At 38.4% G+C, this 206,829-nt stretch overlaps 1 protein-coding gene across 3 annotated transcripts; it reads left to right on the top strand.

The window, feature by feature from the left end:
* Positions 1 to 1,710: 1,710 nt before the first annotated feature.
* On the top strand, positions 1,711 to 199,230 carry prkcab (protein kinase C, alpha, b). 3 transcript variants are annotated; one of them, XR_014030079.1, is made up of 18 exons: positions 1,711 to 1,984; positions 2,850 to 2,881; positions 73,356 to 73,438; positions 132,087 to 132,198; positions 135,167 to 135,295; positions 143,945 to 144,101; positions 144,295 to 144,429; positions 146,592 to 146,685; positions 158,040 to 158,180; positions 164,740 to 164,913; positions 168,378 to 168,469; positions 171,336 to 171,398; positions 180,770 to 180,908; positions 186,556 to 186,636; positions 191,703 to 191,810; positions 192,794 to 192,934; positions 196,960 to 197,601; positions 197,669 to 199,172. XR_014030079.1 is itself a non-coding variant. In XM_081363976.1 (18 exons), exons 1-18 carry the CDS (start codon positions 1,821 to 1,823, stop codon positions 197,125 to 197,127), a joined length of 2,043 nt encoding a protein of 680 aa, XP_081220102.1. In that variant the 5' UTR covers positions 1,729 to 1,820; the 3' UTR covers positions 197,128 to 199,172. The 3 variants fall into 3 exon arrangements, 2 of the variants coding, with proteins under 2 accessions (XP_081220103.1, XP_081220102.1); XM_081363976.1 differs by adding an exon at positions 150,816 to 150,845 and having other exon boundaries at positions 1,729 to 1,984; positions 196,960 to 199,172; XM_081363977.1 differs by having other exon boundaries at positions 196,960 to 199,230.
* The last annotated feature ends 7,599 nt before the right edge of the window (positions 199,231 to 206,829 follow it).

Here is a 206,829-nt window from a genome sequence, read left to right as displayed (position 1 = left end):
AGTATTTTTCCGTTTTTTAACAGAAATTTTAGAAATTTAGAAATCTATATCTATCTATCTATCTATCTATCTATCTATCTATCTATCTATCTATCTATCTATCTATCTATCTATCTATCTATCTATCTATCTATCTATCTATCTATCTATCTATCAACGCAGTAAAAAACATAGCTGTTGTTTTTTCTCCAGAAATGTTGGGTCATTTTTAAAATCGTTGGGTAATTTACAGTAATAACCGGCTGTTGGGTTAAATACGCTTGTTGTATGGTCACTTGTCAATTATGTATATTTACATTCAATTCTAGACTCCCCAATATTTAGTTTGTAATTCAAAAAAATATATTAGTTGCAACATATTGATGGTTTTATACAAATAAACAGTATGTATTTGAAAACAAAGTGTATTTTATGTATTACAGTTTTTCTCAATCGCTTTGGCACGTTTTTCTAAACAGTGTTAGCATTCTCTAAACTGTAAGCTCAAGAGTCTCACAACTCTAAAACACAAAACATTTCATTCATGCTCCAAAACTAGTTATCGTGTCAGTAAACTGGCCAATGCCACCTACATAATAAGTGTTTTTTTTCATCGTGAGCCACACTGGTCTAAACGTGTAGATGCTTTTTACCATGGAAATACTTGTTATATTAAAATGGTATGTTATTTATTTATTATTGTTGACTAAATCCTTTTTATACTGTACAAGAATGTCAGGTTTGTGTAAATACAGATTCAGAGAGTAGGTAATATTGACTGGGAAAAGTCAACACTGTAGCACACAACAAAAAAATTAACATTCCTATTTTTTACAGTACATTTATTTTTGCAGCAATGTGTTTCATGTAAACTGAAAACTCTCAGTTGCTTGTTCATTTTTACACCTGTTTGCTCTAACACATAGCCTACAGATCATATCTTCTTAGTTACATATCTTCCTATTGCTCTTCCATGACAATAATTTATTTCTAGAAAACAATTTACTGTAAACATACACATGTATTTATACAATCCTGCTGTGGTTCAGTTCCTCCATGTTCAAAAATGCTGGTTATTATTATATAGTTTACAAACTTGATTGGTTGGTTGATTTGTAAGATGATTCCTATTTCTTTACAACGGCAGTTTAGCAAACATCACAAACATTTCATGTTCATACAGTATCATGTCAGACAGATTTTGAAATCTGATGTGAACAAGAAGCAAATTTTTCAGAAACATTAACTTATTGTTTTGAGAGAGAAAAAAAGTCTCGTTCGAGAATTGAGTCAACGTGATTAATTTGCAAATTTGTACCATTCAGTTCTAATGACCAATAAAATGTATGACCAAACATGGCTATATTTATTCCATTCTCAAATACAATCACACACCGGGTTGCTGAAAAAAAAAAAAAAAGTTGCTGCCACAACTTTGCTGGTGTTAACAGCAAAGGTTAACCTTTGCCACGCACTGGCAAAGGTTAACAGGTTAAATTTTTTATGTACAATCAACTTGGATGTTTAAGTCATTTCAACTTATGTGTTGCTTAACTTATTTTCAAGCATTGTAAAAACATATGTTGTCATAACTTATTGATCATATATATTTTTTTTCAGTGTAGTGTGCTGTTCCTGTTTTCCTCCGCGTGATGACGCTGCACACCCTCGCGTCGCGTCAGGAATAGACGGAGCGTTGACGTCAGCGTCAGTGAGAGAGCGAGAGAGAGAGAGAGAGAGAGAGAGAGAGAGAGAGAGGGGCGCGCGCGGGTAACAGGAGAGACGCGTACAGTAGAGGACACACACACACGCACGCACACACACACACCTGAGGAATAGCGATGGCTGATCATCTGATACAGATCAATGACTCCACTATCGTCAATCGATTCGCGCGCAAAGGAGCCTTGCGACAGAAGAACGTGCACGAAGTTAAAAACCACAAATTCACCGCGCGCTTCTTCAAGCAACCCACATTCTGCAGCCACTGCACCGACTTCATCTGGTAACACACTCTCTCCACACACACACGAGAGCTTTACACTGCAAACTTTCACTAATGCACTTTTAAATGAGTTGACAGCTGTCTAGAATTTATCACTTTTTTATTTCGGCATGCATTTCATTTTAACCTTAAAAACTATGTTTCCTTTCATAGAAAATTGAGGTGCATAAATAAAAAAAATGTGCATGACAGTGTGTTTGCATGTCTTGTTTGGGCTTGAAAAAAAATGGTTGTGTGATATTTACTTTGCGTTATTTAGCGTTTAAATTCATTTGTTTGTAAGTTATATTTACTTGTTGGTTTGTTTGCATGAGAAAAAACTGCTTAAAATGATATTAATGTTTAAAGTAAAAGGAGATATTTTGTAGTTCCTCTGCATGAAGCCATTTTATATTGTTTTTGTTTTGTACAATTCCATAATTTATAGTTTTAGGTATTCCAGCAGGCTTTGTGTGTGTTATTATTATGATCATGCATTCGCAATAATAGTAATAATTAAAATAAATGTAACGTTTCAATTCGACTAAAGACAGATAATGGTTGCAGATGATGATAATGAGCCATTAATGCATGACATCATCATCATCATCATCATCATCATCATCATCAAACTGGATTTGCCGAACAGATGTTTCAGGCATTTAATATCTAAATCCTGCTTTAATGCTATTCAACCTTTCAGCATCATTAAGGTTAAAGTGTGTATCTTGCACATTTCACCTCAGAAATCCCACTTGTGATAAAGAGGATAATAAAACAAATTTAATGTTGTTTTAAAACTGAAAGTTATCAAGTTATAGTATTTTGCAGCTTTGTGACTAACACTTTTTTTTCTGTCTTTCTCTTATCGAATGCAACTCTACAGGGGATTTGGAAAACAAGGCTTCCAGTGCCAAGGTACCGTGTGTGTGTGTGTGTGTGTGTGTGTGTGTGTGTGTGTGACCAACTGTCCCAGAAGTATGGCAATACCAGTCATTTTTTACCTTGTTGGGATGTGTTTTTTCTTTGGTCACATGTTTGTGTTTTTTCTTTGGTCACAATGATGTTTTCTGGTTAGGGGAAATAAATCCTGAATATAAAAACATAGTACGGTATAAAAATCATTATATTTATGAAATGTCCTCATAATGATAGGACTACCTGTGAGTGTGTGTGTGTGTGTGTGTTTGTGTGTGAGAGGATGTGGTTCAGTGTCACTGAATCTGTTCTCCGCTGATTGTGTTCCTCAAGTATTGAGCTTTACCAGGGTTTATTAGGTTGTTCAGTTTATGTCATCGGTGTGTGATTAGAGGAACACATGGTTTGGATAATGTGGAAAGTGCAGGTCTTGCCAGAGCTCTGGTGCTTCTGTAATGTTCTTGGACAAATCTGGTTAAATCTGTTGGCTTTTGATAACTGGCAGACCCCAAATCAGAAAGGGGTTTGATGAACACTATGCAGCTGTGTAAATGTTTCTGGCCAATCCTGTGCTTCCAACTTTGTGTTTGCATGTTGTTTCTCTGTTTTCTGTTGTGCCTTCACAAAGCCCAGACCTGAGTGCCAAACCTCAAAGTGTCCCCTTTCAAAAGAGACCAAAACCACGCATATACTCCAAATGGTTCAAGAACAGCATGCAAATTATTTTGAGTAGGCCTTTTTTGAGGCGTTTTAGGGCAAATTTTACAGGAACGCTAAAGGGTTAACCTAAAAAAATATACCCACTGACTCCCATTATAAAGATTGGAAGAGCCAGGACATTTTTTAATATATCTCTGATTGTGTTCGTCTGAAAGAAGAAAGTCTTATACACCTAGGATGACTTGAGGGTGAATAAATCATTGGCTAATTTTAATTTTTGGCTGAACTATCCCTTTAAGTAGCTTTTATAAACGTGTCTAAGAAGACATTACTGATGTGCATCTTGAGACTAAACAATGGCACTGACTTATTTTATCATGTGCCTTTAGTTTAAACAGCTCAAACATGTGTTTTAGTCTGGGACTACTTTAAGCCTTGTGTGTAAAACCGGGGAAAAGTAGGCTATATTTGTGTAATTTAACATATTTAATTATTGCCGTGTATAATATTACGAGTTCGCATTTCACTCTTGATTAATTTTGAGGAATACTGACGCACATTGCTCACATGCTCACATTTAGTCTAGTGCTACAGTAACCATCATGTTCACACACACACACACACACACACACACACACACACACACACACACACACACACACACACACACACACACACACACACACACACACACACACACACACACACACACACACACACCGCCTCTGCACTTACTCATGATTTATATCAGTTAAAAGTCCATGTCATTTGGGACATAATTATATATATATATATATATATATATATATATATATATATATATATATATATATATATATATATATATATATATATATATATTAGGGCTGGGAAACGATTAATCGCATCCAAAATAAAAGTTTTGTTAACATAATGTGTGTACTTTGTATAATAATTTATTTTTAACATTTAATTATTGCAGTGTATAATATTACGAGTTTGCGTTCACACACACACACACACACACACACACACACACACACACACACACACACACACACACACACACACACACACACACACACACACACACACCGCCTCTGCACTTACTCATGATTTATATCAGTTAAAAGTCCATGAATGAGAAAACAAAGTAACTTGCAATTTGACCAGTTACTTGAAAAAAGTATGTAATACTTTACCCCCAAAACTGTGCATGAGTACACATATAACTGCAAAGTGTCATTTGGGACATAATTATATATATATATATATATATATATATATATATATATATATATATATATATTAGGGCTGGGAAACGATTAATCGCATCCAAAATAAAAGTTTTGTTAACATAATGTGTGTACTTTGTATAATAATTTATTTTTAACATTTAATTATTGCAGTGTATAATATTACGAGTTTGCGTTCACACACACACACACACACACACACACACACACACACACACACACACACACACACACACACGCCTCTGCACTTACTCATGATTTATATCAGTTAAAAGTCCATGAATGAGAAAACAAAGTAACTTGCAATTTGACCAGTTACTTGAAAAAAGTATGTAATACTTTACCCCCAAAACTGTGCATGAGTACACATATAACTGCAAAGTGTCATTTGGGACATAATTATATATATATATATATATATATATATATATATATATATATATATATATATATATATATATATATATATATTAGGGCTGGGAAACGATTAATCGCATCCAAAATAAAAGTTTTGTTAACATAATGTGTGTACTTTGTATAATAATTTATTTTTAACATTTAATTATTGCAGTGTATAATATTACGAGTTTGCGTTCACACACACACACACACACACACACACACACACACACACACACACACACACACACACACACACACACACACACACACACACACACACACCGCCTCTGCACTTACATGATTTATATAAGTTAAAAGTCCATGAACGAGAAAACAAAGTTACTTGCAATGTTCATTTAAAAAAGTAACTTTTTAAAATTTTTACTTTACTAGTTACTTAAAAAAAGTAATCAGATTACATAACTCGCATTACTTGTAATGCTTTACTCCCAACACTGTGCTTGAGTACACATACAACTGCAAAGTGTCATTTGGGACATAATTATAGGGATTAATCGTTTCCCAGCCCTAATTAATGTAAATATTATATATATATATATATATATATATATATATATATATATATATATATAGAGAGAGAGAGAGAGAGAGAGAGAGAGAGAGAGAGAGAGATTTTTAAGGAATTCCCGTCCTTTCCAGCACACATAACCAAGAAAGAAAAAAAAGCTATTGCGTATACAATCCAGTACAAAAAAATATTCTTTTAGACTATTTTTGAACTATATTAGCAATTAAATGTGTTTTTACATACAGGAAGACAAGTGCAGAAAGTGTGTAGCTTATATAATAAACTGCTTGAAAAATGGATAGGCAAAGCCATTTTTAATGTAGATGCCAGGTAAAAGATGCCAGGTAAGCAGTCTTAATTCTCTGGACTGTCAGACCGTGTCCTAACCAGGCGTGACGACTCCGGGACTTTCTCTCCGCACACTGAAAGTGAAGTGCTGTGTAATGTGACAGCCTGTCAAAACATATTTGATGTTTAATATACAGTTGATGTGCAGTGAAATGGACATTTGGACCAATGAGAGGGGCTTATCAGTGCCAACAAAACGGCTTAGAGTGAAGCTAGTATCGCTCGCTAATGCTACACTGACAATTCTGCTGTCCACAAACACTATTTATAAATATTACAGGGGTTAGAGTCTGTCAGAGCCGTGGTGCAGCAATAACATTTGATTTGATGATCACGAAACAATTCTCATTATTATCAATGTTGAAAACAGTTATTTACATTTTTATTTCAGGATTCTTTGATGAATATAAAGTTTAAAAGAACAGCATTTATCTGAAATCTAAAGCTTTTGTCACATTAAACACTACCGTTCAAAAGTTTGGGGTCAGAAAGATGTTTTATTTTATTTTTTGGGGGAAAGAAATTAAATAAATTAATACTTTTATTCATCAAGGATGAATTTAGTTGATCAAAAGTTACAGTAGAGACATTTATAATGTTACAAAAGATTCTGTTTCAGATAAATGCTGTTCTTTTGAACTTTCTATTCATCAAAAAAAAAAACATTCTACACAACTGTTTTCAACACTGATAATAATCATAAATGTTTCTTGATCATCAAATCCTCATATTAGAGGGATTTCTGAAGGATCATGTGACACTGAAGACTGGAGTAATGATGCTGAACATTCTGCTTTGATCACAGGAATAAATTACACTTTAAAATATATTCACATAGAAAACAGCTGTTTTAAATTGTGATAATATTTAACGATATTACTGTTTTTTGTATTTTTAATGAAATAAATGCAGCCTTGGTGAGCAGAAGACACTTTTAAAAACATTAAAAATCTTCCCGATCCAAAACTTTTGATATATGTGTATATGTATATATGGGGATGGGGATACTGAACCATTATGTCTGTATGACATAATTATCCATCCATGTTTGTATGTTAATTGACAGCATCGGTACTTACAGTCAAAGTGTATGTTTTCATCATGGCTCTTGGGAATCATTGAGCAGAAACACACACACACACAGGATGAGTTGGCAGACTCAGATGCTCACAGATGGCAAAGGTATATCATGTATCATATTTGTGTATCTTCCTGTCAGCTGGACATTAGCCATGGAAGATGGTCAAGTCTTCGAGGATGTGTGTGTATATATTTCTGCTGTGTTGGACCACAGACGTGCTCTACACGAGAATGCAAGTGTGAATGGCGGTTCAACGGATCGCAAGCATGCTGAGCATACACTTTTAGTCATTTTATTCATTTTATCAGGATTTTTCTTTCTTTTTCAGATTTTTGCATTCGAAAATGAGGGAATTTTCTGCAGCTTAAAAAACCCCAAAAAAACCCCCATTTGTTTGGCATTGGAATTATGGATTTTGATTCTGTAATATTGCGGTCCCCCTCAGATTAATGTTTTTTTTTTTTTTTTTTTTTTGTGGGGAAAATAACAAGCAGCCAAAATAATGCAGTGATTTGTTGAATTTTCATTTATTCTTATGCTGGAGGGACTGTAAATTCTTGCTTATAATGTGTTATGTGTGTATGCTTGGTCAAAGAGATGTGTTTTTAGTCTAGCTTTGAACTGACAGAGTGTGTCTGCTTCCCGGACAATGTTAGGAAGACTGTTTCAGAGTTTAGGTGCTAAATAGGAGAAGGATCTACCGCCTGCAGTCGATTTTGATATTCTAGGTATTATCAACTGGCCGGAGTTTTTAGTAATCTCTAGTTGACTCTTCATCGCGGTCGGTCAGCATGTGTTGCTCCAGACGGCTCTAACCTCCACCTCTCGTTCTGCATCCACTTCTTCATTGGAGAAGTGAGGACAGCATGAGACAGGCTGGCTGTCGCAGATCTCACACACAGATGGCTTCGCTGACGGTGTGTGTGTGCAGTGGAGTGGGAAGCGAACACGAGGGCCGGGCCAGAGAGTGCATGTTCTTGGAAGCGTTGGGGACATGTGTGTAATGGTGTGTAACAATGAAAAGGCTTCTGATATCTGACCAAGAGCTTTGAGGCTCGTGATGAGAGACTCCAGACCTGTGGTCACCTGTGTTTTCCTGAGCGGATTACTCATGAAACTGATGATGAGATGATGAGGTATCCTGAACTGAACCAGGGGCCGGATTCACGAACATCTTCTCGAGGAAAAAAGGTTATGATTCTTACAGTCAAACCAAAAGTTATTCAGACACCAGATATCATTTTTGATAGTTCATTTATGTAAGTGAGGAGAGCAAAATAAAGTAAACTGTGACATATTATATCAGAAACTCTTCATACAGTGACTACCAGTGACATTTATACACATTTGGGACCAGAAATGATACAGACACTTTGACCTGATCATGCAGGTCTGGGCCAGCTAAGACCACCAAAGTAGTTTAGTCTGGATTAAGCAGTTTGTTTCAGCAGGGATGACAAACAGACACCCTCACTCCACCTACAGTGAGCTCTACCTAGTGTGCAGTGTGCCGGATCCTGTTACAGATCATTAGGAATATGATGAGAATCCCTTGTTTCGCCTCAGTACTCCCTGGATATAAAAAATGCCAATGATAATTTTTTATGGGCTCTTCTATGTAGAGATTATTTGATTTCGTCCAATTTTCTCTCTCACTCTCTTCCACTTTCCTCTTTTACTAGCTGATGTGGAGTCAATTTTAGCTATCTTTAGCATCGTTATTTTAACAGTAATATGTCTGTCTGAAGAAAATGTGGATGCTGCTCTCAACCCGAATTAGATGACTTTACTAGAAAATTGTGTGAAGAAAACCCATTGCCTTACAGGTTGAAGTTGAATTAACAACAGTAAACAAATCAATTTTACATCAGTAGCCTGTCATCAAAATCATTAAATAAAAAGTCAATTATGTATTATCTAGTCTAAGTTAATGTCACAGTTCCCCCTGTTTTGTGACTCCTATTTTAGATATTCTGTTGTCTTGCTGGTTCTGGTTTTCACTTCCTGTGTTTAATTCTTGTTTTGCTTAATTTCCATAGTTACCCCTGCTGGTTTCCATAACGATTGATTACTCTCACCTGTTCCTTGTTATCCTGTGTATAAATACCCCTGTGTTTCAGTTGTCTTTGTTCGGTCGTTGTCTTCACATGTGTTTGAAAATGCAGTTGCGTTTCTGTTCCCTGTTTAGATTATTGTCATCATCTTTCCTGTTTGGATTATTGTCATCATCTTTCCTGTTTGGATTATCTTAGTTTGTTTAATAAACTGTTGCAACTAGATTTTCGCCTCTTCTCTTAACTATTTTAAATTAACCATAAAACAAATACATGATAAATAACAAATATAGCATTATTGCTGTCTTAAATCATTTGTTAAAAGTAATGCATTTTCTTCTCTGAATTACACTATTTTGATTTTGAGATTTCTGTATTTAATATATTCTGTTTAAACAAAATTGGAAGTTATGGAAGAAATGAAACAATACATTTCAAAAATGCTTTTTATAGTTTGACAAAACATTACAATATAGCTCTTCAAATGTGTTAGTTACATTATCTCGCTTCAAAACACTAACCAACATCTAATGACCTAATGAAGTTTGTTAAAGGTCCACTATGTAACTTTTGGCCCTCTAGCTGTTAAAAAACAGAACTGCATGTATTTTGCGGAAGAACATTGTTTTGGTTGTGCTTATATATGAATATGAGCATTTACAATTGATGATGCTTTAAATAAACTCTGTTAGAGAGCTACATATGGCAATTTATCTGTTCAATAAAATACCTTCACCTCAAGCAACTTTCCTTTTTCCCTGCCATCACCAAACCCTCTTATTTTTCATCCGTTCCCTCCAAACCCCTTTTGGTTTTATTTGTAGTAAATACCATGGTTAATTTTCCTAAAGGACAACAAGTGCATAATTCAAATCAAGTCACCTTAATTTATATAGGGTTTTTACGAATATAGATTGTTTCAAAGCAGCTTTACAGTGATAATAGGAAATTACAGTAACAGAGATTGTTGTGGCTTTACAGCAGCTCTAGAATAAAGTTATTGTCCAGCTAAAGTTAGTTTTGATCGATTCACTTCCGTTGTAAAGATCATTAGTTATTAACTTAGGGCTTTTAATGTGTTCTGGCCGTTCATTTGCACGACAACAGTGTTTGGTAATTCATTTAAATTCTAGTAAAGACACATAATATAAACTTTTCACCATCTAATTAATTCCATATGGTCCAAATCAACCCCTGCTTACTTTTCTTATTGAATACACCGTTTCAATCAGAGATACAAAGGAAAGAAGAGGCCGTTTTGGAGCACACAACTTGTCTTCCTTCATTCTCTGTCCAAATTTGGCTCTGTTTTGTCTGGGTTTCTCTTCTTCAAGGGTCAGCGCTAACAGGTCTGTCATGTGAATAGCGTGAGTCTGCCCTCTTCAGCGCTGGCACAGAATATATCAGCTGGCTAATGCAGACGTTGTCCTCCAGTCTTTGAAGTCAGGTGCCACTTTATCTGGAGAGTCTTGCCATGTCTAGAACTGAAGCGAGAGTCGCTGTGGGTGAAGGATGAGCTCGAGCGAGACGCTGGCTCGGGGAACGTAAACAGTAAAGCGAGAGCAATGGAAACAGAAGTGGATGTTTTCATCACAGAGTGAGCAGTAGCAGAGCGCCAGCAGTCCTTTAGTGTGCTGACAGGGTAACGGTTGCTGTTTCCAAGGTCTGGAAGGTTTCCCTCGCTATCTCTCGTGTTTTAGTTGGCCTTTCGAAGAACTGTTGAAAGAAGGATTAGACCTCAGATAAGAGCACATGTGCCCAAATGTCAGACACATCATGCCCTCGTTTATGTGCCTGAGAGTGACTCACTCCAACTGTTATTTGCTTGTCGTTTTAGTGCTTGTTGAGTTCACCATTATCAGCTTTAGTAGTATTGAACCTAGTTAGGGTTCGTGAAGGCAAATTTACCACTTATCTCGGCCTGCATGTTTGTACTGGAGATAGAAAAAGAAAAAATAAGTGGCCCCTAAGTTAATAACTAATGATCTTTGCAACAGAAGTGAATCAATAAAAACTATGTTTAAATATAGTAATCTAGTTAGACTATATTGGTAAAAGCGCTATATAAATGAAGCTGACTTGACTTGACCAAACTCTTGTCTAGAGATGAGAATATCACAGACCTGGCCGTGGACACTAGCAACAACATATCAACATGATAGAAATATCTAAATATCTAAATAGAAATTTAAAAATATTTATTTTTAAAATAAGTCATACTTTCAATTAGCATTAAATTGACCAAAACTAACAGTAAAGACATTTAAGAATCCTGCATTTTTTTATTATTAAGGTTTCTACAATAATATGAAGCAGTTTCACCATTGATAATATTCAGAAATGTTTCTTAAGCAACAATGCAGCATATTAAATAAATATTTCTGAAGGATCAGTGTTGGGGAAAGTTACTTTTTACTCTCAAATTATAGACCAATTTCCCTCCTTCCACTATTTTCAAAAATACTAGAAAAACTATTTGAAATAAGACTAAACAGTGTCATTAAAAAATATAAACTATTAAACGATCATCAATATGGCTTCCAAGCAAATCGATCCACAGAAATGGCTGTAATAGAGCTGGTTGAAAAACTGACCTCTGCAATAGAAAATAAAAATTACTCAGTTGGATTTTTTATAGACTTGAAAAAAGCATTCGATACATTAGTAGATTTCAGTTTGTGCAATTCACCAATGGCAGATCTAAACTACAGAGGGCTACTTGTGGGGTTCCACAAGGATCAGTCCTTGGACCAAAGCTATTTTTATTATATATCAATGACATTTGTAACGTGTCTACTCAATTAAATTGTGTTTTATTTGCAGATGATACAACTTTATTTTGTTCCAATCAAAATTTGGGACAGCTTCTGGACACAGGTGGAAGCAGAAATGAAAACATAAAAAAAATGGTTTGATGTTAATAAACTGTCATTAAATATAAATAAAACTAAATTTATTTTATTTAGTAATAAACAAATAAATACAAACGTCCAGATTAGAATTGATAAGTTTGAACTAGAAATGGTAAATGAAATTAAATTCTTAGGTGTCATCATTGACCACAAGATCAGTTGGAAATCCCACATAACCTATATAAAGTCAAACCTTTCTAAAACTCTGGCTATCCTGTCTAAAACAAAACATATTATTGATTCAAGGGCCCTAAGTGTACTGTACCAGTCTCTAATAGTGCCATACATGACTTATTGCATAGAGATCTGGGGAAATACATACAAAACAATAATAAAACCAATTGTTATTCTGCAAAACCGTGCAATACGAATTATAAATAAAACAGATTATTATCACCCAACAAACAAGTTATTTATAAATTCCATACCATACCATAACATTTATTACTTTAATGACTACCAAAATTTGATGACTTAGTGGAATTTAAAATAGCCAAAATAATGTTTAAAATAATAAATAATACATTTCCAGACTGTGTCTACTTTGCTTGTAAATTGTTTTTCTTTCTTTTTTATTTTTATTTTGAAGTTGACCGAAATAAACTTTAACATTAACTAACTAACTTCTAAAAGTAATCTATGACAATATTGCTGAAAGTAAGTAATTGCTTTAAAGTAATTAGTAATTATTGCATTATGTTACTTTTACGTTACTTTTTCTCACCTGGGCTGGGCTTGCTTGTTTGTTTTTAATAACGTAAAGGTCGTTATTTTTACATTACATTACATTACATTTTTGGCAAATGTAAAGGCACTTTCACACCTAAAGTGAACTGAATAATCCTCAAGCTGAAGGAACTGCAGATTCACTCCTGTACAGTAGAGGGCACCACTCAAACAAACCTTTCAGCTATGTTGTGATTCTAAACCACAGAAGAACAGGACGTAGGACAAGAAAGTTCAAAACTTAATTCCACAATAAATAAATAAAAACAGCTTATTCATGAAGTTGGATTATCAGGTCAACAGCAAAGAAGACATTGGCTAATAAAGTGAGATTAAATACGTAAAATATATTTGTGTAATTTAACATTGAAATTGAAATTGAAATTGGAATAATATTTCACAATATTTCTGTCTTTACTGTATTTTGTACTGACCCAACCTTTATTATCTACATATAACTTTATTTTATTTTAAAAAAGGCAAGAAAATTTGTTTTCCATGAAATAAGGCCTTTTAATCCAATGAATGAATGAATAAGCCGCGCATTTTGGTGCAAAGTGTTTCATCGTAGCATCATTCAAAAAGCAGTTTAAACTATACTGCAAATGAAATAGCTTGCATCTGTTTATTTAATTTGAAGTGACAGAAATGCGTTTTAGTGCAGCTGAAGTGTTTATGTGTCTGCCATCTCTTCTCAGCACTATGCTAATGAGTTATATCTAAACATCTATCTTCAGAGGCCTTTGCCAAATGAAGAGCCCTTGCAACACTTTCTGTTTGCTTTGATGTCTCTGAGAGCCGTACCCTCCATTACCACATCCCTCTGTCAGACATCCCGAATGCTGAGGCTTGTGAGAAGGATTTTGAAGACATGGCTGACACCTTACAGCCGATGTTAGCCTCGTTACGAGAGCGGGCCTAAATTTGTTCTGTTGTTTCATGCTCACATATGATGACTTGAAGTTGTCATGAGGTTTTCTTTGTAGTGACAGTGACATATAGTTTCCAAATGCGTTTAAGATCCATGATCCAGAGAAATTTTACTGCTCAAAAATTGTCTTTCATAGCTTTAGAAAGCTAACTGAGGCAATCTTAGGGTTACATATGTTACCCCAGATCCCTGAGAAGGGAACGAGATTGAGCGTCAGATGTTGATGTTATGAGGACACCTCCGGGGAAACTGGTGTCTGAAGCATGTGCGAAATCACGTCAGTTCTTTTGGTCGAAGGTTTCCGGTTCAATACAGGCAGGAAAATGTAGGTAGGGGGGAGTGAACGAATGGTGCTCTCTTCCACCAAATACTGAGTATGGGTTACCATACTTGGCCTATACATCACGTCACTTAAAAGAGCGCATATATTGAATTTCCAAATGCATTTAAGATCCATCATCCAGGGAAATTTTACTGCTCAAAAATGGTCTTTCTTAGCTTTAGAAAGCTAACTGAGGACATCTTCAGGTTACATATGTTACCCCAGATCCCTGAGAAGGGAACGAGATGCTGCGTCAGATGTTGATGTTATGGGGACACCTCCGGGGAACCTGGTGTCTGAAGCATGTGCGAAATCACGTCAGTTCTATTGGTCGAAGGTTTCTGGTTCAATACCGGCAGGAAAATGTAGGTAGGGGGGAGTGAACGAATGGTGCTCTCTTCCACCAAATACTGAGTATGGGTTACCATACTTGGCCTATACATCACGTCACTTAAAAGAGCGCATACATTGAATTTCCAAATGCATTTAAGATCCATGATCCAGGGAAATTTTACTGCTCAAAAATGGTCTTTCTTAGCTTTAGAAAGCTAACTGAGGACATCTTCAGGTTACATATGTTACCCCAGATCCCTGAGAAGGGAACGAGATTGAGCGTCAGATGTTGATGTTATGGGGACACCTCCGGGGAACCTGGTGTCTGAAGCAAAATCACGTCAGTTCTATTGGTCGAATATGTGTAAACTTGGATGGGTAGAGGACAAATGGGTTACCATACTTGGCCTTCACATCACATCACTTAAAAGAGCTCCTGCATTGCACGTCATCAACTTTGGACTGTCTGAAGGAAGATGCATGATGTACTCAAAGTTGTAAGCTGTTAGTATTTCTCAATCGATTTGACACGTTTCTCCAAACTCAGGTCACTGTTCTCAAAACAGTTAACACAGTGAACATGTTGTAAAATTTGCTTCATTTCATGCAAATTTCAAAACACTGTGCACAAAATTCTCAAATGTTTTCAAATTAGTTCATACAGCCAACCAAAACTTTATTATTTCAGGAAAAACCAATTGCAGCTCTTTTTATTGGTTTTACAAAAATCACAATCATTTGTGCACCATTTTTCCAAACACAACAAACTAAACTCTGTTATTTTTTAAATTCCCAGTTGCACTTGGAAAGTCTTAAATTATCTCCAAATAAACATCTGCTGAGTTAGTAATGCACACAACACAGGAAATGCACATTTACGAATTGTTTACACAGCTCAATTACAAAAACGATAAAAGGGGAAAAGAAAAAAAAAAGGAAAAGGAAGAAATGTAAGAGTGAGAGGTATTTGGAGAGGAAGGGTATTATTAAGAGGGAGAGGAACAATGGAAGAGGTAGAAAGAGATGTGGGTAAAGGAATAGATGGAGGAGAATAGAGGAGATGGAATAAGAAGAGTTGAGGATGTAGGGTGAAAATTATTCGTTATACAACTAAACTCATCATTTAAGAACTTTGAAGAACATGATTAAAGAACATGTATTTTAATTCATGTATTTGTGTATCTACAGCTGAATTTGATTATCATATCAACAAAGAACACACTTGTAGTTTTGATGTTAATATTTATTTGTGATAAATGCATTACTAGAATAAAATGTAGGGCTTCATTATGCGGTAAAATGTAACAGTTTGGCCAACATAAGAGTGCGTTTAGTTTTCTGTGCTAATTGTTTTGAGAGCAACTACATTCATTTGGAGAAATTTGTCAAATCGATTGAGAAAAACTGTAATGCATAAAGACAAAAGAGTGTTGGGACAACAATAGACCATTTCATTTGAAGTCAACATTATGGTGATCAGTGTTTGCTTTAGTTGGGCCACTAACTCTTGACTTTTTAATGTTTTTTTTTTTGTTTAATGTTTTGTTTATTTACTGATGACAGATCTCGTCTGATGATTTATCATTGATTAAATGATCAATGATAAGTGTTAAGTCATTAAATACATTTATATATTGCACTACCAACCATGTGATGCAGAAGAAAGATATCTGGCACTGTTATGCGGAATATTCTTTTTTTTCTTATTTTTTTTTTTAATACATGGTGCAAAAAAGTTTTGAACTCCTGCATCATTTAGACACACACGCACCAACAATCAGCATATGAATCTCAACAACATTGACATGCTTAATTCACTCATTCCCTAGGTGCATTTCCTTCGACCTTCAACCTATTAGTCCGAATCTCTAACCATTAGGCCACGACTGCACCCCAAAAGTCCCAAACAATATGCACCATGAAGCTTGTTACCATTGTTGAGATTCATAAGCTGATTCTTGATGTCTGTATGTGTCTAAATGCTGCAGTAGATCATAATGTTGTGTGCACACACGCACGCACGCACGCACGCACGCACGCACGCACGCACGCACGCACGCACGCACGCACGCACGCACGCACGCACGCACGCACGCACGCACGCACGCACGCACGCACGCACGCACGCACGCACGCACGCACGCACGCACGCACGCACGCACGCACGCACGCACGCACGCACGCACGCACGCACGCACGCACGCACGCACGCACGCACGCACGCACGCACGCACGCACGCACGCACGCACGCACGCACGCACGCACGCACGCACGCACGCACGCACGCACACACACACACACACACACACACACACACACACACACACACACACACACACACACACACACACACACACACAAACACAAACAATTGTGGCCACAACATTGATGGCTCTCTTGCCAAAGTATTGGTAGAGAATTATGTAATGATCCTTGTAATCTGTAAATTAGGCTACATGATCATGTCATCATCACTAAACAACCAACAAATTATCCCCAACATTTTCCTTGACTTTCTTTCCAATAATAAATGTGCCTTACAAACACACTGTTACAGGAGCCAGAGAAAAACTAACATCAAGAGTCAAGAGCCCAACTAAAGCAAACACTAATCACCATAATGATGACTTCAAACGAAACAGAGTATCATTGTCCCAGCACTCTTTTGTGTGTCTTTTTTAGTAATATATATATTACATGCAAACTGTGAAAGTCACCAATCATATGCACTGAAGAGTTGGATCATCACACAACTAGGATGCATCCTGTGACACATTTACATTTACATTTAATCATTTAACAGATGCTTTTATCCAAAGTGACTTATAAATGAGGAGAACAGTAGAAGCAATCATACAAAGTATCAAAGTATCAGTTGTCAAAGTACATAGCATCGCTAGTATGTAGAGTTGCTAGGTAAATATGCTTAAATGCCCAAATGACCTGATAAGGGAACTCCTAGCTTTGACTAGTCTAGGGGAAACTATAGACAGATAAAGGCTCAGCTAAATCCACAGTACTATGTCCAGCATAATAAGCCGAACCAGGCAACAGATGAGCTATGGTACTGAAACTGGCCTACTACTGTAACACCCCAGCCTGAGCCAAACGCTTTACAATCCTGTCCACTCGTGTCATGCTCATATTGGTAGCCTATTAAATATGATTATTCTCCATGGGATCTGACATGCTTAGACCTCTTAACCAGATGACAACTACTCACTGTATGTTAGTAACCCATTTAATTTGACAGTTCCCCTTGTGAAATAAATGAATAATGTCTGACTGAAAAGTGATGCAATGCAGTTTGCACAACTGCATTTTATAAAATTGCATCAGTAACAAATAACATTTGTCACACTGCATCCACAACATCATCGGCCCTTTCATACACTTTCATACGCCAGGCGCGACGCAAGTGTTTTTGGCTAGTTTCAGCCCGACGCAGTTTTCATTTTCACTTCCTGCACCACGTTGTTTGAATAGCAAATGCATTTACGCCTATTTGTGTGCTCATGGGCTGCTGGTCTGAAAACCAGGTGTGTGTTCAGGCGCATTGTTGGAGCATTGCTATTTTGAGGAACTGAAATAGACTGAGCCATTGACCAACTGAAACCTGGTCTAAAGTCAATGGCACATTTTTGTTATTTAAAGAGCTCTTCACTTCAGGTCTTTTCCTCAGGTGAAGAGAGAACTGAGTATTTCAGTTGTCTAGGAGAACAGTTGAGATATTAATGTAGATAGTATTGTGGATAGGTGGGTCCACAACACACTACACTTTATCCCGTAGATGGTCTCGCTTTAACTTTACACACACACACACACACACACACACACACACACACACACACACACACACACACAGCTTTAAGCTCACGCATGAGTAGATCCGTTTCCTCGCTAGAGAAGCGTTCAGTCTTTACGCTTGTAAATTCCTCCATGAAAACAGCGAATCCGCGATGGCGTGAGTGCAACTGGCTTTTAAAGGGAATGGGAGCTGAGACTCTGATTGGTTTATTGCATGTTATGCCTGAAACACACCCATTACTCATTAAGAGAATAAGGACAAAACACACCCATTACTCATTAAGAGAAGAGGGACGACCCTTTTAGACCATACACCGAGAGCACAGACCATTTTTCCCATCGTTAAACTAGCAAAAGTAGATTCGGACATGCCATGAGTGCACTTGCACTTTAGACCATGCGCTTAGATCATTAAAATAGGCCCTAGGGGTGCAAGACAACTGCCATATCAACCAGTGCACCATAAAAAAAAAATCAACTAAAAATAATACAAGTTTGTGTAAATAGTTTAAATCAGCTATCATTCACACTGCTCTCTAGATATGGGTGTCAGCATTGGACATTACAATTTGTTACCAAGATTTGTTGAACCTGTATGGGATTTGCAATTTACAAACTCCATACTGGTTCAACCACTCAAATATTGGCAAATCTCATTGTTGAGATCTCTTCACTTCAGGACTTTTCCTCAGGTGAAGAGAGAACTGAGTGTTACACAAAAGGCCTATTTCTCTCAAATATTGTTCACAAATCTGTCTAAATCTGTGTTAGTGAGCACTTCTCCTTTGCCGAGATAATCCATCCACCTCACAGGTGTGGCATATCAAGATGCTGATTAGACAGTATGATTATTGCACAGGTGTGCCTTAGGCTGGCCACTACAAAAGGCCACTCTAAAATGTGTTTTTTACCAATACAGTAAAACTGCACATTTTAGAGTGGCCTTTTATTGTGGCCAGCCTAAGGCACACCTGTGCAATAATCATACTGTCTAATCAGCATCTTGATATGCCACACCTGTGAGGTGGATGGATTATCTCGACAAAGGAGAAGTGCTCACTAAAGGCCCGTTCACATCAAGGACGATAACTATAAAGATAACGATAAAGATATAATTCTAAAAATCGTTCTCCATATTAAAGAATAACAGAGTTCACACCACAACTATAACGATAAAGATATGAGGAACGATATCGTTGGGATCACTTTCAGAACGATTTTTTTCCAGCTGTCAAACGATAAAACACTGACAGCCAATCAGAATCCATTCTACTGTAGCAGGTCATCCATTTTCGCTACTTTGAAACTGCAGCGCTGGCGCGCGCGTGCTTAGAATAAAAAGACCGTTATCGGTCGTTGGTGTGGACGCATATATAGTTATCTTTATCGTTATCTTTATAGTTATCGTGCTTGGTGTGAACGGGCCTTGAGCCAGAAATAGGCCTTTTGTGTACATAGAAAAAGTCTTAGAACTTTGAGTTCAGCTCATGAAAAATGGGGGAAAAACAAAAGTGTTGCGTTTATACTTTTGTTCAGTGTATTTAAAATAATGTTGGCCACTTTTTACTGATAACATCAGACATTTGGCATTATCAGGACCCACAAATATTCCACCATTGCATTATTATACATTATATTCAACATTATATATAGTAGTTTGATGTAGTACTGACACTAAAACTCTGAAAACTTTTTCCTCACACAGAAATTGTATTTTGGGTGAACTATCTACGATACATATATTGTTGCATTTTTGTATTGCGTTATATTGAAACATGATATATTGTTACACCCCTAGTCACTTGAGATGTTTCTTTCATATAAGCACAGCTGATTATCCGTATATATTAATACATTAAATTGGCGTCTTGATGAATGGTGGTGGAGTTTGTCTGTTGGCGTGTTGAGCTCTCAGTTGTAGTGTAGGAGGGGAGCACTTCACCTCATCTTAGAGTACATCTGAGCTCATTAACCAATCAGCCAGCAGAAGTGAGTGGGCAGCAAACACGAGCTGTGAGGAGAACATGAAACAATAAACACGTTACACAACCGCCTGCTCTCCTTCTCCCAAGTCCAACTCTCAAGATCGTGTACTCTGTTTTTACTTATAGCTTATAGTAGGCTTTTCTGTGCTCATGTACTGTAGAGTACCCTGGTGAAAGAAAAAACAATGCCAAGTATACTTGTGTGCTATTTTGGAACAACTAATTTTGTACCAAGTTTATTTTAGTTGTAATTAAATTGTAGTAAAGCATAACTTTAAGTGTATTTTGTGTTCTAAATTGGAACAACTTCAAGTATACTTAGAATACTTTAAGTATATGCCTGTGTAGGGACTAATGACATGCTTGATCAGTGATATTAAAGTGTACTTTATTTGTGTAACAAGTACATTACAAATTCATTAAGAGTGTCTTCGAAACATACAAGCAATATACCATAAGTGTATTATATTTAAGTAAAAAGTATATGCTCAGTAATACCTTTGACTTATTCCCGATGCTACTAATTGCACACTTTTTCTTCAATAACAAAAGCACATTAATAAACATATAGCTATACTTTGTACAATATACTATTGCATACTATAATGTATTTTGAAAGTATACTTTCAATGCATTGTTACCATACAATGATAATTTTCAGCACACAATTAAAAATATACCTAAACTATATTTAAGTAAAGTGCAAATAAATAAACTTTTGAAAAAATAAACAGAATTTTATATTTTTAGAAAATGTACTAAAGTACAATTATTGTGTACCCTCAATTGTTGTGTGAAAATAGGTAAAAGCATAATGCTAGTATACTTTTAATATATTTAAAGATGATAAAAAATGTTGTTAGAATATTTGCAATGTACTAATGAAAAAGGGAATATATTTAAAATGCAATAAAGTATACTTTTTTCACTAGGGTAATGTTAGTTTAGCTCAATGCCTCCTGCTTCACATCGCTTACTGTAAATGACACAATCCGTACTGTATGTTAAACGGCGCCGCTGATGTGGAAATGAGGCTGCAATTAATGTCATTTTAGACAATTCAAAATGGGTTTGCTGAGAGAACAGTGCCAAAGAGTGTCTTTTTTCTATCATGCTGTTGTTCATATAATGTTGTTTTATAGTTTTTTTTTTTACGTGCCATTATATTCTATAAATATAAAAATCATGGTAAATTAATTATTATTTCATTCAGATCATATTCATAATCATTGTACCATGGAATTACTAGAGATTTGTTTACATGATATAATGGTACTATTGTTGTTGATTTTTCATTGTACTATTATGTAAGTTAGGGAAGAAGACTATGAAAAAAGAAAAAAAAACACTCACTTAAAAGTTTATTGAACGATGTTACGGCAATAAGTCTTTGTCAAGGTCTTTCAAAAAATTAACAATTACTCACACGTGAAAATAGTGACATCGCAATCAGTGTTCAGGAGTGTTAGGTTTACACGATGACAATGTACTAAAAACAAACAAAAAAAATTTTCCTTTGTGTTTTTCGCATATAGTTGACAGCGTTGTCAAAACGATCTCCGTTCACACGGGTTCATGAAAACGACTAAAAACCCTGTATTATTCATGCCAGGCCAGTAGATAGCGATGTCATTTTGTAAAGAAACACTACGCATCTATAGACTGAACATGTAATACATGTGCATGGCGTCACCATTTTCACAAATTCACGTTTCTGTAGTTTACACAGATTAAAACAGTATAGTTTTCAAAAACCTGTTTTCAAAAGTTTGCGTCTTCAGGCCCCCAAAACGCAGTTGTCGTGTAAATGAACGGCCAAAACATATAAAAAGGTTTCCGTTTTTAGTTGAAAATGGTGTCGTGTAAACAGACCTTTAATTAACAAGCTTATCTTAAGCAATAAAAAATCTATTTCTTGAACTTAAATGCAAAAAAGCACTTCACAACACATTTTTAAAGAGTTGTACCTTAACAAAGGCGTGTTGCTGAAATGTTAGACCAATAAGCTTTTAAGTGAGTTTTCAGTTTTTTACAGACTAATTCCATGTCAACATGAATTTTGATCATATTTCGAGATTGACGTTGTTAACCTAGAGTCATTTTGAACCCTGTGGTCTTCATTTGTAAACCCTGGTTTATGTTCTTCTTTGCAATCAAAATAAATATTTATTGTGAACAATGAACTTTCTTTGGATACATGGCGTTTCTGATCCTGTGTTGTTTAGTCTTCAGGCCCATCCGCCTACGACAATAACAACACGATAATTGAGACTAAAACGTTTAAATCATTTTAATTTTATGAGAATAGAAAGTCTACACTACAACCAACAACACAGAAGAACGATATCATTGAAATCATTCTCAATTTGTTTTTCGACAGACGAAAGATAGAAAACATCAACAGCCAATCAAAACCCAAAGCTCATGCATTTAAAGCAACAGACGACATAAGTGCAATGTTATTGTCTGTTTGTGCGGATGCTAATTATTGTTATAGTTTTTTTGTATTGTTAAAGCCTTTATTCTCTGTTTTATTTTGCTCTTTGAAGCTTTTGAGATTCAGCCAGACCTCAAAGTCACTTGTCCATCACAGGCAGGCCCAAAGAGACGCAATTGTGGGTTGGATGTTTTTAACATCCTCTTGTTTTGTTTTGTTTAAAGTTGTAGAATTTGGATGTTAGTCTTATTCTACAGGGAACTAAATCTAAGTGTTTTGGACATTGGATATTTTGGCCCATCTATCTTCTATCGTTGCTATTCTTTCCTTGTATTTAAAGTGCTGGTCTGCATGTCCTCATGTTCAGTTTCTTTGTGTTTTATTTCACATTTGATTTTGGGTGATCTAATCTAATCAAGTGCACAGCACAAAATAAAGGTGTAAAGTGTTTTGTGATTAAATGTGATGAATATCAAACCACATTTGAAGGTGGTAAAAAACAGTGAAGTACCGCCTACTCGCCTAAAACACAATTATTGCACCAAAACAAGGGTTTTAGACCAACAAAACAACCGTTGAGTGGAAAAATTTGGAACAATCACACTAAATCTTTGTATTTGAGGTTATGGCAATGCTTCATAAGGTCTATTAGTTAAAGTTAATGCATTGACTAACATCAACTTGTTACAGTATTTAATAAATATATAACTGTTCACAAAATTTCACCACTTGCTCCTTGGATCCTATTTCAAGGTTTGCGTTCTCGAGCACCAAACACTGTTGTCAATGCAACAATCAATCAAAAACTAACATTAGCTGGACAATAACTTTATTCTAGTGTTGCTGTAAAGCCAAACCAATCTCTATTACTGTAATTTCCTATTATCACTGTAAAGCTGCTTTAAAAAAAACTATATTGGTAAAAGCGCTGTACAAATGAAGTTGACTTGACTTGACTTCTCACCTTAATCAACATTGGGGATTGAGGCCACAAAGCTTGACGGCTATCACACAGGACTTCATTCAGTCTAATCCACCCGTTCTTTTAGATTTGCATCATTCATCTATAAAGACACTGCTAATTCAAGCCAAGTCCTTCAGTATATCCTCTGAGTGACACCACTGACATTAATGACAGTGAGAGTAATGGCTCGCTCTGTTCACTGTAATTACGTGTAATGCGACTCATGCCTCTTCCAGAGCATCAGCAGCTCGTCACATGATTGAAGCGCTGTGTTGCCGTGGTAACGGCTCATCTGGGCGCGTGATGGGGTCCGAAACGCTGGTGATGATGTCACACCGCACCCCCGCACAGGCTGGCCTGAGTCAACACATATGACAGCACAGTTTATTACTGGGTTTGCAAGACTCTATTGATTGTTTCTTAAAGTCCCACTGAAGAGCCTTGGAACGCACAGCTTTGTTTGATGCGTTAACATAATTGAAAGGAGGGACATATTGAATGGCCCCTCCCCCTTTTCAAACAGCCAATAGCGTTTAGTTCCCTCACAGACTGCGAGTCGTACTTGACGGCACCATGGAAGCGAATCCGAAAAACATGAGAAGTTTTCCAGGCCAGTTCACATAAAATTTGTGCTTGCACCCCAGAAAGCAACAGTGTCGGCCCAGATCCGGCCCACATCTGCACTGTAAAATCTGATTAGTTAGACTTACTTAAAAAAAAGCATGCAAACCGATATTTATTTTATTTCCAATTGTTCCTGGAGCATTAGTGCATTAGTGTCCTCCAAATATATTCATTGATCATGTCCAGCCATTTGCAGTACGCACACAACTTTTCCCCTTTAGAGGTTGATTAGAAGAGTTTGACATGGATTGTTTTCAGTATAACTACCAATGAAACATGGGAAAATCAGCAGTGTCACGATTGTGCTCCAACTACAAATCCAACTCCAACTCCAACTCCTCCAAATCCAACTTCAAATCCAACTCCAACTCCAAATCCAAATCCAACTCCAACTACAAATCCAACTCCAACTGCAAATCCAACTCCAAATTCAACTCCAACTCCAAATTCAACTCCAACTCCAACTCCCAATCCAACTAGAAATCCAACTCCAACTGCAAATCCAACTCCAAATTCAACTCCAACTCCAAATCCAACTCCAACTGCAAATCCGCCTCCAAATCCAACTCCAAATCCAAATTCAACTCCCAACTCCAACTGCAAATCCAACTCCAACTGCAAATCCGCCTCCAAATCCAACTCCAAATCCAAATTCAACTCCCAACTCCAACTCCAAATCCAACTCCAAATTCAACTCCCAACTCCAAATCCAACTCCAAATCCAACTCCAAATCCAACTCCAAATCCAACTCCAAATTCAACTCCCAACTCCAAATCCAACTCCAACTCCAAATTCAACTCCAACTCCAACTGCAAATCCGCCTCCAAATCCAACTCCAACTCCAACTCCAGCTCCAAATTCAACTCCCAACTCCAACTCCAAATCCAACTCCAAATCCAACTCCAAATTCAACTCCCAACTCCAAATCCAACTCCAACTCCAAATTCAACTCCCAACTCCAAATCCAACTCCAAATTCAACTCCCAACTCCAACTCCTAAATCCAACTCCAAATCCAAATCCAACTCCTAAATCCAACTTGAACTGCAACAGAGAAAACTCAAAAAAATGATATGTTGGCTTTAATGAACTTTTTTATGTCAACAGGTTCCACATAACTTGGTTACGTCAAACAAACATAATTTGTTCATGTAACTTCAACATCATGGAATGAAGTCATTTTAAGCGACCCATTTAAGTAGTCTCAAAGTGAAATTTTAAAGGCTCTCTGACATGATTCAGGTATTCATATTTATATATTCATTCATCAATTAAGATTTCATTTATTTTAGTGACACACTATTGATAGACTATAGCTAGCTATTTGCTAACAGTTGCACATATTAACATCTTAAATGCTAAGATTTACATGCTCCTTCAGCCAAAGCAGTTGAAAAAAACTGAATCAGTCCACAGGCTAACAAACTGTTCCACTCTTCTCCACAATGGTAGCCTACTGTAATTTAAATGGTTAAAATAATTTGAATGTAATTGAACATTAAACACAATTAAACAATATCAAGTCTTCCCCTTTTCTCATTTTCTAAAAAAACCCACATATAATATAATAACACTTAATTTTAACATTTATTCTCTCTTAATTAAACCATATGCCAAGCATGCTGGGAACTAACAAGCACCGCCCAGTTTCAGTTAATGCAACACAAATCATCCAAGTAATCCAACACAAACGGATTAAGTTTACATATATTTAAGCAGATTGAACACAATCAAATTAAGTTAGGACAAAATGTATAGCAATTGTGTTGCTTAAGCTCATTTTAATTAAGCAATTTGAACAAGCAGCAAAAATAAAATAAAAATTCAGTGATGGAAGCAACACAATATACCATAGATGAGACCCAACAAACACAAGGAGCACACATTAACTTATATTCAACTGAAAACAATAATGACTAACTACACGCACCTTAACTGAATGACAAAATCAAACCTGTAACCATGACAACAAACTAGTGGCGGGAATAGTGCAAACAGAAAAATCAAAGTCCAAACTGAGTGAAACTGTGACAAGCAGAGGCTTGCACTAGTGCTCATCCGAATTTGAGTTTGTCAGGTCTTGTCACTGTCATTTTCTCAACCAACACTTTTGGGTTTCTGACCGCTTGAGCAAAGGCTTAGCTAATGAGCAGCATCAGAGAGCCGGGGGTAATTAGCGGCTGTTTGGTGGATTCATTTAGGAAGAATCACACTCAAACACACCACGTCAACAGTCATCTATTAGCTCAGAGCTGGTAATGATGCTGAAGTCATGATGTGACCTTTGCTAAAGGCACCACTGTCTGCTAATGGAGAGCATAGAACAACATGAACCACAACTCTGAATCACATTATTATTATTATTATTATTATTAGTTATTTATTTTACAATCCCTTCTTTCTCAATACATTCCCTCATAGAACAATCTTTGGGTGAGTTGAGTGTTATATATTGCGATTTTTTTTCAGTTGTAACTTGGGATGCACGAAATATCGGCCACCATATCGGTATTGGCTGATATACGTTCATTTTTTATATTATCGTTATCGGTCCAATAAGAATTTTTTTTCCCGATATATGAAAGCCATTAAATAATGGATTATTTCCTTCAGCTGAAACACTTCAGTTCAACATGATGGTTTTGAGTTGCTTAATATATGATTGGAATCACTTTGAAAAAGGAAAATATGGTTCAGTGCAACATGTGCAGTTACATAAAATTATAATGAAAGCATTATAATTGTGTGTTTGGGACACGGCTTTTAATGGTGAGTGTTTTGTTCTCGTAATTAGGTTAAAATTATATAAAAATTTGGATTTAGATTTATCGGCCAATATATCGGTTATCGGCTTTCAAATATAAAGAATTATCGGTTATCGCTATCGACCAAAATGTTCATATCAGTGCATCCCTAGTTGTAATGAACATTTAATGTTTTGGTTTGTGTCCATCAAGATCCACATTCAAATAATCAATAAATGAAATACAGGTATTTAATTTACTGGATTATCCAACAATATGCATTGGTTATTGAATATATAAACCATTTCTCTGTTGAGTTTTCAGCAAAAATCAGTACATTGTGATCCGCAGAACAGGTGAAAGTGTGCTGGTGTAAGATGGTTCTGCATCTGTATGCTCATACTCTCATACTGACCCAGTAGTTTGACAGGGTGATTTATGAGGCTCTAAAGTAAGAATCGCAGGCATCAGCTCTTCTTATTCCACACACACACACACACACACACACACACACACACACACACACACACACACACACACACACACACACACACACACTGGCCTTTTATGCATCAGAAAAAGTACTTTATTGTTGGAACTTCTTGTGGAACCATTAGGCCTACATTTCTCTCAGTGTGTTTCTCTCTGGCACATAATTAATTACAGCTTAACCAATTAGCATTTGAATAATGTTGGCTTGGACAATCTGCATATTGTCGTCACTGTGCATAATTTTTAATTTTTATGTATATTTACAGTTATATTCAGTTACAGCACGCAGAGCATTGGTGCGCTCTTTATAGTTTTAAGGAAGAGATTCTAATATCATAAAACATGTTGTTATGATTCTTTAATTACTTCTTTGTATCATAATTTATAAATATATAACTAGATTTAAATTTACATTTGTTCCATGTGCTATTTCCTTGCTCAAATAGCAAAATGTTTTTGGTTATTGTAAATTTTAATATAGTATATATATATATATATATATATATATATATATATATATATATATATATATATATATATATATATATATTGCATTTGTTTGTTTGTTGTATGCGCTTGTACTCCACTGATGTAAAATAAATTGCTCCCAATGTTGACATAAATGGTAAAAGTAAAGTCAAATAAACCAATTAGTAGGTTTAAATCAGAAACATTCAATTTGTTATGTTAATTTGTTCAGTTAAAGTAAACTTGTTGTGTTAGCAAGTCCAATGAATATCCATATATTTCAACAAAATATCCTATAACAGTCTTTATTATGGGCCATGTTTTAATATAAAAATGAACAATGAGACATAAACATTTCAAGTTACCAAATTACCCTTATATATGAAATTAATTTCACAGTTGAGTGAACAAGCACCCGGACTTGCATGAATGCATGTGTGAATCCATCACCAATGAACGCATGCTTCACCAGAGAGTGTGTGTGAGAATAGGTTGTATTGTGTTATGATGCCGTAATCGGACACACCCTCCATCACTGAATCATTTCTGCTGTCATAATTCTCTTTACCCGTCTGTGCAGGAGTGTCTCAGTCATTATCCGACATGCATACACCTAAACACACACATCACCACCTCTGCTGTCACTCGCCCAGTGTGTTTTCTCTCTCTCTGCTCCCTGGCAGTGTGAACATACTAATTGAAGGCACCTCTGCCCTCCAGCCTCCCTGCAGTGTCATGTGACAACAGCGATATCATCAATCTGCTATGCATACATATATCAGCTTCCATTTCCATCCACTTCCATTCTCCACCAGTGATCAGTCTGTCTCAGTCACAGTTTCTGTTATAACTACCCTGTTAAACCTTGCCGTAAAAAATGGCCAAATTCTCATCACACCAAGTATCATTTTCAGATATCATTTCAGATCATTATCAGATTCTAAAACAGGAATATACCATTGAAAACAATGCATTTTGGGTAATATTTGTCGTTTTCAAGAAAAAAGCCTACAGGAATGTACTGTAGATTACAGTACAATTAACGGTAAATTACTGACAATTTTGCGGGACAATGTTTTATAGTGCCGTTTAGAGCCAAAATGGCTCAGTTACAGTAAAATACTGACAATTTAGTCACTGTTAAAGATTCATTACAGTAACCAACAGTGTTGCCAGTAGGGGTGGGCGATATGGCAAAAATATCATATCACGATTTTTTTCAGGAAAATCACGATTAACGATTTTATCACGATTCTTTTTATGTTGGTTGTACTATTTTGTGATTGAGCATTACAGCCAATCTAATGTCCATATTCTAAAAACAAAGCCTTAGGTAACAAAATAAAAAAATAAAAAAATGGCGGACAGGGGCAAAGATAAAAATATTTGTCATTATTTTCTTTGTTATTAAATATTAAGATTAAATATACACATTACACATACACAACTTAATATACAAATTAAATAGGCTAAACAGTGCTTTATGTTTTCAGCTACAGGTGTAGGCTATTTAACAGCATTGCAGAAAGTAAATGAACAAATATGAAAATAAAACAAAACAGACTTCATTGTATAAATTATACATTGATACTTATTAAAGCTACTATTAAAATTATCAGTCAAGAGCAGTGAGTGATTTTCTCTTTGCATTTTGTTGTTTTATTGACATTAAAGGGATAGTTCTCCTAAAAATTCAAATTATCATAATTTACTCTCTCAAGTTGTTTTAAACTCGAATTAGTTTCTTTCTTCTGTTGAAAATAAAAGTTATTTTTGAAGAATGTGGGTAACCAAACAGTTGATGAACCCCAGTGACTACCATAGTGTATTTTTTTCCATGGAAGTCAATGAGGACCAGCTACTGTTTGGATAGCCACATTCTTCAAACTATTGATATTAGAAAAATATTAGAAAATATTAGAAGGAAATGAATACAGGTTTGGAACAACATTAGAGTGCGTAAATGATGAGATATTTTTTATTTATGGGTGAACTATCCCTTTAAAGACAAGCGGCAGCGTGTCTGTTTACTATTACTACTGTCTCTTTAAGAGTTGCGCGCGACGCGTCTAATATACACGCATTTGACAAGCAGATTTTCTCTCAGTTTTCTCAAGTTTGCTTTCACTTTAGACATAACCGACTTTGTTTATGTAAACCTTGTGTGTATTTAACAGTATAAGCACAATACTCGAAGGATAACTTAGTCCAGTATCCAGGCGCTGGTAGAAAGGCTTTTAGTGCATTTGAGCTTCACATGTACGCGCTGAGGAACGCATACGTTAGAACAGCGCATCAGCACGCGAATTAAATGTTTAACCGACAAGGCATTAAAGCACATGCAAATTATGAACTTTTGTGAACTGCAGTCTCCCGTTCCGCAGCGTCAACATTTTATGTGAATATACGTCGCGTTGTTCAGTATGTTGGGACAGAGGCGCCAGAACAGATATAGGCTAAAATGCACGATTCTACGATATTTCTTCAAAAGCAGATCGTGGAGACATTTTAATCGTCCACGATCAAAAATCGTCATATCGCACACCCCTAGTTGCCAGTATTTTACTGTAAAAAAGCCTGGTAAGGAGTAACGGTGTAGCCGTAACTTCTGTTGGCTCATCACAATACCAAAATTGTATTAGTTAATACCAATACCAGAGAAATTTCATGGTACTTCATACAAACCAACTTTGGAACCAAATTGTGGTTAAACTAAACCTAAACTGAACACTTCTGTATTTAAAGGAATAGTTAAATATTAACACACATTTTAATGAATTCAAACCGTGAGAATGTAGCCTTCAAGTTCTGTAGACTTAGTTAACACAAACATTGCTTCAGGTTTAACAAGCAAAAGTCAACAGAACAAAGAAACATTACAAGCAACACAACAGGAGACAAATGAAGATTTGTTGTGACAGACTTTACTACCGTATAATGCCGCATTTCCAAATGAAATGGCTATTGAACAAGAAAAAACTAATTTTTATTCACTGGTTGTTGATTGTATTGTAAAATAAGAGCATTGCATAGTGGAATGAGGGCAGATCTGAATGCAATTGGCTTAACTGAAGTGAGGCCTTGCGTACATCACAGCAAATCCAATTCAAACATTCAGAAGCTCTGCCAGGACATTATCCGAACATTTCCCTAAAACACAACACAGGTCAATGCGTAGTTCAAAATATGTGTAAAACAAAATTTTTAATTTCTTCATATTTAAAGGCCCTATTTTTACAGACTTTCCTTTGATTGCGTAACTACCTGCTCTGTGTATTTCTTTTACCGATGGCGGAAAATGTGCATGTAGTTGTAAACTTGCCATTTCTTGACTAGTTTAGACACACTGTAAAGGTTGTGTTGTTGTGAGCTGCTCAGAGGAATATTTGATGGGGTTTTGACATGTTAACCGAGCGGCTCCGAGCCCTAAAGCTGTCTTAATGGAGTGTGAACTCGTCAGTGGATCGAAATCCCGGCATATCTTTATCCAGCTGCAAATCTGTCAGATTAGAGCACCAGTCTTGTGCTTAATGACTGATGTGAAATCTGAACACTTGAACACAATCTTTCTCACTGATAGATATGATAGAAGGCTCATATCATCACTGAAGTACAATCCTGTTTGGACTAGAGATGTTGATGCGTATGCAGAATGTATGAAGGAAAACAAGTCGATAGGTTTTGGTGAAAGTGCTGCAGTGTTTAGACAAACCCCTGGAGCAAACGTCCAGCAAACATTGTCATGCAGCATATCTTTTGAGGTCAGACGCTTATACAATACAATACAAATTTAATTTCTATGGCACATTTAAAACAACTGCCGTTGACCAAAGTGCTTACCAGCATAGATAATACAAAAGCAATTACATACAGTCACACACATAAAATTAAAACCGGTTAACTCAATCAGTTCTAAAAGCTGTAGTAAAAAGATACGACTTCAAACTAGGGGTGTGAGATATATATCGTCTGCGATAATATCGTAATTGTTGTTTTAACAATGTGCGATTTGACCTTATGGAGTAGTCTATAGCCTATCCCTCACACACACCCAGAGAGCGCATGCATATCTATAACATATGTGATAATATGCTATATATATGCTATATATATGCGTGTGATAATAAACATAAGAAGCATAATATCTTAGGTTTTAGCTGTAGTGTTTTTGCACATCTCAGAGCTGACACTGTGATTCTGTTATATTCTTACACACTGAGAACAATCCCTGGTCCACTGATCTTTTCTTTCTGGAAATGAGATCTGAAGATGCTTGTTGTTACATAAGGTGTGGCTTTGCTGCTGTTTATGTGGCTTCACATGTGTCCACCCACTCTTCCCACAATCCTTCTTTAATTAAATTCCCTCTCCCACAGCTCAGATGAACACAGTGTTCTGAGAGAGTGCTGTCCATATGCCTCTTCCTCATCAGAGGGAAATGGGCACATTGTGTGCTTCCAGACCAAAGTCTGGTCCAGTCTTTATGTTTTGGCTTTCTTTCTTCACGGTCTTCATTAGCTATGCTTAGACACAGCCTAATATTCAGACAATCTGATTGAACTTCATGCAGGGATGGGAATCGTGAGGAATTTAATTTAGCTTGTTAGTCAGGAATTCATGTACAGTTGCATACAACAGTTTTCCCTACTAATTCACACCCCTGACAAAAACAGAGTGTCGGCCCAGATCCGGGCCACATCTGGTACGTTTGGAATGTGGGCCGGATCTGGGCCGAAACTATGTTGCTGTCTGGGTCACTGTTTACAAAAGTAGTAAAAGATTGTAACCAAGAGGCAAAATTTCATTCCGAACACAACCATGTTAATGTTCTGCCTGTTATTTTTAGTTCATGCCAGTTCATGAGCTTGAAGGAGTGTGTGTTGGTTTTCCGTTAGAAGGCTATCCATCATCTGGTGAAGGTGTGTCCCAACGCTCCTCCTAGTTCACACAGGCTGTTCGCTGCTTGGTTAATAAGACAGCACAACAAATGCGCCTTGTCTCTGCCTCCACAAATACCAATTAGAGCTGTGGGTGCTGGCGTGAGACCCTGCAACGTGTGGGCGGCACCATATGGACTCATGATATATGATATTACAGGAGTCTCCTGTAACACTAACAAATGTGTCATGGGGTTTCTCTCTGGTCTGCGGCCAGTTATTATATTAAGCCCATAATTATAATGTTCGGTGTGAGGAGCAAATGTGAAACCAGCCAGTGAAATCATAGGACCCAATTATTAGAACACAATAACATGGGAAATAATGTGTTGGCAACATTGTACCTAGCAGCAGGTTTAGCGCTGATGGAGATAGATGTGGTTTCATCACCGAGGTTCAGGTTTGTGAATATGCTGGGCAGATGCTGGAGGGAAATACTGGGGAGGAGGTATACCAGATCCAAATCCTACCAGATCCAATTCCTACCAGATCCAAATCCAAACCAGATTCTAAATCCTACCAGATCCAAATCCTACCAGATCCAAATCCTACCAGATCCAAATCCAAACCAGATTCTAAATCCTACCAGATCCAAATCCTACCAGATCCAAATCCTACTAGATCCAAATCCTACCAGATTCTAAATCCTACCAGATTCTATATCCTACCAGATTCAAAATCCTACCAGATTCCAAATCCTACCAGATTATAAATTCTACCAGATTCCAAGTCCTACCAGATTTCAATTTCTACCAGATTATAATATCTACCAGATTCCAAATCCTACCAGATTATAAATCCTATCAGATTCCAAATCCTGCCCGATTATAAATCCTACCAAATTCCAAATTCTACCTGATTCTAAATCATACCTGATTCTAAATCATACCAGATTTCAAGTCATACCAGATTCCAAATATTACCAGATTCTAAATCATACCTGATTCTAAATCATACCAGATTCCAAGTCATACCAGATTCCAAATTTTACCAGATTCCAAATTTTACCAGATTATAATGCCTACCAGATCCCAAATCCTACCAGATTCCAAATCTTACCAGATTATAAATTCTACCAGATTCCAAATCCTACAAGATTCCAAATCCTACCAGATTATAAATTCTACCAGATTCCAAATTCTACCAGATTCCAAATCCTACAAGATTATAAATTCTACCAGATTCCAAATCTTACCAGATTATAAATTCTACCAGATTCCAAATTCTACCAGATTCCAAATCTTACCAGATTCCAAATTCTACCAGATTCCAAATCCTACCAGATTATCAATTCTTCCAGATTCCAAATCTTACCAGATTATAAATTCTACCAGATTCTAAGTCCTACCAGATTATCAATTCTACCAGATTCCAAATTCTACCAGATTCCAAATCCTACCAGATTATCAATTCTACCAGATTCCAAATTTTACCAGATTCCAAATCCTACCAGATTATCAATTCTACCAGATTCCAAATTTTACCAGATTATAAATTCTACCAGATTCCAAATTCTACCAGATTCCAAATTTGACCAGATTCCAAAATGTACCAGATTCCAAATCCTACCAGAATCTAATCCTACCAGATTCTAAATCCTGGTTGTATGAATTCAGTAAGCAATAGTGACTATGCAAATCATGGTGTTACTTTTTTACTTCTGATGTAATTGCATTAAACACTCTTTTAAATGACTTATTCTTCTATACTAAATTTTGTCGTATCATACGATTCAATAGGTGCCATCATCGTACAGTCTACACACATGTTATAAGTGTATTAGATCCATGTTGCACAGTGTGATTTGTAATGATCTTATAGGATTGCGGAAATCACAGTCTGTAGCAGGCATATGTGTGCAGTTCTTGGACAGAATAAGTGGACCAAGTAGACCAGACATTATAGCAGTAGTCAAAAGTCAGACACCAAATCCCCATTATAATTTCATAAAATAAACTGTTTTTGAGTGAAAGGGAGAATGAACAGGGTAGCAAAGGAAAGGTTGTGGGTGGAGGCAGAAAATATCAAATAGGAAAGTTTGAGATTACAATTTGCAAGAGAGGAATACTGGGTGAAAAAAGGACAAACAATACAACAGCAACAACAAAAAAACACAGTTAATCATCTCAAATATGCTATTGGCTGAGAAGTGTAGTGTGCTGAAATGAAAATAAAAAGGAAGAACGTGGAGGTAAATCTGGCACACAAAATGAAATGTGCAGCTCTGCCTCAAGACACAGATCGTGTGGACCGAGGCTTTATTGTGTCATTTTGAGAAGCACTGGGTGTGCCAGACGAAACATGTCTTATTAGCAGCATTGCTATGGGCGTTGGGTTCAGAGACACCAATTATCAAAGGCAGAGGTGGGTCCTGCCCTGAGACACACACACACACACACACATACACACAACGTAAAGTGTACGTATACATGGATAGAAAGAGCCGATATATATATAACTAAATTAATAACTTTTTTACAACAGAAATGAACAATCACTGAACTTACTTAAGCTGGACTGTGACGCTATTTTCTTCTGGAAACAAACTCTGTTGCATAATTTTCCTGTTTATCTCTGTAAAGCTGCTTTGAAACACCCTGTATTGTAAAAAGCGTTATAGAAATAAAGGTGACTTGACTTGAAAAAGGATTGAACACAGTTAACTCCGTCCTCATGAGTCTGCACCTTTTTATGCTTGTGTGGTCTTGTCTCTATAGTTCACTGGGAGATGTTGAGTGTGTGTGCGTGTGTATGTGTGTTTTGCCTCCAGGGACCGCAGATGAGCCTCTTATCTGTCTAACCGTCGTGTCCCGCGCTGACCCCTCACTGAGAGCCATCACAGACAGGACAGTTTTACAGCAGATACAACACTTATAGACACCAGCTAATCATTAGCAATCTATTGGTGAAGGCATTACCTGGATTTTACAGCAGCCCTTAATCTGCGTTCACAATGACAGCGATTAAATCTGAGCTGGAAGCCGTGGTGTACATCTGTATCCGCTATTGAATCGCTTTAGCACTCTTAACTCTTTTCCCACCAGCGTTTTTGAGAAAAGTTGCCAGCCACAGCCAGCATTTTTGATCATTTTCTCAAAAGTTTCATGGCCCCCCAGAGTATTTTGTTGTATGAATATCTGAACAGACCTCAAAAATATTTAATTCTAGCTTAACATTTAATTCTAGTAGTTATCTTTGTGTAGGAGAGGCGAGAGTGATTGAATGTGTGATGCGGTGTTTCTGTGTTGGACGTCAGGTGTAGGACGGCGTCTCTAATAGCGTGTGTTTGAGGTTAATGTGTCTGGATAACTCAAGCTCTATTATGCTGTAGAGTTGCTCTCACAGCGCTCACAGAAAGTGCTGGTTGACCTGTGTGTGTGTCACATCTCTGATTCACTTAACAAAATAAACTCAACTATAATGGCCAGTTTGAAAAAAAGAAAACACTGCTCATGGCTTATCATTGTCTAGCAGAGTTCAATCACAAGGGAGGCATCACGACACATGAGTGTGTGTTGAGGTTAAATGTCTTCAAAAATGCGCAGTATGAATCACTTAAATCTGTTTTTATGACTCTGACATGGATGATTGACAGACCTTACAAACAGCAGTCATTGCTTGATTTAGTCACTCAGCCATTAGTTATACCAATAAAAGAAATATACAATGTTTGTATTGCATTATATTTGGGGTCATGGGAATTCTGGAACTTGTCCCAGTGTCTTGGATTGTAGACAGGGAAACACCCTAGACACACACGTAGATATAAACACACTCAGTGCAGGAAGATCTTGTAAACAGCGCAGAGAAAGGTCTTGGGACTCGAACCAGGAACCTTCTTGCTGTGAGGCCTTAAGTAAGTGACAAACCTGGAAACTTCTGATGAAATTTTGCTTGTCTAATGAGACCAAAATTGGGTTCTTTGGCCTGATAGCCTGATTCTGTAGCTATCGAAATATTACCATTAGTTAGCAATCAACTAAGATTTCCCATCTACAGGCTAAGGACTCTTAGAGTCTCCGTCTAGTCAGTATTGTTATCCCTTAAAACTCATCTTTGATCACCAAAATTACATATTTAAACGTTTAAAATGCCTTAAAATATCTTGAATGTAACTCAACACCCTTGCCTCATTTAGTATACGTGGTATTATGAATATGCAAATGAGCCCCGCCTCCACTCACTCACTCAGCTCAGAGATCCACTGGTTGACGATCACACGTTGATCTGATTGGTTACAAGGTGACGTCAGAAACACCAGCGATTTCAAAGCGTGTTTTTGAGACTGTCTTTGGTTCACTGCAGTTTTAAGGAGAAAACACTCAGCAATGCTGTCGACTTATGAATTTACACATGGTTTGTCTTAAAGCAGATTAAAAACACCACATAGACACATAAACAACATTAAAAGCTGGATTTTCACCACAGAGGGACTTCAACAGAATTTGTTTGTTGAAATGCAGTTTCCAGCTAAACTGAACACTAGAGGCAGTAAAACACCAAATACTTTTATTGCTGTTTGCAAAAATGATGAATACAGGGGGGCAATTATCGATTAATAAAGATTTATGTTTGCATGTTTTTTTTTTGTTGACCTCAAAACATAGCGCATGATTTGTAAACTTTAACATCTTGACATTTGCACCACATAACCAGCTTTATATAATGTTTTTTCTGACTTAGTAAACTCAGTAGCTCCCCTGGTACAACATTACACTTGCGATGTGGAGAGAGTGAGGACGAGTCCTGTGAAACACTTGTAAAAGCAAGCTAAATTGGCATGGATTTTTATCTCACGCTTGCTTTTTGTCAACGGTGTTGGTTAGGTTTAGGGTTGGGTTTAGTGAAGGTTAACTGCCGTGAAACAGAGAACAACTAACATAGTAAAATGTTTCCAGATTTATGTACATCTGTTCCAGATAAAATTGTACAGGCTTTTGATAGTACAATGATATTATGGACAAGCTCATATGCTCTCTGAAACAGGTTACTACTCATTTTAAAGGGGTGGTATAATGCCCTTTTTACACGATTTAAAATAAGTCTCTAATGTCTCCAGAGTGTGTGTGTGAAGTTTTAACTAAAAAAAAAAAATACCCCACATATATTTTTATATAGCATGTTAAAGTTGTCACTTTTTGAGGGTAAGCAAAAACGCACCGTGTTTGTGTGTGTCCCTTTAAATGCAAATGAGCTGATGCTCCCGGCACAGGGGGCGGAGCTTCAAGAGCTTGTGTCATTTTACCTCACACAGACACACTGAAAATTTCAATTTTGTTTAGCCTTTTATGTTCAAACCAGAGTCAGACAATGATGGAGAGACTCAAGAAGAAGTGACGACATGTAGATCAACAGGACATTTCTGAATGGTTAGTTGATGAATTTATGAAGCTTATGTGTAGTTATCTTCTAGTCATTGATTAGCATGTTCTGTCATGATAGTCTATAAATCGTGTTCAGGGGGCGGGGTTTATGTACATTTTAGGGTTGGTGATGTCACTAACCTGGGAGGAATGTCATGTAGTCCCTACCAGCCGTTTGTTGTAGTCCTTAAAAAGTGATTTCAGCAAATATCTCCCTTTGCTTTGAACTTTGAGCGTTGTAACTTTGCAGATGTTGTTTATGCTCAGACAGCAACATTACACAATAACTAAAGTTAGAAAAGTGAAATCATAATCAACCACCCCTTTAAAAGTAAATGTTGTCCTGCTGTATGTATTTGACGTCCTTTAGTTGGCGAAATCTGTTGGTTTGAGCAGATTCAGGAGAAGACGTGGTCCGCTGTGGTTCAGGTGGTTTGTCTGTAAGTGGGTCAGCTGTAAAGTCCTCTAGTGTGGTCACATCAGGTTGAAGAAGTCAGAGACAGCACTGTTCATCTTTGGTCAGTCAGGACTGAGTGATTGAAGTGAATCTCCGTGTTTGAGATGAATATTTAGAAAGGCTGTATTACATGTGCCACTTTGTGTTCAGCATTTACAAGCTTTCTGAGATATCTGAGTAGCTTTTTGCTTCTTTCCTGCACTTGCCTGTAGATTTGTCTTGCTTACAAAGGAATAACATCCACTTTGTGGTGTTCAGGTAAACAATAGCCGCGTTTCTATCACCCTTCAAATTGCGCAAATTGAAATTGAGAATTGAAAATACGGCCAAATTGAAACACTTCAATTTCGCAAAACCTCCCATACGTCGCAAAAAAAGTGTTTCGTTTGCATTGTTTTTCTGGCAATCCGAAAAAGGATTATTTCACAAAACTTCAATGGAAACCGTTTTTTCTCATTTACAGTCACCTGACTTCATTTTTCAAGATGACGCGGTGTGTTTGGACAGAAGACGAGATTGAGTTCTTCGTTAAACTCATAAAAGAATCACAGGAATACTGGATTCTAAACGACAAAGAAATGCCACAATTTATCAAGATCTTGAAGCAGAAATGAGGGAGAAACACCCAGAAACTCCTCATATGAGCCGCTCACAAGTTTAAGAGTCTTTCCTGGTCATTAATGCTTGAATAACTTGCCTACGTCTCCTTCTGTTAAAAATAATGGATATAATGAATATATACAGTATATATATATATATATATATATATATATATATATATATACTGTATATATTATACATTAAAGTACTGAGTAATATCAATGAACTACATGTACTTAGGGGTGGAATTATAAAATGTTTTATACTAATGAAACTAAATAAAATTAAGTTCAACTAAATGTGTTAAGTAGAAGTAACATAATTAAATAGGGGTGGAATTACAATTTTTTATACTAACGTAACTAAATAAAATTGATTAAGTTCAACTTAATTGATTTTACCTACATTTAAACAAATGCATTGAGTGCAACCACTTACGATATTTTTTTTATTAAATTCAACGAATCATTTTTTTCAGTGTATAGGGTTAGGGTAGGATTAGGGTTTGGTTGAGGGTTAGTTGCATGTAATTATGCATAATTTACTGTTATTACTATGTTAAGTACATGTAACATATGAAACAAGGGCACTGTAAAATAAAGTGCTTTTTTGTTATCCGATTGGGCTCGATACGAATGACCGAATGCACAGCAGGCCATCCCTTCTGTATTGGTCCAATTGGTACTTATACTCTTAAATATGCACACACCAACATCAAGTAGCATTCAACATTACTCTAAGATCATTGGTCAAATGCTACTCCAACATGAGACACTAGCCGCAGCACACAATATCAAGTTTGGTGACACTTAACAATGCAAGTCAAGTGATATAATGTAGAACAAAACACAAGCCCACATCGAGTGCACTGAGCAAGCAGGGGATTTAAGCGCACTCTCCTCTTGTGTAGGGATATTTTAGCCAATTAGTCCATTAGTTAATTCTGTAAATTAGGTAGTCTGTAAATTATTAATCATTAATGCACATTGCATTCGGATTAAAAAAGAAAACAGGGATGTCAGTGCATTTCTTCCAGAGAGGTCTCGCTCTGGTTCTGTTTGGACAGCCTGATCCCATCAGTGGCTGGGTTATGTTTTTGCAGTTTTTGCTACACTTGACGTCATGGAGCATTTGCAAGATTGCAAAATTCAGAGCTTTTTGCATTTCTGTATAAGCTCTCCAGCTTCTGTCTTCCTAACAGCTTCCTGTCAGAATACCACAAGACGAGCCTTCAGGACAGACCGTAGCTGTTGTTGTATGGCAGTGAGGCCTCACATAGTCACGGATATTTACAGTACAGTGATGAAACTGAGCACAGATGGGGTTTAAATGAACAGGTGCACCTTGTTAATGATTTAGTGTGATCTCAAAATGCCAGTCCTTGCACAGTTTTGTGGCCATTGTAGAAACATATTTGATCACAGAATACAATCAGGGTCAAGTATTCCAGAGAGCTATAAGCTGTAAAAAGTACTATATCACTATATCAAGGGAAGGACGTTTGTGAATTTGTGATTCTTCTTCTGACAAGAGGAGATGAAAGGAAGAATAGTTTTTTTTATCTCTCTGACAGTGGACCGGGGCTCAAATCCGCTGTTCTCTTCCTAAGTCTTCCTACAGTAAATGTGGGATCTTGCTGAAGGATGTAAGAGTGAACTGAACGTTTTACAGATACTTTAAGCTTTCCTAACCCCTCACACACTTTTTACCTTCAACCATCTACTAATTCTGTCTCCTATTTTTTTTTTAAATTGAGATTTATAGATCATCTGAAAGCTGAATAAATAATTTGTTATGATATGACAATATTTGGTCGAGATACAACTATTATGAAAATCTGGAATCTGAGGGTGTAAAAAAATCGAAACATTGAGAAAATCTCCTTTAAAGTTGTTCATTTATGTTGGCGATTGTGCTGCATTCACTCACAGAAATACATGTTTTATATATTTAAGGTAGGAAATTTACAAAATATCTTCATGGAACATGATCTTCACTTAATAGCCTCATGATTTTTGGCATAAAAGAAAAATCGATAATTTTGACCCATACAATGTTTTGTTGGCTATTGCCACAAATATACCCGTGTGACTCGTGAATGGTTTTGTGATCCAGGGTCACATATGTGATTTTTATTAGTGATGATTGCTAATGGATGCATCACTATTACGATTGTTGATAGTTAGGATTACAGATTTGAACAAATCCCGAGCACTTAAGTATCAAACTTATACCAATAGCTTGTCCTGCACCATCTGTGCTAGTAAGTTATCAGACTTTTTTATATCAGAATCGGCCGATATGTGTTCATTTTTGATGTTATCGTTATCGGTCCGATAAGAACATTTGTCCGATATTGTTAAAGCTGATAAGTAATGTACTGTTTCCTTCAGCTGAGACACTTCAGATGTTCAACATGATGGATTTGAATCTCTTAAAATATGATGGGAATCAAAAAAGGAAAATACGGTTCAGTGCAACAGTCTGTCATATCGGCTACATAAAATTATCATGAGAACATTATTATAATTGTGTGTTTGGGACATGGATTTTAATGGTGAGACTTTTGTTTTTGTAATCAGGCTCTCAAAAATTATATAAAAATTTGGATTTAGATTTATCGGCCAATATATCGGTTATCGGCTTTCAAATATAAAGAATTATCGGTTATCGGTATCGGCCAAAATGTTCAAATCGGTGCATCTCTAATTTTTTATATATATATATTTTTATATATATATATATATATATATATATATATATATATATATATATATATATATATATATATATATATATATATATATATATATATATATATATATATATATGAATAAAATAAAATATCATAGCAGATTTGGGGGTGGGCTATTTTAACTGGTGGACCTGTGCACAACCACTAAAAACACCCTAGAAACCACCCAAACCACTCTAAAAACCACCCAGAGCACCTTAACAACTACACACCACCCAGAACACCTTAACAACTACACACCACCCAGAACACCTTAACAACTACACACCACCTGAACACTTTAACAACTACACACCACCCAGAACACCTTAACAACTACACACCACCCAGAACACCTTAACAACTACACACCACCAGAACACCTTAACAACTACACACCACCCAGAACACCTTAACAACTACACACCACCCAGAACACCTTAACAACTACACACCACCAGAACACCTTAACAACTACACACCACCCAGAACACCTTAACAACTACACACCACCCAGAACACCTTAACAACTACACACCACCCAGAGCACCTTAACAACTAAACAACACCCAGAACACCTTAACAACTACACACCACCCAGAACACCTTAACAACTACACACCACCCAGAACACCTTAACAACTACAAACCACCAGAACACCTTAACAACTACACACCACCAGAACACCTTAACAACTACACACCACCCAGAACACCTTAACAACTACACACCACCAGAACACCTTTACAACTACAAACCACCCAGAACACCTTAACAACTACAAACCACCAGAACACCTTAACAACTACACACCACCCAGAACACCTTAACAACTACAAACCACCCAGAACACCTTAACAACTACACACCACCCAGAACACCTTAACAACTACAAACCACCCAGAACACCTTAACAACTACACACCACCCAGAACACCTTAACAACTACACACCACCCAGAACACCTTAACAACTACAAACCACCCAGAACACCTTAACAACTACACCCCACCCAGAGCACCTTTACAACTACACCCCACCCAGAACACCTTAACAACTACAAACCACCCAGAACACCTTAACAACTACACACCACCCAGAACACCTTAACAACTACACACCACCCAGAACAACTTAACAACTACAAACCATCCAGAACACCTTAACAACTACACACCACCCAGAACACCTTAACAACTACACACCACCCAGAACACCTTAACAACTACAAACCACCAAGAACACCTTAACAACTACAAACCACCCAGAACACCTTAACAACTACAAACCACCCAGAACACCTTAACAACTACACACCACCCAGAACACATTAACAACTACACACCACCCAGAGCACCTTAACAACTACACACCACCCAGAACACCTTAACAACTACACACCACCCAGAACACCTTAACAACTACACACCACCCAGAACACCTTAACAACTACACACCACCCAGAACACCTTAACAACTACACACCACCCAGAACACCTTAACAACTACACACCACCCAGAACACCTTAACAACTACAAACCATCCAGAACACCTTAACAACTACACACCACCCAGAACACCTTAACAACTACAAACCACCCAGAACACCTTAACAACTACACACCACCCAGAGCACCTTAACAACTACACACCACCCAGAGCACCTTAACAACTACAAACCACCAGAACACCTTAACAACTACACACCACCAGAACACCTTAACAACTACACACCACCCAGAGCACCTTAACAACTACACACCACCCAGAACACCTTAACAACTACAAACCATCCAGAACACCTTAACAACTACACACCACCCAGAGCACCTTAACAACTACAAACCACCCAGAACACCTTAACAACTACACCCCACCCAGAACACCTTAACAACTACAAACCACCCAGAACACCTTAACAACTACACACCACCCAGAACACCTTAACAACTACACACCACCAGAACACCTTAACAACTACAAACCACCAGAACACCTTAACAACTACACACCACCCAGAACACCTTAACAACTACACACCACCCAGAACACCTTAACAACTACAAACCACCCAGAACACCTTAACAACTACACACCACCCAGAACACCTTAACAACTACACACCACCCAGAACACCTTAACAACTACACACCACCCAGAGCACCTTAACAACTACAAACCACCAGAACACCTTAACAACTACACACCACCAGAACACCTTAACAACTACACACCACCCAGAGCACCTTAACAACTACACACCACCCAGAACACCTTAACAACTACAAACCATCCAGAACACCTTAACAACTACACACCACCCAGAGCACCTTAACAACTACAAACCACCCAGAACACCTTAACAACTACACCCCACCCAGAACACCTTAACAACTACAAACCACCCAGAACACCTTAACAACTACACACCACCCAGAACACCTTAACAACTACACACCACCAGAACACCTTAACAACTACAAACCACCAGAACACCTTAACAACTACAAACCACCAGAACACCTTAACAACTACAAACCACCAGAACACCTTAACAACTACAAACCACCCAGAACACCTTAACAACTACACACCACCCAGAGCACCCACACACCACCCAGAGCACCTTAACAACTACAAACCACCAGAACACCTTAACAACTACATACCACCAGAGCACCTTAACAACTACACACCACCCAGAACACCTTAACAACTACAAACCACCCAGAACACCTTAACAACTACACACCACCCAGAGCACCTTAACAACTACAAACCACCAGAACACCTTAACAATTACACACCACCCAGAACACCTTAACAACTACACACCACCAGAACTCCTTAACAACTACAAACCACCAGAACACCTTAACAACTACAAACCACCCAGAACACCTTAACAACTACACACCACCAGAACACCTTAACAACTACACACCACCCAGAGCACCTTAACAACTACACACCACCAGAACACCTTAACAACTACAAACCACCCAGAACACCTTAACAACTACAAACCACCAGAACACCTTAACAACTACAAACCACCCAGAACACCTTAACAACTACACACCACCCAGAACACCTTAACAACTACAAACCACCCAGAACACCTTAACAACTACACACCACCCAGAACACCTTAACAACTACAAACCACCAGAACACCTTAACAACTACAAACCACCCAGAACACCTTAACAACTACACACCACCCAGAACACCTTAACAACTACAAACCACCCAGAACACCTTAACAACTACAAACCACCAGAACACCTTAACAACTACAAACCACCCAGAACACCTTAACAACTACACACCACCCAGAACACCTTAACAACTACAAACCACCCAGAACACCTTAACAACTACACACCACCCAGAACACCTTAACAACTACAAACCACCAGAACACCTTAACAACTACAAACCACCCAGAACACCTTAACAACTACAAACCACCCAGAACACCTTAACAACTACACACCACCCAGAACACCTTAACAACTACAAACCACCCAGAACACCTTAACAACTACACACCACCCAGAACACCTTAACAACTACAAACCACCAGAACACCTTAACAACTACAAACCACCCAGAACACCTTAACAACTACACACCACCCAGAACACCTTAACAACTACAAACCACCAGAACACCTTAACAACTACAAACCACCCAGAACACCTTAACAACTACAAACCACCAGAACACCTTAACAACTACAAACCACCCAGAACACCTTAACAACTACACACCACCCAGAACACCTTAACAACTACAAACCACCCAGAACACCTTAACAACTACAATCCATCCAGAACACCTTAACAACTACACACCACCAGAACACCTTAACAACTACAAACCACCAGAACACCTTAACAACTAAACACCACCAGAGCACCTTAACAACTACACACCACCAGAACACCTTAACAACTAAACACCACCAGAGCACCTTAACAACTACACACCACCCAGAACACCTTAACAACTACACACCATCCAGAACACCTTAACAACTACACACCACCCAGAACACCTTAACAACTACAAACCACCCAGAACACCTTAACAACTACACACCACCCAGAACACCTTAACAACTACACACCACCCAGAACACCTTAACAACTACAAACCATCCAGAACACCCTAACAACTACACATCACCCAGAGCACCTTAACAACTAAACACCACCCAGAACACCTTAACAACTACACATCACCCAGAACACCTTAACAACTACACACCACCCAGAGCACCCACACACCACCCAGAACACCTTAACAACTACACATCACCCAGAACACCTTAACAACTACACACCACCCAGAGCACCTTAACAACTACACCCCACCCAGAACACCTTAACAACTACACACCACCCAGAGCACCTTAACAACTAAACACCACCCAGAACACCTTAACAACTACAAACCACCAGAACACCTTAACAACTACACATCACCCAGAACACCTTAACAACTACACACCACCCAGAGCACCTTAACAACTACACCCCACCCAGAACACCTTAACAACTACACACCACCCAGAACACCTTAACAACTACATAGAAACACACTGGCAACCGCCCAGTAAACCTTAGCAAGGAGCAACCACAGAAAACCCAAACAAATAGCAACACAGCAGTAGGCCTATGATTTATGAAACTATCATCTCCTGTGGTGGAGTGTGTGCGTATAGCTGTAATCCGACAGTGTGTGTGTGTGTGTGTGTGTGTGTGTGTGTGCTCTTTAATAAAGCTTCAGTGTGTATTAAGCATGCCCTCAGCATAAGACTGATCCTCTGTCCCAGCGGCCATCATCTGGATGTGTTACGAGTGATTTGTGCACTAAGCTCAGAGATTGGGCCGCGTGGCTCAGAGACATTATGACGGAGTCCGCTGTGCCACCTGGTGGGTATTCACTGGGGCAGAGCGATGGAGGAATAGAAAGGCGTGGGCATCTTATGTAATAGGAAGAATACACTCCCTATGATAAATCCCTTCTGGTTACGCTTGTCACCTTTTATACAATTTTGCTGGCAATTAATTTTCATAAAATAATCAAGATTTCTTTCACTTCATTGATTTCAATTGTTGTGTTTATGTCAGGTACAGATGTTTCATAGGGTAGAATGAGATTATTAATCATATGATTAATAAATAACAAACATATAGCCAGAGTTATGTGGAAACCTGAACACACCAGTCAAGTTCTTCCACTTCAGACTCATATCACTCATAGATTATATTTGTATAATGCATCATATCTTCTCCTGGAGACTTTTGCATATGCGTGAAGCATAGTGAAAATGGAGTGTGTTCTGTGTATGAACTTCTTCAGTGAATCCTCAGCGCACTTTCTGAGATGGACAAGAGTGCTGCATAAAAATGAGCAATTTGTGGAAATTTCATATTAGATTAAAATGAAGGATGCGCTGTTATGCTGGCATTAATATTGGGTCTGATATTGATATTCTCAATAAAATGCTCCCATGCCAAAAAATGATTCCACACAGCATGTGTACAAGTGTTTGTGTCCACACAAGCCAACACTGAACAAACAACAGAACAAACAGAGAGCAGAATGGAGATATCGGAGATTAAGGATGGAGATATCGGAGATTAAGTGTGTCTGCAAATGTATTGAATTAATCGAATATTAAACATAAATTCAATATTCACGTATGTATAACTGTTGTGTGAGAGCTTTTAAAACCAAACCAAACCGTTTGGTGTTTTCTCAAGAAAACAAAAAAACACGGCACTTCCCTATTAAACACCATTGTATATTAATGGAAATGTAAAGTAAATGGTAATTGCAGTTCTCTCAAATTAATCTCGTGATCCAGTTATGAAAGGTTATGTAGTATTATGTTGTAGGCTATAGCTCTGCTACCGTCCCGTCAGTGTGGGTGTGTGTGTGTGTGTGTAAGGAGACCCTCCAGCCCTGACTGAGGACAGAAAATAGGTCAGGGAAAGGTTTACTCACAGTGCATATAACAATGTTTAATGTGTGTTGCCCACGAGAGAGGGAAAGAGCACTCGCAGCTGGAAACACAGCCCACCCACTCCATCCTAATGTGACACGACAGAATGAGTCAATTAGAGAGGGAATGACCATGCAAATGAGTAATGAAATGAAAAGAGAACACTAGAGGATTTATTCACTCTAATCTTTTTAAACATTCTGTTGTCACGATTAATGTGTTCATCTGGGATGTGCTCTCACCCACATGCTTTTCACTTTAAGTTTACCCCACATAAAGAGTTTCTCGTTGTGTTGTCAGATATGCAGTGTTTACTGTGCATTGCCTAATTAGATGTGGGATTTTCTTGGCCCAAAAATACTTTTCTGATGTTTGAAAACTTTTGAAGAAATCTGTTTCCCACCTCATGCCTTTACATTGTAAGTATCACGAGGCTGAATAAATGAAGATTGCTGTGGTCAGAAAGATGTTGAAAATGGTATCCTGCAAAAATGAATTCAAACCAGTAAGGGAACTGTGACAGTGTACAGTAAGTCAAGGACAAATGCAAATCCTGCATTTTCACAGACAAACATATAAACACAACATTTTTGTAGAATATAACCCATTGAAATAGATTTGGTGATGAATTGGAACAAATTTAGAAGAAAGAAAAACAAATGTGCTGACACAGCAGATTTGAATTGCTTGAAATATGATTGAAATCACTTTGAAAAAGGAAAATACAGTAAAGTGTGTCATATCGGCTACATAAAATTATCATGAGAGCATTATAATTGTGTGTTTGGGACATGGATTTTAATGGTGAGACTTTTGTTTTTGTAATCAGGCTCTCAAAAATTATATAAAAATTTTTATTTAGATTTATCGGCCAATATATCGGTTATCGGCTTTCAAATATAAAGAATTATCGGTTATCGGTATCGGCCAAAATGTTCATATCGGTGAATCCCCACCTTGCCTGATTCATTTGAATACTTTCCTCCGGTAAATGTTGCGTCTGAAAGGGAAACTCCTACAAATGCATATGAAACAAGATCAGATGCTAAAATAACCCCGTCCACAACTTCTACAGCGCTCATTTTTCACTCCGTGTCTTTAGTAAATCCCGACAGTGGTTTTTTAACACCAAAAGAGGGTTTGCGCTTAGTAAATCTGGCCTAGTGTGTCAAAGAAAGTTTTGCAACTGCAACTAAATAAAGTTAATTTCTTGACATCAGGTCCCTCAGGAACACTGAATGCATCCGTTACGGCCCAGAAACAGCACATTACCCTCGGGAGTGTGTCTTCCTCTCTTCCTCTCTTCTTCTCTTCTGTGGTGTCAGCACATCTGTGTTTAGCCCTTCACACACTCGCTGGGTTTCATTCACAGCTCTTCCTGAGCTCGTGACACTCACCTGTCTTATCCAGGCATGTTTGTTCATGATGCAGGAGGACACAATATAACTTTAGTACTACAGTCAAAAATGACTGAAATGTATTATTTTATTTCAATTAAATGAATGTACTCTATTTTAGTTCGATAATGTTTTTTATTTAATATTTTGTTAGGGGATTTTATGGTACTAAATTATATTTACGCTGTATTTATAATCCATTTATTCACTTTTTGAGCATAGACCTGAAGATTACATTTCCAGCTTAAGCTGTGGTAAATCTTGAATGCTTTAGAGCGACAGACTGAAGTTTGATCTCTTTTCAAAGACGACACTTGGCAGATTATTGCTGAAGTGAACAAAAGTGAGCTTAAAAAAAGTTACAGAATTTTACGTTTATTGTTACATTTATTTAAAATTTGTACATGACATATATATATTTTCAAAAACATTTTACTCTAAAACTGAGAGAAAATCAAAGCCATAAATCTAAACAAGTTTTTCTCAAAATTTGAGCTTGATATCTCAAAAAATTAGCTTATATATAAATATTTTATAGTCATTGCCTTCAATTTTTTTAAAAAAATTGTGGATTTTTTTTACTTTTTTCTTCTGTCATCCTCAACATGATTTTGGAAAGGACTTTTTTTTTCTTCTTGTTTTTCTATCATTATTAACGCTGTCTGATAGATAACACCCACACTGTCACTATTTACTGTAAACTTCAAAATCCACTCCAAACTATGATCCAGAAACACACATCTCAGTGATATTGATATGCTGGAAGGAGATACACAGTGATATGAATGATCTGCTCGGTTGCCTTGGTGACAGCAGGGGACCACTGGGTTTGCCTTGAGAATCACACACACACACACACACACACACACACACACACATGTATGCACACAGAAAGAGAAAGGCCAGCAATTAGTGTGAGTAAATGAACAGAGGCAGGGGAAAGTGTCTTTGCTGACATCATCACACGCATCACTTCCTGCTGACATCACTTCGGTGGGCTTCGTTGGGTTGTTCCTGCTGGGGTTATTCACACCTTCACTCACTTGTTGTGTTTCCAGTTTGCTTTTCTTGCTGCGAGACAGAGTTTCTGAAATGATCGGTGTATTAACCTAGTGAGCAACCTACCTAGACAGCATTTTAGTCAGCATCAGCTTCACTGTAATCAATGGGGAACAACAGATTTAATGTTGCAAAATGAATCAATTAGGAAACAAATTCATGTGTCATTAAGATACAGTATATCTTAGTGTTTAAAACATTAGAAGAAAAAGAAGGACACTTTTACCAAGAATACTGTAAATAATATACTTTGAAAGAAGATAAGTTAGTGCAAACTGAATGTTACGGAAGAGGATTAGGGCCAAGCAATAATAAAAAAATAAAACCATCTCGAGATTAAAGTCATTATAATGTGAGATTAAACTCGTTAAATGTAGAGAAAAAAAAGTCGAAATACAATCTTGAGAATAAAGTCGTTGTGTTTTGAGAAAAAACGTTAAATTTCGAGAAAAAACTCGTTAAATTTCGAGAAAAAGTCGAAATACAATCTTGAGAATAAACTCATTACATTTCGAGAATAAAGTCGTTGTGTTTAGAGAAAAAACTCGTTAAATTTCGAGAAAAAAAATCTAAATACAATCTTGAGAATTAAGTCGTTGTGTTTTGAGAAAAAAATCGTTAAATTTCGAGAAAAAACTCGTTAAATTTCGAGAAAAAGTCGAAATACAATCTTGAGAATAAACTCATTAAATATTGAGAATAAAGTCGTTGTGTTTCGAGAAAAAACTCGAAATGAGTTTATTCTCACAATTATTTAGACTTTTTTCTTGAAATTTAACGAGATTAATTTCGCATTATAATGACTTTAATTTCGAGATGGTTTTATTTTTTTATTATTGCTTGGCCCTAATCCTCTTCCGTAGAATGTAGTGTTTTCGGACACTTGGTTACTAATTATTTGCCATTAAACGGAAAATTATTATAGTTTAATTTATGATAAATGCAGTTACTGGAACTTGTACTTTTTTATATATATATATGTACTTTCATAATTACTTAAATGCTTTTTGAAATATGGTTAAAGTTACTGCTGACAAACATTTACAGTAAACTACAATATTTAATGCCATTTCTATTGAAATTGCATGTCATGGATTTAAATATATTTGTAATTAAACATTTGTAAGGATGAAGCTGCAATTTAGTACATTTAAAATATATTAACTTTGAATGTAATATTGAATAACGCAATACAGTTAACATTATTATCAAGAACTTTATGTGTGCTTTGGAGTTAGTAAACGCATAAAAATACACATAAAAATAAGTGTACGCATTTAAAGCGTGACAAAAGACTATTAAAACATCATTTAAATGTTCTTCAAATTTGACATTATTACAAAGTGCACCTTTTAAAATGGTACTTAAGTGTATTAAAGAAACATTCATTAAGGTTTACCCTCTTTAAGTGGCCATTAATTTAATTAATGTTATATTATCTGCAAGTAGACTTTTAAATAATGATTTACTCACTAAATCCAGCATAAACTCCGGCACAACCAGCATATTATTAAACGCTCACGACAGATGCGTTTTTCGCTTGATGTTTGCGTAAAGTCCAGGACTGCCCAATTTTGAGACGCTCTCAATAGCCGTAACTTGACGCCCTTGCCTCATTTAGTATTCGCGGTTCTATGAATATGCAAATGAGCCCCGCCTCCACTCACTCACTCAGCTCAGAGATCCACTGGTTGGCGATCACACGTTGATCTGATTGGTTACAAGGTAGTTTGTGACGTCAGAAACACCAGCGATTTCAAAGCGTGTTTTTGAGACTGTCTTTGGTTCACTGCAGTTTTAAGGAGAAAACACTCAGCAATGCTGTCGACTTATGAATTTACACATGGTTTGTCTTAAAGCACATTAAAAACACCACATAGACACATAAACAACATTAAAAGCTGGATTTTCACCACAGGGGGACTTTGAAATGCTTTCTTGTGTTACTGTAGAGGTAACAAACCGAAAGTGACATTATGTCTTTTTTAATGTTATGATTAAGATGTCGTAGTTATCAATGTTCACACTCTGTTGAAACTAACTTTAAGAAATTTGTTCAACAAAATTATTTCAAACGGTTGGTCTGCAATGATAGCTTAAACCAGTCTAACCAGCTGGTCTCCGGGTGCCGCTTTTAGAGCCATTTTGGACACATGGAGACCCGTTAGACTCTGGTCATCTGCGACCATTTTTGACCGAATTTTTTTCTTTATTTAGTTTTTTTTCCGAAATTTTTACTTAATTGGAATGGTACGAAACTTGGTAAAGGTTTTGGCACTTGCTATGTGAACACACACAAAAAGAAAAATCTTGGAAATGATTCGAACAGGTTAAATGGTCCTGTAAAAATAGTCACACTTGAGTGTGAATCTCATCTAGTGGAAACTTTTGGTACTGCAGCAAAACTAAATCTGACTGAAAGCTCATTTTTTGAGATATCAAGCTCAAATTTTGAACACAACTTGTTTAGATTTATGGCTTTCATTTTCTCACAGTTATAGAGCAAAAATTTTGAAAATATATATATTTCATATAAAAATTGCAAAGAGGATTTTTTTCCCCATTATTCATAACTATAAGCGTAAAATTCTGTAACTTTTTTTAAGTTCACCTTTTAAACCTTTTGTTCACTTCAGCAATAATCTGCCAAGTGTCGTCTTTGAAAAGAGATCAAACTTCAGTCTGTCGCTCTAAAGATATTCAAGATTTACCACAGCTTAAGCTGGATATTTAATCTTCAGGTCTATGCTCAAAAAGTGAATAAATGGATTATAAATACAGCGTAAATATAATTTGGTACCATAAAATCCCCTAAAATACAAAATATTAAATAAATACCCAAAATATAGTACATTAATTTCATTGACAAAAAATAATAATATACGGTCATTATTGACCGACGTGCGAAAAGCACCAGCAAACCGCTCTAGTTTGGTTGACTTTATTTTCCTTTGGCAGTTCATGTGCTGTAGAGCTTTTCACTTCATGAGGCCGTGTGTGTGTGTAAGTGTGTGTGTGTGTTCATGACCGTATCATCTGTATAACACTATCAGTTCTCTCTGATAGCTTTATACTTGGCCAGGCATATTGCAATTGTATTTTTTTGTTGTTCTTAAAGTCCCCCTGGAGTCAATCAATCATTGTATTCCTTAAAACTCATCTTTGATCTCGAAAACGACATATTTAAATGTTTTTTCCTTGGAAAAAAAATATTCATGCCTTAAAATATCTTGAATGTAACTCGACACCCTTGCCTCATTTAGTATGCGCGGTTGTATTAATATGCAAATGAGTATGAATATAACACTATCGAGTTCTCTCTGATAGCTTTCACTGCTCGTTTTATCTCAGGTGTGGCGTCTCCGTCTGTCGCGTGCGCTACAGGTGCGCTGGTTACCTGTCAGTCTGTTGCCATGGCGCGCTGGTTACCTGTCAGTCTGTTGCCATGGCGCTGTCGTTACGCAGGGATAGAGTGACTGTGGGATGTGTAAACAACAGAGCGGGTCAGTTTCTCACCGCCAGACTATAACAGGATCGTTCTTCAGCCCCATGAAACTTTGAGGAGAACTTGACACACAGAAAAGGAGTAGGACTCGTGTGCCTGTTGTTGTCGGACAGCCTGTGAGATGTGTACATGTGTGCTGTGTGAGAGAAAGCAGTAACCTTAGCCTGTGTGTGTGTGTGTGTTGTGTACTCAGTTGTGAGTAGTGCTCTTATGTGGCAGTCAAATATAGAGAACTAGATGTACCGCATGGCGGTACAAAATATGACCTGGCTTTGAGGCCTGCACTGGCTTTCCACAAAAAGAAATGACGTGGAGCAATTTGGCTGTATTGCATGTTTATGTATATACCTAAAAAAAAGTAGTAGTACTGTATGTGCATGTCTGTATGTGTGTGTGTGTGTGTGTGTGTGTGTGTGTGTGTGTGTGTGTGTGTGTGTATTTGTGTGTGTTTGTGTGTGTGACAGTTAGGGTTGCCAACTTCAGAAAAGGAAAATGCGGGATAATCGTGGTTATTTATAGGAAAATGAGGGACACTCAAAATATTTGTACTGTATCACACAGTGTACGTCATTTCAGTGTCTGCAGTTAAGTTTGTGTTTAAAAGGTTATCAGACATAAACACATTTGTATTGCTTAACCTATTTATGTATTTAATTCTAAAAATAATTTTAATGTCATACATGAAAAAAGTCACATTACAAACAAACCATAGTTCAAAATAACAGCATTTATCTAAAATAGAAAGCTTTTTTAACATTACACACTAGGCTTAAAGTTCAAAAGTTTGGGGTTAGTAAGATTATTTTTTTTGGAAAAAAAAAAATAAAGAAAGTAATTGCCTACTTTTATTCAGCAAGGATGCATTACATTAATCAAAAGTGACAGTCAAGATAATGTTACAAAAGCTTTTTATGTACTTTCTAAAAGCTTTAAAACATTAATAATAATCAGAAATGTTTTTTGAGCATATTATTCCCTCAGGTAGATTACATGTTTTCTTGCGTGGCTGGATGTTAGACTCATGAACAATAATCACGTTGTTTGCATTCGGCAAAATTGATTAGCCGAAATCAAAACGTGGACAGTGAAAGGAAATTACCGTTAGTGTGAGACGAGTCCGGCTTGAAGCGGAAGCGACCAGACGGCAGAGGATGTTCGCAAATCAAACAATGATTTGTCTCAAAACAGTGATTAAAAAAAGCAGTGATTGGATGATGACAGGTGTCGGTGATCATTCTCAAGTGTTGTGGTCAGCACTGCTGCTGTTGCTGTTGTATCAGTCAGTGGTTTATCAGCTTGTCAAAAAACGGGACACGGGAGGTCAAGCACGGGACAAATAAATTAGGCCCAAAATACGGGACGTCCCGCCTAATTCGGGACAGTTGGCAACCTTAGTGACAGTATCATCCTAAACCAGCAACCCTTCGCTCAACACCACCATCTACAGGCCGATGAGTGTACAGTCACTATATGTGCACATAAATGAATTTATTTTATACCCCCCCATGGATGAAATTCTACGAAACTTAGCATACCCCCAGAGGATGTCAAGTTAATCATACACATGAAATATGGTGCAGTTCTGAACATCTCAACTGAAGATAGGAGCGATTAAAGCAGAATAATATTGCATTTTCATTTTTTATGGGAGGGGCGCAAATCACAAATGAGTGATTATGGGCTAGGTTGATGTGGGCCCTTAAGAGCAACATACCATAAAAATGTCTTCATCCTCGGTGCCACGGTTCAGGTAGTTATTTAGGAAAAACAACATTTTTTGGGTTTGGGGGGGCCCAGCGCGGGGGGGGGGGGGGGGGGGGGGGGCAGCGCGCGGGGGGGGGGGGGATTGGGGGGAGTGGCCCCCGGGGACCAAACGAAATTTTTCCGTAAAAGTCTAGTGGGGCTACATGCCCACCAAATTTCATGTTCCCCGGTGTTTCGGTGTCCCTGGTATCGTTGACGAAAAATTCAGTAGATGATGAAAAATAAAAAATAAAAAACGTTGACAATCCCTATATGACCGCTTCGCTAGCTACGCTAGCGGCGGTCATAATAATGGCTGAACATTACTGCAAACATCTCTTCTTTTCTCTACTTGCTCTGTTCCTAGGCATCATAAGCATTACTACACTAAAGCTTATTCGAAAAAAGAAAGCAGCAAAAAGTCAAAAATCATATAGGTCAGACAACTGTTATGACGAAATATTAAAATAAATAAATTATTGAACGGAAAACAGCATTTATAGTCACTGCTTATGTATATTAAAATCTATTTTTCACCAAATCCAAGTTGTGGTGCGAGAGGACGGGAAGTGAAGTTTTTATTTTTAAATATATATTTAAGATGTGTACAGTCACATGTATTCAGGGTGTAAGGGAAGAACACTTTTCTTTGTTTGTTACACCACATTTTTTGTCATTATATTGAAAATTGTATAGAAGATTTCCAAAAACATCATGAATTCAAAGAGAATTTTCTAAGAACTTGGCATATGCATTTTTAAAGGAGGTCGTTTTTTTATATTTCCTGAAATTGTGCTTATAATGTTAGGTGCATTTTTTTTTTCTGAACAGGTGATTGATTATTATTAAAATTGTGCTCCTCTTTAGTATTTTTTTCCCTGTCTCAAAGTTGATCTTTCCCACCTTCATACTCAGGGATCTATGGAAGCTTGTTTCTGCCATGGAATAAAAAATAAATAAGGTAATTGTGACTCAGACTGCGTGATATAAAGTCATAATTGCAAGTTAAGTCAGAATTCCGTGATATAGTCAGAATTGCGAGATATAAAGTCAGAATTGTGTGATATAAAGTCAGAATTGCGTGATATAAAGTCAGAATTGCGAGATATAAATTCAGAATTGTCTGATATTAAGTCAGAATTGCGAGATATAAAGTCAGAATTGCGAGATATAAAGTCAGAATTGTCTGATATTAAGTCAGAATTGCGAGATATAAATTCAGAATTGTCTGATATTAAGTCAGGATTGCGAGATATAAAGTCAGAATTGCGAGATATAAATTCAGAATTGTCTGATATTAAGTCAGAATTGCGAGATATAAAGTCAGAATTGCGAGATATAAAGTCAGAATTGCGAGATATAAAGTCAGAATTGCGAGATATAAAGTCAGAATTGCGAGATATAAATTCAGAATTGTCTGATATTAAGTCAGGATTGCGAGATATAAAGTCAGAATTGCGAGATATAAATTCAGAATTGTCTGATATTAAGTCAGAATTGCGAGATATAAAGTCAGAATTGCGAGATATAAAGTCAGAATTGCGAGATATAAAGTCAGAATTGCGAGATATAAAGTCAGAATTGTGAGATATAAAGTCAGAATTGCGAGATATAAAGTCAGAATTGCGAGATATAAATTCAGAATTGTCTGATATTAAGTCAGAATTGCGAGATATAAAGTCAGAATTGCGAGATATAAAGTCAGAATTGCGAGATATAAAGTCAGAATTGTGAGATATAAATTCAGAATTGTCTGATATTAAGTCAGAATTGCGAGATATAAAGTCAGAATTGCGAGATATAAAGTCAGAATTGTGAGATATAAAGTCAGAATTGCGAGATATAAAGTCAGAATTGTGAGATATAAATTCAGAATTGTCTGATATTAAGTCAGAATTGCGAGATATAAAGTCAGAATTGCGAGATATAAAGTCAGAATTGCGAGATATAAAGTCAGAATTGTGAGATATAAAGTCAGAATTGCTTGATATAAAGTCAGAATTGTGAGTTATAAAGTCAGAATTGCATGATATAAAGTCAGAATTCCGTGATATAAAGTCAGAATTGCGAGATATAAAGTCAGAATTGCGAGATATAAAGTCAGAATTGTGAGATATAAAGTCAGAATTGTGAGATATAAAGTCAGAATTGTGAGTTATAAAGTCAGAATTGCGAGATATAAAGTCAGAATTGCGAGATATAAAGTCAGAATTCCGTGATATAAAGTCAGAATTGCGAGATATAAAGTCAGATTTGTGTGATATAAAGTCAGAATTGCGTGATATAAAGTCAGAATTGCGAGATATAAAGTCAGAATTGCGAGATATAAAGTCAGAATTCCGTGATATAAAGTCAGAATTGCGAGATATAAAGTCAGATTTGTGTGATATAAAGTCAGAATTGCGTGATATAAAGTCAGAATTGCGAGATATAAAGTCAGAATTGCGAGATATAAAGTCAGAATTGCGAGATATAAAGTCAGAATTGCGAGATATAAAGTCAGAATTGCTTGATATAAAGTCAGAATTGCTTGATATAAAGTCAGAATTGCTTGATATAAAGTCAGAATTGCGAGATATAAAGTCAGAATTGCGAGATATAGAGTCAGAATTGTGTGATATTAAGTCAGAATTGCGAGATATAAAGTCAGAATTGCGAGATATAAAGTCAAAATTGTGAGATATAAAGTCAGAATTGCGAGATATAGAGTCAGAATTGTGTGATATAAAGTCAGAATTGTGAGATATAAAGTCAGAATTGTCTGATATAAAGTCAGAATTGTGAGATATAAAGTCAGAATTGTCTGATATAAAGTCAGAATTGCGTGATATAAAGTCAGAATTGTGAGATATAAAGTCAGAATTGCGTGATATAAAGTCAGAATTGCGAGATATAGAGTCAGAATTGTGATATAAAGTCAGAATTGTGAGATATAAAGTCAGAATTGTCTGATATAAAGTCAGAATTGTGTGATATAAAGTCAGAATTGCGAGATATAAAGTCAGAATTGTCTGATATAAAGTCAGAATTGCGAGATATAAAGTCAGAATTGTCTGATATAAAGTCAGAATTGCGAGATATAAAGTCAGAATTGCGAGATATAAAGTCAGAATTGCGAGATATAAAGTCAGAATTGCGTGATATAAGGTCAGAATTGCTTGATATGAAGTCAGAATTGCTTGATATGAAGTCAGAATTGCGAGATATAAAGTCAGAATTTTTTTATATAAAGTCAGAATTGTGAGATATAAAGTCAGAATTGCTTGATATGAAGTCAGAATTGCGAGATATAAAGTCAGAATTGTCTGATATAAAGTCAGAATTGTGAGATATAAAGTCAGAATTGTTTGATATAAAGTCAGAATTGTGAGTTATAAAGTCAGAATTGTGAGATATAAAGTCAGAATTTCAAGATATAAAGTCAGAATTGTGAGATATAAAGTCAGAATTGTTTGATATAAAGTCAGAATTGTGTGATATAAAGTCAGAATTGCGAGATATAAAGTTAGAATTGTGTGATATAAAGTCAGAATTGCGTGATATAAAGTCAGAATTTTGAGATATAAAGTCAGAATTTTGAGATATAAAGTCAGAATTTTGAGATATAAAGTCAGAATTGTGAGATATAAAGTCAGAATTGTGAGATATAAAGTCAGAATTGTGAGATATAAAGTCAGAATTGCGTGATATAAAGTCAGAATTGCGAGATATAAAGTTAGAATTGTGTGATAAAGTCAGAATTGCGAGATATAAAGTCAGAATTGCAAGATATAAAGTCAGAATTGCGAGATATAAAGTCAGAATTTTCAGATATAAAGTCAGAATTGTGAGATATAAAGTCAGAATTTCGTGATATAAAGTCAAAATTGCTTGATATAAAGTCAGAATTGTGTGATATAAAGTCAGAATTGAATAATAATAAGTCAGAACTTGCAATTGTGAGTTATAAAGTCACAATTCTGAGAAAATAAAGTCAGTCTTTTTATCCCTCAGATTTGGACTTTATTACTCGCAAATGCGAGTTTATGTCTGCGCAATTTTGAGAAATAAAGTCAGAATTGTAAAATGTAAACTCTCAATAATCTTTTAAATTGTTTTATTCCATGGCGGAAACAAGCTTCCACAGGGATCTGTTCAGTGTTGTAATGTAACGGAGTACAAATACTTCGTTACTGTACTTAAGTAGAAATTTCACGTATCTGTACTTTACTTCGTTATTTACATTTATGTCAACTTTCACTTTTACTCCACTACATTTCCTAGATAAAATGTATACTTTTACTCCGCTATATTTCCACTAAGCATCTTCGTTACTCGTTACTACAAAATAAAATCAGAAGAAATGTGTGCGACTACAATAAGGGAGGTTTGGCGAATCACTGCTCCTAGACTGCAGTACGCACGGCGCGCGCTCTATTTCAGCGTAATGCTTGTTTGTTGCCATGCCAAAGGAGGGGGAAGCACAACTGAAACCGCCATGGAAGCACGAGAACCTGCCGGAGGACCTGGAGCACGTTTAACTTACAGAGCTGCCAACTCTCACGCATTCACCGTGAGACACACGCAATTGACTTTTTCCACACGCTCTCACGCCTCACATCAATTTTCTCACGCACAGAAAAATCGCGAAGCAAAGAGGACGACCGACAGACTAGACAGAGCAGGTTACATTATGATATAAAACATTTTTTTTTTAACTCAGATTATGTCAATTTTATTACGAAATTCAAAAAATAAATACTGTTTTGGCGCTTGTAAATGTTACGTGACAGTCTGATGACAGATCCCTAGCTCAAGTGAACCGATCATCTGTACTAGCTAATAGTAAAAAAAAACATGAATACTGTTGAAAGATACAGTAGGCCTATAACTTACCGAAATGTTCCTTATACATAATATCGATCAATAAGTGTTTTTCATCAGCGTGAAGAGGTCAATAACATAGCTGGAGGACAATTATGTCACATTTACCTCAGGAAAGCCATTTAATAATAGGCTATAGCACAGTTGGCAAGACAAATAAATAGCTATAGAGAGTATTTTGCTAAATATGTGTTCTATATTACATATTTATTATATTTTACTTATATCATTAAAGTTTTTATTATAATAAAAAAAACGCATTCTATTTAATTATTTTTAACCTTAAATAATAGCCTACTACAAGCTAGGGCTCTCTGTATGTTTACAGCATTATAGGGATTTTTTTTAATTTTTTATTTTTAGAAAAATTAACGCAGATCTTGAGTAGCCTACCTAATATTTATACAAATGAGTCAATATTAAATCAAATCACAATTGAATTGAATTGAAATAATAAAAAAGCGTAGCTTACCAGAAATTATAAACATTGTAACATGTCACTAAACCTAATAAAATTCAGTTTAATTACAAAAATGTTAGTGACAATCACAATACACTTATTGTGATGCAATTTTTTTTTTAACAGCTAAAGGTACATGCAGTGGGAGATAAACGATAACACAAGTAGCCTACAGTGCAGGCTACACAGTCCCTCCAGTTTTTCGCGTTCCGTGATCGCTGAATTCAACGCATAATCAAAAAAAAAAAAAACTTTTACTTTTACTTCAATTACTTAAGTACATTAAATATCAGAAAATTACTTTTGATACTTAAGTACAGTATATATCAGATACTTTAAGACTTTTACTTAAGTAATATTCTAAAAGGTAACTTTCACTTCTACCAAAGTCTTTTTCTAGTACAATACTTGTACTTTTACTCAAGTATTGCTTTCTAGTACTTTATACAACACTGGATCTGTTATCATTATAATATACAACTTTAGTCATTTGTGTGTATATAATTCAGTCATACGATAGGTTAGGGTTACTTGTTTATTGTATGGACTGTGTAATCCCATTAAAAGTAAGTAAACTGAGTGTTTTTACCTGAGTGAGACTAACCCTGGCTCATCCGCGCATTAAAGCCCCTGACAGACTGAGAGAGTGAGTGATAGTCATTGTTGTGGTGCTCTGTAAACTGCTTTGTGTAATGGCTCTGTTTAATCTGCTGGCTTTTACCTGGTTGAGTGGAGAAAACAAAGCTTGTGTTGATTAATGAGAAGACACCTGATGAAGCACCATCTGTCCAGCTAACTAAAGCATCTCTGTCTAGCGCTGAATCTATCATCCTTGCGGAAAAGACCATGCATTTCCATCCTGGTCCTGGCTGGCATGGTGCTTACGGTTAATGTTGTTCAGTACAAGCCCAGCACGGTTGTTCAGGTGTTCGACTTGCAAGCTACACGAATTAAGCAAACTGTGGTGGTTCCCAGAGTGGTGTGCTCATCATCAGTGTAATATTCCCGTTTGGTCTGCCCTCTTTAACTTTATTATCTACTTGAACTCGAAAATTATCCTCCACCTTAATGTTTATTAAAATGTATTATCCACATAAATCCTAAATCTTGCTTGGGGCTTTGCTGCAAAATTAAGTTAGTGTTGATATATCACTCAGTGGGATAAACAGTGTATTCAAGCATAATCACCAGTGTTGGGGAACACATTACAAATTACATAATCATCATTTTTCTAGTAACTAGGAAAGTAACTGTTACTTTTTCAATTAAGTAACGCAAGTTACTTGGTTTTCCAGTGTATAAACTGACACCTTTCCAGTCCCCATGTTGATATAAATCATGAGTTAGTGCAGAGGCGTTGTGTGTGTGTGTGTGTGTGTGAACATGATGGTTATTGAAGTTGGAGACTAAATATGTGCAGGTATGTACTCATCTCACTCAAAAACAGATTCAGTATTCCTCATAATGATTAAAACAGTGAATATTACGCAAACCTGCAATAGTTAAATATGTAAAATAACACAAATATATATTTAATCTCACTTTATTAACCAGTATCTTCACTGCTGACCTGATAATCCAATTCAACAATACGAATAAGCAAAACAATGACTTTAGATGAACATCACTTTCTCACAGGTTCGCGTTTAAAGTCTATGTAGAGAGAATTGTGTCGTCTTAGCGGCCCCTAATTTAATAACAAATGATTGTTGCGACGGAAGCGAATCAATCATAACTAACTTTAGCTGGAAAATAACTTTACTAAAGAACCGCTATAATGCCAAAACAATCTGTTACCATAAATTATACGTTTATCTCTGTAAAGCTGCTTTAAAACAATCTACATTGTTAAAAGCGCTATATAAATGAAGATGACTTGACTTGACTTGACTTGTTTCTTTGTGTTTGTGTTTCCTTAGGCTTATTCGTTTCACTTTTGATGTGAAAGTGCCTTTACATTTGCCAAAAATAAAACTTTTGGAGGGGTTTTTTGTTATTAAAAAACATTCAACCCAGCCCGGGTGAGAAAAAGTAACGCAAAAGTAACATAATGCATTACACAATTAGTCACTTTTTAGGGAGTAACGCAATATTCTAACACTATTTTTAAAAGTAACTTCCGCTACATTTTGAAATTGACTATGAGTACCTCCCTTCACAAAATATATGAGTATATACAAAATATATATAATATGAGTACCTCCCCTTATTAACCCTTTAGAACCGGCTGTGTCGTCGCCGACACACACCAGCAAGTTGTATTAATTTTACCGTAACTCTTCAACCGTTTGCACTATCAAAACCATTCAAATTGCCCCTGACAGTAGATAACATGCACTTTTCGGAAATATACGGCTTATTATGGTAATTTCATGCTTCCCATCTGCAAATGACAGCAGCTTTCTGGCAGAGCGGGAAGGAAGGATTTGAACAGAGGGATACAAAGCGCGGATTTGAACAGGTTAGAGTGTTTTGGATTGCATAAAATAATAAAAGAAATGAACAAATACATGGCGAAAGAAGTGTTAGACAGCAGAAGAGGGGAGTGGGATGATTTTTAATGAAACTTGGGAGGCGGATGGCCGTTACTCTTTCTCGTATCTTAGCATATGATGTGTGCCTATGTTATGCATGCATTTGTATGTGTGCGTGTCTCAAAAAAAATGTCCTGAATGAAAACTGTGCAACCCAATGTCACAAGAAAGACTTGTATGTATTATAGTTCTTTTTTCAACTTTAAAGTGTTAGTTTCTTTCGTTCGTGATTTTTCTGTTGTTTTTTTTCTAAATAAAAATCAGTAAACTTATTCTCGTTTTTTTTTTTTTTTGTCTATTTAAATTCTTTTTACAAACTCACCACACACAGTAATGGTCAATAACTGTAATTTGTTGAAAGCTAATCTTTTTTTGAAAAATATGACACCTTGCACATGAAGATAACACGAAGATTTACAGTCAAAAAAATCTAAATATGTGAAAAACACGTATTTTAGCTTCAGGTTCTAAAGGGTTAATGTGTGCTATCTAAAGGAAAGATTTGCATCATTTGACCGCCTCGTGTCTACACTGTTATTCAGGATCCTGACACAGAATACTGACTTCTACAAACTGCTTTTATCCGCTGAGTAAATGGAGAAACAGCGACATACCAACTTAAGTTTGTGCTTGCTAACATGACTGCTTGTATGCCAAAGCTCATAAATGAAGAGAAGACTCAACTGAATGCATAAGATGTATGGAAATCAGTTAATTGGATTTACACAAATACAACTGCACCTGCCCCTCTTAAGATTGATCAACAGATCAAATCAAGTCAATTGTATAGTGCTTTTCACAATACACAGTGTTGCACAGCAGCTTTTATCCCATGAACATTCCCCTGAAACCAATGTATTTGTAGCGTTGCGACGGCGTGAACTCTTGTGTGTAGGCGGCTTTACTCCTTTAAGATCAGAGTTTCACATAAAGTATCTGTTGTCTTCCCAACAGAAATTATTTCTTAGTGGAATTGACAACAGCCCATTTCACCTTTCTACATCAGTTGACCTATGTAATTACACTGTGGGCTGATGCACACCAAGCCTGTCCCTGGAAATGATTGGGCAGAATTGTTGTAGTTCTGTTCATTGCAAGCTGTTGTTTATGATTCTCATCCAAGGATTGCCCTTAGGTTCAATGTCTTGCACTTATCCAGGTGTACATGTTTCATCTAGTTCACCTCATCCCTTGAGCAATATTGATATCAAACCTGATATTGATTATCCATGTTGGCTCAGCCACCTTCGCTTGGTCTAATAGAGGCACTGGCGCACAGAGATCGCGTCTCACGTGTAGGTGGGATAATGTTACAGCAAAACCAGACATCTGAAACCTATGGGGCATTCCCCTGAAAGGAACAAATAGTCTGAAGGAGGCCTGTTCCAGAAGGCTATTGTTCTTGCAACTATTCAAAGTGCAAATCATTTGCCTATCACCGTTTACATCAACAAAAGTAGGGTTTCCAGACTTCTCCAGCATGTACTTTGGTGGTTTGCTGAAGGGTTAAGGTTTGGGCTGTAGTCAAAACCACCTTTGTCGAGTCCAAGACAAGTCCAAGACCAGGACTAGTCGAGTCCAAGTCAAGACCAAGTCCAAAGAGGTCCGAGTCCCAAGTCAAGACCAAGTCCAAAGATGTCCGAGTCCCAAGACAAGACCGAGTCCAGGATAGGAAAAAATAGTCTTATGCATGACATTGTCAAGACAATCATTTTGGGCTATTATTTGTTGATCTAAAAGCAAAAACAGTGTCAAATAGACGACTCTATTTTTAAAAATATAGCCTATAGAAATTAAATCATTATATAATAATGAAATAATGAATGATTTTAATTGTATTTAAAATAATTGACTAATTCAAAAAACAAAATATTATATAGGCCTAAAGGCGCACACACATTCGTTTCGACTGTCTGATCAGCCTCACATTCTGTTCCTGTCAGTCATACACACGATGTCAACCAATTAAACTGCATTAGGGAGGGCCGAGCCAACACACACACACACACACACTCTAGAGATGCAGATAAACCGCGGATCGGGTGGATGACGTGATGAAAAATAATATTTTAATTAAATTCGGGCAGGTGGCGGTTGAACCAATCAAAAGAAAAAAGTTTCATCAAGCGTCAACGTATGTGTGCTTACTGGGAACATAATAAAGACACCTGGACTCGGTCGAGACCAAAAGCTATATTTGGCAAGACCATTGGCCGAGACCCAGACAAGTCCGAGTCCGAGACAAGTCCGAGACCATAGAAAAACAGTCTCGAGTCCGGACTCGAGTACTACAGCCCTAGTTAAGGTCATTGCAAACGAGTCCGAAATTTTCACACGTTAAAAAATAAATACGACCTCACATTGGTTCAATCACGTTTACACACTGCCTTTAGAAACTTTCGTACATCATAAAAAAGTTCGGATCAGGTTCGATTTCCTGCATTTTGCGCATCCGTAGCAAGCATTTTGAGAGGTGTTTTGACAATTCAGAGCCACCGTACATTACAAGCGAACGCCAAAATCCAGAACCGTTCACGGAAATTGCTGGTCTTGTTTATAATATGTGGCTCCAGTATCGCTAGCAAAGCATCAAACTGAGACACAGATTCCTAAAGTAAACTCTGAATCTCTCGGGATAATCCTGCAGCGAACTCTCCTTCCACTCTACGCAATCTCGGGATTGGATGGACCCAATATTTCCTCTTTATTTTTCTCTTTTTAAAAAGAGAGAGGACAATAAAATCATCCTCACTGCTCGAAGACTCCATTTTGTATTGTTTTGTGATTTTTTTTCCGTAACAGATTAATTAATATGCATTGCACTCAGTGTGCAAAGACCTTTAGGCTTTCATTTAGTCCAAGGCTTTCACACAGGATTGTCAAGGCATATCATAGCTTAGACAAAGTGCCCTCTAACTCTGTCTGGGCTCATTTTGTGTGTCATGGCTTCACCTGGTGTCTTGTTTAAGGTTATTCCCTTTGAGCAAATCTGGCCAGGATCAAGTGTGAGAACCTGCGTCCATCGTTGCACATTCAGTGTTAGTGACACTCCAGCTGTAGCGAATCTGGCTGAAATTTTGCGTGATAACGCTTTGGTTGGTAGTGAATGAGACTCTTTGTGCTTCTGTTATAATTTATTCAGCAGGTTGGGGCAGACGACCAGAAGTGTCTGCCAGAGGAACGTTTAACAAGACTTGAAGAGCAATTACGAGAGGGTGCTATTCAATCTCATTGCTTTCCCTCAGAGATAGAGACGTTGCCAGAGAAAACAAAGCATTGATGGGTCGTGCCCTTGAAAGACTGAAGCTGCTGGTGCTGCTCCGAGAACAGATGTTACCACTAGATAACAACCAACAAATAACCATAAATACTAATATTCCCTTATAAGCCACAGTCACACACTCCCTCGCTCTCTGTGTGTGGTTGATCAGGCATTGGCTTTGAATTTTGCTCAAATATCGTCAGCTTCCACAGCTTCACTTCTTCACATATTGTACACCCACGTGCAGATATGAACTGTCCTTATGTGTTGTATAAGAGGAAGACGATTGTCATACAGCTGTGTGGCATCTCCATCCCTCAGTGACACAAACGTGCTGTGAAGATGATTGATTCACACCTGCGCATTCACATCTGCTGAGCTCCACTTATATGTACCTGTGACATCTGGAGTGCAGGACTGATGGATTCCCCATGTGGTCTTGACAGCAAACACACTAGTCTCCTGCTTTTATTTGCTTCATCGTCCCCAAGATGGTATTTGAATGTTACCATGCTGATGGTTTCCAGCAGGTTTTTAATTGTGTAACCTGTCGGAGACTAATATGTTTACCAAGCGGCAACCTCCCGGTCTCTGTCTTGAATCCAACAGGGAAGTGATTGATTCATCGACTGGCCACTAGAGACATTCTCCAAAAGAGAGTCAATCCCATAGACCCCCATGTTAAATTCCCAACTTTACTGCAGAAAAAAATATGTTTACAGCCTGGTACAAAAAGTGGTTTATAGCTAATTTTGCCCTTCATGACGACTGTGAGAGGGGTGCATTTTTTTTATAACTCATCCATTTAAATTATATTAAGCCTTAAATTTCTGCATAATTAAGGGCGTGGCCACTTGAGTGACAGGTAGTTTGTCGCTGATGTCACTACTAGCCGTTTGTCTGCTTTCCATTAGCGTCACCTCATCTAATCCTCCTCGCTGCACATTTTCGGTTTATCCGGGAGTGACGCGCTGCCAAGATGGCGACGCCTGGCTCCGCCCACTTTGTGCTTCAAAAATATGGGCTCTTCAGAAACATACGAGTGACGTTTTACTTATGACTAAGTAAGTTACTTAAGACATTTACATATGTCTCAGTGAGAGTCTTCCTGAAGATGTCTGAGTGATTGTCTTCCCGAAGATGTCTCAGTGAGAGTCTTCCTGAAGATGTCTCAGTGATTGTCTTCCCGAAGATGTCTCAGTGATTGTCTTCCCGAAGATGTCTCAGTGATAGTCTTCCTGAAGATGTCTCAATGATTGTCTTCCTGAAGATGTCTCAGTGATTGTCTTCCTGAAGATGTCTCAGTGATAGTCTTCCTGAAGATGTCTCAGTGAGAGTCTTCCTGAAGATGTCTCAGTGAGAGTCTTCCTGAAGGTGCTCAGTGATTGTCTTCCTGAAGATGTCTCAGTGATTGTCTTCCCGAAGATGTCTCAATGATTGTCTTCCTGAAGATGTCTCAATGATTGTCTTCCTGAAGATGTCTCAGTGATTGTCTTCCTGAAGATGTCTCAGTGATAGTCTTCCCGAAGATGTCTCAGTGATTGTCTTCCCGAAGATGTCTCAGTGATAGTCTTCCTGAAGATGTCTCAATGATAGTCTTCCTGAAGATGTCTCAGTGATAGTCTTCCTGAAGATGTCTCAATGATTGTCTTCCTGAAGATGTCTCAGTGATAGTCTTCCTGAAGATGTCTCAATGATTGTCTTCCTGAAGATGTCTCAGTGATAGTCTTCCTGAAGATGTCTCAATGATAGTCTTCCTGAAGATGTCTCAGTGATAGTCTTCCTGAAGATGTCTCAATGATTGTCTTCCCGAAGATGTCTCAGTGATTGTCTTCCTGAAGATGTCTCAGTGATAGTCTTCCTGAAGATGTCTCAATGATTGTCTTCCTGAAGATGTCTCAGTGATAGTCTTCCTGAAGATGTCTCAATGATAGTCTTCCTGAAGATGTCTCAGTGATAGTCTTCCTGAAGATGTCTCAATGATTGTCTTCCCGAAGATGTCTCAGTGATTGTCTTCCTGAAGATGTCTCAGTGATAGTCTTCCCGAAGATGTCTCAATGATTGTCTTCCTGAAGATGTCTCAGTGATTGTCTTCCTGAAGATGTCTCAGTGATTGTCTTCCCGAAGATGTCTCAATGATTGTCTTCCTGAAGATGTCTCAATGATTGTCTTCCCGAAGATGTCTCAGTGATAGTCTTCCTGAAGATGTCTCAGTGATTGTCTTCCCGAAGATGTCTCAGTGATAGTCTTCCTGAAGATGTCTCAATGATAGTCTTCCTGAAGATGTCTCAGTGATAGTCTTCCTGAAGATGTCTCAATGATTGTCTTCCTGAAGATGTCTCAGTGATAGTCTTCCTGAAGATGTCTCAATGATTGTCTTCCTGAAGATGTCTCAGTGATAGTCTTCCTGAAGATGTCTCAATGATAGTCTTCCTGAAGATGTCTCAGTGATAGTCTTCCTGAAGATGTCTCAATGATTGTCTTCCCGAAGATGTCTCAGTGATTGTCTTCCCGAAGATGTCTCAATGATTGTCTTCCTGAAGATGTCTCAATGATTGTCTTCCCGAAGATGTCTCAGTGATAGTCTTCCTGAAGATGTCTCAGTGATAGTCTTCCTGAAGATGTCTCAGTGATAGTCTTCCTGAAGATGTCTCAGTGATAGTCTTCCTGAAGATGTCTCAGTGATTGTCTTCCCGAAGATGTCTCAGTGATTGTCTTCCTGAAGATGTCTCAGTGATTGTCTTCCTGAAGATGTCTCAGTGATTGTCTTCCTGAAGATGTCTCAATGATTGTCTTCCTGAAGATGTCTCAGTGATAGTCTTCCCGAAGATGTCTCAGTGATAGTCTTCCCGAAGATGTCTCAATGATTGTCTTCCCGAAGATGTCTCAGTGATAGTCTTCCTGAAGATGTCTCAGTGATAGTCTTCCCGAAGATGTCTCGGTGATTGTCTTCCCGAAGATGTCTCAGTGATTGTCTTCCCGAAGATGTCTCAGTGATTGTCTTCCCGAAGATGTCTCAATCGTTGTCTTCCCGAAGATGTCTCAGTGATTGTCTTCCCGAAGATGTCTCAGTGATAGTCTTCCTGAAGATGTCTCAGTGATTGTCTTCCCGAAGATGTCTCAGTGATAGTCTTCCTGAAGATGTCTCAGTGATTGTCTTCCTGAAGATGTCTCAATGATAGTCTTCCTGAAAATGTCTCAGTGATTGTCTTCCCGAAGATGTCTCAGTGATAGTCTTCCTGAAGATGTCTCAGTGATTGTCTTCCTGAAGATGTCTCAATGATAGTCTTCCTGAAGATGTCTCAGTGATTGTCTTCCCGAAGATGTCTCAATGATTGTCTTCCTGAAGATATCTCAATGATTGTCTTCCCGAAGATGTCTCAGTGATAGTCTTCCTGAAGATGTCTCAATGATTGTCTTCCTGAAGATGTCTCAGTGATAGTCTTCCCGAAGATGTCTCAATGATAGTCTTCCTGAAGATGTCTCAGTGACAGTCTTCCTGAAGATGTCTCAATGATTTTCTTCCTGAAGATGTCTCAGTGATAGTCTTCCTGAAGATGTCTCAGTGATAGTCTTCCTGAAGATGTCTCAATGATAGTCTTCCTAAAGATGTCTCAGTGATAGTCTTCCTGAAGATGTCTCAGTGATAGTCTTCCTGAAGATGTCTCAGTGATAGTCTTCCTGAAGATGTCTCAGTGATAGTCTTCCTGAAGAAGTGGAGTGTCAGGAAGAGGAAGCTGTGTTTTGGAGGATGCAAGTTGACGGCAGTAATGAACTCACAGGGAAATGAGAGAAAAACACACAGCAGGACACACACTCTCCATTTAATCAATCAGTGTTGTCCCTCCAGTTCCTGTGTGTGTGAGTGTCTTTAGGTTACGCCTGCATATGAACATCTGACTGTGGGCAACAGATCAGTTTCAGGCGCCAGTGATCCGCCTACACTCTAAAAAATGCTGGGTTCTTTCAACCTAAATGTGGGTCAAATATAGACAATCCTAGCCATTGGGTTAAGTTTTTAAATGGAAATTTTAACCCAACATTTGGGTTTGTCCAAATTTTACCCAAAATTGGGTTAAAACAACCCAGCATTTTTTAGAGTGTACCTATTCAGCATTTTTAGGCATCATAGGCTCCTGGCATGAATATTGTTTTAGAAGGTCGGAAGAAACATTATCCAGTCTTTTATTGGCCTAAAGCAAACACAACACCCCCCACCCCCCAGTTCAGCGCAAATCCCACCTTCCAGCCAATTTCATTGGTTACGGATAGGGTTACGGATAGGGTTACGGATAGGGTTAGGGGTTATTATTATGTGTTGTAGTATTAGGCATTCAGCACTGTGCTTGACTTGAGTAACTCTTTTCAGCACAGAGGTTGGGCTGAACTGGTTTGGGAAAAACGAAATCCAAGATGGCGGACAAGTTGAAACGAGTGTAAATTATATTCGTATTTAATGCTGAAAGCAACAAATAAAATAGTTTATTGGAATTTATTGTGAGTTGAGTCTCTCATGCACTTCCTTCCATCACACTCATCTTAGACGGCATTATTCACCCACTATGATTCAATTGTGTTATTAGTTCATCACAATTAGCATGTGTCATGTTTTCATATCGTCCAATCACTCATATTCATAGATACATGTCTCATCATTGTCATCACTCACACTCAGTCTGTCATGTGTCAGGATGATGTAACGGGCTGAGACGCCACGCTCGACACTATAAATCTAAATGACTGAAGCCCTGAGATATAAATTGAAGGGTGGTGTTTGTATGGAGCTGTTGGATTGGAGTCATTCCCAGCTCTCGGCTGTTTGTGGGAGGCGTTTGAGCCGATAATGTAGCTGATGCTGGTGACATTTAAACAGATCTCCCCTCTCAGCTGTGTGTAATACAAGAGACCAGCACAAGAGAACCTTCCAGCAACCTGTGAGGACTCTTTGTGTTTCCACTTTACTGTTCATTTCACGAGAGAGTTGTCGTTCAATACGTTTTAATCAGGACAAGCACTAACATTCATTGATTTATTTTCAGTTTCTCAGTGTTGCATTGAATTTTACAACTATATACTGTATATATATATATAGGAAATGTATCTTTATACATTGTTAAAGGTGAAGTATGTAAGATTTTTTTGTTAAAATACATTCTCTTAACCCAGTTCATTGTTATCTCCCCCAACAGTGTAAACATTGAGCCCCAAAGCACCATCAAAACATTGAGAGCGCCCCGCTCAGGGGTGTGTTTCCCAAAAGCATTGTTAGCCAACTATTGTCGCAAGTTCTGTCGTTATCAGCTTAGTTCAATGAGTCTGTGTTTCCTGAAACCAACATGGTTGAACGATCAATTTGCGACAATATGGTTTCGGGAAACAGTCGTGACTCGCTAGCTGATTTCTTCAACGATGCATCGTTCTGTGGTAGTGAACCAGCGAGTTACGACTTCGTACGGGAAACACACCCCAGATCCATCAATCTCTTTCCATCTCAACCAATAGCGTGAGTTTGGGGGCGTGGCTACTGTAGCAGGCGGAGCCAGACGGTGTTTAGCCACTGTGGGTCCATTAGTGGCACATCACATGGGAAAAGACATTCAGCACTAGTTGAAGCAGTAGCACCTCAATGCCGTCCACAAGATCCAGGGGGCGGGGTTGGATCCACATCTAAGGGGTGGAGATTGGTAGGTTTAGGGGTGGAGATGGGTAGTTTTAGGGGTGGGTTTAGGGATCAGGTATATGTACGGTGGGAGGAGTTGGATCTGGATCCAACTCCTCCCCCTGGATTTCGTGTTCTGCAGTGAGGACCATCTTAGTTGAAGTGCAAGACAAAACTCACTGCATTTAGACCGTCAAATATTTAAACAGGTCACAAACACGTCAAATCAAAGAGCATTGAGATACAACATCATCATGCGACCGTTCAGAAAGACAAATGGACCTGTTTATAGTTTTTACTTTGACGTGTCCAGTGTAGAAACAGTGATTAGAGAGATCAACTAGTTTGTCTAGATTTTTTCTTAAATATGCATTTTGCTATTTTGAATCAAAGCCTCCTTAAACTTTGCTGTTGTCAACTCAACATATCCCACAATCCTTTGCGTTCCATTCTGTGACAGTTGAGCTAAAAAAATAAAGATGGCGTCTGAAAGTTGTGCTTGGTGGTCAAGTTTGTGTGTAAATGTACGTTTTTGACCGTTTTCCACTTTTGATGTCATTTCTAGCGAGAAATTACTGTTGTAGTAATTAAATTTTAAATTCGTTTTCACCAAAGCTCGCTCTATTTTGATCATTAAAGCGTTTCGCTGCCTCAGAAGTCTGTCCGAAATCAGTTTTGTGAGATACCCCGCCTGCAAATTAATAATGAAACTGGTATCTAGAATCACAGAATTTCAGTGGTATTTATAGGATTGATATTTGATTTGTATATGAAACAAAAGTGTTTATGTTTTTGATCTAATCTCCCCTTTCTTCTCATCCACAGTGTGCTGTTTTGTGGTCCACAAACGCTGCCATGAGTTTGTTACGTTCTCCTGTCCAGGGGCCGACAAAGGCCCCGACACAGATGTGAGTAAATGCTTGTATTTCTCTCTCTTCACACACACACACACACTTGCTCACACTGCCATCAGCATTGTTAAAGAGCTGTGTTTGTTAAGATCCGTGTCTATTTAGCATTATAGTCGTCATGTATTTAAAAGTAAAATTCATGCTGAGGAGAAAGAGTCCTCCTCCTCTCTCTCTCTCTCTCTGAGAGTGTGTGTGTGTGTGTGTGTGGTCAGATTTGACCTGCTGGCCCATGCATGTCCCCTGAGTGCTGCTTACTCAGACATCTAACCACACAAGGCCAGTTATGTGCGGTTTCTTTTAACCCTTCATAACCTGGTGATTAAGCAGAGACGTATGAGAGGATCACATGCTTGTTGTGGTTGTTTTAATGGGTCTTTAATCGCTGTAAGATTGGAAGTTCAGAATGAGTTTTTGCAGTATGTTCAATGTTTACTTACATCCATATAGTACATTTGTATATCATTCATTTCTTTAATTATTTTGAAAGTGTCAATTTTTGCCCTTAGATTGTAGCATCATTTAGAGGAATAATGAGCTTGTTTCCTGATGTCGATCCAAAACACAAAAGGAGAAATTCAGCAAAATGTCCACGCTACCCTTTTCCATACGCAGACACGCAGACCAGAGCTGTTTCTCAATGTCAAGGATACTTCCTTGGCAGGACTGGTCCTTCCAAGTCACTTCCTTCAGAGGCTAGACGAGGCTCCTCTTTAGCATTCTACTGTCTATGGTTTTTCAACGGCTTTGGAACAGGCTAGCAAGTGCACGTCAGTGCGTCATTACGTCAGTGAAAATGAAAAACAGAGCGTTGCTATGGTCGCAGTTCTGTTCACTCAGGCAATATAATCGTTTTTAAATCAATAAACTCCTTTTTAATCATATTGATTATTTGACTGTCAAGTGTGTTTAAACAGTGCAGGTCAATTTGACCCATAACATGTAATTATTTTTTTTAAAACAAATGTTTGGTAACGTAAATATATTTACATTTGAAAGCATATGACCCGTTAACGCTCCGACTCCGCGTTAGTCCGTTAACGTCCAACATTTTGAATTTTTTTAACAAGATAGCAAAGCTGCGTGCATAGGATTGTGGGTGATTTGAGAGCGCGAAGGCTACACATATGCATCCTTTCCTGTGTATGGGATATTTTTCGAACGAAGGACTGAGTCCTTGGTGGAAATTCCGAGGATCCTCGACATTGGAACAGTCCTTCGACGGATGTCGATGACGTAGCATCCTCGAAATTCTGGCTTCCGAGGATCCTTCCTTGACATTGAGAAACGCCTCAGATGTCCAGATGCTATCAAGCTTTAAAAAAAGCTTTAAAAAATGCAATGAAATTATAATAAAAGTATTCTGAGGTCATGTTGGTTTTGGGTAAGGAACAGACTAAAACATCTTCCCCTCCCTGCTGAAAAATCCAGCATAAACTGGCATGAATTCAATGCTGGTTAGTGCTGGTTTATGCTGGTTAGTGCTGGTTTAGTGCTGGTTAAGTGCTGGTTAGTGCTAGTTTTGTGCTGGTTTTTGCTGGCTGGTGCTAGTTTAGTGCTGTTTAATGCTGATTAGTGCTAGTTTAGTGCTGGTTTATGCTGGCTAGTGCTAGTTTAGTGCTGGTTAGTGCTAGTTTAGTGCTAGTTTAGTACTGGTTTATGCTGGTTAGTGCTAATTTAGTGCTGGTTTAGTTCTGGTTAGTGCTGGTTTATGCTGGTTAGTGCTGGTTTATGCTGGTTAGTGCTAGTTTAGTGCTGGTTAGTGCTAGTTTAGTGCTGGTTTATGCTGGTTTAGTGCTGGTTTATGCTGGCTAGTGCTAGTTTAGTGCTGGTTTATGCTGGTTAGTGCTAGTTTAGTGCTGGTTTAGTGCTGGTTTATGCTGGCTAGTGCTAGTTTAGTGCTGGTTTATGCTGGTTAGTGCTAGTTTAGTGCTGGTTTATGCTGGTTAGTGCTGGTCCAGGCTTGTTTATGCTGGCTTAGTGCTGGTTTATGCTGTTTAGTGCTGGTTAGTGCTAGTTTAGTGCTGGTCTATGCTGGTTAGTGCTGATCCAGGCTTGTTTATGCTGGTTTAGTGCTGGTTAGTGCTGGTTTATGCTGGTTAGTGCTGGTCCAGGCTTGTTTATGCTGGTTAAGTGCTAGTTTAGTGCTGGTTTATGCTGGTTAGTGCTTGTTTAGTGCTGGATTATGCTGGTTAGTGCTAGTTTAGTGCTGGTCCAGGCTTGTTTATGCTGGTTAAGTGCTAGTTTAGTGCTGGTTTATGCTGGTTTGTGGTGTTTTAGTGCTGGTTTACGCTGGTTAGTGCTTGTTTAGTGCTGGTTTATGCTGGTTAGTGCTTGTTTAGTGCTGGTTTATGCTGGTTAGTGGTGTTTTAGTGCTGGTTTACACTGGTTAGTGCTTGTTTAGTGCTGGTTTATGCTGGTTAGTGCTGGTTTAGTGCTGGTATAGTGCTGCTCTGATTGGTGGACCAGCATAGTCATGCTGTTCTCAAGCAAACCGGATTTGGTGAAGCTGGTCTTGCGGGGTTGAGTGTAAGTAGGCCAATTGTCTGTATGCAAGCAGGCTGTTTGGAGACAACCATTGTTTTTGCTTGGATATTTCTATTTTTAACACATTAAGTATGTAAAGGAAAATAATATAAGATTAAAAAATATGATTTATTGAAATACATAGTTATAACTTTGTAATTTCTTTTGTTCCTTCTGTTGACAGTAGAACAGATTTTTTTTATTGTTTTAGTTACAATTAAATTGTATTATTAACCAATGTCATCTGAAGTTTTAAACAAAGTAAAAATTCAAACGTTTCAAATGATCAAAGAGTTTGTCTCCTGTTTCAAACAATTTACAAACAAATCAGATAAAAAGAGCTTGTTTACATTGAAAAACAAAAACATTTAGAGATATGAAAACAAAGAAAAATGCCAAATAGCAACATATTCATAAGCAGTCTGTTCACTAACAGGGGTTATGAGAAGAGCTCTTGTTAAGAAAGAGCTATTGGTAATAAAAGCTCAAAATGGAAAGTTGCTGTTTTCAAAGACTTTAATGGTCATTTGGGAACTCACATGTCAAAATCCAGCTGTCAGTCCCTGATTCCAAAAAGTGCACTTAGTAAAAGCCGTCATTGCAGCAGGAGCATGAAGTATTGTAGTCAATAGTGATAGCATGCACTTTTAACTATTGCTGAAAGAGAATTAATTCAACCAAAGCCAAGTGCAAAATGCCCAGCTAAAAGTCACATAATGAAACACTGATCATCATAATGGCGACTTCAAACAGACTTCAACAACTTTTAACTGGACAGTCTTTTAAGACTGAACTTTAATATTTGAGTGACCTAACCCTTAAATGTTATTTGATGTGAATTTGTGAATTTCTTTGTCCTGGTTTTTATCTTTCTTGAAGAATTATGGGATACATTTTCCGTCAAATGTATTGCGGTCACGGATCCTGTTGCTTGTTATGCTGTTTTTCCCTTCGAAGTTTCCTCGTTCTGCACTTGCTTTCCCAAACGTAACAGTTCGAGTTTCATGTAAATTAGTAGGGCCCTATAAAACCCGTTTTATTTTTTCCCAAATTCCGTTTTTTTCCGTTTTAATTTTTGCAAATTCAGTTTTTTCCATTTCAATTTTTGGAAATTCAGTTTTTTTTTTACCCTTTAATGTTATTTTAGTCTTAAAAAGTGTGTTTTTAATGTTAATGATTAAAATGTACACAAATAAAATAGGAATGACCTTAAATTTATTGAGGTAACAAACAAAATTCTCATTTTAAGAGGTGTTAAATGTGGTTTGATTTGTTTACATTAGTGAATGTATTAGGCTAACTAACATGAACCACGAGGAATACATTTGTTACTGTATTAATCTTTGTTAATCTTAGTTGAACAAACAATGAACAGCTGTATTTTTATTATGTTACTTCACACAGTGCATTAGGCTAACTAATGTTAACAAATACAACTTTTGATTTAAATAATGTAGGCATCGCTCAAGATTTGTCAACACAGAAAACATTTCATCACTGGATAGGTTTAGTTTATTGAAAGTGTTTTTTATGTCAGCTGAATAGGCGGAACGCTTTTCAGGAACACTTTTTTTTTTTTTGCACAATTCACACCCAGCGGTCTTCCGATCTTTTACCATAATTTCAATTCTCAATTGATTTAGATTAATAAGCGCGAGGGAGCGAGAGATAGCAAGACAGTTTGAAGACGCGACCGGGCCTCTCTCTCTCTGCTCGTTCTTTCAGTAATATGCGCCCTATCGCAAGCGCAGCAGTCATACATCACTCACCGATCAAATAAGGCTTTGGCGAGACAAAAAGAGAGAGACGCGTGAGTGACAGAGAGACGGAGGGAGAGCAGGGAAAGGAAATGCAGCGGAATGAATACACCACGTGTTTTATATAGCGTAAACAAAAATAAAATTATAACAAAATGCAATGTGGTGGCGCACTGCCATGAATTAGTCTATGTGTGGGAAACACTGCGCCCAGATTTGCTTCCCCCGGGCTACATTTTCCTCAGACATATGTTTTTCTCCCACACAAAAACAGAATTTTATTCCAAATATGTAAAATTCCGGGGCCTTAAATTAGGGCAGGCATAAGCGTGACCATTGGTCCACTAGTTCTAGATTGACTGCTCCTCCTCTAGCCAATCAATGGAAGAGGGGAGTTGACATCATGGCTGCTGATGCAATGATAACAGTCAACGGGCACTCTTGTTATCAATGTTAACCTTTATGTTTAATGGTATCTTGCAGGGCTCGCAAAATCGCCTGCCCGACGTCCCGGGGCTATTGTGTTCTCCAGTCGGGCTACCAAAATGCATAACCGGCCTGCCCGACGGGCTATCTGAAATAGTGTTCGCGTCAGTCTTGTTATAATCAGATTCAGCGCGTTCTTCATCTTCAATCCGCAGCGACGCCGTGCAGAGCGCACATCAGAAACAGAGAGGACAGGGTGTGTGTGTGTGTGTGTGTTCGCCTGAGTCTCATTGGTCTGTGGTGCTCGTCAATGTCAGAATATTTGAGATGACCAATCAAATCAAAGTAGGCGGGCTTTATGTTCACAAGAACATTTGAGCAGAGCGACTCGACTTCAGTTTACGGTCAAGTGCGAGATAAGATGTAAGTAGCTAAACAAAACATTTCATATTTGACAACTTTTTTAGGTCATAAATGTTAAACGAACATAAAATAATCAGGCAAATGAATATACTTTTGTCGAATTTCACCATTTTGAACTGAAAATAGGCCTATGTAACGTGACTAATAATTCGTTTTCTGTCATTGTGAGGGGACAGTAGCATTAACAAAGCCGTTTTCATCATAGGCACAAGATTAATAATGAATGTGTACATGTTGAGAATCTATATACAATTTGTAGCCTTCAGTAAATTAAAAAAGTTCAGCTTTAGGTGGGGAAGAGACAGGGCAAGAGAGAAGAAGAAAGACTGATGGATAAGAAGTGAGAGGAGGTATCATCTACTGCCCGCTGACATGGTTTTAAAGCTATTTCTTATCTTTTTTTTGGCCTTCAAACGTCTTGAAATGGACATATCTAGATCAGAGAAATCTAAATTTTCTCGGGGTGCCCCCGAACCCCCCTAACTAGCATATCTCACATTCGGGACCTCAGTGATGAAAAAACCCTGCCATCTGCATGTTAATGAAACAAGTTAATAGTGAGTATTAGACCCTAAACTAAAAAGTTACTTTTTACATTTTTTTTATCATACTCTCATTGGGGGCTGAGCCACCGACACAGACTGATTCATGTTCCATACTGGTCAGTTCAGAACCAGATGCATATTTGTTGATATTTGTGTTTTGAAAAAGTTTTTGATTCATTGTTTTGACTCCTAACCTATATTCTACATTAAAAATTGTAGTCTTTTTATATGGGCTAGTAAAATTCATTTCGGGCTACCAAAATCTGAAGAGTGCCTGCCCGAAGGGCTACCAGCGATTTAGAAATTTTGCGAGCCCTGTCTTGTGTTAAAAAATATTGCTTATGGCTCATGCTGTTAAAGCGCTCGCTTTAGCACTGTTAGTAAAACACCCTGCCATTTTGACATGTTACATTATTTATTTGAAAAAGTAAGTTTGGAAAAAACTGCCACTGGACATTCAGGAATGAAACAAGTGAATAATTTCCCTTTACCCGACTCGTTCAAATTATTTGAATAATTGAACAAAATAATTTTGTGCAATATAATTTTAAATGTGTGTAAAGTTTTGATTCATTCTTGTTATTTTTTAAATGTTTTTTTTTATTTTTATTTTTTATTCATGCTTATAATTTTTTGACCCATGACCACATTGTTTGCTATTCTGATAATTTTGCATTCGTTTTTCAGTTTTTATTTTTTATTTATGTGTTTTAACATTTTTGATTCACGCATATTATTATTTTTATCCATGACCGCAATACTTGTGTCGGGAAATGAATCCCATAGCGTGTGTGTGTGTGTGTGTGTGTGTGTGTGTGTGTGTGTGTGTGTGTGTGCGCGTGTGTGTGAGTCAGAGGGTCAGGGCTGCTGATCTCATAAGCTCTTCTCCTCCTGGTGTGAGCATGTGCTCGACCGCAGGCTCCGTCACGACCCTGAAGCTCCGTCCATCTGATCTGAACACTGCTCATTTCACATCTCCTTTCTCTCTTGCCCTCATGCTTCATCTTTCTTTAGCTGATGCTCCTACCCTCAAGACTAAACTCATTTAAAGCTGCAGTGTGTCATTTCTGAAGAAAATGTGAGTTGCGTGTGTAAGAACCTGCCGGCTCTGCTTTTGTTGTTGTGGTTGCCAGGGTCTTCAGAGTGTTATTTTATTCCATTGTGTTGAATTTGTAAGTAAATACCAGGTATTATTCAGGAACTTGGTAGGCGTAATAATAATTTTATTTTGTAAACTCACTTATCTATGACCACTCTTCTGAAACTCGCACCTTACTCTTCTGTCCTCCTTTTTTATTGAACTTCTTTCACTATTAAAAATAAGCACTCTTTATACAGATTGGTATGCGGTTGCTATGCTGTGGTTGCTAGGTAGATCAAAAAATGTTACCCCCAACTCTTTTCGTGTAAAATTATAGTATGTTCCAGGTTTATAATTGCCGTACTTTCACAGTAATTTCACAGTAAGACCTCTCTTGTATTGAACTGCACTCTCAGAAATCTACTGTAAAATCTACAGTAATTTACTGGCCATTTTAGTCAGGTTTTTACAACTATACTGTAAACAGAGCTTGCTTTTACTGTGAGTTTAGTTTTGGAAAACACAGACACGCTTATTTCTTGTTGGTTTTTATCTGTGCTGCTCAACTTATTTTTGATTCACTTTTAGCAGTTTTTTTTATTTTTATTTTTTTATAATCATTATTATTATTATTTGTTGAGTGTCACCATTGTTGTTTTTTTATGTGGAGTATTGATGTCTATCAAAGATGAATCTCAGTTTCACTGTTGTGGAAGATCCACCTATAAACAGTTATGAATTTGAAATAAGTTATTGGTAAATCTTTATTGGATTAACTTAAAATCAGCCAATAATCTTATTTAATATTCTAGTTAGTCATCATTTTAAACAAATGTTTGCATTTCTCACACTTCTGACTTAACTTGCAAAAACTATATTTTTTTCATTCCGGTTTCAGAGTTGTGAGGTCTCCTTACCAAAAGTTTTCTCATTCAATAAAGTCCCCATGAAATCAAAATTGACGTTTTTTGGGGGGGTTTATTATGAATATGTTCGCCTTACTGTTGTCTGTAAGCTAGTGTGCTCCAACATAATGTCAAAATTCACATTTAGAATATAAACATTCAAACTTAAAGTCTCATAGTTCCGCCAATATGGATCAATGATTTTGATGACATCACTCCTCAATTCAGCTTCTCATCAGATTTTCTGTCCAATCAAATGCTCTCTAGAATCTGAAGCTCCGCCCCCTTCAATATAAATAGATGCTGAAGCTGCGGCTGAAATCAGTCTCTTGTTCACACATTTAATATTTTCTACATTGTGAATGGCCCACAGTGCACTAGATAGACCGTATGTAGCCCCGCCCCTTTTCAGCGCTGCACTTGTTGTCTTTTGTCTTCCGGTCTGTATTTTCACAGTGATCTTACGTATTTATGAATAAACGGCTCGTTTTAAAATCTTCCCGGTCTACTGACATTTGTTAAGACATCTGCGTTAAACATTACAATCCTCATGATAACTTTCGTAAGTAAATGCACTTCACCAGCTAATTACTCCTCGACAGCGATGCCATTGAAATATACAGAGCGACCGCAAAAACTGAAGTTCAAAGACAATATTCTATAATATTATAATAGACGATATTCTGCGCGCTTGTTTGTCCGCTGCATAAGGTCTATAGGGGATAGGGAACCATTCAGACCGTGTAAAAATGCTTTCCATTGGGGCGAATGAAGTCTGGTTTCACGTTTGTGTCACGCGAACCGCCGTAGCTCCTCTCCAGAGACACGGATCATGCGATCGAGTCGCCGCAGACCAGAAATTGTTTCGTACCCGTGTGAATTGTACACAGAATGCTGTATTTTAAAGCGATATAAAGGAGAACAGGAGGAGAAACAGTTATAGAGATTAGGAGGAAACTGCGGCTTTAATGAGCTCAACAGCTATTGGCTATTTTAAAAAAGAGGAGGAGCTATTCGATATGTCCTGCCCTGTCTTTCTGTGGAAATAAGATCAACACACTGAATAATGCTATGTGTTTAAAAAGCACTTCAGTGGGCCTTTAATAAAGCTGTAGAGTGCTTGAGATTGAGAGAGACTGTTGACAGGTATCGCACACCGGACACGTCCTTCTGTTCTCGCATTCGCAAGTTCAAGGCGGCAACAGTGAATCTAATCACCAGACAGGCAAAAGTTTACATAATCAACACATTATCTTATCAACAAGGCATATCAGCATAATCTTTGACGATAATATCATGCATCCCTGTTACCATCCAACAAACTGTACACAGTATACTGTCGCATCTATGTTCTTTCCCATTGCAAGTATATTTTGTAAACATTTACAATCGTTTAGGCAAACAATACTGTGTAACTGATGTTCTTTAATTTTGTGATTATGTACAGAAGCATCTGTCTGAGGTGGGCTTCAAACAAATCTACAGCGTTGTGCGTCACAATCAAATCAATGCGATTCTGTATTTCATATGCAGCATTGACTTTTAAATGTGGATTAAACTGGAACATATGATCTGTCAAGTCCCCTGTGATTCCCAGTATCTTCCGTCTCTGAATAATATTGATATCTTCATTACTGGCCTCCACTGGGGCTGAGCGTGGAGTATCTCTCAAGCCTTTAGTCAGAACTGTTTATATCAAGCACTTTAAACACACACTCTTGGCTAAACTGCTTAAAATATTAAGATGCATCACATGATAAGTGATCATTCTAAATACAGTTATGCTGTCTTTCTCTGAACCGCCTTGCTGCTGCTTATATTTGTTTTCTTCTATAAGTCAGTTTATGCATAAACATACTGTTAGTAGCATATTGTGTCTGTGAGACTTTAGCCAAATTATAATATTGTAGCCAATCTTCTTGTATAATAGGAGCCAGAATGTTGATGATCCAAAAAGCACATAAAGCCATATTGACAGTAATCCATATGACACTTCCATTTACACCATGTATGAACTCAACTCTCTCTTGAAAGTGTGTATAACAGATGGTTTCTAGTCACACACACCTATCGTTTGGCTTCAGAAGACATAGATTCATCCACTGGGAAGAATCCCTTTAAGGTCAATCTGATCCTGTGTCTACATAAAGGGATCAGAACTGCCTTAGTACAGCCTTTATGCTGAATCTATACAAGTCAAGTTGATTTCATTTGTATAGCGCTTTTTATGATATGCAAGCAGCTTTATAGAAATTCATTGTCAATGATATCTTTGACTAAGTTTATAGTCGCATTTATCAGATTAGAGCTTATATTAGAGTTGAGATATGCTACATAGTGTGTATGCTTTCCAGTTATACATGTATATATAGCTTTGCAATACTAAAGTTTACATTTGCGATGATTAAACCAATCACAGAGCCGATATTTACTATCTTACACAATTTGGCAGTGAGCCACATGAACTCAGCAAAGAATTGCACTCTTATACTGCTGATGAAAAATGTATAATAAACATTTCACTCCCTGAAACAAAATCAAATCACATATTGAGATGCCTAAAGATTCCCACCTGGACTGGTTACTAGAAATGCAAACTATTTTAACTACCTCTAGGCTACTGTTCAAAACTTGTAGCATAAATCACAAGATAAAGTAGGCAAATAATCGTATAATCTAATTATTACAATCTGAATACTGCACTTGCTTCCCTGAGTGTCATTAAAGGTACAATATGTAAGATTTTTGTACAAAGTGTGCATGGTGTGATATATTTCATGCAGTTGTGTACTTACGTTATCCCAAAAGTTCCCAAGGATTTGTAAATCCAGAGAAATTCCTATTTTAAATAGTGTCTGACTTAATATCCGCACTATCCTCATTTTCTGCTTGTAGAAACCATATATATATATATATATATATATATATATATATATATATATATATTAGGGCTGTCAATCGATTAAAATTTTTAATCGCGATTAATCGCGTGATTGTCATGAGTTAACTCGCGATTAATCGCATATTGTCATGAGTTAACTCGCGATTAATCGCATTTAATCGCACATTTTTTATTTGTTCTAAATATACCTTAAATTTATACTTTTCAAGTTTGTAATACTCTAATCAACGTGGGCATTGATAAATATAGATGCTTTATGCAAATGTATGTTTATTATTAAAACCATAGTCAATATAGCATGAAGACGAGACATGTTTCAAAGGTCAGATGTTTTTCAAAGAACTTGTTCATGTCTATTAGACACATGTAGAAAGAACAAAGAAATACCAGGTTCCAATTACTTCTCTTTCTTTGCACTGAGCAATTTACTAACACAAAAATGTTTAGATTTTTGCATGACAGGGCAGCTCTTCTGAAAATGCTAAATGTACATTTAGCATTTATTATTACATTGTAGTTTGTCTCTCTCTGTGCCCATTTTGATGAAGCTAAATTATCAATACATTCTCAATAAAACGTATATTTTACTGTTTCTGTTGTCAAACAACGGAATGAATTTGAAATGGTGACTGAAACGCGACCAAATAAACATAACCAGCTCTCCCTTCCAAGACGTTAATCTGCACAAAAATTCTGATAATCGAGCCGTCGTCTGGTGAAATCAAATACACATAAGCTAATATCCGTGCTCTGATTTCGGCTATATTTGTAAAATTAGAGAAGCAACATAATATCTGTGTTTAACTGAATTAAAGCGCTGCTCCTCCGCGTGAGACGCAGAGAGAGATAGAGAGAGAGATAGAGAGAGAGAGAGAGAGAGAGAGAGAGAGAGAGAGAGAGAGAGAGAGAGAGAGAGAGAGAGAGAGAGGCGCGCGCGCGTGCTGAGAGAGCAGTACCGGCGGTACCGGTATATTCTCAGAAACTAAATAAGGTTTGGGCGCTTTGTTGAAGGGAAAAAATCGCTAAAGGGGTCTGCAATGTCGCTAAGTTGCCAACACTGTGTATCTCCATTTCTCCAACTAGGGGTTGGGTCACGGGTCAAACAGAAAATACGCGCTGCGTTAATCAAGCGTTAAAAAAATTAGTGCCGTTAATATGATTTTGCGTTAACGCGTTATTAACGCGCTAAATTTGACAGCCCTAATATATATATATATATATATATATATATATTTGAATCAATTTGGCCCATTGAAACAGGAATCTCTCTCTCTCTCTCTCTCTCTCTCTCTCTCTCTCTCTCTCTCTCTCTCTCTCTCTCTCTCTCTCTCTCTCTCTCTCTCTCTCTCTCTCTCTCTCTCTCTCTCTCTCTCTCTCTCTCTCTCTCTCTCTCTCTCTCTCTCTCTCTCTCTCTCTCTCTCTCTCTCTCTCTCTCTCTCTCTCTCTCTCTCTCTCTCTCTCTCTCTCTCTCTCTATATATATATATATATATATATATTCCTCATTAGTGGCAGTTTCAATGGGCCGCTATACGTACGTAAGCCTCTAATGACTGAAATGTCATTTTCGAGTGAACTAACCCTTTAACTCTGAAGTCTTGCCCTTTCTCAGTTACATGATTTTCCTCCTCACTGAGGGAGAATGGTCTAATTGACATGACAAAAGAAAGATGTGATTTACACACAGAAGTACATTTTCACCTCACTGCTCACATGCAGACTCACATATCTCTGGCCTCTCAATTTAAAGAAGATTTTACACAGATCTAAGACCAGCTTCATTTATTCAGCTCTCATATAGTCCACTTAGCTGACAGTCTGATGGATCCGCACACATAACTAACCAGAAAGCGTTTTCTTCATCTAGCAAGATCAAATCCGATTGGCTGACTTTATACAACTTCAAAGACTGTGCATGTTTGTATATATTTCACTTTGTTATAGTAGATGTTTTACCAGTGCCTCGTTGTTCTTTTGGAGGACTCGTGGAGATGTGTAGTTGTGTGTTCCTCATTAAGGGTGTGGATGATTTGTGGGAGGACAGTGTGTGCTTTCAGTCCTCTTGGTCTCATCATGTATAAAGCCTGTAGCGTTAACTTCAGTCTAAAGGTCAAACTAATGCATTATCTCAGCTGGCTGAATAACCGCTGACCCCAGTGTGTTGTTCAACATGTAGACAAATATCAGTGGTCTGAAAATCACTAGCCACTCCAGCTCAGTCCCTTTAGGAATAACATCATCCCTTGTTCATGTAAACACAGTGACGCTACAACTCTCTCCTGATGTTTTCTGAGGAGATGTAGCCCGGATCTGGGCCGACACTATGTTGCTGTCTGTGAGACTAACTTAAAGGGGTCCTATAATGTCTCTGATGTCCCCAGAGTGTGTATGTGAAGTTTTAGCTCAAAATACCCCACAGATGTTTTTATATAGCATGTTAAAAATGTCACCGTTTTGTGTCTGTTCCTTTAAATGCAAATGAGCTGATGCTCCCGGCACAGGGGTGGAGCTTCAAGAGCTTGTGTCCTTTTACTTCACACAGACACACTGAAAATTTCAATTTTGTTTAGCCTTTTATGTTCAAACCAGAGTCAGACAATGATGGAGAGACTCAAGAATAAGTGACAACATGTAGAAGCAACAGGACGTTTCTGAATGTTTAGTTGATGAATTTATGAAGCTTATGTGTAGTTATCTTCTAGTCATTGATTAGTATATTCTGTCATGATAATCTATAAATCACATTCCAGGGACGGGGTTTATGTAAATTTTAGGGTTAGTGATGCCACTAACTCGTGAAGAAGCTTATTGTAGTCTCTACCAGCCGTTTGTTGTAGTCCTTAAAAAGAGATTTCTGTAAAAGCAAATATCTCCCTTTGCTTTGAACTCTGAGCGTTGTAGCTTTGCAGATGTTGTTTATGCTCAACCATCAACATTACACACTAACTAAAGTTAGAAAAGTGAAATCATATTTTACAAATAATAAGTTAGCATGAGGCAAGTAAGCTGATCATATCTGCTATCTAATGTTTGAAGAGTCTTTATTTCTGCGTCTGTAACTTTATGGACTAAACCAGATTCTAAACCAGAATGTGAATCTGTCAACTTTTTATGAGGTTAATGCTCGTTTGAAAATAGCGTACCACCTACACTAAACCCGACCCTAAACATAACTAATAATGTTAACAAAAGCAAACGTGAGATAAAAAAAAAAAATATATATATATATATATATATAAATATATATATATATATAAATATATATATATATATATATATATATATATATATATATATATATATATACATTTTCTGAGGCAACCATGCCATTTTAACTCTTTTATCGAGGACTCAAGCTCAATCTCTCCACATTGCAAGTGTAATGTTGTACCAGGGGAGCTATTAAGCAAGTTTACTATGTCTGAAAAACCTTATATGGAGTTTAAGTTTAACCTTATATTATGTAATGCAAATGTCAATTATGCACTATGGTAAAAAATGTTTAAGGTCATAACATATACCCAGACAGCAACATAGAATCGGTCCAGATCCGGGCCACATCTGGGGCCGGTTTCACAAAGATAGACTTTGACTATGGCTTAGATATAGTAGATAGTCAGACTTCAGATAGACATCTAAATCAGACCGTTGCACAAAGCACTGAAGACTCTGACTATCTTAAGTAGGACTACACTGCAATGCATTCTGGGTAAAATAAGACACTTTTCAAAACATGGCGGATCGAGTAAGCGCATTCAACCGCTCAGTGCAGTTTACCCCAGTGGAAAATATGTGTTTGTTGGAGGAGTATAACAGTTACAAGGACATTTACTTGGGAAATTTAGCGGAGAATGTAGTAACAAGAAGAAATGTTTAAATTATGAGCCATTTTCCCTTTTCTTTTGGCTGTTTGTAATGTAACTGATTGTTACTGCTGGTTGCCAAGGTAACACAGAGTCTTAGACCTAAGTTAGCCTGGGGGTGAGAGGTGTCTAATGTTTTTGGTCTATATGAAGTAAGCCTTTATTTTTGTGAAACAGTCTAACTTGCATTAGACTAGTCTATGAGCACAAGTCTAACACTATAGACCGGTCTAAAATAGCTTTGTGAAACCGGCCCCTGGGCTGTGTGGAATCCGTGTGCACCAGATGTGGGCCGGATCTGGGTGGTATTGTGCAAGGAACTGTGTTTGTATGAATGAATAATCTGCCTCTGTAATGATAATTTGTTTGAAAATGAATAAAATTGGTATTTTACTGACTCTAGTGTTCATTTCAGCTGAAAAATGCTGTGAATTGTATGAATAGGAGCGTTTTTGCACAAATGTAGGTAGAGGCACGTTGTTTTTGTTGTTATGGACATATCACACTTTGTAATGACATTCAGACATTTTAAGTGTGACGTTAGTGGATTTTTGGATTAGATGGTGAAGATTAACAATGTTAATCAATAAACAATGTTCTGTATGCAACTCGATGGCGTAGTTGAAAGGTTATCAACCCGTATGTTGCCTGTGTCTAGCGCTGGAGGTTTCGAGCATCCTCACACAGACGGATGGAGGTCGATTGAGTTTTCCTCATCATCAAGGCCACCCTACACACTCTGAGTGCTATCTCACACTCACAGCTCATTGACATCATCAGAAACACACTGATGACCAAATCTGCTGAGAGTCCAATAAACCTGTCAATTCCTTATGTTTGACTTCACAGATCCAGCAACATGAGTTCAGAAATCCACTATTGTTAAGACACATGGTAAATGCACTGTTAGTGCATCAATCTTTTCCAAGTGTTTATGAAGCAACATCAAATACTGTACTGACAGGCACACAAACAAAGCAAATTGTAGCTTATGGTCCAGATTTATGACCATTACCTGTTGAATGTTAATGTGGTCTCGCTCCACATTTTTACAATAGCGCTCCAAATCTCTTTTTTTATTCTCTTACACAACAGAAAATAATGTACAATTGCTAAATTAGTAGCTCTGATGCATCATTGATTTTACTAATGTGTAAAATTTAATAATTCTCTAAACATAGCTTTAACGCTGCTCTTTTCCTGCAATTTCCTTTAGGAAACGCACATCTATCTAGTGCACTGCCGACTGTTCCTGTTTATATTGGAGTACATTATTGCAATAGAAGATGAATAAATGATTCGTTCTGCAATGAAGTAAAGCTTTAATTGGTGCTGCCGTGGACTGGATTTTGTAGTGAGAGGTCTGGTGTTGTGTTTGCGTTGTGGGAATAGTGTGTTTGGAGGTGTTTTAGAGGGGGAGGTGAAGCTCAGAGGAGTTACATAAACAGAAGTGCAACCCTCACACTGCAATGACAATAACGTGATCTGTGTGTGTTCAGTGTACGGCAGATCCTGCTGTGCTGTGCTGGATTGTGGCCGCATTTACGTTACATGCTTCAAGTGACCCAATTCACGTTTTTTTTCCTCACTTGTGCAAGTGATGAACGTGCAAGCAGGGAAAAAGCACATTCTGATATTCTCAGATCGGTTTCAGTCCTCATTCCTAAATGTAAATAAGTCTGATATGAATCAGATACGGGCATATAAGCAGACAGAACGGATAATCCCATGTCACAATGTGAGTCGTACGTCATTGAAAAAGTGGCGGTGGCGAATGACGTCAACACCAACCGCGATCACATGACTCTTTTCAAAACCCCCAGGGCTCTCCTGTTTTTTCTCCATCTTAAGACACCAATGTTTTGCTGACCTTTAGAGATGGTGTGGAAAGCAAAATCTTGTATTATCATTTTGTCTGTGTTCATTTCAAATCACGCTGCTTTTACTTACGTTTCGGCCTAAGCTTTTCCGGGTCAGTGCATCTACCTTGGGTTGTTTCGCCAAGTCCATGGTGTATCGGATACGGGTCGCTTTTAAAAGAAGATGTAAGCTTCTTTGTACAGTTTGTACAGTATGAAAATCATTGTCTTGAAAAGTACCCATAAAACATGGAAACACAACGTGTGTGTGTGTGTGTGTGTGTGTTTGTGTAAGAAGCTTCCCAGCTTAAAGTGTCTGTCTATAGTTAGGAATCCTAACAACCATTAAAGGATAACTGTTGCCAAAATGCAACCTTGGGTTGTTTTTGTGAATCTACCCGAGGCAAACTTTTGTTTAAAAGCATAACTAGAATGGAAACGCCACTTTTAAGTTTGACCGTATTTTCGTTTTCGGTCAAATTGCCATTTGAATGGGAGTGAATGGGGCACAACATCAAAAATGGCTATTTTTAAAACACTAAGAAGGCTCGACACAACATGAAACTTTGCTGGAAGTGTCACCAGGGGCTCTACACATGAACTCCAGCATTGAGAACAGTGTTTGTGTACACAAAGAGTTTACTGAAAAGAAAGATTTTGAACAACTCACTGTCTCTGTATCCGCCGGCATTTTGACAGTCAAAAATAGTCGATCTCCGAACGCAGCGTAACAGAGAGGAGAGTAAAGATGGGAAGCTTCTAAAGCTTAGTTCCATATAAATTCATGGATAATTTGTTGTTTTGTCGTTAGTGAAAATCAATATTGACCTTGTATTTGAAAAAGGATGCTCATATAATAAGCAATACTAAAATTCAGAGTCAGTTCATTCGCATTCGGAGATCGACTATTTTTGACTGACAAAATGGCGGCGGACACAGTTTCAGTGAGTTGTTCAAAATCTTTATTTTCAGTAAACTCTGTGTACACAAGCAATGTTCTCAATGCTGGAGTTCATGTGTAGAGCCCCTGGTGACACTTCCAGCAAAGTTTCATGTTGTGTCGAGCCTTCTTAGTGTTTTAAAAATGGCAATTTTTGATATTATCATAGTCGTGCCCCATTCACAAGCCAATTTGACCGAAAACAGAAATACGGTCAATCTTAAAAATGGCGTTTCCATTCTAGTTATGCTTTTACATGAAAGTTTGCCTCGGGTAGATTAACAAAAAGACCTTAGGTTGCATTTTGGCGAGAGTTACCCTTTAATCCAACAGAACATAAATATACAGTAACTGTCATGATTGCTAGCGGAGAAATGGGTGGATCCAAATGCAGCAACACAGTACTCAGGGCAGTCCAAATCATCGTCATCCATGCAAGTGTCTAAGTTATAATAATCAGAATCGTAGTCGTCCATGCCAGTGTCGAAAACCATTTAATCCGTCAGAATAACAATAAAACAAAACAAGCAAGAACAAAAACGAGAACAGACTAGAAACAGACCTTAGTGTAGACGAGTGACATACAATAATGACTCCATGACATGAACTAACACAACAGGGTATTTATGCACAGACACTAACAACATAAATGGGAACAGCTGGGTGTAATCACAAGTGATGGGAACAAACAAGGAATCATGGGAAATGTGGTTCCAGGAAGAATGGAGACTGGAAAGAAGGGACCTCTAGTGACACCCAGTGGAACACAACAGACACTGTGACAGTAACATCCATGATTAGTTCATCCCAAAAATAATTGTATATATAATAAATAATAAATGTTTAAAATATAAGTAACTTAATATTAACATGTTTAATCAACTGTTGTATGAACACAATATCACATTTGCAATTGTGTTGATATTCGTGAAAAACTTTTTTGCTTCGCTAAACTTCCTCTTACTGTGAAAATGAGTAAAGTTGCTGTTTGTAAATTTCTCCTTAAAACACTTCTATTAATTATGAATATTTATAAAATAGAGGTAGCATTTTATTTTTGTGTGCAAAAACTGTTTACACATGAGTATGTTGTATATTTTCAGTGAGCTGAATAGAGGAGACACAAACAGAGCTCAGCATGTGTGAAACTCAACACTTCTCATGCCTGGATGCTGGAGGAATCTCCGCTCCTGATCCTGAGATTTGCGAACTCTCCCGAGGCTGCGGAAAAACACACTTACATCTAGAAATCTGTGACATGTTCCTTCCTGTTCGGCCACATTTGCTAATAAGTGTGAGCTCTGAAATACTACACACGTTCCCTCGGGGTCACGAGAAAAGACACAGTACATCACTAACAAATCAAGGACTGCGGTATTACCGTGTTTTTATAGACCAAAACTCACTTTATGTGGGACATGTTGTAATATGAGGTTCATATACAGTAAAGGTCCTTTAGATGAGTGTATTCACAGGCATTAGGCAATAACCACTGGTGATTTAAAATAGAGCACATTTAACAAATCAGACAAAACTAAATTCCTCTTTTGAATTATTAATGTTATTAGAGCATCATTAGTCAAGCTAAAGAAAGCAACAGTGAGGATGTTAAGAACAACCTGCTCAGGGATGGAGAAAAGCTCATTAAAACCACTCTAATGGCGTATGACTTTCATACATGATTACAGTCAGTCAGTGCAAGCGCTGTTTGTCTCGTCAGTTACTGTAATTATCAAGCCGCGCATCGATTAGTCAATTACTCCACCTCTAAACACTGCTGTAGTGTATGAACAGGTTTAGTGTGTTGTGGTTCACTTGTGTGTCATGTCTTCCTGTCTGTTGGTGTCCCATGTGAAAGAGAAGTATACAATTTATTCCCAGTTTGATGTATTACGTATTATTTCCATAACAAGTGACTTTTAAAATGAGTATAATGGATATAATATGTGCATCTGTTAACACCTGCGTGTGAATCCGCTCCATGTGAATCCATGAGCTTCATGTCATGTTGAATGAATTACCCAAGACTTAATCATCCTGAACTTAATATAAAAGAGAGCAAAGGTCTGGTATGTGTCCCGTGTTTTAATCAGACACGCCATCACGATTCTGCAACTCCAACTTTGGATATATTTAACATCTGATATTAAAATTGAAATGAATGTAATGGGAGTAAATTGTATGCATAAAGCAAGCAAAGAAATATTCAGCATTGCTGGTCACGCGCATAAGGTATGTTTCTCACGCTGGGACCAGCTTGGGATGCTGGTGGACCAGCATATGTTGTCTTTTGTGTGCTGGTATAATCCCAGCAAAACTTGCTTATGTCAGGCTTTTTGAATAAAGAGACCTTTATAGTTCAATCATAAAATACAAAGAAATCTAATGCAACGTGAGCAGATCTAAACGTAATTTTTATTTTCACATTTCAGTTTAATTGTGACAACTGTAAAAATTTTGTTTAAATGTGCGGGAGCATATTTTGCATCTTGAATTTGGGGGCACTTTTGTTCATTTTGGTGTTATTTTTGCCCCAAATCCCCCATTAATATCTGACCCTGGTTTGTACTTTGTTACTTTACACCACTGCAGATTGCATATGTCAATTATACATTCCCACAATCTCATGCACATACTATAATGACATTTAATTTCATTACATATGCAAAGAGCAATATGTACGTTTTGATGTTTGTTTGCCTTTTCTTATTTTGTCTTCTGTTTGCCATGGCTCGCTCTCTTGTGCACTTTTATTCGTTTACAATTTCATTAACTGTTTCTTGTATTATGACATACGGCAGTTCAATAAACATTTCCATGTCTTGATTCACTTTTTGTAGCAAATAGTGACTGTTAAACTGCGTCTCTCATTAAATGAGTGTTTAATTATTTGAATGCGAGGTGACTTAGAAGACGGTTGAGTCATGAGACTGATGCATCGCAGGTTTAGCAATGCAGAGTAGCATTTCACTGACATTTAAATGCCACAACCAGCATGTACCTTTGTGTTGTTTTTAAATCACATGAAACAAAATTTGTGTTATTTTATCAAAGGGAGAGAGACAACCACTTACACTTAAACTTAAGTTAATAACTAATGATCTTTGCAAGTGAATCAATCAAAAACTAACTTAAGGTGTACAATAACTTTATTCTAGAGCTACTGTAAAGCCAAAACAATCTCTGTTACTTTAATTTCCTATTGTAAATCTGCTTTAAAACAATCTATATTGGTAAAAGCGTTATAAATGAATGTGACTTGACTTGACTGGGTAGGCAGCAATAGTGTAAGTTGTAGCTTAGAGTATAATTACTAAGGTTTTATCTCTTTTTCTTAATCGCTCGCCTTTGGGAAAGATGCTCTTCTTGGTCCCTGCTTGTTATCTGATCATGTGCTATGGTAATGGGCCTGAAAAATGCAAGGCACTAGCTAGTGACGGCCCTTGGTTAGAGTGCTTCTTCTAAAGGAAGGGTGTGAGCCACTCTCTACTAATTATGTTGGGGTCTTTAAGGAGGATTTAACCTTGCAATAGAGAAGCTGAACATGTTCCCTTGCTTTTAGAGAAGTGACCTTAGTAAGTGGCTGCACTAAGTCGCATTTTTGCGCCCTGGGAGTTGACACGCTTTTCGACTTGTAGAGTCAGGTTATTCTAAGCCCACTATGGTTTGCATATTCGAGCACTCCCCATGTCAGAGTGAGGATTGTTTCCTATAGTGTCAACTCCATGACGCTGCATTGAAGTTCCACTTCGAAAGGGAACGTCTCAGGTTACTTGTGTAACCATGGTTCCCTGAGAAAGGGATCAAGGCATCTTGTTGTCATGCATCGGGTTTGCCTGCACTTCTCCTTCAGACAAAAGAGCTGATGTACTGTACTTTGCATGCGCTTTCTTATACGCTTAGGATGTCATGGATTGCTGTCGGCCAATACAATTGTTGTTGATACGCATGTTCAGACTAGGGATGCACAATATTGAAGAAAAAATGCGATTTATGATATCTCATTAAATAATGTGATATTCGATATGCGATACGATAATGTTTAAAGTGTGTAAAATAAACTTAAATTATCTTTAAAATATATTTAACCTACATACATGTTTCACATTCTTTTTGTGACAAGGAAACATTCCTACAACTTCTGAAAGTGTTTTAGTAGCATAAGAAGGGTTATTTTAACTCCTTTTAGGGTTTCAGGTTATCCTACATTAGGTTTATTTAACAACAGAAACTGAATTATCAAATGTAAAAATAAAACACTGCTTAGCTATCACTGTATGAATTACAGTAAATATATACGGATTCGTATCAAAGGTGCATTAAGCAACTTTTCATGTTAAAAATACCCGTTTTGGCCGGAATTTTAGACTGGGCGTGACGTCATGCGCGTTCACGGCACGCTCACATAGCTATGCCTGGCAGGTTTGTGTATTCGCCGGCATTCTCCGTAGAAGATGGATTGTAAGAGACCTGCTTATAGTTCATTTCAAACACCAACGCAAACTCCATGTAAGATAAAAAAAAGAAAACTTTTGTCCGTGAGCGTGCACACCTCTGGTTGCAGTTTCGCTTGCCGCCAGAGGGGGCATAGTTCTGCAAAAACTCAAAGACTTGCTTAATGCATCTTTAAAGCTACAAAAGTTATTCAGCCAAGAGCAGTGAGTGATTTTCTCCTTCTCTTTTGTTCATGACCCCAGTTATTGCAAGCCGTTGTGATATGCATATCGCGATATATACATGACGCCGCATCCCGTTCCCCTTCCCGGGAGAAACATAATTTTTATTGATGGCTTTTCAAAAGTAGCCGTGTATTTAAGTCAAGTATAATCAGGTCAAGTTTTATATTTACCTTGTAAAAAAAAATAGTTCACAGAGTTTGAAAGGGACATCATAAATAAATTCCATTATAAGATTAACACAGAAAGACAAGATATACACATTCCCATGTCTTTTCTCTCCAGATTCGGCATTCGAATTGCTTTGGGAATAAAAGAGTTGCTTGATCTCTTAGTCTTCAGCATCAGTACTTTAAAATGCCAACCTGAGGGCATCAGTTCAAACATGGTTTAAACAGGATGTGATATAATATAAAGGCTTTTGGTTTCATAACTTTAAGTTCTGCCCCAACTTCCTGTTTCAGTAGAAATATGTCAACACTGTCAATCCATGGAGTCTTTAACACTTGACGGCAGGAAAAGCAGCATGTCTTACAATGCTTGTGTAGACAGAAGAGCGTGTTTTACGTAATGTGTTTGTTCAAGCGGCACAATTATCTGTCTGTTGATTAGCAGAGAGACTCATTAGCTGCGCGACTGGAGGATTTCAGGAACAGATATGCATTCAGTCCTGCGTGATGAAAGCGTATTCTCACAGTGTGGTGAATGCATTCGTCATGGATGATTGTTAGAGTCAGATTAGCATTATTCAGTGGGAAGATTCATTATATCATTGCTGTTTATTGTCAGACGTCTATGGCAGTTTAGTCATGCCATGCATGGTGGAAAGAGAATAATAATCAAGAACAGTACCGTCCATTTACAACATACTTTCTGTCATCATTGCTCATATCCACATAGCAATTCTTTTCTGGCACAGATCTGGAGTACAGACAAGGGCCACACATGGGCCATAACTGGCCCGAGTCTCAGCCAATTATCGACCCATGACTGGCCCTCCACTGGGCCTTAAGGCGAGACACGGCAGGCAAAAACATCTGGTTTTTTTTTGTTTTTTTGCATTGGTCAATTTTGAGATTTTGGGATATTTGTCTTCAATAACATGTCTTCTTTCAGACTTGTGGTGAAAAAAAGTCATAAATACTCATTTAGGTCTTTATTTTACTACACTTTATCTGTTTGCGTCTGTAGATTTCTCCTAAATTCAACAAAAGTTGGCGTTGTAAATCCTCCCGCTGCTCCCTGTCATCACACACACCGTTAGAAAGCTCTCTCTCTCTCTTGTACAATCCCGTCGGATCCAAATATGGTCATTTCCTTTTTATCAGCAACCAATCGTGAAAGTAAAAGGGGGATTTAACTCTAAATGCACAATCTCATTGGCTGATATAAATATTTAAAGCCCGTTTTCTCAAAATGACTTTCTCTCATACTCAAGTCCGAAATCTCCACTTCAGTGGCACCGATATACACCAAACCTTCCAGTCTTGTACCAGGTAATATTATGAAGACATTTACAGAGGGATTTGTAAATATATTATTCCTAGCCTGATTTATGTAACATTTTATTCCAAAAAACATAGCGAAAATCAATTTTTTAAGGCTATTGACAGTATATTCTGATTTACAGGATAACAAAAGCAGATTTGTACTTTGTACTTTTCGTTTTTTCAAATATGCAATTAGCGCATATTTAATTAGACAATGTCTGATTTGCATATTCAAACATTAAATTACAGAAAACTTGTAATACATTTTTTTCTCATCTTAATGTAGGTAATCAACTGGGAAAGTTTCATGGTGATATCTGCTAGTTAAAATTTTACCCTATTCACCTGTAGTGTCTCGTCTTAATAGGTTTTAGTGTTGGTAATGATTTTCAGCAGACTTACAGACTTTATTTCTTTCACACTAAAGTTCTTATTGAGAATTTGTCATGATCGGACAAAACTGGAAACAGTTGCAGGTACTCAAAGCGTTTATTAAGCTCGAAAGGGTAAGACAAACAGTTCAGAATAACGAAGGGCGGCGACTCAGGCTCGTGCAGGGACTTGATGGTCTGTGGTGCGCTGGTGCTGTGACGGTGATGAATCCCGATCCCGGTGCTGGAGTGCGGTGAAACCAAAGACAAAGAACAGGAACGGCAGGAAGACACGGCAGGCGAACAAAGACACAGCAACTCCACGGGAAACACAGACACGGCAAACACAGGACCTCAACAAACAATCCGACACTGGAACAGAGAATGGTGTGAGTATATATAGGGAATGGAAATGAACAGCAGCTGTGAACAGTGATTGATGATGATGATGATCAGCTGGAGCGCTGACAGACACGTGAGCGGGACAACGCCCACTCACACATAAACAACAACGACACGAGGCAAGAAGGAAACAATGCATTCAACAACCGTGACAGTACCCCCTCCTCTAGGAACGCCTCACGGCGTTCCCAGACTCCCTTACCTGTCGATTGTAATCATCGATAAGAGAGTGATCCAGGATGTCACGAGCCGGAACCCAACTTCTCTCCTCCGGACCGTAACCTTCCCAGTCCACCAGGTACTGGAATCCGCGTCCCCTCCGCCTAGAGTCCATAATGCGACGGACCGAATAGGATGGTTCCCCATCTACGAGTCGCGGCGGTGGGGGAACCGGGGCAGGCGGATGAATGCGGGAAAAAAAAAAACGGGTTTAATTTTGGACACGTGGAATACCGGATGAATTCTCCTGTACACTGGAGGGAGGTTGAGGCGGACTGCCACCGGACTAACAATCTTGGTGACAGAAAACGGGCCAATGAATTTAGGAGCCAGTTTATTGGATACGGAGCGGAGCGGAATGTTCTTAGTAGAAAGCCACACTTTGGAACCGACGACGTATACGGGAGGCCTAGACCGGTGGCGATCGGCCTTGGCCTTGATGCGCGCCCGCACACGGAGGAGAGTCTCACGGGCTCTTGTCCATGTGCGGTGACACCTCTGGACAAAGGCGTGAGCGGAGGGGACCGCGACTTCGGATTCCAGACTGGGAAAGACCGGTGGCTGGTATCCTATACTACACTCAAAAGGAGATAGGCCCGTAGCTGACACTGGCAACGAATTGTGGGCGTACTCCACCATCGGCAGTTGCTGACTCCAGGAGGAAGGATTCCTGGCAGCCTTACATCGCAAGGTTCTCTCCAGGTCTTGGTTGGCTCTCTCAGTTTGACCATTGCTCTGAGGGTGAAACCCGGAAGACAGACTGACCGTCGCCCCCAGTAACTTACAAAACTCTCGCCAAAATTTGGACACAAATTGGGGACCCCTGTCGGAAACCACGTCTGTCGGGAGGCCATGTAACCGAAAGACGTGATTAACGACTGCAACCGCTGTCTCCTTGGCTGAGGGTAATTTGGGCAAGGGAACAAAGTGGGCTGCCTTCGAGAATCGGTCCACCACGGTTAAAACTACCGTGTTACCCTGGGAGGGTGGGAGGGCGGTAACAAAATCTAGAGCGATATGGGACCAGGGTCTCGAAGGCACCGACAGCGGTTGGAGTAACCCATCTGGGGGTCGATTGGACGACTTACCAATAGCACAAACTGAGCAAGCCAAAACAAAATCGTGAACATCGCGAGCCATAAGCGGCCACCAGAATCGTTGTTTGACCAAATAGAGGGTGCGACTAACTCCTGGATGACAGGCTAGACTAGAACAATGGCCCCACCGAATAACGTCTGGACGTAGTTCCTCCGGCACAAATAAGCGGTTCGGTGGGCACCGGATCGGGGGCGTTACCCCTTCTAGAGCCTTCTTGACTCTCGATTCGACCTCCCAAGTGAGCGTAGAGACAATTAGGGTCTCAGGAAAAATACGCTCGGGAGTAGGTGCGTGTTCGGATCGATCAAAAATACGCGACAAAGAATCGGGTTTGATGTTTTTGGAACCCGGACGATACGAGAGGGTAAAATCAAAACGGCCGAAAAAAAGTGCCCACCGCGCCTGCCTGGAGTTCAACCTTTTAGCGGATCTAATGTACTCCAGATTCTTATGATCCGTCCAGACAATAAAGGGTACCCCGGACCCCTCTAACCAATGACGCCATTCTTCCAAGGCTAACTTGACCGCCAACAACTCCCTGTTGCCAATGTCGTAATTTTGTTCAGCTGGTGATAAGCGATGGGATAAAAACGCGCATGGATGCATCTTGTTGTCTGAGGGTGAGCGTTGTGAAAGAACTGCGCCTACCCCCACCTCTGACGCGTCGACCTCCACCACAAACTGGCGTGAGGAATCAGGGGCGATTAAGATGGGAGCCGAAACAAAGCGGCTCTTGAGGTTGGAAAAAGCAGTCTCGGCTGCTTCCGACCACCTGAACGCAGATCTGGGGGAGGTCAAGGCAGTCAGAGGTGCGGCTAGTTGGCTAAAGTTGCGAATAAAACGCCGGTAGAAATTGGCGAACCCCAGAAACCTCTGTAGGGCCTTACGGGAATCTGGGTTTGGCCACTCTACCACAGCCTTAACTTTGTCAGGATCCATACGCATACCCTCAGCCGACACGATGTGTCCTAAGAAAGGAACCGACTGTGCATGAAAAGCGCATTTCTCCGCCTTGACAAAAAGCCCATTCTCTAGCAACCTCTGGAGTACTCGTCGGACGTGCTGCACGTGTTCCTGGAGAGACAAGGAAAAAATCAGAATGTCATCCAGGTAGACATAAATAAACTGATCGATCATGTCTCGCAGCACGTCATTGACGAGTGCCTGGAAGACTGCGGGACTGTTGGACAAACCGAAGGGCATGACCAAGTATTCAAAGTGCCCCCTAGGGGTGTTAAAGGCAGTCTTCCATTCATCCCCCTTCCTGATACGGACCAAATGATAAGCATTACGCAAGTCCAGCTTTGTGAAGATGGATGCTCCCTGCAACCTCTCGAAGGCTGAAGACATCAGCGGCAAAGTATAAGTATTCTTTACCGTGATGTTGTTCAGCCCCCGGTAATCAATACAAGGTCGCAGCGATCCATCCTTCTTCCCCACAAAAAAGAACCCCGCCCCCGCTGGAGATGAGGAAGGTTGGATGAACCCGGATGCTAGAGAATCAGAAATATATTTCTCCATAGCCTCCCTCTCCGGAACCGAGAGTGAATAAATCTTGCCCTTAGGCGGAGACTTACCTGACAGTAAATCTATAGCACAGTCGTAGGGACGGTCAATGCGGGGGTTGTGTTGATGGAGCCAGGGGTGACCCAAGACAATGGGGGTGTGATGGGAGTCCGTGATGTAGAATGATATTGTCTCTGCATGGTTTCCTGAGGTGATGAGTGTAATGTTCTCGGTGGCCTGGGAGATGGTGGGTAGTGACTGTCCATTGAGTGCATGTACAGTGATTCTCTGGGGAAGTGTTCTGAGTGGGACTTGAAACTGTAGTGCAAAGGTGCGATCCATAAAATTACCTTCGGCCCCAGAGTCCACCAGTGCGGTGCAGTGATGATCGTGGACAGACCATCTAAGTCTTCCCGGGAGGATGGTGGATGTGGATGAGGACTTTTCGGCGGAGATCCCACTCGATAGTAGCCTCATACTTACTATCGGGCTTGACCTTTTACCGGGCAGTTGTTAGCAAAGTGTCCCGCTCTCCCGCAGTACAGGCAAAGGCCAAGGGATCTCCGCCTCTCCCTCTCCTCCCGGGAAAGCCGAGCTCTACCCACCTGCATGGGCTCGGGATCGGAGGGACCGACCGCGTCCATGCCACTGGACCACTGATGTTCCACCCCCCCACGAGGCAGGCTGGGTGGAGCGCGTGGTCCGACCCGGGCTAGTCGGGCGTCCACCCTCAGCGCCAGATCGATGAGTCCATTCAGTGAGGGGGGTAGGTCCAGGGCGTAGATCTCCCTCTGGACGCGGTCGGCCAGCCCATGCAGGAACCTATCCCACTGCGCTTCCTCGTTCCAGCGACACTCGGCCGCCAGGGTCTTGAACTCAATGGCGTAATCTGAAACAGATCGTTCTCCCTGGCGTAGATCAGACAAGACCCTGGCAGCCTCTCTTCCCGCGACCGCGCGGTCGAAAACTCTTCTCATCTCCGAAGAGAGCGCCTGGAACGAGGAACAGCATGGTTCTTGATTCTCCCACACCGCCGTCCCCCATAGTGCCGCTCTCCCAGTCAGTAGAGTGAGTACGAATGCCACCTTCGTCTCCTCTCTCTCAAATGTCCGGGGCTGGAGTGCGAAATGCATGCCGCATCGAGTCAAAAACGGCCGGCAAAAGTTAGGCTCACCAGAGTATGGCTCAGGAGTCGGAAGGCGAGGTTCCGACTGGGAGGCGGGCATCGGTGGTGTGGGAGGGACGGGCGGTGCGGCTGGCGCAGCGGGAGGTTGCAGCTGTTGAAAACGCTGGGTCAGCTCGGACACCTGCGTGACGAGAGCCTGAATCGCGCGCGCCGCTTCCCCTTGATGACGGTCCTGAGCGTCCATCCTTTGAATACTTGCACGAACAAAGTCATCCATTGTTGCGGCGGCGGCACCTGCTGCTTCCATGGATCGGTCGGATTGTTCTGTCATGATCGGACAAAACTGGAAACAGTTGCAGGTACTCAAAGCGTTTATTAAGCTCAAAAGGGTAAGACAAACAGTTCAGAATAACGAAGGGCGGCGACTCAGGCTCGTGCAGGGACTTGATGGTCTGTGGTGCGCTGGTGCTGTGACGGTGATGAATCCCGATCCTGGTGCTGGAGTGCGGTGAAACCAAAGACAAAGAACAGGAACGGCAGGAAGACACGGCAGGCGAACAAAGACACAGCAACTCCACGGGAAACACAGACACGGCAAACACAGGACCTCAACAAACAATCCGACACTGGAACAGAGAATGGTGTGAGTATATATAGGGAATGGAAATGAACAGCAGCTGTGAACAGTGATTGATGATGATGATGATCAGCTGGAGCGCTGACAGACACGTGAGCGGGACAACGCCCACTCACACATAAACAACAACGACACGAGGCAAGAAGGAAACAATGCATTCAACAACCGTGACAGAATTAACAGAGGTTTAGAAGTTGATGTTTTATTGAAAACAATAAAGCTTGTTGTCACCATTATGGTGATCAGTGTTTACCTTTTGGCGCTCTAGCGGTTAATAAACAGAACTAATCCCAATATAAACACTTATTATAGGTGTACCGTAGTGATTCAGGATAAGACAAAAACACGGTTTGGAAAATGGATTCATGATGTACTTGCTTATTATATAAATTTTATAAAAACAAACCTACGGACTCCAGCTTTAAATTAAATCGTATAATATTATCTATCAGCTTTATATTGGTTATTGGCCACCTTGCCTTCTAATATATCAGTACCGGCATTGATCGATCACTAGAAAAATGTCTAATGTCTAACTATTCGTTGCAGAAAGGTGATTTCCCCCCATAATAATATAGTTACACCATCTATCAACAGAGTATAACTGGACCTGGATAAACAACCAAGCCTTTGGAATAACATACAGCAGACCGAACTCAGGGTTTGTGAGTCCTGCAAGCATCGTGTCAGGGATTTCCAGAGCAGCTTCTTCTCTAATGTGAACGAAAGGAAAGACTGGTAGTGGTTTAACCTCAAGTATGCAGTCTTTGAGTCATTTTGAGTGAGGATGTTGTGGGATGTAAGGTGTAAGGAGCTGAAGGCTGTTATACGCTGTAATATAAATGTGTTGTGGAGCATGAACACCTTCTAGTACTTTGAACGTGCAACTCTTGACTGTTGGCGTGTGGTCGCAAATCAATGAGAGTAATTATTTATTGTTAATTACATTTTTTTTTTTAAATATTCATATCAACAAAAAAGCAAATTATTCAAAAAATGATAATATTTTTAAATGCAAGCACTGAAATTAGCCTATAAGCCTATAAGCAAGGCAGGTGTTGAACATTTTATGCCCAAAATGTTTAAAATGTCATTTTCATCAATAGACTTGCATGCAAAGGTTGCACAAAACATTGCACATCACCTTATTTCTCAAAGTCTGAAAATGGTTTGTTCGAAGAGTCGGTCTCTCTAAACTCCGCCTTTCCGAGAGCCTGCTCTACTCTGATTGGTTGAAAATTGATGAATTCTTCATATGACAACATGCCAGTAAAAATGCTACATTTTTAACTGTAAACCAAAAAACTTTGCACAGCATCTGTGAAGCCATAGCCTCACTTTATGTTTTCTCATGTTAGGCACTTCACTTTTGACAAGCAGTTTTATCACTTCCTGACTAATATCCAACAATAGTTGTTATTATTCCATCAGACAGGATGTTAGTGCTGACATTTTTAATTATGAGCCATGGAATATGTAAATGATGCCTGTGAAATCTCGGCTGCGATGACATAAATTCATGACCTCTGATCACTTTGATGTTATTTTAATACGTTTTAAAACATGGAACTGAGCAGAGAGTTTTCTTTCCCTTTTGGCCTAAACTTCAAAATTACATTTTGGGATGAATAATAAAAAAAAGTGAAATGGCATTTTTAATCCTCAGTTGAGCTTTCAGGATGTTAATTCCGTTCAATAAAAAGTGTAGATGCTAACTTAAAAAAAAAAAAAAAAAAGTAAATTAACTTTTAATGGAGGAAATTCTGTTTTAACACCTAAAGACAAATAGTAAATTCTGGAGTTAATGATCTTATTGAACATGATATGTGGTGATATCACGTGCAAAATTGATTAACTGTCAATAATTAAATAATTAATCAGTATATCATGTAATTAATTAAAAAACTGACTCCCACCTCTATCTTCTTTCTCGTAATATTATGTCTGTCCATCTCTCCCTCATGAAAACCATCCGTTTGTGGTTTGGTGTTTTGATGTGTAACATGTAAAACGCTGTGTGGAAGCGACGGCTCTGGGACAGCTGCTATTTCATTGATTATTTCAAGAAACACTGAATCTTCTGCAACTGAACTCTAGATTTGGTTGAAAGGCAATCAGCTCTTCTGATGATCACTGGCGCATTCATCAGAGAAACGAGGCTTCAGAGTTTTAATGACTTTTCAGCTGCACACTGGAGAACGAAATAGAGTTATGGCACGTGTGTGTGTGTGTGTGTGTGAGTGAGCGTGTGTGTGTGCTTCATGACAAAAATCGTAGTTAGTACCGTAATCCATTACATTACACATTTAAGGTGATATAATCTGATTACTTTTAGATTACTTTTGCATTTGTTTAGCGCATTGTATTGAATAGAATAATCTTGTACCATATTGATATAAAAATACAAAGAGAAAAATAATATATTCTTTGTTATCAACAATATAACATTATGTCAGGGTTTCTCAGACTGAGGTTCGGGAGTTTTATGAAAAGCTACTAATTAAATAAATAATTTTTGAAATAACACAAATTATAATTAAAATGTATTTGAAAGACAGACACCTTCCAAAAACATGATGCATGGATAAATGACTCACTCAGTGATGATTCAAATAATAATTAATGTGTTCGTCAGTGATCAAATGCTTCGTGGTCTCTCAATTATCCATGTAACTAGACACCTGACTAGTGTCTGTGTGTGTAATTTATATAAGCTTATACAAGCAATATGCTTTTTTAGAAAGGAAAAGTTTTAATTTTGGGAGAATCGATCAATTATAAATAATTTACTGCCGTTGTATGAACAATATGTAATCATGTAATCAATAAAAAAGTCACTGTAGTCTGATTACAAGTATATTAAAATGTAATATAATCTAATTGCAAGTACTTCAATTTTGTAATCTGATTACATGTAATCAGTTACTATACCCAGCACTGCATGTCTCGGTAAAATCATGTTAAAATGCGAATATCAAATATAACTCATCTGGCTTTTGAGGAACGTCTTGACATCATTGTATTACATTGCATTATGTAATAAAACTAAATAAAACCATGATCTTACTTAATACTGCCCCAGTGGCAAGCTGTTCTACCACTAAAGGTACAGTATGTTCTTCATCTGACAACACACACATCCACAGTCTGATAATCCTCCCCTGTGAACCCTGTCTGGGACACTATCACTTTGAAGCTCGGCTCTTGTTTTCTTCCATCACCTTGAAAACTCCCAGAGAAAAAAACACTGAAAAAATGGATAGATTGTCTTGCAGAGTGAAGTGTTTTGTATCTATATTTAGCCAGATGAATGTCTCCCGTGATCTGGTTGCACAAGGCCTGTTCCTGTTGTGGCCCGTGACTCTCTTTACAGACACCTTCACCTGGATGATGATGATGATGATGATGATGATGGGACAGGTGTAGAGACAGCAGGAGACGGGCTAAAGCACATGTGGACAAGAGCAAACAGAGCCACAAACTCTCTTCCTGCACTATTGGCATATGTGAACAAATGAATTTGTTAGTAGTTATAAGAAATAGGGGTTGACTGGTATAGTGTTTTTGCTGATTAATCAGCACCGTCAATTATATATATATATATATATATATATATATATATATATATATATATATATGATTATTATTATCATTTAGCTCCGTGTTCAGAGCTAAAGGACAACAAAAAAGTATGTTAATATACTAAATTTAGTTAATAAATACATTGAAATAATTGATATAAAAAAACAACCCAAATAATTGACCCAAAAGGCTCAACCAAGGATTTGGGTTGAAAAAAATAACCCAAGATATTTTAGAGTGGCGGATGTAAGACGTAAATAAAAAAACAAAGTAATAATGTTACTTTTGAAACGAGTAATGAGTAATAAATGACATTTTTTGTGAGTAACGAGCCCAACACAGCCAGTCATACACTGTAAAAAAATCCCGTAGTTTTTACGGAAAAAAACTGGCAGCTGGGGTTACCAGAACAATTCCGTAAAATATACAACAAAACAGTAATTGCTTTTACCGAATAACATGTACATTTTACAGTTTAAACCAGCATATAACACACTGGAGTTCTGTTATATTTACTGGTTTAAACTGTAAAATGTACGTGCTATTCTGAACAACATGTCAATTTTACAGCATAAACCAGTAAATATAACAGTAAATTTCAGTAATATGATATAATGTTAATTTACCATCCTATTGAAGTATTAATATCTGTTTTGTACACTGATAACCACCAATCACAGCAGTGATGAGAGTCACATGATCAATCAAAGCTCAACACAAGCAGTTCTTCCACAAGAATGTTAATACTAATATATATAGAAGCTGCTCAGTGTCATTCACACAAACATTAAACACCATCATGGTAACACATGAAATTTTAAAAATGCAATAAACATTAATTTAACAACATTAAATGTAACATAAACCCCTAATATACATAACAGATTAGAAAAAAACGAAGAAAACTATGAAGAAACAAACATAGTTATTTCAACAAAAATACAGCAAATGTGAAGTGTCACAGGGAATTGTGGGAATGTCAATTCACGGTTTTTCACCGTAAATTATACAATGAGTTGTTTTTTCACTTTCAAAAACTGTAAATTTAACGGTATGTTACAGTAAAATTACATTAAATGTACCGTTAGATCTATCACAGTTATTTACCGTATATAGTACGGAAACTTTCTGTTAACCAATTAACAGTTTTTCACTGTAGCATTTTTACAGTCTTTTACCGTTAAAATTACGATCATTTTTTACAGTGTAGATGTGTCTCATGAATGCGGATGGATGTCTTTTTCTTCAGGCTCATTAGTAAATACATACCTTAAGGTATGAACCTTTTTGTGGTAAAAAAGGTACAAAGATGTCCTTTTAAGGGTACTGCCCCAGTGACGAGCAAAGGTACAAATTTTTACACCTTTTTTTTCTCAATGTATTGATCACTGTTCCTAATGAGAGATTCTGAAGCAGTCTGACGATGAGGAATGCCTTTTATTGTATTTGCTAAATGTCAAGGCACTCATTTATTGTGGCCGGCGTTAAAGCTCAATTCATTATAATGGAATCAGTCCAGAATATTTTTAGCACAAGAAAACCACAGGGTTTTATGTCACATTGTATCGAGCTTGCAGTCTTTCAGCCGAGCGAGCTGGAGCCATAATAAAAAACACCTCTCATAAATCAACTCTGATTTAATTTAGCAAAACAATTCATTTAGCTGATCTACTTCAAACGAATGATTCATTTGCGTCATAATGAAATCATTAATTATATGTTAACAAGTTATTTTATTTGTTTTATTACTTGTTGTAGTTGAACTGTGTTTAAGTCTGAAACAGTCATTGAAACCCTTATTGGTTTTATGCCAGGTAATGACTGGTAATGTTATCTGGTATTTCAGCTTCAGTTTGCTCATTTTTTGAGACAGTTTGATGGTAGTTTAACCACATATGATCTCATCCTCCCCAACACTCTTATCATATGATTATTTGTAATGAGAATTGCATGAAGTTAAATGACAGAAACTAAACACAGATCAGTCACAAGACTGCCAGACTGAGTAATATCTTCTTCCCACAGGCTATTAGAATACTAAACTAACATTAAAATACACAGATATGCTGGTTTTTGGTTTATATACGGTGTTTTTCCCCCAGTATATATTTAGTTTTGATTGTCTTATTTGTTGATTTGTTATTTGGTCTATTTCTAGTGTATGTTATGTCTACCTGTTGTTGTCCTTCTTGTTTAGTTTTCTTATTTATGCTTGTATTTTGCACATTTGAGCTTAGAGAAACGCAGTTTTGTTCTGCTGTACACTATTGCTGAATGGTTGGAATGACAATAAAGCACTTTGAACTTGATATACCCAACAAATGCTCATAAACACCATGGAAAACTTGCACAGATCGCCCAGGCAAACTGCACACAAACTGTTCTCGGAAACTGCTTTTTTTCCTTTCTGTTGCTGTTTTTCTGTCCCTCCCCTTGAGAAACTCTCTGGTATTTCAGCTTCAGTGTAGTTTTTTTTTTTACATAGTTTGACTGTAGGTTAACCAAATATTATCTTATCTTCCCCAACACACTAATCATACAATTATTATAAGTGTCTGAAGTTAAGAAACTCAACACGGATCAATCACTTATACCAAAATAAATTAACGCCATGGAAAACATGCAAAGATCGCCACACAAACTGTTCTCGGAAACTGTTTTTTTGTGTGTGTTTTTTTGCATCTTTGCAGTTTCTGTCCTTCCCCTTGAGAAACTGTCAATGGAAATCAAAGTGCAGATGCTTAGAAGTGCATTGTTGTACGGAAAACAAGCACGAGAGAGTGCCGCTCTACAGCAGTATTGTGTAACCACACATCCCAGCGAAAGGAAACCACACTGTAAAAAAAGAAAAGTTGCTGCCTTAAATTAAGTGCAATCAACCTGGATGTTTAAGTCATTTCAACTTAAATTACTTTAAATTGGCTTCAAAATTGGTTGAATCTTGTATAACTTATTGGTGTACGACTTAAAGTTGAAAATGACTTATTTTGATGAGTTTAAGCAATGTAAAAGTGTATGTTGTCATTGATCATATAATTTACAGTGCAGCGAGAACGTTCTGGTTTTCTTTTCTTGCTTTCGAAATGAGACCGCGGTGGCGTATTGAAATGTATATCTCGGGGACGCCCCCTCTCCCGATGTACAGCGAGAGTTCCCCTGTGTGCAAGGGCTTGTGGGAGTCTAGACGTGAAGCTAATCTCATCAGACGTGCAGTGGTTCGTCTGGGAGCTCAGAGACTCGAGAGGTTTCTCTCGGCCTGTGATTCAGCCTGGAGTGGGAGTTATAGAGATGTCTCTGCTCTCGGTTATTAAACTGTCATGGATATAGTCTACCTGCGCTGCGCATTAGTCTATCTATCTATCGGCTGTGGATTTTGCAACAAAAGACAACATGAAATCAGAGTTGTGTGGCTTTTATCAGCTTTAAGGTCATGTACTGTAAGGCTTCACATCAGACTTTAATTGGTTTGTAAACAGTGAACCGATTGAAAAAGAACCAGTTTCTCTTTGCATTCATTTTGTCCTTGCTTCAGATGTGAAGCACATTTTCCATTCACACTGTTGGTTTCTAGAATCCTGATGGTTTCAAAGTTTGTTTAATCCAAAACCGAAGCTTGTTTCCGCCACAGAATGAAAATTAAAAAAAGTAATTAGGACTATTATCTCACAATTCTGACTTTTTTCCTCACAATTGCGAGTTTACATCTTTTTTTATCTCACAATTGCGTGATATAAAGTCAAAATTGTGTTTTTTAAAGTCAGAATTGTGAGATATAAACGCAATTCTGAGAAAAAAGTCAGAATTGTGAGATATAAACTCGCAATTGAGTGTTATAAAGTCAGAATTGTGAGATATAAAGTCGCAATTGTGAGAAAAAAGTCAGAATTGTGAGATATAAATTCGCAATTGAGTGTTATAAAGTCAGAATTGTGAGATATAAACTCGCAATTGAGTGTTATAAAGTCAGAATTGTGAGATATAAACGCAATTCTAAGAAAAAAGTCAGAATTGTGAGATATAAACTCGCAATTGAGTGTTATAAAGTCAGAATTGTGAGATATAAAGTCGCAATTGTGAGAAAAAAGTCAGAATTGTGAGATATAAATTCACAATTGCGTGTTATAAAGTCAGAATTGCTTGATATAAAGTCAGGATTGCATGATATAAACTTGCAATTCTGACTTTATAACACGCAATCGTGAGTTTATATCTCACAGTTCTGAATTTATAACACACAAACTGCAAGTTTATATCACGGAATCCTGACTTTATAACGATGTAAACTCTCAATTGTGAGATAAAAGTCACAATATATAATGATACAATACAGGGCAGCCTGAGCAAATATAGTTTAGGACAGTGTTTCTCAACTGGTGTTTCACAGGACCATTTTGAGTGGGTTACTGAATGTTTTGTCAAAGAGACAACAACAACAAAACTGTAAGAATGTCAGAGATAATGGTAATAATACCACTTATTAATTGGCTTTTCACCATGAATTGGTGTGGACAACATATTGATTGACACTAGTTTATTATTTTACCATCCATCACTGTGTAAAACACTCGTTCTGGCAAAAAATAGATTACTACAATAATATTACAGTACTAATAATACTGAAGTCGTCTGATTTCATTTTCAGTGCAATTGATAACTGAGACGAATTTCATCTATTGGAAACGTTTGGTTCTGCGCCCAAACTACATTTTACAAAAAGCTTCTTACAAAGTTATAATTTGTTACAGTTTATTTAAATTTAAGTTTTTCTTCTATTATTTTGATGTTTTTATTATTTTTATATGTATACCAAGCTTTGGCAATATTGTTTTATTTACAGTCATGCCAATAAAGCAATTTTGAATTTGAATTTTAATTCAAAAGCAATTTTTTGAGATATCAACCTCAAATTTGGGACATAAGTTTTTACAGCTGTGATTTTCTTGCAGTTTTAGAATAAAAAGTAAAATAAAAATATATAGTGGGGGAGGGGGTGGTAGTATCAGTATACTGTATAAATAATGTGAAAATTTTCTATACTGAATTTTAAAATCCCTTTCAAAATGTGTTTATTAAAGTACACCCTGTTCATGGAAAACATATATATTTTTCCTCACTAATCTTAAACCTGTTCCAGCTTAGATATTTTGAAGTTACTGGAAGATGTTTCTAGAAATTGCAAATGGATTAGTTGTACTGTTCTGTGTCGTCTTTTTAATTGCACAACAGCGTTGTAGTGAACACAGGCATGTGCGTGTGTGTGTGTGTGTGTGTGTGTGTACCTGGGAAAAGGACAATGAAGCTCTTCCCAGAGACTGATCGAGGGGCGTATCCTGAGCGGTATAAATAACTCTGGCAGCCGACTGAACACACAGTCCAATTAAGTTCTTGGCCACCAACAATTTCCTCTTGCATGCGCACACAGGAAGTCCAGGTCTCTCTTGAGCTTGTCACGGTTATTAACTGGTGGACGGGTTTAGGCTGGCCGGTAATGAACGCTTGAGGGAGTTTGAGGGGAGAGGTGTGCCGTAAGGGGAATACGTGGAAGATCGTGGGGTTGCCAAATATTAACATCATTCCTACACACTCACATGGACCTGTTATTCCCGTTTCTGCTCATCGTTTTTAAAAAGTTTTCAAAAAGTTTCATTTTCATTAATAAAAACGCCGTCTCAGTGTGGACGGCAGGCCAAACCCGAGAGAAAAAGATGCGTTTTCAAATTAAAACGTATTAGTTAGGCAATTTTGAACTTTTTATACAAGATTCAACTCATTTTTTTTTAAGTCAGTTTAATGTAATTTCAGTTGAAATTACTTAAAAATCCAAGTTGATTGTACTAAAAAATATGGCAGACATATATATATATATATATATTTTTTTTTTTACAGTGGTGAGTTTTCCTCTGAAGGCAGAGAGTGCTTTGAGGGAGAAGTCAGCCCATGTTTCCTAAAAGCATGAGTGTAACTTCCCAATTATTAGTGTCTGCTGGTGTGTCATTATGTGCTGGATCCCTCCCAGTATAAAAAAAGCGAGGAAGGAGGAGGACGTGTCCCGTAGGGCTTTAAAGAGCAGTTCTCCTCGGGTCTATTAGCTGTGGACGTGTATCAGAGAGTCGCGGCCCTCATTAGATTCGGCAGGGTGATTGATTCAATGCTCATAGATTCACAGATGAATAAAACAAGACAGAGAGCAGCATATGGCACTGATGCTTTGAACAGAGTAGAGTGTGTCTTTCATCACACAAATGTGAGCCTGGATCACAAAACCAGTCACGAGTCGCACGGGTATATTTGTGGAAGTAGCCAACAATACATTGTATGGGTTAAAATTATTATTATTCAGATGATTTATAAATCAGTGTTAGACAGATCGTAAACTAATGAACACGGAGAATGCGTAACTTCAAAGTTTCTACTGGCGGTGTGAATGCAACCAGGAAAACGTTCCTACGGGAAACATTAGTTTTCCAATGAGCCAGGGTTGGCTGTATGCATTGCATTGTGGGATACACTATTCACAGTTGTGTAGAAAAAGTACTGCATACATAGTGCATATCAGTGGCTAGAAAAGTAAGGGAGGACATTTTAAAGGAATAAAATACCAACTTTGCAACAACCCAATTCTACAGTAACTAAATAGTAGGCTACTTAATATGGCATTTGTCTGTTGGCGCCTCACACAGTCAACATTTGAGATTTCTAAGTATATGTGTCAAGATCAACCGGTGTTTTCCTGTTTAATGAAACGCCTCTCACACACAGCAAACGCACATTTCAGTTAATGCTAATGTCCACTACAGTTTCAAGTACACCTGAAAGTGGACATGAGCCGCGAGTCTGGACTCATTCCCTGATGAGCTTTAATAAGTCTATGCTGAAGTTTAATGAATGTGTGATGATGTGTTTTTATCTCTCAGCGGGATTGTAATGAGATGCGCCTCGTTTGTCTTTGAGGAAATTTGCGTTCTGCATTTAAATACTGTATGCTCGGCTTTTTCATGGAAAATGACCCAACGGGAGTAATTTAGCGGGGTCAGTTTAATTCAGATGCAGAGTGCTTGTGCTGTGATATTCAGGGAAACAAGGGAATCTTTTGTCATTAACACATGATCAATTACAGCCACGGATGTCTGCTATAATTGACACTTCCTGACATGTCTCCTGCAGAATAACATTAGCATGATTTACCCAGCAGGATATTTGATTTGCTAATGATTTCTGATTGTATGATTGGGTTTGTTGTTGAAGCAGGAACAAAATAGACTGGAAGCATAATACAAACAGGCTGATACAATGGTGCATTGTGGGTAATTATTGGTTTTCAATGCGCTATGGGGATTTTGACATGCAAACAATGCTTTTCGAATAATGTTTGTATTATAATGTTGTTTTCTTGTACATGATTTAAAATAAAACTTGATATTTGATAGTACCTTTATATTAAAGGATTAGTTCAGAATTAAAATGTCCTAGTAGTTTACTCTCCCCCACGTCATCCAAGATGTTCATGTCTTTCTTTCTTCAGTCAGAAAGATATTAAGGTTTTTGAGGAAAACGCTCCAGGATTCTCTATATAGTGACTTCAATGGGGTCCAACGGGTTGAAGGTCCAAATGTGAGTTTCAGTGCAGCTTCAAAGTCTCGACACGATCCAGCCGAGGAATAAGAGTCTTATCTAGACAAACCATCGGACATTTTATAAAAAAAAAAAAAAAATTATATACTTTTTAACCACAAATGCTCGTCTTGCATGTCCACGGTGTCACGCATTACGTAATCAGGTTGGAAAGGTACGGCGGTAACCTTTTTTTTTTGTAAATGGCATTTGACTTATTCTTTGCACGTTGGCTTTGTAAACACTGGGTCGGTTCTTCTGCATATGTCACGCTTGACCTTTCAACGTGATTACGTAATCTGTGGCGCATCACAGAGCTAGTGCAAGACGAGCATTTGTGGTTAAAAAGTATATAAATGTAATTTTTTTTAATAAAATGGCTGATGTTTGTCTAGATTAGGGGTGGGCGATATGGCAAAAATATCATATCACGATTTTTTTCAGGAAAATCACGATTAACGATTTTATCACGATTCTTTTTATGTTGGTTTTACTATTTTGTGACTTAGCATTACAGCCAATCTAATGTCCATATTCTAAAAACAAAACCTTAGGTAACAAAATAAAAAATAAATTAAAAAAAATGGCAGACAGGGGCAAAGATAAAAATATTTGTCATTATTTTCTTTGTTATTAAATATTAAGATCACAGATACACATTACACATACACAACTTAATATACAAATTAAATAGGCTAAACAGTGCTTTATATTTTCAGCTACAGTAGGTGTATTTAACAGCAGCATTGAAGAAAGTAATTAAATGAACAAATATGAAAGTAAAACAAAACAGACTTCACTGTATAAATTAAACATTGATACTTATTAAAGCTACTATTAAAGTTATCAGTCAAGAGCAATGAGTGATTTTCTCTTTGCATTTTGTTGTTTTATTAACATTAAAGGATATCCCTTTAAGGACAAGCGGCAGCGTGTTTACTATTGCTACTGTCTCTGCTACTGTTGCGCGCGACGCGTCTAATATACACGCATTAGACAAGCAGATTTTCTCTCAATTTTCTCAAGTTTGCTTTCACTTTAGACATAAACGACTTTATGTAAACCTTGTGTGTATTTGACAGTATAAGCACAATAAGACTCGAAAGATAACTTAGTCCAGTATCCAGGCGCTGGTAGACAGGCTTTTAGTGCGTGAGCTTCACATGTACGCGCTGAGGAACACACATGTTAGAGCAGCGCATCAGCACGCGAATTAAATGTTTAACCGACAAGGCATTAAAGCACATGCAAATTATGAACTTTTGTGAACTGCAGTGTCCCGTTCCGCTGCGTTAACATTTTATGTGAATATACGTCGCGTTGTTCAGTATGTTGGGACAGAGGCGCCAGAACAGATATAGGCTAATGCACGATTCTACGATATTTCTTCAAAAGCAGATCGTGGAGACATTTTAATCGCCCACGATCAAAAATCGTCATATCGCACACCCCTAGTCTAGATAAGACTCTTATTCCTCGGCTGGGATCGTGTCGAGACTTTGAAGCTGCACTGAAACCGTTGGACCCCATTGAAGTCACTATATGGAGAAAAATCCTGGAATATAACTTCTTTTCGACTGAAGAAATTTTAATTCTGAAGTGGACTAATCATTTAACCCCTTAATTGATATCATGGTATAACCGTGTAATAATATTGCTACATAACTTGTTACAATAAAATGCTAACACGGTGCCATTACAGTACAGTCCTGTACGTTCCAGCTTTCCTAACCCTAACACAAACTATTTGATCAGAACCGATCAACACCCACAAAGACCTCCAGAGAAACGTGCAATCAATCCCTCGGAGATTCAGCATCTGAATGAAATTAGTGCTGTCGACCCAATCACCTGCTCGACCACAGGCACCGCGAGTCTCATTCAGCGTGGATGTGCGGATGACAGATTATGAATCGAGCTATTGAGCCGTCGGCTGTCTAGATCAAATGAGGCGGCACACACGGATTAATTATTCAAATTCCCATTATAATCGTAATGATTTCACAGCACAGCTACAAGCTTAACAGCGCGGTCTTTGGGGTGTTATTTCAGCTTGGGTTGATGGGTCCGAGAGAGTTGGTCTCGTTCTGTCTCATGTGTTTCAGATTGTATAAATCCTTTGCAGAAAGGCAGATAAAGTGATGGAAATAAAATGGCATTTTGATGCTTTTGCTACACAGTCCTTTTAAGATTATATTCTTATAATCTTCACATACATCCAGTCAGAGAGATTATAGCGAGATTAAACTGCAGAATGTTTGATACACGAAATGCACAGTTTAATCAACATTTCGGCCAATTACGCTAAATCAGTGCTGATCTTATGAGCATTTTATTACATTTCCTGATTTATATAATAATATTACTGTGAGTTTTTTGCACACAGATAGAGAGAACCTTTCTTCATACTTCATCTGTCTTAGAACTAATCCTAATCATCATGTTTTTGGTGTATACATTCAACATAAAATTATTGCTATTTGATTTCCCTGCTGCAAAATCCATATAAAACCAGCTTTGGGTGGGAGCTGGGTTTACATGGTGCTTGACAAGTCACTGACGGGACTGAGCTAAACCTGAAGATTTATCTTGTCTGAACTTGTTGGAGATGGTAGATCACGTTCGTTATAATAGTGGAGACTTGGTTGCACTATAGTTACTATATATAGCAACAATATGTTCAAACCTTTACAAAATTATTATTACAGTCACTGTGGTATCAGATTATGATATATTAGGGTATTACGAGACTATTACGAGATATTGGGTACTTTGAGATCATAGTACTGATTCCATAGTATGGTATTTACATGGTAGTTCAATGGGATAACCATTATTTATAACCAAAAAGCTGTTAGTAATTGTGTTTTTGTCATGTTTATTAGTTGTTTTTTTAATAAATATGTATATTTAGTTCCCTTTTAAGGAAACTCAACACTGCGTTGCCTGACACTTTGTGACAGAGCCATTATGCGGTTTTCTCTTTTTGTCCAAATTATAAGGCATTTGAATGAGGCATATTGAAATGAAATCCCAAAATGCTTTGTGAGAAGCTTGGTAAAACGAACAAACAAACAAACAAATAAAAATATTAACATATTTCATTCAATTCCAAAAAGTGTTTATAAAAATAACTATACAGTTTTTGATAGGGATGCAGGATATATCGGCCAACATATCGGTATTGGCCGATATATATTGATTTTCAATGTTATCGTTATCGGCCCAATAAGAAAATTTGGCCGATATGTTAAAGCCGATAAATATTGGATTATTTCCTTCAGCTGAGACACTTCAGATGCGCACTGTTCAACATGATGGATTTGAATTGCTTGAAATATGATTGAAATCACTTCAAAAAAGGAAAACACAGTAAAGTGCAACAGTCTGTCATATCGGCTACATAAAATTATAATGAAAACATCATTATAATTGTGTGTTTGGGACATGTAATTTAATGGTGAGACTTTTTTTTTTTTAACCAGTCTCTCAAAAATTATATAAAAATTTGCATTTAGATTTATCGGCCAATATATCGGTTATCGGCTTTTAAATATAAAGAATTATCGGTTATCGGTATCGGCCATAATTTTAATATCGGTGCAGTTCTTGTATTTGACTGTTCTAGTTGTGCTTATTGCTGTTATCTCTTATCTTTTGCTTTGCAACAAGCTAATGTCAGACCCATTTGAAATCAGTTTGCCAGTTAACTTGTCCAGCTGGAGTCAATCACCATTTGTTTAAAGTATTGCTCTTGAGTGATCCCATGTGTTTATGATGCTGCATTATAATGTGCATCAAGGCTTCTGGAAACAATATTACTGTGGAATACCACAGTGTTTTCTCATTATATTTCCCATGAATCCTGTGATACAGCACCAGTGAAGCTCATCACCATAGCAACATCTCCATTGTCCAAGCCATGTGTGTTCTGCACATTTAGTTATCATGTGTCTTACGCTCCATTTGATGCATCACTGGTGCCATTACATGTGAGGACATACACTGTTTCTTTTATATGTGAACCTCTTTTTCCCAGTAATTTGGCATCTTTTTGTGCCAGGTACTTCCTGCATGGCATCTTGCATCTATTAGTTCAGCAATGAAATCATATGAAAATGTTGACCTCGGGTGGCATGGGGACAGAAGAGTCAGTGTCAGGAATCCCTCCGTCACACAAACCAAGATCTGCTGTGAGGAGATGCGGTTCTGATGCCTGTACTGAACTGTGATGCAAACATCCTTCCTATGACAAGAAAAAACAGGTATTCTTGAGCATTCTGTCCTGTTTAGGGTTGCATTTTGTGACATCACATCCTGTTTTTGGTTTCAAAACAAACCCTGGTGCGATTGCTCTTAGTTTTGAATAAGTGTGAATGCTGCCATCTGAACCCTGGTGCCACCAAACAAGAGGGCCGAGACGCTGAAAAGATGAGTCTTGGTCCACTTCCAAACCAGCGCTTGTGGGGTTCGACTGAAATATGAACGCAACACGGACCAAAGACATCTAAATGAACCAAAAACAGGAAGATGTGACTAGGGATGGCTCGATACCATAATTTTGGTTTCGGTACGGTACCAGAACCTAATACCTCGGTATCGATACTAAATCGATACCACAGGTGACAAATAACCAGCCTCAAAATTTAAGTGAATTGAAACAATTTTATTAAAAAACACTGCTTGAAACTCTGCAGTACTGAATGTGCAAACAAAAAGTATCAAAATGTTAAAATAAATAAATAAATAAAAAACAGTCAGGGAACTTACAGTAGATTAAATTTTGATTTTGAAAAAAAAGAAAGAAAGAAACCTGAAATGATACAATTAAAATAGGTTAATATCTATAATAATTGATTAATATAGAATAATAATAGAATAATGAAATGACTCATTTTTAGCTGTCATGCATTAACAGAGAATTATCAACATTTATAGCATTTATTCATCTTGGTTTGATTACTGTTTGGTTTGTGTTTGGGTTCATATTAGTTTAATGCATTGCATATAACGTAATGTTAACATGCTAAACATGTATTAGTATATTTAAATAATAATTACTGATTGATCTAGATTAATAAATGCTATAATACGGTTAGGTCAGGTTACCTAATGAATGTTGACAAAATAGCTTAAATGTAAAGTGTTACTCTAACATTCATATTAGTAATATCCATATTACTACTATTACTCTAGATTCCTTAGATTCCTCTAGGGGTCGCATTCGCCACAGCAGTAGTGATATGACATTCATTTTACTATCACTAATACTAAAATTAATATCACTAATCTCTTTATTCATTCAAATTCAATTAATATATGATTGTTTGAAAGTGCAAAAATTATGAGACCTAAACTTCATTGGTTCTAGCGTGTCATGCAAGCACATTTGAGCTTTCGTGTTTACCGTGTCATATTTAATTGATAAGCTTTTATGTATGTGCGCTATGAATAAAAGTCTAAATTAAAACAGTTGAATGATGGACTCACTTGTCGATCTCTGAACTCTTTGAACAAGTCAGGATGATCAAGTAACAAGTGCTCAACGTTAGCCAGATTTGATGTGTTGCCTCCCGTCGCAAATTTAAAGCAGTGTTTGTAGAGTGGTGCATTGAGGTCTGTTGCTTCACCTTTCTCATTACTTTTGTAGGCAAAGTAATGCTATATTTCACTCCTACTGCTCTCTTTTTTTATTAATTTCGGGCGTGTAGAATGAGCTTCATCGGTTTGATCCATCGTGTTCCTCCGTTGTCACCGTTTGCCGGTTGTGCGTGACCCGCGTCAGTTTGGGTAGCGCCTAGCGGTGAACTTCGAAACAGCAGCGCATTAAATACCGAATTGAGCAAAATTATGATATTGTACCGTTTGAAATATAATATATACCGGTATTTTTGCAGTACCGGTATACCGCGCATCCCTAGATGTGACCCCAAAAAGGACAGAATGCTTAAGAATACCTGTTTTTTCTCGTCATAGTCGCGAAGTTGCCCATCACAGCTCAGGACAGGCATCAGAGCCGCGTCTCCTCGCAGCAGATCTTTGTTTGTGTGACGGAAGAGATTCCTGATGCTGTTTTGACTCCTTTACACATTTAAAAGTTCTAAGCTGATCAAAATACCATCAAATGCAGGCTGAACACATACAGCGAGTGCATTTAGCCCAGAACACAGCATTGATTCGGATGTTCGGTAAGTTCCGTCTCGAAATTTACGTAATAAAAGCTTACCAATCAGGTTTTGAATGTATCCCTATGACTTCAGGTTTGGTGTAAAATGCCAATGTGAATGCTAAGCGGACCAGGACTAAATGTTTTTAGATTTTTTTTGGTTCAGACCAAACTACTAAGTGTGAACACACCCGAAGTCGAACCGCACCAGAACCCCTTTACAGGGGACTTGACTTGACTTGACTTGACTTGACTTTGACTTGACTTGACTTGACTTTGACTTGACTTGACTTTGACTTGACCTTGACTTGACTTTGACTTTGACTTGACCTTGACTTGACTTTGACTTGACTTGACTTGACTTGACTTTGACTTTGACTTGACTTGACTTTGACTTGACTTTGACTTGACTTTGACTTGACCTTGACTTGACTTTGACTTGACTTGACTTGACTTGACTTTGACTTGACTTGACTTGACTTGACTTGACTTGACTTGACTTGACTTGACTTTGACTTGACTTTGACTTGACTTTGACTTGACTTGACTTGACTTGACTTTGACTTGACTTTGACTTGACTTGACTTGACTTTGACTTGACTTTGACTTGACTTTGACTTGACTTGACTTGACTTTGACTTGACTTTGACTTGACCTTGACTTGACTTGACTTGACTTGACTTGACTTGACTTGAACAGTGGTTACAGGGACAATACAAGACAAGAGACTGTGGAAACATTAGGTCAATATAAACACAAAGACTAATGACTTGTCAAGACACACCTGTGAACATGACTAAGCAATGAACCAATGACAGAACAGAACTGAAAAAAAAACACATGACTAAATCAACCAATGACAACATGACACATTCACAAGGGGAGCACATGGCAGGAACCTTGACTAAAGTTAAATTACAAAATTAAAGACATGAAACATGAAAGTGAAAACAAAACCCAAACGTGACATTACCCCCGCGCATTTCACTTTTCATTTGCACACACTACACTTCCATTTTATGTGGATATATGTAATATTATGTCTATTGTGTATTCTCTATATTTTATTATTATTTAGTATTGTTTTGTACAAAATTGTTATTGCCTTTTTCTGCCCTGCAAGCTCCTGTCTCCAAATACTTGGCATTAAAACTCATTCTGACTCTGGATTTGCCATTACAATAGAAATGAATAGTTTCTAAATCAGAAGACTTGAAAACATCAGAGAAGACTAAGAGTTATCCACATGCAAGCTTTAATTTTGTTTGGAATATATGTAATGTACATGTAAACTGATGTTTTCATCATATTTAGGAGTTTATGGTACACATGAACAGCATGTTTGCAGTCACGCTGGATTAAAGTTGTACTGCCAAAATAATACCCTGTGAGAAACAAAAACTACTCTCATAACAATAATAATAGTGTGTATGTGGATTATCCTAAGATATGCAATCAGCATGTTTTAGAGTCGACTGTGAATTCAGCGAGACAGTAAAACAAAACCTGCGTCTGGAATAATCCACATCACAGTCACCTCAGGCAGCAGAACATCCTCAAATAATATCACACACCATTAGAGAAGCACATTTCAGCCTCATTAAACTCATGCCTCTGCAGATAACACAGACACATCTAATATACGCATGTTATTATTTTGCTAACAGGATTCCCTAAAGGTTTTCTAGATCAATTAGCATTCTGCCTGACAAATAAAACTGCTAAGGATATTATAATAAGCTGTAATTCAGTAGCTTCTTACTGTTGACTTTAATGAATTAAGCTTTGCTTAAAATGTTCATCATGTGATAGTGATCCAGACTGAAAACATGTTCTTCCACTCAATGAGTCGGATAATTAATGGCATGATGTGTTTTCACATCTGTAATCACTGTCAAATTCATTACACCAGGCAGCAAATAAATTCTACAGTTACATTTTAGTGAGCAATTATTGATTGATTGATACGAGATTGTCATTCTCGTTGTTTAGAGACTATCTTCCACATTTGAGGAATTTGCTTGATAAAATAAGGGTTTAATGAAAATGTGTCCTTAATTATTATGTAGTAATATTTTATAAAGGCAATAAGGCACTGGAGGTCTTGCTGTATTGTGAATAATGTCACTCTGTACAACATTTGTTTAAGTCATGACTAGATTTACAATATACCACAGTCGCTCATACTGTATTGCTTAATTGGTTTGAATTATGATTCTTTAACTCTGAAACAAAAAATGGTCTCATTTTCCAGTAAAACAAAAATACTTTTACTTAATGAGTGTAAAATAACTATGCTTTTATACTTAACTAGAAAAGAAATCTTGTATCACCTCTTCCCGTTTGAGTAAGGACTCATTTTGATAATAATAAGGACTTATTTTGATAATAATCTTACTCATATTATTTCCTGAATGCAGCAAATGTGAATGTTGACAGTCACAGCATTTACTGAATCAGGACACTATAATAAACGCTTAGCATAACTAATACAAGCACAAAAAGTCTCTCAGGCTGTTGTCAGGTCTATGAGGAATATTATGGACACTTTGGTGCTACCCTGCATGGTGAAGATGCTCTGTATTGATTGTTAGTTTGGTTATTTTTTGGAAGTTGAAGTCAAAATTCTTCAATCAAATCCACATTTTTGCCTTTAGAGTAAGAGAGTGTTGGCAATCTGTAAACGATCCTTAACTTCAGAGACTGAATCTTCCCCTGATGTGAGAGCCAACATTATTAAAAACATATCCGCCAACAGTCTGTTTCTTCAATCTGATTGAAGCGCAGTGTATGTTCTCCTCTGTGTGTCTTCATAGCAGCCAAAGCTGATGAGATAACTTGCTGTATTGGACAGGTTGTCGTGTGTGTGAAAGGCTCAGTTTGCTTATAAGCAGAATCTGTAGCCGCAGAACTCAGATTTCTGCTAAATTGGCACAGCTGTCATTCGCAGTCCTCTTGTGTAAAGAAAACCGAGTGAAAGAATATGACTTGTGCTTGTTGGCTGGTGTGTTCTTCTGATTTTACAGCCGTTTATTGGCTCCTGTTAGCTGCTACAAAGCAAAGGCAGCATAAAGTGGAAAGTATGGTAACGGCATGCACAAATGTATGTGTGTTATCTATATTTTCTGGGATTTTGTTGATGGCGATAAATATTTGGCTAAATCTTGACTGGTTTAGTCCAGCTGACTCAGGAAGCTTTTCATTATTTTCATATTTTGTGCAGTAGTCACAGAAATTGTACTCTTCATTTTTTTTTTTTTTTTTTTGCCACCTTAAATTGATTTCTAGAGGCATTTATACCTTTGATTGGACATTTTTGTTCTAAGTTTATACAGTAGTGTCATTTTTTTATTTATTATTATTCTTACAGTAAATGCATAAATGTTTTGCCAATCATTATCACATATTCGGGTCTTTAGTGACCCAGATCTATATCTGGGCCAAAATGGATGGATCTCTAACTGCCGCAATAATATAAAACTCTCTTTGATGTTTTAATAACATTATAAAATAATAATATAAAGCATGCTTTGTTTTGGAACTGGCAACATCTTCAAAATCAATATTTAGATCAGCTTCTGGCTCATATTCACCATCTCAACCATATTTTCAAAACTATCCTTCTCAACATCTTCAAAATCAATATTTAGATCAGCTTCTGCTCATATTCACCATCTCAACCATATTTTCAAAACTATCCTTCTCAACATCTTCAAAATCAATATTTAGATCAGCTTTTGCTCATATTCACCATCTCAACCATATTCTCAAAATTATCCGTAAACAGAAAAGATATTTAATGTCAATATTTTAATGTACAAATTAATTCGAGAATTTAGTCTTTGGGTAATTAGCTCCAGAGAATAGTGATCGATAATTCTGAAAGAGCTTACAGTATATACAGTATGTGTAACGTTGCTGAGGAAGACAGGTGAAGACGAGGATCTAACCGTAGGGTATTTTAATAAAGTAATAAGAAACATGGAACACAAAACTCAAAGGAACAAAACCAGGGAATCACAGAGGCAACCATTACATGTACAACAACTGACAAAGTAACAAGTGAAACACAAGGGCTATAAATACACTGGGACCAACAAGCTAAACAAGATAACAAGGGGGTGTGGCTAATTAGAAACACCTGGGAAGACTAATAAACTAGAAAACTACAGAGAACTACAAAACATGGCACAGAACAGGAAATAAGTCCACACAAGACAAGGGGAACACAAGACAGGAATCATGACAGAGCCCCCCCTTTAAGGAGCGGATTCCAGACGCTCCACACACAACAATAAATAAAGGTCAAGGAGGGTGGTGGAGCAGAGGTGGAACGGGGGAGGGATGGAGGTCCAGGTCCGTGGAATGGAACAGGAGGCCAGGGGGAAGCAGGCAGTGCAGGCGACCCAGGCGGAGCAGGCAGTGCAGGCGACCCTTCAGGCGGCCAGGGAGGAGACGACCCTTCAGGCGGCCAGGGAGGAGACGACCCTTCAGGCGGCCAGGGAGGAGACGACCCTTCAGGGGGCCAGGGCGGAGACGACCCTTCGGGCGGCCAGGGCGGAGACGACCCTTCGGGCGGCCAGGGCGGAGACGACCCTTCGGGCGGCCAGGGCGGAGACGACCCTTCGGGCGGCCAGGGCGGAGACGACCCTTCGGGCGGCCAGGGCGGAGACGACCCTTCGGGCGGCCAGGGCGGAGACGACCCTTCGGGCGGCCAGGGCGGAGACGACCCTTCGGGCGGCCAGGGCGGAGACGACCCTTCGGGCGGCCAGGGCGGAGACGACCCTTCGGGCGGCCAGGGCGGAGACGACCCTTCAGGCGGCCAGGGCGGAGACGACCCTTCAGGCGGCCAGGGCGGAACCGGAGACCACCCCTCTGGCGGTCCTGGCGGATCGGGCTGGTCCGGAGGTGTATTGCCCCCCCCAAAATTTTCTTGGGGAGGCTCCCCGGTAAAGAGTCCTGGACCAGCGATGAAGAGGGCTTTGAGCTGGGCAGGACCAGCGGCGAAGAGGGCTTTGAGCTGGGCAGGACCAGCGGCGAAGAGGGCTTTGAGCTGGGCAGGACCAGCGGCGAAGAGGGCTTTGAGCTGGGCAGGACCAGCGGCGAAGAGGGCTTTGAGCCGGGCAGGACCAGCGGCGAAGGAGACTCTGAGCTGGGCAGGACCAGCGGCGAAGGAGACTCTGAGCTGGGCAGGACCAGCGGCGAAGGAGACTCTGAGCTGGGCAGGACCAGCGGCGAAGGAGACTCTGAGCTGGCGTGAAGTGCAGGCTCGGCTAGACTGGCGTGAAACTCTGGATCAGCAGAAGCGACTTGAACAGTCTCTGGATCGGCTGAAGCGACGTGAACAGTCTCTGGATCGGCAGAAGCGACGTGAACAGTCTCTGGATCAGCAGAAGCGACGTGAACAGTCTCTGGATCAGCAACGTGAACGGTCTCTGGATCAGCAGAAGCGACGTGAACGGTCTCTGGATCAGCAGAAGCGACGTGAACGGTCTCTGGATCAGCAGAAGCGACGTGAACGGTCTCTGGATCAGCAGAAGCGACGTGAACGGTCTCTGGATCAGCAGAAGCGACGTGAACGGTCTCTGGATCAGCAGAAGCGACGTGAACGGTCTCTGGATCAGCAGAAGCGGCGTGAACAGTCTCTGGATCAGCAGAAGTGACGTGAACAGTCTCTGGATCAGCAGAAGCGACGTGAACAGTCTCTGTGGCGGCCATCTTGTCCGAAGACACAGGCTCGGCAGACGTGACGTGAACAGTCTCTGTGGCGGCCATCTTGTCCGAAGACACAGGCTCGGCAGACGTGATGTGAACAGGCTCGGCGTCGGCCATCTTGTCTGAAGACACAGGCTCAGCAGACGTGACGTGAACAGGCTCGGCGTCGGCCATCTTGTCTGAAGACACAGGCTCGACAGACGTGACCTGACTCTTCTCCACCTCCCCTACAGTGAAGGGGGAACCACAAAACTGCAGGACAAAGTCAATGTACTGTACCAGGGTCCAGCTGGGGTCTTCCTCTGGTAAATTTAGGCTGATGTCCTGTTCCAGTCCACTCCAAAAACAGTCCTTTAGCATAGCATCGTTACCAGGAACGAGGTGACTATAAAAAAGGAACTCCTCCACATAATTTTCTATGCTGCGACCATCTTGATAAATTGAACAAATTTTGCTCAATGGGTTCCAGATAATACCTGCTAGATCCATAGCTTGGTCAGTTGTTCTGTAACGTTGCTGAGGAAGACAGGTGAAGACGAGGATCTAACCGTAGGGTATTTTAATAAAGTAATAAGAAACATGGAACACAAAACTCAAAGGAACAAAACCAGGGAATCACAGAGGCAACCATTACATGTACAACAACTGACAAAGTAACAAGTGAAACACAAGGGCTATAAATACACTGGGACCCACAAGCTAAACAAGATAACAAGGGGGTGTGGCTAATTAGAAACACCTGGGAAGACTAATAAACTAGAAAACTACAGAGAACTACAAAACATGGCACAGAACAGGAAATAAGTCCACACAAGACAAGGGGAACACAAGACAGGAATCATGACAGTATGTATAACGTGATAGGCGTCGTATCCCTATAGGTAGACGTGGATCAGCTGAGAATCACTTGACTAACGTGATCTGCCAGAACTAGCTTGATTATACAGTAAAATAAATATTCTGTAAAAATGGTGTGCTTCTGATACTGCTTCACTTTATCATATAGAAATATAAGACAAACCTCACAGACGGACATTTTTGCCCCCATATCTTGAAATTTGGGGTCATTCTAACTGCAGTCTACTTCATGCAGTGAAGAGTTTGCAACTTTGAGGCGTGTTTTTGTTTGTTGCAAAATGAGTGACATACCCAATGATGTCAGCTTCCACGTCGTTAAAACCCAAATTATGAAAAAACCCACTTAATGTACACCGGAATCATAATCACATGTTCGCAGTATCACTAGTAATCAGACGCTAATAATGGGCCTCGGCTCATAAGGAAGCTTGAATATTCTCTGAAAAGTCTCCAGCTGGAGTTGCCGTTACAGCTTTGACTTTCCTCGTCTCTCAGGTCATGTTTCAGAGGTGTTTGATGAGGTAGTCGAGTGTCATGTCCCGTGTCTTTGGCTCTCCGACTGAGCTATGGACACCAGCCATGGAAAAGATGGCTAAGCGTGGAAGTGTATAGCAGCGCAGACCAGGAATAAAAGGTCATAAGCACTGTTGGCTACGTGCACACACACATACACACACACAGAGGCACCTGCAGCGAGAACACACACACACACACACACACACACTCACTGACCCGTCCTTCAATCCTCGGTTCATCCCAGGAGGAAAAAGACAGAGGCAGAAGATGAGCTTTTATTTTCACCCGTGACTGATTCACTCGACAGCGGTAAAGCTGATTATATCACACATGGCATGAACAGAGACAGAACACACAGGCTGAGTGAATGATGGGGAAACGAGGATAAACATGAGAGGAACAGAACGTGGAGATGAAAGTGAGGTGATGCAGGCCAAAGATACAGAGTTCAGAAGTGCACGTGTTGATGGACTGTCCAATGACATTTTTAACTCCATTGGCTTGGATGCATTAAGACAAGCGATTGGCAACTGCTTTATTTTGAATGCTGTTTAAAGGCTCCTTTTAAAAAAGATTTATTCATTTCTTATTTCACTTCCTGTGAAGTCAATTGAAGAGTGCCGTTTTACTTAATGTGTTGACGTATTTCAGAGTGACCTGAAGTTGAGGAAGGACATTTTAAAGACCTTGTCCCCTTTTAAGAAAAATAGCAAATGGTGATTAGTTTTACCATAGCTATGCTGCCTCTAAGATGCTTTGTTAACTGTTCCCAGTGTAAATTCATGGATGCTATGTGGGCTAATATAACCAACAACCCATTGCGCGACAGCTTTGGCAGCTCTTTTTCAACACTTTCATTTATTTACACAAAGATGGAAAGAATGTGAGGCCGAAGCTGCCGCAGCAATTGTTTTTAAGTCAACTTCCAAACAATAATACACATTCCTGTTCTTATTTTGAATGATTAATGCATTTTATTTAAAAAAACACATTTTTTTTTACATTTAATTCAAATAAAGTGAATTGCCTCTTAAACAACTTTCCGTTTAAAAGGGGTCCTATAATGCCCTTTTCACAAATGTAAAATAAGTCTCTGATGTCCCCAGAGTGTGTGTGTGAAGTTTTAGCTCAAAATACGCCACAGATATTTTTATATAGCATGTTAAAGTTGTCAATTTTAGCAAAACGCGCCGTTTCTGTGTGTGTCCCTTTAAATGCAAATAATCTGTCCAGGGGGCGGAGCTTCAAGAGCTTGTGTGTGTGTGTGTGTGTATGAGTGTGTTAGCAGCTCCAAATACCTCACACATTCATGCACTGAAAATTTCTAAAACGTTTAGCTTTTTATGTTCAAACCGGAATCGGACAAAGATGGAGAGACTCAAGAAGAAGTGACAACATTTAGACAACAGGGCATTTCTGAATGGTTAGTTGATGAATTTATGAAGCTTATGTGTAGTTATCTTCAAGTCATTGATTAGCATATTCTGTCTTGATAATCTATAAAAGGTGTTCCGGGGGCGGGGTTTATGTAAATTTTAGGGTTAGTGATGTAACTAACCAATGAAGAAGCTCATTGTAGTCCCTACCAGCCGTTTGTAGTAGTCCTTAAAAAGAGATTTCTGTAAAAGAAAATATCTCCCTTTGCTTTGAACTTTGAACGTTAAAGTTCTAAAGTTAGAAAAGTGAAATCATATTCTACCAGCCCTTTAACTGACAATCCGAATGCTGTTTTTTTGAAATGTTTGAGCCCAAAAATGAAATAATAATGACTTTTAAAGTAATGCAATTGCTAGATGCTAACACCGGCGAAGACGAACTTAACAAAGTAGTGTCCCAACACCAGTGTACTGATTTACCATCTGCTCAAATGTCCTTTCCCTTTACCAGCAAAGTGAATATGTTTAGTGCATTCAAGAAGAATGGAAATTGGGATGCAGCCATCGAGAGTTAATACTGTGCCATAATTCTGTCGCAGCAGCTTGAGACAAGCCAGAAACAGAGAATAAAATAGCCAAATTGCTATTTAAGATGCCAAGGTAGTAATTAGCGAGCTTCAGTGACTCATTCTGTGCCAATCACGGGGTTCTCGGGGTCCGTCCACTGTTTGTTTTCATCACACACTCCTCCATTGGCCAGGAGGCCGACACACAGACTGCATCTGCTTTGCTTTGCTTGCTCTCTGGCCTTTTCAATTAGTACTTAGACGGGTTGGAGGAAATAACACACTACACGAGGTGGATCTGAACAGAGAAACTCAATTCCTGCTCTTCAGAAACAGCAATACCTGCACTGTTAATTACCACACACAGCATTAATTCTAGCGTGTTTGACATAGCGTGTACACTTTAAATGTGCAAGCCAATTTGCATTGCAAGTGGACTTAAAATGGGAATGGGAACCACAAAAGGACCCAAAAGGAACCATGCTTAGACCACCTCCTGAGGGTCATTTGTTGGTCCTTTTAGGCAGTTCTGTGAGATAATTTGAGGTGTATGGTATTAATGTAAGGTATGCAAGATCGAAATTGAATACCCCTAGTTGTAAATGTTTACTACAGTGTACCTTAAAGGATTAGTTCACTTCAGAATTAAAATTTCCTTTATATTAAGGTGGCATTGTAATTACACAAATAAGTACTGAGTAATATTAATTAATAGCATTAACATATATAGTTGGGGTTAGGGTTTCGTTTAGAGTCAGTTGCAAAAATTATGCATAATTGCAAGCATGGTAAATCCTGAAATCATAATAGTGCAGCAGTCTGTACAATAATTTGTGCACATGTCTGTTTATGTCTGTTCACGGGTAATAATTCTTGAACTCTGAAAACAAAGCAGAATACTGTTGGACTATATCCCGTTTATCCCAAGGTAAATGAATACCTCAAAGTAAACTGTGAAATATATTTCAGATATTCAATGCCTTTGAACATGAATGACAGGAACTTCTCCTCAGAAATGCTCATTAGCAACATGGGAACTTGTGAACATGACATTGTTTCCCAATAGACTGATATAAACCTCAGTCAATCAGACTGGAGTCTTCGTTTAAAAAAAGAAAGAAAAAGCTTTTTTCAATTTGTTTGTGGGCAACAAACATCAATCTGTCTGTTTTTTTATCATGGCTGATTTGTGGAAGCATGAGCTTTCAAGAGTCAAAGGAAAGCCTGAACCACAGCGTTTTTCGTTTTTACATTTATTTGCCACTAGTTTTTACACTAACTAGTGGAATGATCTAGTTATATAGATATAGAAACTCTTCCTTACAGTCATATTTGACTCAGAGTTTCCAAGCAGTTAAACCAGAGGCTGACAGCTCTTTATTAATGTCAGATTAATGGTTCAGTTATGGGAAAAGTCGAGGCCCCTCAACTTCAGTCAAATTCTCATTAATTTCAGACCACTCAGAGACAAATTAATTGGTTGCCCTATTTTGCATGGCCCAGTGAAATAACCCCGCAGACTTATGATTAACTTTCTGCTTCTGGACAGAAACCGCAGCAAAGCATTTGACCTGCTGTTGCGGTCAGCATCTGTTAGGTAACTGTTTTCACCTTTTTGGTTACCAGTTGACGGTCACCTTGGGATTCTTCTCTCAATTTCAATGATACATGTGGAAAATTTGGATTATTAGTCAAGCATCACTATTACTATTTATCATACTAATGATTTTAACCTAGCAGGTGATACAATTAGTGAAAAAAGCAACTGCCTACCACCGGGTTCACCATCATGTTCTAGTGCGAACATACAATACATCGGTGGTCTCATATAAAAATCGACAGGGGGGGTTTGAGATCGTGCCCTCTATGCAAACCGGCGCATCAGGTTCTTCTGTGGTCCCAGGGCAAACTACTCTCAATTAGAGCAATGTTTATTCCTGGGGACAAAAATGTGGGGGCAGACATCGTGTTGCAGCAGGGGCTGAGGCCCGGGGAATGGAGACTCCACCCCGAGAGGGTTGAGTTGATGTGGAGGAAGTTGGATCTGTTCGCCTCTCACGAGGACACACACTGTCCGCTCTGGTTTTCCCTCAAGCATCCAGCTACCCTGGGACTGTACGCATTTCCCCCAATCGCTCTGCTTCCAGGGGTTCTAGAGAGGGTCCGGCGGCACGGGATCAGTTTGCTCTTAGTAGCCCCGTACTGGCCGGCCCGAGTATGGTTTTCAGACATCATATCTCTCCTAGCAGGCCCTCTGTTGCAAATCCCGATCAGGAAGGACCTTCTTTCTCAGGCCTGGGGCACAATATATCACCCCCGGCCGGAGCTGTGGAAGCTGTGGGTCTGGACCCTGAGGGGGATCAACTCATGAATGCTGGTCTCTCAACCGAGGTTGTTGAGACCATCCTAAACTCTAGAGCCCCATCCATGAGGAAACTGTATGCATTAAAATGGAATGTGTTTCAATGGACCCAGTTAACTGCCCAGTGGCTTCAGTGCTGGAGTTCCTCCAGAATTGCTTCTCTGACGGGCTCTCCCTGTCCACGCTTAAGCTGCCATAGCTGCCTTCCACATGCCTCTAGGGGTGGGCAATTTGGGGAGACACCCACTTATAGTACGTTTCCTTCGTGGAGCTAGGAGGATGAGGCCTGTCGTCCAGACTAGGGTCCCCACGTGGGACCTGGCAGTGGTTCTTGAAGGGTTATCCCTGGAACACTTTGAACCTTTGGACGAGGTGTCCAAAGAAATATGTAACCCTGAAGGTAGCCTTCCTGCTAGTTATTACGCCCCTCAAGAAAGTGGGGGACCTGTAGGCGCTTTCTGTTGCTCCCTCTTGCCTCGAGTTCGCTCCTGGCAGAGTGAGAGCCATTCTCCACCCAGCCATTCCCTGAGGGTTACAGTCGTATCCCGAGACGTTTTGTAGAAGCATGAAAACTTGTCCACACAACTTTGCTTCTTGGTGGAATGATAAGCCACCTTGACTCCAAGAAGTTGTGTAAAGTCAGTCAGTCAGATTGGATTTGGCAGTGTCACTGTGCTGCAGTGATGACATATATGTGTAGGCTATAAACAAACTACATACGGTCGCATGACTTCAACGTCAGGCTGCATCATTAAGCTTCCGACAACTCTCTCAGTCTTTATTTAAAAACCTTTTCCCTGAATGTTTGAGGTAGAATAGTTTGCAAGAGCTCGATTATAAACACAATCAGGCTTTAAAAGTCGACTATTGAGTCGACTGGTTTACTTGTTTGCTGGGATGAAGTTTAATGTCCCCTTAAGCCTCTTATAAGTGACAACCTTTTTCAAGACAAGCTTTAAAAAAGACGCAAGGTGATATTATTGTTGTCATAGAATAAAATGCTTTTGCTCACTACAGACAAAACAAAATAAAAGCATGTCATCCCTGCAGCACACTATAGTAGCGCACAGTTTGCATCAGACGCTTTATGAACCATTTTGTTAGTCCAGTTGTAAACGATTCTTCTCTTTTCCATTTTTCCGCAGGATCCCAGAAGCAAGCACAAGTTTAAGATCCACACCTACGGCAGTCCCACGTTCTGTGACCACTGCGGATCGCTGCTGTACGGCCTCCTCCACCAGGGCATGAAATGCGACAGTGAGTATCGACCTCCCATCATGCCCTCACGCAAGACCATCTTCTCTTAACCAAATCTAGATGAAGCCTGTAAGGAAATAAAGGAAGAAGTGGCCTCAGATCCGTGTGAAAGGGTAGCTCCTGCCCCAGGCCTACAAAATTCATCTATTTCTGCTGTTCTTGTCCATAATGAGGTCAAATGTGGTTAGATCTATAGATCTAGAGACACCTCCTTCATTTCAACCTGTTCCTCTCAAGCGGACTGGCTTTAATTGTCACAGATTTCAATAAGGACATATTTAAGGGAGATTAATGTGGGAATAGCAGCATATATGGGATGTGCTCATCCACACCTCTCTGAGTCGACACACCACAGCGAATTTCTGTTTCCACATATCAACAACAGCCTCAGCATGGTCACACACACTTTCTCTGCCAAAACACTCCAACAAAACAAGGTTTGCTGTCTGTGCTCATGAACTTGACAGGGTCATCTTCAAAATACACATTTCATGTCTTATGTTAGTGTTTCAGCAGTTGATATTATTAAAAAGGGGGAAAAAGTTAATAACAACATGACAGTAAAGGCTAATTCCCACTGCACGGACAAACGCCTACAAACACGTCTGACCATGTTATATCAGCATTTGTCAGTGTCTGTTGACTTATTTTTCATAAAATTCTAAATCCAACGGCCAGCTTGTTTGTTGATAGGGTTGGGTATCATTTGAATTTTAACAATTCCGATTCCAATTCCGATTCTGCTTATCGATTCCGATTCTTATTGATTCCTAATTTCGATTCCATTAAGTAAAAAAAAAAAAAAGATATCATTCACATTTAGGGCCCTATCTTGCACCCAGCGCAATTGACTTTGTACACCGACGCATGTATCATTACTATTTTGTACCCGTGCAAAGCGGACTTTTCCCTCCAGAGACGCTGGCAAATCCGCCGTTACAATAGCAATCCGCTATGGAAAAAGTGCGTCTGCTCTTAAAGGGAATGTGAGATGTCGCTCTGATTGGTTTATTTCACGTTACGCCCAAACCACACCTATGAATAATGAAGCTACTTTAGACCAACCCATTTTAGATTTGCGCCTGGCGCAAGAGTCATTTATCCCACCGGGAAAATAGCAACAGCGCCCAAGACCCGCCCACAAAGTTACTTGCGCTTTGCGCTTGATACTTGCGTTTCAGATCGTTAAAATAGGGCCCTTAGTCTTATTTTAAAACATTTAATTGTAGCTGAATATCATAAACAAAAAGGCTAAAGAACTCTTACACAAGGAACATTTGCCTTTGGCAAACAGCAAAATAGCATAGAAAAACAACTAGCCTAACTAATATACATTTCAAGCATTATTAAAGACAAGTAAACACTCAGTAATTAAAAAAGAACAAATAAAAAATTAGCAATCGCAAAAAAAGATTAAATTGAACAAAGATATTTTCAGGTATTCAGGTACAGAAACTGTAATCAAATGTAAAATAACACTGCACTTTATAAATAAATTATACATGACAAATATAGTTACAAAAGTTATTCAGTCAAGAACGAGTGACTTTTATCTCTGTGTTTTGTTGTTTGATTAGTGTTATTCTAGAGATGGCAGCAGGAATATTAGGCTACTGTCACTTTAAGAGCTGCACGGCTCCAATATACTGATACACGTCGAATATACTGATACACGTGTCCAATATACTGATACACGTCCAATATACTGATACACGGCTCCAATATACTGATACACATCCAATATACTGATACACGTGTCCAATATACTGATACACGTCCAATATACTGATACACGGCTCCAATATACTGATACACGGGTCCAATATACTGATACACGTCGAATATACTGATACACGTCCAATATACTGATACACGGCTCCAATATACTGATACACGGGTCCAATATACTGATACACGTCCAATATACTGATACACGTGTCCAATATACTGATACACGTCCAATATACTGATACACGGGTCCAATATACTGATACACGTGTCCAATATACTGATACACGTCCAATATACTGATACACGTCCAATATACTGATACACGTCCAATATACTGATACACGTGTCCAATATACTGATACACGTGTCCAATATACTGATACACGGGTCCAATATACTGATACACGGGTCCAATATACTGATACACACGCATGCAGTCGTCTCGCACTTGAATGGTTTAATTGATTTAATTTAAAACACAAAGGAATCGATAAGAGGAATGGAATTTTTTCTTTTATAACAAGTATCCGATTCCAGACCTGATTTTTGATTCCCACCCAACCCTATTTGCTGGTATCTGTTGGCGTTTGTCTGTGTGGTGTGAATTGGCCTTAACAGCTCTGAATCAGGTTGGAGTTCTAGAGCTTTTATGCTACAAATGGAAAGTGGCTGTGAATCATGCAAGGATGCTAGGAATGCTCATATGCCCACGTTCATACAAATATTTCCTTGAAAAAGCTTTTTTTGTGTGTGTGGCAGCCAATCTTCAATGGCTCTGGTTTGTGGTCCATGTACAGCAGTCTTGCCAAGTCTGTGGTTTTACTGCAGAATTGGGCAACTTTTAACTCTGTTGCCACGGGTTGTTTTTTGGTCCATGGGTTGAAGCAATCACCCCCCCCCCCTTTTTTTTTTGTTTTGTTTTTTTGTTTTGTTTTGTTTTTATGTGGTTTTTGAATAGCAACTGGGCTGTTTTTTTAGGCAACCCTGGCAACCCTGATGTACAGCTTCTTCAGTAGTTTTTATTAAGACCACAGAGGGAAAAGCAGCAAACAGAAGTAGAGAGCCATCATATCACACATTGGCTACTGTGGATATAGACACATTTTCACAATTAATTCAATTCTCAATAGATAAAATCAAGCCCTGCATACATGACTGTCCTGTGCCGTTGGGGTTTTGAACGTTATTCATGTTTAATCCTGAAGCGTTTACCGATGTTTCTCTCTCTTGTTCTCAGCCTGTGACATGAACGTTCACAAGCAGTGTGTGATGAACGTGCCAAGTCTGTGCGGGACCGACCACACCGAGCGCAGAGGACGAATCTTCCTCAAGATCGAGGTCAGCGGAGACAGACTCCACGTCACAGGTCAGCACCCCCCCCCCCCACACAGACACACTCGCACTGGGAATATCCCAGAATAGCGATCATTATTGGGGATTGAAAACATAACAAATGTCATAACTTGACGCCGGCGAAATTGACTTGGTCTGATATTATGTGGCCAAAAAGTAAGATGAAATCCTGATGCTTGTAATGGGCAATGATTAATCGCAATTATATATTTAAGAAAAATGTGTTATTATTTTATTATATACAATATAAATTATATATAAATATATATACAGTGAATACATGCAAATATTTCTTAAATATATACATGCATGTATATGTATTTATATATATATATATATGTATAGAAAATAATTATACAAGTACACAGTTCACATATATTATGAAAACACAAACCTTTATTTTGGATGTGATTAATCGCAATTAATCATTGCCCAGCACTTATAATATAATATAATATAATATAATATAATATAATATAATATAATATAATATAATATAATATAATATAATATAATTTAATATAATATAATATAATATAACAACGTTTAAATGCTTCGTTTTATGATCAAAGCTCTGTAGTTTTTATTGTGGTGATCAAAACATTGAGAGAAAACGTACAAATAAACATTTCCAGTCCGAATCTGGAAGTAGTATTAACAATATAAAATATGTTTATGTACATATACTTATGCATACTTGTTCAAAAATCTGTTTAGATTTCTCAGCAAAAACACACGTGAACTTAATATGGTGCTATTTTTATCCGTTTGCGTGATCCTTGCAAATTCACATTAGTCTTATTACTCAGATTTCATAATGCTTTGATGCTGTTTTTCCACAAAATGCCAGTTTGCATTAAGCTATCATGGCAGGTCATGTGTTGAGGGTTGAGTGAGTTTAGAGATTGAGTGTGTGTGTGTGTGTGTGTGTGTGTGTGTGTGTGTGTGTGTGTGTGTGTGTGTGTGTGTGTGTGGCAGCAGGTATGAGGGGGCTTTAGTGCCAGATGCCTGGCCCGATGCCCGGCTGTTGTGATGATGGGGCTTTATGTATGCCAGCCTGTGTCCGCTCAGAAACTCTTGCTCCAGTGAACACATTCCTGTGAGCTGGCACCTCTTCCCTGCTGTGTGAATATCATCTCTGCTTATCTCCGGCCTTACACACACACAGACATGCTACACACTGGTCTGCTGATTATTATGTGTGGAGAAGTCATCGTGATTCAGGAAATCCTACAGTTATCTAGAGAAGGGGCACTGTTGCATTTTATTTTCTCCCTGATGTTAGTCAGGGTTTCTTTCACCACAACAAGAAGTTTTTTTAATCCAGTCTGTCGCTTAAAAGGTTAGTTAAGCCCAAAATGAAAATTCTGTCATCTTTTACTCGCCTTAATGTTGTTCCAAACCCATAAAACTTTTGTTCATCTTCAGAACACAAATGGAGATGTTTTATCGAAACCATGATTTCTGTGAGATTTCTGTTTTCAACTAAAAACTTAAAAGTTTGTATGCGTTTTGGCCATTCGTTTACACAACAACGGCGTTTTGGGCGCCTGAAAACAACGTGTAAACAACAAAAACGTGAATATCTGAAGACGATGACGTCACACACATGCGTATTACGTGTTCAGTCATCTACTGGCCTGGCAGCAGAATACACCGTTTTTAGCCGTTTTCACGGATCATGTGAATGGGAATCGCTTTGACAATGGTGTCGTCTGTATCCGGAAATCTAAATGTAAAATCCGACTCATTTCCGAGAATCGGTTCTTTTGGACGGCTCGTTTCAATGAACTGGTGAAAAAAAATTATTCATCGGTTCCTTACCTCATCACGCAATGATGTCTCTATATGCATTTCTTTTCTAACAACTCAGTGTCGTGTTATATCAGGGAAACCTTCAAATAAAGTAATTTGTACCAATGCATATTCAAATAAAAATGTATTTGTGTGAACGCATATTGCTGATTATTGCTTTTCATTCACTTAAAGGGATAGTTCACCCAAAAATTAAATTTCAATCATTAATTACTCACCTCATGTCGTTCCAAACCCGTAAGTCCTTCGTTCATCTTCACAAATTAAGATATTTTTTATGAAATCCGAGAGGTTTCGGAGCCATAGGCCGCAACATCATTGCAACTTTCAAGACCCAGAAAGGTGCAGTAGTAAAGATGACTTTTGGTGAACTATCCCAATTATATAATGTAATTTATATGGTGCAATCCAAACACGAATGACTCAGGAATACAACTATCAATAGACTTTAATCCACAATTAGAAATGCACAGGAGAATACTAACAAACCATACTAACAACAACGATAACCCAGAGGATTGACCTGAACAGAGATGAACATGCTGGAATTTAACTTAATTTGCACATTGTTATTTAAATGTTTATTATCCATGAAAATGACTGTCCATTGATTGTTGTCCATTGGCCAGGAGTCCCAGCCATTACAATGTCTCATAGGTTTAATACAGTGTCTACATGGTACATCCAACTATTATTTCGAAAGTAAAAGGAAAAAATACTGTCATTTTAGCCTACAGATCCTCAAACTAATCATTAGTTGGATTCTAGGGAAGGATTATTGCATGTTTGTTGTGTCTGAGGAGGTCATCTGCCAGGAGCTGTGAGGACTGGGATCTTCATAGGGGTTGTGAGTTCACTGCGCTGATGTTAATTGATTAAATTTGGCCAGCGTCCATGTGCTCATGCACAGCACACAACAAATACACACAGAAAACAACAAACAAACAACCCTCTTTTGCTTCACATTCTAAGATGCCTTCATAGGATGCACTGGATTTCACAGTTCTGTCCACATGGTTGGTGGGAAAGTGGTTTTATGATCTCGGGTGTGATGAATCCATCATCTCTTTTTTACACGAGTCATTAAGACATTAGTCATCATCTTCTTAGTCGTGCTTTTCAGTGCTGGAAAATAGCCTGCTGGTTGAATGTTGATCATCATTTCAACAGGTTTTTGATAGTGATAGTATTAGTGAAGTTCCCAACGTAATTTTGGGAGGAGTGAACCCATCTAATCTTTCAATTAACAGCCGGAGCATATAAGGCACCGCTCACTGTTCTGGCGTCCCTCCACCTCCCCAGCTCCACCTGCATCATTTAGGCATCTCGCTACCATACTCCTCAAGCCAAATACCTTATTAGCTCAAAGATTATATGGACAAAGGAACCCGTGAATTAGATATTAAAGGATTAGTTCACTTCAGAATTCAAATTTCCTGATAATTTACTCTCTCCGACATCATCCAAGATGTTCATGTCTTTCTTTCTTCAGTCGAAAAGAAATTACGTTTTTGAGGAAAACATTCCAGGACGATCCCATCTGAGGTATAAGAGTCTTATCTAGACAAACCATTGGCCATTTTCTAAAACAAAACAAAAACATTTATATACTTTTTCACCACAAATGCTCGTCTTGCACTAGCTGTGATGCACCACGCATTACGTAATCACACTTAAGGCGGAAGTCAAATGTCATTTACAAAAAAAAAGTATAAATAAAAAGTAAAAATGTTTATTTTTGTTATAAAATGTCCGATGGTTTGTCTAGATGAGACTCTTATTCCTCGGCTGGATCGTGTCGAGACTTTAAAGCTGCACTGAAACTCACATTTGGACCTTCAACCCGTTGGACCCCATTGAAGTCACTATATGGAGAAAAATCCTGGAACGTTTTCCTCATAAACCTTAATTTCTGCTCGACTGAAGAAAAGTCTTGTTGATTTTGTCAGCGGGTTGTTCTGCTCTTGCTTGTGATGTGGAGCACCAGATCCCTGCTGTAAATCAGAGGTTTCAGGGTCCCAGGGCATCTGACACAGAGGGAATTTCCCATGGGAAATCATGATACAGCAGGACTGACACAAACTGTCATGTGGAGGTGTCTTACCAGTGTCATACTGGTGATCGCTTCGCTGCTCTTATAGACACTGGCACTGCAACTGGGGAAAGTCTTTTATTTTGTATTGTTTTTATTCTTCTGCCAACAAAAATGTATAATATTATATATGATCCGCTGCTCTTACACAAATACAAGGGAACTTTTAAGTTGTGTTTTCCAGACCTAGAATATATATTTAAAGTTTGGGGATTTTTTTTTATTAATAATTTCATTAAAATACTAATAAAATGTATTTAATGAATGCTTTTATTTGACAAGAAATATTTCACAAAAATATTAGGCAGCACAACTGTTTTCAACATTCAGCTTTGCCATCACAGGAATAAATTACATTTTAAAAATGAACTATAGTTCATTTATGTAAGTGAGGAGAGCAAAATTAAGTAAACTGTGACATATTATACCCAAAAACTCTTCATACAGTGACTACCAGTAACAATCGTACAAATTTGTGACCAAAAATGATTCAGACACTTTGACCTGATCATGTTTTGTTGAAGTGTTTTTCTTTAATTGCTAATGCGACCTTTTTACACCACAGACTGAACAAAATGAAGCATTGCTTCTAATTGTGTAGTTAAATTTAACAGCTGACAGATATTCAACATAATTCATTGTTTGAGCTCTAGTCATATTTTCTAAACTATAGTGAATAAACTGTGATTATATGAGAAATGTTGAAGGTGTCTGAATACATTTTGGTTTGACTGTAATTCGAAAGCATAATAAATGTTTTAAAAGGTTTCATTTCATAATTAACCTGTCCTAAGAATCTTTTCATCGTGTATTGAGTGTATTAATCATATTATATTTGCTTTTCTTCTAGTCTGGTCTATGTTTCAAAGTTGGCCGTTTGGATAAGAGACCTTGAGGCATTGGTTCTGAACGCTCTCTGTAGGCCTGAACTTCTGTTTGTCCTCTCCTAGGGTTTTATTATATAACCTCCCTGAGGCGATGGCTTCAGTTAAACGCGTTGGTGGTTCCTATCAGCATTTCCCTCGTGGATCCCATTTGTAACGGAGGGCTCAAGTGTCTCTCTGGATTCCCAAAACTGCTGAACGCTTAAGTCGTCACTGCCCAAAGATGTGCGTGTCAGTCCACAATGACTTTGTGATTATTTAAAGCGATGACTGTGGGTGATATTTGGCTGCCAGTTGGGATTCACTTCATACTTTTGTGTGGTTTTACCTGGGACTCATTTTATTCCAATGCCAGGCATTAGATCAAACTGGAGGATAAAGTAACTTTCGTTTCAGTGTTTCACGCTTTTTAGACATGCACACCATAACAAATAGACTTGTTTTTACAAAACTTTGCAAATTTTCTTTTAAATGTCTCATATATCACTGAAAATGGGAGAATATATCACTGAGAATGAGAGCTATAATGTGGTATATGGCACATAGTCACGATGATACTAGGGATGCACAGACATGAACATTTTGGCTGATACCGATAATTCTTTATCTTTGAAAGCCGATAACCAATATATTGGCCGTTAAATCTAAATTTATATGTATGTAATTTTTGAGAGCCTGATTACAAAAACAAAAGTCTCACCATTAAATCCATGTCCCAAACACACAATTAATGATGCTCTCATTATAACTTTATGTAGCCGATATGACAGACTGTTGCACTTTACTGTATTTTCCTGTTTTGAATTGATTTCAATCATATTTCAAGCAATTCAAAACCATCAAGTTGAACAGTGCGCATCTGAAGAGTCTCAGCTGAAGGAAATAAAACATTATTTATCGGCTTTAATATATCGGACAGATTTTCTTATTGTGCCGATAACGATAACATTAAAAATGAACATTGGTCGATACCGATATGGTGGCCGTTATATCGTGCATCCCTATTTTTAAGAACATTCTTTTCAGGAAATTAAAAGGTTTTTTTTTATAATTCTGCTTTAAATGTGTTGCAGTTTTAAAAATAATCATTTTTTTACGTTGGAATTTCTCAAAAAGATGATTTTCTGACCCCAAAATTCAGCAAAAGTTTTGACATGGTCTTACTCAATCAATATTAAAGATATCAAGGACTTATTTTAACAGAATGTTCTTTATGATTATTTTATGTAGAAAACAGTGAATCACACAAAATATGCTTTAGCTGGGTTTTCACAGTTACAGAAATGTTATATGTGTACCCATACTGAAGATTTCTGAGGAGCTTTCATCCATGTTAAGCATCCAGTACAGACTCCCAATGGACAGAGATAAATGTGGTTGAGTGTTTTGATTGAGATTTATTGTTGATATTGTATATGACTTTGTTTATTCTGGGTTGACATCAGATGGAGGAATCTTGGCTGACCCTTCGTGTGTTGTGAATAAACAATGGGAAGAAGCTCATTTTCAGATAACCCAGCATGCAGTGCACTGGACATTTGGCGGTTATGTAACAGCACATCTAAATTTCTCAGGCTATTTGTGCGATTTGAATGTCCATGGAAAACCACATGTAAAAATAGCCTTTGAAGATTACATCAGCTCATAATTCAAGCTGCCACCCATCGAGATCAGCAAGATATGATTTACTGAAGTTTAGGATGGCATAATGTGGACAACGTGGTAAAACACTGATAGTAATGTTCTTTGAACATAGTAATAGGAAATCTCTGCAAGTTTCCATCAAAACATTCTGATGCAAAATACCAATCATCAGACCTCAATAATACTCTCTAGATAAATAACAGTTAGAGGAATTATTTATGAAGCTGTAATTGATGGTTTCACTAGGTTTGTGCAAAATGTGCCACAGCAATGTAGGTGTTGTTGGTGGTTGATAGGGCTGGGTTGACATTAAATAGCCCTTTTCAAATATACCGGTAAATTACCGTAACAGATCATGTGTGAACAGGACCTTTTCAAATAAACCGCTAAATTACCGTAACAGATCATGTGTGAACAGGACCTTTTCAAATAAACCGCTAAATTACCGTAACAGATCACGTGTGAACAGGACCTTTTCAAATATACCGGTAAATTACCGTAACAGATCATGTGTGTACAGGACCTTTTCAAATAAACCGCTAAATTACCGTAACAGATCATGTATGAACGGGACCTTTTCAAATATACCGGTAAATTACCGTAACAGATCACGTGTGAGCAGGACCTTTTCAAATATACCGGTAAATTACCGTAACAGATCACGTGTGAGCAGGACCTTTTCAAATATACCGGTAAATTACCGTAACAGATCACGTGTAAACAGGGCCTTTTCAAATAAACCGCTAAATTACCGTAACAGATCATGTGTGAACAGGACTTTTCAAATATACCCGTAAATTACTGTAACAGATCATGTGTGAACAGGACTTTTCAAATATACCGGTAAATTACCGTAACAGATCATGTGTGAACAGGACTTTTCAAATATACCGGTAAATTACCGTAACAGATCATGTGTGAACAGGACCTTTTCAAATATACCGGTAAATCGGTTCCGGCAATTTACCAGTAACAGAAGTTGTAACATTACCAGTAAATCACCATTATTTGAAAGCGTAGTGAAGATTACTGGTGTTTTGCACGTACAAGGTCAGAACACGCTGACGTAAGAAGTGATTTGGGCCAATCAGAAGCTGTTAAAAGAGCAACAGCTCGGAGACATTCATGAAATGTGTAAACGAATGGCCAAAATGCATAAAAAGTTTTATGTTTTTGGTTGAAAACAGTATAAACCACGGTTTTATACATTGAATGCAGTTGTTTTGTATAGTTGATGAACTATACTGTCATTGCATGTACAGTACAACATGCTTTTTTTTCTGGATAACTTTTGGTTTAAATATAATTTCCAGAAGACAAGTCACAAGTTTTGTTTCAAGTCACAAGAACAGAGATTGAGCTGGAATCATAAGCAAAGGATGGTATTCCATCTAAAAACAACAACAACACACACACACACACACACACACACTCACTCACACAAAAAAAGCAAATGGATGAGCGTGGCGCGCTCCTCATGGATGTCGTATCTAAGCAACAGCCGCTGAAAAAGCCTTGATTCTTGTTGACGTCTCTTTGTCAGCAACCAAGTGTAGGCGATGTGAAGAGTCAAGATAATGGCCACTATCACTTTCACCGTCAGACCTGAGCTGTCAGTTTTCTTTGCTTTAGAGATTTGAACAATGGTTTGAACACACTCAGATATAGGGGGAAACTGTTGCCTGTGAGAGAGACTGAAAGAGACATGTCTCCCCCTTTTGGCTGATAATATCAGTGCAGTGTGTCCATTGATATATAGAGGTTTGTCATTTTTGTTTCATTTTTTTTTTACCATGTCAGTTGAAGCCAGTGAATCATTTAGCAGAAAACATACATTTTATTAATATAGATAAAAACTTGCTTGAAATATTCACATTTGTCCTAATTTGTAAAAATAGTTATTGATTTAGCTATTGTGTGTTTTAGCGTAAGTGTGTGTGTGTGTGTGTGTGTGTGTGTGTGTGTGTGTGTGTGTGTGTGTGTGTGTGTGTGTGTGTGTGTGTGTGTGTGTGATATTAAGCAGAAAATCTACTAATACTCTATTGCTATTTGTCATGTAGTTGCAAAGTTACTTATATTTAGTCGTGTGTCTTTTTTTAGATGATAGTAGTGCATAATTTCAATAATACTATAATTATATTTTTAACACTCCATGTCAACACATTGACTTCTTGAGCATTGAAAGAGACCTTCCAGTTCAATTTGTGATTTGTCTCTCATGAATCAGTGGGTGAGGCCAGAAACCTGATTCCCATGGACCCCAATGGGCTCTCAGACCCGTACGTGAAGCTCAAACTCATCCCAGATCCCAAGAATGAGACCAAACAGAAGACCAGGACCATCCGCTCCTCGCTCAACCCCACCTGGAACGAGTCCTTCATCTTGTGAGTCTGCCAGTAAACACACACACACACACACACACACACACACACACACACAGACACACACACACAGACACTGTAGATGTGTTTTCTCAGGTTAATGCGTGTGTGTGTGTGTGTGTGTGTGTGTGTGTGTGTGTGTGTGTGTGTGTGTGTGTGTGTGTGTGTGTGTGTGTGTGTGTGTGTGTGTGTGCAGTAAGCTGAAGGCGACGGATAAGGAGCGTCGTCTGTCAGTGGAAGTGTGGGATTGGGACAGAACCACTCGTAATGACTTCATGGGCTCCATGTCCTTCGGTGTGTCTGAGCTCATCAAAGCTCCTGTGAGCGGATGGTGAGTCAAACACACACAAACACAGACAAACACAGCCATGGACACACACACTCACTCGGTGTGTCTGAGCTCATCAAAGCTCCTGTGAGCGGATGGTGAGTCAAACACACACAAACACAGCAAACTTTCTCAAGATAAAGGTTTTCTCAAAGGTTTACTAAAAATTAAGAGAGTTTATGCAGAAAACATTTGTCAATGGTGCAAAAATAAGATAATCCATGTTCACAGAGGAAGAGTAACCATTAGCCACAATCTCTTCTCCACATCATTTCCTGTTTCCTGTGCCTCAATGTTACTATTATACTTCCATACGGTGTATTTATCTTTCCCCACTAGCAGATGTGTTTCTGCTTAGTTTATCATGACTTTTTTATTTTTTAGAAAACAAGACTTAATATCACACACACACACACACACACACACACACACACACACACACACACACACACACACACACACACACACACACACACACACACACACACACATATCAGATCCACTGCCTCAGCTGTATGATGTCATGTTTATGTCAACAAGAAGTTGTGTGTGTGTGTGTTAGTAAAGCCAGAACACACAGATGTCAGAGTGTGTAAGTGATCGAGTCCTTCATTCATGAGCTGCAGTCGAGCGGTGTAATGCGTATCGCTTCAGAGTGTGTTCATCAGCCATGCTCTAAATAAACGCGTAGATCTGCCTTACACTTCTCGATTGCTAACACACTATCACCGACTCACTGAGCTCAAGTTACCAAACCTTTCACGAATCTCTTTACTATTCTCAGAACTATAAACACATTTTTTCTATAAACTGTAAACTGTTTTCACACACGTTCCAATTTTCTCAATGTATTATGCAAACCTCTACACAAAAATGTCCTAATTTTGCACAGGTTTGACCATGTTTTTTGTTTTTGTAGGTTTTGTGTCATATGAGGCCAAAGTTTGATTCTGACAAAAAGAGGATGTGTTTTTAACAAAAAATTATTGAATTTGAAGTGGAAGTTTGAGGTTTTTACAAACTGACCCAAGCAACACATTTGAGTCCAACTTAAATTTGTCTCATATTTGATGAAGTTTGCATCATTGATTCTGTTATTTTCCTGGTTATCACCGTAAAGCTGCTTTGAAACAATCAGTATTGTATAAAGAAGAGCTATATAAAATCACTTTACCATATCACTGTACCATACTTTTTTTTTTTTTTACTGTACCATGGTATTTATGAATGCACCAATATGAAAATTTTGGCCGATACCGATAACCGATAATTCTTTATATTTGAAAGCCGATAACCGATATATTGGCCGATAAATCTAAATTCACATTTTTATATAATTTTTGAGAGTCTGATTACAAAAACAAAAGTCTCACCATTAAAATCCATGTCCCAAACACACAATTATATTGTTATCGTTATCGGCCCGAATCCAATAAGAAAATCTGTCCGATATATTAAAGCCGATAAATAATGTATTATTTCCTTCAGCTGAGACACTTCAGATGCGCACTGTTCAACATGATGGATTTGAATTGCTTGAAATATGATTGGAATCACTTCGAAAAAGGAAAATACAGTAAAGTGCAACAGTCTGTCATATCGGCTACACAAAATTATCATGAGAACATTATTATAATTGTGTGTTTGGGACATGGACACCGATAACCGATAATTTGAAATTTGAAAGCCGATAACCGATATATTGGCCAATAAATCTAAATCCACATTTTTATATCATTTTTGAGAGACTTATTACAAAAAATAAAGTCTGACCATTAGAATCCATATCCCAAACACACTTATATTAATAATAATTTTATGTAGCTGATATGACAGACTGAACTGAACCGTATTTTCCTTTTTTGAAGTGATTTCAATCATATTTCAAGCAATTCAAATCCATCATGTTGAACAGTGCACATCTGAAGAGTCTCAAAATTTTCTTATCAAGGGCCGATAACGATAACAACATAATTGTGTGTTTGGGGTATGGATTTTAATGGTGAGACTTTTGATTTTGTAATCAGACTCTCAAAAATTATCAGCCAATATATCGGTTATCGGCTTTCAAATATGAAGAATTATCGGTATCGGCCTAAATCTGCTTATCCCTATAGATTCTCTGCTGTTTTCAGCTGTGTGTGCCGTTCTCTGGTGTGTGACAGGTATAAGATGTTGAACCAGGAGGAGGGTGAGTACTACAACGTGCCCATCCCAGAGGAGAGCGACATCAACCTGGAGCTGCGGCACAAGTTTGAGGTGAGAGTGTGTGTTTCTCTACGCATCTCTTCACACACTCACTCACTCACTCACTCACTGACTCCTGCAAGGCCATTAATTTTCACCTCAAGTGGTGACTGTTAAAGCCAAATAACACGAATTTGCAATTTTATTTTGCAATTTAGACTAAAATGTGACTCTCAAAGACCAAATCCACTGTCAAGGTCACCATAGTTTCCATGGTGGTTGGTGGGTGTAAGTGTTTAGTTATTGTACAATAAGTTTTTGGGTTTTGCTTTTGTGTGTCTCTCTTTCCGGAAACTTCTTAAATTGTTTTGTTTTTCACCTCGAAGAGTCTTTTTTTGTCTTCATTCCCTCCCTCTCTCTCTCTCTCTCTCTGGGTATCAAGAGTATCAGCCAATTAACAGCTCATTACATTCCTTTCTTTGTTTCTTTGTTTTGGACTACCTATGCAAAATCTTTATTTGCAGCAAACTTGCAATGGATCTACAACAAAAAGAACAGTTGAGATGATTTGCACTGAAGCTTTACACTTTATATATGTAAGGCTGAACTGAAAAAAGTGAGGTGACAAGGAATTACACAAGTTTGAACTTTGATTCCTCTTGCATCATCGGAAAACAAATATGTATTTCACCCAAATTGTGAATCTGTGTTTCGACAAAGCAAAGACTAGGTATTGCTGTCTTGAAATGACAATAGAAATCCTTTTGTTTCGAAAACTGCTTCAGCAACATCGAGCAGAAATCATGACTGGACAATCTGATACATCTTCTTTCTGTTTACCGTCGTTTTTTTGTTGACGAGTGTGTCGTTTGTTCTGAGAGTAAGTGATTTGTCTGTGAGACAAATGTCTGTGATTTGTCTTGAGTCAGTTTCCATTACAGATTTGCGCAAAACGTTTGCAATTTTTTTTTTAAATGTCGACAAAAAACTATTGCGAAATGACGGTGTTTCCATTAACTGATGTTTCACGAGTTCACATCTACATATAATTAGTACAATAAGTTTATGCGTATTTGGCGTGCTGTCCGGGGGGAGGGCTCGGAGCTCGGAGTTAGGCCCGAACCCAGAGTACTCCCTCCAGTTGGTAAGTGTAGATGGAACTGGAAGTGAGGAGATGGGGTGGAGGAGGGATGCTGACAAACTTTCAATGAACAGAGATAGGTCTGCTGTGAATTTATACTCTGTCATTGAGTTGATTACTGATTAATCTCCAGCTGTGCATAATTTGGTTAATTATCTGAACCTGCTCCTCCTGAACTTTGTTAATAAAACATCATTATGCGACTAAAACTTCCACTCGCGATAAGTAAATCCAAAAACCATGGGACTTTGGTGGGTTTATGTACTATATCCCGGCCACTGCACTGGCCATTATTATTAATGGAAGGAGATGTATGTGTGTTTTACAAGCATTAATGGTAAGGAATGACCCTGATTATACTTGTGAGCGGCACATATGAGGTGTTTCTGGGTGTTTCTCCCTCATTTCTGCTTTGAGCTCTTGATTGTGGCATTTATTTGAGGTTTAGAATCCATTATTCCTGTAATTCTTTTGTCTTAAATGTGTTTAATAAAGAGCTCTGTCTCGTATTCTGTCCAAACACACCGCGTCGTCTACGTCAGGTGACTGTAAATGCCAGAGATGGGGGACTCGAGTCATATGACTTGACTCGAGTCAGACTTAAGTCGCAAATTTTAGGACTTGAGACTTGCTTGACAAATATTAATAAAAGACTTGACTTGACTTTGACTTGATATTCATGACTTGAGACTTGACTTGGACTTGAGGTAAATGACTCGAAATAACTTGTCTTTTTAAAAATAAATATCTGTATTTGAACGCACCGCAACAATCACGTGACGCAGCAGGAACGCGCGCTGTGTAAACAAAAGCCGTGTCGTAGTTGATGACGCTGAAGCGCGGGATCGTTCGCCAGCTGTGAAACGGTATGTAATGCGCAAGTTTATGATCGAATCAGAGAGAGAAAAATGCACTAGCGTGGTTTCTCGAGAGAGAAATCGCAGCTCATAAGCAAACTTAAGACGCTTCTGAGACATTAAAGTCACATCGATGTCATGTGTCTTTACGGGATTTTTACGGGTTGTGTGTGAACGCACTCTCTGATTCCGGAAAATCACTGGCAGTGTGAATGAACCTAAATCAAACTAACCCGAGTCAAATCTCGGGTCACTTTATCCGTGTATTTTCCGGAATCTATGTGTGAAAGGGGCTTTGGTCACACACCCTGACGAAGGCTCATTAGCCGCAACGCATAGGTGTGCAAGTAGCTACTTGTCACCTAATTTTAAAATATTAAAGCCATGATGAAATAAAGGCTTTCTATATATTTTTAATAATATTCGAGTGCCTTGGATTAATGATTTTTTTATGATCTGAATAATCCCTTACATACAAAAGCACAGCGAAAAACAAAAAAAATCTTGAAAATTAAAATCGTGTTAAAATATGTTAAAATATGCCATATTCCAGTTTTTCTTACCTGCATACATCCCTTTGTACTGTCTTTGTACCTTAGTTATATGCTACCAATATAGTCTGCTATCCCAGGGTTGACTTGAATGTTAAAAGAAATATAATTTTTTTTTAACTGTAATTTAATAATAGGCCTAATTAATAACACATTGGTACAGAGTCTACCGTTCTCTGGGATTTGTTTTCATGATAATCGAATGTAAAGAGTTTTATCTCTAAAAACTGATTAGCTTATAACGCTAGAATATAGGGCATAGAGTAAGTAAAAAGAAATCGCTAGTTAATACCACTTGGCCTATAACAAGCACCCTCATTATGCTACCGTGTTAGTGTGGGGCTATTTTGAGCCTTGTTAGTGGTATTAACTAGCCATTTCTTTTTATTGTAAAAAGACACCTACACACAAAGAAAAAAAAAACATACAGACTTTCGAACCGAACCATGCATACACAAATAAACAAAACAAAAATTCAAACTGGCAAGCACAACCATGCACACATGCAAACAAACAATACACTCTTCACTCAAACACACGCACACACATTCACTCACAAATATTAATGAATCAATCACACTCAATCAAATCACCTCTCTCTCTCTCTCTCTCTCTCTCTCTCTCTCTCTCTCTCTCACACACACACACACACACACACACACACACACACACACACACACACACACACACACACACACACACACACACACACACACACAGACAGAGAGAGAAAGTCAATTCAATTATTACTATTTTTTTCTTGTTATTCTTTTGTTAAAAAGGAAAGATCTAACTTGTTGTTAAGGATGTGTTCATGTTCCATAAAGGGGATGCCAGTTTGAAGAATGCCATTTGGTGGCATAGGAACCATTATACTTGAATTGTGAATTGTTTAATATCTTTTAATGGTCTTCTGTAGTGTTTGAGGCATATTTATTTTTCATGCTTTAATGTTGGCCTAATTTCAGTTACATTTACATTTTAGGCTATGTAGTTTGAAATTTTATTTCTTTTTTAGATTTTTAACCACTCAGCTGTATGTGGAAATGCATATTTAAAAAAAATGTTGCAAATAAAACCATAGTCCACAACTTATGTAGTTTTAACTTATTTTAATATATAAATTCTGTGAAATCATCAAACGTTTGTATGACTTGCCAGTGACTTGTGACCCAAGCTACGACTTGACTTGACTTGCTTGACATAAAGCAGTGACTTGACTTGACTTGACTTGCTTTTCACAAAATTGACTTGGACTTGCTTGAGACTCGAAGGTTAAGACTTGAGACTTACTTGTGACTTGCACATGTGTGACTTACTCCCACCTCTGGTAAATGCGTTTCCATTGCAGTTTCGCAAAATATATATATTTTTTTCGAATTGCCTGAAAAACCACCTCATGTGAGCGTAAAAACTTTTTTGCGATAAATACGAGTTTTTGCGAAAATTATGTGTTTCCATTGGGCGTATTTTCAATTCGCAATTTCAATTTGCGCAATTTGAAGGGTAATGGAAACGCGGCTAGTGTTGGTTTGAGTGATCCTCTTTCCCGGTTTAGAGACGTTTTACTCCTGATTTCCAGCAGTCTGAAGAGAAAAGAGCTTCTCAGTCCTCAGTTATCCGGCTAACATGCCAGTTTTTTCCCTCTTATAGGCCTGTCAGTTCAATTTCCACCTGCTGAAGGTACAGCCTGCTCGCCTCTCATCTGTCTCTATCTGTTCATCACAGATTCACACTGATTATTTGTGTGGCTCAGGCTGCAACAAAGAAATCAGATTTACTAACAAAGATGCACTCCAACTTTCAGGTTTCTATTCGCTTTTACTTACACGATTCACACACACACACACACATGCACACACACTGCTCTCTTTCTTTATTGTTCAAATGAAGATTCCCTGATATCTGACCTCTGATCACTGAAAGAGGTGATTTAAAAATGACAATTATCAGCAATTTATTAAGTAAACTGTTATAGGGGTGTAACGGTACACAGAAGTCACGGTTCGGTACGTACCTCGGATTTGGTGTTCGGTACAACAGAAAAAAAGCAGCTAATCCCCAATGCTAGATTTCTTTTCATTTATTTTGAAACAACTGTAGTGAAAATTACAGTTTGTTCCACCTAGCGTCATTTAGTCCCCTAGTTGGTACAGTACAGCCCGCTTTAGTGTATTAAGCACCAAACAGTAAAGATAATGCAAAGAGAACAAAAATCTGTTAAATCTATGGTAAAAAAAAAAAACGGCAGCCGTGGTTGCCAGAAATTTACTGTAAAAAAATATGGTAGCAACATTTTAGGTTTTTACAGACTTAATTTAAATGTACAGTTCACTATCTGATATAATATTAATTTACGGATCTATTGAAGTACTAATATCTGTTTGGCATCATTGTAATACTCTGACAACCACCAATCAGAATGGTGATGAGAGTCACATTATGAATCAAAACTATCACAAGCTGAGAAAGTTAATATTAATATATAGAAGCTGCACAGTGTCATTCACACAAACACTAAACACCATCATGGAGTAAACATTAATTTAACATTTAACATTAAACCCTAATGTTAATAACTGATTAGAAAAAACTAAGAAAAACTATGAAATAACATAGTTATTTAAAAAAAATACATCATATGTGAATTGCCATGCTGGGAATTGTGGGAATGTCAATTTACGTTTTTTCACTGTAAATTATACAATTTGTTCTTTTTCCACTTCCAAAAACTGTAAATTTAATGGTTATTTTACTGTAAAAATGACATTACATGTAGGGTTAGATCTATCACAGTTATTCACCGTATATAGTACGTAAACTTTCTGTTAACCAGTAAACAGTTTTTCACTGTACATTTTTACCGTTTTAATCACAATCCGTAATAAAAAAAAAAAAAATTTACCGTTTTAAAAAAAATGTTACCGTTAAAATCACAATAATTTTTTACAGTAAAATACTAATTTATGGTCATACAGAAAAGTGTAATCATTCAAAACTTTAAAAGGTATGTTTTTATTTGTGTACACTCACAAAACATTGTGCTTTTTAAAAAATGAAGAAAACAAATTCCTTTCCATAAAGGGTTATGGTTCCTGTAACGGTGGTTAGCAAACAGCATTGCATTACCGCACGCGCCCCCGAGTGTGGATCGTCTGTGACTGACTGTATTCGTCGTCTGATGTATTCACCAAACCGTGACATCCATGGCCCGAGGGTTTGGGATCAATACATGTACAGTTACACCCCTATTATATACCCATTATGTGGCAACAGTGATGAATGGGACATTCCAATTGGATGATAATGCAATGCAAAATTAATATTGTATTTTACAAGTTATATTCCTTTATATTACACAAATAAAAAGCTGCACACACACACACACACACACACACACACACACACACACACACACACACACACACACATTATTTATTCCATTTGTGAAGCCATAAGCACTGCAGTTGTTAGTAAATAGGCAGAGCACAGGAGCTAAAGGACAGGCTCTGGTCTTTTGGCTGTTTGTGATCTCTGCATTGTCCTTCTATAGTTTATAGAAGGCTTTCACACACACTGACCCTGAGCATGTTTCATGTGCATCCTGAACGAATGACACACTAGATCACGCCACAGAATAATGCTGTTGTTTCACGGCTGACGTCCTGAAGTGCACTAGTGTTTGAGTTGCATGAGCTCACTTACACGAGATCTCCAGTGGAGGGCAGCACATCATAACTCTTCTACTCGTTTACTATCTCTCAAAGAGAAACATGCTAATGAAATGTCAATGTTCAATCCGTAAATGTGTGCATGTAAGAATAGATTAATAAAAATGCATTATTGTTACTCTGGACTATATATATATATACAGTCAAGAAATACTGAAAGTTGATTATATTCGTACAGACTTTACAAAATGTGGTCCCACTTTATATTAGGTGTCTTTAACTATTGTGTACATAGGTTAATGTATGTATTGTGTACATACGTGTAATTACATTGTAATTACAATTGTAATTTAATTTGTAATGACATTTTTTCCACATGCTATTGAAAATTGGGTTACACTTTATTTTAAGGTGTCAGTATTACAGTGTAATTATACATTTAAATACTGAGTAATATTAATTAACTACATGTACTTACTATAAGGTTATGATTAGGGTTTGGTTGAGGGTTAATTGCATGTAATTATGCATAATTTACTGTTATTACTATGGTAAGTACATGTAACATATGTAACAAGGACACTGTAAAATAAAGTGTTACCAAAAATTTTATAATACTTTGTAATAATAACATAGAGACACAGGGAATGGTGTGGAGAAGAGTGTGTGTAACTTTTCCTCTGTAAACACGGGATATTTATACACTGTGTGTACTTGGAGTCTTATCCGACCAGGGTTTCTGCGAATATAAACATTGTGATCATGTTGTTTCTAAGAACAATATGTAAAAGAAGTGCATTGTATCTCACACTATGCTTTAATACATAGAAATAACATTTTAGTTTGGGGACCAATTCTTACTATTAAGCACTTGCTTATTAGTTTGCATATTGGCTGTTTATTAGCACTTATAAAGCACAAATCAATGCCTAATTCTGCATTACCATATTCTACAGCTCTAAATCCACCCCAATACCTGAAATAAACTGCAACAACAGCCTTACTAACTGTTATAAGCAGGAAATTAGGAGTTTATTGAGGTAAAAGTCATAGTTAATAGTGAATATGTGTGACGCTTTATTTTAAGGTGTCCTTGATAAGGTGTAAGTATTGAGTAATATTGATTAACATGTACTTACTACAGGGTTAGGGTTTGTTTTAGGGTTAGTTGCGTGTAATTATGCATAAATTACTGTCATTATTACACATGTAACAAGAACACTGTAAATTAAAGTGTTACCAATATATCACAGAAAACGTCATTTAAATTCAGGTGACAAAACAGATTCCACTATTGTTTTATTTTGCAAAAAGAAATCCAGCATTTATTGTTATCTATGAAAAACATTTTTTTTTTTTTTTTTTGTGTGTGTGCATTTTTTTTAGCACAGAATAGTTGATGGTAGTGTTTGACATCTGTGTGACGTTTATGCTACACTGTAAACATAACTTGTTGTTCCAACTTAAAAAAGTAAAAAAGTTGCCTTAAAAAAGTTGTACTTAGTGACAACTTTGATATTTGAGTTGACTAAACTTAAAATTTTAAGGCAGCCCAAACACTTACTTTTTTAAGTTGAAAACATTATTATTATTTCTTTTTACAGTGTAATACACTGATTTTGGTTTCCAGAAAATATGATATTAGTTTGTTTTAATTGCGGGTTCATGTTTCACACAGTATGTGAGGCTGGTAAACCTAAAATCAACCACACGATGGCTCTCTTCATACGTTTATGACCATGTAACAAACGCTTTTATCCATAGTCTTTTACAAATGAGGAATAAAGCATAAAAGATTGATGCTAAGGAGGCAGAAACAATAGAATAGCAACATACATAGAAGAAAAAAAGCACTAGCTAGAACCTGCACTCAAATATTTTAGGAGTCTGAAGATGTGTATATATATTATATTATGCATATATATAGTGTATAAATTATTAATGCAGCTGCAAATTAGTCACATTCTTGTGTAACATCTGATAATTGTGCTGGACATTAGCCATGCTGCACACCTGCATACGACATGTCTGTCATTTCTAGAGGAAATCATTAACAATGTGAGGGGATTTATATCCGCAGCTTCAAATTAAACCGGCATCTGAAACCTTTAATTATTCTTTGGCATTTCTCTGTCACGGTGTCGGTCGGAGGACACACACGTCTGAGTGAGGCTGATAATGTTCCTCTGGCACATTTCCATTATGAAATGGTGATGTTTAAAGTGCATTTTATTAATATTTTAACATTGTCACATAGAAGGTCTTTAAGTGTTAATAAATGGAATTGTGCCTGTTCAAGCTAAAGTTATTAAATATTAATTAATATGATTAAAAATATAAAATAATATAATTTTTTTTTTATTCTAACACTCCTCAAAAAAAAAATGGAAAAATACCTAAATTGTCAACTGTTTACTGTTCAAGTAATTGTTTAGGCATAATGAAGAACACAAAAGGCTCCTGTTTTGTAGACTTAAGGTCCGAAGTCTTCGCACGTTAAAAAAAAATCGGATGGTGTTCGTTTTACTGCGTTTTTCGCATCAGTAGCAAGCAATTTGTTAGATGTTTTGACAATTCAGAGCCACCGAATGACAAATACGAGAGTGTGCAAGGACCTTTACCCTGAACATTGGGAATAGTGTGGAGTCTATCACAGTGCACAGCTATAAATAGCAGATAGAAACAAAATAAAGAGTGCATTAGTGCCCTAGATGCTGTCTGTCTAACAGGATGAAGTGTATTGTGATAGTAGAAAGCAAGAGTGAGAGTGTGAAAGACGCCGGAGGTGTAAATGCAGGTTTTGAAGGAGGGTGACGACCCCTCATTATCACTGTCGACTGTTGAGCCATGAAGAGTCTCACTCTGATCCACTACATACACACACACATCCATCACGCCTCCTGTGAACAGATCTTCTCAAACATCTGGTAGTCCATACAGGAGACTTGTCATGATGAAAAGGCTGTAAGGTACATGTATCGACCTCTCAGATCTTCATTTACCAGAGTTTTTTATTATTTGGACGATGGTCTCTCTGCCAGGGAAATTCAGCATGAAACCTAAAGGGAGATTTGGAGAGATCAGTCTCATCAGTTTTCTTTGAGCTGGCCATTTGAGCTGTCAGGAATGAGAGCAACAAAATGGAGCTGAGTTTAACTGTCGGCCTTGTATAAACTAGGGGTGCGCTGATCCGATACTCAGTATCATCGGTATTGCTCCGATACGCAAATTAGACATGACAAGACCGATCTTAATCCGATATTGTGCATATGAGACCCTGGACCACTAAACCAGTCACTTGGGTCACAAGATGTATGAAAGCTGAATAAAAAAGCTTTCCATTAATGTATGGTTTGTTAGGGTAGGACGATATTTGGGCGAAATACAACTATTATGAAGATCTGGAATCTGAGGGTGCAAAAAAATCTAAACATTGAGAAAATCTCCTTTAAAGTTGTTCATTTATGTTGGCGATTGTGCTGCATTCACTCACAAAAATACATGTTTTATATATTTACGGTGGGAAATTTACAAAATATCTTCATGGAACATGATCTTCACTTAATATCCTCATGATTTTTGGCATAAAAGAAAAATCGATGATTTTGACCTATTCAATGTACTGTTGGCTATTGCCACAAATATACCCGTGCGACTCGTGACTGGTTTTGTGGTCCAGGGTCACAATTGTCAAATTGGCTGTACAGCTCAGGCCTGACCCAGACAGCAACATAGTGTCGGCCCAGATCCGGCTCACATCTGGCGCACGTTGAATCCACATGTTTCTGTCTCTCCCCAGCAGATGTGGATGTCTCTCGCCCTGTCATTTCCACACAGTCCTGACCGTGTTACAGCACTTTTCAGAAGTGCCATAACATCTAGTTGAGCACGCAAGACCCTAGGACTTTTGTCGCACTTGAACCACGAAGGTGTTAAAGGGTTAGCTCACCCAAAAATGAAAATTCTGTCAGTATTTACTCTCCCTCATGTTGTTCCAACCCCGTAAGACTTTCGTTCATCTTCGAAACACAAATTAAGATATTTCTGATGAAATCTGAGAGCTGTCTCACTCAGTGAACGAACGTCAGAACGAAGGCTCACTATTGGCCAACATCACACACATGACCAGCGTCGGCCAATAGTGAGCCTCCGTTCTGACGTACAACCCAGAAGGGGGTTAAAAAGTATTAAAATGTCCTTAAAAAGTATTAAAATGTCTTAAATATTTCTGGTCACATTACCACTAAAATGTCTCCAGTCTGACGGACCTAATGTCCGTCAAATAACCAGTGAAGCATCGAATCGCGAGAATGATTCAGATTTTATTACATAAACAGCTATTGATAATGATAATGATAATGTAGGCTATTTCTGGTAACGCTGTTGAGGCTCGCGCTGCTTGTCTTTGAGATAGATTTTATAGGAAGAAATCAAAACAAATGAGCATAACGGCACACATAAGAAACATACTGAGGTAAAAATTCAAAATGTTGAGTTTTATATTTATAACATATGTGATATAGTTAAGTAACATAACATGACAGGAGCTATTTTGCTGAATATTCTCACAATTGCATATGTTAAATTGATTTTAGTTCAATAAACAAGCAGTTAATATTAAATTATTTCAATTACTTAGGTTAAATATTACACGTATGTAATATAATGTGTATTTCGATCACAGGTTTGGTGAAAAAAGTCTTAAATTTAACTTGTTTATATCTGTAGACTTGGACTATTTTAATAATGTCTTTACTAACTTTTCTGGGCCGGCAAGTTTCGATCCCATAGAAGCTTATCGAGGAGTGAGACAGCTGTCAGATTTCATCAGAAATATCTTAATATCTTAAGTCTTACGGGGTTGGAACAACATGAGGGAGAGTAATTACTGACAGAACTTTCATTTTTGGGTGAACTAACCCTTTAAAAAAGTTACAATCCTTCACTCACGGGTCAATTTGACCCCCTTAGGAATGAATGGGATTCGAGGAATGCTTCAGTACACATAGAAAAACCTAAAAATGCTCAAAATTCTAATTAAAAATGCTAAAACTTGACCAAAAAATGATTTTATAATGTCTACATGTGTATCTGAATGCATACTGAAGAGTAACTGACTATTCACAATAGAAGTTTCAGTGCCAGACGTGAGTTTGAGCCTGTGTGTGTGTGTTTGGTTACTGATCACTCTCCTTCACTCTTGTAGAAAGCCAGGCTCGGTCCTGGGAAGAAAGTCATCACTCCCTCGGATCACCGACGCTTCAGTTTACCATCCGGGAACATGGACAGAGTTCGGCTCAACGACTTCCATTTCCTGGCTCTTCTCGGCAAAGGCAGTTTTGGGAAGGTCAGTCGCGTCCCAAGTGTCCCTGACACGTACAGCCACTCATTAGTAACCCAAAACACACTTTTTAGAACGAGAATACTTAGTAAGAAAGTCACACTTTTTTTGCATTCCCAGACAGTCGGCACAGATCCGGCCCACATCTGGTGCGCGTTGAATCCACATGTACCGGATGTGGGCCGGATCTGGGCCGACACTATGTTGCTGTCTGGGTTAGTTCCCTTTCGAGGGAACTCGCGATGCGTCAATGACGCTTTGGGAACGCTCCTGCGTGATTGCGTCTGAAGCACCTATGTCAACTAGTCCAATGGCAAGAGTGGGCGTCACGGGCGGGTGACGTGACGACCAGGAAAGGATAAAGGACATCCGGTTTAGAACCGCGCTAGCTTCTGTGCCTCAGCAAGCGCTCTGTGTTATAATGTCTGTCTTATTTATTGTTGTCTGTCACAAGCATAAATATTATGGCGAACAAAACAACCTTAGATCGTGTGTTCCTCCTTGCCCTCTGTCTTTACGGGTGGGGATACACACGGTGTATGTGTTGTTTGTTTGAAACGGAGCATGTTCTGTCAGCGCTCGAGGGTGCTGACTACGAGCATTGTGAGTTAATATCGTACTCGCTCCGTTCCCGCTTGTCACTCTTTGAGGAGGGTGTTCAGGCTCGCGTTCCTCGCAATGCCGACACCGTGTTGCCGAGGCAGCACGGAAGTTGGTATTGTGGGTTCGCAAATAGATCTCGCGGAGAGGTTAGAGACGGGCTCCGCCTTTTCTCTGGCTTTATCCGGGGGATCCAGCGCTCTCTCTCTGCGATCGGAAGCACGCGCCGCGGCTTCTTCCGTCCTGGTTAGAGAGCCCGGTGTTTCAGCAGTCTATCTCTGAGGAGGTAGAGTGCTGAGCATCGATACATGTCCACAACCACAAGCATATTATATATATATATATCTAGACAGGAGTATGGGGAGCAAACAGCTTTGGATTGTGTGTTCCTCCCCGCCCTCGCTTCATTACGAGTGGGGACACACGCGATTCATGTGTTGTTTGTTTGGGAGTGGAGCGTGCACGGTCAGCTCTAGTAAAATAAGGAGGCTGACAGTGTTCATTCATAAATTCCCGACGTGTAATTTTTGCACTATCGAGAGTTTAGCTCTGCTCCCGATGGCTTTTTTCTCGAGGGAAGAAAGTCAATAAAGATTTTTTGGCTCGGATCTCGCGGGTGCTGAGGCAGCGCGTAGATTACGGGGTCTGCTATAACAATAATAGTGGACTGGCTACGTTCATTCATGAACATTTCCGACGTGTGTTCACTATCAAGAGTTTCCCCATGCTACTGTTTATTTTAAAAAAGACTGCAATAAGAGTCCAGTGGTTATGCAAATGCAATGCATTTATTAAAAAATAAATAAATAAAATTGTGTATTGCAAGCTATGAATTTATGATTCTTTTATTGCATGTTGAAACTATTATATATATATAAGCCTATATATAAATATATATTCAGCCTTTCATCTAGACTATATTAAATTGTCTGGTTGATTTTTTGCTGTTTAATTCTGAGGAATTAAATAAGTGAGCTGCATTTAAAATGTGCTTATCTGACTTTCATTAGTTAGATTCATGTATATGTTCAGTAATTCATCCAGACCGTGTTAACTTGTCTGGTTGATCTTTTTCTATATTTAATTTTGAGGAATTAAATGGTATAGTTTGGTGCTACAGTTGTCCACCTCCGAGGAGATGGATGTGCTGAGCATCGAGTTAAGGGAATTGAAGATTCTACATCTCAATCTTCTGTGGACAATGAGTTTAGAGTTTATAACTTTGCAATTGGGGCTGCTGGGCGGAGCAGCTCTAGCCATTAACAAACTCATTGTACAGACAGAGTGTCATTTCCTGTGCTCCCCCTCAGAAAGATTGGGGACCAGAATGGCATTCTCAACAGAAGCCTTTAAAGCAGAAGATGGATCTGAGGACTGTTTTTCTGTGAAAAAGGTTTTCAGCCAAGGTCCTGACGCCACTGGTGTCAGACCTCTGAGGGCAACCCCGACCGGGGTGGAGCGGTGTACACCTCATTATACGGTGCCCGCCCCACCTCGGTGCCCTCAGGAGGCCGTTCTGCCAACCCCGCACCCTTGGTCTCGGGGCGCAGCGGTTTCCAGCGAGCACATGGCTCAGTGTCACCACGACACTGTGTCAAACTCGCACCCTCTGAGGGGGTTCAAAAAGAGTCAGTTCGGTTGTTTCCTGCCAGAATGCTTCAGGTCACCGAAGTGGCTGTTACAATAACACCAGAGGCCAGTCTCGAGAGACTGGTACCCTTAGTAGATTTTCTGACAGAGTGGAAGAATCTGCCGAATATATCTCCATGGGTCCTGCAGATAATAGAGAGAGGTTACAGAATACAGTTTAGTTTTCCTCCACCTCGTTACAACGGGGTGCTACTCGCGTTAGTACATCCCGAGCAGGCTCTGGTAATGGAGCAAGAAGTAGAGTCTCTATTAGCGAAGGGAGCTATAGAGCAGGTGTACTCTCCCGACAGAGAATCGGTGTTTTACAGCTGCTACTTTATTGTTCCATAAAAGGATGGGGTGCTGCGTTCCCATTTTTAGATCTTCGTCTGTTGTATCGTGCAGTCATGAAACTCAAGTTCATTATAGTCACACTCAAACAGATTGTGACTTTTTTCAGATCCGAGGACTGGATAGTCACAATAGATTTAAAAGGCGCTTACTTCCATCTTCCCTCAACAAAGGAAATTCCTGAGGTTTTCTTTTGGGGGCAAAGAATACCATTATCGGGTGCTTCCATTCGGTCTAACTCTATCACCCTGCACGTTCATGAAGTGCGTAGATGCAGCTCTGGCCCCGCCAGGCTGCAGGGCTACGCATTCTGAACTACATCGATGACTGACTGATTCTGGCGGAATCGGAGCAGTTAGCAGTTTGGCATCGAGATGTCGTCCTCGCTCAGATGAAGAAATTGGGGTGAGACTCAATGCCAAGAAGAGTGTGCTTTCTCCACTACAGAGAACCACTTTCCTTGGTGTGGTATGGGATTCAGTCACGGTCCGAGCCATACTTTGCCCGTTCGTGTAGCTGTTATCCTCGCAACCACAAAAGAGTTGAAGCTAGGCCAGCCACGCACTGTGAAACAGTTCGAGAAACTGTTGGGCCTCATGGCAGCAGCGTCCAATGTGATACCCTTTGGCCTACTGTACATGAGACTCTCGCAGTGGTGGCTCAGAACCAGAGGGTTCTCCCCGAGGGGAAACCCACTTTGTATGATCAAGATCACGCGGCAGTGTCTCCGCGCCTTGGTTATATGGAGGAATACTGGTTCCTATCTCACATGAGCAGTCACGCATTGTGAAACAGTTCGAGAAACTGTTGAGCCTCAAGCAGCAGCGTCCAATGTGATACCCTTTGGCCTACTGTATATGAGACTCTCGCAGTGGTGGCTCAGAACCAGGGGGTTCTCCCCGAGGGGAAACCCACTTCGTACGATCAAGATCACGCGGCGGTTTCTCCGCGCCTTGGTTATATGGAGAAATTAATGGTTCCTGTCTCACGTGAGCAGTCATGTATTGTGAAACAGTTTAAGAAACTGTTGGGCCTCATGGCAGCAGCGTCCAATGTGTTACCCTTTGGCCTACTGTATATGAGACTCTCGCAGTGGTGGCTCAGAACCAGAGGGTTCTCCCCGAGGGGAAACCCACTTCGTACGATCAAGATCACGTGGCAGTGTCTCCGCGCCTTGGTTATATGGAGGAAATACTGGTTCCTTTCCCAGGTTCCGGTGTTGGGAGCTCTTTGCCATCGAGTTGCTATCTCGACAGATGCTTCCCTCACCGGCTGGGGAGCGGTATTGGGAGGCCACTCATCTCAGGGCCTGTGGAGGAGTCATCATCTTTTTGGCACATAAATTACCTGGAGATGATGGCAGTCTTCAATGCGTTGAGACATTCCTCCCAGACCTGAGGGACCATCATGTGCTTGTCCTTACAGACAACACGTCAGTGGTCTCTTACATAAATATGTAGGAGCAGACATCCTGTTGAGGCAGGGGCTGAGGCCCGGGGAATGGAGGCTCCACACCGAGGTGGTGGAGCACATTTTGGGGGGTTTATGGCCAGGCACAAGTGGATCTGTTCACGTCTCAGGATACGACGCATGGTCCACTTTGGTTCTCCCTCACACACCCAGCTCCCTTGGGGCTGGACGTTGTGGTATGGACATGGCCGAGGCTACGTCTGTACATCTCTCCCCGATTATTCTGCTCCAAGGAGTTCTGGAGAAGGTCCGCCGGGACGGAATAAGTCTACTATTTGTAGAACCGTACTGGCCGGTCTGATTGGTTCTCAGACCCGGTGTCTCTACTCGATGGCTCTCCCTTGGAGATTCCAGTCAGGAGGGACCTTTGGTTTTAAGTGGGAGGGGTGACCATTCACCCAAAGCCCAGATATATGGAACCTGTGGGTTTGGCCTCTGAGGGGGCCAAACTCATTGACTTGGTCTCTCAACTGAGGTTGTGGAGACCATACTTCACTCCAGAGCTCTCTCCACGAGGAAACTTTATGTATTTAGTGATGGGTTTTCACTTCATATTGCGGGTCTCGGGCCCAGTTACTGCCCGATTGGTACAGTGCTGGAGTTACTGCTTGCTTGTTTTTCCGCAGGGTTATCCCCTTCCACACTGAAGGTGTACGTGGCAGCCTTAGTGCCTACATGTCCCTTTTGGTGGTATTTCCCTGAGGAGGGGGAGAAAGGGGGGGACCTTTGGTTGTTTCCTCCGTGGTGATTTTAGACCAGGACAGGAGTATGGCGGCTTAGAAGCCTTATTATATATATGTAGATATCCCTGTAGGGTGTGGTATGCGGCAGGCTGGTCCTCTCCGCTCACATTCGTAAGGTTTTGCAACTTCGACCTGGGTGCTTCCCCAGGTTCTCCAGTTCTCTTGTCTTAGTTGTGCAGTATTCACACAGACAGGTTCTGGTTCGTATGGCGTGTTGGGCATTCTCGTTCCCAAAGCGTCATTGACGCATCGCGAGTTCCCTCGAAAGGGAACGTCTCAGGTTACGACTGTAACCATAGTTCCCTGAGAAGGGAACGAGACGATGCGTCACTTTGCCATACTTACTACATCCCTGTGATCGACTTGCTTCGGCCCTTTTCGAAGCTAGCGCGGTTCTAAACCGGATGTCCTTTATCCTTTCCTGGTCGTCACGTCACCCGCCCGTGACGCCCACTCTCGCCATTGGACTAGTTGACATAGGTGCTTCAGACGCAATCACGCAGGAGCGTTCCCAAAGCGTCATTGACGCATCGTCTCGTTCCCTTCTCAGGGAACTATGGTTACAGTCGTAACCTGAGACGTTTTAGTGGTCAGAATATCCATCTGTCAGAAAGTGTAACATAACAAACAAATATAAATGTGTGATCAAGGATATTTCAACTTTTTATTAAGTGCCTCAAAAGATGCTGGAATGTCCAACTTTGCAAAATCCAGCAACTAGTTCTTCCTCAGAAAGACTTTGTTTCTCAGTGGAGTGATTAAAACTGCAAACCTCATGACTCCCTAAAAATAACATTAATTCATCCAATAAGACTGGAGATCGCCATCTATTGATCTATTGATAAAGGTGTGGTCGAAGATTTTGTGGGCATCAAAGGTCCATTGTCTCTTGTCAATAGTGTAGCAATATATAAAGCACAGCTTACTTCGCCCTCATGCGAAACTCCCGAACATGCGCATTCAAATTGTATTGACTTAATTTCACTTGCAAAATATGGCCATGCAACAGTAAATATGACCACACCTTAACCTCCATCCTTCCCTTGGGTCAATTTGACCCGGAAAATAGTTTTGTGGTTGAAACGTAAAAAAGTAACAATTCTTCGCTCACGGGTCAATTTGACCCCCTTAGGAATGAATGGGATGCGAGGAATGCTTCAGTACACATAGAAAACCCTAAAATGCTCGAGCTAAAAATGCTAAAACTTTACCAAAAAAATATTTTATAATGTTTACATGTGTATCTGAATGCACACTGAAAGAGAAACTGACTTTAGGACCCAGAGGAACAGCTCGTTTGCATATAGAGCTATAAGGCCATCTAGAGTCATGAAATATCATGTTATATTAGTTTTTTTCCACAAGAGGTCGGCAAACACACCCAATGTAAGATATTATGAGCTGAATTAAAACGTTTGTGCGCAAAATTGTGAGTTATTTTGAATTTAAGTTGAAAGAATGTGATGAATGTGCTTAAATTACTGTTTATTTATTGATGAAATCTAGTAATTTAACGGTAAATAAAATAAAAAATAACAAAAAAATATCCCCCCCAAAAAATGCATTAAAAATAGATTTTTTTTATCAAAATGAAATAAAATAAGCTTTCTGGACCAAAAAAAAAAAAAAAAGTATAATTTTTGGGCTTCGGGTCATTTTGACCCGCGAGGGAAGTGTTTGTTACAGAACGAGGGAAGGATGAGGGTTGTTATGTGTCAATCACGAACAGAGTTTGCACTCACACACCATGTGTGTGTTTGTTTTCCACACAGGTGATGTTGGCCGAGATGAAGTCCACCGAGGAGCTGTACGCCATCAAGATCCTGAAGAAGGACGTGGTGATCCAGGACGATGACGTGGAGTGCACAATGGTGGAGAAGAGAGTGCTGGCCCAGAGAGAAAAGCCCCCGTTCCTCACACAACTGCACTCCTGCTTCCAGACTGTGGTGAGACGCCATCTCTTTACGTCCACTGTGTGTTCGTCTCTATATCGAGCTACATTAAGCAACATTTTGGAAAATATATCGATTATTTGTATGGTATTTTTAGGGGTTGCTTGTATAATCCAAATGATGAGAGATGTGTGACCCAGAAGGAATGAACCAAGAATTATATTTAGCTGTCTCTCCTGTGGAACACGAAATTTTGTAAAATCCTTATGCACATCTTTTCCTATTCATATTGACCACATTTGTGACCCTGGATCACAAAACCAGTCACATGTTGGACGGGTATATTTGTGGCAATAGCCAACAATACACTGTATGGGTCAAAATTATCGATTTTTCTTTTATGCCAAAAATCATGAGGATATTAAGTGAAGATCATGTTCCATGAGGATATTTGGTAAATTTCCTACCGTAAATATATAAAACATGTATTTTTGTGAGTGAATGCAGCACAATCGCCAACATAAATGAACAACTTTAAAGGAAATTTTCTCAATGTTTAGATTTTTTTGCTCAGATTTTCCAGATTTACCTATCATATCAAACCATACTTCAATGGAAATCTTATTTATTCAGCTTTCAGATTATGTATACTTCTCAATTTCATAAAATTGCTCCATGTGACTGGTTTCGTGGTCCAGGGTCACATACGTATATCAAGCCTTCTTAAATGTGTGAGTTTTTTCAAATTATGTTTTCTTTCAAACCTGATTTAATATTAATCCAACATATATTTCCCCAAAGTCAAAAACATTCATATAGAGTAAAAAGATAATTTATTATAAAGACCATATAGCTGTCATATCTAAGTTGTTTAGTTTTAGTCATAGTTTTTGTGTTAAGTTTATGGATTTTGTTGTATTTTTGCTCTCTGTGTTTATTAAATGTGTTTTTGTTTTTTGGTTCGTTCTGCGTCACGCATCTCTCATAATTTGGATTATACAAGCAACCCCTGACAATCCCATACAAATAATTCATATATTTTCCAAAATGTTACTTAACAATAATAATTTTTACAACTTAATTTCACCATAAATTAAATAAACCTAAATTAGCTTTAATATGACAGTGGATTTTTTACTTAAGATAAAACAAAAAAAAATATTTTGTAAGTCAATGTTTAATTTAGTTTATAAATTAATTATAGTAGATAAATAAAGACAGCTTTAAAAGACCTTAATGATTATTGTAATATTGTGATGCTTTAAAATAAGTCTTATTTTCTCCTACCTATTAAAAAAAAACACCAGAAAAATTAATAATCCACACAATATTGATTTATTTCGGCAGTCAGTAAAGTGTTCTGCACAATAACACTCTGTTGTCAAGAAAAAATTATATGTAAACATAATTATTTCTTACATTTTTTGTATGGACAGTGTTATTTTCTAAACGAAAACCGGACACCATGTTTTTCAAGTTAGTCCAGAGTAAACATGCACTTTACATGAATTACACACAAATTTTTTCAGTGCATTTTTCATATTATGTGACCAAACATAACGGAATTATGACAAGATATTCCAGTGCCATATTTGATTTCAGGGCTATTTTCAGTGACCGACTGTAATTTCACTCTGATGTTGGTAGGTTTATGTATCTCAGCCACTGCACTGGCCATTATTATTAATCAAAGGAGATGTATGTGTGTTTTCCAAGCATTAATGGTAAGGAACGACCCTTATTATACTTGTGAGCGGCACATATGAGGTGTTTCTGGGTGTCTTGATTGTGGCATGTATTTGAGGTTTAGAATCCATTATTCCTGTAATCATTTTGTCTTTTATGAATTTAATAAAGAGCTCTGTCTCATATTCTGTCCAAACACACCGCGTCATCGACGTCAGGTGACTTTAAATGCACAAAAAACTGTTTCCATTCCATTTTCAAATTGCCTGAAAAACCTCCTCATGCGAGCGTAAGAACTTTTTTTGTGAAATTGACGTGTTTCCATTGGGCATATTTTCGATTTGCAATTTCAATTTGTGCAATTTGAAGGGTAATGGCTGTTTGAAAGAAAAGTGTGTGTAAACACAGCAGATGCGAACAGTGTGTGTGTGTTTGGGTGTTTGCTTGCGTCACACAGGGAAAGCTCCTCCAGGAGTCACAGCAGGACTCTCTCAGTATGGGGATCCTGCTCATGAATAATGCAACAGATCCCAGCATGGCCTCACTGAATATTCATGAGCTGAACGCAGACAGCAAACCAGCCATCATGTCCACTCGCATTTCACTCCAAACACTATAAATCCCTGAGGGATGGTGACAATGAGGAGCTGGGAACACCAGCGTACTATATGTGGTTGTAGTGACCTTCGCTAAATCAATGCACTTCCATACACACACACACACACACACACACACACACACACACACACACACACACACACACACACAAATACCTCAGTCTATTAGCCTGTGTGGGTAACACTTCAAATTACCGTCATCAATTAAGAAATAATTGAGTAACGCAATATTTAACATTCTAGTTACTACTATTAACTTACACGAAACTCTGGTTAATGAATAAGGTTACACTTTACAATAAGGTTTATTAGTTAACATTAGTTAACGACCTTATTAACATGAACTAAGAATGAACTACAGCATTAATTAATCCTTGTAATATTAATTTTAACATTTACTATACATTATTAAAATCAAAGGTTGTATTTGTTTGCATTAGTTAATGCACTGTGAACTAACATGAACAAACAATGAACAGCTGGATTTATATTAACTAACATTAACAAATATTAATAAATACTGTAACAAATGTATTGCTCATTGTTAGTTAATACATTAACTAATGTTAACTAATGAACCTTATTGTAAAGTGTTACCATGAATAAGTAAGTATGAGCTATTAGCTAATCAATAACTACTATTTTTTTCATACCTCTAAGAAAACTACTATATACATGTCCATAATTAATGAGAGTAATGCACAATGTGTAATTAATTCTAAAGTAAAGATCATGGTACCATTTTTTTACCAAGTTTTACCAAATCTAAATATACCGGCATACAATTTACTGACTGTTTTGTCGTTTTCAACACGTTCGAAATCTATCAAAACCTCTTCTGTTAGAAAGATAATATTATCTTAGTGACAAATAAGCAGAATTCGCAACAGAAATGTAGAATAAATCACAATAAAACAATTTGCGAGACATGAAGTGAATGTAATCAGGCCATCCGTACTGTTCAGCCCTGAGAAGCATAACACATATTCAAGAGATATGTGTTAGTCAATATGGCATCTATAGTGTTTGGTTGCTAAAGTAATCAACTTTCTAAATCTGAGAAAGAAAAGGGAAGGTCAAAGCAGGATCTTTGGTCACTGTGTCTGTTATATATCAATATGCCAATAACATCTGATCTGAGGTCAGGGTTAATTCAGGACTCAAAACAGTTCATATTCTGCTGCTGTACTATTTATGTTATTTGTCTTTTGTCAGGATCGTCTGTACTTTGTGATGGAGTACATTAACGGAGGAGATCTGATGTATCACATCCAGCAAGTGGGCAAGTTTAAGGAGCCGCAAGCCGTGTAAGACATGTGCTATCAGTCAATACACACGAGTACAGGCTAATGATGAGCTCATTAATCAAGCCAAACACACTGTTTTAGATGTGATTGAACATGCTGGCTTCATGTTCGCAATGCAATACTAGCATAATGCATACTAAGTAGTGCCTATAATATAATATACAGCTAAATTAAAAATCATCTGAAGACATATAAACATTTATGACCATTTACACATGTATAATTCAGCAATTAGCGTCCACTTATAATTAGTATGGTTATTTTGCATTTATAATTAAAATTTAATGTGAAAAACACTGAAAGTGTCCTTATGCTATTTTAAAGGTCCATCATTTTGTTTTGGAGGTCTCCTACTAAATAAACATTTTTACAGTAAACTTTTAAAACAAGTTCACCTTACTTTCATAAAGTTATTACAAGTAAACTTTATTAAGTTCAAATATCCGAATTTGTCAAGCTGAAAAAATACTTAATATTCTAAGTAAATACAACTTAACTGAGTCAATGTAAAGAGATAACTCAAAAAGTCAAGTTAAGCAAACTATTTTTTACAATAAATACTGATTTGCTTTAGATTCTTTAAATCTGAATAAATAAAATGCAGTGCAAGAAATACTACCATGTTAAATACATAATTTAAAACAATATATTTTTGTCACATTACATGTGAATATTTTTATTTTTATTTTAGGCGAATGTAAAACAAGAATTTGTTTGGAAGTGTGCTTAAAAAAATGTCACTCAACAACACTCAACAATGGTTATTTTGCATGTATAATTAAATGTAATGTGAAAAACACTTAAAGTGTCCTTATGCTATTTTAAAGGTCCATCATTTTGTTTTGGAGGTCTCCTACTAAAGGTTTACATTTGAAATAAACATTTTTACAGTTAAATTTTAGTGAAAGTTCACCTTACTTTCATAAAGTTATTCCAACTAAACTTTATTAGTTCATCCAAAACATCCAAATTTGTCAAGCTGAAAAAATACGTAATATTCTAAGTAAATCCAACTTAACTGAGTCAATGTAATAAGATAACTCAAAAAGTCAAGTTAAGCAAACTATTTTTTACAGTAAATATTGATTTACTTTAGATTCTTTAAATCTGAATAAATAAAATGCAGTGCAAGAAATACTACCATGTTAAAAACATAATTAAAACAATATATTTTTGCCACATTACATGTGAATATTTATTATACATGTGAATATTTATTTATATATTATTTTATTTTGGGTGAATGTAAAACAAGAATTTGTATGGAAATGTGCTTAAAAAATGTCACAATGCGAAAACACATACAGTATAAAAGACTGTCAGCATGTTCATATTTCTAATGCCACGCACAGAAAGTTCTGGGCTGCCTTTCCCGAAACCTTCTTAACGCTACGTCGTTCTTAAGTTACACCTTAAGTTGTACCTTATCGATAATACGTGTTTCCCGAAACGTTCTTAGTTATATATACCTTCAAGTAAGTCATACGTTCGTAAGGTTGGTCTAGCTTCACCTTATCACTGATGCAGGTCTAAATGAATATAATCCTGATGTTTTAATACACACAGACAGTGTTCAATTAGGCTATTTCAAGTGTTTTCATGCAAAGAATAAAATTGCCATTACACTGATTGTTGTTAGATTATATTATTATATATATTATATTATTAATTTAATTAAAGAGCGCTTTTAAAGGCCAGTGAAAGCGTAGGCTACTGTCAGTTAAGTCCTATTCGGACGCTAATTGTTTCTCATGTCATGGGCTCGTATACGGTAGGCTATTTTAAACATTTACAGGGGTAAGTCTGTGATTTTAGTGCCACCCGAATCCATAATATCATTGTTTTTTCTCACTCAACCCACGTAAAAATCCCCGGCCAAATTAGTACCTTCTGTTTTTTGACAAACAGGTTGTGTGGTGATTTAACTGCCGTCTGAATCCACATCTCTGAGTTTACAAGAAGAGATTGAAAATCCACTGTTTAAATCCTTTTTTGATCACTGCAGAGCACCGTACGTAAGATTTAGCCCACACTTTTATTACTGAAATGCTGGAAAGTATTTACAAGAACAATATTCATCACAGCTCCACCTCAGCGAACAAAAATGGGAAAGAGAAGTAAAACTATTTGAAATAGTTATCATGGCAGCAATGTGATGCAATTTTAAAATATGTAGGCTAGGCTATTATAGGCTATTATAGTTTGGATTAATTTTTATAATATCCCATGAGTATATAATATCCCTAATAAATGCAATTTCAACTATTTCTGAAGTGCTTCTTTTATAAAGAACACCGCTTTCTCACATAAACAGCCGCTGCACGAGAGAATAGTTGATTCTCGAGCCGTCGATATCAACCAATTCAGCAGCATCGCCCCGGGTAACGTCGCACGTAAGAAGGTATATCTTAAGCAGCTTCCTAAGGTATGGTTCGGGGAACACGCCTAGCAATGGTATACCTTCAGTTAAATTATTCCTTAAGAGTCTTCGTAGCGTGCTAAGAGACAACGTTATCGGGAAACGCAGGCTTGAACATTTGCTCAATGACCACTCATAAATAAAACTGCCAACATATAATGAGGAAACATAAGATGCCTGTGTTCATAAAAGAGCTGCTCCTGAAATAAAGCTGTTCATACTGTTGTTGTAATGTGTGTCTGCGCTCACAACATGTTTTCGCCTGGTCAACAGAGATGAGACAAATTCTGCCGGAATAACCAACGCTTGAACCAAAGGCACATTTGTTTCCTTTGCTTCTTGTAAGGACTGTGACACCAGACTGAGAATTACAACAAACAAAAAGTAGTCCTTTACATCTGTTTGAATGTGTGATGCTGACTAATCTACGCTGTGGTGTGTCGACAGCTTCTATGCAGCGGAGATTGCTGTGGGACTGTTCTTTCTTCATAGGAAGGGAATTGTTTACAGGTGAGTGGATTTACAGTGTCTTTACTTTTTTTTTTAAAAAGTATTACATAGTCATTTCCGAGCACAAATATTCGAGCACAGTAGAACTTATACAGCAGATGTACTAGTCACACCTTGTCGGTGGAAAATACACTTGCTTGGAGCAGATGTGACTCTTCACATGATCAAATTAGATTTGCTCAGAACAGAGCCAATTACAGCTGAGAAGGTGTCAAGACAATGCTATTAAAATCCCATTTACAGCTGTTACAGCAGGGAAAAGAGAAAAGCCGAGAAAGACCCTCAGTTTAATCACCATATAATTGCAGTAAATTCAGGACAAAGATGCACTGTATAGCATTTACTCAATATTTAAAGACCCCATGAAATCACAGGCCCTGTTCACACCTGGTATTAAGATGCGTTTTGGTCAATCGGATCACAATCGGATTACACCTGGTGTTTTAATCTGGCTCTTTTGTCCACTTTCAACCACTTCTGTCCTGTTCCCTTTCGAAAGGGACCTCGCACTGCGTCCCCTAGAGGGCGCTGTGGGGAATGCCTCTGGCATCACCAGTGTCTGAAGCATGAGTCTAAACACAACAATGAACTTGACATTGGCGGACGGCAACCTACACAGCAAAAACTCCAGTGTTAAATTAACACTCCTGGGAGTGTATATGAGTCCACTCTCAAAAGTGTAAAGTGTTAAAATATGAGTGTTAAATGAACACTCAAGAGTGTTAAAGTTAATGAGATAATTAAGTGATTAGTTTTAGGTATGATTGAGCATTATTGAAGACACCTGATGTTAACAAGCAGAATCACTGAAGGAGGAAATCACTAATTGTAAGTTACCGTTATGGTGATCAGTGTTTGCTTTAGTTGGGCTCTTAGACCATTCTATGTTTACTTTAGATTTTGTTTGTCTGCTGTTATTGATTTATAACAGTCAGATGAACAAATAAAAATGTGATCGGATGTTGGTTATGTTTTGACATAATCATGTTGTGATCCGTAAAACAAAACTTATTGAGATGGCTTAGCTTGTTAATTACAGCAGCTCTGTGATTCTACATTATGATTTTCAGTATTTTTCATGTAATCCAAAAATATTTCATAACCATTGTTCTGATCAAAAGACTTTCAAATAAATTTATTTAAAACACAGACATCAATAATCAGCCTGTGAATCTCAACAATGGTGACAATAATAAAAGCATGTTGCAGTGGCTGCCACCAATCACAACTCATTAATGGCTCCCATCATGCATTGCGGTATGAATAAATTATGATCTGAATTGTCTATGTAATTTACTTTTCCTAATTGAATATTCTGCTCGTCACCATTGTTGAGATGCATAGACTGAATCTTGACATCTGTGTGTGCCGAAAAGAATGATTTTTTTTTTTTTTCAAAACAACTTTTAAGAAATCCTTATATCTAAAATTCTGGATATTTATGCAGATTCACAGTTATGCTGTAATCTACAACATAAATCTAAGTCAGAAATAAGGATCTTAATGAGTTCAGTGATCAAGTTCAAATGATGATTGTCATAATATAACCAACACCATCAGATCACTTTTTTTTCTTTGTTCATCTGGCAGTTATAAGATACAACAGCCAAACAAAATCTAAAGTACATATATAATGGTCTAGAGCCCAACTAAAGCAAACACCCATCACCATAGCGGTGGCTTACAATTTGTGATTTTCTCCTTCAGTGATTCTGCTTGTTAACATCAGGTGTCTTCAATAATGTTCAATCATCACTAAATTAATCACTTAATTATCTCATTAACTTTAACACTCTCGAGTGTTCATTTAACACTCATATTTTAACACTTTACACTTTTGAGAGTGGACTCATATACACTCCCAGGAGTGTTAATTTAACACTGGAGTTTTTGCTGTGTATGAAGTTACCACTGGTGCGACCGTGAGTATAACAGGCACCTGTGAAATACGTTATCCTTTTTCTTGTCTTCAGGAGACCGTCTGTTTGAGCGTGTGTCTAAATAGAGTATAGAACATAGGAGTATAGAAATTAGGCTCTCTGTGACCCTCCTTGGTCACTGCTCTTGAACTCGAGCGTTGTTTGGCCTCCTTTCGCTTAAAGAGTTGCTCTATTAGAGGCCTCCGCTCCTCTGAGCCACGCTTATTATTGTGTCAGGCTGCTAGCCTGTTTCCTTGACAGGCGTAGGCTGTAGAGTATTCATCTGTATTTAGTCATAGGCTAAGTGGTTAGGCTCTCTGTGAGCCTCCTTGGCTACTGCAAGCGTTGTTAGAAAGTTTTCTTTATTGAGGCATCCACGCCCTTGAACTTCACTAAGGCAGCAATTGCAAGTTGTAGGCTCTCTGTGAGCCTCCTTGCTAGATATCCTGAGCACGGGGCGTCGTTAGGTCTCCTCTCGATTTAGAGAGTCGTCATGCTCCTCCGCTCCTACAGTTCGGACTTAGAGAGTCGTCATGCTCCTCCGCTCCTAGAGTTCGGACTTAGAGAGTCGTTATGCTCCTCCGCTCCTAGAGTTTGGATTTAGAGAGTCGTCATGCTCCTCCGCTCCTAGAGTTCGGACTTAGAGAGTCGTCATGCTCCTCCGCTCCTACAGTTCGGACTTAGAGAGTCGTCATGCTCCTCCGCTCCTAGAGTTCGGACTTAGAGAGTCGTTATGCTCCTCCGCTCCTAGAGTTTGGATTTAGAGAGTCGTCATGCTCCTCCGCTCCTTGAGTTCAGACTTAGAGAGTCGTCATGCTCCTCCGCTCCTAGAATTCAGATTTAGAGAGTCATCATGCTCCTCCGCTCCTGGAGTTCGGATTTAGAAAATCGTCATGCTCCTCCGCTCCTGGAGTTCGGATTTAGAGAGTCGTCATGCTCCTCCGCTCCTAGAGTTCGGACTTAGAGAGTCGTCATGCTCCTCCGCTCCTAGAGTTCGGACTTAGAGAGTCGTCATGCTCCTCCGCTCCTAGAGTTCGGATTTAGAGAGTCGTCATGCTCCTCCGCTCCTAGAGTTCAGACTTAGAGAGTCGTCATGCTCCTCCGCTCCTTGAGTTCAGATTTAGAGAGTCGTCATGCTCCTCCGCTCCTAGAGTTCGGATTTAGAGAGTCGTCATGCTCCTCTGCTCCTAGAGTTCGGATTTAGAGAGTCGTCATGCTCCTCCGCTCCTTGAGTTCAGACTTAGAGAGTCGTCATGCTCCTCCGCTCCTAGAGTTCGGACTTAGAGAGTCGTCATGCTCCTCCGCTCCTAGAGTTCGGATTTAGAGAGTCGTCATGCTCCTCCGCTCCTTGAGTTCAGACTTAGAGAGTCGTCATGCTCCTCCGCTCCTAGAGTTCGGACTTAGAGAGTCGTCATGCTCCTCCGCTCCTAGAGTTCGGACTTAGAGAGTCGTCATGCTCCTCCGCTCCTAGAGTTCGGACTTAAAGAGTCGTCATGCTCCTCCGCTCCTTGAGTTCGGATTTAAAGAGTCGTCATGCTCCTCCGCTCCTAGAGTTTGGACTTAGAGAGTCGTCATGCTCCTCCGCTCCTAGAGTTTGGACTTAGAGAGTCGTCATGCTCCTCCGCTCCTAGAGTTCGGACTTAGAGAGAGAGTCGTCATGCTCCTCCGCTCCTAGAGTTCGGACTTAGAGAGTCGTCATGCTCCTCCGCTCCTAGAGTTCGGACTTAGAGAGTCGTCATGCTCCTCCGCTCCTAGAGTTCGGATTTAGAGAGTCGTCATGCTCCTCCGCTCCTAGAGTTCGGACTTAGAGAGTCGTCATGCTCCTCCGCTCCTAGAGTTCGGATTTAGAGAGTCGTCATGCTCCTCCGCTCCTAGAGTTCGGACTTAGAGAGTCGTCATGCTCCTCCGCTCCTAGAGTTCGGACTTAGAGAGTCGTCATGCTCCTCCGCTCCTAGAGTTTGGACTTAGAGAGTCGTCATGCTCCTCCGCTCCTAGAGTTCGGACTTAAAGAGTCGTCATGCTCCTCCGCTCCTTGAGTTCGGATTTAAAGAGTCGTCATGCTCCTCCGCTCCTAGAGTTTGGACTTAGAGAGTCGTCATGCTCCTCCGCTCCTAGAGTTTGGACTTAGAGAGTCGTCATGCTCCTCCGCTCCTAGAGTTCAGAGTTAGAGAGAGAGTCGTCATGCTCCTCCGCTCCTAGAGTTCGGACTTAGAGAGTCGTCATGCTCCTCCGCTCCTAGAGTTCGGACTTAGAGAGTCGTCATGCTCCTCCGCTCCTAGAGTTCGGACTTAAAGAGTCGTCATGCTCCTCCGCTCCTTGAGTTCGGATTTAAAGAGTCGTCATGCTCCTCCGCTCCTAGAGTTTGGACTTAGAGAGTCGTCATGCTCCTCCGCTCCTAGAGTTTGGACTTAGAGAGTCGTCATGCTCCTCCGCTCCTAGAGTTCGGACTTAGAGAGAGAGTCGTCATGCTCCTCCGCTCCTAGAGTTCGGACTTAGAGAGTCGTCATGCTCCTCCGCTCCTAGAGTTCGGACTTAGAGAGTCGTCATGCTCCTCCGCTCCTAGAGTTCGGATTTAGAGAGTCGTCATGCTCCTCCGCTCCTAGAGTTCGGACTTAGAGAGTCGTCATGCTCCTCCGCTCCTAGAGTTCGGATTTAGAGAGTCGTCATGCTCCTCCGCTCCTAGAGTTCGGACTTAGAGAGTCGTCATGCTCCTCCGCTCCTAGAGTTCGGACTTAGAGAGTCGTCATGCTCCTCCGCTCCTAGAGTTCGGACTTAGAGAGTCGTCATGCTCCTCCGCTCCTAGAGTTCGGACTTAAAGAGTCGTCATGCTCCTCCGCTCCTTGAGTTCGGATTTAAAGAGTCGTCATGCTCCTCCGCTCCTAGAGTTTGGACTTAGAGAGTCGTCATGCTCCTCCGCTCCTAGAGTTTGGACTTAGAGAGTCGTCATGCTCCTCCGCTCCTAGAGTTCGGACTTAGAGAGAGAGTCGTCATGCTCCTCCGCTCCTAGAGTTCGGACTTAGAGAGAGAGTCGTCATGCTCCCCCGCTCCTAGAGTTTGGACTTAGAGAGTCGTCATGCTCCTCCGCTCCTAGAGTTCGGACTTAGAGAGAGAGTCGTCATGCTCCCCCTCTCCTAGAGTTCGGACTTAAAGAGTCGTCATGCTCCTCCGCTCCTAGAGTTTGGATTTAGAGAGTCGTCATGCTCCTCCGCTCCTAGAGTTTGGACTTAGAGAGTCGTCCCAGAGCTCTGCTAGGATAGGAAATGCGAGTTGTTGGCTCTCTGTCAGCCTCCTTGCAAGATGTCCTGAACATGGGGCATTGTTAGGTCTCCTCTTGATTTAGAGAGTCGCCATGCTGAGGCCTGCACTTCTAGAGCTCTGTTAAGCAGTAGGGTAGTCAGGATTCCCTCGGGGTCTTAAAATGTCTTAAATTCAGAACTTTAAATTTAAGGCCTTAAAATGTCTTAAAAACAGGCAGATTTTCATCCGCGGTCTTAAATTTCATTTAGTCAGATCTTAAAAAAGATTTTACCCTCGTTCATTTCCAAAAATGCGATGGCCGCATAAAGTTATTACAAAGTAGCAAAAAAAGTATCGAATTCGCTCGCTAAGAGGCAGTTCACATATCGCGTCTTTTTCGCGCTCAAGTTCATTCAAATGTAGGCGCACGGCAAGCATGCTTATAATTGAGGCCACGCTTATTTTTTTTCCAGGCGCAGCGACATGAAAAAAGACATGAAGGAAAAAGACACCCAAACACTACGGGTGTTTTTCTCTTCTCCGTAAATAAATCTTGTAACAGACCTACAGCAAGCGTTTTTCGGCAGTGGAAATCCATTAGCCACTAAAACTTTTTTGTCATTGTGGAGTTGCATAGCAACGACAGACGGTAAGCTAAAGTGTATTGTAAATGTCACTAAATCATTTTTTATAAAAAGAATGAGTCAAAAAAGATAAATTAAAGTCTGAAATATGTGAGGTTTATCTTTTTATAAAAACCTTTTTTGTCAATTTTATTTGAACTTTTACATGTTAGTATATAACATGTTGCAAGACACTTTTAATTATTATAGTGCCAAAAAGTATCACTGTTATCACAGAATCCTGTTCAAAAAGTACTAATACTACACAATGAAATCAATTCACCAAGTTTTATGTCGAAAAACAGCAAATAACAAATAAAATTAGCATCAATACGCACTAACATAAACATTAAAATAATACGATTAAAAATGATAGCCAGATTTTAAATGAAATGTTCATGCCATTTCATCTCTAGTTATGATCAACTATGATCAACTAAAATCAACTAATTATGTGTTTTTTTACAGTAGGCCTATAATATGCAAAGTACAATTTTCTTTAAAAAAATTATATCTGATTCTTTTCTTTTCTCTGACGCGTTGTCTGGAAGGTTACTAATGTGATTGCTTTATCTGTAAATTAAGTTAATGCTTTTTCAATTACTGAATTCATTGAAATAAAATGAATTCTTTGATTTAAATATTTTTTGGCAATGTGTCATGTAGGTCTTAAATTTTAATCTTTATGGTCTTAAAATGTCTTAAAAAGGTCTTAAATTTGACTAACTGAAACCTGCAGGAACCCTGGGTAGTATGCTAGGTTGTTCACAGGCCAGTTACACTGAGTGTATAGCTCAGTACTGCCCTTGGGTTAGAGCATTGCTAGGCCTCTTGTTTGAGGCCTTCACTCTTCAGGGCTGTCTGAACAGAAGTTCTGAGTGTTAGGCTCTCTGTGAGCCTCCTTGGACACTGGCCTGAATATGAACGTAGTTAGGCCTTCTCTCTCTCATCCCGTTAAGGCCTTCGTTCTTGAGAAGCTCTGGTCTATGATCGCGTTGCTTGTGTGCACCTTAGAGATGACGACTCTTTTGAGTCCTTTGACTTAGCTCAGCCAATAGGGCACTAATCCCTTCAGTATTCCGTTCCCCATAGCGCCCTCTGGGGGAGAGAGAGGGGAGATCCCTTTCGAAAGGGAACGTCTCAGGCGTCTGTCAATGTCAAGCTCATTGTTGTGTTTACCAGGCATTTCCCATAGTGCCCTCTAGAGGATGCTGCGTCTTGTTCCCCTTCTCAGGGAAACATCGTTACGTTCGTAACCTGAGACAATTTCTTCGAGGGGAGGGTCTATGGGCGGGTAAATATATATTTTTTTCAGATCTTTCGATCTAATGGACGAAAATAAGCTTATGCAATTTACATATGAACGCGCCCAGAGACGACTGAAAAACATTCAGAGAGCAGCAGTTTTCATTTCACAGTGAGTGTGTTAGAAATCAGGAATGGTGAGAAAACATTGTGCTTGATACGTTTTTCATCTTCAAACCAAACTTGGGTCTTCAGCCGACAAAGTTTAAATCCTGTCTGGCTTGCGTGCTTCCCATAATGTTTAAGCATTAGGTCAGTAGACGGTCTTTTGTGGCTGTTTGAACACATTCGAACACATGAGCGTTTACACTATGAAATCAATCCGGTCTAATGCGTTTTCAACTCCCTCTGGAAGCTGTCGAAAGTGGACAAGCTCAAAACGCTTTAGACCCTGTTTACACCTGTATTAAGTGTCGTCCACTTGTGATCCGATCGACTAAAACGCATCTTAATACCAGGTGTAAAGAGGGCCATAGTTGTTGTTTTTGTTGCTTTAAGTCCTCGTCTGTCGGTGTACACCTGAAGGTTGATGCCAACAACAAGCTGTAATGAACTGTAATTCACTTATGTTGGAAGTCTTTAGGGCAACACATTTGGAGGGTTTAAATTAAGTGATATTTTTTTTTTCACAAAATATAAATTCTTATAGAGCTTAAATTGTTTTAAACTGCCAGCTCCCTGCTGTTATTTGCGATAGATATCCACATTCTAGATGAATGCCAGCTGTATATGATGACATTTATAGACATCATGACATGTGGAGAACTCATTTGTGTGCAAACAGAAAACTCAAGTGTCATTGAAAACACATATTACTTGAGGTCCGAAACGCCCAAGAATTGCAGTGTGTATTATTCCTGTCAAGAGAATGAGTCACTCTGTGAGGAAAGGGGGGTGTAAGAAAGCCTGTTTATCTGCAGAGCTGTCTCGCTCCTGTTCCCCATCCCTGCAGGGCTGCGGCGCTCAGCTCGCATTAATCATGCTCTCTGATGATGAAGGCTGAGGTCGCCCTGACCTCGCTCGCTGCCCACTCGCACCCACAGCTAAACACCGCACTCTTCACTGTCAGCTGAAACATCCGCCATCCGAGGGACTTTCATACACGTCGGGCCTCATTTATAATCGTTGCGTCGCACAAAACAGACCCTGAAAGAGGCGTACGCCACTCCCGACGCACAAGTTGCGCAGGTTCTGGCGTAACGCATCTGAATATTTTTTGGCGTACGCTATATTTGGCTTTCGGGCGCATGTACTAGTGCTGTCACTTTACTTTCGAAAATCAATTGCACAATCGATCGGACTAATCAACACAAGTTTCGAAAATGAAAATAGGGAATCGATTTTAACGGTCTTTTCTCGGAGCTCATTTGCGCCCATTTTTGTGCCCATGGCTAGGTCTGAGAACCAGGTGTGTGTTCAGGCACATTGTTGGAGTGTTGCTATTTTAAGGAACTGAAATAGACTGAGCCATTGACCAACTTAAACCTGATCTAAAGTCAATGGTGCAGTTTTTCAAAAAAAAATTATTTAAAGAGCGCGTTAGTAATTAGGGCTGTCACTTTACGTTCGAAAATCGATTGCACAATCGATCGGACCAATCAACACAAGTTTCGAAAACGAAAATAGGGAATCGATTTTAACGGTCTTTTCTCGGAGCGCGTCCAGCTCGTCACAATACGCCCGCAGCGAACGCACGTCACACAGCAACTGCAAACACAGTATAAACACACATAACAGCAGATTATACTTCTGCATAATGTGTCTCTTTTTACTACAAAAATGTGAGTTCTGCTGTTATTCAGACAGTGTCATGCATACAGATACAGATTCGGGCTACAGTCTACAATCGCCTACGTAGGTGAAATTTGTTTGGCATTTCTAATGGTAAACACAGCCATGTTGAAGACTGCAGTGATGTTGTTCACTGATGTTATGGCAGTCCACTCTGCTTATTGTTTTTCGAGAATGTTGCACTCCTGTTTGTCATTGTGCACGAAACTTCACGCTAATAAATCATCAGAAATATTGCAGACTTGTGCGCGTCTCAAGCGCGACGCGCCCTCTTTACGTTCGTCCTAATGCTTGTTAGTTGTCCGTGGATTTGCCCATATTTGGCGTTTAAAATGGAAACGTCTTTAGACATACAATCGATTCAACGAACACTTATGCCTCAAAAATCGAACAGGATTTTTTCACAAAAGTGACACCCCTAGCATGTACACTTTTAGTAAGGATCTTATGCACAGTTTTATAAATGAGACCCCTGGTTTGTTTATTTTGTCCTCAGAGATCTGAAGTTGGATAACGTGATGTTGGATGCCGAGGGCCACATTAAGATCGCAGACTTTGGCATGTGCAAGGAAAACATGTATGAGGGCATGACGACGCGCACCTTCTGCGGGACGCCGGATTACATCGCCCCAGAGGTGAGACTTGCATTAAACAAGTAGTTCTTCCAAACAAACAAACAAAAATTTGTTATTTTAATCATCCTTAGTGGTGTAGTCATGATATACCGCAATACAAAAATGCAACAATATGTATCGTGGATAGTGACAATATTTATTGTGTATAGTTCACCCAAAATAACATTTCTGTGTGAGAAAAAAATCAAGTTTTCAGAGTTTTAGTGTCAGTACTACATTAAACTACTATATATAATGTTGAATATAATGTATAATAATGCAGTATTTGTGGGTCCTGATAATGCCAAATGTTACCAGTAAAAAGTGTCCTACTTTATTTTAAATATATCTAGTCAGTAAAAGAGATCAAGCATATTCGTCATATTCGATAAATAATTCTGTTTTCAGCTTCAGAATCATGAATATTGTTATTTTGGCGTCTCTATTTTCCTGTGCATTGGGTTTGGACAGCAACAAGTCCAAGCCTGTTCATTTACACACACAATGTAACACCAAATTTAGCATTTTAATCAAAAATCAACATTTTTGTTAACCTTTTATCATCGTATCGTGAGTTCAGTGTCGTGATATGTATCGAATATGTACACCTCTACTCATCCGTCATGTCACCCCAGACATGAATGACTTTCTTTCTTCTGTGGAAAACAAAATGAGGTTTATCTTGGCTGTTCATCAATATAATGAAAGTCAATGAGGAGTGAAGTTGTCAAGTTCTCCAGCTGTGAGTGAGTGATAGCAGGGTTTTCTAGTCTTTTAATGGGTCTGCGGTGAGACTTGCTGGAAACAAGTGACCCGGACAGTGAGGAGTTGTGATGCGTCTGTCATATTCACTGCATGTAGGACACAACCTGAGGCCTGAAACTCCTCAACCTCATAAACACACAACTCATTCAACATTAGACAGCACAGGCGCCTTGACCTTTCTGAAAAAAATGTAAAAACAAATTTTTTTTTTCGTTTTTAAACAGATTTGAATGATTATTTAGGTAAATCTTGCATCTTTTGTTGATAAATCTAAACATGTTTTTTTTAGTGTGTGTGTGTGTGTGTGTGTGTGTGTGTGTGTGTGTGTGTGTGTGTGTGTGTGTGTGTGTGTGTGTGTGTGTGTGTGTGTGTGTGTGTGTGTGTGTGTGTGTGTGTGTGTGTGTGTGTGTGAGTGTGTTACATGCATGGCCACATCATTCACTAATAGCCACATTTTAAATTGCTTTCTCTCTCCCACAGTGATATTGACCTGGAGATTAGCGCTGTGACATTTCCACTGTGGCAGCTTGACGTTTGTGTGTGTGTGTGTGTGTGTGTGTGTGTGTGTGTGTGTGTGTGTGTGTGTGTGTGTGTGTGTGTGTGTGTGTGTGTGTGTGTGTGTGTGTGTGTGTGTGTGTGTGTGTGTGTGTGTGTTTAGGGGTCGGGTTAGTGTTTGGTAAGAGAATATATAGTTTCTACAGTATAAAACCATTACGTCTATAGAGTGTGTGTGTGTGTGTGTGTGTGTGTGTGTGTGATGGGTAGGTTTAGGGGTCAGGTTAGTGTTTGGGGAGAGAATATACAGTTTGTAAAGTATAAAACCATAAAGTCTATAGAGAGAGTGTGTGTGTGTGTGTGTGTGTGTGTGTGTGTGTGTGTAGCAGGAACATCATGCTCTCTTCCAGCGTCACGACAAAAAGGAGATGCACAGTGTGAAAAGCATATTGTAGGTGGAAAGAGAGAAAGCAAACATAAACATGATGTATTTCTGGCTGGATCTTTATAGCGCAATGGGAGCCAATATTGGATGTTGGTGCTTAGATGCAGAGTGAGTGAGTGAGTGTGTGTGTGTGTGTGTGTGTGTGTGTGTGTGTGTGTGTGTGTGTGTGTGTGTGTGTACTTTAATCTGTTTATATTGCATATAGCTGCAGATCTCTTATGTTTCTGTGTGTTCTTTCACGTGTCATCCTGACGTCTTCAGCTCGTGTGTCATAAACTCTTATTGATTTCCTCATGTCTGCTCGGTGACCCTGATAATCATTTAAACAGAAGAGTCTGGGAAACATTCAATACACACACACACACATGGCACTGCACATGTGCACTAGGTGTTTCTGAATCTGAGTTGCATTCAAAGGCTTACATGGCTAAAATGTTCTCCTTAAATAGATGATTTAAGCACTACACCAGCTCTCTCAGTCATATAGAGCTCCGTCCGACTGATTGAGGTGTTTACATTACGCTTTTCATTCTCACTGAGCCATCGATCCGATTATAAATGAGCCACTGTAAAGTGAACTACTCACTTTAACTCACACTTAGATATTCAGCGCCCATGAGGAGAAGCTTAAATACAGTAATACAGATGTAGAGTAATGTGAAGGGTTAACACACTGCTGAACATGCTGGCCGGCCACCAGCGTGTCGTCACAGAGCGTTTTCTGTGACTAGAGCGTCTCAGCATCTCTATTAGAAACTGCAGCACGTCTGTGTCCTGACACACTCGTTTATTATTCATCCCTCTTTATTCAGACCGCACACAGCCTTTATGTCACTGCAGATGGGACTGTATTTTTAGAAACACAATGAAATTTTATTTTTGGCCATACTAAGACTTCAAGGGCCCTATTTTAACGATCTGAAACGCAAGTATCAAGCGCGAAACGCAAGTAACTTTGTGGGCAGGTCTCGGCGCTGTTGCTATTATACCGGCGGGAGTTAAATGACTCTTGCGCCCGACGCAAATCTAAAATGGGTTGGTCTGAAGTAGCTTCATTACTCATAGGTGTGGTTTGGGTGTAACGTGAAATAAACCAATCAGAGCGTCATCTCACATTCCCTTTAAGAGCAGGCGCGCTTGTTCCATGGCGGATTGCTATTATAATGGTGGATTTGCCAGCAGCGGTTCACAGCCGAGGAGACCGACGTTCTCGTCAGGGCCGTAAAACACAGAGAAGTGACATTGGGGATGGAGAAACACACCCAAATTAGCTTCGGTTAAACAGGCGTATAATAATTTGGGGTAAATGTGTAAGCTAGATTTATACCTATTTTTTCACATCTTCATGGACACAACAATGATTTCCCTCATGTGGTAATATTTTTCCTTGTAATAATGTATGGTTTTCTAAAAATGAAAACTGCTGCATCTGTGTAGATGAGAGAATCAAAGTGCATGTGCGTTGTGCTCACGCTACATTGATTATGGCCAATCATGCGCCCTTAAAATAGCATCTGAATAACATGCGCCACTGACTTTAGACGAGGTTTCTCCTGGTCAGTGGCGGAATTGTTTTCTGAAACTGCAAAATAGCACCAGGGAACGTTTGCGCTGGAACACGCCTCCTCTTTTTGCTGAACCGCCCCCGGCAAGTTAATTTCCTAATTTACCGGCGTGCGTCTGTGGAGGGAAAAGTCCGCTGTGCCGTCGGGTGCAGAATAGGAATGATACATGCGTCGGTGTACAAAGTCAATTGCGCTGGGTGCAAGATAGGGCCCTAAGACTTCAAAAGTGGCTGTCGCTTTTTGGGAAAAACCTTTAAAAAAAAAGTATTGTGGTGCAATGATGATGTCATGACCCAGACAGCAACATAGTGTCGGCCCAGATCCGGCACACATGGATTCCACACGTACCAGATGTGGGCCGGATCTCGACCGACACTATGTTGCTGTCTGGGATGGTAAAGGCCCGTTTACACCAAGAACGATAACTATAACGATAACTATATTTGCGTCTGTTTATTCTAAGTTTGCGCGCTGCGGTTTCAAAGTGTGTTCAATGTCATTGAACATGTTTTTGCTGTTCTTGTTGCATTTACACAATGGTAACTTGGGGTGATAACTCACCAAATGATCTACCAAATTCAGATCCGTGGTACTTCAAATACAAAGCCTAAAGTGCTTTCTATTCTTTGCGCTCGTTGTGTTGTTGTCACACAACTTTATTGGACATGCTGACTTTAGACAAATGATAATGAAGAAACAATCAGATATATTGAGCCTTCTGTGCTAAAAACAATTGTAGATCAATAATTGCTCTTGGAAACAGGAGCTGGAGAAGACATGATCGACATCTACGCTCAGCACCACGCTCTCTGCTGTTTTATTGACTCTGGACGGTCGAGAGATGATGTGGAAAAAGAGCGGGAAATGACATGAGACGGATCTAAAGTCGCTTGCATGACAACCACAGCGCAATATGTTGGAACATTTGACATATTGTCACGGTGTTGGATTAAAAATAATAAAACAACTACTACCCCAGACAGCAACACAGTGTCGGCCCAGATCCGGTCCACATCTGGCCCACATCTGGTACATGTGGATTCAATGCGTACCAGATGTGGGCCGGATCTGGGCTGACACTGTGTTGCTGTCTGGGTTTTTACAAAATTAGTATTATTAAACAGAGCCTATTGTATCATAGGGGAAAAAATCATGCGTGGAACAACATCAGTTTTATTAGTATGAGTCAGTTAGTATTATGTGTTCATCTGTTTATGTGTGTGTGTGTGTTTGTTGTGTATGAGGACTTTTAAGGTCAGGCCGTTGATGTGTATGCTGGTAGACAGTCTGCACTGTGGTTAGGTCACACTGCTCCTCTACTCACACACAGTGTTGTCAAACACTCAAATCTTCCTGTTTCTCACCAAAACAGACAGTTTGTCTCTCAATTGCTCATCTAAATTATTATTTTATAATATTTTATTTTTATTTTTGTATGAGCAACAACACTTTCCACATATGTGAGCCTGGATCACAAAACCTGTCACAAGTCGCACGGGTATATTTGTGGCAATAGCCAACAATACATTGTATGGGTCAACATTATCCATTTTTCTTTTATGCCAAAAATCATGAGGATATAAAGTAAAGATCATGTTCCATGAAGATATTTTGTAAATGTCCTACCGTAAATATATAAAACATGTATTTTTGTGAGTGAATGCAGCACAATCGCCAACATAAATGAACAACTTTAAAGGAGATTTTCTCAATGTTTAGATTTTTTTGCACCCTCAGATTCCAGATTTTCATAATAGTTGTATCTCGACCAAATATTGTCCTATCATAACAAACCATACATCAATGGAAAGCTTAATTATTCAGCTTGATGTATAAATCTCAATTTAAAAAAAATTGACCGGTTTTTCAATTTATATATTAATATAATTGTTTATGATTTGCAAAAGGCTGTGACAGACATTTAGTGCACTTTAAACTAGATACTTTTCATGCTATGCTAATTTTATGTAACACATCTCTAGTCATCTCTCTAAAGAATATGGCATAAGTGACGTTATTGCTTTTTAAAAAAGTAACAGGGCACCAATTTGTTCTCTATTTGTGGAAAGCGACACAACTATACGCAGTCATTTCCAAAGCACACATGAAGAGGAAGAGTGTGACATGAAACATACAGTCTCTATGCTTAACAAAGCCCTCATTAGCTTCCCCTGTGATTATGCACACTCATTAGTGTGTGTGTGTGCTGAATATGTGGGCAGAAATGGACCGGTGAAGGGAGAAAAAGCTATTATTACACAGCAAATGGCAAAAAATAGCCCCTTGAGCAATGATAACACATGCATTGTGCTCTTGACAAATGAATGGAGATTGAATAGTGTTTCCCAAGAGCCTGTGAGAGCTGAATGACGGACGTTTATTTCCTCTTCCTCCGCAGATAATCGCCTATCAGCCGTACGGTAAATCGGTGGACTGGTGGGCGTACGGCGTGCTCCTCTACGAGATGCTGGCTGGGCAGGTACGTGGACATGCGAATCAATTAGTGTTCTGTGTAGTCCTCGCATGAACACTTGTGATCGCAGCCCTGCTGTGATCAACACTGCTGAACTGACAAACACACGGTCTCCGAGCAACAGAGGCAGAACTGAGACTTTGGTTTGCTTCCAAGAATTGCATTTTCATGTATCAGTTTTGTAGCCGTGTTTGTTTTCCATGTTCAATACTCATTAAACCTTAAACGCATTCCTCGACCCAGGATGACTTACACTACCTTCCCCTCATTGTTTTTTTTAGTGAAGTTAGACAACAAGTCAATTTAATTCAATTCAACAAAAATGTATTTCAGTCCTCACAGACAATTTTTCATTCAAAAAAATATACATAATAACTGAAAAATGTGTAGGATGAAGCCGATACCTATTATGTATACCGTTTATACAGATCTAATGAGCATCACTTTTCTCACTGGATTTGATTCATAAAAGAAAAACGCAATCAAATATTAGTGTCACTGATGGAGGATCTGGAGAAGAAGCTGTCAGAGATCAGAATATTGATTTTAATTTTCCATATTTCCTGCGTTCCATCCCATGTGCATTTTTGTAGTCAATCTGTAGTTTTTCCCATGATTGTCTGCATGTGTGTCTTGTTAAGCTTATTACCCACTGTTAGACCTTACCGGTTTTTTTACAGTAAAATACTGGCAACACTGTTGCCAGTAATTTACTGTAATCTACAGTATGTTACTGTAAAAATGCACTAAAACTCGAGTTAACTAATTTCACTTGCAGAAGCCGACTGTCTTAAATTAACCAACTGTCATTTAAAAGTATTAACTAAAATTTATAATGCATTAATAAAGTGAGCAAAGTATTACTGTGAAATCTTTCATTTGAAACCACAAAAATGTTTTGATAAATAAAGAGATTTCCACTGGATCAGCAACTACACAGTCACTGTCTGTTAAATAAAGCAACATGCAGCAAATCATCAATGTTATTAGATCTTCTCCTGGACTGAAGCACAGGCTCTACTCTTCTGCACAACGGTGACCCAAAAAACAAGATTTTACAGTAAACTACTGGCAACAGTGTTGCCAGTATAAACCTGTTTTATAACTTACAGTTTATTACTGTTAAAATACATTTTGTGGGTGTGTCTTTTTATCTTACACTGTTAACCCTTTCAACCCCACAGGGAAATCCACACTACAAAGAGTAAAAAGTAACATTGAGACAGTGTTACAGTGAGATAATTAAGTGAATATGTAAGTGATTGTTGAGCATTAGTGATGAACACCTGCTGTTAGAACAGACAATAGAGAAACACAAGACCTACAACTGACTTCCAGCCATTACACATCATTACACTTAGTATTAACCAGTATGACTTTATTTCTGTCATACATCTACAGAAGTTGTTGAGATGTTTAATTGAAAATGTTTGGTTTGAAGTTACCATTATAGAGATCAGTGTTTGCTTTAGTTGGGATGCTGATGCTAAAACATTAGTGTTTCTTTTGCTGCTTGAGCTGTTTTTGTGCAAGTCACACTTGTGCACACACACAGATTATGAATGATTGCGATTATGATGACAAAATCATCATATTGCCTGTTCATTCACTAAGGAATTCATTCCTACTCATTCAGAGTTTTATCTTCAATCAAAAGTGTTACATTACCACCACTGTGAAACCACAGCAATAAATAACAATTACTTATTTAACACATCATGCATAAACCAAAAAATAACAGAGCTATACTATCTTTTAGATACACAGAGATATCACAATTTAGCACATGAATCTCAACAATGGTGGCAATATTTTTATTATTATTCATGCAGCAGTGCATGCTGGGAGTTTTATACTATCCTGGAACCCAGCATGCACTGCGACATGAAACTTTTGATTGTCACCATTGTTGAGATTCATATACTGATTGTTGATGTCTGTGTGTGTCTGAGTCAAGCAGGAGTTAAACATGTTTTAATGCACTATATGATTACGATATTGTTCAGAAGAACTGATTACAGAAATGTTGATTTCATGTTGTAGATTCACAATTAAATATGCTAAATATGAAACATCCATTAATTCAAAGAATATATACAGGAAGGATCTGAAAACCAGACATGTCCAGGATGATTGTTAAACAATCACAAAAGTCAAAAATAACTAATCATCTTCCTCTTGACTTTTTCTTGCCACAACAAATGTGCTTTATAAGCTCACTGATACAGCAGCCAGAGAGAGATGAATGGTAAGCAGTCAAGAGACAAGAGACCAACTAAAGCAAATACTAATCTCCATCATGGTGACAACAAACTTTATTATTAACTCAATCTCTGTAAATTCTCAACAAGAACTTTTGTACTTGTATGAAAGAAATAATGTTAAACTGGTTTGTAAACTGGTTTCACACTCAGTGTTGCTGGAAGTCAGTTGTAGTTTCTGTGTTTCTCTTTTTTATTTTCTTGTTTCTCTGTCCTTCAGTGATTCTGCTTATCAGTGTTCATCAGTGTCTCAATTCACTCACTTCTTTTCATTCAAGTGGACTATATTAGTGAACTAATGTAGGGAATAGTGAATGAGATAGGGTGTGATTGGGAAAACAGCCTCTGAGTGTCGATTTTGAGCACTGTTAATTCACAGTATATTCCTGTAGGCTAGTTTTATTTTCTACGGTATATTACTGTTTTAATGGAAAATGGTATATGATATTGTCAGAATTTGGCCTTTTTTTACAGCAAGGGTTAACAGTGCCCCTTGTGTTTCTCAAGGTTCTGTTTCTGTTTCTTTATTCCTTGTGTTTCCCGTTAATATATATATATATATATATATATATATATATATATATATATATATATATATATATATATATATATATATATATATTACTTTATTAATTAATAACCCTGCACTTAGATCCTCGTTCTCCTGCCACCACTCATTACATAAAGTATATGATGCAAAACATTGCAAAATAAAAATAAAAGGTACTCACTGTTTTGAAAGTATAGCATCTTTGCATAAAATCACTAAATATCAGTATATATCAAAATATTTTTGCATTCATTTATAATAATGCATCAATACCTTATATATCTGTTGTGTGATATTTATTACAGTTCCACTTCTAAGAAAGAATCTGGAAGCTTTTCTCTGTAATTTTGTACTCTTTGGAAGGAGATTATTATTAAACAAAATGATTTGAATACATTTTATATAATACAATATATTTTATGTTACAACATTATTATTTTCATATTTCACATATTTTATATCCATGATTTCACCAGCCTGATCTCATTGTTTATATGTAGGTATTTGTACAGTAAGATTTAGTAGTAACATTTACATGCGCAAATACTTTTGTTTTAAGATCCTTTCATAGATCGATTTTTGTTCATTTCATTGTGAATGCAAACACAAGGTGTGTGTGTGGTAGAACCGCACTTTACGTAAAATACAGTACATAAGAATTCTGATGAGAACACAGAAAAGTTTGAAATTGCAGGATCGGTTTCATTAACAAAGACTTTTAATTTTCATTCGTATGCTTCACTCTGCATCGGACATGGTGAATAAACTGCTTTATTGGTCTCTTCTGGCATATTCTCTGTTCATTTCAGTGAGATTCATTAATACAAAGTGCTTCCCAGTCGTCTATACTTTTTGCCAGAACGGTTACCACGGTTACGTCGTTTACATCTCATCTCTCTCTCTTTGACTCCCGGGTCCAATTACCCAACAGAACAATCTTGTGTTTCACTCGGGAGGTTTTTGCCCCCATTCTTCCCTATGTAATATATCAACCCACTGCTGTGAGGATACAAAAAGAAATGACTGTGGAATGACTCGGGAATCATAACGGTGCACTGGTCCTCTTCAGAAACTATTGCATTGAGTCGTGTGGGTGTCTGCTAATGATCCGTCTGGCACACTTAAAAAGGACTGAGAATCGGTCTTTGAGCACAACCCTGTACCACAGAATCAATGAGTGCGTTTACATGCACATTCTCAACCCGATAACAACGTGTGTGTGGTCATGTAAACGCGTTAAACCATTTCCGTTATCGCCGTTAGATCATGAACGGCTTAAGAATACAACTTTAACCCTTTCAACCCCACAGAAAAAAACCTGTAGTTCACACTGCAAAGAGTTAAAGTAACATTGATGCAGTGTTGAAATGAGATAATTATGTGAATATGTACGTGATTGTTGAGCATTATTGATGAACACCTGCTGTTAACAAGCAGAAACACTAAAGGAAAAGGAACAACAAGAACAGAAAAATTCCAGCTATTACACATTATTACGCTTATTATTTACCAGTTTGACTTTATTTCTGTCGTACGTCTACAGAAGCTCTTATTGAGATGTTTAATAGAAAATGTCTGGTTTGATGTCACCATAATGGTGATCAGTTTTTAAGAATAGACCGATCGATACAGCTAGATTCACGCTGCTTTACTTTAATGCTTTATTTAATATCACAACTCACATAATAAAATGAAAGTGAAATAAATGGATGCTTGGGTTATGGCGTCACCACCGCTAGTTTTTATAACTCAGTCTTTTAAACGCGGTAACTTGCATTGCCGGGTTATTGATTTGCATGTAAATCGGTAAATTGGGTTATTTCAATAAACTGATTTTTGGTAGTTATCAGCGTATTAGTGTACATGTAAAGGATCTCAATGTCAAGTTCATAAATAAATATTCATCATTTATGGGTTTGTTGAATCTCTATGACTGCTCTAATACTATACTGTAAATATTACAATATTAGACATCTTTATGGGTTTGTTGAATCTCTGACTGCTCTAATACTATACTGTAAATATGACAATATTAGACTGTTGCCATGTTTAAAGATATTAATGTTAGTTAAGACTAAGAAAAAAAAGCATGTGTGAATTCAAACAGGTTGATGCATTTATTGTAATCTCTCAAGATTACCAACATTTAGAATAAAGCTTGAAAACTTTCAAGACACTGTTTGCACTTGTTTATTATTTGATTGATATGTTTTTATCCTAGAACATACATGGAAATGTAATCACACTGCATTTTCTAACAGCCTCCCTTTGATGGCGAGGACGAGGATGAGCTGTTTCAGTCCATAATGGAGCACAATGTGTCCTACCCCAAATCCCTGTCCAAAGAGGCCGTGTCCATCTGTAAAGGGGTCAGTCCTGAAACATCCGCACCAGCTCCTGTATTTCTACACATTTCTATATGCATGAGATGCCACCTGTATATATATGAGAAAAGAATAATTCAGAGGCGATGGTGGAATTAAATTTTCAGCTTGGATTAATAACTGGTGTACTTTAATATTGCTGTCAGCTCAAGTCATGGAAATGAGTGGAAGATCATAATATTTCATTTCTATTCTGCTTGATTATGTTCCCCTATGAGGCCAATAAGATTAATATGATTCATGGTGGCGATATAAAAGTGAGTAAAGGCAGTGATGACACTTTATGATAATGGCCCCTAAGATCATGATTATAATATGCGTCATTAGTTAATGTAGAATAGTTTCATATATCATTAAACTTTAAAATGTGTATTTATATATGATCTTTTGGTCACAGTGTAATTTTTCTTAATGATTATAAATGAACATTATATTAAAAAAGTGTTAAATAAGACACTTATGTTATTTAGTTAGTTAGGAACATTAGGAAAATGTTTTGTTTTATTTAAGTGATTTTATTTTATATTTAGCACAGCCAAATTGGAAAATGTTAGTATTGTTCTAGTATATTTGATAGAGGTCTGCTTCCCAACCTGAGCCCAGAGGAACTTCAAAATAAATAAATTCTGTATGAATGTTTAAGTGGAAGTGAATCAATCAATCAAAAACTAACTTTATCTGGACAATAACTTTATTCTAGAGCTGCTGTAAAGCCAAAACGATCTCTGTTACTGTAATTTCCTATAATCACTGTAAAGCTGCTTTGAAACAATCTATATTGGTAAAAGCGCTGTATAAATTAAGGTGACTTGACTTTATAATGACGAATAAATAATTCATATAAATGGTTTATACTTTATATTTATCCTTCCTATTTTTCTGACTGCACACAGATGCTCTTTCATTCTTGAGTCTGAGGTAGATGGTCTCAGGTTTAATAATCTGTCTTCTCGTCCACACACACACAGCTGATGACGAAGCATCCATCGAAGCGTCTCGGATGCGGTCCGGAGGGGGAGAGGGATATAAAGGAGCAAGCTTTCTTCCGCAGAATTGACTGGGAGCGGCTGGCCAACAGAGAGATACAGCCTGTTTTCAAACCCAAAGTGGTGAGTGTGAATGTGATGTGTGAATATGATGTGCGAATATGATGTCTGTCAGCTTTGCCAAGGCTGTTGGTGTTGTTGGATGACAGCTCACTTTCTAAGGTCACAGATGGTCACAACAGTTCTCCAGTCACCAGTACACTGATGCCATCACTGTAAAACTTCGACCTGTAAATTAAAATACAAACACTGATCACCATAATGGCGACTACAATCTTTATTATTTTCAATAAAACATCAACATCTAAATCTATGTTAATTCTCAACAAGAACATTTGTACATGTATGAAAGAAATAATGTTAAACTGGTTTGTAAACTGGTTTCACGCTCATTGTGGCTTGAAGTCAGTTGTAGTTTTTGTGTTTCTGCTCATCTCTTTTTTCTGTTCTTGTCCATCCTGCTTATCAAATGTTCATCAGTGTCTCAATTCACTCACTTTTTTTAATTCACTCTGTCAAATGGACTATATTAGTGAACTAATGTAGGGAATAGTGTATAGGGTGTGATTTTGAACACAGCCACAATTAGATCCGAATAATCTAGTAAATTATAGACCCATTTCAAATCTACCTTTTATGTCTAAAATACTAGAAAAAGTTGTGTCCGCTCAACTGGGCTCTTTCTTACAAGAAAATGACACCTATGAAAAGTTTCAGTCTGGATTCAGGCCGCATCATAGCACTGAAACTGCGCTCGTTAAAATCACAAATGATTTACTTTTAGCTTCTGACCAAGGCTGTATCTCAATATTAGTTTTACTTGATCTTAGTGCTGCGTTCGATACTATAGATCATACAATACTCTTAGATCGACTACAAAATTATACTGGTGTTCAAGGACAAGCATTAAGCTGGTTTAGATCGTATTTATCTGACCGCTACCATTTTGTTTATTTAAATGGAGAAAAATCTATCATAACTCCAGTAAACTATGGAGTGCCGCAGGGATCTGTGTTAGGCCCTCTATTATTCTCAATATATATGCTGCCACTTGGAAATATTATAAGGAAACATGGAATTAGTTTCCATTGTTATGCTGATGACACTCAAATCTATATTTCATCACGGCCAGATGAAAACGCTAAATTATCCAAATTGACAGAGTGTGTTAAAGATATAAAAGATTGGATGACGCATAATTTTCTTTTATTAAATCCAGACAAGACAGAGGTACTACTTATCGGTTCAAAAAACCACCCACAAAACCTCTCACAATACAACTTTAACATAGTAGGATGTCCTGTTACTTCATCCTCTACAGTAAAAGACCTGGGTGTTATATTAGACTGCAACCTGTCTTTTGAAAATCATATTTCATATGTTACAAGAACAGCCTTTTTCCACCTTAGAAACATTGCTAAGCTACGTAATATGCTATCAGTTTCTGACGCAGAAAAGTTAGTTCATGCATTCATGACCTCGAGACTAGATTACTGTAATGCTTTATTAGCTGGTTGTCCTGCATCCTTAATAAACAAGCTACAGTTAGTCCAAAATGCCGCCGCTAGAGTTCTAACTAGATCAAGAAAATATGATCATATAACACCGATTTTATCATCCCTACATTGGTTACCTATAAAGTCCCGTATTAATTACAAGGTATTGCTACTGACTTATAAAGCCCTAAACGGCTTAGCTCCAGTCTATTTAACCGATCTTCTATCGCCCTATAATCCATCGCGCTCTTTAAGATCACTAAATTCGAGGCTTTTGGTCATACCTAGGATATCCAGATCCACCAAAGGAGGGAGAGCATTTTCACATTTAGCACCAAAACTCTGGAATAGTCTTCCGGATACTGTTCGTTGCTCAGACTCGCTCTCCCAGTTTAAAACTAGATTAAAGACGCATCTCTTCAGCCAGGCATTCATATAATACTTTTAATCCTACAGTTAAATCCGACCTCTAGTTCATAAACGCCAGAGGAGAACTGGCCCCCGACTGAGCCCGGGTTCTCCCAAGGTTTTTTTTTTTCTCCATTAGGTCACCTGATGGAGTTTTTCGGTTCCTTGCCACTGTTGCCTTTGGCTTGCTCAGTTGGGGATATTTGGGGATATTTAATTGAATTAATCAATCAACGATACTATTGATCAGCATTACCGAACGTAGACGTTCCACTAGAAACAAACATTGATGTATTGTTCTAATTTATTACTGTGAAGCTGCTTTGATACAACCTGTGTTGTGAAAAGCGCTATATAAATAAACTTGACTTGACTTGACTTGACAGCCGCTCAGTGTCGACTTTGAGCAGTGTTAATTCACAGTATATTCCTGTTGGCTATTTTCTCAAAAACAACAGTTATTAACCAGAATGCATTGTTTTCTAAGATATATTACTGTTTTAATGGAAAATGCTATGTTATTGTCAGAAGTTGACAGTTACTCTAATCGTACCCTTCCTCAAGTCAAGCAAAAGCTCCACTTTTCACCTCAATGGTAGCCCAGTGTAATTGAAACACTTCCAAATCCCAACATAACTCAACATTAAACATACTTTTCTCATCTTGCAACAGAAAAAGTTATACTTTACTTCAACATTTTTACTCTGGCTGTTAAATCCCATGCAAAGCATGCTGGGGACTACACTTTCAGTTACATCACACTGTGAGTCTGGCAGTCTATCAGATCCTTGAGATGAATGAATAATTTTCTTTCTTTCACTTGTTCAGTGCATGACAGGAAGTTAACAATTGGCGAAGGGAGGCGTTGGTGACCTGCCTAATGAAACAATGGGGGGTTGAGAGCTCACACTGTTACAGCTCAATGTACTGTTTATAGTCTTGACCAGCCAATGAGGTCACTGACGCAAGATCAGTCTGAATGTCAATATGAAACGTGTTCACGCTCCCGTTTTAGTTTACATTGAAGTGAGACTTGATCTGATCCATCAGGAATTATTGGTTGATGCAAAATTGGCCATAATGGCCGGTGAATGGAGGAGTCGGGTTCAAAAAAAGAAGTTTCCGTGATGTCAGCTAAAAGAGAAAGTCATTTTAGAGCTGGTGGATTATGTATTGAAGACAAACATTTTTCCCTTTAGAATAATGTACACTGATCACCTGCATTGTGCATTACGAATATACACAGGGTCTTTATTTTGATGATCCCTTTAACACATTCTGGTGATTATTAGTAGACTGGTAGGATTAGGGTTAGAATAAATTGAAATGTAGTTGCAAAGTTACTTATAGGCCCAGATTCAACGCGTACCAAATGTGGGCCGGATCTGGGCCGACACCATGTTGCTGTCTGGGAAAAGAAAAGCTGTGCAAACCTTTACATGCATTTGAAAAAGATGATCCCAATGTATTGTAAGAATCCAGGAGTGATCATAAAAAACCACAGTTCACTGCAAAAAGTTTTGGTGATCAGCTCTCTCACTTCTAGGATGATTTCTCAGCATTTGATTTGGAACCTGGCACGTTTTCTCTCTTAGTTTGGTTAATTTACGCATATATGAACACGGCAATCACACTCGAATCCACACCAAGACAATCGGTCCAAGATCATTTGACAAGGTGGTCTCGGTCCGATTGAAAACTCAAGAGTGGTTTGGTTTGGTGATTCCGGTGCAATCTGACCAATGATAGGACACTTTTACTCACATCTGACTTGCGGAAACACATTTCGGTACATTTGAGCCCACATGATAAAGGCCTGGACTATTTTAAGAGTCGTTTCATGTGTTCGCATCAAAACCACCCACCCTGTGTGCTGATCCTCCCTCACTGTGTTTATGCTGTATGTGTGTTGAAGTTTTTAACGGGGTATAATTTGATTCATCTCATACTGTGTCCACCCATGAGTGTTTGCAGAGCCCTGGGGTTAAAAGAGCCCCCTCAAAGGACCCTTTTGGTACGTCATTTCAACCTGAATATTCCCCCTCCAATAAAACCCTCCTTTTACTGGACATATGAGTGTACATGTTGCCCGTGACGTCAATGAATTTTCTCTCATGCACTCTGCCAGCTTTTCAATTGAATCTAATAATAACCCACGTCTTTCTTCTCGCCTTCCTTTCACAGAGCGGCAAAGCAGCGGAGAACTTCGACAAATTCTTCACCCGCACGCAACCCATGTTGACCCCTCCAGACCAACTGGTCATCGCCAACATCGACCAGAGCGAATTTGCTGGATTCTCTTTCATAAACCCCGAGTTCATCCACCCATCGTCGCTTCACAGCGTGGTATGAGACGGCCCGATGAAGAAGAGGCTCACCTAACAACTGCATCCATGTTATCAATGAACTCATCAAATCTTTGTAGAAAGTTGAATACCCTTTATCTGAACATATCTGAACTGAAGGGAGGACTGGAGAAGTGGTTTTGACAGAAGATTCAGAATTTGAGGGCAATATCTAATGGAGATGATTTATGATCTGTTCCAAAGCCTGATGAGCATTTTATTGGCATTGATGGTTTTATGAAGAATCTTTAACATCCATAGAACCTTTCCATTACACAAAAGGCTCTTTAGATTTTTAAAATGTTCTATCAATGTTCTTGTAAGAACTTTTCAACCAAAAAATGGTTCTTCTATGGAATCACTGCATTTTGAACTTTTGTTATTAAGAGTGTAGACTGACAAATGATTATTTTATGAGGATCCATCTCGGTTAGGAGACAGAAAGGCTTTTAAACAGAACTATAATGTTTGCCCTCATACTGTCCCAGACAACAACATATTGTCGGCCCAGATCTGGCCCACATCTGGCAGATCCAGTGGTGGTCCAGTGGCTGGGCCAACAATATGTTTCTGTCTGGGGTAGTAATGACAGTTTATCTAATGCTTGGATGCAGATAGAAATTATGTTCAGGCTGAGAATATTTTACAAAATCCACAGATATTTTTGATGGTGGAGATAGTGAACGATCCCCTTTTCCAGTCCTCAGATTATAGTGTGTGTGAAGCATGCTGACATGAAACAGGTTTTTGTGTCCTATTCCTGATGTCCTCTACTGCCATTTCTAATGTTCTTGAATTATATATTTGTAAATCTAAATCTTGTTATAGGAGTGCCAAAATATAACTGCATCAAAAAAGTTTTTATATCCAGCTCTATATATGCATATTGATTTCCTACTAGATGGTGGTGTCCCTTATCTTGGGCTGAAACTTGAACCCTTATCGCTCTTCGAGTTTTAGCATGACAACTTCCAATCCCGTCACTGCCTGCTCGCCTGGTTCCTACTTACTCAACATATACAGAACTTTTACTCTTGCTCTAAATGAGTGATTCCTTATTGATAATACGCAGGCCCATGTACCCGCTTGCATGTTCATTTTTATTAAATGCTTAATTTATCAAATTTTTTCGATGGATGTTTAAGCCCAGAAATGGTCTTTGGTTTAAATCTTGCATATTATGCTAAAGAAAACTAGCACTACTACACCATAAAGAGCATGTGACGAGACCAAATACATGCTTACTGTAGAGGCTGGGTCTCCAAAACCAAATTCAGGACATATTTCACTCAAGAAATTCTTTGCTTAAAGAAAACGAAGCCTGTTTTTTAAAACCATTAAGATTTTTTTGCATCGTGACATTTGCAGCACTCACTGTTAAAGGGGCTATATGTGAGAATTTCATGTATTAATCAGTTTTTTATAGGCAGTGTGTAAACAGCTTGTGATGAAACTTAAAAAACAAGACCTTCCCCGACTTCCTAGGTTGTATATGAAAGCCTGTAGGCTGATTTCCGTTCTGTGACACATGATATTAGTGCTTATACAATGTTCAGGATAATGTCAAATAGAGGTATTCTGTTCTGTAATATCAATGTGTCATGCAAAGAATTGAAATTCATTCAAACTATAGTCTCACATCGCCAGATCTCTGTTTGTCGACGTAATGCCGGTGCATTGCGAACCTGGTGCAAACATATCCGCATGGTTATGATCAGATGCTTTCTGAACTGCTGTTTTCTCTGTTTATTTTATTATTATTATTGAGAGCACATATTTACATATTCATCTAAACACCGCTCTCAGCAGCGTGGACGGATGTTCGTTAACAGTATATTACTGTAAAGGTATTTCCAACTTCTTTTTACTTCCAAGCAAAGAACGAAAGAACTTTGCCGTGAGTATATCGGGGCGTTGAATCACGTTCATGTGTACGTTACGTGTGAACGAGTAAGTTGACGCTGCAGTTCACTTAACGGCCACCAGTGTCGTTAATAACAAACGTTTCTGAATTCTCCATATAGCCCCTTTAAGCTTATTTTCCCTAAATGCAAAAAAAAAAAAAAAAAAAAACTCTTGTGGCAAAATGCGAAATAAAGGTTTTTACTGTAAAATTGACTGTACATTGTTAAGTTCAAATCATGGTAGTGTTTGTTGTTTGTGCTGCTTTTTACTGCAATACTTCATAACAGTAATGATAATCTAATGAAAATCATCCCTGAGAATAATGAGAACTAAGTTTTAAAAAAACATTCGAGGAGAAAGTGTGCATAACTGTCTTAACATATTTGCCACAATGCAAAAAACTCCTAATGGTCTTTAAATACAATATTTTTGACATTTTAAATCATCACTATCTATGCTCAACATGATTTTGTGACTTATGTTTGAGGGGGATGAGAGGTCAGTTATGTATAACCTCTAATATAACCCTTTTTCTGCTAGTGTTTATGTCCTGCTCTTCGTGTTAAATTACATGTTCTGAAGTTCTTATCAAACAGAGCTTTCCGGTATTTATCTCATATTTTGTATCTTTTTAGTTAATGATTATCATGCATATTTGCTCTTTGAGTACTCTTAAGTAAAGCGCTAATGTTTACTGTCACACTTAAGGTACATTATATTCCATGTTTTTTGTAAATACAGAGAAAGCATATATAGGCCTACATTGTCCTGCAGATTTTATACTAAGAACTGAATGTGCTTTTACTAACTTAGATGGTTTCTATGTTTAGATGATCCAAAAAGACTAGTTTGCAAACCTTTGTTATATGTAACTCTGCGATGTTTTCTATGCTGATAGTGTACGTGTAGGAGCTGTGTGTAGACGGACTGGGCTATGTGGATGTACTCATACAGTTTGTGTGTTTGAACTGCAGCTGCTGTGTGCATGTGGCGTGTCGGCAAATCGGCGCATGCGAAAAGTGTTGCATGATTCCAGGAATCCGGAGTCCTCTAGCATGGGATGATTGTCACATCGAGTACGATACCTGTCCCACCTTAACTATCTTCCATCATGTCATTGTTGCTTTCTTTCCCGTTTAGTTTCAGTCGGTGGATGAAGAATTAGACTTCCATATAGATTCCTATCACTGTCTGATTTACCTAAAAGACAACAGGGAAAAGATGGAAATTCAATTTTAGCACACTTCAGACATCATTTTTTGGATTCTCCTTGTAATCAGTACCTCAGAAATGCTGTATTTACACATTAGATGGCTCGGTTTGGGCTCTTGTCTTGTGCCAAGCCTTCGGTGGAACCGGTGAATTTCACCACTCTGTGAGCTCATGTGATCCGTCATTTTTCAGTATATAGCTATTTTTGAATTTTAATAGACCTGATGTTCGATGTGCACGCCCCTGTGGATGGAGGAAAAGCAAACAGGATCAAGTAGATATTCCAGGTGTTTATTTCTTCATCCTATGAAGTAAATGAATTCATGTCATGAGTGGAAATAGAGCCGGTCCTCTTACGAAGCGATAGAGAAAGTCTTGCAGGATGCAGGTTAACACAAGTGTCTCACATTGAGAGTATTTGGAATGTAAAGTTAATGTGTTTTGGTTGTGGTTTCTGCATGTGAGGTGGCATTACAGAATTCACTTGACATATTAAAGTATCTCATATGAACATTCCACCCAGCCATTTCTTAATATAGATTCTACCAGGAATTATACAAATATTTATTACTATTGTTATTAAATTATAAATTCCAGGACAGTGTTTTAGTTTGAAAAAGTTATTTCACTCTTCATTGTTTTTCTTTAGAGAATTCTGTCCCTCTGTAGTTTGTGAAGGATAACATGTATAAATAAATGTATGACAAAAATGGATAACGTCCATGTTCTGGTTCTTCAACGTCAGGAAGGTAATTGGGTTTAAATGGGGTTGTGCTTTTTCGGATGTAACCTTTCATGTAGTGTGTAATAAAGCTGTTTGTTAATGTAAAAGGTCTACAAAGTTTTAAAGATCAAAGTGCACTATAAATGGAGTTATTGTCTCCTAAAAGAAACAAAATGATTCTGAACTGCCAAAACGAGTCATCAGTTATTTCAGTCTCACTTCCTACATAAACCATTTGATATATGGTAATGGACGTTTTGTTTTCAACACGCGCTGTAAGTGATAGACCAATCACAACAGACTGGACCATCTGACCAATCAGAGCAGAGTAGACGAATCACAGCAGACTGGGCATCTGACCAATCACAGCAGAGTAGACTAATCACAACAGACTGAGTCATCTGACCAATCAGAGCAGAGAAGACCAATTACAACAGAGTGGACCATCTGACCAATCACAGCAGAGTAGACCAATCACAGCAGACTGGGCATCTGACCAATCACAGCAGGGTAGACTAATCACAACAGACTGAGTCATCTGACCAATCAGAGCAGAGAAGACCAATTACAACAGAGTGGACCATCTGACCAATCAGAGCAGAGTAGACCAATCACAACAGACTGAGCCATCTGACCAATCAGAGCAGAGTAGACCAATCAAAACAGACTGGGCCATCTGACCAATCAGAGAAGAGCAGACCAATCACAACAGACTGGGCCATCTGACCAATCAGAGCAGAGTAGACCAATCACAACACACTGGGCCATCTGACAAATCAGAGCAGAGTAGACCAATCACAACACACTGGGCCATCTGACAAATCAGAGCAGAGTAGACCAATCACAACACACTGGGCCATCTGACCAATCAGAGCAGAGTAGACCAATCACAACAGACTGGGTCATCTGACCAATCAGAGCAGAGTAGACCAATCACAACAGAGTGGACCATCTGACCAATCAGAGCAGAGTAGACCAATCACAACTGACTGGACCATCTGACCAATCAGAGCAGAGTAGACCAATCACAACAGACTGGGTCATCTGACAAATCAGAGCAGAGTAGACCAATCACAACTGACTGGACCATCTGACCAATCAGAGCAGAGTAGACCAATCAAAACAGACTGGGCCATCTGACCAATCAGAGCAGAGTAGACCAATCACAACAGAGTGGACCATCTGACCAATCAGAGCAGAGTAGACCAATCACAACAGACTGGGTCATCTGACAAATCAGAGCAGAGTAGACCAATCACAACTGACTGGACCATCTGACCAATCAGAGCAGAGTAGACCAATCAAAACAGACTGGGTCATCTGACCAATCAGAGCAGAGTAGACCAATCACAACTGACTGGACCATCTGACCAATCAGAGCAGAGTAGACCAATCACAACAGACTGAGCCATCTGACCAATCAGAGCAGAGTAGACCAATCACAACAGAGTGGACCATCTGACCAATCAGAGCAGAGTAGACCATCTGACCAATCAGAGCCGAGTAGACCAATCACAACAGGCTGAGCCATCTGACCAATCAGAGCAGAGTAGACCAATCACAACAGACTGAGCCATCTGACCATCAGAGCACAGTAGGAGACCTCCAAAACAAATGACATATTTTTAGACATATTGAGCGCATATTCAGTCTGTGCCAGGGTTCATCAGTAAGTGCTATATAGTAAGTCCAGTACATGAGTTCATTGTTTTCCAGCTGGTTATGGTTTATTAAGCTAAACCACACTAAGCCCCCATTCATCCACACACTTCCCACAGTACTGACTCAAGCAGGGATCATGGGAATCATAAAGTATTTAAAGATTCTAATGCCTCCTGACTATTCTGTTTCCATTAATGATTACGTATGTGCATTTAAGAAATAAATATATGAAAAATTAAATGCAGTTCCACTCACAAATTATAAGATGAGGTAAATAAATACTTTTGAAGCGAATATAGCTGCAAGCAGCAATGCGGGGCAAAAGCCCGAAGGCACCGCACGAACTGTAAACACAGCAAGCACAATAAATACAGCATGTACAACATAATGATCTCAGAAAGCACATCACACTGAACAGTCAAAGGCTCAACTCAGTATATCATAATATATAGATGTATATGTGATCAGATATGGTACTTCACATGTAATTTATTATATATTTACTCATGCAACATAAACACACATAGAGAAATATATCATGTAATATATTTCTTATATATATTTTTTCTTTTTTTACATTATAAGTTGTTTCATATTTTCAATGTAGTTGACAATAGCACAAGCACTTCTGCATGTCCTAAAGTTATTAGCCTAAAATATAGTAATTATAGTATTAATGATTTTCGGCCAATCGTCAACCAAACCACAGGCTCTACTCTTCAGCGCATTAGTAACCCCCAAAACTCACACATAACCTTTTTTAAATTAAAAACTAATAGAGCATTAAAAACTAACAGATCTCCCACTATATTAATAATGAACAAAACATATTAAATAACATAATAATATAAATCTGATTCCTGAAATCTGAGATCTCATTCCGTGAATGTGTGAACATACATTCACATTTATAAGAACATGTATGTGCAATATATGTACACAATAAAGGATACAACTATGTGAATATTACATGTAATGCTATTTTTGTCTTCATTTATAAATATTTTATATTCATATATAGCCATACATGGGCAATATTGTAGTATACTGAAAAATATAAACACTAGTTTCCCATATGGAAATGTATGTAGCCTATATCGCATAATATTTTGCAGTATATTCCCATATATTTTTGTTCCATAGGCCTAAGGAAGCCTGTTAATATGTATATGTGGCAAAAACTTAATTATCAATCAACAAAAATAAGTTATAACTCCGTTCAAATTAATAATAGGCCTATTGTCACTATTTGACAAAATCTTTTTTACCTTAAAAAGGGCACATAAAATAGAGCGGTGACTACGGATGGGGGGGGGCACTTTTGAGAGACGACTCGATGAACTGTGTGAAACATTTCATCTGAACGAACGGAATTGTCTAAACGAGTCAGTCACGTACAGTACACTCTCTAACACTCGCGGTCGCGCGCGCTGGTCTTCATCAGTCTCGTGCACACACTGTACTGTACGGAGCTGCTTCACTCTCTAGCTGGAATACACACACATTCACTCTCATCAAGAACATCTACAGGTAATTATCATCCTTTCAATGTGGATGAAGGAACATGCAAATGATGTCGTCATGTGTACACAGATGCATGCGTCTTAAATGTACTTGTGATTTCATATCTTGAAGTCAGACATGTGTTAGTAGCTATTTGTGTGCTTTGAATATTTGTATTGTTCATATTTAGTACATGTTAAATTGCTTAATTGGTTGCATATGTTTATAATAATGATAACGCTGCTATGCATAATCAATACAGTCCTCGCGTTATTTTTTGCTGCAACATGTGCAGAGTAAAGATAAACGTTTTGTGATTGAATTGTTTATTTACGTGTCAAGCACCAAGGTGCCCAGCCCTCATGGGCTTATTAGACACTACAGTAATAATTTAATAATTATCTCCAGAAACATAAACAAATGTTAAGTGATTATGTTAATAGATTTTAAAGATAAACGGTGTCAAAACCTAGTTAGTTGACTAACGAGACTGCATTTCTGAGCATCGGTGATTCTCCTGATAATTCAAAAATATTCACAATGCAACTATAAATTCAGTCATCATATTATGCAGTTATTGTTATTGCAATAAAATTGTGGTAAATAGTATTATCCACCACTGTCATAAAAATAAACAAAAATGACAAAAAGGTCGTGAAGTTTTCTGTAGCTTACTGTAGGCTACACACTACTGATTTTACTGGGGTAATAATAGCTGTACAGTATGAACATTGAAATATAAACAATTAACAATGATTAATAATTTGTTCTTCACCATAAAGCAATCTGAATCAGCCATAAAAAACTATATGATGCACAAAAATTATAGGTTTTGAGACACGCTTCCATTTTCTTTAAGTCCAGTCATGTCAAGTAAAATCTATAGCGCTCTATACAAAAGCTTTTTTTCCAAGCAGCTTTCCTGTAATAGACAGTAAAATAACTATTAATGTTGGCAAATTCTTCAATTATGAAACAAATTCAATTTCCGCTGCTGCTCTACGGAGGCCTTTAATTCATTAAGTCCGATGTTGATTCAGTTTAGCTCAGCAAAGTTCATCAGTTATGAAACAAACTCATATAAAACAGCCCTACAGAAGACAATGGTGTCATTATTAAGCTAAAAAAGTGAAGGACATTTAAAGGTAGGGTAGGCAATTTTCGGAGAGGCTAGCAATAGCGAGTTAGCTTAGAAGATCCCACCCTCCCTCCAGAGCGTCTCCAAAGACACGCCTCCTTCAAAACACATGGGCTGCGTCCCAAAACTTAACAATGCTGCCTTCGCATCAAGGCACGTCCGAATCCAATGTTAGCTTCACTTCCAGTCTCCTGAGAAACCTTCATCTGATGGATTTTTGAAGACAGCACAGATCTATCATGAATATCCCACAATCCTCTGCTTTCTATTCTGTGACAGTTGAGCTAAAAAATAAAGATAACGTATGAAAGTTGTGGTTGACCATCAGTTTGTGTCTAAATGTACATTTTTGACCAACGGTTTCCACTTTGTGCAACATAACATTACAATAATAATGAACATAAACAACTTATAGAGCTCTAGTTGTACCACATGACTGCTGCAGATTCATTTCAGCGTTGATAGTGTTGATATAGAAACGAATAAATTCGAATCTGTGTAGAGTTTCCTGTTAAAACGGTGTCGTGTTAGCGTGTCTAAGTTAATAACTAATCGTTGCGACGGAAGTGAAGATCAAATTAACTTTAGCTGGAAAATAACTTTATTCTAGAACTGCTGTAAAGCCACAACAATCTCTGTTACTTTAAACTATCCTTGTATCACTGTAAAGCCGCCTTGGAACAATCTACATTGTTAAAAGCGCTATATAAATGAAGATGACTTAACTTGAACACAAACCTCTCCGACTTTAACGTCACGGGTTTCCATCTCCTCCAAATTACAGTAGTTATGGCGTGAACGCAGCATATGCTGGTTGTTTTGGTTCAGGAGGAACTGTAAAAGACGGCTGCTGTTTCGTTTGTGGCGCTCAGTGACTGACGTCTGTCTAATTCGGGATAGGTATGAGAATATATACGCTGACATGGCAGGTAGGGCACTAGATTGGTTGGTCCTACGCCTTCCACAGGCAATATAAATACATGTAGACCACTTCATTTAATGATTTCTATCAGGATGTGAAGAGACTTTCAACCAGCATAACAAAAATAATGCCTTTAAGTGAAGAGTTTTACATGTGCTGTTCATAGAAGACGGTGAACTCAAATTCGGACTGTGTGAATCCGAAAGAGCTGTTTGTGGCTAAGCTTGTTTAAAATGCACACAATCTCTGTAAATGCACATGGGTCATTAAATGTTGTGTTTTTGGAGCTCATGAATGTGTCGGGTCTTTAAACAGGTCCATCATCCCGGCAGAAATGGACGCTCTGGCGTTCTGATCCAGTGACAGGTACTGCATTTTATATGAGAGCTTTGTGTGTGTGACAGATATTGGCATGATTGATTGAGATATCACCTTTAATGCCATGCGCCTAGCCAAAAATAAGTCAAAACTGTTCAAAAAACTGTACGCACAAAGCAAAATGAAACTTGATGGTTCAGAACAGTTTTGAGGTGTAACGATTCCCTCATGTCACGATTTAATACATATCACGATACTGAACTCACGATACCATATTATTGCGATACTCCAAGACATTTGGTAAAAGGTTAACATAAAATAAACT

This window comes from Scardinius erythrophthalmus (assembly GCF_964197995.2).
Source record: "Scardinius erythrophthalmus genome assembly, chromosome: 1".
In the NCBI taxonomy this organism is placed as follows: domain Eukaryota; kingdom Metazoa; phylum Chordata; class Actinopteri; order Cypriniformes; family Leuciscidae; genus Scardinius; species Scardinius erythrophthalmus.
Note: the sequence above shows the minus strand (reverse complement) of the source record. Positions and strands in the feature narration are given on the sequence as shown.

Excerpts from the sequence above, each read along its gene's own strand:
- prkcab (XM_081363976.1), top strand. The coding sequence starts at position 1,821 with ATGGCTGATCATCTGATACAGATCAATGACTCCACTATCGTCAATCGA. Across the intron at positions 191,811-192,793 it reads CCGTGTCCATCTGTAAAGGG|CTGATGACGAAGCATCCATC; the intron begins GTCAGTCCTGAA and ends ACACACACACAG. Across the intron at positions 192,935-196,959 it reads CTGTTTTCAAACCCAAAGTG|AGCGGCAAAGCAGCGGAGAA; the intron begins GTGAGTGTGAAT and ends TTCCTTTCACAG.